The sequence below is a fragment of the Telopea speciosissima genome, chromosome 8 (genome assembly GCF_018873765.1).
Source record: "Telopea speciosissima isolate NSW1024214 ecotype Mountain lineage chromosome 8, Tspe_v1, whole genome shotgun sequence".
Lineage (NCBI taxonomy): Eukaryota > Viridiplantae > Streptophyta > Magnoliopsida > Proteales > Proteaceae > Telopea > Telopea speciosissima.
Window position 1 is genome coordinate 62,407,821 of NC_057923.1, and position 286,708 is coordinate 62,694,528.

Here is a 286,708-nt window from a genome sequence, read left to right on the forward strand (position 1 = left end):
TTCAGGGTTTTAACCTTCTTCTCCACTTCATTCATGGCCCTTGTAGAACCTTCAACAACAACACTTCTTCTTTTCATTGAGATCCTTGGTGACCTTATCCTCAACCTATGTCCTCCTCCATTCCTCCTCTTTATTATCATCCTTCTTCTTCTTCTTCTTCTCATGGCCTGAGCTTTTAAGACTTTGCACCAGAGAGGACCACCTGAAGATGTACCCTCTAGAACCATACCCTTTAAATCAAGGGAAGCAAGGAGAAGATGGAGATCAGAAGTGCCCATTATAGGTTCAAGACTTCTTCTTCTTCTTCTTCTTCTTCTTCAAGAGGGTTTATATAAGTGGAAGGAAAATGGGTTTGGTGACAAATGAGGATAATATGAAATCATTTGAAGGCGGCCATAATGGGGACCTCACCCACAAAGTCTTCCTCTCCAAGCCCTCCAAGAGAGTGGGATATATATAGATCAAATTATTAATGAAGAGTTTGCTTGTTGCTTAGGGCATGAATTAATCCTTGTTCTTCTCTTTGTTCTTCCTACCCAATATTGCACATGCACTCACATGATTCCTCCCATAAATCCAACCTCCTCCTCTTCCTCTTAAAGTCCTAACTAATAAGCCCTAAGCCCTCCGCCCTCCTCCTCTCCTACTACTACTACTACTAACACCAAATTTGATATATCCATCCTTATCCCATCAAAACACCCTGGATTATTCCTTCTCCTACCTTTTTTCCAAATGGAATGCATGTTCTATGGGACTCTTGTTGGGGGGGGAGTCTTTATAAGGTTTTCTCATTCCAGCTCAATCAAGGTGTCCCCAATTGTTTTAAATAGGACTTTAGGGTAGGCCATTTTTTTCAATTTTTGTGGCTATTCTTGTTTTTGCTGGTTGTCACTTGTTACCTCCTTTTTTAGTGTTTCCATAATAGGGAACCTATACCTATATAGGTCTTGATTTTTATTATTGCCACTGTTTGTGGTAACAAATGGAAGAATTTCAGATCTTTATGTTGGGATAAGGAATAAAAACTTGAGATTCCTCTTTGTCCTTTCTTTCATTCATGCATGAACCAATCAACAATTAAATAAATAAATAAAATTTTCTTCTTCATCATGTCTTTTTAATTGCTTTTTAGGTACCATGTTTTTAACATGTCTGATTCAAAAGTAAAAAAACAAAAAAACCCCAAAGATTAGACTAAGCACACCCAGAGTCTCAAGAGACAAACATGTATGCATCATCATAAGGGTGTCAAATAATCGATTTGGTCGGTCTGGTTTTGATCAGGTTGAATCGATTTTCGTGTTGAACTAGGCCAAACAGAAGCCAGCCTGGTAATGGAAGTCGGTTTCGGTCCAATTTGAAGTTTATTTTGGTTTTCTCTTATCAGACTATTATCGGTTTGATATCGAGAACATGGGCTTTCATGTTTTCAAGTTTTTATTGATTTATATCGGTTTTGGTTCAGTATGGTCTTGTTTTCAACCAATATCATAACACTTCAAATCGAAGCCGGCCCAATAGAGAATCAGTTCAGTTCAATTCATATTTTTTTTTATCAGGTTAGATTGGTTTGACCTGTTCGATTTAGGGTCACCCCTAAACATATCGGGGGAAGCATGGATTTAGGTATCAATATTTTATCAACCGATAAGTATCGACGTAATTGGGTACATAAATCATGGTACAGTGGGTACCCGATATTGATACAGATTAAGAGTATCAGCTAAAAAGTGGTTTGTTTTTGAATTTACATTTAATACTGACTCGATGCGGGTTTATACCAGCCTATTGAATGATACGGATACCAAACCGATACCTAAAACAAGATCAGAATCATTTTCCACAAGGATATCCCATCAACAATAATCACATTATGGGTTAGCAATGAGATTAGGAGCTAATTAATGGTACAATGTTTATATGTTCTAAACAAGAAGAAAAAAAATAATATACGTCTTTCAAAACCAATGATCAAAAAGGGTCTCACAACTGGGACCCATACAAAGCTGCTAAGCTGGCATGTGTGTGTGTGCCATGTGTAAGCCATTTAAAGGTAGAACGTGTTCTCATGGTTGCCCTTTATTCTTTTCTTCCTTAACACTTCAGAGAGTTGGGGCAGGTCACATATAACTATATAAGAGCTACCTAGAATGAGCTATATCTAAAAGACCTCTAGACACTTGTACGAATGGCTAAAGGGTCACATGGGGATTCATATATTTTGATGGAAGCCCACTATTAGTTGTTATGTTTCTATTCAATAGTTATTATTTTAAATTTAATGTATGTATTTTAGTTCTTATAACCTAGCCTATGGTCGCACTTAAGGACACCTCAAGGGCCTAGGCTCGATTAGACCTAAATTGTTGAACAACTGAGGATGACACAACCAAGATTTTCATTGTCTCTTGTCTAGGCTCTTTATCCATTTCATACTTTCATGGTGGCTTCCCTTCCCTCTTTTTTCCAAGCCCTGGGCCTTGGGCCTTAGGCTTTGGGCTTTGGGCTTTGGGTGCGACAAATGATACATGTATGGAATGGGTACATCATCTGTTGTCATAAAGAAAATATAAATCTTTCAGAGAATGTTTTTTGGAAACAGTTTTTCTGCACTGTAAAAGCAGGGGTAAAGTTGTGTACATAATGGTTCTTTTTAGACCTCACAGTAGTGGGAGCCTTGTGCACTTGATTCATCTTTTTTGTTTTTTTTTAAGATGAAACTCTCACTCGTGAATTTATTTATTGTTATAATTATTTTGTTTTTCTATATGTTAGGGTCTAAAATATTTTTACTGTTCCTAAAGTTCCATCCAAGTAATGATAATAATTCATTGAAGAAATTGCTCTTCACCATGAGTGGGTGGATGAAAACTCAATCTTTTACTTTACCTTGTTTTTATGTATTTAAATCGAATTTAAGGGTAGGAGAGGGGGGAGGGGGACTTTGTTTAACCTTTTAGGGCAAAAACTGAGTAAATTAAAGATGAGGATTACCATAACCCTAGAAATGGAAAAGACAAGTTCTATTTTGCATCAAGAGGGTTTAGTATAGTTGTTATCTTCAATGTTGTAGCTTCGATAACACTCTAAATAAGTGAACAAATCCACAACATTATCTAGGCATTTTTTTAATCTAGAATAGAATCACATTTTATTGGCATATCAATATAATTAATGTGTTCTAGAAAGAAGCTTTCAGTCTCTACATAGGGAAATGCATTTGGTATAAACAAAATACATGAATGGAGACACTGATAGCAATAAGGACAAAGCTACCAAGAGGTGAGCATTTAAGGTCATCTAATTAATCTTTTGTTAACATAATGCAAAGGAACATTAGTTGACAAAAAATTAGTATATGGAAGTGGTTTCCTACTCTAGTGGTCACACTTTGCACATGGCAATTTTGTTGGAAAATCTATTTATATATATATGTTATTGCCTAGTCATTTGTCATGCTTTGATCCAATTAGACTCTACCACTTGTTAGAATAATGCTTGAGAAATGAGTGGAATTTGTTGATTTTTAATTCTTAAAAAAAAGAGATAAGCAACTATCAATAGGGAAAAGGAAGTGCTCTCATAGTGTTTTTCTATTTTCTACTCTCTCTCTCCTCATTAAATATATTGTTTTGTTATCTGCTATTGGCTTAACACCTTAACGTATAAAATGCTAATATAAGCAGACAACTTATAGATTCCTCAACCACAAAGTTTGGGAGAAAGTTTTCTGTCCGGGAGTGTGGCCTATGCCAACACTCCCATGAATCTATCTCTCTCCTCCTCAAAACAAAGGGGTAGAGTTGTCTTTTCATATACTGCTGGCGTAGGCCAAACTCCAGACAGAAAACTACTTCCCACAATGTTTATAGATTCCTCTCTCCTAAAAATATGTAATATGTACAAGCAAAAGAATTCCATACATATACAATTACATACAGTTTAAATGACCTAACTGCAAACACTAAACTAAAATAATTTCAACTATTGCAAATATAAAAGAAATATGCAATAAAAGGCTAGATATACTATTGACTGGTTTGATTTGCCCAGTTGACATGATACCTTTTAGGTATGCGCATAGCGATTTAAGTATCGATATTAGTATCATATCGGCTATATCAGTATGAGTAGTGATTTATACGGATATGAAACAACTACGTATCAATCCATACGGTCTAAAAATGATTTTTTTTTTTTTATTAGAATCAGCCCAGTATGGACTAATATGGCTGATCTGTATTGATATCGGTATTGGTATTGACAACCATCAATACTAACATTACTACTGTGACCTAAAAAACCTTAGATGAAGATTAAAAAAAATGCATTAGTCATTTACTTAAACTAAACCTATTTTTGCTTGAATTAAATAATAGGGTTTTGGATTCCCTTAGGGAAAAGTAATGCTAATCGGTGTTGTGCCTAGGCGTGTAGCTACACCCAGACACAACATAGCACAAAAAGATTGATGCTACCCATGGTCTTTTTCACCTTTTCAGGCGGCAACATCAATCTTTTCACTCTGGGCTCATGTGCACGTCCAGACACAACACCGAGTAGCGTTCTTTCTCCCTTTTGAATTAGTGAAGCAGTTTTCTGTACTGAAGTGTGGCCTATGCCAACACTCCCATGAATCTATCTCTCTCCTTCTTACAACAAGGTGGTAGAGGTGTTTTTTTCACATGGGGAGGAGAGAGATACTCATTGGAGTGCTGGTGTAAGCCACACTCCAGACAAAGATCTTTTTCCCTTTAAATTATTAGGGTGTTCGAGCAAAAAAAAAGTTATTAGGGTGGGAGGTGAGGAGTTCTTATAAATATTGGGAACACGCTGTTTCCCAAAATATTTATGGCCCCACTAAATGAGTAATGGTGGGGAGAATGGGTCGACTAGGGGAGGCTTCTTATGTTGTTGGTTTTGGGCATCAGGTCATGCCACTTTAGGAACAGTAAAGGCAGGGGATTGGGAGCAGCCGACAATAATCTTAGGGCTTGGTTGGATATATAGATGTGGTCTAGTGTAATTACTAATCCCCTTCATTCCACCTTGTTCACGTGCGTGTGAGCGTGTCCCATTGTGAGTTGCTTTTGTTGAGGGATATGACGTGTTGGACCTACACCCCATGGAGGGGTCAGATCTATCCTCACCCGTCCCCTTGTGGGTAGTTGATCCAGATTCTGTTGTCACACCTCACTTATATGTCCCGTTCTATTCTATTCAATCAGATTTATTAAAACCAATTGATTCAACTCGGATCAAACCAAATTGACTCTTTCTCGTTTTGGTTTTAGGTTGGCATTTTATGGAATCAATAGAAATCGAAATTGATCGATTGCAACTAAAAATTGGACTAAACCGAATCAAAATAAAAAACCGGCTCGATAGTAATCCGATAGGTCATTAAAAATAAAATAATAAAAAAGAAATTTATCCTCAATTTCCTTATGTAGGTGTATCCTGTTGTCGATCAAATGGTGAAATGAAAAATTGTAACTTTTTTTTTTTGGGACTTGAGTTTTCCATCATCCACAGTGAATCATTGAAGGGCAGGAATAGATATTAGGAGGGTATTTTGGAACATACTAAAATCCTAGGAGGGGTTTGTGAACCCTAAGATAGTGTTTAATAAGCTTATGCTAAGAGACCGTTAAAGAAACATTTGCCCCTTTAAACCCTCAAATTTAGAATGAGAAAAAGAAGTGGGTGAAAAGCAAGGAGGGCATGCACGAGTTTTGCGAGGTGGGATCATCTCCATGTACATGCATGTTGCACATACAATCAAGTGTCAACACCTGTCCCTTTTGCTTCCAAAAATATTCGATCACCTTCACTCTTTGAAAGGTAGTATATGGGACAGGTGTTGGCACCTAACTGTTTGATATTGAATAGAAAAATCAAATAAGAATCGAATAAAACCAAATTAGAACCAAACCGATTGATATGGTGGTCTTCTTTCGGCTCTAATTAATTGAATTGAAGGAAACATTTTGATTGAAAGAAAGATGGTATGGAAAGGGCAAAACGATAATGATGATGATTGATGATGATGGCTCGCTTGCTCTAACTCTTCTTCTTCTTCTTCTTCTCCAAGTAGTCTTCTTTGGCTCTTTTGGGAAAGTTGCAAAACTACTTGAGTTTGCAAATGTTGCTAACCCGAACCACCCATTGGTCATTGGTGGCATTTCTCTATACGACAAAACCAAATTTCTCTGTCACTAAAAATATCATCATCAATTAATTAATGCTATTGAGTATTGGATAATATATAAAGGGCCCGAGAGGCGAGACCTACCTGATGAGTGACGACTCTTGAGACCACGAGTGATTGGTTACATCAAATATGAGATTTTTATAGAGAGAGACGACAGAGTATCTAAGGGTGTCAATCGGTGGGCTCGATCCGGTTTCGGTTGGATTGAAATTGATTTTGATCGGTTAAGAAAGCTCTGGTATTGTTTTTTTGGTCTAATTTTTATCGATGTGTACCGGTTACTATGGTCTGGTTCAATTCATTTCTGGTTTAATTTTGGTTTGAACTGATTCCATAACCCCCTCCCAACCTGAAACCAAACCTTTATCGAGCTGAACTGGTCAGTTTTAATCAGCCCGATCGATTCGGGCTGAAATTTGACACCCATTGAACAAACTAGAAGCATGAACAGCCATCCCTTATGAACCCGCATGTGATCCATGGACCATGAACCCATTGCCCATTGGTGGTGGTTGTAGTTACTTCTTGGGCCTCCAGCTCCCCATGTTTTTCTACCTTTCATTTGATCCATGGACTCATTTGTGGTGGTTCTGGGTGTTTCTTGGACCTTCAACTCCCCATGTTTTTCATCTCCTCTTGACCCAAGAAAGAAAATTCAAATGGCATCTTGGCCACGCGTCGAGATCTGATGCTGCCGGACATCTTCTAACGCACCCCTGCGCCGTAGAGGAGCTAAATCCCTGCCGTTATTATGCGTCCTTTCACAAACACTCTCTCGCTCTTTCTTGACATGTGAACCCCCCTTCTTATAAGAACCGTGTTGTGCCCTCCTTCCCATGCTTTCATTCACTTTGGTGTGGGAGATTCCATTCCAATGTCGCAATCATCTAATCTAATTCTAATACTAATAAAAACTCATAAAATCGTAGTAAAGTCATACCCATGCATGTACAACATTTAAATACGTACGCTACACGTAGGATTAGGTACTGCTATGTTTTTTTTGCTTCCATAAAAACCCCTCCATAAATTATTAATGACATCAGCTGAATGGAAATCAAGATTTGATCGGTCAAATCTAGGGTTTAAGTTTAACAAACAGGAATCTGGATCAAGCCGGCCGGAGTCCAAAACCAAAGGAAATCGGCAAAAAGTGAAACCCCCACCCCCACCCCCAAACCCTCGTTTGCGTACAAGATCGGTCTAATCCTAACTGGCCGAGTCGATTTGATTTTTGAAACCGTGGGCAGATCAGCAGATTCAGATCAGAATCAACAATCAGGCCAATCCGACTTATTAGGTCTTTGTAAGAATACAAGGGTTATAGCAGTTTTATACCGGTTCTGACCTATTCCAGACTGATTCTAGCGGAATCGGATCGGCTCAAGACTGATTTGGCTACCAATTCCGATCTCTGAAACCCTGAAAGAGGAAGAGGAGAGGTAAAGCTACTTTCTTCTTTCAGAAGCTGATGATTCTACATTCTTGTTGGATTGACCTTATAATGACCAAACAATGACCAATAGATCACCACCCACACCCACATATATTTGACATTCCTCCTCATTATATATATGCCAACACACCAACCAGGCCACCACCCTCCCCAATACCCAAACTATCTATCAATCCTTTTCACTTAACCCCAAAGCTTTTCCTTCCACTAACTTCTTTCCCAGTTTTACACAATTCCTACCACCCCCAACCACCAATCCCTTCTTCCCAGTTTTCTAAGTATCAATATCTGCGGCTATACGTATCGAAACCGTCCAAACTTGATACTAACGTGACACCCATACAAATCAATCGATGTGGCCAAATTGTTATAGGACTAATTCAATCGATTCGTATCAATATCTATTAAGTATTTCATCAATCTGTCAAGAATATCAAAGTTGGTGGAACACGCTTTAACTTATCCCATACCAAATTGGTCTAATCTGATGCTCATACATTAGATCGGACCCCACTAAACACATAACAATACTTGTATCAACTGAGACCAATATGGGTACCAATATCGATAACCAAAACCATGCCTGCTCCTTCCTCTCCCCCCTCGCCCTCCCTCTTGAAATTTTAAAGGGCTTAATTGGTTTGGACCCCACCATTAGAATTTGGAAAGCCTCCTCCAACATTCTAAATAGTCTACCAATCCAAGTAATTAGCCATAGATCTCTCACATACAATCATACATATAAATCTAAAATGTTGTTTGGGAGAATGTTTTCTACGTCATAGTGCAGGCTGCACCTAGGCACATGGGTTTGCCTCTCAGTGGGTAGAGCCGTCATTGCGCTCACCCCATGTACCTGGACTCAACCTGCACTGCGGCACAGAAAACAACGCCCCATGTTATTTTTATTTCTTAGGCTGTGTTTGGTATGCATTCTCGATGTAAATTCTGAGTCTAGATTATATTTTAAATGTAGAAACAAAAAATTTCTCAAAAAAAAAATTCCTAAAAAAAAAAAGAACAATCAGGTACACAGAATTTACCCCTAGAACGCCACCAAACAAAGCCTTACACTCATCTTCTTTCAACCAAAAAAAAAAAAACTCTAAGTTTGCAAGTTTGAGGCAATAAAATCTCCCAAAAATCATTCAAAAGAGAGAGAGAGAGAGAGAGGGGATCACATGGGTGAGTAGGCAACTCAGTGGAAAAAAAATTAAAAAATTGGATTTGGTATTCTCCGCTGACCAATTAATTATATTAAAAGAAGGGTAATGAACAGAAAAAAGAATATTTAATTTAAAGGGCAAAAAGAAGAAGATGACCAGTCGGTAATGGAGATCAGAGACTCAGAATTCGCAACCGAAAGAGGAAGAACAGAAAGGAGAAAAAGCTAAAAACCAAAAAAACAAAAAAAAACAAAAGAGCCATTATACAAATAAAATACAAGAATATAAAATTCCAGACGAAGGAATGATGAGAGTGAATAATGGGCAAATGAAAAAAATTGTAAAAAAAAGGTCGCGACAAGCGAGCAAGAACAACCAGAGGTAGGAGACCTGGCCCTTTTTCTTTTTTTTTTTCTGCTGGTCACCTCTGCGTGGAACCGAGGCGGTCCAGACTCGAAGGACCGACGGTGGGTGCAGCCCCACCGGCGACGGAGAGCAGTTGAGTGAGGGTGGTCATGGCTCTGACCTGCATCTCCAAGGCTGCTATGTAATCTGTGGCTTCCTCGAGAAGATCAGGGAAGGGGAGTTTCCGGCATCCTGGAACTAAGCTTCCGAGGACACGCACCTTCCGTTGTACCGTCGGCAACCTCTTGTCTTTCTTCAAGGCAAGGATGCTGATCCCCCCTCGTCTCTTGGATCTACAGTTATCGGGGATAGCTACCCTCTGCTTCCTCTTCTTCTTGAATTTCAATTTGAGCCTGTTTGTCAGGATCGCTCGACTCCATCTCGTTCGTCCCTTGGCTGCTACGGCTAAGGCCCTGTCCGCTGCTTCTCTCACGGCACGGCCTCCGCGTGGGATAGATTCCGCCGAACAAGGAGAATCAGAAGTGGAAGAAGAAGAAGAAGATGCCGGTGCTAGTGAAGGTGAAGGATTACGGCGAACTTGACGCAGAGCTTCGATGAGCTTGGAGGAATAACTCTGTTGTTCGGCAGGGGATTTCCATCTCGTCTGGTTCTGATTCTGGCTCTGGCTCGGATTCGAAGGTTTCTTCTTCCTCTTCTTTTTGGACTCTCGGGATCTCTCGGTGTTAGTTTCAGGATTCAAGATCAGGGGCGACGCCATCTAAAATTCTCAATACCGTAAATACTGATAAAGAGAAATTCTGAATACGGAGATCGTATCAGGAGATGAGATTCTCCACTTGGAAGAGAAGATTCTGAATCCTTCAAAACGAATTGGAGAATGGATGAATAAGGATGAAAATACAAAGGGAAAACGACCTGCAAAACCCCAGAAAAGAATTTAACTTGTTAGAAATCAGATAACAAAGATAAAAACACAGAAATCATCCAAAGAAAGTAAGGAGACAAGATGAGAGAAAGCAGAACTTGGTATCAGTTGAACAGATCTCTTCAATCAACTCGAGATCGTTCTATTCGATACGAAAATCAAAATGAAATAGAGAAGAAGCTAGGAAGAAGAGAGGAGACCTGATAATGTGTCTGACACAGAGAGAGCTTTACTTTCTCTGTTGGAGAATCGAATTCGATTGGTGAGTCGTCGATCGATATGAAGGAAGAAGAAGAAGAAGTTTGAAGAGGTTTGCTGTTGAGAAGAAAAGAAGAGAAGATGGAGGAGGTGTGGCATGTGGAGACCTCTTTGATAACGGAGACCTTTAATACATTTTATTTGGTTAATTTTATTTATTTATTAATATTAATATTATATTATGTAATTATCATATGGATGGATTCCGTGTTGGTGCCTTGCCTTGGTGGGGGGCCTGGTGGGTTAAATCATAAATAGTTATCTTTTTCTGTGTAGCCCAATAACAAAAGGAAAGAAATCATTTGTGGGTTTTGGTTGGGTAGAATGGGCTAAGCCACTGCACGGTTCAGGATTTCGGTCTTGTATCGGTTTGATGCTACGGGGTACACATTCTTAGTCCAATAGGAGGGTCAGATGTTGGGGTACGATGTCTTGTATTCTGTCGATTGTGTGAGTGAGTTGATTTTGAAGAGCCGTTAAGAGGTTGTAGATATAGAGATTTAGAGAAATTTTTTTTTTTTTGATTATATGGGTAATTTGGTAAATTTTTTATATTAGGGTTTCACGACAAGTCTTGGTGCAATGGTTAAGTTGTGCTATTGTAAACATTAAGTGTAAGATCGAAACATGGTAACAACCTCTCCACGAAATCCCTCCAAGATTCTCTAGTAGTGGAAGCCTCGTGCAATTGGATGAGCAAATAGGGTTCTTTGTAAAAAAAAAACTGAGAGAGTTATGAAGACGAGCGACTATAATCAATTTACCATTGATTGATAGTGAAGCAAACGTACACACTCTTGTCAAACCATGTAAATCTTTTTGTGTGTTATGTGGTTGTTTGTGGAGGGATTACAATACTTCAAATAGGAGGTATTTGGTAATTTAAAGTTGGAAGAATGTTCTCTGTGTGGCAGCGTAAATTGTGCCTAGGCACATGGGTTGCCAGTGGAATCGTTATCCTCTTCTATTACAACATGGTGCTGTAACGCATTGTGTGGCGCTCTACAAAGGCCATGTGATACAATAGGCCCCACATGATGCACATGACCTCTGTAGTTACTGCACGATGCATTACAACACCGTACTGTAACAAGAGAGGATAAAAATTCCATCATGTACAAAAGACTGGGTGATTATTACGCCTACCCCCATGTGTTTGGGCGCGGCCAGCGCTGCGGCACAATGAAGAACGCCCCTTCAAAGTTTCAACCTCCTATTATGAGAGGGGCTGAGGGGTACCATGCAAGAAGGAACTTTTGTCCTTATCCTTTTATTAAAGATGTTGTTTCTTAAAGAGTACCATTCAATGGAAGTAAAGTGTGGAAATATCTGTACTGCCAGTGTAGAGAAACTCGAACTTTCATTTAAAAATGGAAAATAAAAAGAAAAAGCAAAAGCAAAACAAAGTGGGTTAGTCTAGGGAGGCATGTGGATGCCCATGAGAGAAAAAGGGTAAGGAAGGGGAAGGCCCCTGTTTGGATAATTTTTAAGGTTTGAGGAAAATGTGCCACACATTCTTTAGGGAAGACGGTGGGGCCAGACCGCCACATGGATAGTCAGAGACCACCACCAACAATTTTAATTTTTTTAGATAAAGATGGAGACGGAGATGAAGGAGACAAACAAACAAACACCCAAATAAAATTAGGCGACGACACCCGGGGAGAAGGGGGCAATTTTGTCATTAAGTACTGTTTTGTTTTCTTGTGACATGTTACGGTTTATATGATGCAAACAAGAGCTGGAAAGCCAGTCCTTATTACATTGCGGTTCAATGGATGTTTGTGGAAAGTAATATAGAACAATGTGTGTGTGTGTGTGTGTGTGATTGTGTGTGTGTGTGTGAGAGAGAGAGAGAGAGAGAGAGAGAGAGAGAGATGGGTCCATTTGGTCCACATTCCTACCCTTCTGTCTCTCACCTTCATGAGTGTGTGCCTCTTTGATCCTCCCATAAGTTGTGTCCTTATTTATGGGGAGGGTGATTTTGCCTGGCAATGGAGGCTATGTTGGCAGGATCCGGCTCCTCTTCAAGGGAGTCCAGCTCAAGTTCACATATGTGAGCGTACGAGAACAGCTTCCATGTACGTGAACGTAAGCCCAACTCTTTTCAAGGAGCCTAGAGACGGCCCAGCGGAGCATTCAATGACTGGGTTGTGTCATACACATCCTAGTGCGCACCAATCAACCATTGAGATGTGTGCAATATAGCCAACTCGTTGGATGCCCCCTAGGGCACTAGGTTCCTTGGAGAGGAGCTCGATGCATGTAGGCATGCAAGAGCCAATGAGCATTCTCTATCAAATCAACCAATAATGGGCAGAAAGGTCATTTCATAAAAGAGGAGAGATATAGAGAGAGGGTTGCTAACGAAAGCTAAGCCCCTGCATAAGAAACATTGTCCCATACATATATATTGGGAAAATTTTCTATAAGCTGCTTAGGGAGGGTGCAAACACACACACTCTCTCTCTCTCTCACACACACATGAAATGACATTGTTGCCCTCCTATGTGCAATACTATTCTATTACATCTCATTGGTGTTGTTCAAAAACCCTCTCCTATATATAGGGAGAAGGATCACATGAATCTGTAATTATTTTTTTTTTTGCTTTTAAAAATAATGAATAAAATATTTCATATGAAAAGGTGTAGGAACCTGGCAGCTTAGAAAACCCTTGCCCATATATATATATGGAGTGTGGTGTGATAGTATTTAGAATGACATCCCCCAAGTCCAATCCAACCAGGATTTAAAAATCAAATCGGATTTACCGATTCAGACCGATAGAGACCGATCTGAATCTTGATTCCTTATTTTTAAACCCTAAACTCAACTTCACATGCATGCAGAGTGCAGACATGATTAATTCCAAATTGGAATGAATTAGGTCACCCCATACCTGGGACATGTTTTGTGCTTCACTTTTCTTTGATCCCTTCACGTTACTGTTCATATTATGCTTTACTATCTTCAAAAATTTATGAAAGAATGGGCGCAGATGAGAGGATTCCCTTCTTTCAGAGAGCCATTATATATACATATATACATATATACATACACATACACATATATACATGCATATGAGAGGATTCCCTTCTTTCAAAGAGCCATTATATATATATATATATATATATATATATATATATATATATACACATACACATATATACACACATGTATAATGTCTTAGGTATCGATGTTCGTATGAGTCTTGTTGATATCAATATGGATTGACGGTTTCAGGTTAGATCATTTTACTTACTAAAATATCAATATTTTTGTTTTTATTTTTTGAACCATTTTATCTTCCCCTGCACTGATACCAATGTTTTGGTATCGATAGCAGACTGATATTGGATAACGGCGATATCGATATGGCCGACTCAATACCGATACTTTAAATCGTGCACAAGTAGAACTGGTTCTTGACATATGAGGTGGATGGGTTTTATTGGTTACGTCTGAAGTGAGTTGGCTTCCACTAATTGGTTATGTTGTGGGCTTACAATAAGCATTTGGTTTTATTCTCTACAATGATTAAGAGGGAGATAGGGGAGAAGAAAAAAAAAAACAGAAAAGAAAAGAAAAGATAGTGAAGCACATGTGGTTTGTTTCAATGACACTTTCTATCTTTGCTTTTGCCCCCCTTTTTTGTTTTGTTTTTCTTAAGAGTTTTGGACTATTCTTCCTTTGTAAGGAGTGGATAGGTTTCATCCACATTCTCTATAGTCTATAGTCCCGTCCCTCTCCTTTTCCCTTCTAAGGAACACATTTTTTATTTTTTATTTTTAAATTTGTTTATATTAAATTAAAGAAGATAATAATTTATGAAGATTTAATACATTAAACATGAAATTATTGGAACCCATTTATTGGTTAAGTTAAAGAGCATAACAATTTATCAAGATTAAATATCACTACACATGAAATTATTAGAACCCATTTATTGGTCAGTTATTGGTTCCAACTCAATACAATTGTTAATGAGTTTGGCCTAGTGATGTCATTAGGGTTTTAAGATCTTTGATCCTATGGTTGTTAATAAGTTTGGTGCTAGTGATGTCACTAGGGTTTTAAGCTCTTTTTGAACCTATGGTTGTGAATGTTTGGGCATACAATAATCAGAAAATTGCTTGGTGGCATTATAATAGTTTTTTCTTAGCTTTTATCATCACTTATTTAATGTACTTATCACATATCTAGTTATTCTTAACTGCATGTTTGGGTAAGTTTCTTGAAAGGCTTCTAGAAGTGGCCTTTGAGAGGACAAGAAGGCAGATCCAACCACATCACTCGGTTTGGAATAATCACAAGTGTCAGAAGCTTATACGCTAGAGGAAGAGGTGGGCTTTCAAGCTTCTCTTTATTTGGGTAAAGAATCTAAACGAGTATTTCAATTGGTTGGACGCCTTTTGCCTCTTTGAAACCCTAGAATCACAATTCAAGAAGCTTATCCAAATGTAACATAAATATGCCATGTCTCACTTGGTTCCTCTAATAAATCATGGATACATATATTGAAGGACCCAGTTTCCCTCCACCGACACTACAGGGAATGAAATTCCATTCACGTAAGATTGGAAAAGGTATCAAGAGGGTATTTTGGAACATACCAAAACCCTAGAAAGGGTTTGTGAATCCTAAGATGATGGGTGTGAAGCCACCTCTATGGGTGGAAGGAAACTTATTCCTATATGGACCCGTTTTCTCTCCACCCATGATGAATAAAGAATCTATTCATCCACTTTAACGGGCCTTTAGATTCGACTAATGTACCATGACCACCGGTGGATGGGCGTTAATGATAAACTCGAAGTCCAGTCATAACATCACATCACTATTGATGAAGGAAAACATAATTTTTCATAAACAATTGAACATGATTTCACAAAGTTCAAAGGTATCCAAGAGTGCCTTATCCTTTAGAACCTCTGTAACACTCTTTAAAATCATTGAACAAGCAATGTTTGGCTTATAACGTTTGCCAACATAATCAGCAAACTTAAACAAGTAATCCATTCCACTATCATATTAACTTATAATAAATAACCTAATCCATGAACTTAAACAAGTAATCCAATCCAACTTATAACAAGTGTGATTTTGTGTTGGGGTGTGTGTGTGTGTCTATTACAAAAATAATTTTAAGGCAATGATATGCTAGAGAGCTTGCCTCCTCCAATCAGACAAATCTTACACCATTCTTGAGGCACAAAGAAACAAACTAAATAATGAGAACCACCTACAGAAACCATCATTATTGTACATTTGATATCACTTAAAAACTATCCTTCTCTCTCTCTCCATTTGAATCCAAGCACAGTTGACTCCTTTGAATGCATCAGTTTTTAAAGTTATCTCAGTCAGAAATAGGGTTTACTTTAAACATTAAAATAATAAACATGCCTTCAATTACCAGTCAATAAGAAGCTAAGTGGTGAGGTCATTTTTACATTTAATTCTTCATTCATACATTAGTACTTATCTCCAAGCCTATTAAATCTTGTCTAGTGTCCCACGACCAAATAGAGTGGAAAAGGATAGTAAACCCTTAAATCACTCTTGATTACACAAGCAAAAACCCACTTTTATTGTATCAGTTCATTGTTCCTTGACTAGGGTTTTAATAAGACATTCTTCTTTCATAAAATAGTTAAGTTGGTTAACTATGATGAACCCCTAGAGAATGCTCCACCTCTTTCTTGTTTCTTTAAGCTGTTTTAATTAAAAGCTCAAGGAACATGCAGAGATATCTTCTATCAAAATCAGGGTTTAAAAAACCCAAAATCAGATCCATTCGAATCAGCCGAGCCTGATCTTGATCCTGTCGATCCAAATTCGATCTATCCAAGAAGGGTTTCTAAGATTCAAGCTGACTTCGACGAATTCTAATTGATTACCGATCAATTTGAGTTGAATCTGAATCTGAATTGATAGACAAATCCACATAATCCTACATCGGATGTGAATAGTATGGTGAGGAGACTTATAGGTACTTGGACATCACCTTCTCCTTAACGATTAACTTTTAAGGATGAGTTCTAGCCAAATCCCTAACACACGCGATGATCAAAGTTTGAGTTGGTGCACAATGAAAAACTACCCCGAAAATTTCATTTAAAAAGGAAAAAAAACTAGGTATTTGACTAATCAAGCAGAGTCCTCTTTATCTTGCAACTCAAATTCAGACTAATTTGTTAAAAGTTAAAACATGGGGACTCATGGTTTTGTTGGTACAAACGCGTTTTAGGTGCCATCTTATCATATTATATTACTAGTCAAGTTGCTTAAGTTTTTACAATTTTTTATATAAAGTATAAACCACATCATCCATTAATGTGATATAAAGTATTAGTTCTATTGTCCTGAGATTGTTTGGGACTGTTTCTACCTGTAGATAATCCTTTGCTTGGTACTTAGGGAGTAGGGTGTTAACTCAGCACAAATAAGCAAACACTATATGATCCCAATAATTGGACAAACATTTAACACTAAATCAATCAAAAAGACAAGTGCTCACGATAACCATGCTAGTTCAGCCCTACCCCACCTATCAACTGCCCCACTGGGTGGTGAGCAGATGAGGAGAGAGAGAGAATAAATTATAACTAATCAATTGGTGCAAATTTATCCAAGTCCTCATCCACTAAGCAAATGAAATCAGAATGATTACTGCAGGCATTAACTTATCTAACAAGGCAATTATTACAAACCTTATAGGTTAGTAGATAACAATTATTGGAATAAATAGGGGTTTGCAGATAAGTGACATTACCATAGAAAGAAGCTCACACACAGTTGAGAATTCTTGCTTGTGTTCATGTACAAAATATGCATGTGGACTGGGAGCCTGAGATCCACCAAATCAAATATCTAGTGGTCCAACCAATGGCTTTTTTTTTTATTTTATTTTATTATATTCTTGTGGATCTTGGAGAAATACATGTCACAGAAACAATTGGTATTTTATTTAATTCATCCCCCTAGGTTATTAAAATTGGAATCGGGGTGCCGATCCTATATGGATCAGGATCGGTTCCCAAAAGCCCTACAATTGACCCTCAAAAATGATAACTCGATCCGGTGACCAGGTGACCAAAATCCTAGAATCAGTCGTGGTCAAATCATTCAGAATCAATTCTGATTTTTGAAAAAGGTTCCCCCCCCACCAGCCATTAGATCAAATCCTTATTTTCACTAGGAACATAAAGGTGTTCTAACATGCTCATAATCAGTCAAGTTAACGATGAACAAAATTGTAGCTGGAAGTAGAAAAGAGATAAATTTCAGAGATGAAGTCCTGTTGGCCATCAAAGAGAAAAAAAAAAAAAAACACTGGTAATTTGATTAACATTATTGAGCAAAAAGGCAACACACACTAGGATCTCTAGCTGTTGCCTCTATTTATACCCTGAAAATAACCAGAACATATGTAGACATCCTCTCGACAAATGTTAATATATATATATATAAATACAGGATTTTTTTTTACCGTGGTACTGCAAGTTGTAGGCCACCTTGAGAAACTTTGGGCTTCACAAAATATGGAAGCATGATTTCTGCTGGTGTAGAGCTTAGAATTTCCTCTCGAAAAGGCACTTCGAAGGCCAGAGATTTGTACAAACAAACTTCATCCTCCTTGCAGTAATAAATCTGTCAAATAGTTAACATTGATTCTACATTCAATATAAGAAATTGACAAACGCTTAGCAGCATATAAAGGGCCATTGTCCTCCTTCCCAACAGGTGGGCCAAAGAACTGAATATCATTCAGCTTCATATAGAGTGACACACAACAAACTATCCATTAGATCAACACTGATCAAGTTTCACAGCCATAACATCTCACTTCCCTTCCACTTAAACTTCCTAGAGAGTAGTTCCTTTTTCCAGTTTAGTTTATGTGCTTAAACAAATAGAAGGAGTGTGTAATGGCTTCTTTCTCGATCCAATAGGCTATCTCCATCCACCATCTTGCATCTTTACCTCGTGTAAGCCTGCTGTTTTTTTTTTCCAGGTTTTATTATAGGGTGGGGGTTTATCTTCTGCCCTTAATACCATTGACTATATCCATAGATAAACATGGGTACTTCCGAGTTTTCTCCATGTAAAGTATGTTACTTGTGTCAGATCTACTAGAACTATCTTTAACTATAATGGCATTCTTGAGAATTTATTTAAGGAAAAATATCACGTACCTCCCCTGAGGTATGACTTATGTACACTTTCACCCGTGAGGTTTGGGAAATTCCACGTACCTCCCTTGCTTTCCAAACTAAGTACCAAAAACACCCACTCCGTTAATTGTAGACGTTAAACGTTAGACTTTTGATTTAAATGGCCAAATTACCCTTGGATTGAAAAAAAAAATAAAAATTCAACCATCTTCCCCAAAATAGATCAAATTGCCATCATCTTCCCTAATTTCCCCAAAACCTGAAAACCTAAACTCATTTTAGGGTTTCAAAACAGCGGCAAAACCAGAGGGCCAGAGGTCTGGATGTTACTGGCGAAGGATTACCGTGCTCCGGCGACTACGATGCCGGCATCAGATGCTCCCCTGCAGATTCCAAAATTGGCTGGCTTCAACCAATTTCTGCAAAATCTTCACTCCAACATGGCCAGAAAGGTGGCCAGAAAGGAGAGTGCGCCAAAGAAATTTTCAATTCTCAAGCTTTTGTTTTACAGATTAATGGTCCCACCTTGACCTTCATTTAAATCCTCTCTCTCTCTTCCTTGTTCTCTTTGTTGTCTTGCCTTTTTTTGTTTCCCCTCCTTCCTCCACTTCTACTCACAGAACTTTAAACAAGGAAAATTGGGTCTTTTTTAAACAAAGCAGAGAAAGCATTATTTAAAAAAGCAGAGACTCGTGCACATGGCCACCCTCCAGTCTGCGCAGCCCTCTTCCCTATTCTCTTCAAAGACGCCAGCCATCAGATGAGATGCCTTCGATGTCTCAGATCTACTGCCAACGAAAGTGAGAGGAACCGGAATGGGTTTAGGGTTTCAAAATTGCAGGTGGAAACCTGTAAATTGCGGTTAAATGTAGCAGCCATATGCTACACAACTTCCGGTGAACGACCTCTAATGTCCAGCGATTAAAATCCTGGCCTGAGATGCCGGTATAACTGATCTGCTACTGTGAATCAGGGAAAAAAACCTTTTAGGGTTTTCAAAAAACAGAACTAGCTGCCTCTTGCTGCTTCTTCTTGTAACTGATAACAGCCCTTGCCAAATTAAGTTAACGAGACTCCAGAACGCCGAGAGGGAGTGAAGAGGGTGGGAAGTGAGAAATTCTCTAAAACAAGAAGTACTTTGGTGGAGATCCAGCGGGAAAAAGGAAAAAATTGTGTACTTGTATCGCTTTTTTCTTCTTAATCCTATATTTAAACATCCTTATTTACGCTAACTCCATTAATCATTCCTTCTTATTAAATTGCTTTTTCCTATTCACATTTCTGAAAGTTGAAACTCAAAGAGACTCCATTGTATATTTGTATTTGTCGAAGGAGAAAGCAATAGGAAGATTCGCTCACTGAAGAACCGATTTATTCTTCTCTGCAACATCTCTTCAGTATTTTGATTCAGTTTTTGGGGGTGGGGCTGGGTTGCAGGAAGGATACAGGTCGCTGGAACAAGGTTATCACTCGCCGGGGATCTAAAGGTCACCCGTGAGCTAATTTGGCCGTGGCCGGTGCCGATAAGCAACGATCAAAGGGGATTTTCCCCTGTTGTCCTTTCTGGTTTCTTAGTTCACGTTTAGGATTGAAGGGTTTCAAACCCTAATTTGGGAAAGAAAATGAGGGCAATTTGGCCATTTAAATCAAAATTCTAACGTTTAACGTCTACAATTAATGGAGTGGGTGTTTTTGTTACTTAGTTTGGAAAGCAAGGGAGGTACGTGGAATTTTCCAAACCTCACGGATGAAAGTGTACATAAGTCATACCTCAGGGGAGGTACGTGATATTTTGTTTATATATCGGTCAGTAAGTCAGAATTGAGTTCACACAAGCAGTAGGGAAATGAAGCACACTGCAGTTGATTGGAAGGCCAACTGAAATTGTCTCTGAAGTAGGTCTACAACTGCTTTTATGCTTATATTTAGAGAAGCAAGAACAAAATCAGCCCAAAGCAAGCATCTTTAGAGCTGTACAAAACACTCCCCAAACCCCACTATAGGCAATTTGGTTATGACCAAAAAATTGAAGATTGATATGATGGTTTTCTAATACCAAGGAACGGTTTGGCTGTTGTCAAACAGGTAGGAGTTTTAGATCTTTACCTTTTGAGCTAAAAGAAATGTAAGGAAAATCCAAAAAGCATCTATAATAAGAGGTGTACCTTGCAGTATATTCTACCCATGGCAGAGGAAGCAGAGTATCTTTTGAAATGAAGTGCTGCAGCACCTTCTGGGCTGAGATACCCTGTCAAGGGCTCAATTGTCACTACATCTTCTGGCTCAGTTTCTACGTTGAATTTGGATGGTGCTTCCTGCAATTGGATACAAGAGTGAATCAAAACAGGAGGGATCAAACTGCTTGGGAATACACTAATAATGAGGAAAGCAATGCAAATTTAATAGTAAAGATGTCATAAATAATGAGAAAGAGAAGACCTTAGAGAAATGGTATCCTTCAGGTAATGACATTTGAATGTAAAGGTTGCCCTCAGTGGACAAACCACCATCAACCATAATAGTCTGGGTGTCAGCTAATGACCGCCTTCTGAGGCGTTTCAAAGATCTGGATTTTGGGGATGGAGGCTGAACTCCTTTCAGCTCCAAAGTAAAGAGTTTTGCATCTTCTTTCTTTGAGTCCAAGTATCTGATTATGCTGTTGTTCGTATCAGCTATGAAAAGCCTCCCTACAAGATGTCATATGGTTTTTCGAGTTAAAGCTCATTAGAAGGATAAGAATGGGCTTTGCAAGCCTGGAAATCAATTCTTGCCTGAAAAGCTCACACATGCTAGGAAATGCACATCCTTTGATGCCACATGCAGCCAAGGATAAAGGTTAATGTACACAAGGATGTTCAATTAAACATATCTACAAACTTAACCAAGTTATAAAATTTCAATGATTACTAACTCTCTTATTTTAGTTCAAATATACTCTTCAGAGGGGTGAACTTGAGTAGTTGTAGTGAAGTTTTTTTTTTTTTTGAAAGGGTATTTGGAGGTGTCAACAGCAAATGAGTATTTTGGAATAAAATTAAAAACAACCTTGGGGCATTGTGAATTTCGACTTTGATCTCGATTCTTCACCTATATTTTTCAAGTCAGTTTCTCACTGCGTCCAATTTCACTTTTTACCAGGACCAAAACCATTAAAGTGAGGTTTACAATTGAGAGAAGATAAAAAGGCAGCTTTTGAGTATAACAGGAGATGGTATTGCTCCACCAATCATTTATAACCAATATTGAAAATACCTACGAGAGAGCTGAAGCTCAACTCTGAATAACTAAAAGATAATATTGACAGGATGTGTGACTGAAAGTATTCACTCTTGAAATTTAACTTAAATAGATAGCCATTTCATCACACTAATAGAGCTAGCTTTCACTTGTGCTTTCAGATTTCATTTCATATTGCTTCAACAATATTCAAATTGGAGAGACAAATGAAATGACTTGCTAGACTAACTGCTGAAGAAGGAAGCCATGGGAAATGTTATAAAATAAAACCTAGAAAGATGATAGCATTAAATGTACACCATTTTCATAAACTACAGAACTGACTTGACAAGAAAAAGATAAATTTGCCTCTTAAAATACAAGAGTAACAAGGATATATAATGAATAGGTACACAAAAGGATATGGTACTTGTGCAGGAGATCAAATTAATACTGACTAGCACAAAAACAGCAGACAGATAATTTCTAACGAAGATTTACCACCCCAGTACACTAGTTTAACAATTGGTCCACCAATAGACAAAGGAAGATGAAATGTTATTGAAGGACTATGTGAAGGCTGACTTGAGATGCACATCTGGTTGTGATCAATGTCCAGAAACCCAGCTTGTCTACCTAACTATTAATGAGGTCAGGTCGTTGGTCACCATTGGACTGTATGGTCCGGGCTGGTCAAAATGGGATCGGTTTTAGAGCTAAAATGTGAACTAATATGATATACATTCAATACAGTAAGCTAGTGAGACAAATTGTAGTAGTTCCCAGGCAGAAAAACATGATTTTGAAGATCCAGGTTAAGAGTTTAATTCCAGTTATTACGTATAAGACATTTTCTAAATTGTACTTAAAATAGTCCGACTCCCAGTCTGTTCAAGGTCCAACTGCATGGGTCAATCATTCAGCCACCAGGGTTGAATGGTTTGTTGACTAAGTCAACAGGTTCATGTGAAAAGTGGGTGGGTCTAAGACCACTTGTTGACTAGCTGATCCATCAACCAGTTGGTCAGCTGGGATGGGCTGCCTGGCTCTAAGGCCACTTGTTGCCTACTCCATTTCATTTTCAAAAGAAAAATTCCTTCCAGTTAGAAGGTTTCAAACCTAAAGCAAGAGGGAAATGATCTCTTTTAACTTAACAAAATTACAATCTATAATGCAACCTAGTATCCACCCTGTCATCTGGATCAATTAGATTTTGTAATGGGTATGAGGCAAAGCCAAGGCCAGAAGTGGTTTATCCAGGCTGGTTGAACCAGTTTGCCTGAAAGAAGCACCAGTAATATAATCCAAATTTTTTTTTTTTTTGGTAATAGTAATATAATCCAATTGCTATCATGGTTGGACCATAGATAGCATGAGGCTGTGAGGCGTATATATACACCTGCATGCAAAACTTTTCCTGTTTTGGATAAATTGATTCTTTCTTTCTCCTTCCTTTTGGGGGGCCAAAGGAATCTAGCTTCCTCCACTTAGAGAAAGCAAACACTGTTTTGGCGTCTGAACCTGATTTAATTGCTGTTCAAGGTACTCCAACATGAGTCCATGTTAAGAGACAGTTCTATCAACTTATGATAAATCTACAATTTACAGTGATAGATCTTGTCAACAATTTTTATCAACTATTGTAGTTGGGGGCATACCTAGCCCCAGGACATTGTTAACAATACAACACCTTGTCAGTTGCTCAACATAGTGGGTCCTACTGCTTTCCACTGTGTTTGAGTGGTTGACACCGCTATCACAAAGTTGCAAGGCTAAGATTTCTGCTTTCAATGTCATAATTCACTGAGTACTTGAACTAAAATCAGATTATCATAGGCAGACATTTCACTGATGCTGACAAAGATCTAACCACAATGTTACAATACAGAATGATGACATTTGACATCAATTTTAGGTTTCTTAACACATTGCATTGGTTGTTGGTTCTAACCGTTCAGTTTTAGAGAGGAAGGAGAAGAAGGAAAAGAGAGGGAAAGAGAAGAGCACATACGGTTGTGTTTAATCTCTTATGTCTCAAACTAGAGACAAACTTCCTTATATTGAAAAAGAATAACTAATTACACAGGGGCCCCTGGCCTTATACAAATAACAGAAGAAACATAAAACACATGTGGTTATATACAAGAATACCCTTAAACTCCTATTCTTAACACTCCCCCTCAAGCTGGGTGGTATATGTCATACATACCCAGCTTGTTCAATAAACAGTCAAAGTGATGAGTGCTAAGTCCTTTGGTGAAGATATCGGCCACTTGTTCATTCGTCTTCACAAAAGGGGTACAGATGGTCTTTGACTCAATCTTTTCCTTGATAAAATGTCTATCAACCTCAACATGCTTGGTCCTATCATGTTGCCTTTGGGTTGTGGGCAATACTTATGGCTGCCTTGTTGTCACAATATAAACTCATAGGTTTGACAGTCTCAAATCCCAATTCCTGAACAAGTCTCTTCAGCCACAAGACTTCACACACTCCGTGAGCCATAGCTCTAAATTCTGCCTCAGCACTTGACCTAGCCACCACAGGTTGCTTCTTACTTCTCCAAGTAACCAAATTCCCACCAACAAAAGTACAGTATCCCGAAGTGGATCTTCGATCAGAAATAGATCCAGCCCAGTCAACATCAGTGTATGCTTCGTTCCTCAAGTGACCATTTCTAGAGAAGAGAAGACCTTTTCCAGGGCATGACTTTAAGTATCTGAGGATCCTATACACTGCATCAAGATGTCCCATTTTGGGTGCATGCATAAACTGACTTACCACGCCAACAGCATAGGCTATGTCCGGTCGGGTAAGGGAAAGATAGATTAGCTTGCCTACTAATCTCTGATATTTTTCAGCATCTACAAGGGGCTCACCACAATCTTCTCCTAGTTTGTGATTCTGATCAATAGGAGAGAAGGTTGGTTTACACCCTAAGTACCCTGTCTCTGTAAGTAGATCAAGGACAAACTTCCTCTGACAAACATTGATCCCTTGCTTGGATCTTGAAACTTCAATCCCCAGAAAATACTTCAATGGACCAAGATCTTTGATCTCAAACTGCCGAGCCAAGTAAAGTTTAAGCTTTGTGATTTCAGTTTCGCTGTTCCCCATGACCACAATGTCATCAACATATACAATAAGAGCTGTAATAGTGTTGCCCTTCCTTTGTATAAACAAAGTGTGATCAGCTTGACTTTGGATGTATCCATTCTGTAGAATAGCTTGCCTAAACCTCTCAAACCAAGCCTTAGGAGATTGTTTAAGGCCATAAAGCGCTTTCCTGAGACGACACACTTTTCCATTGCCACTAGGATGCTTGAACCCAGGGGGAGAGTGCATGTAGACTTCTTCTTCTAAGTCACCATGTAAGAAAGCATTCTTTACATCAAGCTGGTATAATGGCCAATCAAGGTTTGTAGCCATTGAGAGGAGTACCCGAATGGAGTTATGCTTGGCCACTGGAGCAAAGGTTTCCTGATAATCAATGCCATACACCTGGGTATAGCCCTTAGCAACCAGTCTTGCCTTATATCTCTCTACAGTACCATCAGACTTGAACTTGACTGTGAATACCCATCTGCATCCAACAGGAACTCTCCCCTTTGGGAGTTCAACAAGATCCCAAGTGTGGTTCTTCTCAAGGGCCACCATCTCGGTATTCATTGCTTCTCTCCATTTTGGATCAGCCATGGCCTCTACTACATTCTTAGGAATAGAGATGGAGGAGATAGCCACTGTGAAGGCAATACCTGTAGGGGAGATAGAATCATAGGAGACAAACTTGGCAATGGGATTAATACAAGCTCGAGTTCCTTTGCGGTGAGCAATAGGAAGATCTAAGTCTGAGGGTGTAGGAGTAGAGGAAGGTATACCTGTCTCAGGATGAGGAGACGAAGGAGGATTTTGGCAGGTCTTCTTTATAGGGAGCCATGAAGGAGGATTTCTCTTGTCCTTTGTATACACAAGTAGCTCCCCCTGCTCTCTGTTCACCTCTGCACTCGGAGACTCCCCCTCAACAATAGTATCCTCGGACCTTTTCTTTCCCTTGTCAATCTGAAATGGGGAAATAGGGACTAAAAAGGGGGAAGGAAATGATAGAAACTCATGAGCCTCTTCAACCTCACTACCACGACACTCCCCCTGAAGAGGTGACTGAAAATACGGGAGATGTTCAAAGAAAGAAACATCTTTGGAGAGAAGCCACCGACGGGTAGGAGGGTGATAACATGTGTAGCCTTTAGAGGTAGAGGAATACCCAAGAAAGATGCACTTCGAGGACTTAGGATCCAATTTAGTGTGGGCAGATTTGCTAAGATGGACATAGCAGATGCAACCAAAGACCCGTGGGGGAAGTGAAAAAAGAAGAAGAAAGTAAGGGTAAGACCGCAAGAGGTACTTTGAAGTTCAAGACACTGGAGGGCATATGATTGATAAGAAAGACTGCAGTGAGTAAGGCATCGGACCAAAAGGTTTTTGGAACATGCATTGTAAACCAAAGAGACCGGGCTACTTCCAGCAGGTGGCGGTTTTTTCTTTCAGCAACCCCATTTTGTTGAGGGGTATCAACACAAGCCACCTGGTGGATAATGCCACGGTCAGAAAAAAAGGACTCCAAACCACCATACATATACTCTCCACCTTTATCAGAACGGACAATCTGAATACGAGTTTGAAACTGAGTGTAAACCAACTCATAAAAGTTTTTAAATGCAACATAGACATCACTCTTTTGTTTCAAGAGATAAACCCAAGTAACTCGAGAGAAGTCATCAATAAAGGAGACAAAGTAGCGGAAGCCACGTAAAGAAGTAACAGGGGAAGGGCCCCAAACATCAGTATGAACAATGTGAAAAGGTGAAATAGATCTATTGCTAGAAGATGGATAAACTGTCTTACAACTTTTTGCAAAAAGACAAGGTTCACAATGAAAAACATGATTGACAGGAAAAGAGGTAAATAAATGTGGCAACATTTTTCTCATAACAGAAAAGGAAGGATGTCCCAAATGCCGGTGCCAAAGCAAAATGTCCTCCTGTGTACGTCCGCCATGTTGCCCACACACATAAGGTTGAGCTATCGTCACAGGGAAGCACAAGTGTCGAGAACATATAATCCATCGTCTCACGTCCACCGCCAATCACTCTCTTCGTTACCAAATCCTGAAAAAGACAATGGGTAGGAAAAAAGGTGACAAAGCAGTTCAAAGATTTAGTCAATTGGCTAATGGAAAGAAGATTAGTGGCAAAGTTGGGAACATGAAAGATAGACTACAAAGGGATAAGTGGAGTAACTTGGACATCTCCCTTACCCGAGATGGAAGAAAGGGAACCATCAGCAATTTTTACCTTATCTTTTCCAGAACAAACTGAGGAGTTAAAAAGCTGAGACCTACCAGTTATGTGATCCGTAGCCCCTGAGTCAATTACCCAGGGTGTGGTGGCAGATGAAGTAGAGACCTGTAGAGCAGTGGAAGTAGTGGGTGCAGTAGAGGAGGATCCATCCAAGTGTGCTACAATCCGACGAAAAGCTGCTATGTCTTCTTTGGAGAGGGAGGATGAATCAGACTCATGAACCCCAACATGGGCTTTAGGCCCATTCTTCTTCGGTCCTTTCTGTCCTCCAGATGCAGTAGAGGGTGGTTTCCCATGAAGATCCCAACAAAACTCCTTCTTATGCCCAGACTTGCCACAATAGTCATAGGAGAATCGGCCTCTACCAGCCCCCTTAGTGAAGGGAGGACGGTCCTGTGGAGTGGATGAAACAAGAGCAGAGCGCTCAACAGTGGGAGTGGTCTCCATAGCACTTCTACGCGTCTCCTCACTCTGTAAATAACCACACACCTCCTCCAGGGAGGGAAGACTTGGTCGGCCAAGTATCTGTACCCGTATGGGTTTAAACTTAGAGTTAAGACCTCCAAGAAGGAACAGGACCCTCTTCTTCTCAAATAACTGATGCACTTTAGGCTCATCAACAGGACACAGCTGGAGATCTCTGTAGTGATCATACTCCTCCCAAAGTCCCACAACAAGGCTATAGTACTCAGAGATACTTTTGTCACCCTGACGCAGGCTAACAATCTGTTGAAGAAGTTGATAAACCTTTGTAGAGTCCCCCACTCTATCAAAAATACAAGCAACACTATCCCAAATATCTTTGGCTGTCTCCTTGCTCATAAACCTTCTTCCAATCTCCGGCTTCATTGAAAAAATGAGCCAAGTCATCACAAGGGAGTTCTCGGTCTCCCATTTAGAGAAACCTGGATCATCAATGGAAGGGGCCTTAAAGCTCTCAGATATATATCCCAACTTCCCCCTACTTCGAAGGATAAGCTTCATTGACCGTGACCAATCCAAGTAATTGTTACTATTAAGCTTAACAATGGGGAGCTGAACATTTGGATTCTCATATGATGGAGGGATTGGCAAGGCTCGAATTGATGGGAAGTTCGAGATGTCTCAACAGTTTTTCACCCATTGTGGTTTTAAAACAAACACTTGAGAGGAGCAATCAACAGCACTTCAAGCAAGAACAATAGATTCCCAAGTAACAGCAGCAAAAAACAGAGGTAACCTAGACCACAAAGCTTGAAAAAGCTTGTAGAGCCTCACACAAACAGAAAACAGCAGCGGAGTAGAAAAGAAAAGTCTTCCTTACCAAGAAACGACAGTGGGTAGTCCAAAAAAGCTCCCAAACAAAGCTCTAGTGAAGAGCTATTGCCAATCCCACACTCTGGCTGGCGGAAAACAGGGCAGAACAGTCCTGGCCGAGATTCACTCCTGTCCCTTGGATGCTCCCAACTGGCTTGAGATGACACAATGGGAAGAAAGGTAACCTCCAAACGAAACTAGAGCACTTGGTTGCTCTCCATTTGGATGAGAACCGAGAGAGAAAACAGATCTGTGAAGAACCGCAGGTTGGAGCTCAAACTCCAGCAACAACCAAGAGAGGAAACCACCTCTTGGTCCACTAAACACCCTTCTAACACCTTCAAACTCCAGGAAGAGTAGGCTCTGATACCATGTTCAGTTTTAGAGAGGAAGGAGAAGAAGGAAAAGAGAGGGAAAGAGAAGAGCACATACGGTTGTGTTTAATCTCTTATGTCTCAAACTAGAGACAAACTTCCTTATATTGAAAAAGAATAACTAATTACACAGGGGCCCCTGGCCTTATACAAATAACAGAAGAAACATAAAATACATGTGGTTATATACAAGAATACCCTTAAACTCCTATTCTTAACACTAACATCAATGCTTATAAAAGAAGAAACTACAGCTCAACTCTTCAAACCAGATAAAAGAGAATGCAGTTTCACACAACAGGAATAATGGGTCATGGGGAAAAACAATCTGTGCAGGAGTTCGTTGTAAACATTTGTGAAGCATATTATACTGATAAAGCGATGGTGAATAAATGCAGACTAATAAGAAAGATGATATCACCATTTCCTGCTTCAACAATTCCTGATGGCTCTGAAAGCTGCACCAAAATAAAAAAAAAATTCTTCAGAATGGATTTCAAGATATTTATCAAAGTAAACAAAAATTAAAATTGTAGTCATATCTATTTACTAGGGGGAAAAAGCACCAAATCTTGATCTATTTAGTTCTCATTCATCCAGAAACTTTACATGGATAGTCTAGTATGTCAAATATAACAAGAAGGTAGATCATATGCATGGCTTGATTGCTTAAACAAAAACCACTGCCATACCCTCATATGCCATTTGCAATATGATATATGATTCTCTTCTCAAGAAAATAAGAAATTACGCAACTTTGGGGCTCTGAGTATGGGCGACAGTCAGAAAGACAACAATGCACAACTCAACAATACACTTCCTAGAGCTGCGGAATACATCACAATCAAAGTGAGGGTTTCAATTTGTAACTATATAAGGATGGTCAAGTACATCATCACATCAAGAGCATCTATCCCAACTATTTGGAATTAACTGCCCGAATAACATCCCTTTGTTCCAATCTGAGGATTAGGAGCTCCAATAAATCTTGTTTTTCATCTCGTTTCTCACTACCACAGCTAAAATCCTTTTCGTTCTTCCCTTCGTCTCAGAGCATTATTCGTGCTTCTCCAACTACTTGGGATTGAGTCATATACTCATGTATCCAAGTCCACCATAAAGCCATCTATCCTGTTAGCTCAGTGGCATTTCTCTTTCTTGACCACTTAATCCAAATCAGTGTTGGTCCTTCCCTTGCTCTTTTAAAAACTTAAATTTGTACTAACACTCCTCACCGGTGTAATTTTTTCATCTCTGCTGCAAATGACAAAATCATCTCAATCAACTTTCCCTCATCTTGTCAGCCACTGTCCTCCCAGATGCCCTTAAATGCATTCTTTTTTTTTATTCTAACCCTTTCGAAGTATATGAACTTTTCAGAAAACAAGGAAAAAGAAGGGGTAGGGGGAGAAGTTTGCCAAATATTTTCAACCTGAGCGGATAGGGCTGATCCATCCTTGAAACCAGCACGTCCAGTCCCAGCTAAAGTAACAACTCTTCTATTAACTGGATCGAGTTTCTTAATCTGCCATAAGGAGGTAAACATTAGTAAATGGATCAAAATTTTAGTCAATGCTTATAAAAGACTGTTCAAAATATCCCACAAGATCAAGTTTCTTAATCTCCCACATTTTGGGTGGTTTATGCACCACCTTACTATGTATATGGTTGTCATCCATATCATAGTAAGGTGGTGAATAAACCACTGTGGATGTGAATACATCTCGCAAAACACCATTTGCAATTTAAAGAGCCTTTTGAATGTAATTACATTGCGCATCATGAAGTCTCAAATTTTATATTCTTATTAAGTTCAGTAAAGATAACTACCTTGTGATTGTATGAATCCGCAATATAAATTTGACCATCCTTTCCACATAAGACACCCAAAGGGTGCTGAAAAAGTACGTCAGAGCCTATTCCATCATGATCACCAAACTGCAAAGGTTGCGAATTAGAAATGTATTCAGAAAAGAGCCCTCAGTGACTCACAAATGGAATTAACAAATGGATGAGTTTCAGGATAATTCATTAATGTACAAGTTATCTGCAGAGATTTTGTGAATAGCTTACTATAGAAGATTAAAATAAAGAGCATCTCAGCATATACCCTAAACAAATTGTCAGAGAAAACTAGATCTCCCCCAGCGAGCAATCTTGTCCCTCCTGTTTTCAGATCAAGTACTCTGATGGAACTACTCTCACTGTCAGCTATATACGCCTCATTGAAATCTACAGTAACAATTTATTGGAGTTTAAACTTCTACAGAAATTGCTTGAGGTCATAAAAACAGTCAAATAACTCTAATATATTACCAGGAAATAGTGAAATTCCCGATGGCTGAGCAAAGGATGTTCTAGTAGAGCTTCACAATAAATAAAACCAAAATGGTTACGGAATGTTAAGTTCTGCAAATCATATCATAAAGATTGAAGAAACCTTGGAAGTTTATTTGTCAAGGACAATTGATTCAGCACAGAAAAAGACATGCGAATTCAATCATAAAAAATTATCAAGAGAAAGCCAACGCCTATGGACCAAAAAGCAGCACTAAACATAAATCAATATACTGAAAAATATTTAGGAGTTATGAAATTTTACAATGAGCACTTAAAAGTGTTCCCTTTCTTTAACAATTATATTACTATAACTACTGCCACCACTAAAAGGCTGGGTGAGAGAAATTCAGCTTCCCTCTAAGTTTGGTCGGTTGGGGTCTTCTAGAGATGTTTTAATTCTTCAGTGTTTTGGCTTTTTGGCGCAAATACCAAGGTGGAAATGCCCACTCCCAGTTTTTTGGTGCCCACCTTTTGTCTCAGTAAAGCTCAATGTGGATGGTGCTTGCAAGGGTAATCCTGGCTGTTGGGGGGGGGGGGGGGAGGAGGGGTCATTAGGGACCTGAATGGAGTGGTACTAGCAGCTTTCTCGAACTTCTATGGCGTTTACACTAATTCGATAGCGGAGCTTAGAGCGTTGAGGGATGGTTTGCAGCTATGCCAGGAGTTACGTTTTGTTGATCTGGCGGTTAACTCAGACCTTGCTTCCATGGTCAGAATGATTAATCTCAAGAGGTGTAACTTATGGAGGGGATGGTACTGGTTCCAGGAGGTTTTGACTCTAGTTTTCCATACTCGTGCTAACGTGATCTTTGCTTACCGTGAAAGTAACAGAGCGGCTGATTGGTTGGCTAATCATGCTTGTGACACTGGATCCTCTTTCACTTTCCACCAGGACAATCTGCCTACGGGGGATTTTCAGGGTATTCTTAGGGAAGACAAGGCAGGACTGCCGGTTCTCAGACATTAGTTCTTGTGTTTTTCATTTTTAACATCTGTATGGGGTTGGAAAGGTTTCGCTTAGAGAGGCTTTTGAGAGTTTGTGCTCCTTGGGTTGGGGTAAGGTGGAATGTCCCCCCTTGTATTCTTTCATTATTTTTGGAAATTAATAAAAAGCTAGGGGGCTGGGGCTGGGCCCGGGTTCCAGGTAATATTCGGGGGAAAAAAAAAACTACTGCCACCACTATCTTGGTTACTGACTTAGTAACTATCTCAGGAATGACACCATATATTCTCTTCACAAATTTTAAATGACAATAGAATATAGCAAATTCTATCAACCACTGCAATTTTATCTTCATGTTTTTGTTTCCAGTCATCAATCTCTTTGAAAATTCCCCGCTTCCAAATTTCAAGTGTCGCCAGCAAGAACATAACAATAATGCCCAACAAGATAATTCTTTGCAGCATTTAGAGCAAGGCTAACGGCACATGCAAAGCAGAAAATGCCAAGGAATGTTTGGAGAGCCTGAATATTACCTGGGTCCATTCAAGTTTCTCTCAAAACCATCACCACTGAAAGCTCTTGTAGTCCCATCTAAAGTATAGTGTTCCCAAATTTGGTGCTGGCCAGCCATTGCAATGTAAACTATCTCACTGTTGGGTTCAAAGCAGACATCCCATGGAGAGTTCAGAAGCTGACGGTAAAAAGGAGAGAGGACACATTAAATTAAAGTATGAAATTTTCTAGGAAATTGAAATATTCAACATAAAAGATTAGATGAAACCCAACTAGATCAAAATTACATGAGAGGCATGCAATTAGATTGAATCAATATAAGGACAGGGAAAGGGCAGGAATGGTAAGGCCTAATTTATTTACGGTTGGGCTCAGGTTTCATGTCTTACGTCCATGGCAGGCTCAGCCAGGTTCTTGCTACACCATGACATAGCCTTTATTAGGGACCTTGATTATTTATGGCCTACATTTCCACTCCTTTCTTCTATTTTTCTACTTTTAACAGGGAATTTCTCACATTATCTCCTGCCTGCTTTAACCAGGTCTGTCTGTTCCCCCCCTCCTCCTCCCCCCCCCCCCCCAACAAAAAAAAATAAAAAATAAAAAACCCTTTTCCAGCCACTGAGTTGGTTCAGCTTCAGGTAGATATTGAGTCAGTCAGGTTCAGACAATGGTAGCCACAAACCAATAAAACCTGATTCATTGCCATCTGTAAATCTTTAATATGGGCATACAAGCCTTGGATGCTAGTTCTCATAAACCAAGGAAGATTTAGCTTAAAGAAGAAACATTCACACATCTTTCTAGTCTTGCCTGAGTGGTTCCTTTCCCTCCTCCTCTGTAATCAGAACCTTTGGTTCCGTTTCCAGCAAGCGTACGCACTATCTCATTGACAAAATCAATCTCCCTATACAAGCCAAGGGAAGTTGATTAAATAAATCATTGTACATACACTGATAGAAATCATCTAAAATGTGTCATATGATATTCAAAAGAATCAAAACTTAACAGGGGAACAAATAGGTCATGTGGGGAAGTCAAATCTACTGGGGCGCTTGTTCTTTCCAACTTGTTTTCAACCAATTACGTAATAGAGAATATGCACAAGGATAATGATTCTCACTCAACAAGAAAATGAAAAAAATAGGGCTTCTTATGGAGGGATAGTTAACATATGGATGCTTCAATGAGTAGCTCAAAACAAGGTTCTAAAACTCGGGTCTTGGAGGCATCTCGGCCCAGCCAAAAACCGAGACGAGTAGAGATCTCGGCGAGTTATTGCATTATTTTTTTTTGACTCGGACCCCCAACTTGGTGGGTTTTACACATATTTTGGGTCTGAAACTTGGTATTCAGTCTATTTCAGGCCATTTAAACACAATGGCATGCCCAGATTTCCCAAAAAACAAGTCCAAATATGAGTTTCACTTTGGACCATAGGTTAGTAGGCGACGAGTCATACTAAAACAACCTACTCTACACATAATTTAGTAATACATAGCAAATTAGCAATCAAAACATTCAATTTAGTACCATCATACTGTAATAACAGGAAAATTATAGTTGTAACTCTCCGGACACCTAACCTAGCCGGAAAAGGTACACATTGGATATGGCATAAACTACACCACTCAAGTTAAGATTCTTCTTTAAAGAAACTGATGAAATATGACTATGAAGTATGAACAATCTGCCAGAAAATTACAATATTTCCAGACTGTTGGACTCATTTTTATTTTTGAGTCTTTAAATTGTAAGGGGTTAAAAAATGGGTCAAAACCATATCCAGACCCGATACCGAGATCTCGCCGAGAAATTGTAAACTTATAATGTAAAAAATCAGGAAAATATCTTTAAAATATGGGTCAGCTGCCTGGGTTGAGACGATACCGAGATCTCGCCGAGAAAATGTAAAAAAATAATGCGTATGGAGTATCGACTCTGTTTTTTGAAATACCGAGAAACTCGGCGAGATCTCGCGAGTTCTCGAACCATGGCTCAAAAGTTTTACCATTATCAGCATCAATACCCTCCCCTATGTTACAAACAATTATAACAAAAGCTTGAGCTCTTAGTAAGGGCACATAACAATGTATATCACCCCCCCAACAAACACACGTGCAAGCCCACACACACGGCTCTACACATGACACCAACATGTGGCACCAAGGGTACAGGGCACAGGGGCACAACAATGTACTCTCTCGCATCTACCAGGGATCGAACACCTGACCTCTCCTAACTCTAGTACCATGAAATACCCACTAATCCCAAAAGCTCGAGCTCAACAACCTATAAGGTGTGGGTGTAGATAAGTATTTCCTCTGCAAACCAATACCGAAATACCTCTGTTGCTTATATTGCAATGGTCTAAAATTTTCAAGGGACATCTTCCTATATTAGAGTTAGAAATCAAACCTATAATGATTTGGTTTTTTGTAAAGTGGAAAGCCTTCAAAGAAGTTAATGAGAAACATGATGATGATAACAAATGTTGAAAATAAAGACACTAAAAGATAACTGATTTTGATTTCTTCTATTTCTCTTCTTTCTTGTTCTCCCCCGTCCCCCCAAAGCATTTTTAAATCTATATTGGTCAAAACTCATTTTCGGACATCAAACCATAGATTGAAAATTTTCAACATACCTCAAGGCATGATTTTCAGTGTCTGCAACATACAGCAGATTTTTTTTTGGGTTGTATGCCAGTCCCTACAACAAAAGCATATTATCTTAAGGTTTTTATTTATGTAACCAACATGAAAAGCAGGACTACAGAGATAAATGGGAAAATATTTTCTAGGCGGTTCAAGGGGAAGAATTATCTTCTATCTTCAGGTAGTTGACACTTGACAGTAACCCTTACCTGAGGATGATTGAAGGTGGCATCTTCAAAGGTACCATCTCTTAAAGCCTCATCTCCAGTACTCCCAATTTGAACAATAAAATTCCCATCCAGGTCTGTTACAACCTAAATTTCATAAACGACAAGGTAAAGCAATATCTAGGAGAAATGTCAAAAGTACAACTCCGAAGAAATTTTATAAAGGTTTCAATTTATATAAATGGATGAAAGGTGCTTAGGAAAAGTACAAATACGTAACATACATAAATGTATTCATCTTTTTCTTTTCAATATTTGTAACAAACAAACAATTTTATTGATTAATGTAAAACTGTGATGTATATCGAGGGATTCAAACACTCCACACACACACACGCACGCACATATATAAATGGGAAAAGGCTTTCTAGGCGGTTTATCTAGAGAAGCTTCTTGATGAAGGATTGAGGGATCAGCATTAAGGTCCTGATCAGTCCCAAATGATCCCAATCTGGATCAGTATAGATCTCCCGATCCAAATAGTAGATGAACCAATCCTTAGCTGGTTAAATCATATTTTCTGAGCTAGACTAGATCCGTCAACCCTTCTATCCTTGTTCTCTATACGGATTGCCTGTTTTAAGCCATGTGGAGAGCTGATTCTAGGCAGTTACCTACACACACACACACACACACGTGTGTGTGTGTGTCAAGCATGCATTGATGCACATTTGTTTATATATACATATCTACATGGTTTAAAGTATCGACTGATACGATACGGACTGATACGTTTTTTTTTTTTATAGAAAATAGTATGTCTTGATTGGTATTGTATTGTATCGGCTGATACGGACCGATACGATATGAAACAAACCAATACGGACCAATACTTACGATACATACATTAAAGGTTCTATGAGAGTATTGATACGTATAGGTATGTATCGGCTGATACGGTTCAATACCGACCAATACAGCTCGATACATACTAATACAACTTGATACATACCAATACGGTCGATACCAACCGATACACGTTGATATGGCCATTAAAGGCCCATGTGACTATCAAACTATGATTTTGTTTTTGAGAACAGAGATTGCTAGAGATTTCATAGAAAATGGAGATTTCACAGAAAAAGGTAGGTTTCAGAAAAAGCTTGATATTTGTGTTTAAATCATGGTTTTTAATCCTATTTTTTGCTATAAATCGATAGATTTAGATAAAACTAAGTTTATTGATGTATCAAGCTTGATCATTTACAAGGATTTGTACTCATATCGATGAAAGTCTCTTGTCTCATTATACATTGTTCTCCATTTTAGTGTTTATGCATTATACATGTTATATATTGCTTATTTATATTGTTTTTTGGTCCAAATTTGTATTTCCATGCGTATTGTAGCGTACGATATGTATCCTCGATACGGTACTGTTCAGAACCAGAATATCAAAAACAGAATTGAGAAAGCTTGAATAGTCGAATGTGATCACCCAGGCACCTTTATTTATAATGCTGAAACATAAAATTACATGACTAAAATACCCCTGCCTAGCCGATACAGCTAGGCAGTACATAAACAGATATAAAACATAAAAATAAAGTACCCAAAAGACCAGAATACCCCCACGGTATTCTGGTTTACATTATTCAACACTCCCCCTCAAGTTGGAGCAAATATGTCGATCATGCCCAACTTGACTAGATTAGGGTGAAATAACTTTTCAGGCAAACCCTTGGTGAAGACATCAGCAAGCTGATCAGAAGAAGTCACAAAGGGAATACAAATCTGCCCATCCTCTAATTTCTCCTTGATGAAATGCCTATCCACCTCAACATGTTTGGTACGGTCATGCTGTACCGGGTTGTGTGCTATGCTGATTGCAGCTTTGTTATCACAATACAGCATCAAAGGAAGGCGAATAGGAAGACCCAAATCCTGTAGTAGCCCTTTAAGCCAAAGTAACTCACAAATTCCTTGTGCCATAGCTCTGAGTTCAGCTTCGGCACTAGAACAAGCAACTACATTCTGCTTCTTGCTACGCCAGGTAACAAGATTTCCACCTACAAAAGAACAATACCCAGACATAGACTTCCGATTTGCAGAACCAGCCCAATCAGCATCGGTGTATGCTTCTACCTGTAGGTGACCATGTGAAGACAAAAGAATGCCTTTTCCAGGAGCTGACTTCAAATAATGTAGAATACGAAGAACAGCCTCCACATGAGAAGTGTAGGGATCATGCATAAATTGACTCACTGCACTCATAGCAACAGCAATGTCTGGACGAGTGTGTGAAAGGTAAATCAGCTTCCCTACAAGTCTTTGGTACCGGCCTTTATCAACAGGCTCACCACCATTTTCCTTGAGTCGAACAGTAGGATCCATAGGAGTGTCTGAAGGGTGGCAGCCTAGCAAACCAGTTTCAGCCAACAAGTCTAGGACATACTTTCTTTGGGAGACAAATATGCCTTTTGCAGGTCTGGCCACTTCAATCCCAAGAAAGTATCTTAATTTACCTAGATCTTTAATCTCAAATTCCTGGCCAAGGAAGGTCTTCAACTGTCTGAACTCATCACCATCATTGTCAGTAACCACTATATCATCAACGTAGACTATAAGAACAGTGAGTTTTTCACCAATCATCTTGATGAAGAGTGTGTGATCAGCATTACTCTGCTTATAGCCCACAAAAATCATGGCCTTGTGGAATCGACCAAACCAAGCCCGGGGTGACTGTTTCAGCCCATACAATGCACGCTTCAGCCTGCACACTTTTCCTCTATTTCTGTCATAAGAGAACCCTGGTGGAATGTCCATGTATACCTCCTCTTCCAATGCTCCATTTAGGAAGGCATTTTTAATATCTAGCTGTTGCAGCTCCCAACCAAGGTTGACTGCACATGATAACAACACGCGGACTATATTCAACTTTGCAACAAATGCAAAGGTGTCCTGGTAGTCTATGCCGTATGTCTGAGTAAAACCCTTGGCAACGAGCCGTGCCTTATATCTATCCACGGTGCCATCCACCTTCTGTTTCACCACAAACACCCATTTACATCCAACGGTTTTCTTCCCAGGTGAAAGAACCACAAGCTCCCATGTGTTATTTTTTTTCAAGGCTTCCATTTCATCCATCATGGCTGCCTTCCACTTTCCATCTGATAAAGCTTCCTGCCAATTATTAGGAACACGAACAGAAGAAAGAGAAGTAACAAAAGCACGAAATGATTGGGAAAGGGAGTCATAAGAGACAACATGAGATATAGGATGCTGAGTGCAAGTCCTGACACCTTTGCGAAGGGCAATAGGCAAATCAGGAGAAGGAACATTACCAGGTGGAGAGGCAGGTTCTGGATCCACGTTCGGTAATTGGATGGGTACAGGAGCAACAGTGGATTGAACCTGCTTATGTTTCCTTCCATAGGTCTTCATAGTGCTAGCATCAATCATCCCCTGAAACTCACTAATGGTCCTCTGGACAGGAGTCTGGGCTGGAGTGGTCTGCTCCCCCTGAACAAGAACTTCTCCCCCTGACTCGGGGAAAGGACCAGAAGTAGGCTGAACAAACTCATTATAAACAGACTGGAGGGGAGGAGGATGCTCAACAGTCGACACATCTTCGCTAACACTCTCCCCCTGAAGAGGTGGGGACACATAGTAGGAGACATTCTCATGAAACACAACATCCATGCTAACAAAAGTCCGGCGAGATGGAGGGTAATAGCATTTATACCCCTTCTGAGTAGCAGAGTAACCCAAGAAAATGCACTGAAAACTACGGGGTTCAAGTTTGCCCGGGGACCCGGTATCTCGGGCATAGCAGACACATCCAAACACTTTAGGAGGAACAACAAAGGAGGAAGAGCCAAGTAGTAGCTCAACAGGGGGTCTATAGTTAAGGACCCGACTGGGCAGCCTATTAATTAAATAGGCTGCAGTGAGGACAGCAGCCCCCCAATAAACTGAGGGTTTGTTCCGGGCAAACAAAAGGGCACGAGCTACCTCTAAGAGGTGGCGATTCTTCCTCTCAGCCACACCATTTTGGGTTGGAGTATCAACACAGCTGGTTTGATGGAGGATCCCATGGGCAGCCAGGTATTTTTTGAACTGACCTTCCATATACTCTCGCCTATTATCACTCCGTAAAATTTGAAAAGTGGTATGAAATTGAGTTTGAACCAGCTGATGAAAGTGCTGAAAACATGAGAAAACCTCACTTTTATTGTACATGAGATAAACCCAAGTAAACCTAGAATAGCAATCAATAAAGGTGGCATACGACCGATGACCCGAAAGAGCAACTTTTCTACTAGAACCCCACACATCAGAATGAACAACATGAAATAAAGAAGATGACCTTTATTAGAAATAGGATAATTGGAATGTGTCTGTTTGGCCAAGACACAAGGCTCACAAAAAAAGTCTTCTTTATTACAAGTTTTGCCTAATGCAGGAAATAAAGTAGATAAGGTACCTAAAGGTGGATGTCCTAGCCTGGAGTGCCATATGTGTAATTCAGAAGAGAAAGATGCTTGGAAACAAAGCCTAGAAGGTAAAGCCTGTGTAGATGCAGGATCTCCATCAAGCAGGTACAATCCGCCATGCACTTTACCCGATCCAATCGTCTTCCTCGAGTCCAGTTCCTGAAAAACACAATGAGTAGGAAAGAATGTCACTTTGCCGTTTAAAGATTTAGTGATACTACTAATGGAGAGAAGGTTAGTAGTAAACTTGGGAATATGTAACATAGAAGATAAAGTCAAGGAAGGGGAACAACCAATGAAGCCCTTCCTCAGATATGGAGGAGAGGGACCCATCAGCAATTTTTACTTTGTCCTTACCAGAAGCAGGGAAGTATGTATTAAAAAGACTGGAGGAACCTGTCATGTGATCAGTAGCTCTAGAGTCTATGATCCAAGGAGTTGAAACTACTGATGCACAATGACCAGCAAAGGAAATACCTGTACGGGCAAAGAAGGAACCTGAATTGACAGCAGATGTAGTGGAGGCAGCAGATGTGTTCAACAGATGCTGGAGAGCTTGAAGATCTTCCTGGGAGAAACCAATGTCAATAGTGGGAGCTGGAGTTACACTTTCAGTGTAATTGGCCTTGTTTTTAGATTTAGCACGACCACGTTTACTCTCAAAATCAGCAGGCTTCCCATGAAGTTTCCAACACTGAGCCTTAGTGTGATATGGTTTGTTCACAGGCTCTTTAGTAGCAGCAGTAGCAGCAACATTATCAGCAGAAGTGTCAGTAGTGATGGAACCAGTAGTCTGTAAAGTTGATCTGTCAACCTTAGGAGTAATCATCATAGCAGCCCTCCTTGTCTCTTCACTGTGAACATATGAAAAAGTTTCCTCCAAAGTGGGAAAGGAATCCGACCATGAACCTGCACGCGAATAGGGTTATAATCATCATTAAGTCCAGCCAGGAAGTCATATACCCGAAACTGATCCACATAGGTGTGGTAGGCTGTAACATCTACAACAGTGGTAGCCTGGAATCGAGCATAGTGATCCAGTTGCTGCCATAAGCACTTGAGGGCAGCATAGTACTTAGTGACTGTCATCTCCTTCTGAGTAGTGTTTTGAAGAGTCTTCCGGATCTCATAAACCTGAGCACCACTCCTTGAACGACCATAAGTACCTTGACAGCAGTCCATATTTGAGTAGCAGTGTCAAGGAGGAGGTACTGACTAGAGAGGTCAGTGGTCATAGAATTCAGAACAAAAGACATCACCATCGCATCATTGGCAGCCCATTTAGTGCGGGCAGCCCCTTCTTCAGTGGGCTGTTTGGTGGTACCAGTAAGATGGCCAGTGAGTCCCCTGCCAGCCACAGTCAGGGATAATGATCTGGCCCAAATCAAATAATTGGTACCATCAAGTTTGATGGCGGCAGCATAGGGCAGGAAATCATTCCTGGTCTGATCTCCTCCAGAAGTAGCTGATGTAACCTCTGAGTCACCCATAAGTCAGCAAGGCAGAGTTCGATCCTAGAGAAAAAAAACTGATTTTTCAAAATTCTGCAGAAGTCGATCTGGAATTGGACAAAATTCTGATCTTCAAAAAACAGCAGTAATTTGGTGTTGAAACAGTGTCGGTTGCAGCAAGGTAACCAGGGAATAATCCCTCAAAAAATCTTCCCAAACAGCAGCCTAGAATAACCAAATCGATAAAGTGTCAGGGTTTTGTAGTTGAGATCGATAAGAAGGGGCAATAGACTGCAGCTTGGAGGTCTTCAATCAATGTGAAATCAGAGAGGATAGATGCTGTCCGTAGGCCTGCAGTGATGCTCCAAAGAAAACAATCGATCTCCCAACTGTTATGAAATCGATCTCCACAAAAGCTGAAGCAATCCTAAATCGCAGAGATGGATAATGACAGCAGCTATCGATCTGAATTAGGCTTTTAAAATTGAGGTGAGATGGAGGGCAGCACTCGAACCATAGTTGGATCACCTCATGGGTGCTGCCCTAGAAGAGTTGAATGGACCAAAGAAAGAGAAAGAAGAGAGAGAGAAGAAATCGAAGAAAGGGATAGAAGAGGGGAATCGATAGAAGAGAGGAAAGGGTTTTTTGACAATCGAGCAGGTCTTAAAACCCTAGCTTTGATACCATGTTCAGAACCAGAATATCAAAAACAGAATTGAGAAAGCTTGAATAATCGAATGTGATCACCCAGGCACCTTTATTTTTAATGCTGAAACATAAAATTACATGACTAAAATACCCCTGCCTAGCTGATACAGCTAGGCAGTACATAAACAGATATAAAACATAAAAATAAAGTACCCAAAAGACCAGAATACCCCCACGGTATTCTGGTTTACATTATTCAACAGGTACAATACGATACGCTACAATATGTCTCTTAAAATCACCCTTCGATACGATACCCAATACCGATACTTTAAACCTTGTGTGTGTGTGTATATATATATATACACCTTTGTGCAGGTGAATACAAATGAAAATCTTTATAATAATCTGAATACAAAGGAAGGGGGAAAAACTATCTATAAGATAGCTAAAATGAGAGAAAGAAAGAGTAGAGATTTAGACCATGTTAAATGTGTTAAAAGTGATGAGGATAGAGCACTAATAACGGATGAGGACATTAAGGAGAGATGGAAAGAGTATTTTTACAGCCTACTTAATGAAAACTTTTCGAGTAAAAGTGTAGAAAACCTAGGACCTGTAACCAGTAAGCTTAGAGTGGAGAAAAGAGAGAAGAAAGAAGAAGAGAAGAGTAGCTGCAAGGGGAGGAGCCGTATGTGTTAGTTTGCTTCCTCCCTCAAGTATCTTATTTATAATAAACCATTACAATCATAAAAGGAAAAGGAAACTAAACCTAATCTAAAATAGGTAGCTAACTTAGACTAGGAAACTGACTCCTAACTCCTAACAATTAAAGACATAAAACAATAAAGAAAACCATAATGGACTCAACCACAATAGGGACACTCCCCTTATCGTGGTACACTTCTCAACACTCCCCCTCAAGCTGGAGTATACAGACATCAAAAGAAAGGCTCCAGCTTGGACTAAAAAGAATAGAAAATCAAACTCAACACCAATCTTGAATAGTAGTTGTAGACTTCAGTGAGCACAGAGGAAACTCCGATAAAACCAATAGAAATATCATCCCAAACACTGGACGATAGATAACATCAACCGCAATCCAAAAACAGCAGATACGTAACGATGACAGATGTTCTCCAATAATTGCGGAACTTGATTTCTAATAAGAGAAGACTCGATCTTCAATATAAGGAAAGAACTCGATCTTCAAAGTAAGAATCAATTCAATCGCATAAAATGGAATTTTCTTGTCAATCTTCAAAAAACACCATAGCATGCTTAAAAGATGGAGGGCAGCAACTTCGAAGTTTCCCTTCAAAAGTAAAATCTTCACTGCAATAAATCTTGAGAAATCTTCACCGAAATATTCTTGAGAAAGGTAAGACTCTCCAATTGATGACTTGTGTAGAGCAGATATGCAAATAATAATATCCAATTCCAATCTCCTCCTCACGTGTAGCAGCACACGTGAAAAAACAACAGCCAATAATCAACATTGCAAAGCACGGGCATCACAAAAAAAATTCCATAAACAAGAGCACCGTAAATAACAACCGTAGATATAAAAATCCCAAAATCAGTTTCTAACCTCCCCTCACTGGAGCCAACAACCACCATGCAAGATCCAACCTTCAAAGAAGTACAAATCCCACATGTGTTCGGGGCCCACCTGGGCAACTATACTTCAAGAATTTTAAAGAAATGTCGGAATTAAAAGGGGAATGCCAGTTTGGTTTATGACTAGCATCTCAATAATTTCCAATCTCCCCCTCAAAACAAACTCCAACCTCAATGTCATGTAAGTACCAATTTGCCAAAAAAAAAATTAATGTGATCTGGGGCCCACCATAGCAATAATATGGCACATATGTATACCGAATGGCAATTCTGTAATTACAGCATGCAATCTCCAATTGATTTGGAACCGGGTCAAAATACCCAATTTCGTTCGGGATGGACCCATCCAAGTATACAATAGGCAATAGCAAGAGGTAACGGCGGAACCGTAATTTAAGTGAAATTCATATATATGCATAAGTAAGGCCAAATATAAAGGAGTGGCAATCTGGTAATAAACCAGAATTTGCAAGGGGTCAATTTGGTAGTTAAAGAGGCAATGGGACATGATGGAAACTAACGTTTATTGGTTGGGGATATGAAGGGAATTAGAATTATTACAAGGAGAATGGCAGAATTGCAAATAACACAGAGTTGAAAAAGGGATGGCCTAGCTGTAATTAGGTGAAATTTGGTAAAATTCACTTTGAAACACAATCCAAGCCAAAGGGCAAACTTGGAACAATGAAGAAGACAAGGGTAACTTGTAATAAACTTGAGCAAATTGGGTAATAGTAAAGTGTAGAAGCAAACTTGGGAAGGAAACTAGAGAAAGAAAAAGATAAAGACAACCGTCCCAGCAAGACAACAACTAAGAAATTATAAACCCATTCGAAGAAGGGATAACTCACAGAACAGAAAACCCAAAAAGTAGGAATCTTCAAGTCTTCAACACTAACCAAAAAAGTGCGTCTTCAACCTCACAGTAAAACCAAAAAAGATATGATTCCAGCAAAGGAAGATTTCCACGCAACTCCAAATAGAAGGTCGAAGATTAAACAGAAAACCTGCAACTCCAATCTGGCGGTAGGGGAACAGCGGCGATAAATATTAGACTCTGTGGAAGAACAGCTTCAATCAAACCAGCAGCAACAAAATACCAGCAAAGAATCGATACCACCAGAAATCAATAGCCAACAACAGAGAACAAGAGCCCATCCAACAACTAAGCCAAGCAACACTCAGCAACACGAAAACCAGAAAATCAAAGATCTTCCTCACGTTAAGCAAAGAGAAACTGAGCAAAAATAGGGCAGGTCCTGAACTTCAGCCCCTCGATCACCGTCAAAAATCGAGAAAAATGGATTGCACCTTCAACGAAAGCAGGTTCTTCAGAAGCAACTACAGCCCAGAACCAGGTTCTTCATTAATCGATCAACAAATCAGTATTTAGTCTGCAACTCATTTGCAATAGCAGAATAGCAGCGGAATAGAGCAGCAAATACATATCAATGGAGCACAACATTAGTTCTTCAGCAGAAATTAATAGCAGCCAGATTCAGTAATCGATGCACACCCAACTTCAGGTATGATCTTCAGACACTATTTTAGCTGTCATCGAAACCAGTATGTGAAACCCTAGTTCCTCTTCTTCCTCTATGAACTAGGGTTTCCTTCTTCAAACCAGAATTTAAAATCGACTCTCAAAACAGCAATCTTGGAGAGAATCAGTCACTGGTAACCTAGCTCTGATACCATGTAGAAAACCTAGGACCTGTAACCAGTAACCTTAGAGTGGAGAAAAGAGAGAAGAGTAGCTGCAAGGGGAGGAGCCATATGTGTTAGTTTGCTTCCTCCCTCAAGTATCTTATTTATAATAAAACCATTACAATCATAAAAGGAAAAGGAAACTAAACCTAATCTAAAATAGGTAGCTAACTTAGACTAGGAAACTGACTCCTAACTCCTAACAATTAAAGACATAAAACAATAAAGGAAACCATAATGGATTCAACCACAATAGGGACACTCCCCTTATCATGGTACACTTCTCAACAAATAGGGACCCGGATGGCTGCATTACTCGTCATGACACCACATTGCGTAGATATATACACAACATTAGGGTGTTTGAAGTAAAAGAAGATTTAAGAAAGATGAAAGTTCGCAAGGCACCAGACCCAAAAAAGGTCCCAATAGAAGTGTGGAAGAGCTTAGGAATTTGTGGTTTATCTTGGCTAACCAAGCTGTTTAACAAAATTATGAGCACAAAGAAAATGCTAAATGAATGGAGGAGAAGCATTGTGGTCCCGATTTACAAAAACAAAGGTGATATTCAGAGCTACAATAACTATAGAGGCATAAAAGTAATGGAAAATTATCACCTCCAGTTTGCTGACCGGCCCAGTTCCCCAGTTCCTCTAATAGGGGGATGGTGGACCCCACCCGGGCAGAGTGTTTGGGCATGGGTAGAGAGGTCATTTCAGCCCCCCTTTGTTAGAGGAACTGGGGAACTAGGCCAGGCAGCCAACTGGAGGTGATAAAAATCCTAAAAGTAATAAGTCATACGATGAAGTTATGGGAGAGGGTTATTGAAACCCACCTTTTTAAAGGAAACTACTATTTTAGAGAACTAATTGTTAGGTTTTAGAGGAGAAAGAGAAGATAGGAGAAAAGCTCCAAGGGAGGCAAAGTTCAAACACGATTTGGTGTAATCTGTTATGTCACTCAACTTGAGACAAACAGCCTTATATTGAGAAGAATATCTAATTACACTCAGGCCCTTAGCCTAATACAAATAGCACATAAAATACATAAGTGTCTAAGTACAAATATACCCCTGAAACTAAGTACTCTTAACACTCCCCCTCAAGCTGGGTGGTATATGTCATACATACCCAGCTTGTCTAACATAAAACTGAAGTGATGAGAACTAAGTCCTTTAGTGAATATGTCTGCCACTTGTTCACTTGTCTTCACAAAAGGGGTACAAATAGTCTTAGACTCTATTTTCTCCTTGATGAAGTGCCTGTCAACCTCAACATGCTTTGTCCGGTCATGTTGGACCGGATTATGTGCAATACTTATGGCTGCCTTGTTGTCACAGTATAGACTCATAGGTTCTGTCGTCTCAAACCCCAATTCTTGGACAAGTTTCTTCAACCACAAGATTTCACACACACCATGAGCCATGGCCCTAATGCTTCAAGCCTTGACCTAGCTACCACAGGTTGCTTCTTGCTTCTCCAGGTGACTAAGTTTCCCCAACAAATGTACAGTATCCGGAGGTGGACCTTCTATCAGAAATAGACCCGGCCCAATCTGCATCTGTATATACTTCAATTCTCAAGTTACCATTGCTAGAAAAGAGAAGACCCTTTCCAGGACATGACTTCAAGTACCTGAGGATCCTGTAAACTGCATCAAGATGTCCCACCTTGGGTGCATGCATAAACTGACTCACCACTCCCACAGCATAGGTAATGTCAGGTCTGGTGAGGGAAAGGTAGATTAACTTGCCTACTAATCTCTAGTATTTTTCAACATCCACAAGCGGTTCACCACAATCTTCCCCTAGTCTATGATTCTGCTCAATGGGGGAGGAGACTGGTTTACATCCCAAGTAGCCTGTCTCTGTAAGAAGATCAAGAACAAACTTCCTTTGACAAACATTGATCCCTTGCTTGGATCTAGAAACCTCAATCCCCAGGAAATACTTCAATGGACCGAGGTCCTTGATCTCAAACTGTCGAGACAAGTAAAGTTTAAGCTTTGAGATTTCGGCTTCACTATTTCCCGTGACCACAATGTCATCAACATAAACAATGAGAGCTGTAATAGTGCTGTCCTTCCTTTGTATAAACAATGTGTGATCAGCTTGACTTTGAGTATATCCGTTTTGCAGGAGAGCTTGTCTAAATCTCTCAAACCAAGCCTTAGGAGACTGTTTGAGTCCATAAAGAGCCTTCCTAAGACGACACACTTTCCCACTGTCACCAGTATGCTTGAACCCAGGAGGAGGATGCATATACACTTCTTCTTCTAGGTCACCATGTAAGAATGCATTCTTCACATCCAGTTGGTACAAAGGCCAATCAAGATTTGCTGCCATTGAGAGAAGTACCCGGATGGAGTTGTGCTTGGCCACTGGAGCAAAGGTTTCCTGAAAGTCAATGCCATACACCTGTGTATAACCCTTAGCGACAAGTCTTGCCTTATATCTCTCCACGGTACCATCAGACTTGAACTTGACTGTGAATACCCATCTGCACCCAACAGGGACTCTCCCTTTAGGGAGCTCAACAAGGTCCCAAGTATGATTCTTCTCAAGTGCCAACATCTCTGTGTTCATTGCTTCTCTCCATTTTGGATCTGCCATAGCCTCTGCTACATTCTTGGGAATAGATATGGAGGAGATAACCACAGAGAAGGCTATACCTGTAAGGGAAATAGAATCATAGGAAACAAACTTGGCAATGGGATTAGTACATGCCCGAGTTCCCTTGCGATGGGCAATAGGAAGGTCCAAGTCTGAGGATATAGGAGTAGAAGAAGGTATACCTGTCTCGATGGATGGAGACTCAGGATGAGGTGATGAAGAAGGATTTTGGCAATTCTTCTTTATAGGCAGCTATAAAGCAGGATTTCTCCTTTCCTTCGTATACACTAGTAGCTCCCCTTGTTCTCTGTTCCCCTGTACACAAGGATGCTCCCCCTCAACTACATTCTCTATACAAGGCTCCCCCTCAACAGAACTTCTCTTTCCCTTGTCAATCTGAAAAGGTGAAATAGGAACAGGATAGGAGATAGGAAGTGAGACCGACTCGAGAACCTCTTCACCTGCAATACCACCACCAAACGATGAACACTCCCCCTGAAGAGGGGACTGAAAAAAAGGTATGGTTTCAAAGAAACGGACATCTCTGGAGAGAAGCCACCGACGAGTGGGAGGATGATAGCATTTATATCCTTTGGAGGTGGAGGAATACCCGAGAAAGATGCACTTCAGAGCCTTAGGATCCAATTTAGTGCGGGCAGATTTGCTAACATGTACATAACAAATACAACCAAACACCTTTGGAGGGAGAGAGAATGAAGAAGACCGTGAGCGTAGGACATCAAGAGGAACTTGAAATTGTAAGACACTAGACGGCATGCGATTAATAAGAAAGACAGCAGTGAGTAGAGCATCAGACCAAAAAGTTTTGGGAACATGCATGGCAAACCAAAGGGACCTAGCCACTTCAAGAAGGTGGCGATTTTTTCTTTCAGCCACCCCATTTTGTTGTGGGGTATCAACACAGGCCACCTGATGAATAATGCCATGGTCAGAAAAAAAGGTTTCCAAACCACTATACATATACTCCCCACCTTTGTCAAAACGAACAATTTGGATCCGGGTTTGAAATTGGGTATACACTAACTCATAGAAATTTGTAAATGCAACATGGACATCACTTTTATGTTTCAACAAGTATACCCAAGTAACCCAAGAATAATCATCAATAAAAGAGACAAAGTAGCGGAAGCCACGCAAAGAGGTAACAGGGGAAGGCCCCCAAACATCAGTATGTATAAGATGAAAAGGTGAAGTAGATCTATTACCATTGGATGTATAAACTGTTTTACAACTTTTGGCAAATAGACAAGGTTCACAATGAAAAACATGAGAGACTGGAAAGGAAGTAAACAAGTGAGGTAACTGTTTCCTCATAACAGAAAAAGAAGGGTGTCTCAACCGACGATGCCAAAGCAAAATATCCTCTTGAGTATGTCCACCTTCTAGCCCACAAACATAGGTTTGAGGTTGTACAACAGAGGAAGCACCAGTTTCCAAAACATATAAGCCATCAGCTTCATGACCACTGCCAATCACCTTCCTCGTCACCAAATCCTGAAAAAGACAATGGGTAGGAAAGAAGGTGACAAAGTAGTTCAAAGATTTAGTCAATTGGCTAACGGAAAGAAGGTTAATAGCAAAGTTGGGAACATGAAAAACAGACTTCAGGGGTAAGCAAGGTGTAACCTGGATATCTCCCTTACCAGAGATGGAAGAGAATGTACCATCGGCAATTTTTACCTTATCTTTCCCAGAACAAACAGAGTAGGAATTATACAGCTGGGACCTACCAATCATATGATCCGTGGCACCCGAGTCAATAACCCAAGGTGTGATGCCGGAGGAGGAAGAGGCCTGTAGTGCAAGAGAAGTAGGGAGCCGCAGTGAACTGTCCAGGTGGGCTACAACCCGGCGAAAGGCAGCAATGTCAGCTGGGGAAAGAGAGGATGAATCAGCTTCAATGACCCCAACATGAGCCTTAGGCCCCTTCTTCCGCTGTCCCTTCAGTCCCCCAGTGGAACCAGGTGGGGGCTTCCCATGGAGATCCCAACAGAAGTCCTTCGTATGTCCAGTTTTACCACAATGGTCACATAAGAATCAGCTCTTCGAAGACCCCTTAGCAGCCCCCTTATCAGCTCCCTTAGTGGAGTCCTGAGGGATGGAAGAAACAAGAGCAGAGCGCTCAATAGTGGTGTTGATACTAGTTTCCATGGCACCCCTACGGGTTTCCTTACTCTGTGGATATCCACACACCTCCTCCAGTGAGGGAAGACTAGGTCGGCCAAGGATTTGTACCCTTAGAGGCTCAAATTCAGGATTCAGGCCACCAAGAAGAAATAGCACCCTCTCCTTCTCAAACAACCTGTGTACCTTGACTTCATCATCAGGACACAACTGAAGATCTCTATAGTGATCATACTCCTCCCACAGGCCCACAACAAGACAATAGTAGTCAGAGATGCTTCTATCACCCTGACGTAGGCTAACAATCTGTTGGAGAAGTTGGTACACCATTGTACAGTCTCCAACACGATCAAAGATACGGGCTACACTATTCCAAATATCTTTGGCAGTCTCTTTACCCATAAACCTCCGTCCAATCTCAGGCTTCATTGAGAAAAGAAGCCAAGCCATCACCAGTGAGTTCTCAATGTCCCATTTGGAATACCCTTGCACGGTAGGAAGAGGTGCCTTGATGCTGCCATTTATGTACCCCATCTTTCCCTTACACCTAAGGATCAGTTTCATGGATCGAGACCAATCTAGGTAATTGGTATTGTCCAACTTGACAATGGGAAGCTGCACATTGGTGTTCTCATATGAAGGGACAGAGGATGATGCAGCAAGTGGGTCTACAGACAAAGGCACGGCTGTTTCCTCATTTTTGTCACCCATATTTAACTCAAATCAAATGCTTAATAAGTCCAAACAACAGATTTCAACCACACCATCTGCTCCTTGAACACAGCAGTAAAAGCAGCAAAAACAGAGACCAGAAAAATCTGAAAAAAGGCTTGTAAAACCCAAACGAAAGAAACAAGCAGCGGAGCAACAAGGGTAAGTCTTTCTTACCCAAAAACGATGCTGTATGGCCCAAAGAAAGCAGCAAACAAAGCTCACACTAAGAGCTGGATCACTCCAAGAGATCGCTGGCGAACCGGGAGAAAAACTGCCTGGCCGAAATTCAGATTCTCTCCTCGATGCTACCAGCAGACTTGAGAGGATCAAATGATAAGGAAGAAGACTTCCAAACGATGCTACAGCATCTGGTTGCTCCCTATTTGGTTGTCAAACAAGGAAGGAGAAGCTTGGTGAAGATACCCCAAGGTTTCCTTCGCAAACCAGCAAGAACAAGGAGATTGCAGCTCACTCCAGCCTTCCACACAACCTTCAAACTCCAGGAAGAAAGTGCTCTGATACCATGTTAGGTTTTAGAGGAGAAAGAGAAGATAGGAGAAAAGCTCCAAGGGAGGCAAAGTTCAAACACGATTTGGTGTAATCTGTTATGTTACTCAACTTGAGACAAACAGCCTTATATTGAGAAGAATATCTAATTACACTCAGGCCCTTAGCCTAATACAAATAGCACATAAAATACATAAGTGTCTAAGTACAAATATAACCCTGAAACTAAGTACTCTTAACACTAATTTGGTTTTATGCTAGGCAGATCCATGATGGAAGCTATCTTCTTATTTAGGAGACTCATGGAAATATATAGAAGGGCAAGAGGGATCTCCATATGATCTTTATTGACCTAGAAAAAGCCTACGATAGAGTTCCAAGAGAGTTAATCTAGCATATACTAGAGAGGAAAAGGGTGTCACGTAAATATGTGGACATACTTAAAGATATATATGATGGAGTGAAGACTAGCGTAAGAACTGTGGGGAGGGGGGGTCAAGGTAGTGAATTCCCAATTACAATTGGGTTACACCAAGGATCAGCCTTAAGCCCTTATTTGTTTGTGCTTTTCATGAATGATTTAACCAGAGGCATACAAGATGAGGTTCCTTGGTGTATGCGTTTTGCTAATGATATTGTTTTGATGGATGAGACAAACGCAGGGATTGACCCCAAGTTGGAGTTATCGAGATCAACTTTGAAATCAAAAGGCCTAAAGATAAGTAGAATAGTAGATCAAAGACGGAATATATGGTGTGTAACTTCAGCCACACTAGGATGGTTAATGAGGTGATGACTATTGATGAGAGGGAGATTCCACAAGTGATTATTTTTAGATATGTGAGCTCAATCGTAAATAAAGAAGGTGATATAGAGGATGATGTTGCCCAAAGAATTAAAATATGAAGGATGAAGTGGAGAGGTACGTCTGGAGTGTTGTGTGATCGGCGTATTCCTTTAAAGCTTCAAGGAAATTTTTATAGGACTGTCATACGCTATGATGTATGGTGTGGAATGTTGGGTAGTTAAGAAGCATCATATAGATAAAATAATTGTAGCAGAGATGAGGATGTTGAGATGGATGTGTGACAAAACTAGGAAGGATAAGTAAGAAAGGACCATATTAGAGCTGAGTTAGGAGTGGCTCCGATTTATGATAAGCTACAAGAGAGTTGCTTGAGGTGGCATGACCATGTTCAACGTAGGCCTTGGGATGCTCAAGTATGGAGGAGTAATTTGATTTAGATTGAAGGAACTAAAAGAGCCAAGGGCAGGCCTAAAATAACCATTGGAAGCCTTATATCATGTATGACTTCGAATAGAGCTGATTGAAGAGCAAGGATCCATGTGGCTGACCAAATTTAGTTGGGATAAGGCTATCTTGTTGTTGACTTGTTGCAGGGTGAATACATGCAGAGAAATATATATATATGTGTGTGTGTGTGTGTGTGTATTTGTGTAAGTGTATATGTATAGAGACTATTATTTCCAAAAAATATCACAAATTTAATAGTGAGTTCTGAAAGAATGAAAGAAATTTGACCAGTATAGAGGCATTTATGTAGGCGTTTATCAGTTTATGTATGGAGACTACTATTTCCAAAACAAGATCAGAAATTAATAGTAAAAAATGTCAGAAATTTGACTAGGTTTAGATTGAATTTATGCAAACTAGAATCTGTGTTTAATTTTCAAGATAGGGTAAACATTGTATTCAACTTGAGGTTAGTGAACAAACTCACAATGCGATTATGGTTACTATCCGAAATAAACAGCCTGTTGTTGACGACATCAACTGCTAGCTTCCCTGGAAACTTCAAAGGTGAAGTCAAAAGACGGGGATCATTATCCTTCTCCAAAGACAGAGGAATAGGGGTGTTGTCTAAGATCTTCTTTTCACCATAAAACAGAAGAGCTGCCTCCACTAAATCATCAAGATCCTGAAAAGTACAAGATTTTTAAGTTTTTTTTAACTTTCTTCCAAGTAAACAAAAAGTTTAGAACCATAATGTACATAACAAAATAGCAACAAATACTACCAAATTAATAAGCAATAATATGCACAAGTGCCATTGGGAAACTAAAACCAAAAGCATACACACTTATGCAGCCAAGAAAACCACATATCACTTGAAATAATCATAGGAAAAAGGGTAAATTACAGAAAACCCCCTGGTTTTCAATTGAAACTCAGATCACCCCCTGGTTTTTGAAAATTTTCAAATCACCCCCCTAGTTTAGACCCCAAAATGACAAATTAGTCCCTAATGTTAGTTTTATGCTGTTAAGTGATGATGTCAGCCAGCTAAATAAATTTAAATCCCTAAACTACCCTTGACCAATGTTGAAGATGAAGGAAGGGTAATATTGTAAATTTAATTCTAATGTTTTAGCACAAGGGTAAAATAGTCCTTTCACATCAATAACTAACAGCAGACTAACACCGTTACCGTAGAGGGGGACATTTGAGTTTTTTCAAAAACCAGGGGGTGATCTGAGTTTCGATTGAAAACCAGGGGGTGATCTGTAATTTACCCTAGAAAAAATGATAAGAGATGGAATGCACGCCCCCCCTAACAAAATGATGCAGGAGCATCTCAAACTTAAAGAACAATATTTCTTCTTTGGGACGTCCATATTCAGTTGAGGAGGGATCCTGCATGCATGGAACAACATGGCTGATTTCTTTTGGAATTTTAAGTCATTACATGGGCTATTGTTTCCATCACTTTTCAGGGATATTTTTGTAAGTCAAGATCTAACCATTTAGCATGATTTTAGTTCTGTTTGAAAGCTTATTCAATTATCTTTCCCAAGAAAGATCCTGTGACCTAAGCTATACTGGAGAAGCTATAGCCAATTTATTGATGATATTTCAGTCTATGTCAAGAGGGTGGGTCTTGGTGCAATGGTAAGGTTGCTCCATTGTGACCAAGTGGTCATGGGTTCGAGTCTGGAAACAGCCTCTTTGCGAAAGCAGGGGTAAGGATGCGTACATTATGATCCTCCCCAGACCCCGCAGTGGCAGGGGCCTCATGCACTGGGTACGCCCTTCATTTCAGTCTATGTCTACAACAACAACAGCCTTATCCCAACTATTTTAGGAAATAAATTTTTATTATTAATTTGAAGTAAAGTCTGTCTCTTAAGTTTATATTTGTTTCTTTGGGAAACAGGTGAAGCAATCAAGACTCAAGAGATTCTGCTAAATTGTATTGGACTCATATTAGAAGTATTCAGTTAATTAAAAATTACGTAAAGCGAATTTGAGTCACCCCCAGTCATAACAGAAGGAATAGCTGGGCGTCTATAAATATATTATGGAATGAAAAGATGATTGGTGTCCTGCAAGAATTACTTCATTGTTGGCTGCAGTCAAGATTTTGCTGCCATTTACCTATTCACGTTGCTCTTTCCAGTTCGTTCTTATTGACAAGGAAACCGAGATTTCCCAGGATTTGACTGAAATCAGGTCGAAACCTGGTATTTTCTGGGCAAAACTCGACATATCATCTGCTGTCAAAACTGGTCGAAACTACTGAAACTGGTCAAGAATAGTCGAAACTGGTCGAAACTAGGACGGTCAAAACTGGTCAAAACTACCGAAATGTGCGAAATATGGTCGAAACCTGACTTGTACCAAGTTTCATCTCGGTTTCTTGGGTAACCAAGATATCTCGTAGTTTCGACCGAGTTCTTGAACCATGCTTATTGATTCCTTAATCTAGATCAGTTTCTTGCAGACTTGATATACATGAGCTTCCATTAGATTTTCAATTTCATAAAACCAGGTTTTGGTTTGTCTTTCTCAAATTCTCCATTTCAACCGTCTATCGCATACCTGATTTCTACCTTTACTGCCAACACATAAAATTTTGCTTGACTACAAAATATTATATATTCACTACCTCCAACCTGATTCTCTAACCCCATCCATAAGTTTTCAGATTTAGGGCCCATAAACCACAAAGTCAGAAGGTTTCTCAAATCTTCTTGCATCACCCATGGTTCAAGAACTCGGCGAGATCTCGCTCGATTAAAACTCGGTTTCTTCATTTACCAAGTCGAGATGGGAGGCGAAATACAAAAGTACACGTACTCGGTCGAGTCGAGATCTCGGTTGGACCGAGATTTGGACCAAACCATTGTTTAAAAGGGGCAGCTCTCAACTAAGACAGTCGAGATCTCACCAGAAACTCGACAGGGAAAGGGGCTGGTGAGCTGATTTTTAGCTTTTGCCACCTTGTTTTGACGGAAAACTTGCTGGAGATATCAATTAGCATCCAACTTGAATCAAACTTGCAAGATTTGTTACAAATCATCTCAAATTTGAAGAAATTTTGAAGGTAAACCATTTTTTCCCCAAATCTATTTTTTTTTCCAAAAAAAATTTGTCCAAATCTTGGTGAAATCATGTCAATTTAATACATGTTACATACCTTTGGCCGATCTATGACTTGATGGATCCGAAATTTTTTTCTATTATTATTATTTTTTAAAATTTTCAGCAAAAAAAAATTTTTTTTAACTTTTTGAGCAAAAAAAATTTGAAAAACAATAGGATCAATAGTAATTGTTTGGAAGTGATTTTTATGTATGTTTGACACCGTTGATTGTTTATTGTCTTTGGTTGTAATTTTTTTTTTTTTGGTAATTAAATATATTACCAAACCCCAGGAGGGGGCAGGGAAAGGAGAACAAAGGAACAATATACAAAGAGGGAAGAGGGGCACGAACAAAAAGCCCACTAGGCCGACAAACAGCCAGCCAAAAAAGGGGGGGGAGGGGGGCGGCCAGCCTGCCTACGCAGAGGTGACTGACCGCAAAAGGGCAGAATCAAGGCCCCAAAAATCCAAAATGTGTCTATTCTTGGAGTTGTCCGTGGAGGGACGATGACGGATGCAGCTGAGCTTAGAGGACACACCAAAATAGATGGCTTTCCAAATCGCATCAAAAGATCTCGATTTGGAAGTCCATCTCCTGAGGTTCCTCTCCATCCAGATATGGTGGATAGCTGGTTGTAATTTGATCAATAGAGTAGGATATTTTAGTATGTCGTCACCTACCAACCTAGGGTCCGAAGTGAAATTCCTATTTGGACTTTGTTTTTGCAAAATCTGATAGCGTCATTGTGTTTAAATGGCTTCAAATAGGTTGAGTACCAAGTTTCAGGCCCAAACTAGGTCTAAAACCCACCAAAACCAGCCTTCGAGTTCAAAAAAAAAAAAAATACACCAACTTGCCGAGATCTCGGCCCAACTTGTTTTTTTGGCTGGGCAAAACCAGTACCGAAACCGAGTTCTTGAACCAAGGCATCACTACATGCAACTTTAAGAAGGTGATGCAAAATTAACCAGCAGCCTTAGATTTTGTAACCAGATATGAAACTCCAGTCAGCATCCTGAGTGAGTGTACAGATTGCTTTTTTGATAATCAATACAATTATTACCTTTCTGTCAAAAGAAAAAGTATTAAAGTAAACTTTTAGGTGAGAAGAGTGAGAAGAGATCAATCGGATCTAGAATCTACATCTTCTCCCCTAGCTTTAATAAATATTGTCTTACTCAAAAAAGTTCATGTGCAATATTATCCACTCCAATTTATTGGAACTTCAGAAGAAGGTTTGGAGACACTGAGTTGCGTGTTGAAAATATTCTTGGTCTTCTTCAAAGAAATTTATTTATTTTCTTTGCCAATTCTCAGGACAAGAGCATTTGGACCATAAATAGCAAACATGTTTTCACATGCAAATCTTTTCATATTTGCTCACTATAAAATCACTAATAAGAACGGTTCGGACTGCCCTCAGGATATATTCTGGCATTTGGAGATTATATGAGTGAATTTTATTGAGAATAAAACCCACAATACAAAGATGATACCTTAAAATACATTAAAAAAATGGTCATGCAAATACTAAACTCTGAGGCAGAACTATATGGGACGGTAAAAATACCTTTCGATGGCCTTCACCAGATATTTGGGCCAGTATCTTACTGTTGGGGCTAACAATAACAAATGTAGGCCATGAATTTACACCCAGTTCTCGCCAAAGATTCATATCCCCATCATTGACAACCTACAATAATGTAGACATTTAGACAGGGTTAACCAAGAGAAACTTGGTGCATTTTGTAATTAAAACTAGAGGAGCTTACAAATTGAAACTTTCATAAATGGCTTTAACAGTCAGGACATGGATGCATACAAGTGAAGGAAAGAAAATCGACAAATATTTCCGAGAAAATTTCCTAGCTCAGAGGAGCAACATGCAACATAAATAATTGAAAATAGAAAAAAATGAGATGCTTCAACCAATGGCGCAAGTTTTTTTCCCCCTATTGGCTGCAGAACAAATGCATTAAGCAAAATTGCATCGAGGGGGTACTGCACAAGTAGAAGCAGGTGCTCCAAAAGGAGCAATGAAAAATGCTCCATGTAGTGCACGTAGTATGATAAATATAGTCTTAAGAAACCTAGATGATCAAATGTCATCTCATATGAATTCCAAAAGCCTGATTTACTGGATGAGTGATGTCATAGCGTAGAACTGCATTACGAATGGCTTCTAGGTCTTTCTCATTATCGAACTTTGCAGAATGAACACCAACAACAGTGAACTGCACAGACAAACATATAAGCAATGGTTACAAATGGGAGAACAAGTGGTAAACTTAGCAATGTCAACTCAGACTCGGTCAAATAACATTTCATGATTGGAAAGGAAAACAAACTGCTGCAGCATTAGGACATTTCTGTGCACATCATCTTTATCCAAACCTCATCCCAATTTAATGGTTACATTAATCCTATTCATGATTCATATAGAGGATTTCAAACAGATTCCCTGCTAGCTGCAGCATGAAGCAACTGTTTTCAGCATTCTCCTTCACCTGGACTAGGGGTGGTAATGCTAGACATGATGGGAGTTGCACATTAAAATTTAAAAGAGAGATATTTCCTATAGGAACAAAAATCCCCACATCGACAGTGTAAGGATGCTTTTGTTGATGTATACATTTACGTTTCCCTTACCTAATAGTTCGAGCTTTTAGGCTAAGTGGTAGCACACATGGTATCAGAGCAAGGAGGTCAAGTGTTCGACTCCTGGGAAGTACAACCGGGTTCCTCAACACTTCTTCCCCCTCGGTGCCACGTGAAGTGTTTCCGTATGTGCATGTCATGTGCAAGGACCGTGTGTGTACAGGCCTGCACGTGTGGGGGTGTTTATGTATACATTTATGTTGCCCTAACCTAACAGTTCGATCTTTTAGGCTGAGCATTAGCGCACATGGTATCAGAGTGGGGAGGTCAAGTGTTCGAGTCCTAGGAAGTGCAATAGAGTTCCCCGACACTTCTTCCCCTTGATGCCACATGAAGTGTTTCCACGTGAGTGCGTGTCACGTGCAAGGACCATGTGTGTACAGGCCTGCACGTGCGTGAGGGAGTATTGATGTATACATTTACGTTTCCCTTACCTAAAAGTTCAAGCTTTTAGGCTAAGTGGTAGCACACAACTTTCCTACACCCTCTCACATAGTCACATCCTAACCAGTCCCACACTAACAGTCTCTCTCCTCCCCAACCATGTGGGCCCCCTACTGGACAAAACCATTTGCTGCACCATGATTGGTGTAGGGTAGGAGATTTCCCCCACACTGTCAGAGTGGGAAATTGATGTGGATAAGAGGTTCCAGCAGAAATATTTCTGCAGGAACAACAACCAGCCATCATAGGCCCAAGTTTCATGGTCCTCATGGGCTAGGCAAAGGCCCAATAATTAGTCCATGTATGGGAGGAGATTTCTAGAACATACCAGAAGTACAGCTTGCGTGGAGAATTTTGGCTAGGATATATAATTTCTATTTTGTATTGCAATCCTATAGCTTCTATCTTTCTATCGTAGTTTCTATTTCTGTTCACTTAGCTAGCAACTTAGCTGTTATGTTGAAGTTTCTATTTTCTTTACATCTTCTATTTTAGTAACTATCCCTTAGCAATAGAGAGTTACTAATTATGTAATAGTGCTAAATAATTATGTAATAGTGCTAAACTTATATAAATAAAGAGGAGGCCTCCATAGTGGCAATGATTTTATAGCCTACAGAAATTTCCTTTGTGCATGTGTGTGAGTGTGACTGTGTGAGAGGCATTCATGTTGAGTAAGACAGCAGCCCTGGGTGGGATTCCAAGGTAGAGATTGGTGAAAGGCCATCTTCTAGTTGGTGGGAGACCAACATAGCTTTTTCTTCTTTACAGTTCTTCTTCAAGTTCAGTCGTCATTGCAGCCCTGGTTTGGTTCAGTCATTCTGTAAATTGCAGACTTGTTGCTATATTCTTCACTTTCTACTTCTGTACTTTCTATTATTACAGGTTACTAAATCAATTGGAATTTCTGGATTCTACAACATATTGGACTTCTGATCATAGCATATTCAACTTATTGTTCTGCGCAAGGAGTTTCAGGTCAGAGGATCATTATTCTAGTTAGTTACTAATTTCTGTCCAAGGCCATAACTCAACATCCGACCATTGGATGGTCTCCCAATTTTGAGAGTATACTCCTGTCCATAAACAGACCCTTTGATCAGCATATCTGGTCCATCTGACCAGAAGGTTGTGAGTTACACATTTTCTCTTAATTCTAGTTCAACCTAGTCCTGCGATTCGGGTTTTTATTTGGAATCCTAGTCTCTACCTGTGAGTGACTTAGGATACCATCAGAACCCTCTCCCTTTCTACATATCAATATTAAAAAATTAGAGCATGAAATTATCCAAGCCATACACATAGGGTCAACCAAGTCAAATTTTAAAGTCAGCTGATTCAGTCTGACACTAACTTGAATAGAAAAGCCACTCTTGTAACTAAGGGTCTTTTTGGTATCATTTTTTCATTTTCATTTTCTGACAGTTTTTCATTTTTTCATGTGTTTTGTATGATTTTTGAAACTTCTTGTTATTTAAAATAAATGAAAACACCCCCAAAATCATAATAGACTAAAGAGTCTATTATGGATTATGGCCAAAAACGTTTTTCCTTCATTTTTTCGCTGAAGTTTAATGAGCAAGTGCTCATAAGACCCAAATATGAGAGGCAAAATAGACATTTGCTTTTATTTTTAGAAAGGCAAGTCCCCTCCTCCTCCTCCTCCTTCCTGCAACGAGCCTCACCAAAGGCAGTAGGGGGTACAAAACACGAGGTTAGATGCTTACCGAGCAACGGAATGGGAATGCATCGAGGATGAAGCAACATTAATGAAACAAAAATCGACGATGTAAGGTATAATAAGGATCAGGGTTTGATCAAGATTCGTCTTTCAAAAGTCATCTGTTCAGTTCAAAGGGGTTCGGATCATATGCGCCAAGATGAATTTGATCGCACTTCACCATTATCCCATTATTCAGCCGCCATTTCCCAACTGCCTTTCTCAATCCAGTACCTTAATATTAGAGTTTAATTTCAACAGCCACACCATTACCGCCACACCATTCCATTTCCATTGCCTTAACATATTACCATCCACCCATTAAGGTCCATTCTCATCATTACTCCTCCATTATCTTCCCACATTCAAACGCAACCCAGACAAACCCCTCCTTTTTTATTCAATCCTTTATCAGGGACGATCAATTATTGGAGTGATGCTCACATTTTCCAAGGGATTTGTTCGTAATGGAGGTTTGGATCATGCAGGTTCTTGAAATTTTTTTGGCTCATTCGATTGGGTTTCAGTAGCTTCTTCCTTTTGAGTTCATTGGTTCGGCTTGAAGAAGAGATAGAGAGAGTTGCAGCAGCCCTTTACATAGTTATTATACTTGGCTCAATCATGTGGCAATAAGCAAGAAGATGGGTGATGGGAGAATTGCAGCAGCCCTTACGGTTTAGAGTTGATTTGGGAAAGAAGATGGGTGATGGGAGAATTTCTTCACCTATCACTAAAATATATATGGGCTTTGGGCCAATTTCTCTAAAAAAAGCCTAATTTCATTGCTGAATTTCCATGACTTGGGCCCATTTGTTCAAAAATGTTATAAAAAATATTTACACATAGGTAGTTACCAAACTTTTTTTTCATTCTACAATCTGTTGTGTTTAGTAGTTACCAAACAGTTTTTATTTTTTGTTCAGAATGCTTTTCAGTAATGATTTTTTTTAAATAGGCCAAAAACAAAATGAAAAAATGATACCAAAAAGACCCTAACATTTTCTCCACTTTTTTGTTTTTTTCCCCTTTTGGGATATCATTTAACATTGCATTCAGTTTGATAGCCTTCATGGGACTTTGCAGAGGAAATGGCTTAAGATTACTGAAACCTTTTTCAAGGAAAATGGGGTAAAATGATATTCCAGAAATGGCATAAGTAGTTAAGACCTGAAGCTTTCAAAATAGAAGCCCACTTCTTGAGGAAGACTGAGTAAGAAAGAGATTGAAATACTTCAAATGACAGAAGTAAACCTTACCGGCTTATCCTTATACTTTTTCTCCAAAAAATCTAGATCCGGCAGTACATGCATACAATTAATACAGCAATAGGTCCAAAAGTCTAGTAGAACAACCCTTCCTTTCAAATCCTGTCCAAGCAAACAGAAAGTTGAGAAAATGAGAACTGAAGCCACTTCAAGTAGTCTCTTCTTTGTGGACAACGTCAGGTACAACATTCTCATCAATATTGGCATAGAACCTAAGGGGAGCAGGCTCCAGGGTTGCAGCAGTTGCACAATCTTAGGGCATGAAGAATTTAAGGAGATTAGGACTATTAACTGTTTCTGAAACTTCATTGAACAGGCAGCAATAAAAAATTTTAAAAAAAAATTGGTGGATGATGTTGGCCAAGTGGTTTAAGAAGATATTTCTGGAAAAAAAAATACAATTGAAATGATAGGTTTTCTGTTAGGGTTTAAGTGGTGGACTAGTAGGTTCCAAACATTAAAGGAGAAGCCCAATTCTGATTGCATCCTAATGTTCTTAGCAGAAAGAGCAGCAAACAGAGAGGAAATCATGCAAGAAATATATGAATCACACTAATCAGCTAGTCCCCTATTCCCCCCTCTTTATTTCCTTTCTTCTTTTGTGGCTATTATTTATTTCTAATGTGTGTATTGCATATCTAAATCAATGTTAATATGTACTGTATCAATCATGTCAAGTTGAATATCTTCTAGATATACCTGTGAATGCCAGATACTTATACGTTAACGTCCATGTGCATCTTTTTTCTTTTTTTCAAAGAAAAACATCCCTATATAAGGCAAGGTTGTGTACATTAAGACCTAGTAGTCGCGGGTTCGAGTCAGGAAACAGCCTCCCTACAAAGCGGGGGTAAGGCTCCGTACATTATGACCTTCCCCAGACCCTGAAGTGGCGGGAGCCTCGTGCACTAGGTACGCTCCTTTTTTTTATTATAAATGCATACAAGTACTGAAGTACACCTTGAATAAATTCAAGTTAGGGTTGGACCAGGACCGGCTGACCCAATGTCTCAACCCAAACCCAGCAAGCCCGAACACAGGCTGGAATTTCTCAACCCTGACTGACCCACAGGCTGAAAATCCCAGCCCAAGCTCAGAAAGAAAAAGAAAAAGGTGGGTTAGGTTACAGGCCCTAGTTGCAACCCTTGTTTTGGCAAAATTTTTTTGTCAGGTCCCTACCAGAAATCTTTGGACGAAATCAGTTCAGGTAATCATAAGACCCAATGTACTCTCTAGAACTGGGACATGAGCATAATGAGCTCATACTATAGTACAACAGTCAACCATTATCAGTGATCATAAAATCCTCTGAAGAATGACATAAGTTCTAGGTAAAATGGGTTCACATAATGCCATACTGCACAGTTTTCATTGTTTTGTATGTGGTTGTCAAGGCGTCGCCAAAGCGTCCAAGGCAATGAGGCGCTTTTTAGTGCCCTAGGCGTGCTGTCACCTTTATGGATGAACGAAAGGTGCCCACCTTGTGACCTGGGCGGACTTTTTTTTTGGGCTGATATTTTTATAATGTTGTGTTGTATTAAAGTCATTCTTTTTCTCACTGTTTATTGGCTTGTGTTATATTAAAGTGATTCTTTCTGTCTTTATTTTATGTAATTATGTTCTTAGTGTATTGCTTTCTTTTTTGATGAATATGCTTATATTATATCCTATACTTTGTTTATTATACATTGGTTTATCATATTAGGTAATTACTAGCATAATTATGTGATATTGCATTGATACATATACAATACATAGCATGCATGCCTAGGGTGCCTTGTCGCCTGTGCCTATGAGCCTGGCCACCGCCTTGGGTCGCCTTGTCAACTTGATAACTATGACGTGGAAATTCAGCTAATCCCAACTCTGACATGCAATCCAAGAGTTAAAGGTGTTAAATAGTGTGTGAAGGGGGTTTTCTCTTATGTCTTTATTATTTGTTGGGTTTAGTTGTAATTATGTTAAGTTGTCCTTATTTGTAATTTACAACTTATTAAGTTATAAGTATATGGACTTAGGCTCATGGTAGGCTATTCGACTCCTACCGTGAGCTCTAGGGTTCCCTCTTTTCTCCCATCAAGTTTTCTTTCTTCTCTCTTTCTTTCCTCTTCTTCTTTCTCCTTGCTCTTGTAGGTACTGGTTTCCTGGTTCTTAAATTGTTACATGGTATCAGAGCCAGTCTAATCAGTCCTTACTACATTATTCTCTGTTTTGAAAGTCCTTTAGGGCTTTCTCTTTGTGGTTTGCAGCAACCTAGATGCCATATCTATTCTATGGAACCCTAGTTGGTAACAACATGAAAAAAAAAAACTAGGGTTTCTTCCATGAATGTTTCTGGTTTGTTTTCCTATTGCATGGATCACTGTAGAAGATGAATCTATATCAAAGTCATCAAGCACATGAAGCATATTACCTTCAGCATTTGGATTTCTTACAATGTTACAAAAGGTTTTTAGAGAACCCAACTTCTTGATACATTGGACAATGATGAAGGACGACACATACGAAGCCGATATAAAAATAAAAAAAGACACATGAAATCCATAACTTGGTAAAGCCGGGTAAAAGGAAAAACTACAGAAAGCACTTTTCTTGAGAAGACCATGCATAATATTTTAACTGGAAGTATAATTCTTCCAACAGTCACTGTGATAGGAAATCAAGAACCGTAAACATAAGGATTAGCATATCCATTCACAGGAACTCATGTCAAAATACAAAAATATTGCAGAAAAAGCAAGAGAGGAATCATGAAACCAATTACCTAAGCTACTAAAGGTGAAACAATTTCAATAAATATCAAGATATATACAAAAAACTCTTTTAACCATGAGAGATCAAAATAGAAAGGTTGGAAATTGACCCTCCCCAGACCCTGCTAAACGTGGGAGACTTGTGCACTTGGTACGGCCTTTTTTTATCAAGATATATACAAAAACTCTTTTAACCATGAGAGATCAAAATAGAGAAGTTGGAAATTGGAATAATAACATGAAAGGAAGACTGAACAAATAAGGGGCGAATTGCAGGCATCCATATGTAGATTCATAATAGTGAACCAGAATCATTTCTCGATACGATAAATGAAGGATTTACCCGACGGAATTGGAGCGGAGCCGTGTTTAGCCAATCAAGTTTAGATGGAAATTCTGGCACGTCAGGAGCCGTCCCCCTTAAATGGTGACAGATGAGAGTTAAAATCAAACTGATCAACATAAAAAAAATTTATGAAACTTCTAAGTCAAACAGGAATATTGCATGAACAACAATGTTTAATTCACCTTGCTTCCACATCTGATATATAGTTCATAAACTGTTGAATTCTTCCGGATCGTGATTCTCCTAACAGCGAACAAAAGTTTGTAAGCTTTAACCTTTGGTATGACTTAATGAAAATAAAGAAAACTAGGCAAGCCACTACTTTCATTAGGAAATTCCCAATGAGTTTGGAGACTGCAGCATTAACAGACAATGTAATATTGCAAACACCAGTACCTTCATTCTGTTCAAAAGGAGGACGACTGACTCCAAATAATAAATTCATAATAGCCTTTGGAGATGCATATTGCATTGCCTGCAGAGGCATCAATTTCCAGATTTACATAATAAAACAAAACCCAAAATAACATAAGATAACTCCTCCTCCTGTATTCATTGTCATACAACCACCCAAAAGATTATGGCAACAAGATGTGATCCAAATACAACTTATGTATACCATAAAGTTTATTTTTCTGAGTTTAGTAAGGTATACCTTCCAATTTGTGACGGTGAAAAGGAGACAAGAGAAAGCAATGCCCAAACTTCCATATCTCAAAATCTCTCGGCGAGAACCCTGCAACCTGTCAATAAATTATTTCTACAGCCTAAAGGTTAGATTTATTGGTTTCCAAAAATTCCTAGTACCACTCCGATTGTAACTCGATCAGAATAATAAGTGGGAGCAAATTTGTCAGAAGTTAGTAACACAGGCCCAGCAAAGAAAGCCATCTGCTCAATGCATGACAATAAAATTGGCGAGGATATTTTATATGATGTTATAAAGAGCAGCCATGCTTCATAAAGCATAACATGGGCCAATCATGAAACAATATATGCATAGAACAAGCATAACTGAGATAAGGCTATTGAGATGGATAGGTGAAAAGAAAAGAAAGGAAATTAGTAGGTATAAATGCATTCATGGGAACTGGGCATTGAGGACCTCTCATGGGCAAGAAGAATACCGTCGTGAATCCGATGGCATTTCACAAATCCACCTCGGGCAGAGGCAATAATGAATGGTATAATCTCCATCCTGAGTGAGAGCACCTTATCCATGATCTTCTATGAGGATGAGTTGCTTTTCCTCGTTCCTTGACTGAGCATAGCAGGCTCCGCGCTTTGGCTTTTGCCAGCACCAATAGATTAAAAGACGCAGGATGCCGTCATCACTAAAAGTGTAAAAGGTCATAAAACCCAAACCCGGGGGTTTCCTTTACAGCCAAATTTATTCAGGTTTTTTCTTTTCTTATTTTGGAATTTCTGCTGTAATTAGAATAAGTCATTTCTTTATAGATTTTAGGTAGTATTTAGGAGTACTAGTTATGTTAAGATTATGTTTTTTAACATTTTTTGAGTTGTAATTGGACAGTGTTTTCCTATTAAAGGAGTCTTATTTTTAAGTTCTATATATAGGTCTCAACTCGTCCTATTGAGGCAGACAAAATTGAGTAATAAAGCTTTGAGATTTCTTCTCTGTAATGTTATGTGGATTGGTGGTACTTATTTTTTTTTTTTGGTGAATAAAAATTGTATTACCAAAGCCCGAGAGGGGCGGGGGAAAGAGGAAAAGGGGGAGGGATATACAAAGGGAAAGAGAGGGGGGAGGGGAAGAAGACAAGCCTCAAACCAACTAAGTGGGGGGCTGTAAAATAGAGCCGTCAAGACCCTAGGCGCTAACAATATGCCTATTCCTGGGAGAATCCAACAAAGACTTGTGCGGAAGAAAACCAAGCTTCACAGAAACATCAAATGAGATGGCTTTCCAAATCAAGTCGAAAGACCGAGATTTGGAAGTCCATCTCCTAAGGTTTCTCTCCAACCAGATGTGATAGAAAGCTGCGCCAAAAACTAGCTTCCCAATAGCATCGCAGATAGAGCCTCCGGGGAAGGTCATGGTCAACTAGAGCCACTCTCTTTCAAAGGGGAGGGGTCTCCTGCTACAAGGCCAAATAAACGAAAGTGCTTTTTTCCAAATGCAAAGGGAAAATGGGCAAGCAAAGAAAAGGTGGTCAATGTCTTCGGATCCGGACCAACAAAAGATGCAAGGAGGGGAGGCCGGAATTCTGCGGTGAATAAGGAAGGCTTGGGTGGGGAGGCAGTGGTTGAGGATTATCCAAACAAGGAAGCTATGGCGAGGGAAGTGGCCTTTAAACCAGACCAGATTGTGCCAGAGGACAGTGGGAGCTTGGGGTCTAACAAAATTCCAGGCAGAACTGAAGCTAAAGAGGCCAGTAGATGAGGGGAGCCAAATAACCTTATCTGCAGGGGAAGGGGAGGGGGGGGGAAGGGAAGGCCAGATCTGGGAGAGGATGGGGATAGGGGGGGAGGGGGGACCAAGAGCCATGGGAGATAATGGAGGAGAGAGGGGCGGACTTGGGAATGCCGGAGGAGTAGATTGCCTTGACCCCAAGGTGATTATAGAGAACTCCTAAAGGGTGCCAAGGGTCAAGCCAAAGGGAGGTGGAGGAAGCATCAACAATAGAAGAGGAGATGGCTCTGAGAGCAATGCGGCGCAGGAGGAGAATCTTGCGCCAGATGTAGGAGGAATCCCGGTGAATGGGGACGGTCCAAATGGAGTCATTTTTGAGGAGGTGGGAGTACACCCATTGAACCCAAATAGAATCATGCTTGGAGGAGATTTTCCAGATTAGCTGAAGAATTCCTGCAGTATTGGAGTCCTGAATGCGGCGAATGCCCAGGCCTCCTTCAGCTTTGGGAAGACAGATAGCTTTCCAACTGATAGGATGGAGGAATTTGGGGGTTTCCTTTCCTTTCCAGAGGAACGTGCAGAAGAGGTTTTCCATAGCTTTGGTGGTAGCTTTAGGAATGGCAAAGATGTCGCACCAGTAGATGTAAGAAGATTGGTGGTACTTATTACTTAGAGGTGGACTACTAAACCCTAAGGTGGAAACCTAAGGTTTTCTGTGGGTGGACTTCCAGTTTTACTTTCTCCTTTCATTCAGTTCTGCTCAATTCTAATCTGTTTCAGACCAGTAGTTTTCTCTGTGTTACTCCAATCTGTTGCTCTGTTTTACTACTACTCTGTTCTACTGTTTTTTCTTACTTCTTTTTCCAGTTTCAGTTCCTGTTAAACCACAAGGTAGAGGGGTCGAACAGGACCACCTGATCAGATTTTCTGATCCCACAGAGTTAGGATTTAAAAGTTCCAAAATTTCTACTAAATTCCCTAAGTTTTGTTCTCAGTTTTCCTGAGATGTTTGCGACTATTTTCAGTCTACACTGTATATCAAATCAGTTTCTGTTTATTCCTATTTTTGCATATCTGGTCCACCAATTATTATGTTCAGATCCTTAGCAGAGATCCACTCCCACATAATAATTAGTGTCGGAGCTTCAATTACAGCATTACAAAACGAGGAAAGTTGATTGAGGTGATTTCGATTATGAGCATCAGACCCCACATGAAGTGGAGCAAAAATTTGAAAATTTCCTTTTGAGGCCACCCTGCCAAAGGGAGCTGGACCTATTCTGCAATGGTTATGGCAAAAAACCAGATGGGTCAGGTCTATGGTCAGACAATGTAACTGGTGTCCATGACTAACTCCTAAACCTCAACTTGAATTGGACGTGGATTTAAATCAGTGAATTGTGTCTTTCTTTGAGACAAAGTTTAATTTGGATTGCCCATATTCAACCCAATTTTTATTATTTTTGTTACAAATGTTCTGAGACCAGGCCCAGTCCAGCTAGTGAAACATGCTGACCTGACACCCAGTCTCCAAAGGGGTGGATCAACCTTATAAACCGCTTTTCACACAAACCCATCAACTTAGTCCACATGCTGCAGACCCAGACAGCTGAACCATTACTTTAAAATTGGACCATCTGCCAACCAAGGATTCAGCACATGCTTATTATGCATGAATTCCTACAAACTTAAAAATGTATTGAAATATGCTAATAAGACTGGAACTTCAGAGTTGGACCAAATTACAAGTTCTGCCACCAAGGCACTACATTCTCCCTGTAATGTCGTAAAGTTACTTTGATGGCAGTTCCATTGAAAACCTAGGTCCTGCAAGGATAGCAGGGGCCTTCAGAAATCACCAGCCCGAAAGCGGGTCATATTTGTCTAGCCAGGCTAGAGCAACTGCATTATGAAGTCAGAGTCCCACCCTAACCAAAGCAAGCGACAGACAGAGGGTGTTTTTTTTACCATTCTATAAATACTGCACATATTATACACATTTAATAGAGTGTTATAAAAACACACATTTTTTCATATCTTTGGAAAAAAAGAGCGTACCCAGTGCACAAGGCTCCCGCCACTGCGGGGTCTGGGGAGGGTCATAATGTACGCAGCCTTACCCCTGCTTTCGCAGAGAGGCTGTTTCTTTTTTCATATCTTTGGAAAGATACACAAAAAAACATCTTTTTGGATTATTCAGTATGGTATGCATATTTACCAACTACGAAGGGAGATATGATAGTTGAAGGTAATGCTGCTTTGATCATCACATGTTAAGCTCTAGAAAAGATGGACCTTGGTGGTAAATGCAGCTTATAAAGAGCAGAAATTACATGTTTGATGGAAGTTGGGATCAGTAACACTTTGGTAGGTGAGCTAGCTAAAGCAGGGGTGCTTAGGAAGTCTTTGTACTTCGAATCTTCACCATGTAGCTTGTTGTTGATTGTTATACGGCCTGGTTCACAGGACCTTGTTGTTGTTGTGAACCAAAACTCTGTAGTTTCTCTTTTTCAATAAAATTACTATTCATCAAAAGAAAAGACGAAAAAAAAGGTCATCTTCTGCATCTCATTTTATTAGCAATCATAATATTGATGATGATGATGATAACAGTAATAATAATAATACCATCCGATTACTAAATTTCAGTTATTCCGAATTTGCAGTGTCAGCAACCATGTATCAAGAACTTGATGACAAAGATTAATAGAATTTTTCAAAACACAAGGCACAGGCAACCAACAGGTCATGACAGGCCAACCGAGGACAAGGAGTTTAAAAAGCAGCCTGTTTTCAATCTTTTATATCATCACATGTATTTGAGTGTATGAAATTGTGATACACAACTTAACATTGAATCAACAAGTATCCTCATCAATTTTATACAGTTTTTGAACAACAATGGAAGTATATGGGTTGTGGCTAAGTGAAAAAATTCCCTCAACATGTAGCTCAAACCTTCCTGGATCAGAAATTGTAATATCAGGCAGCAACTACCTATTATGGCACTATCTAACTATGAGATGTTTGATCAAGAATGGAAACTTATTTAAAAGGACCAAAGAAAGGACAAGAAAAATTACAAGAGGAAAAACAGGATGCCACATTTATTACACAACTCACAAAGCACATTAAATTGAAAGAAGTATTTCTAGAAGTACACATCTTACCCTCCAAATGAAAGAACCATCTCATTTCTTTCATTAGTAGAATGTGAGTCCTCAGCTAACCCACTATCTGTTTTCTCTTTTACCATAGCTGGAGAAGTTTGTAGCAAAGAATCAATACTGTCAGATCCATGTATCTTCTCATCTGCAGTGGTTTTTCTTCATTAGACAGCATTGCACCAGAATATAGGAAAATCTCAACCACTACCCAACAATAGCAGGATACAGATGAACAAAAAATGACTTCAAGAGTCTGCAAACGTCTAAATAATCTAGGATCCATATAATCATCCACAGTCAATGGTGCAGAATGGTATGCCGCAACTGTAAGGAGGGGATACTTCACTATATTGAACCACTTTACAAACTAATGCTAAATTCCTATGAAGAGTTCTTTAACAATTTGTGTTGAGTATAACAACATGCCACATTCTTCATGGATGCAAAGGACTTCATATTTTGTCTTGAGAACTACATACTATGACAACCAGAACCACCAACACCACCATTGAGAATGTCATAAATTGAGATATTTCCTATGTCCTTTCTGATAAGTGATGGACCAGCTTGTGTTAGAGTTTCTTCTGCTAATGTAGTTGTCACAGCAATACATCTGCAATCAGCATAAAATGGAGAAAATATAATAAGAGAAACATAATCCTTAAGTCTGAAGTCAAAGGCAAATGAAAGAACTGTAGAGTTCATACCAATTGTTTTGGATGATAAAAGTATCAGGGAAAAGAAAGAAATAAACTCAAGACTCAAGGATCAAGGCGTTCATCCAACCCATTATAGGAAAAAGAAGAGAACAAACCCAGAAATGGATCAGAGATTAATGCAACTCACCACCCACTTGATTTTTAACATAGAAGCTTGAAAAGGAATTCCACAAAGAAAACAACACAGAAAAAGTGCACCTTCAATTACAATCAAGGATAAAGATTTTGGTGCCGACCTACGTTTTGACCAGCCAGAAACCAAAATTTGGTCGAAACCTGGTTTTTTTTTGGGTAAAACTCGACATGTGATGGACTGGTCAAAACTGGTCGAAACTATCAAAACTGGTCAAAACTACCGAAACTGGGTTGGTTGAAATTGGTTAAAATTGGCCGAAACTTGGTATTTTTTGGTGGAAACTATCGAAATTTCTGAAATATTGTCAAAACTGGTCGAAACCAGTCGAAACTTGGTATTTTTAAACTCCCCTATGGTTTCGTCACGGTTAGCTGCGAAACCAAGTTGTCTCGGTTGAAACCTGCAGTTTCGACTGACATTTAGTTCCATGATTACAATGCATGGAATAAAAAAAAGTGCAGCAGCTGATTCTGACCTCATTTGTGCAGCTTTGGCAGCTTGAACTCCTGCTAGTGCATCTTCAATTACAATACACTGAAGGAAAAAAATAGACGTGTAATTATTTATTTAAATAGCAATTTCCATGGTCACAGTAAAGTTCCATCACTGAACAAACCTATAGGGAGAATCCAAGATACTTTTTCTGTGGCATGATAGTGCAAAATGAATTTAGCAAATCAGCTATACTACCCCAAGGAAGGGCACCCAGAAATAAATAAGTTCATGTTTTGAAGCTTATTCCTCATGAAATTTTAAATAAAAATTCTCTATGAATAGGATATAATTCTAAGACCAAAGCCAAGGTAAATGGATAACAGTTGAAGCATATCTCAAACATGACAGCTCCATTTTCATTCCCAATTTAGCACACAATTTTGTTTCCAAAAGTAACATTGTTCCCCTCACTCACATCCCAGGAAAATGCAACCAAGTGATCCACGCTAGGGATTTTCCTTCAGTTCTCCTTTCACTTGCTTGGGAAAGAAATCAAACACAACCTAAGAGTCCCGACTAGCAGTATCTCTGATTCCTAAGAGTCATCAAAAGAACAGTCAAAGAAGAAGAAATACTAGGGAGCATCTGCCATTGTAGGAAAATTTTGATAATAGAATCACAAGCTTAACAAAATTTCACTTGCATACAAGTGCCTCTTCCAACCAAATTATTAAAAATAAAAAATAATCCATAACCAGTTACAATTTATAATGCTTTCCATGCATAATCTATATGTCAGCATACCTCACTAGGGGGTACACTCAGGCTTTTCGATGCAGCTAAGAAAATATCAGGAGCAGGTTTCAAATTCTCAAATGCATCTGCTGATACAATAGCATCGAAACTGATTCCAAAAAAAAAAAAAAAAGGGTCAACAGCATGTCAGATCTATAATGGTTGTAACAGTATAGAAGTCAAAGCCCAAATCTTTGGAAATATTAGGAGGGAAATATCCCATTTTAGAAACTTTTTCCAACTATCCATTTTGTAAGTTGTAACCAACCAGTGGAGAAACAATTCAGTCCCATCATTCATAATATGTGGGAGGTTGTTCATTAAAATGTAATCTTAACTTTAGATGCTCTTGGGACATTAGGTGACTATTTTCTTAATCGCCCCCTCCCCAATCCTGCACACACGTGCAAATGGCAATCAGTTCAGCCAGTGAACAATGGTTTTGAACCCATATGCATTTTATTGGTGCTCATTGCCCAGATAAGCAAGCTAGCATCATCAAATTGTGTAGAATAAACAATAATTGCAATTAATTTGATGTAGGCAAAGTGCAGAAAAGGGCTTGTTAAGATTATCGTGTTTAGGGTTATTATCGTGTTTAGGTGTTTGGGGTTGTTTATGTCTTTTATTGTGTTTTCTAATTAGTTTTATGTCTTAAGGGTATTTTGGGTACTTCATATTGTAATTCACTTAAGTTTTATTATAAATAAATCTGTCTCTCACGGTTTAGTGAATTAACTAAATCGTGAGAAGTCTTCTTTTCTCTCGGTTTTTCCTTCTTCTCTTTCTCTCGGTTCTTCTTCTTTCTTCTTTGCTTTCTTCTTCTAGATCTCTGGCTGCAGATTATTTTTTACTTCAGTTTTGTTTCATGGTATCAGAGCATTGAATTCTGATCCACGAGATTCATCTTGCTGCTGCTGTTTTGAAGTTTTTTTTTCACCCCTTTGTTTATCGTGGTTTACAGCAACCTATGCTGCCTATATTGATCTGAACTCTAGTCATATATTCATGAAAGACTAGAGTCCCCTGCTATGCTGCAACTGATTTTGTATGTTCCTGCTGCTGTTCGAAGTCCTTGAAGATTGGTTATTTGCTTGCCCCTAAAACCCTGACAATCGATATTCCCAAAACCCTGTGGAAATCGATTTGTTTTTCTTCTGGGGATTGTTCTTCATTCTTGTGGTTGGACTTCTAGTGATTATACATCATTTTTGCTGGTTATATTTATCAAAGACTGTACTTCTGTATTGGGCTGTTCTGCCCTATTCTTCAAGGCTATCGGTTTTACCCTGATCAGAGGTGTCCTTCTTTTGGGCTGTTATCGACATTGGAGTTTGCATCTTTTTATTTCCCTAATGGCTGATGCTAAGTCTTCTACCGACAACTTTAATATTCAGATGACCAGTGTGAAGCTGAATGGTGCTTCTAATTATCTACTTTGGTCTCAAGCCTTTGAGGTCTATGTCACTGCTCGTCGGAAGATGAAATATCTTACGATGGAACCACTGGATTCCACTGCTGACAAATATGATGATTGGAAGGCTGAGAATGCAACCCTTCTTTGCTGGTTTTGGAATAGCATGGAACCCTCCATTGCTTCTAATGTTATGTTTCATAAAACTGCCAAGGGTGTTCGGACTGAACTCAAAGAGAGCTACTCTCAAGATACAAATCTGTCCCGAATTTATGATGTCTATGAGAAATTCTTCTCTTTTAAACAAGATGGAAATCCATTGGTGAGTATTACAGTTCATTGAAGGGGATGTGGGAAGAACTAAATGTACAGGCTGCCCCTCTTCCCTTGCCGATAGCTGCCCCGCCTGTACAGGTTTGTGCGTCGTCACCAACCGCTGCCCCCAGTTCACCCTATTACGGCCACACCTCTGCCGCCACCAGCTGATTCTTTGCCTGCAGATCCCACTGTTAATGTTGATGATCTCCCTATTGCTCAGAGAAAAGGTACTCGTGCTTGCACTAACCGTCCTCTTTATCCTCTGGCCAATTATGTATCTGTTTCTCATCTTCCTCTTCATTATCGTGCTTTTGCTACTGCATTACATTCTACTTTTATTCCCACTTCTTCTACCCTTGCTATGTCTCACCCTGAGTGGAAAAATGCTATGGATGTGGAGATGGAGGCTCTCATCTCTCGTAAGACTTGGTCTTTAGTTGATCTCCCACCTAGTAAGGATTTTGTTAAGTGTTGTTGGGTGTACACGGTGAAGTACAATCCCGATGGTACTGTGGAGCGGCACAAGGCCCGTTTGGTTTCCAAGGGGTTTACCCAGACCTATGGGGTCAATTATTTTGAAACCTTCTCCCCTGTTGCGAGGCTGAATTCCATTCGTATCTTGCTTTCTTTGGCCGTTAACCTTGACTGGCCTCTTTTCCAGATGGATGTGAAAAATGCTTTCTTATATGGTGACCTGCAGGAGGAGGTGTATATGGAGCAACCTCCTGGTTATGTTGCTCAGGAGGAGGATAGTGTCCGAGTTTGTCGCCTTCACAAGGCAATTTATGGACTGAAACAGTTCCCCCGTGCCTGGTTTGATAAATTTAGCAGTGTTGTTGCTGGTTGTGGATTTTCTCAGTGCTACTTTGATCACTCGACAGGGGTCTAATGTGGTTATCTTAGCTGTATATGTGGATGATATTATTATTACTGGTAATGATGCTTCTGAGATTGCACAGGTGAAGACATATCTTCTTGACAATTTTCAGATTAAGGATTTGGGTAACCTCAGGTATTTTCTTGGCATCGAGGTTGTTCGCAGTTCTAGTGGTCTAAGCTTGTCCCAACGGAAGTATGTTCTTGATTTACTTGATGAGACAGGTATGATGGGTTGTAAACCTATTGATATTCCTATGGATCCTCATGTCAAGTTTGGTGCTTCTGATGACACAGACTTTGGTGATCCACACCAGTATCGACGCCTGGTCGGTAGACTTATCTATCTTATAGTTACTCGTCCTAATATTTCCTTTGCTGTGGGTGTTATCCGTCAGTTCATGCAGACGCCTAAGCAAGTTCATTGGGAGGCTGCTTGTCGTATTTTACGTTACCTTAAGGGTGCTCCTGGCAAGGGGCTTATCTATCGCCGTCATGGACACACTAGCATTGTTGGATTTTCTGATGCCGATTGGGCTGGTTCTGATGGTGATCATAGATCTACTACAGGTTATTGTACTTTCTTTGATGGTAACTTGGTTACTTGGAAGAGCAAGAAACAAACTACTGTTGCTCGTTCCAGTACAGAGGCTGAGTACAGAGCTATGGCTCACACAGCTGCTAAATTGATGTGGGTTCGTTCCTTTGCTCATGAGCTTGGTTATTCCAGTAATCAACCCATGGAGATGTACTGTGATAACCAGGCTGCTATCTATATTGCCAACAACCCTGTGTTTCATGAACGAACCAAGCACATTGAAGTTGACTGTCATTTTGTTCGTGATGCTATTCTGAAGAAGTTGATTACTACCCCTTTTGTTCGATCCCAGTTTCAGCTCAGCGATATGTTTACCAAACCTTAGTTTCGACCACAGTTTGCAAATGGCTGTTCCAACCTGGATCTTGGTGATGTCTATGCTCCAGCTTGAGGGGGAGTGTTAAGATTATCGCGTTTAGGGTTATTATCGTGTTTAGGTGTTTGGGGTTGTTTATGTCTTTTATTGTGTTTTCTAATTAGTTCTAATTAGTTTATGTCTTAAGGGTATTTTGGGTACTTCATATTGTAATTCACTTAAGTTTTATTATAAATAAATCTGTCTCTCACGGTTTAGTGAATTAACTAAATCATGAGAAGTCTTCTTTTCTCTCGGTTTTTCCTTCTTCTCTTTCTCTCAGTTCTTCTTCTTTGCTTTCTTCTTCTAGTTCTCTGGCTGCAGATTATTTTTAACTTCAGTTATGTTTCAGGGCTCATTTCAGTCAAATGAGTACTGGGATGTGTTATATATACCTATATTGGGCTTATGGTCCAATAGGTTTTCATTGTAATCGGCTCCTTTAATGTCCCTATATTTTGGGTAGGAATATAGGAATACAAGTTTTGTTTTATTTTAGGTGTTCTGGATTCTAGTTCCCTTTTTTTAGCTTCTATTTTACATTTTCTATTGGGAGTAGGATATCTTAACTTTTCTTTAGTTTCTAGTTATGTTTCTTTACCGAATTAGGAAAGTCTAGGTCAATTTGAGTTTCTATTTTCCATTTTGGAGTCCTATATTACTTTGGAGTTGAGTTTGGGGTTTTAAGTTTCTATTTTACAGTGGCATTGATACACAATAAATAGGCTTGCACACTCAGCCTTTAGCGAACACGAGTTTAGTAGTGAAGCAATAAAATTTCCCTTTTATTTATCCAGTGTGACTTCACGGTGAGAGATGGATTTCTCTACATGCTAAGGTAGATTTCTTAGTAAACAAGGCGGATTCCCTATGGTATTCTGAGGTGAAGAAGAGAAAGATTAATGGACTCGAACTACGTAGAAACAAGAAATCAATTTCAGATCTGAAAACAAATATTGAAAAGAAGAGCAGTGCTCTGTTTTCTTTGAATAAAACAATAGAAAGAGAGATGCCCAAATCGTAGACTGTTACATTGTTTAATAGTTAATCCCTAATCTGATCTGAAAGCACTAAACAACTCATGAAGACATTACAAAAGAGGGGCCAAACTGTCCAACAGAAAAAACAAAATTTAAAAGAACTAAAGCTGAAAATGATAGACCCAAAACAATAGCTAGTGTTGGGAACTTTAAATGTCTAACTCGCCATAATTTTACCCATCGATTTGAGTATGTTCTGGCTTCCTAACTCAAAACGGATGGGGGGGAGAGAGGGAGCCTAAAACAGAGGATGCAGATCTGCTATTGCGGGTCTGCATATTATTCGGCTAGATCCACTACATCATTTTCTCTGAGTGGATTCCCTAGGACTCTCCATCTTCTTCTTCAACTTATTCTCTTTGCTTTCTGTTATCATTTATCAACTTGGAGTTACAGCAGCTATTTAACAGGTCAGAAAACCTCAGTTCTTTTCCTCTCGATTCTGGTTGTCTTTATACAAGTTCTCTGCAATTCCCTTGCTTTCAAAAATCTGTTCTACTGTTTCTTCCTCAAGTTCTGATCTATAATCAGTTCTGGGAATTTATATTAGCATTTCTTATTAGTTCTGAGTTCCTTCTTCCAGATTTAATTTCCTTTTCAGTAGTTATGTTACTTCCCCTATTCCCAAAATCAAAAGCCTTACCTCAATTTCAACCTGGTCTAATCGCACCACTCTAGGAGACTGAGAAATCAGTCTTTCTCATTTTGTTTGATCAAGTGGTACCCAAATACCAGTTGGCTAGAGTATCAACCCTATTGGATTTCTAATTTGAAAAATACCCAAACTCTCCCTAACCCCTAAGTTGCTGATCTGAAGACTCCAAGGTTTTCTGATAAATAACTTTTTTGTTTTGTTAATCCCTTTATCAACTCTTAATCTGATTATGTCAGTTTACTTATATCAAGTCCAAATTCTGTCCTAAACATAGTACACATTAAGTCCCATAATTCAAATGAGGGAAATGTTTTCGATTTCTGCATTATAATTGCAGCTAATGCTCTCAAAGTACAAAAAAATCTCAATCATGATGAGCACAGAATTGAAGATCCTGCGGACAGTAAGACTGCTGAAGAAACATGTGAAAAATCAACAGGATCAACCTTGATACTGCATAGTATTCCAAATCATATTACACAAATTGAGATCCATAACAGAAAAAAGTCCTTTGGCATACATTGACAAGGGTAAACCAGCAGCAGCCAAATTTGCATCAACCTTGATTCGATCAGCACTAGATGCAACAGCAACTTTAAGGCCATTACTTTTGCACTGGTGCGTTGCAGCAAAAAAGGAAAAATAAAAATATAAAATCACTAATTGCAGTAGTGGATAAATAGGTTCTGATATTTAGGGCCATCATCCTGTTTTACCTGCAAAATGAGTTCAAAAGCGCCTGGAAATCCAATTCCAGAATTTGGTTTTGCGTACTGCAGAAGAAATTTTGGGATCAAGGAAATTTTGAGATCTGAGATGTAGCACAATGTTCAACATTTTCATTTTTTAAAATGTAAAAAAAGAAGTCCAACATAGTAATTTACTCACCTTTTCAAGATAAATTTCAAAAAACCTTTTCTTTGCTGCTTCAGGAATGAATCCCTTAACTCCCGTCACAGAAGCAACACCTCCCAGAAAGTTTGCTTCGCCTAGTTTGTTGTCAAAAAGAAGAAAAAATAAGTCCATATGTCAGAAATTTTAATTTAATGTCAACAATAGCAGGAGTCCAATCCATCACTTGCATATTTTTTCCACTAAATAGTAGTAAAGGACGTGTATCTGCTGAAAAAGAAAAAGACCTAGCTGTCACTTACCCTAGCCGGAAAAATAGAGCACCCCATTTTAGATAAAAATCATGAACTAATCCAATAATGACATTTCCCACAAATAACTACTATAATTAGGTTGCATAATTTAAATTCCAATCAAATAACTTATCCACATCATACCATTGCAGTTTCCTTCCGCATCTGTGGCTGTAAAGCATGACCAATTGGCCATATGGATTTATTCTATAGCAGCCAGTCCTTAAATCAGGCCCAATGCCCACATGTAAAAAAAAATAGTGTCCCAATGCACGAGGCTCCTGCTACTGCAGGGGTCTGGGAGGGGCAAAAGTTTGAAGCCTTATCCCTGCTTCACGGAGAGGCCGTTTCCAAGTTTTGAACCCACAACTTGATGGTTGCAATAGCACAACTTCACCGTTGCGCCAAGGCTCGCCCAATGCCCACATACAACAACCATTATATCCAGCAGTGTTTATATTACAGGTGCTTATATTTCTGGTTTTTTGTTTGTATTTAATTTCTCTTATTTTGGGATAGAAGGGCATTTCTGTAGTAAAGGTCACAGGGTCCTTGAGCATTACAGTTGAATTACAGAAGTGGATCGGAAAAGTGATGAAGGTTCATATGATAGAAGAAAACTAAATAGCCAGCAGGACGATGGAATGACAGCTGAAGTTGCTGGCAGTGATGAACGAAGGTGATAGTCATTGGTGATCAAATAAAAGAGCTGGAAAGCTAACCTGGACATTTAATCAGCAGGTAAGTTACAAAAGGCACAAACTTCTCAACCACTACTTAACAAAGCAAAACCATCCCAACCTCCATCAGATACACCTATTACCCTTTATAAGACTTTCTATAAATCCTAATATGTCTAGAATCTCTGCAACTAAATGCAGCTAATATTTAGTTCCAAATTACAATCAAAACCCCCTTGAATCTTCCTTATTAAGCCCCTAGTGAGAAGAGAAACCAATGACAACCAAATCCCCTATTAGAAAAGGAATCTCAAGCTAACTGGAGAAATAAATTCTTTAAGGCTTGAAAGACCCTAGAAATCCATTTGCGGTCCAAGACAGATAGTATAGGCTGTCCTATAAGATGAATGGACTGCCTTGATGTGGACCAGGTTAACATATTTATCTGGTAAATAACATCTTTATCACAAAGGAGAAATGCACAAGATACAGCACAGGCAACAATCATCAGCATTAGGGTTTTAAAAAGAAAGACAAAAAAAAAAAGAGGGACAGAGAGGGGGTAACTTTCTCATCAAATTTAAGCAATGATGAAATCATGTAGTTGAGAGGTCGAGGTCCGACACATCAATATTATAAAAATTTTTTACAATCAAATCGACAGAAGACCTTCCTTTTCCCGCTACATTACTCATAGATAGATCCAGGCATGTCGACCAAAGGACAATGCGGCACAAACTTCAATTGCAGCAACTCAACTTAGCCTTTTCTCAACTAAACAGGGTTGGCTACATGAATCCTGTATTCTCACTCAACCCTGCTTAAAGACATTATAGTTAAACCTCCTAAGGCATCCATATCTTTTGACTTTTGTCCCTTCTTCTTCCTAGGTAATCTTCGACCTACCCCTAGTTCTTTTAGATCCTCCAATGTGCAAACTATCACTCCTCCATACCCGTGCGTTCAATGGCCTCCCCTTAACTGCTTCAAACAACTCACCTTCGACTTGTTACCCAATGGGTCAGCCTTATTGATTTCTTATTCATCTCTTCTAGTTTTGCCACTCATCCACCTTATAAAATGCAATGCAGCAAAACTTTCTAATAGAGAGTTGATATAGGCATCTAAATGAGCTACCAATTTCTACAATATGTGGACGTTATGGCACCAATAGCTGTCTACCATAGTTGATTGATTGAAATCAAAGTCGAGTAACAGTGAATGCAATCATGGGTCATGGAAATGGAATTATTAGAGACAGCCTTTGCATAGTTGATTGATTGAAATCAAAGTCGAGTAACAGCGAGGGAAGAGATCATAGATGGTGAGCTGTATGTATATAGAGCATACCCGTTCCCATGAAGGGTACGAAATCCTCGGGCGTTACAGCGACGCCCATTTCAGCAAACAAATCGACTGCGGCCATTCGAGAAGACTCTTCACTATTGCAGAGAACTCCGTCCATGTCGAAGAGGACAGCGGATACCTTAGTCCATTCATTTTCAATTTCAGGGGAGTTTTTCTGTTCTAGTTTCAGACAGGACGTGGTAGTCTTGATTCCGGTTCGGAGGGGAAGCACCGGCGTTCGTTTCTGCCATTGGAGGCGGGGGTTAAAACTGGATAATGATCTGGAGGAAGAAAAGAAACTAGATTGCAACTGTGGATAAAGTGGAGAGTGAATTAGGAAGGGAATCGGAGGTGGTCTGCAGAGTGTGGAAGATGCGCTGTTCATGGGTGGCAGTGGCATCTTCGTCTCCTCTAACAGCCTACCTCCTCTGAGTGGCGGGTAGTAGCTCAATTCAATATAATCCAGTTGGTGGTAACCCACCCCGTAGGATCAGCATGCTTTTACACCTCTACTTTCTTGGATGTTCTTTTCTGGATCGAGAAGAGTTTTTCCAAATCAAGAAATCCTGGTTATATCCAAAGTATGCACTTGTGTTGGGCTATGTTTGGAAGGTGAGAATAGAAAGGGGAAAAAATTGAAAGGGGAGGAAAAGAGTGAAAAACGCATAAATCAACTCATCATAATTTTGTTTTAGGAAAAAGGTGGCGTCTGAGTACACCGCCAGTGTACCGCAAATTGGTGCCCACAATGTCTATCTCTTTCTCTCCCCCTTTAAAATGATCCACTTGCCTCTCTTGTAGTCTTGTATGATATCCTATCTTGCACCCCCATTGGTGTCGCTTGCTAGTTTACCGTACACGAGCAATGTGCCCATCAAATGAGACCATTCCTTTTTCCTAATTGTTATGTGTTACAAGGGATGCAATGGGGGATGTTTTGAGCTGAGTGTTTTTTAAAGCACATACGACATACCCAAGGTCACCATGGTTCAACCCAAGCTCGGCCTTATCTAGCTCATGGCAGACTCATTTGGTTCCATTTTGTTATTTTATTAAAAGAGTTTATGTTCTCTGCCTAGAAGCCCATGGGTGCGTAGGCTACACATAGACACATGGGCACGTCATTTTGGTCATTCAGGTGGCACAGGCCGGTCATTTCGTCCCACCCCATGTGTTTTGAGACATCCTACACCCCAATGCATAAAACATTTTCCTGTATATTAAATCAATGGTGCATATGGAATGTAATTATGATATTTAATTAATGGTTCTTATTTTGTAGATGTCTTAACATATTTTTAAAGGCAAGAGATAGCTACTTGGGTGTGTAGACCTTGTAGCAACGTCGAAGACTCGGAGCCAATGAGAGCATGCGTTCGGACATCAACATGGATAAGATTTCTTATTTCAATAGTGGTGGAACGGTAACTTTGAAAAGTCTGGGCGCAAGTGCTACAAGACTGGTTATCGTTCTTTTCCCTACTTTCAAATAGCTATATATATCTATACGGGGCCTGAAAAATCCCAGCCTAGGCCTCGATGTTTTTGTGCTAACTTAGCTTGTTGGGCCAAACTTGCATTCGTTGTTATTAACAAATCAGGTTGGCTTCAGTCCCGGCCATAGATTCTCTACATTCACTTCGAAGTACTGAAACAAGAAGGTAAGGAGTAATTGACAAATGACAACAGGGTAATTGTTTTAGGTTACAAGTCAAGTCGTTGTAGTATAGTGGTAAGTATTCCCGCCTGTCACGCGGGTGACCCGGGTTCGATCCCCGGCAACGGCGAAATTTTTCCTTTTTTCGTTAGTACTTCACAGAATCACATGTCAAGATTCAAGAAACAATACAGTAGCAGAAACCTGATCAAACGTTGGATTCGAATGGTGTTTTATATAATGGCAATTGATATACATCACAATAGAAATCGTTGTAGTATAGTGGTGAGTATTCCCGCCTGTCACGCGGGTGACCCGGGTTCGATCCCCGGCAACGGCGTAATGTTCGTCTTTTTGTTATTACTTCACAGAATCACATGTCAAGAAACAATACGGTTTCAGAAACTGGATTTGATTCATGCCAATTCTACAACCTATTTTATGTAGTTGCCGAGCTCTATTTCTGGTTAACTGGATCTATCGTTGCTCCAAAGAGCAGCAACAGGTCCAACGGTTTTGGGATTGGATACAGAGTTCAGCGCAATAACGGTTCTGGATTGTCAAAGATGTTTTTGTATTTTATTAACAATCTGATCTTGCCGATTGATCAAGAAAACTAGAACATGACAGAGCTACTCATATCTATCAAACACATCAGAATTGACTTAATGGCTCAGCTCTGATGGTTTGGGGATGATTCAGTTAGTTCCTTTCTAGGTCATCAACAACTGAGCTTTTGAAAAAAACTAGAAATCAGATGAATTCAAACTTTAAACAGCACTTCTAGAAATGACGGGATTAAGAAAAGGAAAGAAATGCAAGCAAGGGGGAGAGCATGACTACTGTCCTGTGACTTGTCCGTCTACTATCAGATGGCCAGAAGCGTAGAGTGGATACATCTACCATTCACGTTGGCGGTGGATCAGGGAAAGAGCTGCCGGCAAACAAATTTGATAGAGCAACGGCAAGTACCGAGACAGGAACAAGCCACAGCAAGAACTTTAGAAGTCCAATACGAAGCTTTGTCGACATTACCTCAGGAGGTCAGACTCGTTCTTCCGGAAAACCACACAAATCATTGATAACGATCTTAACCACGGAATCCAGAATTTTCTTTGATCGGAGATCGACGACAGGGGAACTGGTGGCCTGAAACAGAGCTTCTCTGATGAAATTTACTGCTATTCCAACATCAATACTTCCGGTCTTTGGAGTGTCGCAGTCGATTACGTATCCATTATACTCGATCATACCACTGCTGGTTTCTTGGTTCTCCTCAACGATCGTAGTCGATGGAGATACTTCGAACGGATCAAATGTTACAGATGAGACTGGGAAATCTGGATTCATCGAAAGCTCAAGGACCTGACTTGAAACAAGGACTAATCAGAAAAAACGAAAGAATCGGGTAGATAAAGAGAGAAACTGTGTTGAGAATGTTACCTCCGAGAGTTGTTTGTTTTGATCAACAGAGGAGTTCACCAATACGTAATTGGAATCGTTCGAACTAGAAATCGATTTTCGAGGAGATCGATCTTCCGGAATAGCTGCAAACGCAGAGTCCAAGCATTTCTTAGAGATCTGCGAAGAGCATAAAGGAATAGTTGAGGATAAAAGTGAAAAAAAAACATATGAAAACGAACAGATTTGAAGGTCGGTAACGATCTCACCTTTAGAGGCTTCTTCACTTGATCGGAGGGAGATTTCGATGGAGCCTCCTTCAGTCGCCGAATTGCAGACTCTGCAGCCCTTGGGAGTTCCTTCTGGGGAGTCTGGCTACTTTTCATCCTCTCTATGGCGGGAGAATTGACGTTCCGAGTGAAATATATAGTTGCGTTTTGGAAGCGATTCGAATTTGTAAAGCATTTTCGAGTTTCGAACCGTCAACTTTTAAATCTCAACTTAATCCTATCCGTTGGTCCATCCATTGCATGATCCAACGGCTGATGAAATAATCAACAGTTTTAACGTTGTTACAAAATCACGGCCCCACAACAGCTGCATACGTGTAAGGGTATACGCGATTTACAAATTTACATCAGATTCACATCTGTAGTGAACCGCCAGATTAGAATCTATCTGACATTCATACTTTTTTTTTTTTGATATAAAAAATGAGTAATATAATGCACCTGGTGAGAGAAAGACACTATCATTTTAACTGATAATCATGGTAATAAATATCGGTATCGGATCCAGCATATCAATTGATCTATATCGGTATCGCCCGTGCCTAATATCAAAACTCATTTGATCTTATATTGGTGGAATGGTTCTTATTAAGGATAAATCTGTCAATAAAATTCAAAGTTTTTTATTGTATTTGAAGGCAAAATCATTCAAAACGACCCAATAAAGTAGGGTTGTATGGGACTTTTGTCTCATTAAAACTTGCCAAATGGCAAAACATGATTGAGTCCATGTCATGGTTCAAGAAAACATAATTGGATCGGTTGAATCGGATCAGGTGAATCAGTCGATTCCGAACTCTTGAACTTTGGTCCACGTAAGTTTAACCCCAAACAAGTATGGAAAGTAAAAAACAACAACTACCTAACGCAGTTGGTGAAGCTATGGTGCACTAAACCCATGCTCAAGACTAGGTACCTAAGAGTATCAATTTTGGACTGGAACCAGTAACTGGACCGGAATCGTCCTGTTAGGAATCAGAACCGATCCACCCAATAGCTTATTGGTCCGGATCTGGTCTGATCCCAGGAACCATTAAGGAACTGTTAAAATCGGAAGAAATGACCAGGATTGAATTATCATCGATCTAATAAATCTGACAAATGATGTCGTACAAAAGAAAAACAACTTCAGAAACTGTGTTTTTGGTATTATCTCCGTTCATACCTAACAACTGTAATGTATAGATTATTATTTCAATAAAAATCTTTATTCACGAAACACCAAATTGGTGATGACAGATGGTGAATTATTATAATAGTTTGCTCTCTCTCTCTCTCTCTCTCTCTCTCTCTCTCTCTCTCTCTCTCTCTCTCTCTCTCTCTCTCTCTCTCTGCATAAACAAAGTCTAAATCTGAAGAATTATGTGGAAGTTGTAGACATCAAAATTAGTTCAAGTCTAACATCGCATGAGATGATAATATATACATTGACACGTTGGAACGTCTACCGTTTTTTCTAGAGCAACTCCTATTGTCCTTGTTTTGGGCTCTACATTATAATAATGTTTGGACTCGCTTAGGAACTAGAACTGGACCACCCATTACTTAATGGTCCTGGATCTCAGATTTGGAATCGATGAGCTTATCGGTCTGGATCTGGTATTGACATCTTCAAGCCGAAACCACTAGAGAACTGGACCGATAGCCCAGAACCGGACCAATTGACACCCCTATAGCCTTTAGGTACCTAACAAAAAAAAAAGTACAAAAAAATTACAGAGCTTAAATTTGAAATTAATTATTGAGGATGCCTACCTTAATAAGCTTCTCAAGATGCGTCAAATATGTATATGGCAGAAAGTGTTGGGGGTATGATGACTTCTATTTCGTCACTTGCATTTGTAGGCTGATTTTGAAGAGCCGTTAATAGGCCATAGGGCCTGAGGCTTCGAGGCTTAAAAGACAAGCAGTTGTAACCTGTGTGATTGTTTGTTTTCGATTTTCATTCTTTTTTATATCATTTTAGATCCGTTATATATTTGTAACGAGATAGTATTTTTTGTAATCTAAGAGAAATGTGAAGACGAGCAATTGCATGTAACCTATTCTCTATTGATAGTGAGCCATGTAAATCTTCATGTCTGCATTGTGTAATTGTTTGTTTGTGATTTCTATTCTTTTCTGCATCGTGTTTTATATTCTCGTTTTTCTACATAAAGGAGTCCAAATTTTCAGCTCAATGGAGTTTAAATTGCAAATTAAAAGTTTGAAGATCTAGGGAGGTGCATTGACATATACAAATGACCACTTACATGCCCATTCTTGACCTGAAATTTTATAGAACTAAACATATGTAGACTTTGTAATATATCCAAGGGAGAATGTTCTCTCTGCCGTAGCGCAGGCTGTGCCCAGGCACATGAGCCTGCCACTCAGGGGGCAGGGTGATCATTGCGCCCACCCCCATGTGCCTAGGTGCAGCCTGTGCTGCGGCACAGAGAACAACACCCCTATATCCAAAATAGTAGAAGCTAGTAACCAAGACCAACATCCATGGTCTTTCTCCTCAAACCAGTGAGCAACCTCATGAGAATCGATTAAGATCTCTAATTTGAACATCGCATCTGCACCGCCCTCTGTATATAATCCCTGTTGGATCCATTAACCTCCTATCCTAGAAAAAAGAGTGAAAAAGATGGAGGATGGACAGAAGTTTGAAAACATTCTATCCTTATTCACAAGGTCCTGCAAACAAGAGAAGAATCAGTGTCATTCCATTTCAATCTGTTTAATTATGACATAGCACACAAGTTGGATCAATATTGTGAAAAGACTTCACTCTTTGCCGCGTCATTATCCCACCAACTAACACTTTCAAAAAATAAAAGTTTAAACTTGGGATGAATTTTAAGTTTCCATAATGTTTCCATATTCTTTTGAATTGGTAAAAAAGGGACACTTGGGATTGAGAAGAAGAAAGATTCGCAGCGATTGTCGTAGTATTGAGAAGTCTTTTCCTATAAATTGGAAAGTACAAAATATCTTGAAAAAGATCTAATGGAAGTTTAATTTGTAAAATTGCATTAGTCACATGTGATGAGAAATTGAATTAAATTATAGTTCCAATTTCTCTTATGGAAATGACACTATGCCCTCCTCATCCCACCCCCTCCATTGGGCACAACCGCTAGCCCCTAGAAAGCTAGCGGCGTGCCCAACCCTCACCCTTAAAATATTTATCCTTTAGAGAAAAAAGAAGAAAAATTCCATTAACTAAAGGGGCAGCGTTGTTCTCTAGCCAGGAGCGCACGGGGTGCAGGCTACGCTCAGATACATGGGCGGGACGCGAAGGTCAGTTCATCCATTCAGGGGGGTGAGGCGGTCATTTCGCCCACCACCATTACCACCTTGTGTTTGAGGACATCCTGCGCCCCCAGTGCACAGAACATTTCCACTTAAGTAGGATAATAAACAAATGTAGAATCAAACGCCGCAAGAGCTTCCCTAGTACATGGAAGAGGAGCATTAAGCCAAGTTTTACAAACATGCCATAAAACAACACAATGCAGTAGAGGAATGAGTAATATAGTTGTTGGAGGGCAAAGTCTTTCTTCACCTAGGGTGAAAAGAGAATCTCTTCACACATGGTAATTAATTTGACACTTTGATTAGACTCTAGGATAAGTGATGTAACTCTTGCCCTTGGTCTCAAAGGTCCAAAATACCTTCTCTTAGTTCAATCGATGGCCAGATCCCTTGGATTAAGATATTCTCTCTTCATTGTGGGAGAAGGAAAACTCAGTCCTAGTTGAAGAGTTTCATTCACAATTGCATTTAATGGGGTTCTCTTTGTTAGGAATTTGGGTAGATCACATCTTCAAAAGTTAGCCGTTAAGGAGAAGGTGGCCAAGTACTTATTAACCTATTCACATCCTCATTCATATCCAATGTGTGACTATTTTTTCGCCTACCGCATAAAACCCCAACACTCTTCCCTTATCCCGGAAGGAATTTATCTATTTATCTGTGAATTGTAGGTTCTTAAGGATAATTTCAGGCTTTATCTTTCAAAGAAGAATGATGGTTATATGCCATCATTTCATATCCATTAACACTGAAATTTGAATACTTCATTTATCCTTTTTTTTTCTTTTAATGCCTTTCCATGGCAACGCCACAATAATTAATCCTAATCAACAGTATTTTTCTTCTGCACTTGGAAGCTCACCTAATAGGGTAAACAGAATGTGATCATCGACTACATCCCTATGTTCTTAGTGCCTACAGTTAACCTTGTCTGCCCACTTAAAAGAATCTATCAAAACCTCTATAAATTCCCATCTTTAAACCTAGATTTTAAAGTGGAAAGACAGGTATGAACTCACCCCATCTTCCAATCTATCTTTTTAATCGAAGCTGAACTGTGATTGTTATTTGCAGATTAGTGATCATGAAGAACTTACTCTTACTCATAATCGTTGGGCTTTTCCTAACATCTCTGAAAGGCGCAGCATCTGAAGTTCATGGAAGGAAGTTAGGAGGCCATGGCAATGGTGTAAACAGTGTCATGGCCTCAGATTTGGCTCAGAAAACTGGAAAGTCTGAAGATACCCCAATTGGGTATCCGGTGGCAGCAGGAGCAGATGACAAAGGAGCAGCTAAAACCAGCAACGATACTAACAGTACTAGTAAAGATGAAGACCATAACGAGAGCTATGGAAATTACAGTACTACTCCTTCAGGATCCACTACTGATTCCCATCATGTTTATCCTTATGATGATGATCGTAATCCTAATTATCACCATTAAATCTCATCAAGGAAGTGCTAATTAATGTAAAAATATTATCGTTTGCTTAAAATTAATAAGGTGGAATCAACATAGATAGTTAGGGTTCATGTTTGATTACAAGCAGCTGCTTCTTGTAGTTTTATATCAAATGGTTGGCGTGCATGTTATGTATGTTATGTGATAGTTTGTTGTGCATGTACTTGCTTGTTTTTTTTTTTTTTTTTTTTCTGATGAAATAAAATAAATAAAGATTAAAATTTTTTAGTGGGTGTTGGTCCTCTATTACTTATTTTTGTTGTTTTTTTTTTTGAAGTGCTTCATTCAAATTTGCTAGATTTGTTATGTGAATTGGCCTAGGGTTTTGCACGGAGCATGTCTTGTTCACCTATCACTTCTGGGAGATGCCTTGAACTACTTTTACCGCGTCTAATCTTCTTCTGTAGGAATAATACATTGAAGAAGGAATGAATGAGGAATTTGCCGGTAAGGCCATTCATGTGCTCTGATTTCAAATGATACATACACGGGATATATGTAGAGGAGATAAGAGGGGGAAGAAAGAAAATAAGGCAGTAGAGACAAAAGATAAGTTTGGCTTTATTGACGAAGCAGTGACATCTTGGCTTAATTGAGGAAGCCTAGCATCCTTATTCAAAGAGAAATTTTAGGAATTCATTTGTCGTTCAAAGTCGTAGTTTTAACTTCTACTATGCATTTTGAAAAAACTAAAACCTAAGAGGGTCTTTGTGAATCAAAAGGGGAAATGGATTATTCCAAGTTTGTGCCTAAGATTGGGGCCAGCAGGACGTAACGCACAAACCAAGCAAGCCCATGCATGCACGTAAAATTTTATTTATCCATTTTTCTCTAAAGTCTAGCCTTCATACATGTTAGAAGGAAGACGTGGGGTGAGAAGAACTTGAAGAGGGGTTGCTTTCGGTAAGGTGATGCTTACACCTTCAGTCATGTCCACTGGTTCAGGCAAGGGGTTCATCACATCGAACCCATGAAGAACACGAGCAAGGGCCAAGTGAAAGACTTGTGTAGCCAAGGCAATACCAGGGCATGGCCGTCTACCTGCACTGAACGGGATATACTCATATTGTTGAGCCCTGAAGTCTAAATCAGCATGGGTTGTGAGAAATCTCTCAGGCCGAAACTCATTAGGGTCTGACCACATGTTAGGGTCTCTATGTAGTTTCCATATGTTCACAAGCAAACGTGTACCTTTTGGAACATGATACCCACCCAATTGGCAATCTTCCATGGCTTGACGTGGCAATACGGGTCCAGGTGGGTATAGGCGTAATGTTTCCTTTACAATTTCTTGGAGGTACACAAGGTTCTTTATATCTGACTCGTCCACATGTCTGTCTTTGCCAACATGGATATCCAACTCATCTTGGGCCCTTTTTAACTCATGGGGATGGTTTAATAGTAAGGCAAGCGACCATGTTAAGGAGAGGAACGTAGTCTCGGAGCCACCTACAATAAGCGTCTGCAAATAGAAAACCAAAACAAATAACAACATCATATAGTCAGAAATACAGAGAAAATTGGGTCCACTACTCACATGGGTCAAGTTCTAGTTCAGTTGGAGTTGGTCAAGTGACAAACAAAAAAAAAAAAAAACACTTTGAAATCTCAAGAACTACTGGGCAAGAGGGTTCATGGAAATGCTTAGACTATCAAGAAGTTGCATGCAATAGATGAGAGGGTACAAGATTGGATTTATTTTAGAATTTGATAAGTAATCGCCAATCCAAACTATTCTCTAGATATCCAACGGTCGCCCATAGACTACTCAATGGATAGGATTCATCCGAAAACCTTTTGCCTATTGAGTAACATTCTTCATTGATGAACTATTTAAGAACCATAGGAGAAGAGGACCCTATGTCATCTCATTGGTCAAATTTCTTTCATAATTCATCAAGATAAGCTAGCTGATATCAGGTTTCTATCCCCTACGGGTAACCACCCCACCCCATCTCACACCCTAAGGACAGTGTGAGATGGGGTGGGATGGTTACTCGCATAGGAGGGGATCTAGACTCACCAATCAACACAATTCTTATCTAACTGTTAGAATTTTCACATCAGTCCTTTATGATTCTTTGGTGAAAATAAATTAGAAAGAAAAACTTCTATATGATGGGTCTTATGATTGAGATTTATCTACAAAATCTCTCAACCCCAAGGACTCAAATACTGGATCTAAATCAAATTAGACTTCATTGATGATGTTGATCCAATCTCAAATTGGCCAATCATAGTTAAGTTTCAGTGTTTAAACAGAGGTTACAGAGGACTTGGCTGTCCTCCAGTCGTGGCAGGAGCTGGAAAATCCAGCCCAACGAAAACCGGAGGGTTTTGGTCATTTCATAGGGGGGCCCGCCTGTGAAATGGCCCAAACTCCAGCCCAACGAAAACAGGAGGGTTTTGGTCATTTGCTAGGAGACCGGCCTGTGAAATTACCCAAACACCCCTGTTTTTACTGGGTTGGATCCTCCTGGTCCCGCCACGGTTGGAGGAGAGCCGAATACGATCACGGATCTACTGGCCTTTTTTTCCCTTCTTTCTAGGAGGGGGTGGTAGAAGGGGACTTGGCTCCTGTCCTGCAGTGGCGGGAGCTGGAGCGTCCAGCACCCCCCTGCGATCACTCCACCTGGCCCTCTTTGAATCCAACGACATAATATTGTTTGAACCATTATTTTAATTCAGACCTCCCATTAACCTCTCTCACCCGCCCAGATCCCATTAAACCCGACCCGATATATCACACACGCTTTTTCCATTTATTATTGTTGGAGATTACCGTGTAAGCTTTAAAGTCACATAAGAATGTGAATCAAAGATTAAACACAGAGAAGAGGGACCCATGTGACTGTGAATCAGAGATTAAAACTCGAAGAATTGAAGAAGAGGACCACCACTTTCAGCAATTTCTACCTTTTTGCCGCTTTCTTGACTGAGAGAAGTAGACAGAGGAAGAAGGACCCATTTAAATGAAGCTTCGATGAAGGTTTTCGCCGGGGTTTATTTTCTTCTGTTTCTTCAAAGAAACTGGAAACTAGCAAAACCTCAAAACCCAGCCTCTTTTTCCAATTGCTTTTCTGATCCAAAGCTGATTCAGTGCCTCCGTCGTCTGAATTATGTGGCGTTCAGAAAAGGAGAGAGTCGCACGAACTATCGTCGTCGGTCGCCGTTCGCCTTAGTCGCTTTTCACCGTTCGCCGTTCAACCAGTAGAGATGGAGGTGAGAGCTCCATAGGGTTTGTCGTTGTTTAAGAAAAACGAACAGAGGAAAAGAAGGGAAGAGAAAGACCCACTCCTCGATTTTGGTTTTCCAAAAGTGAAATACTTCGGGTCGGATTTAATGGGATCTGGGCGGGTGAGAGGTTACTGGGAGATCTGGATTAAAATAATGGTTCAAACAATATTATGTCGTTGGATTCAAAGAGGGCCATGTGGAGTGATCGCAGGGAGGTGGTGGATGCTCCAGCTCCCGCCACTGCAGGACAGAAGCCAAGTCCAGTAGAAGGTGCCCTATTTATTGCAAACACCAAAACCATACCGCAAGTAGCTCAAAGGAGTGGACAATGCCATTAAGGTAAGCTTATCTACACAGTACAAGGAGACAAACACTAGCTATATATATATAACTTGAGGATATAATTAATAATTCGATCGAGACATACCAGTACAGTTGCCTTGATGACAGTATCACGATCGTAACCATATATTAACTTCTCCTGATCAGGAAAGTTTGATATCATCACATCCATAAAGTCCTGTTCTTGATCACCTGTGACTTTCTTCTTCTTCTTCTTCTTCTTGTGCTCTTCCAACCAATTCCCAATTAGACAATCCATTTCCTTAGCTACACATTTCATGTCTCGCAAGTGTCCTTGCAAATCCATCCATTCAAGATAAGGCAATGCATCCGATACAACGAAGATCACGGTTAAACGCGCGAGTTCTTCGAGACCTTTCTCGAATTTTCGACCTTCTTCATCATCTCCGTCAACATCTATGGTACCAAAAAATCGTTTCCCAGCGAGGAGTTTGGTGATGGTATTGAAAGTTAAGCCACGAAACCATTTATTCATCTCTACAATAACTGGGCCTCCATCTTTGTTCATCTTGGCCCAATAAGAATACAACTCTTTGATCCATGTATCTACTTCTTTGATTCTTACGTGCTTAAGCATGTCAAGCCTTGTTTTGGAGAGAAGCTCAAGAGAGCTTATCTTCTTAAGCTCACGCCAATAAGGCCCTTGTGGTGCGAACCCAAAGACAGCATAGTTGTAGCCCAAGTACTTCCCTGCAGCCACTGGTGGGCGTGTGGCTAAGACCTTGTCTTCAGTAGTGAAACACTCTTTAATCACCTCACGTCCACTGATGAGAAGGGCTCGATGCACGCCTAGACGAAGTGTCACGGCCGGGCCATACTTGTCAGCGATGGTGCCGAGTGTCCGGGCCAAGGGCACTTGACCCCTTAGTAGATGAAGGTGACCAATGATGGGTAAGGCACCAGATGGTTCAGGGGCTGTTTGGGGTTTAATGGGCTTAGTGTTGTGATGAGTAGTAACAGACCTTGTTCCTCTCCATACTTGGTAGAGGAAGATTAGGGCAACAATAGCTAGGATTGGTTGAAATTGGACAAGAAGATCTTCCATTGATGAATGGATCGAGGAATGCAGAAGCAGTAGGATCCGTTTGGTATTTAAAGGTGTTTGTTTCAGTCTTTCGAGAAAAGAACGTCAAATTTGACTTTGAATCCAAACCTGGACTAAGCTTTAACCAATACAAGGGCAAGAGAAAGCATCAATATATTTCCAAATTTAAAATTAAAGTTGCCAATAAGATACTTTCATATCTTGGACCCCACTAAATTAATAGTGGCTGCTACTCTTCACTGCATACATGCATCTCTATGTAAGCGTAAGTAGAATCAATACAGATCCTCTACGGCTCCCTGTCCGGACAAAATGATGCGCGCAATATTTGCATTACCCCTACTCAGGCAAGGCGCTCGAGCAGAAGGTATTGATTTGTGTCTAGACGTAGGAATTAGACTAACCACACAATCGGTTCTTTTTCCCAACAAAATAATTGAGAAAGAGGATCATCCTATTTTTTATTTTTAAAAAATCTATAATTAATAAGCAATTGATAATTAATAAGTATCCTACCCAAAAAAAGATAATTAATAAGTAGAATTAAGCCAATTAACATAAGATGGAGAATTAGTTGTTTTTTTGCCAAAGGAGTACAAACATTAGTGAGAATATAATAAGATACTAGGTTGGAATTCACTAAACATAATAAAATACTTGTCTACTATTTTTTTTTATAAAATGATGTAAACTCTAGTGCAATGTCATAGAATCTTATACTATACATCATTGGATCCCTTTCTCTGCATCTCAATCGTTCAACCCATCCATTGTTGTAATGTTTTTTGATGCCACTCCTCTCTCTCTCTCTCTACACAATCTGAGTCCTCCTACCCCTATCAACCCTTGCCCCACCCACCTTTGCAACCATCGCACCTCTGCAACCCCCGCTCCACCTTGCTGGGAATATTCATCGAGACAAAGAACTTTGAAGGAGAGCTCCTTGGAAAACCTTGCAGAGAACTTTAATTTCGTAGCATGCTAAGAAATTCAAACGCAGATTTTAAAGATGAGCTTGCTAATGCATTTTTAGGGGGTGTTCATGAAGGCAATAACAGAGATACACAATCACAAGCACAAGCTTGCACAAATCCGACGTAATTTTATTAATTTAAAAAATAAAAAATAGAGGGAAAATATTGCTTCATTGCCCTTATATAAAAAATGTGGTTTATATTGACACTCTATTCTTTTCTAACCATGCAGGTTCCATATGGATCCATATGAATGATATCATGTTGCCACCTCTCATGGGTTTGGCGTGCTGATTCTTTCTTATATTGCATTAATTGTAAGACAAGAAAGCCAATATATATATATATACCATATATTAGTCAAGCAATCCCAAAGCCTTCAATGCTAGGTGCCTCTATACTGATATCATCATCGCACCTGCTAAGGTTGGGCCCTAGATTGGGAGAGAGAAAGATGGTATAAGTAAAAATTGGAAAAAGGAGAAATTTTCACCTACCTCCCCTTAGGTATCACATAATTACAAAAACACCCGTTAGTTTTGGGAAATATCGCATGCCTCCTAGCCCTCGCCAAAAAAAGAGAAAAAACCTGCAACTCATCTTCCACTAATGCGATTACTCTACCCATCACTATGTATTTCTCTTTTCTTATTAGTATTTCTTTTTCAGCCTGCAACTCATCTTCCCTTTTTTCAAATCCAAAACGATTTTGGGGAAGATGAGTTGCAGGTTTTTTCTCTTTTTTTGGCAAGGATATTTTTGTCACTTTACCTATTGATTTTAACATTGTTAGTCTTACACTAACGGAATGGGGGCATGTGTTAACTTTTTAGAAAAGTAAGAGGGCATGCAAAATTTTCCAAAATTGATGGGTGTTTTTGTAATTACGTGACGTTAGGGAAGGTATGTGAAAATTTCTCAAAACTATCCATCGGTTGATAAGGTGCTAGCTTGTAATATTCCATTGCATAGAACTAATATACAAAAATAAAAAATTATGGAAAAAAGAGCTCTGCCCGGGAGTGTGGCCTATGCCAGCACTTCCATGAGTCTATCTCTCTCCTCCTCAAAATAAGGGTGCATAGATGTCTTTTCATATAGGGAGAAGAAAGATAGACTCATGGAAGTACTGATGTAGGCCACACTCCCGGACAAAAATCTGCTTCACAAAAACTATAAACTTTTGGTGAAAGTAGAATTTATATGGGTTTTTTTCCAGTCCCATCTCAACCCTTGGAAACCCCACTTGAATACATTATAAAATTGGCAAATCCCACACGGGTTTTCACGGGATAGACCATGAATCGTTATCACCTCCAATTCACTGCCCGCTCCAATTCCCTCCAATTCCTCACATGGGAGCGAAAATGTCCACCCTACCCCCTGCCCGAACACACTGCCCAAGGTGGGGTAGGGTGGTCATTTCTGCTCCTATGTGAGGAATTGGAGTGGGCAATGAATTGGAGGTGATAAAAATAAGATAGATCACAGGATATGTCCAAGTTGAAGGATATTTTATGTGAGTCGGGCATCTCTAGACAAGAGTACACACCAAACGGTTCAAAAACTTTTTAAGTTAAAACCTTGATTCTGGTGTCAATAAATCGGGTTTGGCCGGACCTAATTGGTCTTTACGTATCAATTTAAGATTTTGGGATAGGATTCCCTAAACTGCCCGGTTGCTTGAGTCTAGAGTGCAGTTTTAGACGAATAAAGGAACCCTCTTTGGAATATATGCCATACCACCCCCTCACATGAATAGTGATATGTAAGGAGATGTGCATTTTCATTTTTGAGCTAACGTTATGCACAACTTTTACCTTAGGATTTCATATCGTTTCCTAGTTGGCGAGGGTATGGACACATTTCTGTTCAATCAATTGGTTATCGATATATAATTGGACTCAAGGTAATCGTATTATGTTTACGATTTAAATAATCTAATTGATTATTTGGAATATAAAGAGCCCTTAAACATGTTATAATCGGTTACAATATTTGGTTAGTCTCAATTAAGTGATTATAATAAGACCATTACCTCGTATCCGAAACTCCCAATTATTAATTAATCGATGCTTAAGTTTGACACATTTAATAATCAATCAGACTGATCTCAAACTTCAATCGGTCTATTCAAATCAAACCTACTAGTGTAGGCCAAGTTTTTTTTTTTTTAATGGTAATTGTGTGGACTAAATTTTGACACCTTACTCAACATCACTGATTCAACTTCTCTCTCTCTCTCTCTCTATCATCTTTTTTACAATTTTCCTTGAAACCAAACCAGAAGAGCTACAACCTCTCTCTCTCTCTCTCTCTCTCTCTCTATCATCTTTTTTGCCCGAGTTCCTCCCCTGCTCTCTTTACCCCCCCAATTCACTTCCATCGCCGAAAAGGCACCAAGGGTAAAATTGATTCATGAATGCATAATGGCATGATCCTATTTACATGTGTGTATAGAAGGGATTTAATTCCTATACTTGGTATCAGAGTCAGTTTTTGCCCTTTACATTCTTGAATCGCTGTTTAGATGAATGGTATACTTTTTGGCTGAACTTCTTCACTCCTCAGTCTCACAACAATCACAATTCATAAACGCTGAATACTTTCTTTCTCGCTTTCACTCTTTCTCTGTATCTTTCAAGTTCTCTTTCTGGCCCGAATCTTTTTGTGTCATCTTTGCTCCATCCAAGCTAGGGTTATGGACCAATTGTATAGAAAATTACCTTCGTATACCCAGTTTCGTAGGATTTATTGTTGTGCTTTGTGTTTTCTCCCATTGTTTGATTTATCAACATTCTGCACCGATACCGACAAAAAATGTGATAAACGCAAATAGTTCTTGCGGGGTCGAGGTTCAAGATTTATCTTTGAAGCTTACTGAGCAAACGATGAAGGATCATCATTCGCGTTATTTCGATCTTGCTTATTTTCTTACCAACCCTGATACTATCTTTGTAGGATTTGGGGTGGACGATGATGCTTCAAAGCTATTTAACGATGATGGATTCAGGGTATCTAATACCATGGATATTTACACAATTGCTCCAATCAAAAAGTTTGATCGAGGGCATCCAATGTAAGATATTTTTTCTAATATCTCATTGGCTGGCCCAATTGACCAAGTATCCCAAACGCTCATGTTAGTTGCACTTTGAATACTAAGTTTTCTATTAATTAGAGAATTTCTATTTGTTAGAGATTAACACATTATAAGATAATGCACTCTCCTACTATCCGTTAATATCTAGCCATTATGGGAGGCTAAATATTAACTATTTAATAGGGAGACTTAGGTCCCCTCTCTATCTCAACGCACACTCATTCCCATTGACGAGTGAGCATACGACTAAGGCAAATGAAAGAAACCTAGCTCCATTAAAGTCTTAAGAAAAGGAACTCAAAAACTGGCATCAATGACTTCATCCAACTCTGCTGGACCGTTGGTGAACGGTACTTATTTCTTACCCTTTATTTTTATGATTCATGAATGCATAATGACATGATCTTGTTTACATGTGTGTATAGAAGGAATTTAATTTCTACACTTGGTATCAGAGCCAGTTTCTGCTTTTTTCATTCTTGAATCGCTGTTTAGATGAATGGTGTACTTTTTGGCTGAACTTCTTCACTCCTTAGTCTCACAACAATCGCAACTCATAAACACTGAATTCTTTCTTCTTCGCTTTCACTCTTTTTTTGTATCTTTCAAGTTCTCTTTCTACCCTGAATCTTTCTGTGTCGTCTTTGCTCCATCCAAGTTATGGTTATGGACCAATTATATAGCAAATTACATCCGCATACCCAGTTTTGTAGGATTTATTGTTGTACTCTGTGTTTTCTCCCATTGTCTAATTTATCGACATTCTACACCGGTACCGACAAAAAATGTGACAAACGTAAATGGTTCTTGCGGGATCGAGGTTCAAGATTTGTCTCTAAAGCTTACTGAGCAGACGATAAAGGATCGTCATTCGCGTTATTTCGATCTTGCTTATTTTCTTACCAACCCTGATATTGTCTTTATAGGATTTGGGGTGGACGATGATGCTTCAAAGCTATTTAACAACAATGGATTCATGGTATCTAATACGATGGATATTCACACAATTGCTCCAATCAAAAAGTCTGATCGAGGGTATCCAATGTAAGATATTTTTTCTAATATCTCATTGGCTGGCCTAATTGACCAAGTATCCCAAACGCTCATGTTAGTTGCACTTTGGATGCTAAGTTTCCTATTAATTAGGAAATTCCTATTTGTTAGAGATTAACACATTATAAGATAAGGCACTCTCCTACTATCCGTTAATATCTAGCCATTATGGGAGGATAGATATTAACTATTTAATAGGGAGACTTAGGTCCCTTCTCTACCTCAACGCACACTCATTCTTATTGACGAGTGAGCATACGACTAAGGCAAAGGAGAGAAACCTAGCTCCATTAAAGTCTTAAGAAATGTCATCAATGGCTTCATCCAACTCTGCTGGACCGTTGGTGAACAGTACTTATTTCTTACCCTTTATTTTTATGATTCATAAATGCATAATGACATGATCCTGTTTACATGTGTGTATAGAAGGAATTTAATTTCTACACTTGGTATCAGAGCCAGTTTATGCCTTTTACATTCTTGAATCGCTGTTTAGATGAATGGTATACTTTTTGACTGAATTTCTTCACTCCTTAGTCCCACAATAATCGCAACTCATAAACGCTAAATTTTTTTTTTTTCACTTTCACTCTTTCTGTGTATCTTTCAAGTTCTCTTTCTGCCCTGAATCTTTCTGTGTCGTCTTTGCTCCATCCAAGTTAGGGTTATGGACCAATTGTATAGCAAATTACGTTTGCATATCCAGTTTCGTAGGATTTATTGTAGTACTCTGTGTTTTCTCTCATTGTCTGATTTACCGATATTCTGTATCCATACTGGCAAAAAATGTGACAAACATAAATGGTTCTTGTGGGGTCGAGGTTCAAGATTTGTCTCTGAAGCTTACTGAGTAGACGATGAAGGATCATCATTCGCATTTTTATTCTGATCTTGCTTATTTTCTTGCCAACCTTGATACTATCTATGTAGGATTTGGGGTGGACGATGATGCTTCAAAGCTATTTAACGACGATAGATTCAGGGTATCTAATACCATGGATATTCGCATAATTGTTCCAATCAAAAAGTCTGATCGAGGGTATCCAATGTAAGATATTTTTTTTAATATCTCATTGGTTGGCCCAATTGACCAAGTATCCCAAACGTTCATATTAGTTGCACTTTGGATGCTAAGTTTTCTATTAATTAGGGAATTCCTATTTGTTAAAGATTAACACATTATAAGATAAGGCACTCTCCTACTATCCATTAATATCTAGTCGTTATGGGAGATTAGATATTAACTATTTAATAGGGAGACTTAGGTCCCCTCTCTACCTCAATGCACACTCATTCCCATTGACGAGTGAGCATACGACTAAGGCAAAGGAGAGAAACCTAGCTCTATTAAAGTCTGAAGAAAATGAACTCAAGAAATGGCATCAATGGCTTCATCCAACTCTGCTGGACCATTGGTGAATGGTACTTATTTCTTATCCTTTATTTTTATGATTCATAAATGCATAATGGCATGATCCTATTTACATGTGTGTATAGAAGGGATTTAATTCCTACACTTAGTATCAGAGTCAGTTTCTGCCTTTTACATTCTTGAATCGCTGTTTAGATGAATGGTATACTTTTTAGCTGAACTTCTTCACTCCTCAGTCTCATAAAAAGCGTAACTCATAAACGCTGAATTCTTTCTTTCTTGCTTTCACTCTTTCTCTGTGTCTTTCAAGTTCTTTTTCTGCCCTGAATCTTTTTGTGTCATCTTTGCTCCATCCAAGCTAGGGTTATGGACCAATTGTATAGCAAATTACCTCCGCATACCCAGTTTCGTAGGATTTATTCATCTCAAGTTAGGGTTATTGACCAATTGTATAGAAAATTACCTCCGCATACCTAGTTTCGTAGGATTTATTCCTCCGACGTGTTAATTCATGCAGTTGTTATAAAAAATGAAACAACTGTGTGTAAATGGATTCAACTAATAAGTTCTTTGTATTGGAAGAGGGACATTTGTGTAGGATTAGATGTTCATTTGAGCTCGATTAGTACTGTGAGTGTAATGGTACTTTGTGTCAATTCTCATTGTCTGATATATAGATTTTCTCCGGTAATACAGCAGCAAGATTTAGTTGAGGAGAAAGAAACAGGCTCAGGAAGTAAAATAGATTCAAAATTATGCGTGGAAAACAAAGGCCCTGAGGAATTAATTGGTTTTCTCCAAGTTGACGTAAAAGATTATGCCAAGATAACGAAGAATCAACAATCTCCTACAAAAAAAGCTGTAAATGAGGAAACAAATTTCGATGGGATCAAAGAACCAGACTCGAGCGGTAAAACAGATTCAGAATCACGTGTGAAAGAGAGGCTCTGAGGAATTAATTGGTGCACTCCAAGTTGAAGACGAAGGTCCCAATTAGCCCTCAGCATTTTCCCATTCGTACACTTGTAAAATTTCTTAAGAACCTCAGCGTACTATTCGTTGGTGTTGGACTACAAAATGTTACTACCAGGCTTCGTGTTGATCTGGGATACAGTGTATCCAGGATTATGGATATTCCTTTATTTGTTGATCTCAACTATTCTCTGAAGAATTTGGCCCAGAAGTTCTTGACTATCGAAGCGAAAGACAAACTGAACTGGAGGATAACAAACTGGGAAGCTGATGAGCTAACTGAGGAGCAATATGATTTTTCGCTTTGGATGGCTTTCTGATGGCCGCTCTTGGAAGGAAGCTGGTGAGGTAATTGATTGTGGTGTTAATCGATTGGGCCCAGTCAATTTTGCTTTTGTCTATTCAATCCTTAGTAAATTAACATCTCATATGACTGTATTGTTTCCGCCCATTTAAGTAATCAGAGCATGAACTCGTCTCTATTCGGTTGATTATTTACCGATCCATAATTAGATTCAAGGTAATCAGGTTAATTAGGCTATAATTGGCCTTTAAATGGTATAATTGACTAAACAGATTATAACTGATCCTTAAATTAACCATAAGGCATATATAATCAAGCTAAAGCTGAACTCGGACTTCAACCAGTCAGTTCATGTCAAGCCTATTATTGTGTGTCAGTTTCTGACACCCATACTCGATGTCACCCGATTCACATAGGGTTCGCTGGCCTTCAAGATGAAGGACATTTTAGTGAAAGGAGAATGTAAATCGGTGTTCTTTTTAAGGGACTCGGCTTAGGTTCACGTACGAGAATGTTCAATTAGTGGGGCATGGTGGTGATGCGAGGGTTGCAACAAGGTTAGGTTGGACTGGGCTTTTTAAAACCCTAGCCCAACCTTGAGTCCCCTTAACTGGTCCCAAACTTAATTTGACTCTGACTCAAGGCCTGAAAAATCCGACCCTGGCCTTGAGTCAAGGTCGGGTCAAGCTGACCTTAATTGGCCTTGATTATGAGAATGGCGAAGGAAAACGCATGGGTGGGTTGGGTCGAGGACGGTATAATAAAATATGTTATACCACTCATTATTTTCATATTTTATAGCAAAATGTGCATTACATTTTAAAATTTATAATATATATACTGATATAATATTTATTGTATAATATAATTTAAAATAGGATTGGGTTAAGTTGGGCCAGGCTGGGCTAAGCCCGAGGCTTCAACCTTGGCCCAACCAAACCTAACTAAAGGCAAAAAAATTCCCATGTGCGTAAAATAAAATTAATTTAAATTTCAAAATTGAAACAACTTTAAATGCGGTTGGATCCGGAACCGCAATCGTCAGAACTTCTTCACTCCTCAATCTCACAACAGTTGCAACTCACAAACACTGAATTCTTTCTTTCTCGCTTTCTCTCTTTCTCTGTATCTTTCAAGTTCTCTTTCTGCCCTGAATCTTTCTGTGACGTCTTTGCTCCATCCAAGCTAGGGTTATGGACCAATTGTATAGCAAATTACCTCCGCATACCCAATTTCGTAGGATTTATTCCTCCCAAGCTAGGGTTATGGACCAATTGTATAGCAAATTACCTTCGCATAACCGGTTTCATAGGATTTATTCCTCCAGTGTGTTAATTCATACAGTTGTTACGAAAAATGAAGCAACTATGTGTAAATGGATTCAACTAATAAGTTCTTTGTATTGAAAGAATGACATTTGTGTCGGATTGGATGTTCATTTGAGCTCGATTGGCACTGTGAGTGTAATGGTACTTTGTGTGAATTCTCAATGTCTGATATATAGATTTTCTCTGGTAATATAGCAGCAAGATTTGACTGAGGAGAAAGAAACAGGCTTGGGAGGTAAAACAGATTCAGAATCACGCGTAAAAAATAAAGGCCTTGAGGAATTAATTGGTTCTCTCCAAGTTGACGTAAAAGATTACACCAAGATGACAAAGAATCAACAATCTCCTGTAAGAAATATTCTTTTATTTGTTGATCTCAACTATTTTCTAAAGAATTTGACCCAGAAGTTCTTGGATATCGAAGTGGAAGACAAACCGAACTGAAGGATAACGAACTGGGAAGCTGATGATCTAACTGAGGAGCAAATACGATTTTCTACTTTGGATGGCTTTTTTATGGCCACTCTTGGAAGAAAGCTGGTGAGATAACTGAGGAGTAAATACGATTTTCCGCTTTGGATGGCTTTCTGATGGCCGCTCTTTGAAGGAAGCTGATGAGGTAACTGAAGAGCAAATACGATATATAACGGATATGGATATGGATAACAATAATTCAAATTCAAACTCCAGTATGAATGGGTCAGTCGACCATGGGAAGTCTCCTAGTTTGCTGGAAGTTATTCAACCGTGGAACCAAAGAGTTTGATACAACTCAAAGTCTTTTGAATGTACACAACAATTGTAAATTTCAAATTGTTGTTACGTTAAAATACAATTATAAATACATCTCCCTATCATCAAGATAAGATAGGGGAAGAATTTCAGCTCAATACAACTTTAACTTGGTATCATTCGCAATTGACCATGGTCACCGATCACCATAGCCAACTCCGACGACTCAACCACCACTGCTTCCGATAATTCCTCGTCGTCCGTAGTCTCTCCCACCAATGTTGTTTCTCTTCTCCCTATCAAACTTGACAGAACAAATTATCTATTATGGAAGTCTCAGTTCTTACCATTACTCCATGCGCATGACCTCTACGGCTTCGTTAATGGCAGCAACGTTAGTCCACCACTAACTCTCCCTTCTTCCCCAACCTCCAACACCACTATTCCCACTCCAAACCCTGCATATGCTCTCTGGCGCATGCAAGATCAGATTATTCTCAGCTGGATTATATCCTCTCTCACTAAAGGTGCTCTTGCATAAATTATTGGACTATCCTCCTCTCACGCTGCATGGGCCACACTGGAACACACTTATGCTTATGCGTCTCAGTCTTAAGCACGCATCATGTAGCTCAAGACCTTCCACTCGTCAGGGATAGGTTTTTCGATGGCATTCAGTTGGTCACAGAGTGACTTAAACTAAATGAGATAATCAATGAGAGATGCTTGTTGCTCCCACTTGAGAAACTGCAACTGGGAGAGGAGTTCGAACTCTTCTGCCTCAGATGTTTAAGAGAATGTAGCAACAAGAGCCTTCCAGAGGTCTTGTGAAGTTCTCATCCCGACGGCATGAACAACGGCTTCCTCTGAGAGAGTTGCAGTGATCCAAGCCTTAACGAGCCTGTTAGTGCGAACCCAAGACGTATAGTCTGGGTTTACTCCTTTCTTTCCAACGACAGAAGTAGCCTCACTGTTGGGCATCTCTGATCACCGGTGATGAAGCCCTAGAGATCTTGGCTTTCAAGGAGAGAGCAGATCTGTGTTTCCCATAAGAGGAAGTTGTTTGAGGAAAGCTTGATGGATGTAAACAGGGTGACATTGAGTGTTGAAGGGTAGGGATAGGCCATGGTAGTATCGTGAGAAGTTTCTCCCTTGGAAAGCTCTGATACCAAAGGAATAATGGAAACTCAGAGGTTTGCTTTAATAGCTTTCTCAATGATGAGAAGCACATGCTCGTTTCACTATATATATAAGCATTGTACAAGAAATATCTTTACAAAAGAATATCAGGAAGTTTGTTACAAGTGAATGGCTAAGATGAAATCTTCTGAGGGGTATCTCCAACAGGCCCATGTGATGCTGTTGGCTGAGCTGGAATTGCTTCATCTGGCAACTGTGCTGAGGTGACATTTCCTTTAGGAGTGGTATTTCCTTTAAATTCCTCGATGCGAAAGTTAAAGAAAAGCCTGCCTGGGAAGACTGTAACTAGAACATTGAGTTGGATGTAGATCAATTCCGTAAAGCTGCACTAGATTATTTTCTGATGGCATGGCTCAGAAGAAATTCTTATGTTGATATTTGGAAAATAGGGATGGTTCCCTAATGTATTAAGGCTTTTAGGCCTCTTATTAGCGTTCTATGGTATCTCTGTTTTTTCTTGCTACCTACAAAGGGGATTTTATTTTCAGGTTTCACTAGTTTGAGATTTTGTAGGATGCCATAGTATAAAGCTTTTACTATTTCTATATTGATGTTCTCTGATATAATTTTTACACTCAGAACTTTAATACTTGTTTTCTCTTTGCGAGTCTTGCTCTTTCTGATTTTCTTTAGTTTTAAAATCCATTATTGTGTATTTGATTGATCACTCTTGATGATGCTTGAGTGCATGGTTTAATGACTAAATTGTGGAACTGGGCAGGGTTGTGGAGTTGTTATGACTTGGATTGTTATACTCCAAAGCAAGGTTCCAAAGATTCCAAATGTCGAAACCAAATTATATCAAATCTGCAAAATGGGCGTAAAATTTGCTTCATTTCACAAATCAACTCGAAATGGCCATTTGGGTAGCCAAATGATAAGGAATTTTGCCTTGAAACTTCTTATAGATATTTAAATAATTAGAACCGGGGAGCGCAACAACTTTTACAACTTCAACTCAAGGATTATAATATTCCTGTATGAGTGGTAAAAAAATGCTACAAACCTGTTAATTTATCAATTTTATATTAATCATACATTCTAATGTCAATCTAATTTAATATGAAAAAAATGGAAAAAAAGGCATGGGGCACATTTTTAAGTATGTATGAACCTTGTCAAATAGTGAAATATTGACTAATGCATTATCTCATTGACAAGCCATCCGACTATTCCAAAGTAGTAAGACAATGGCTGCAATTATACCATACATATAAATTCTTATAACCTATTTACTTTTTAGTATCTTCACATCATAAAATGGGTTCTCTATGTACATCTTGGGCTTTTTGGGAGTTGACCAAGAGACTCGAGACATCTTTTTGACCCATGTGGTACTGCACGACGAATATTAACAAAAACAATTCCTTGACTAGTAACCAACTAACCACTACTAGCAAAAAAAAAAAGGGCGTACCCAATACACGAGGTTCCCACCACTGTGGGGTCTAGGGAGGGGTAATAATGTATGCAGCCTTACCCCTGCTTTTGCAAAAACGTTATTTCCAGACTCGAACCCGCGACCACTTGGTGTACTACTAGCACTACACCACTACTAAATTTTAATACAGTGAACTAAGATATTACCTATTTGGTGATGTGCTAATTATGAATCATGTCCATAATTACTTACTAGTAAATTTGCATGTGCAAAAGCACATGTGTGCATGTGTGAACTTGCATATTCAAAAATGCGAGTTCAAAGAAACAATACTTGACTTCCCAGTAAAACAACATGCAATATAAATTAGGGTATTGAAGGGGGGAAAAACACTAATCACTAATAGTGGTCATCAACTTGAATCACATCCATCAATTTTTAGGGTCAAGTACACAATTTCCACTTACGGTGAAGCTCATTTGGATCAAAGCAATGCTTTCAATAATGTCAAAACAAATTGCAGGAGTACTAATATTCATTATCTCGAGCACTAGTGAATTGGCAAGCCCAAATTTAAAGAGTACCAATTCATCAATTTCCATGCTAAAGAGTTTAGACACATTTACAATCCTGAGTTTAATGAATGAGTGGGTGTTGGTCTTCTATTACTTTTTTTTTTTATTTTTTTATTTTAATGAAGTGCTTCATTCAAATTTGCTAGATTTGCTGTGTGAATTGCCCTAGGCTTTTGCACTGAGCAAATCATGTTGGCCTATCACTTCTAGGAGATGCCTTGAACTACTTTTACCGCGTCCAATCTTCTTCTGTAGGAATAAGACATTGAATATAGAATGAATGAGGAATTTGCCAGTAAGGCCGTCCATGTGCTCTGATATCAAATGATACATACACGGGATATATGTAGAGGACATAAGAGGAGGAAGAAAGAAAATAAGTCAATATAGACAAAAGATAGATTTGGCTTTATTGACGAAGCAATGGCATCTTGGCTTAATTGAGGAAGCCTAGCATCCTTATTCAAAGAGAAATTTTAGGAATTCGTTTGTCATCTAAAGTCGTAGTTTTAACTTCAACTATGCTTTTTGAAAAAACTAAAACTTAAGAGGGTCTTTGTGAACCCAAAGGGGAAATGGATTATTCCAAGTTTGCGCCTGAGATTGGGGCCAGTAGGACGTAACGCACAAACCAAGCAAGCCCATGCATGCACGTAAAATTCTATTATCCATTTGTCTCTAAAGTCTAGCCTTCATACATCTTAGAAGGAAGACGTGGGATGAGAAGAACTTGAAGAGGGGTTGCTTTAGGTAAGGTGATGCTTACTCCTTCAGCATGTCCACTGGTGCACACAAGGGGTTCGTTACATCAAACCCATAAAGAACACAAGCTAGGGCCAAGTGAAAGACTTGTGTAGCCAAGGCAATACCAGGGCATGGTCGTCTACCTGCACTGAACGGGATATACTCATATTGTTGAGCCCTGAAGTCTAAGTCAGTATTGGTTGTGAGAAATCTCTCAGGCTGAAACTCATAAGGGTCTGACCACACGTTAGGGTCTCTATGTAGTTTCCATATGTTCACAAGCAAACGTGTGCCTTTTGGAACATGATACCCAATCTTCCATGGCTTGACGTGGTAATACGGGTCCAGGTGGGTATAGGCGTAATGTTTCCTTTACAACTGCTTGGAGATACACAAGGTTCTTTATGTCTGACTCATCCACATGTCTGTCTTTGCCAACATGGACATCCAACTCATCTTGGGCCTTTTATAACTCATGGGGATGGTTTAATAGTAAGGCAAGCGACCATGTTAAGGAGGGGAACGTAGTCTCGGAGCCACCTACAATAAGTGTTTGCAAATAGAAAACCAAAACAAACAACATCATATAGTTAGAAATACAGAGAAAATTAGATCTACTACTCACATGTGTCAAATTTTAGTTTAGTTGAAGTTGGTCACGTGACAAACAAAAAACACTTTGAAATCTCAAGAATTTATTTTGGAATTTGATGAGTAATCGCCAATCCAAACTATTCTCTAGATATCCATCGGTCGCCCATAGACTACTCAATGGATAGTATCCATCCTAAAACCTTTTGCCTATTGAGTTACATTCTTCATTGATGAACTATTTAAGAACCATAGGAGAAGAGGACCCTATGTTATCTCATTGATCAAATTTTTTTCATAATTAATCAAGATAAGCTGATATCAGGTTCCTCTCCCCTACGGGTAACCAACCCACCCCATCTCAGACCCCAAGGACAGTGTGAGATGGAGTGGGATGGTTACTCGCATAGGAGGGGATCTAGGCTCACCAATCAACACAATTCTTATCTGACTATTAGAATTTTCACATCATTCCTTTATGATTCTTTGGTGAAAATAAATTAAAAAGAAAAGCTTCTATATGATGGGTCATATGATTGAGATTTATCTACAAAATCTTTCAACCCCAAGGACTCAAATACTTGTCTGAATCAAATTAGACTCCATTGATGATGTTGATCCAACCTCAAATTGGCCAATTATAGTTAAGTTTCGGTGTTTATACAAAAGAGGTTACAGAGGACCTGGCTCTCCTCCAGCCGTGGCAGCCCGGGAGTTGGAGGATCCAGCCTAGCAAAAACTGGGGTGTTTGTGTCATTTTACAGACGAGGCCCTATGAAATGACCAAAACCCCTTGTTTTTGCTGGGCTGGATCCTCCAACTCCCGCCACAGCTGGAGGAGAACCGAACACGGTTACGGATCTACTGCCCTGTTTTTTTTTCCTTTCTTTCTAGGAGGGGGTGGTAGAAGGTGCCCTATTTATTGCAAATACCAAAACCATACTGGAAGTAGCTCAAAGGAGTGGACAATGCCATTAAGGTAAGCTTATCTACACAGTACAAGGAGACAAACACTAGCTATATATGTAACTTGAGGATATAATTAATAATTCGATCGAGACATACCAGTACAGTTGCCTTGATGACAGTATCACGATCATAACCATATATTAACTTATCCTGATCAGGAAAGCTTGATATCATCACATCCATAAAGTCCTGTTCATGATCACCTGTGAGTTTCTTCTTCTTCTTGTGTTCTTCCAACCAATTCCCAATTAGACAATCCATTTCCTTAGCTACACATTTCATGTCTCTCAGGTGTCCTTGCAAATCCATCCATTCAAGATAAGGCAATGCATCCGATACAATGAAGATCACAGTTAAACGTGCGAGTTCTTCGAGACCTTTCTCGAATTTTCGAGCTTCTTCATCATCTTCGGCAACATCTGTACTTCCAAAAAATCGTTTCCCAGCAATGAGTTTGGTGATGGTATTGAAAGTTAAGCCACGAAACCATTTATTCATCTCAACAATAACTGGGCCTCCATCTTTGTTCATCTCGGCCCAATAAGAATACAACTCTTTGATCCATGTATCTACTTCTTTGATTCTTACGTGCTTAAGCATGTCAAGCCTTGTTTTGGAGAGAAGCTCAAGAGAGCTTATCTTCTTAAGCTCACGCCAATAAGGCCCTTGTGGTGCAAACCCAAAGACAGCATAGTTGTAGCGCAAATACTTCCCTGCTGCCACTGGTGGGCGTGTGGCTAAGACCTTGTCTTGAGTAGTGAAACACTCTTTGATCACCTCACGTCCACTGATGAGAAGGGCTCGATGCACGCCTAGACGAAGTGTAACGGCCGGGCCATTCTTGTCAGCGATGGTACTGAGTGTCCGGGCCAAGGGCACTTGACCCCTTAGTAGATGAAGGTGACCAATGATGGGTAAGGCACCAGATGGTTCAGGGGCTGTTTGGGGTTTAAGAGACCTTGTTCCTCTCCATAGTTGGTAGAGGAAGATTAGGGCAAAAATGGCTAGGATTGGTTGAAATTGGAGAAGAAGATCTTCCATTGTTGAATGGATCGAGGAATGGAGAAGCAGAAGGATCCGTTTGGTATTTAAAGAATTTTTCTCCTCTCACGTTCCTTGCTCGGTCAGGTTTCTAGGTTCTCCTCATAGGGAGGATAGAAATGATGACTTCACCTCACCCGGTCAGTGTGTTCAGGCAGAGGGTGAGTCATCATTTTCGACCCCTATGAGAAGAACCTACGAACCTGACCGAGCAGGGTTAAAGGTGTTTGTTTCAGTCTTTCGAGAAAAGAACGTCAAATTTGACTTTGAATCCAAACCTGCTCTAAATTTGAACCAATACAAGGGCAAGAGAAAGCATCAATTTCCAAATTTAAAATTAAAGTTGCCAATAAGATACTTTCTTATCTTGACCCCACTTAATTAATAGTGTCTTCTACTCTTCGTTATTGAAAGTCACTGCATACATGCATCTCTATGTAAGCGTAAGTAAAGTGCTATTAAAAATTAGGGTAAAATGCATGTACCCTCTAAAATGCACCCAATATTCCTCATACCCCCTAAGGTTCTGATAAATTCATGTACCACCCTTGCAAATTCCACGTATCATTCCTATTTTACCCCCTAAAGCCATTTAAGTCCACACCGTTAAGTTTAAGCGTTAAGTGCACCCTTTCTTCTAAAGGTCTTTTCATATTATGAACAAATAGGTCAGGGCAATTAGGTCTTTTCCAATTTAGAAAAGATAGAAGAAAGGGTAGTTTGGTCAACTTTTTAGCTCTTGACGCCTAACTTTAACGGTGTGGACTTAAATGGCTTTAGGGAGGTAAAGTAAGGATGATACGTGGAATTTGCAGGGGGTACTTTGACTTGCAGAACCTTAAGGGGGTATGAGGAATATTGGGTGCAAGAGAATGTTAACCATGCATTTTCAATTTCATTGAAAGGTGAACAGTTTTTTTTTTTTCGCTCATAAAGGTAATGGTTTGTGTCTAGACGTAGGAATTAGACTAACAACACAATCAGTTAACGGTTCTGTTTCCCAACAAAATAATTGAGAAAGAGGAACATCCTATTCATCATTTTTAAAAAATCTATAATTAATAAGCGATTGATAATTAATAATTATCCTACCATAAAAAGATAATTAATAAGTAAAATTAAGTCATCTAACATAAGATCGATAATTAGTTGTTTTTTGGCCAAAGGAGTGCAAACATTAGTGAGAATATAGTAAGATAATAGGTTGGAATTCACTAAACATAATAAATTATTTGTCTGCTATTTAAAAGAACAAAAAGAAAAGGAAAAATGATGTAAATTCTAGTGCGATGTCATAGAATTTTATACTATACATCATTGGATCCCTTTCTGTGCATCTCAATCGTTCAACCCATCCGTTATGGTAACGTTTTTTGCTGCCACTCCTCTCTCTCTCTCTCTCTCTGTGTACGCAATCATAGTCCCCCTACCCCCAGCAACTCCTGCCCCACCCACCTTAGCAACCATCGCACCTCTGCAACCTCCGCCCCACCTTGCTGGGAAATATTCATCGAGACAAAGAACTTTGAAGGAGAACTCCTTGGAAAACCTTGCAGATAACATTAATTTCGTAGCAGGCTAAGAAATTCAAATGCAGAATTTAAAGATGAGCTTGCTAATGCATTTTTAGGAATCTAAGTCCTCTCAGGTTCCCTGCCCGGTTAGATTCGTAGGTTCCTCTCATAGGGGGCGGAAATGACGACCTCACCCCCTGCCCGAACAAACTGCCCAGGTGGGGGTGAGGTTGTCATTTCCACCCTCCCTATGAGAGGAACCTATGAACCTGACCGGACAGAGAATCTAAGAGGAAAAAAATTCTATTTTTAGGAGGTGTTCATGGAGGCAATAACAGATATACACGATCACAAGCACAAGCTTGCACAAATCCAATGTAATTTTATTATCCTAAAAGATAAAGGGAAAATATTGCTTCGTTGCCCTTGTATAAAAAATGGGGCTTATATTGAGAATACGTCTCTTCTATTCTAATCATGTGGGTCCCATATAAATGATATCATTTTTCAACGTCTCATTGATTTGCTTACATTGCATATATTTTAAGACAAGAAAGGCAAAAAAAAATACCATATTATCAGTCAACAAGCATTGATTATTATATTATTAAGCATGGACATTCTCTAATGTGGGGTTGGCACTTGGCAGACATTAGGAAAAGCTCCGGATGAATGTTTACAAGTTAATTGTAGGTTTCGTCAATGGACTGGAAATTCCCTCTGCCCCTACCGTACTCCGAACGAAAAGATCCATTAGATAATAAACTATTGGTTCTAAGTCATCTCTGGCGATGGGGTAATCCCAAAGCCTTCAATAGTTCAATGCTAGGTGCCTCTGTATTGATATCATCTTCGCACCTAAGGTTGGGCCGTAGATTGGGAGAGAGAATGATGGCATAAGTAAAAACTGAAAAAAGGAGAAATTTTCAGGTATCTCTCCTGAGATATCACATAATTATAAAAACACCTATTAGTTTTGGAAAATTTCACGTACTTTTGATTTTTCTTAAAAATTAACACATGCTCCTCTTCCGTTAGTATAGGACGTAACAATGTTAAAATCAATGGATAAAATGATGAAAATGTCCTTGCCAAAAAAAAGAGAAAAATAAAAACCAAAGCGGTATAATATAATTGGATTAGGACTGTCGAGTGAAATTTCATCAAATGTTGGATTTCTCAAATGTCATTTACCCAAAGACCAAAGCGGTATAATAATATAATTGGATTATAACTCTTGACTGGTCCCTCCCTAAGTTGACTGGTCCCTAGGTGACCGTTGCATCCCGAACCCCAGAAGTCTTGCGTGACTCATGAGTCAATGAGTCAAGAGTCGTGACTCGTAACCGATTGAGCCAAGGGTTGTAACTTGTAGTTGTAACTGCAATTTAAGAACCGTTTCGAGAATCTAGACCTCTTCATGAGTCAATGAGTCAAGAGTCGTGACTCGTAACCGATGGAGCCAATGGTTGTAACTGCAATTTAAGAACCGGGTCGAGAATCTAGACCTTTCCATATCCATCTATATATAGTAAGGGATGGGAGAGCTCTTAGTTCGTAGTTGTATGTTGGTAGCTTAGGAAATCTCTCCCATAGTGGCATAGTGGCTTTGGAAAGAAAAGGATAACTTTCTTTTCCTTTTTAGCAGTGGGAGAAGAAGAGAGAGACAGTACAATGTCTAATGACTGAGGAGAGGAGTATGAATGGGAACCAGTTTTTTGTCTATGCCAGCACTCTCAGGTGCCTTTCTCTCTCCTCCTCAAAACAAAGGGTATAGATGTCGTTTTTATATAAAGGGGAGAGAGATAGACTCCTGGGAATGTTGGAGTAGGTCATACTCCCGGATAAAGTTTTTTTTTCAAATAATATTTCTATGTGGGGCTTTTCTAGTTTAGATTATTCTGACAATTTTTTTTTTATTCTTGTTTTGCTTTCCGACTTAGACTTGCTACAGAGAGTTCTATCGAATGTATATGTCTTATTCAGACTCAAAATCTGCAATTGATGGGATCATTGGGGTCGCCTCAGCTCATTGGCAAGCTTGAAACGTTATTCACCAAATCAAGACTATTGCATACACTCTTTGAGAGTCTTCCATTATTTATTTATTTATTTTTACTACACGAAATGAAATCATTATGCAGATCAGCTTGCTAACCTTGTACAATCTAGCTTCCACAAAAATTGATTTTTGTATAGATTTCTTACCCCAATCCCTCCAAAATGACATTTTTACCATAGGATGTAATTTCCCAAGCATTAATAATTGTTCTATTATTCATGAGGATCTATCTTTTTTTATTAAACAAATTTTCTTTCAGTATCTTACGCATTGATTATTATCAAAAATAAATAAAAATCTTACACATCGACAATCTCAAAGATGGAGTTGACACTTGGCAGGCATGACAAAAAACCAGGGATGAATGCTTGTCTCAGAATGAAATCGAAATCTATCATTTACAATCGAACTGAACCACATCGCATAAAAATGATCCGGTAAACTAGAGCGTTATTCAACCCATCTCAACCCATGGAGCCCCAATAGTTGACTTTACTTTATGGGAAAAATAACATTGCCTCATCGCATGGTTTTGTGTTTAGACCCACGAATACATGAAATTATTGTTCCACCATATAAAATAAAAAATCCATCCATGTTGATGCCCCTGTGTGCTCTCTTATTGGCCCTATACTAGTGCAAAGATTATATAACCAATTAGCGATTAAAACCCCGATTGTGGTTAAATTGGTTGGTCCAGTTGATTTTGGTCGAACTACTCAATCCCTACTATTTAAGGTCACACAATATTTTTGCCCATTAAGTAATTGGGTCTTGTAGGCCAAACTATAATTGTACCTTAAACTGCTTAATTGACTAATGGGATTATAAATGATCCTTATATGAACCATGGAGAGAGATAACATTAAGTGTATATAATAAGGGGAAGATAACGCTACTTGTTCGTGTGCGGCGCGTGACCCCTATGGTACAGGGCCACACAAAATAATTGCTGTCGCGCCTTCAAGGATTTCTGCCTTTTCATGGGGGTATGACGGTTATTTTGCATGGACTTGTGTCTAGGTACAAGAGCCGTTCACCGCACGCCACCACGTAGCATTCTTTCTCCCATATAATAAACATCATAATTTATCTATGGGGCATCCGCATCCGCATCCGTGCCCGATTAGCTATCGGACGGATTCAGATAGTGCTCAACGGATACGGATACGGATCGGATATTTTAGCCGTTTACATGTAAATATAGCTTTTCAGATAGTTATGATCTAGCCGTATCCACATCCGTTTAGCTTTCACATGGATTTGAATAGTGATAAACGGATACGGAAACGGATTTCGGCCCCTACCTGCTCCTAGACACATGGGGGTGGGTGCAATGACCACCCTGCCCCTTTGCACAGGCTGCCCATGTGCTTGGGCGCAGGCTACGCTGCGGCACAGAGAACATTCTCCCTTTATCTATATTGAGATGCCCATACGTGTTCTCTCATTATAGCCTAAAGAAGTAGCTATCGATCTTTGCCCTTACTTTGATTGTGGTGTCAATCGGTTGGGCCCAGTCAATTTCGCTTTTGTCTATTCCATCCTTAGTAAATCAACATCCCGTATTGTTTTCGCCCATTTAAATAATCGGGCCTTGTAGGCCAGGGCATGAGCACGTTTCTATTCGGTTGATTACTTACCGATCCATAATTAGATTCAAGGTAATCAGGTTAATTAGGCTATAATTGGACTTTAAACGGCATAATTGACTAATCAGATTATTTATTGGTCCTTAAATGAACCATAAGGGATATATAATCAAGCTAGAGCTGATCTCGGACTTCAACCAGTCAGTTCATGTCAGGCCTATTATTGTATGCCAATTTTTGACACCCATACTCGACGTCACCCGATTCACATGGGGTTCGCTGGCCTTTAAGACGAGTGTGGGTTTTTTTTTTTTTTTTTTTGATGAAAGTGTAATCACACAAATCACACACCAATCCCAAAAGGTTAACTGACTTTTAGGACCGTGGAATGGCGGATATACACAACACACACCATACTCATACACCTAATGTGGTGGAGGAGTGTGGGTTGATCTACCGAGTTTTAATTTAAAAATTCCTGTTAGGTTTTAATATGTTCCCCAAAATACCCTTCGATATCCCGTGCGGATCTGAATCTACCCAATGAATGGATTCCCATTCACTATTGTTGAAGCCTGAAGGCCATTTTTAGTGAAAGGAGAATTTACATCGGCGGCTTGGAGGGGACATGATACTCCGCCTCAGGAAGCGAGGTCTCGTGATCAAACCTTCGCCGCAGCATAATTTCTTGGGGCCACCCGCCTGAGGCTCACTAGGGCCAAGAAGGTCCCGGTTCGTGCGTGGCGCGGTGGTCATGTACGAGCCCAGGGGGATTTAGTCTGCCTAAAGTCGGATACCCCTCCTATCTCCAAAAAAAAAAAGAATTTACATCGACGTCCTTTTTGAGGGACTCGGCTCAGGTTCACGTACGAGAATGTTCAATTAATCAAGCTTGGTTGGCTTGGATCAATCTAAAATATTTCAAGAATAAAAAATTTATTTAGTAGTTCAATTTACAAAGATAGATTTCCTATATTTCTTTGGAAGAAGGTGTTGGTGGTGAGGGCGGGTTAGGAAGGGAGTGGTGGTCGTGGTGCCAATGGCGGTGGTGGTGGGGGGGGGGGGGCATGGCGGTGATGCGAGGGTTGCAACAAGGTTAGGTTGGGCCGACTTTTTAAAACTCTAGTTCAACCTTGAGTCCCCTTCACAGGTCCCAGGCTTCGCTTGACCTTGACTTAGGGCCTGAAAAATCCGACCCTGGCCTTGAGTCAAGGTCGGGTCAGGCTGACCTTGATTGGCCTTGATTATGAAAATGGGGGAAGGGAGACGCATGGGTGGGTTGGGTATAGGACAGTATAATAAAATATATTATACCACTCATTATTTTCATATTTTATAACAAAATGTGTGTTATATTTAAAGTTTATAATATATTTATACTGATATAATATTTATTTGGAAAATTTATGAAACACCTCTTGAAAATGGTTCGAAACTCGGATCACCTCCTGAAATTTGAAAATACTCAGATCACCCTCTGGAATAGAGCCCAATACTCAGATTCAACCCTATCGTTAGTTAAGTGATGAAGTCAGCTAGTTAAATTTTTTGAAAACCCTAAACTACCCTTTGGTTAATGTGAAGTTACTTTTTACCCTTGGATCTAAAAACCCCAATTTTTTTTAAGTTTATAAGGATGAGGGGAATCAGAGGAGAATATTCCCTCTTCTTCCCCAAATCAACAGAAAGACAAATGAAACCCTTAGGGTTCTCCCTCAAGGAAACGCCGTGAATGGCCTGAAATAACTCTGCAATTTTGAGATGATACACTCAATCCTCACTTCTTAGAGTTCGTCCTTTAGAAGCCAGAAGAGTTTTTGATGGGATAAGAAGCTTCCATGGCTATGCCACACAGTCCCTCTTTGGCTGAGACGTCACGTTGCATTCTAATGTAACCTTGCTCTCCCCATTCAGCTCCCCATGAGTTCCTCACAATCCAGTACTTAGTCCCATCAACAGTTGTTCCATACCCAACAATTGCCACCCCATGATCCAGCTCTGTTCTGCAAGGTCCAGTGAATACCCTCTGTGTTCATCATCAATCATCACATTTGCAGAGTTATTTCAGTTTCAAACCTTTTTAATTTTTATATTACATATTAATTAAATACTAATTTTGGATTGGTAGGAACTATATCACACTATTTAATTGAGAACGAAAACAAAATTCCAGATCCTCTGTTTTCTCTTTTTGTTTTAGATGGAGATAAATTATATACATACCTCTGAATAGAACTGGAATGCATTGCCGCTTGCTTCAATGGCAACTGATACAGGTTGGTTTGCGACGGCTTGCATCATGGGATTTGAAGTGGATTGGGGAAACTGCAGTTCTTGCTTCTTGGGCTTTTGAAAAATATGAGATTTAGGGTTTTCTTGATGGATGATCCTCCGGCCATATACCGTTCCGACTAAATCAAAACCCCAAAATTTTCCAATGGAGACCGCTGTCTCTTGATTTTTTTGTTTTTTTTTCCTTCTCTCCGACGACTCTCCGGCGAACTTACAGGTGTGAGGAAGATGATGAAATTAAGTTGAAGATGAAGGAAAGGGTAATATTGTAAATTTAATTCTAATGATTTAGTACAAGGGTAAAAATGTAAAATAGTCTTTTTACATCAATAACTAACAGCAAACTAACTCCGTTAGTGTGGAGGGGGTGATCTGAGTATTTTCAAATTTCAGGGGGTGATCTGAGTTTCGACGCATTTTCAGGGGGTGTTTCGTAAATTTTCCTATTTATTTTATTGTATAATTTAAAATAGGATTGGGTTAGGTTGGGCCGGGCCGGGCTGAAACTGAGGCTTCAAGCTTGGCTCCACCCAAACCTAAATAATGGCCAAAATTTTCCAACTGTGACCTGCCCTAAGGGCTGGTGCGGGTTTGGGGCGACAAGACCAAACTTGCAAGCCTAGATAAACCATTAGAAAAAAAAAGAACGGTGGTTTTTAACTTTAACATGAAATTATTGCTTTGCCCATTCAATTACCCATGTGCTCGTTAAAGAGTAAAATGAAATCAATTTCAACTTCAAAAGTGAAACACTTCTTCAACTATTTCAAATTTCTATTCCACTAGATTTTTATTTTCCGAAAATAAGGTTCAAAAACCAAACCATAAATTTTTTGAAATAGAAATTATCTCATGAAATTGAAATAAAATAATTGGACTCAAATAATCGCATTATGGTTTTAGTACATGATATCGAAATGGGCATTGATGACCCGCAAAACTGATACGATACTGAAATGGTATCAACTTGGATTGGCTGTATCGGATAAAAATACCCCTGAATTTCTTTAAAAATTGAATTTTTTTAATTATTTTACCCCTTGTTTGTACCATGCTACCAATACAATATCAGAATGATATCAATATCCATGACTAACAAAATCGATACATGTTGTCCGATACGAACGATACGATACCAATACTTAGAACCATGGTTAGACGTGTGGACCAAGTTTGATCCCTCTACTCTATTCAATATCACCCAATTCACGTGGGATTCGCTGGCCTTCGAGAGGAGCGTGGGTTGAACTACCCGAGTTTTAATTTAAAAAAACCCTGATTAGCACTTAGATTACTAGACAGGGTACGCCGACTTAACCTTAAATAATCAAAGAAAACGTAAGCGAGACAAAGACCAAAGCGGTACAGTTGGTTTCTAACTCTGACTGGTCCCTCCCTAAAGTTGACCAGTCCCAAGGGAACCGGTGCAACTCGGGAAGTCGGTTCGTGACTCGTGAGTCGTGACCAATGGTTATTAAGCACCGGTTCTAGAATCTGGATCTACATATCTATATATAGTAAGAGATAGGCCGGTAAGCAGAGCCCATAATGGCTATTAATCCGTAGTTGTTTGTCCATATAAGGGGGTAGCTTCTTGAAAGGAGGGAAAGCTATGTTTGCCTTTTTAGCAATCGGAGAAGAAGAGAGATTATATTGTGTAATGACTGAGAAGAGGAGTATGAGTTTGAACTTCGATGCGACGCCTTCCATCATGAATGGAAACAGATGCAGAGATTCAAGCCATTGATGAGACTTATATTGAGTTTGTTCGTGAATCTAACCCAACCCATCGTTTCGATTTACGAATCACGAAGAACAACGGTTTTGTTAGATTCACGCACAAACTCCCCATATGTTTCATCTGTATATTAATATATCCGCTTTAGATTTATCTTTCCATTTTTTTTCCCTGTTTAGAGCTATTTTATATTTATATGTCTAATCAAAATCAGAACTCTTGATTGTTTTTCTCCATCCCTGAGAAAATTAAATAAGAAGTATGAAGAAGGGGCTTTAGCGTCTGGAGACGATCCTGATCCTCGGGAGAGGGGCTAGGGTTTTTCCAATTTGGATAGCTTTTGAAGCGAGCATGGCGGGAATTCTTCAGGTTCCAGCGCTAGTTTGGTAAATAGATCCATAAAACGTATTCAATTTATGATATTGCCCCAATCTTCCACTCCCATCTCTATTTGGAATGGTTTCCGTTATTGAGTGGCGCTTCTAATTTATGCATCTCTGGTGTCATGTTGATTTCTGTTTTTTTTGTTTCAATTATTATTAATTAGGGCTTTTTGTTATGTTTTAGAATGGAATAGTTTCAATTTGTTTATGCTATCTAGTTGATACAGTGCTTCTGAAGTTTGCTTTGCTATGAACAGATATGGGAAAACATCTCCGGAAATCTATTCTGTCTCAATTACCTTTTATTTGGGCCCAAACCGTATATGAAGAATGCATGCCCTTGAAATTTCTACTTCTCTGAAAGGCAAGATTAGAGAGAAGTGATGTCTTCTCCTGGTTATTCTTTTTTCCAGTGGCTATGCATGACTGCGAATAAGATTCTTAGCAACAAGTGCTATCTAATTTACCTTTTCTGTTTTGTTTTTTAGTTTGTGAGAAGTAGTTATAGAGGCTATGTTTGGTAATTGGTATGCATTTCTATTCTCATAGTACAGAATGCACTCTTAGCTTAGAAAGAGAATATTGTTTGAATGTATGTTAGTTTATGCTCAGACGTTTCATCAAACACCTCATAGGCGAAATCTCTTCAATGAAAATCCACACGAACAAATGAAAATTTTCTCATTATTCTGAGACCTGCACATCTCAAGATCTCTAAACAAACATGTTGAAGTTGAACCAGCCATCAAAATATAAAAACCAAAACGAGAACTTCAAAAGGTAATATCATTACCAAAACCATCTGCTCTCCCGTTTCTGATCAAATCGGTCGGGGCATTTCATCGAACAACTTATGGACAAGAAGGAATCCACCACTCATTACCAAAACCATCTGCTCTCCCGTTTCTGTTCTGTATATGTATTTGATGGTATCTACTCCCAGTCTCTCTGTCCCTCTCTCAACCTCTCTTATTAGTCTTGTTTGATGTGATCCTCCCACCATTTTTCTTCTTATTATAGAGCCTCTCTCTCCTCCTCTTGCTTTAAAGATTTTATTTTTTATAACATTTTTTATTTGGATTTTAGGTCGGTGGTTGAACAAAGCGAAAGAAGTTGGGAAGCTGATAAAACCCATTCAACCAAACTCAAATGAGGAGTTTCTGCTATTCGGCTTCACAGGCGGAGGAGACGTGAAGAAGCAATCATCGCCATGGCAGATGATGAGAAGGTCCAACAACATGGCAAAGCTCCTCATCATAGTTGTCTTCCACAGTGGCGACGACGGATGGGGAAGGATTTCATGTTTCTCCACAGCAGTGCGAAGACAAGGAGATACCATTGAGATGATTGCTTCTTGAGTTTCTCCATATTTGCCCTATCGACCAGCTGAATCAACCGAGAATCGGATTCTTCCCATTGTGTCAACCCAATTGTAGTGGGGGTATTTCCAGAATTGGAATGTTATTAACCATATTTTTTTAGGAGATATATTACTATCGACCTTGCATATTTGAAGGATTATTCTGTTGGAACTGAGTCTTGAAGAAGTTGTGTGTGTGGGTGACTTTGGTGCTGGTGGCAAACTTTCCCATGTGAGGGCTGAAGTGTTTCTTACAATTTTCTTACGGGCAACCAAACAGTATAGGAAGGGCATCGCTGCCGGGCTGCATGGTCTCTGCACTAGCCTAGCCTAGGGACCAATCATCCAAAGACCAAAGGTGTTGGGATTTTTCATTTCGCCCTTCCTGTGTTTAGGTCAGGATCCATGTAGGTTGGTAGCCTTCATAGTGCATCCCCACACTGTCGACCATGCAATGCAGATTTGGATTAATACAAATAATGGGGTTTAGGGTTATCTCAAATGGGAAAATTTCACGAACCTCCCTTGAGGTATGACTTATGTTTAAGTGAAATTTTCATTACATTACCCCATGTAACAATATCATTAACTCTAAATCGTTTCATATTTGGTTATTAAATTTCATTTTACTCAATGGATTTAGATTCAGAAAAAAAATACCTTTAACCTATCCCATACTAGGCTGGTTCAATCTAGCACCCAAACACTAGAGTGGCCTCACTAGGCACATAATAGACCATAATGCTTCTGCAACCATCATCTTTGATGGTTCTCACTCTAGGTAATTTTCACTCTAGCAGACTAGCAGTAGGTAGTCTTTTCCAAGCTGCTCCATTCTGTTCTTGGATTTTTGCCTGGTGACAGGTAGTCATTTCTTACGATTTTCACTCTACTTTAAGTAGTTCTCTCCGAAGTAGTTCTTTCCGTGACTCGAAATCGTGACGTGGTGCTAAGTTTTGATACCAAATCTTATGTACTAATAATTCAAATGGATATTTTAATAGCCAATTAGAATCCTAAAAGGGAAAAAAGAAATCTGAAATTATGGAAGCCAATGTTCTCTCATCTTCCCCAAATTAAAACCAATGGCTCAGCTACCTAAATCCATGAGAGAGGGAGAGAGGGTCATAACTGAGACTCTGACTTCTGAAAGAGAGAGGAGAGAGATTAAAATCATTACCAATTGCAATGAGCTGAAGAACAGATAATTCCTTGGCCAACTGGTGGTGTCCCTCTCCCTTGGCATGAGCCGAATCGACAACATCTTCTACCATAATTGCCAATAGCCTCATTTTGAGAATCAACCACTATCCCCATCAAAATGCTCTATTTACCCTCACCTAACGACTTCTGCTGGGGGTGGGAGGGAGCAGGAGTGGGGCTGGGGCGCTGGGATTGCAACGGCAACATGGGGATTGGGCTGCGCTGGCAAACAAGAACATGGATGGGGCGGTGATGTGGTAAAATAGGAACAGAGGGCGGTGATTCTGTAGGGAGAGGGTGGTGGTGGTGGTGGTGGTATTGGGTATTACATTTGTAAAAGAAGAAGAAGAGGGTATTAGTGTCATTTTAACCCCATCAAGGGTATATTGGTCATAATAGAACTTAAAAATTCCTACCGCTAGCAATTAGTGTGTACAATTAACAGACTAGGAGTTTTTGTTATTTCGTTTGAAAAGCAAAGTTGCAACACTTGAACTGGCTACACTCAGCACGGTTCCCATTGAGTTGCACATGAGAGAATGTTTTCTGCGTGAGATGGAGGGATCACGTCCACATACAATAGGAGTTAAAATGACTGTCATACCCCCATGTATGGCGAAAATTCCTCGTCAAAAAAAGGCCTAACATATATAGGTAATAGGTTCTTACAGGATGTGTTTTTCAAGTCGATAAAGTAATGAAGAGAGTTGGCAGAAGATTGACTTTTTGGCAAGTGTTTGCAGCTGGTGCCCTTTGAAGTATCTTGAGTGGCTAGCATGTTCTCCATGCCATTTTGTGCGAAAAAATCCTCTCCAGCGCGCATCATATGTTTGTGTGATGGCCCTTTGCAAGTGTTTGCAGCTGATGACCCTTTCTTTTGGTGCCCCTGGAAGTACGTACCTGGAGTCTCAAGCATGTTCTCCATACCATTTTGTGCCAAAAAAACATCCTGGAAGAAGAGATTCAAGATAATAGCTTCATTTGTCTTTTTTATCTCTTTTCTTTCTTCACATGAAATGATTACCTCATATGAAATGATTTGGCTGCCTTCTAAGTACATTACACATTTACATTTTATTGGTGCCCTCTTTTATGTCGTTTGCACAAAGAACCCTCTCTTATATTATTTATTTATATTTTTTGGGAAAAAGTTCTGTGTCCGGGAGTGTGGCCTATGGCAGCACTCCCATGAGTCTATTTCTCTCCTCCCCATGTGAAAAGACATCTTTGCCCCTTATTTTAAGAAGAAGAGAGATAGACACATGGGAGTGTTGGTGTAGGCCACACTCCCGTACAGAAAACTGTTTCCCATATTTTTTATTTCACGAAGGAAGAAAGATCCATAGTACGAATATTAACAATTTATAATAGATATTTTTGTTGTGATGGTTATGGGGTAAAAATATATATAGAAAACAAAACACACGATGAGGGTATGCCATTGTTTTTTTCCACATATTTAGATGCAAGGGCCACGCTCAGACACATGGGGTGGAAATGACCGATACACTCCCATGAATGGCAAATATTCTGCCCCTAAATGTGTCAATGCGCGGGCTCTCATTGGTTGCCACATGCGACATGGCCCTTACGTCCCACACAAAGAACACTCCCCCCTCCCCCCCCCCCCCTTTATTTAATTAATTTGATTAAGGGATAAAAATAGCATATGCCACTAGGGTGTATATTCCATTTTTCAAATCTTCATTTGGTGTGACATGTAGATTCCTCATTGGAGATGTATTGTGGAAAAGATAGGTATATTTTGATACAAATCAATTTTTTATAATTTGATTTCCTTTTGATTTTTTATTTCTTTAAACAAAAATTCCTCTTGGAATGGAACATGGGTCGGTAGAAAAGTCCAAAAAGTCCAAACTTACAAAATATCATATTAGCTATGACGCACGCCTCTCACGACAGGTAGTCAAAAAAAACTAGCTAAAATTAATACTAAAAAAGAGCCATCTTCGTTGACTGCCACTAGATCATCGATCAGCGATATAAAGGAGCTACTTCCCGGCGAGATCGAGATCGAGGGTTAGTATCTTGTGCAGACCCTCATAAGAAATCCCATCATTTTCATCTCCACCGCCCAATCTAATCATAGCCTTCACATCCTGGTCGCCGGCCGGAAATCCGGCAGAGTTCATGTAAGTCCTAAGGTCATCAAACCCAACCTTGCCGTCGCCATCTCTATCCATAACCTTGAACATATCCTCCATCACATATTTATCTCCAGATTGGAATTGGGAAGGAGGAATTAGAACTCGCTCGAACTCATCGTATTCAACAAAACCATCTTTGTTGGAATCTGCAACTGATATCATAGAATCGATATCCTCATCACTAGTAATGTTAGCGCCGGAGAAGAAGAAGCTTGAATAGAACTTTCGGAGATCATCTAGACTGATCTTTCCGTCCCTGTCCACGTCCAACAGGTCGAATGCTGGCCGGAAATCTGTACACACTCCCTCCAATCCCCAGCTCGAAGTTCTGCCGGAAGGACACATTTTGTTTTTTCGTATTTGAAGGATTCCCGGAAATCCCTTATTTATAGACGAGAGATAGAGAGATAGAGAGATAGAGAGATAGAGAGATAGTGAGGTTTCATGAAATCTTGGAGGACAAGTTCTTAAGAATACGTACAAGAGTTGGGTATTGCCCAGTTGGTTCCAAGATGGTATACGTGTGGGCTTACGTCATGTGACCCCTTTCTTCCTTCTTTTTTTCTGGTTCCGATTTATAGCCTCTTAACTCTCATCCATAAATGCTGAAATAAGACAAAGAAAGAGAGAGATGCAGATGACAACAGGACAAGGTTGAGGTTTCTATTTGTCGTTACAGCTATGGCGATAGATAGATTCCACCGCTCAACCCAAGCTGCAATTCTCGTCCTCTCAAATCTCATTTTCCCTCTTTAACAAGTATCTATTTTGCCACGTGGATAGATTGGTCACGTGTTAAATTTCAGATTATCAAGCAACGCATGCACAAGTAAGGGGTGAAACAGTGCGGTTTTGATTATACGGTGCAGTTCTAGTTCGGTGTACATTTTGCAAGGTAGAAATCAAAACCGCATCGGATAAGAATCATCTAAAACATAATCGTTTTATATGGATTTTTATCTACTACTGTATTCATCGTGTTGCGTTGTAGGTACCATGTGTGTCAACTATCATGTGGGATCCATTGTGCACACATGGCACCTATAGCGCTACACGATGAGTACAGCAGCAGATTAAAGTCCATTTTATATGTAGTGCAATTTTAACGGTTTCTATTCGATTTTCGTTATTCGATTTACATGCGGTTTGTAATACCGATTTTACCTTTGTACCCTTTAATTTTTTTTTTCATATCCTTATTATGTGGGAGAAATTATATTTTTTTCATACACATCTAACTCTAAGCAAAGTTAACTTAGACATGCTAGTTGCAATAATAATTTTAAGTGATTACTCAAGGCCACAAAGTAGCATAAGGGAGACCAACCTGAGGACATCACCAATCCATACCCCGACTTAATTCATTAACAAAGTCCACTAAGAAATGTTCGTACTAAAATCTACCGTCCCTTCATGAATTTGGTACTCAGAGTGAAATTCAAAAAAATCTGAATAAGGAGTCCTAATATTTTAAAGTGCTTAACCCCATTCTTAAACAAATAAGAATATTCCTAATCTCGGTTTCTATTCGATTAATCGACAATTTTTTGGTTTTGAATCAAATCGAACCAAAAATAGAACCTATGAAATCAGAATCACGCCGTTTTTATACAGTACGGTTTGGTTCAATCATAAACGGTCAGTTCTGATTCCAACTATCGATTTCAGTTCCATTTTGACACCCTCATGCACAAGGAGATGAGCAGCAAAGAAGAGAACGAGAGAAACCTAGAATCATCTGGAATCTTACCTTGGTTGCCCGGGTTAACACGAAACATAAGATCAGACGATTCAGATCCGATTTTTATTGATATCGGTAGATCAACTCAACACGGACCAATGGTACGCATGCAGCATGAAAGAGAGTTCTGGGCTTACATTCTTCTTCAATGAGGTATGACGTAAGAGCATCTTTTCTTTTCTTCTTCCACCGAACAACTCTCTTTCTCTCTCTTGTCTCTTCCCATTTCCATCTGGGCTTCGGAAGATCTTGTTATCATCTGGTGGGCCATTCTATTGTTGGGCTAGTTTCGTTGTGGCCATCTCTAATAATTGATTCCAAATTTGCTTATGGCTTTGTTTGGTTGCAAGAGTTATTAAACAGAAGGGAAGTGAAAATTTTCAAACCTTAAAAAGAAACTTTTGTAGTAATTACCTCATGTGATTGTAGAAACTGCTTAAATTTCATATCATATTTAGTAATGATACATTTTACATGTAATTTTTATTTTACTTTTTAAACCAAAGGGAAATAGATGCAAAATAAAATGAAATTTAATAACCAAATATAGAATGATTTGGAGCAAGTGATGTAGTGAAATGGGGTAATGATTACAAAAGTTTCCTATTTAAGTTTTAAAATTTTACTTCCCTTCCCTTTAATTCCCCTTCAACCAAACGGAGCCTAAACAGCTCCCCCCCACCCCACCCCACCCCACCCCAAGTAAGGGGTGTCAATTTAGAATTGGAATAAAAACTGGTTATTTAAATTCGAGGCGAATCAAACCGGAAAAAAAATCGGTTTACTTATAGTTTTGAAATTTAAATTTTTATTTGATTTGGTTCAATTTTAACTTGGAAAATGTCTGTTTGGACCAAACTGAATAAAGTCCGAACTTGAACTAGACATAAACCGTAATAAACTTTAAGAGACTTAAACACATGTTCTAAGATTTCAGTTTTCACTTCATTTCTTCAACCCCCATCTTCAATTATCGACTCTCCTCAATTCTCTTCTACGGTTCTTCAATTGTTCACTCATTTTTCTAGATTAGTACTAGACATTCTTAAGATATTTAAGAACTGACACCTCCTATTCCTCATCTAGTCTAAGGATCCACCCTTCCCGTCCCCTTGTATTTTTATTTGCTCCATTTCGTGTCCGCTCCATTTTGCCATGTTCCTCTAATAGAGTGGGGTGGACCTAAAGGTGTAAATGAATAGCCAAAATCCGTTTCTGTATCTATGTTTATATTCGTTTAGCACTATCCAAATCCGTCCAAAGGCTAAATAGATGCAAATACGGATAGGCTGTAGGCTATAGCTATCCGAAAAGTTATATTTACATGTAAACGAATAAAATATCCGATCCATATCCATATCCGTTTAGCACTATCCAAATCTGTCCGAAAACTAATCGAATGTGGATGCGGATATAACAATACCCGAGCCGAATCTAATCCATTTATATCCCTAGGTGGACCCCACCCGACTAGTGTTCGGATAGGGATAGGGTGGTCATTTACGACCCCCCCTCCCCCCCTCCCCCCCATGCCCTGTAAGATGAAGTTGGGGTAATGGACCTGCCCAGGAAACGGAGCAGATAAGGTTCCCTCCCCCCTCCCCCCTCCCACACACACACTCACACTCACACTCACACTCACTCACACACACACACACACACAAAAAGGGTGTTTTCGGGAACTCACTTCGGAAACACGGGGTTGTTTTAGTAGTTACATGTAAAAAATGAAGACCTCCTTACCAAGGAAACCCTAATTTGTCAGATACATATATATCAGCTGGGGGAGTCGGAGGGAAAGGTATAAGGATGTGGAAAAATCACACTTCAAAAGATGTGTTATTGTCTTTTCAGTCTTTTAAGGTTTTCCGGATATTTCAAGTATTTCCCTATTGTTCAGTCCTTCATTCGTATTCTTTGTAGCTTGGATTTCTGTTGTAGTACAAAATTGGCTTTGCAAAACCCTTTCTTCTTATACCATTATCTTTCGATTGAAGGATTTCTCCTTTTGTTATCTCTTTTGCTGTCCCCCTTTTATTTAGTATGATTTAGGGGTCTTATGATGGTATGAATTTTGAGGTAATTTTGAATCATTTTATTTGAGACCTGATTATAATTTGATGACAAATACAAGCTATTTCTGACATATTCTACCATCCACCATATCTGCTTTTTTTTTTGGTTTCATTGTCTGCAGTATAGCATTGGGGGATATGATCAACTCCGTCTGGTTTTTCCAATGTTTGAATTATAACTAGTAGGGTATGATAATTTTATTTGCATTAATTAAAAACTTGAACTAATAGATTTCAATATTAAAAGTTTGGAACTGAAACTACCATTTGAGTAATCGAATGGAAAGCTCTCTGCAAGTCGAAAGCTTCCTGTGTTAGTAAACATAAAAATTCTGAGATTTAATTTTGGAACCAATTCTATGATTCTAAAACGGTGATGGGTAATAGGGAACAGAGAAATTTCTCCTACCAAAAATCCTTGCATGAACAGATCCCATTTTTGAACTTATGGAAACGAACACGGTCCCTCACTATTATCTCACGTTTATAAACACGGGAAACAAGCTTGGTCATGGAGTGACAGTCTTCGCAAACTCTGAGGTTCTTCACAATCCGAATGGTAGCCCCAGTGGATGTGTTAAGTAATCCAAAGGCAATTGCAAGTTTTTCACTGTGGTAGCAGAGGGTGGTTTCCTTCTCTTCCTCGTCGATATCAAACAGAACTTGACTCGTCTCTGGTTTATAATCTTCTTCTAATTGTATCCTTGTAATCATCTCCTTCAACATTGAGTTGATCTTCTTCATCTGTGGGTGAGAACCATCACCCATTATGAACTCATGAATCTCACCATCCAAATCAATCAAGCTACCTCCAGGAATCGTCTTTAAACCCTTTTCCTTCATCTTCTTCCTCACTTTGGTGACATCGTTCCATCTCCCTGCCTTGGCATAGATATTTGATAACAAAGCATAACGACCACTGTTCTGTGGCTCCAATTCAAGCAAAAGCTTCCCAACTCTCTCACCCAGTTCTAGATTCCCATGGATCCTACAAGCGCCTAATAGAGCTCCCCACACAGCTGCATTTGGTTTCATGGGCATAGATTTTATAAGGTCTTCTGCCTCTAACAAATGACCTGAGCGGCCAAGGAGGTCGACGGCGCAGCCGTAGTGCTCCACTGTGGGCTCTATCCCATACGCTTGTTTCATAGAAGTGAAGTAGCTGAGGCCTTCATCGACCAAACCCGCATGAGCACATGCGTTTAGCACACCTAAGAAGGTGATGCTATCTGGTCTAAACTTCTCCCTCTGCATCTTCAGAATAAGCTCAATCGCATCATCGGCGCGTCCGTGAATTGCAAGACCACCTATCATGGCATTCCATGAGAAGACTTCTTTGTATTTCATCTTCTCAAAAACCTCCCATGCCAAGTCAAGACGTCCACACTTGGCGTACATATCCACCAGAGATGTCCCTAGAACTGCATCTAATCGGATGGAATTACGTCTTATGTAAGCGTCGATCCATCTGCCTTGATCAAGAGCCCCAACATTCGCACAAGCAGCTAGTACACTTGAAAGGACGAACTTTCTTGGCTGAATTCCCTCTTTTTGCATCTGATGGAAGACCATCAGAGCATCCTTGAAACCACCTCCTTCGATACAACCATCGATCATTGCACTCCAAGAGATCTCATTTCTCTGAGGCATAACGTCGAACATTTGTTTTGCGGCATCTATCATACCACATCTCCCGTAACCAGTGATCATGGCGTTCCAGGAATCGATGTTCCTCTCTGGCATACTCTCAAACAAGCCACTTGCGGCCTCCATGTCCCCACTTTTGAAGTACCCATTGATCATCGCGTTCCAGCACACGACATCTGATTCTCTTGCGCCCTCGTCAAGCATCTTGCGAGCATCTACAACGCGGCCGCAGGTCGCGTACATCTGAATCCCGGAACTTCTTATGTGGGCATCTCCTTTATGCAGGCCATGTTTTAGAGCGTGGGCATGAAATTGCATCCCCCCTTCGACTGCCTTAGCGACAGCACACGCCTTGAATAGGGTCGGGAAGGTGAACTTGTTGGGCCTGGAATCTGCAACAACCATTTCACAATACAAGGTGATGGCCTTATCTGGGGCATGGTTTTCTAAGTACCCTTTGATCATGGAGTTCCATAAGAAGGTGTGAGGTTGCGGAACTTGGTCGAAGATCTTGAGTGCACAATCCAAGCTGCCAAAATGAGGGTTGGCATAACACTTCACCAAGGAACCAGCGACGTAACTGTCTTGGGAGAAGCCATTTTTTATTATCTGGGCGTGGGTTTGTTTGAGATGTTGCAGAGAAGTGCTGCAGTTGGTGTTTAAGAGGGTTGAGAGAGTTTTCTGTGTAAGTTTGGAGGAAATATCGTTGGGTACGAGATGGCAAGAATTAGGCTCTGTGGCCATTGTTGTGGTCATTTCTGCAACCACTAACCTCCAGGCTGTGGCAACATTACACTACCACTCATCACTCATAACCCAGCATGAGCGGAGCTCTGTTTAACAAACCATCTGCATTCTGGATAAGAGACTTGGGCCCCAGTGCTGCAAAAGGCTGACCTTAGGTATAGGAGATCAAGCCCCAATTCAACCTTGTTTTTCACTTTCTCCGGCCAATTGCCAAAACATAAACCCTTTTGGACAAGGGTTTCCTGGTCTGCACCAAATGCTTGTCACGTGGCAGGTCACATGGAACCGAAATTTGGAAATTTGGTCGAAAGGTAGATACTCGAGGTTTTCTATTCATATGTCAAGTTTCAACCTAAACAAAATTTGTATCTATGGTAAAATAATGAACAAAAACTTCTTCAATACAAAGAGATTGTGTGAGTCATGGAAAGAATGCATGGACATGAAAGCATAAATGACTGAACTTGAAACTGAAATTCCTTGAGTACAACGAAAATGCATGAGTTATCGAGAAGATGCATTGACACGAAGGGATAAATGATTGAATTTGAGACTAAGGAACCTTTGGCCCATTTTTTCCCCTTCCTAGGGGCAATCAATAACCTTATTCTTCTATACTCTCCCTTTAAAATAAGTGGGGAAAAAAACCTGATTTCTTTTCTTTAAAAACCTAAAATGACAAACTGAACCGGAGCCCTCCAACAAGCCTCACTCACACGACTCACACCTCTCTTCTCTCATTTCTCACAGGAGAGTATGCCATATAGCAAACAAATGTGTAAGATTTAGGGTGGGCTTTACGTTTTATGTTGTAGAAGAAAAAGAGTGAATACAATTGTAACAAGATAGAGTTCTCTGGATCATTCAGGCTTCAAAGACACCCTACAACAACCTTGCGATACTCCAACAAAATTTATTTTTTATTGGGGGAAGCAAGCTTGCCATACTCCCAACAAAATTTCTTTTTTTTATTAGGGGAAGCAAGCTTGCCATACTCCCAACAAAATTTCTTTTTTTATTAGGGGCAGGGGGAGGGGAGGGTTAGCAGGTAGAGCTTGGGTTTAGAAAGGGCATGGTGTCAACTACAATCAAGCACTCATATCTCCATGGATCCAGCATTTTGACCCATAAGGATGGTGATGTGGCCAATCCCAACACTTGGATGTATGATATGATCATCGCATTGGCCGTATGTCAAAATTTTAGGGTTCCACTGTCTTATGACCTACCCTTTTATTTCCTTCTCTTTTTTTTCTTTGTATTTCTACGGGTATATAACTCTGTTTAGACTGAAACTTCACACCTGAGTTGGGGGAGAATGCAACCTACTTTGGATAAAATTTGAACCCCATCTGATTTGCCAAATGTCACTTGACGACGCCTGATTCAGGGTTAGGCTGACGGAGAGAATCTGAAACGCCAAAAAGAAAGAGTGGGGCATTGTTGTGCAGAAAATAAAACTTCTCCATTGTCACATTCTATCAGAACTCAGAAGACAAGATAGTAACTTATGCCCAAGCCAGCTTCGTTTTCCCCAAAATGGAAAAATAAAAAGCTTCAGAAATTGAAAATGAGTACTTCTAAAAGTTGATTAATGCTTACAATTTCCTTAAATAGGAAAATTTTCAAGGTGGAAACCACTATCCCTCTGCAAGAGGTAATACTGTTCACCAACTGCATCTTGACCAAAAAAAAAAATAAGGTTTTCACAAATTGTATTAGTCAGATATTAGAATGTGCTCACAAAATTGCTCTGGATCTTTTCAACATTTTCCACTAATTATGCTACACTTTAACAAACTTGTTTTTAATTATGAAACAGGTCAACCTCATCCCCCCTCCCCCAATGTTAGCCAGTACATTCACAGAAAATAAAAATTTCCAAGGGTCAATGGGATCTCAGATCAGCGGACAGGAGATGAAAAGAAAATGACGATAAAATACACAAAGAATCCAGCAATAAGGATGCCCCCATAGACAAAAGCCTGAGAAGACTGCACAGGAAACCGGTATTCAATGTCGCAACACTTCATCTTCTCCCGCTCTGTCGCCAAAACATGATCTACATACCTGTCCCAAAATGTGGATAACAATCATTATTCCTAGGCCAAATGGGAGAGGGAAGGGGGAAAAAAGTTGTGACAAGATACTTTCGACCAAGTCTACAATCATTTAATCATAAGATTGAAGAAAAATGTTAAGGACACTAATCAGAAACAACACAAGCTGTCGAATGGCTAGGATCCACTGGGATCCATGCCCCTACTAAAGCAAGATCCCAGAGATTCTGGGGACTCATGTTGCAGACCTGCTCGTGTCCCTAGCACTCCATAAGATTTTATAAAAAATTGGTATATCAACAGCTACCATGCAGTGAAAGGACGCAAAAGGACTCACTGCTGAGTAAATATAGAGTTTTGAAGTATCTCTGAGCTGTTCAAATGTGCATCTTCTAACCGATGATCATACAGCAATGCAGATAGATCGACAAGTTGTTCCTCAAGAGTCTGTTTCCCATGCATATCAAAAAGTAACACAAGATTAAGTGTACTAAAAGTAACACAAATTTAAGTGTACTGCACCTCTTGTTATAAACAGAATCTTAGATGTTCAAAAAGATTGGGACTGCCTTACATCTAAGTATTTCTCCAACCGTTCAACTAACTCATGAGGGAAAGGTTCTGGTAAGTTCGTTGTTTTCTTGTAAAACTTCTCCAGCCATAATTCGGTGCTTGACTTGTTCTTCTTGCCTTTCACTGGCTCTCCAAGCGGTGTTTTCAGATATTCTGCAGCAAAAATTTGGACAGCCTGAACAAACAAGGATAAAGTTACCCCTGCCACATCGTTGAAAAAAGAAAAAACGATCGCATGCAGATCTTATTACCTCCGAAGTATCCCGAATTTTGTGAAGTGCAGAATCAACACGAGAATATATTGTGCTCCTCTGCAAGCAAGAAAGAAGACACACCAAATGGAATATGCTTCATCTGATACCCAATAACAAAGAGATATCTCTATCTAGCTGAATGCACACCATACTTTTTCTTATAATTAAGATCTACTTCACAATAATTGGATCTTCCTCCGAAGGTTTGTATAACTTTACTTCTGCCAATTGAATTGCGATCAGTTACCCCTCCTCCCTTTTCCCAAAAATAAGATAGGATAAAAATGCTACAATAATAAGAATATATATTAAAAAAAGAAGGGGAGAGAAAATACGAAGAGAATAATCAAATCTCAGCTGAGGAAATGACCTCACCCTATCCTAATATGATGTGTGGGATCACGATCAACAGAAGCCCCTCAAATAGGGGGTGATAAAAAGGCAAATAAATTTTTATCTGATGAGTGAGTGGATAAGGACATAAGCGTTGCTGTAAGATTACCATTATCATAACCAAATGATACATGGCTACAACAGAATAAAAATTAAGCAGCAATTGTAAAATATCAGGGATCCAAATGAGTTAGCAAAAAGTGAACACCGGTATGACTCATTGATCACAAACCCATTCTCATCCTAAAGCCAGACAGCTGGATTATTTCAACTTCATTATAGATAGGATTAGGTGACTGCTTGCTCTCGCAACCATAATAGCAAAACCCTATGTTGAACCTATCATTGCCTAGCACCGCAATATGCCGGAAGCAATGCTTCCAGTAGACAACCTCTATGGGCTAGCGTTACAATTGTTCTCATCAACATGAAAAGTGGAAGACAAAAGCCACCTTTTAGTGCAACAGGACTAATTACAATATTGACTTACCAAAGCGACCTCGTGAAGCATTTTACTGATCTGAGAAGTATTTGAGAATGGTCCAAAAGGATGACATCCTGTCGCCCAGAGCCAATTAAGAACTGGCCTCTCATGTACGTGCGAAGCCTTTTCATAAGGTGCACTCAACCCACCCACTGCAGAAGCCAGACCCGCCAAGATGTGTCGTTGCGCTTGTGATGGAAAAGCATACCTTTTCTCAGTTTCTGATACATAACTGACCAAGAAAACGATTTAAGCAGTACGTTATTTCAGAAGCATCAAACCCTACTATATTATATAATTCAATTTTTTTTACCAGAGGTTATTTAGGAAGGAAATGACAGAATAAATTTCTAAAATAGGAATTGAAAAACAGCCTATTTAATGAGAAGATTAATTTCGAAGTTGACAGAGTCTGAATATGCTGAACTACAAAGACTAAATACAACATCTGATTAACCCTCGAAGCCCAAAGCTTTGCCCAACAAAAGCTAAGACACTGGAAGAACGGATTTTGAAAATTTATATATTTATTTATTCTACGGAATCGCCCAACTAGAAAGAGCCACTGAAACAAAATCACAAGCCCAAACTTACTATACAGATGGCCAAAGTAGTATATGTTGAAGTGTAGCCTGGTTCTCTTACCGGTTCAGTTCTCTTGTTGGAGTGTGTAATGTATCTAGGTACATTGTAGTGTCTAGGTTCATTATGCACATGTTAAATGTGTTAGATAAGGATTGAGTCAAATCATTCCATATTTGTAATCATCTCAAGTTATAAATAAAGTGGTGGCCTCTGTCACTCTGACAACCCAATCTATTCTCTCCAATCCTTTCTTCTCAACTTGGTATCAGAGGCCAATCCTTTTGGGTATTTTTTTATTCTTTTTATCGGAGATCTCACCACCACCGTCACCATCAAGGCTTTGGCCTCCCATGGGAAGCATGGTTGACTGAACATGCTCTTCCTGCATGTCGTACCATGCTGACCATCATTGATCACTCACCATAACCACCGCTGTCGCACCACTTACCGTCTAAAGGGCCTCCATTGCCTTACCAACACTGGTCGACTTCACCGCCAGTCCCTAGCGGCCCTCCAGAATCTAGTGCTACCACTGCCAGGCCCTCTGCCTGGTTCCTTGCGCCTCCGCCAGGCCCCGCCTGCCTCTGTCAGACTTCCAAGCCACTGCCAGGCCCTCCAAGCCTCCCTGCCAACCTCCGACAGGCCATTTCAGGCCCCGCTTGCCCTCGTCGACCTCTAGCAGGCTTTCCAGGCTCCGCCAGGACCTTTCAGGTCCCTGTCAGCCTACCCAGCCTTCGCTAGGCTCCTGCCGGCCCTTTCAGGCACCCTGTCGTCCCTCCCAGCCACTGCTAAGCCCTTCGCCGATTTACCAGGTTTTTCAAGGATATCTACCCTCCTTTTTTGTGTCCTCTCATGCCTGTAACATAGCTCCTCTACCTATATTTGGTTGTTTTTGGATGCCTAGATGCTGTGATTAGTGCTACCAAGCTGTATTCTCTTGTTGCTGACTTATTCGCTTGCTGCCTTGGTGACTATTGGTCTTCTATATTGCTGCTGTGATCATCACCTTCACATTCAGTGAGCGTTCCATCTCTTATTTATTATGGAAAGTTCAGCAACCTCTATAAGGAGAGTAGTGTGGTGGGTCGTCTTGGCACCCATGGCCATAACCTTACTCTCTCAATTGAACCAACAAAGTTGAATGGGTCTAACTACCTCACTTGGTCCCGAGCTTGTATGCTCACTACTCGGAGTAATGACCTCTTGTGGTACTTGACCAGTTGACTGGTGATATCCCCAAACTGTCGGACACTGGCGTTGCTAATACATGGATGGCTTGTGATGCCCTTGTAATGTCATTTTTATGGAATTCCATGGAACCCACAATTAGTCCCAATTTTGTTTTGTTGAACTCGGCAAAAGAATTATGGGATGCCATCCAAAACACCTATGCACAGTCAAACAACTATTCACAGATCCATAAGCTGCGTCAACAGGTTCGGGAAACTACGCAGAACGAGTTATCACTCCCTGCCTATTATTCTGCCCATAACAACTTGTGGTAGCAACTAGACTTCTACCATCTGGTTTCCATGGTTGACCCTACCGATGCCTGCACATTTCAGACTGAGCGCGAGATGGAACGCGTCTATAACTTTCTTACTAGGTTGAACCCAGAGTATGATCAAATCTGTGTCCAAGTTTTCAGCCGGGACATGTTTCGTACTTTACTTGAGGCATACAACCTGGTTCAGCACGAGGAACGCTGTCGGTCCCTTATGATGCCAACTATTACTCCTGCCCGTTCAGCTCTCACTCTACTCAGCCTGATGAGCCTAAACCGTCTGCTCTTGGTAAAGAGCCGGTCAAGTGTGACTATTGTGACCACCCATTTCACACTAAGGAAACCTATTGAAACTTCATGGTCGTCCCAAGGGAGGAGGATGTAGTGAGAAACAAGGAAAAACACACTCAAGCTCATGTGGCTGATGCTAGTGACAGTTCCAACAGTGGTCCCTACTTCTTTACCGTTCTCGTCTGAACAGTTAGTAGCTCTCCAACGTATGATGGCTCAGATGGGTACTGCTGCTTCTCCCACGGCATCTTCCACCTCAGCTTCTCATTTTGCCCAGTAAAGTATATTCTTTGCTTCATCCCAGCCTAGTCCCTTTTGGCTCCTGGATTACGGAGCCTCTAACCACATGACCAGCTCTTCGGACATGTTTAGTACATATACCCCCTATTCAGATAAGGACAAGGTCCGAGTTGCTGATGGATCCCTCTCTGCCATTTCTGGTAAAGGCACTGTTTCTTGTTCTCCTGCCATAGCTCTTCAATCTGTCCTTCATGGCTTCATGTCCCTAACCTGTGTGCTAATTTACTCTCCATTTACCGTCTTATTGTTGACTTAAAATGCAGTGCTCACTTTTTTTCCACTCATTGTGTATTTCAGGATCTGGTGAAGAGGGCAACGATTGGATGTGGTTGAGTGAGAGATGGCCTTTACTACTTGGATCCAGTACTTCCTACAGCATCTCCTTCAGTTTCTGCACACTCTTGGGGCTAACAGTCATCTTCAGCAGTTGCATCAATGGCACCGCCATTTGGGGCACCCTTCTTTTTCCATCATGTTTCCTTCCTTATTAAAACATTGTCTGCAAGGAAGTTTTACTTGTGATGTGTGTGAACTAGCTAAACACACTCGTACTTTTCATTCATCTAGTGACAATAAAATTAGTATATCTTTTTCTCTTATACACTTTGACTTGTGGGAACCTTTTCGTATTGTCGTTCGGGGTGGATACCGTTGGTTTATTACTTTTATTGATAATTGCACTTGTTTAACCTAGGCTTATCTCCTTCGGACAAAATCCGAAGCCTTTTCTTGTTTTCAATCTTTTCATAATATGGTTAGGACTCAATTTAATGCCCAAGTTCACGCCTTGTGCAGTGATAATGGGACAAAGTATATAAATGGTCATTTTCTCAAATATCTTGATGATCATGGGATTCTTTCACAAACTTCCTATGTTCGGACACCAAAACAAAATGGTATCCCTGAAAGAAAGAACCGATATCTCCTTGAGGTTGCTCGGTCTATTATGTTTACCACCAATGTAATGTAGAAGGGGTTCAATTAAGAACCACTCTACTGTAGGATCGTTAATAGTTGCAGCAGATCATCAATAATGGAAGCAAATCAGATTTAGGAGGTAAACACCAAAATAGAAGGTAACAAAAACTAGGCAAATCAGCGGAGAGAATGAGCTCTAAGGTCGATCGAGTGGAGTAGGCAATGAAGATAATCTTTGCTGAAAGTTTGGTTCAGTTCTGATGGACAGAAGTAGAGATATGAGTTGGGGATGAAACTAGAAGGTTGGTGCTGTTGTAGAACAATCCAGCCAATAGAATAGGCCAGAACTGGAATCGAGTGGGGTGGTTAATGGTGTGGATCTATGCTCCTAAACCCAGCAGATTTCAATGGAGGACTGTGGAGATATGCAGCCTTGAAGTTGCAGCAGGAACTGGGTGCAGAACTGAATCAGCAAGGTGTTAATAACCTCATTATGTTGATCAGCAACAGCAGCAGCACTTCAATTGATAGTAGGTTGACCCAAGTCTTCAAAAGGGTATCTTCACAATAGTTTATTGCAGTCACAGAAACAGCACAGCAATGTATATCGAACAGGGAAGGGAGGAGAAGAGAAGATAGAAGAAGAAGGGGGTAGGGGATGGGCTTTCTCAGCCCTGGGTCTCTCAACCACAGCTATCCCAGCAGTTGAACAGGGGTTTCACTCCCATAATCAAGTGCAAGAATGCCTCAAACTTCGTTCATTAATTCTTAATTCTGTGTCAATCAATTACAATAGCTGCCTTTAAATAGACTGAGGCTGCGCTACAGAAATAGAAATTAAAACTTAGCAACTGTTTAGAAAAATAGAAACAAATGAAAATAGTAACTAATGGAAATAGAAACTGAATGAAATTAGAAACTACTAAAGGCTTTATAACTCAGCCTTCTAAACATGCAAAGATAACCAAATTAGAAACTACCTAATATAAACTGAAAATAAAAACTAAACTATGGCAGCATTAGGATAGAAACTTCCTCCACTTGATCGGCCCACAAGATCTTCTAAAAATCAATCCCAAACAAGGCAAATTTTGGCTTTGACACTGTTCATGTGAACCACTCATGAACAGTGTTGGTCTTCAACTTGGGTCTTCTAGAAGGATTCCCATCAAGGCAATATGGGCTGTGACACTGTTTATGTGAACAGTACCTCGTGAACAGTAATCCCTGACTCTTCTCTTCTTCATGCTTAGATCTTCATCACAATGTCCCAAAGTTTTATTGCGGGGATGCCGTTTTGACTACTGCCTTTCTCATTCACATGGTTCCCTCCGCTGTTCTGGACTTCAAAACTCCAGTAAGTCAGCTTCCTGACCCGGGTCCCAGATAAGGTTCGGGTTAAAAAAAAAAAAAAAAAGAAAGTCAGCTTCCTAACCCTGCTCTTGCTTCCCATCTTCCTCCTAGACTCTTCGATTGTATCTGCTTTGCCCACAACTCCTCTCCTACTCACTCTAGGTTGGACCCTTGGGCTTTAAGGTGTATTTCCTTGGATACTCCGCATCGCAAAAGGGGTACCGATGATATCACCCTCCTTCTAGGAAGCTGTTTGTTACCATGGAAGTCACCATCCATGAGCATGATTAATTCTATCCGCCATCTCTTCAAGGGGAGAGTAATCTTGAGGAAGAGATGCCTCTAGTGAAAGTTCCCTAAGTCCTCTTGTCATCGATACTATTCCTCTTCAGGGGGAGAGTGCTTAGGTAACTGGTGGAAAAGAGCTTATTACCTATGTTTGTTCTCATCGCCAAGAGAAACCTCTCCTGCTCCCACCTAACCATGTCCTCCTGCACCTCCTAAACCAGCACTTGAACACACATCAGGTAACCTTTCTCCTTCTCCATCTACTGATGATCGCCCTATTGCTGTCAGAAAAGGAGTTAGATCATGCACCCAACACCCCATTTCCAATTTTGTTTCCTATGATGCTTTGTCTCCCACCTATCGGCTTTTGTTTCTTCATTATCCTCTGTGTCTATCCCACAAGGCTGGAAAGAAGCTATATCAGACCCAAAATGGAAGATTGCCATGATAAAGGAAATGCAGGCGTTGAAGAAAAATGATACTTGGGAGCTTGTTCCCTGTCCTAAGGTAAAGAAGCCAGTTAGGTACAAGTGGGTATTCACTGTGATTTTGTGAAACATAATGCAAATGGAACTATGGCCCAATACAATGCTAGATTAGTTGCCAAAGGATTCACTCCAGACCTATGGCATCGACTACCAGGAGACCTTTGCTCCAGTTGCAAAAATGAATTTCTTTTGAGCCCTGTTGTCTTGCACCACAAATTTAGGGTAGAATCTTCAGCAACTAGATGTAAAAATTGCCCTTCTCAATGGCGATCTTAAAGAGGAAGTTTACATGGACATCCCTTCAAGCTTTGACTCATCTACTACAATTGGCAAGGTCTATCGACTTAGAAGTCACTCTATGTCCTGAAACAATCTCCTCGTGCATGATTTGACAGGTTTCAAAAAGCAATAGTCCAGTTTGGTTACAAACAGAGTAATCCTGATCACACCTTATTTGTCAAACACAAGAATGGAAGAATCACAGCTCTTATTGTATACGTGAATGACATAGTGATCACCAGAGATAAAGAGGAAGAAATTTCATCCCTAAAGACCTAGTTGGCAGCTGAATTTGGAACTAAGGATCTGGGACATCTCAAATACTTCTTGGGGATTAAAGTAGCCCGATCCAGCAAAGGGATCTTCGTCTCTCAAAGAAGTATGTCTTAGACCTTCTTGAAGAAACAGGGATATGCTTGGGTGTGAAACTACTAAATCTCCCATCGAAGTCAACCACCAATTGAGAAGCTCAGGAGGCGATTCTGTAGACAAAGAGAGATACCAGCGCCTCATAGGAAGATTCATCTATCTCTCACACACTAGACTAGACATTGCCTATGTTGTGGGAATTGTTAGTCGGTTTCTTCACGATCTGAAGACTGCTCACCTTGAAGCAGTATACAGAAGTCTTCAATATTTAAAGTCAACTACAGGGAAAGGAATCTTGTCTCAAACAATGGAAGTCGTAAGTTGGAGTCCTTTACTGTTGCTGACTGGGCTGGCTCTATTGATGACCAAAGATCCACTTCAAGCTATTATACATTCCTTCGAGGGAATTTGGTATCTTGGAGGAGCAAGAAACAATGTGGTTTCTAGATCCGGTACTGAAGAAGAATACAGGGCAATGGCACAGGGGGTTTGTGAACTCATTTGGTTAAAGAAACTCCTCCATGCTTTGAGAATAACACCAGAAGGACCTATGAGACTCTACTATGATAATAAAGTTGCAATCAGTATAGCTCATAACCCTGCTCAGCATGATAGGACAAAACATGTTGAGATTGACCGACACTTCATCAAGGAGAAGATTGAAGAAGGTTTGAAATGCACTTCGTTTGTCACTACTGAGAACCATCTGACCGATGTTTTCACTAAAGGCTTAACGGTTAAATCCTTCCATCCTATTGTTTCCAAGTTGGGCATGCAAGAAATCTGTGCAACAACTTGAGGGGGAGCATTGAAGTGTAGCCTGGTTCTCTTACTGGTTTAGTTCTCTTGTTGGAGTGTGTAATGTATCTAGGTACATTGTAGTGTCTAGGTTCACTATGCACATATTAAATGTGTTAGATAAGGATTGAGTCAATCATTCCATATTTGTAATCATCTGATCATCTCAGGTTATAAATAAAGTGCTGGCTTCTGTCACTCTGACGAGCCAATCTATTCTTTCTAATCCTCCCTTCTTAACTGTATAAGACATTGCATCAGATGGGATGAGTAACTTGAGTCGTTCTACTTATCTAGCATTGTTCAGCCCTCAGACTCATGTCAGACTTAATTGGCATTGACACTAACATTTAAAATGCACTAAAGTACCCTGAAGCACACTTTTCGGTTATCAGTAGCATTGGATAAGTTTTTCAAGGTGTATACAAATACATGCACATACCCTGCAAACCAAATTCGTATGAAACACAATTTCAGCTTCTTAAATGGTGCCATGAACTTATACAAATATGGGTACTGGACAAGGGATTCTATGCACCAAATACATAGAAGAAATTCTGTCAAAGATTAAGAATCAAACAAAAATGATTCTTCAACAGAAACGAAAGTTAAATGAATTCAGAGTTGCTTCCTGTGCTCACCTCAAAGGTATCTTTTCACTTTGATGTTGAAGGACAATAACAACATCCTTGCTTGTCCATACAAGACTTTCATCTTCCATCAAAATGTTTGCGTCAACATCAGCCAACGATAGTACAAAGCTGTGAATGGATGCACAATGCATTAAATATAAATCTTCAGGCCAGTTCTTCACACAGGAAAGCAATTTGAAATTAATCCATATTGTGGACGGTCATCAAATCATGACAGTAAGTACAAATTAGTAACACAAATATTTCACAGAAATTACAAGGAAATGCAGGAGAAATCCAACTGTTTACATCACAACATTTTTACATGCAAAAAAATGAAACTACCATGTGCAGGACCACATGCATTATACAAAGTTGAATAGTAGTTTTTTTCATCAACATTATCACCATTAGTATTCATCAAAAGCCAAAACAGCAGGATGGTAGACTAGCAACCTCTTTTCCTCACTGAGGCTTGCAGTGCATATCGAGCATTAGACAAGCTTCAGGGTTGTGTGTGTTGGGGTTGGGGGGGGGGGGGGATAAAGTGCCACAACATGCATATAATGTATGAGCTGTTCAAATTGAATAAAGATTTGATGTGTTAAATTCTTCACAAAACCGCCACGCAGACGTCTTGTTTATATTTTCTAAGGGTTTTAGGTATCACCACATCTAACCAGGTACAACTTCAGGCTTGGCATTTTCCCACCTGACCAGCCATAACAAAAGGTCTCACTAGTCACTAACCCACTATATTCTCCTGATCAGATTCCCCAATCAGAACCTCAATAAACTCAGCTCAGGCATGTACTGTGATCTGAATTTGACCCAACTGATCCCACTGACACCATAAACAAGCTGCACTGGAGGCACCTTTTAAAGGCCAAATTAGTGCATGATGTTGGAAATTTGGTCACTTTGCATTCCTGAATTTTGTGTTTTGAGTGTCTACATCCAATCATAAACCTCGTCTAAATTTTCCCTTTTCGAGTTCAGAAATGAAGAATGCTTTCAGTTTCAAGTCCTCCATTTCATTGCTCCTCCCTTCCACAGAGGTATCTTTCTCTTTAACCTTAAAATTTCTAAACATGTCATTCCTACCAAACAAATGGCCACTTGGATGACAAAAACGCCAACCTCAAATTCCCCCCCCCCCCACTGTATTAATATTTGTGTTCCACCCAAACTCTTGCAATCAGGCCTGAAAAAAAGACCTCAAAGGTGTTAAAGGCGAACCCACTTTGCCTGAAATTCTGAACCTTCTGCTTGGCATGAACTTTATTTATGTGCATTGCAGAAGGTATACATACTGAAGTGGAAAATGATTTCTAAGTCACTCAAGGGATAGGTTTCAAAAACCAACAAAAAACCATACTAAGGAAAATTTCCATAATTCAGGAGAAACTGATACAGAATATATGTAATACTCAGGTCGAAAACTAAAAGAGAACAGGTAAACAGATCTGAAATTTTTCAATGAAATCAGATGGGTAGATTTAAGGACATGAAACAGTCCTACTTGATTAAGACAGCTAAGAACTCAACAGAATCAGAGATTTCAAACGCCAAAGTCTGGTCGAAGGCTTTGATCATGCTGGAGAACAGAAAAGTATCAAATTAATCCAATTGTCAGATTACCAGTAATTGATGAATCCTATTGGAGATAGGATAGTTGAAGAACAAACAATCAACAGCAGATTAGAAGCCTCAGATCAGCAACTAATTGACCATCAAATCAGGAGATAAATAACAGTAAAAACCAGCGGGAACAAGCGAACATATAAATGAAATTAGACTTCGAAAACAGGAACCAGAATAAGAGGATTACAAGAAACATACCTGGAATAGGACTCTTGAAAATTGAGGGATAGATGACAGCTTGAATCAGAAAATTTAACTAGCACTATGAAGGTGGAATGAAAGTGAGAATAACTTATAATATAGCAAAACAATCTTAGAAAGATAGAACGATAATGCTTAATAAAGGCTGAAAATAGAGAAGATAAGAGAGGGAGATATGACCATGGAATCATCACCAAAGTCTGGATTGGAATTACCACCAATCAACAAACTGAATTACCACAGAAAGGCTGGAATGCTCTGAATCACCACAGAACTAGAAGGCAAAAAGCCAAATCTTATTCAACATAAATCATGGGCCGTGAACATCCTTTAGAGCTTATTTAAAGAAAATTAAAAGTCTGATCACAATCAGTTTAGAAAAGCTGGAGCTAGAAGTCCTAAATTAAAACCCACGACGGTTTTAGAAAACTAGAAAAACTCCTAACCGTATGGTTTGGTCTGAACCATGATTGGTTCAATGTTGAACTGCTTTCCGCGGCTATACTTCAGCCCATATCTTCTTTGATCTGCATCCAATTATTTTCATGGCTTCCCAATGTTTGGAGTATAAAGGCATAGTCAAAAGGTCATTTACATGGCCCACCTAGCAAGGCCTTCCTCCACGGCCCACCAAATTTTGCCATGTGGCAATTCCAACCGTTGGATATAAAGGGCACAGCCTAGATCGGCTATTTATCAAATTTCAGAACCAAACTCAATCATATATCAGCAATTCTCCCTTCTATTTTCAGTTATCCAATTGTTTTTCAACAAAAATTTTTAGAGTTTGACATTTTCAACCATTTTTTAGAAAAAAATTAGAACCCAATTTCACTGCATGACCTATTATGTTTCTCCTAAAACTGAACATGTGAGCAGGGGACTCTGAACTATACTTGCACACAAAATTTAGGCCCCACCTGATCTGCCATGTGCTAGATATTAAGGTCACCTAGGAAGCAAGGCTCGAGATCTCGGTTTCAGACCTGGTTTCAGTCAGGCCCGAAACCAAGACGTGCTGGATCTCATTTCGAGGTTTCGACACTGGGTCTCCCTGAGATTCGTTTTGGGAAGGCCTGAAACCAAGACAACTCAGAGATTTCGGTCAGTTTTTGACTGAGATTTATTTCCATGCTAGGAAGGCCTTCCTAGCTGGAAAATGCAAGAAACAACAATCCATAGATATAGGACTAGTTTTAATGTAGTCCTAGATAGGTAGGAGACCTACTAGGAGCCAGACAAGTTAAACCCTCACAAAGGTGCTGCCCGATTGGGAAGAATTGGGAATTTTAGGTTAAAATTAGGGTTAGGTTTTGACTAATGAAATGGGGGTTTATTGGGTAAGGCTAGGCAGGTCAATAGGAGTATAATGAGATAGGATTTGTAGGATTTGAGTGAAGATTTGAATTTTGGAAATTAGGGTTTCGGGTTTCTGAGTTCTCGGGAAAGAAAGGGGTGATGAGATCTACGGTTTAGGAATGGATTTTGGGGCTGAGGCTTTGGACGAGTGCTAGGAATGATGAGAAGGGAATTCAGTTGAAGTTTGAGGTGATTAGGATGGTTAAATAATGCTGGCCAGGTTTTAGGGTTTTTTTGGGTTTCACAGCGATGAGGGGGAATTAGGGTTTATGGATGGTAGATGGAGATAGGGATTGGGGTATCAATTGGGAGTGGAAGCTTAGGTTAGAGGATGAGAAAGGAGAAGGGTAATTGCAGAAACTTATAGTTAACTTACTGGTTTGATTATCAACAATGGCAGCAGCTGAGCAATTCAGAGAAGGACCTCCTGTTCTTCACGATGCAAGGATTCGCAGGAGTCCACCTACCCTATCCACCTTGATATTCCCACAAGGATGCAAGCACTCACAGAGGAGCAGAGGCAGCAGCACAATGGCAGCAAGCAAAAGCTAGAAAGCAGTATTTTTTTGAAATCAGAATAGTGGGGGAGCAGGGAGCTGCCCACGATTTATGTATTTATAATCAAAACAATTCCAGCCCTCTTAAAATTGTGGAGGGGGAAATAAAACATAGTTTAAACAATGACTTAAAAGATTCCTAATGAACCAATCAAATTAAAACAAATCCAGCCAATCAGAATTAGTTCTTAAAGACTGTAAAAAAAACTAAGTATAGAAAAAACTAGGCTCCAACGAAAGCAGCCAATCAGGGCTGTTTCTTCTACTTCCTTGTGCTTGGACCTGCATCAAGTTTAGATACAACATCAAAGACTTCGCGTGGTTCTGATTGGTGCCTTGAATCACCATCACTAACCAATGGAATACATCCACAAACTATTTATAATGCTCAAAAAGTTAGATCATGGATCTGTACCCACGAAGTCTAGGATTATCTTCCAAGTGTATTCCAAATATTACAAATCAACATGGATGAATTTAAAGTTCAAATTGTTGTCAACCATTTGGTCAGAAACCTGAAAATGTTTCTTAATGGTAACCAGCACTTTGTAAACTCCAATCCCCACGGGAAGTTAAATGAATGAATTATTAGCAACTGAAACCTCAATCCACCTCCACTTTGTACTTATAGCCTAGAATAGTCTACCTTGTAAACTGAAACAGCAAAACAATGGATGCAGTATTTCATTCATATTCTGGAAGAAATCTGAACATGAGGAATCACAGATTCAGACAGGCAAATCAAATTCAAAGTATAATTATTAACCATGAATACGACAAAAGGGAATGATGCTCTCACACAGGAATGACTCTTGTTCCATAAGTCCGGTATAGATTCCCTGGTTTTCCATCTCTTTTCTTTTTCTTATCCTTCCCACGTTTAGGAGCATAAGTTGCCCAAAGAGGCCTATGCTTTATTATGGTATCATTTGAACCATCTGATTCATCCATCCAATGCTGAGGACATGAAAAATAGTTAGGAAGGAGACATCCATGAAATAGGAAAACATAAATCAAGAACTTCATCTACAGGGAAATTTAAGGACAAATTTTAAGAATCCATCATCCATAACATCAAGTAAACAGATAATTCAGACAAACCTGGCGGAGGAAAAATTTACTTGAGAGAGAAGGATCAGCAACCTCAAGCAAACCAGCAGCAAGCACATCAGCAGACCGTTCCATCTCCTGCAATAAGCAATTCTCAATGTTTTACACAAATCAATAAACTCTCAAATAGAAGTGTAACTGAATCTCTACTTATTCAACACATCTGATTTGCCCCCTTAGTTTTTTTTTTATTATTATTAATATTTTTTTTAATTTCAGGAGATCAGAAGATATCACAACTAGATACTTGACCTCAGAATAACTGAGAAACCTTTCACCAAAATTCAGTAAATAATAAGCTACAGAGCACAGATGACGCTAATAAAATGAAAAACCTTAGTCATCCATCAAAAGGGTGAAGGAGAAAGGTGGGGAGGTGAAATGCTTAGTCAAAAGATGATATGTCCTTGATGCCTACAGATATGTTTTCATTAACTAATAGAAAAATACTGACAGATGCCTATCTACAGGAATTGTTACCAAAATTCCTCACCGATCAGAATGTTTCAAAAGGCTAAAAGTGTAACTTAGTATGGTGATGGGAAATAATCTTAAAGTAAAAGATAAAGACTTACAAATGCTGCGAAGCATGTTTCACATAACAGTCAATTAACAAGGGAAAACTTGAGAATGTTGTACTTTGACATAGCCATCAATCATGACTGTACATATTTAACGAAATTGAAAGGTAGTACATGAACCTACTTCTTTGAGTATGGCACCATCCAAATATGTCTTGGTATGAACATGGAAACGTCCATCCTGCTTCGTTTCTTGTAAAGAATGACCCCGCATTGCTTTTGAAACAGCAATTGCTAGTTTCTCATGGCGATGCAGTGCATGTGAACCTCCTACAATTACTACTTCCTGCCCAGCATGAACCATCTTCTTCACCTGAAAATACAAAATAACCCACACAGAGAAACATTGTAACTCCAACTTAACATAATATTGCGTAACAAGTCAACAACATAGACTTTCAGTACGAATATTCTTGCAACTACACCATGCAAAGTACAATCCGTGAAGACCCACACATTAAGTTTTATGTCACACTTTCCAGAACAGAAAATGTACCAAGAAATAGAACGAGGCAAAAAAAAAATTTGTGAAGTCCTACTTCGAAGGTACCTGAAAATCTTATCTTCAACTACCACAACGGCAAACTGACCAGATAATACAATTTAAAAAACTACAAAGTCAATTATTTCTCCATGGCTATAGCATTAAGAAACCTCACATATATGTATAGTTTTAGCCTTTTCTTTCTTATTTGTAAATTCCATAACAGGGTAAACTGACCAAGGAGGATTAAGGAAGGCACTGAAATCACAAGAAAGTGACTAACATTGGGAATGTATGGGCACATTTTGTGCACTATTTTGGGGTTAATTGGGTGGCTCCCAACTTAATAAAGGACACCTTTCGTACTTGGCCACATCTTTCTTTTGGAGAAGAGGGAGAATATTGTGGAAATTCCCCAATTTTCGATTGCTTGGGAGTATTTGGGAAGCGAGAAATCAGAAGATATTTTTCCAGAATGGTCAAGGACGTCTCACATTGGCTGATAGTGGATTATTAATCTTAAGGTCCATGAACAGGTATCTCCAGAGATGCATGGGAAATGTTTTGAAATTCTCTTATGGGATTGTTCTTTTGTTACTTCTACTTTTTAGAAAGCTTCTTTTTTCTAAAGCTTTTTGGCACATGTATAAAGCTCATACTATATGGCGGCGATTGCATATGTTTTATCAATTTCAAAAGTTAACATTACATTTCAAAAGGGGGGAAACAAAAAAACAGTTGCCCAATTGCCTGGATATTATTCAGCACAAAGTCACTCACCTCCGCCTCAATTGCTTGGATATCTATACTGTAATTGTGACCTTTGTCCATGATATTGTAACGGTTATGATTTTGTAGAACAATGATAGGTATAAGCAACCTTGTTGTCAAATCAACAGTTTCAAACCTGAGAACAAAGAAGACAAGTGAAAAATTTACGAAGGTGGTTCTAAACAGATCTAAGCTATGGAAGGGTGGTTATCTTAAGGAGACTAAAAGCATATACACACTGTGATTTCCCCATGAAATCATCTATAAACATACAATATGAAAAATGACAAGGATAAGCAATGAATGGAATGACAATACAGAAACAGTTCTTGTCATGTACAATAATAGAGATTACTGATTGAGAAATCACTTAACCTAAGCCCTCCAGTCACAATTGCTGAATTAAATTTTACCTTGATCATCAAACCAAGGGCAACAGGACAACTGTACTTTCAATCAACACAAACACATGATCTACATAACTCGGCCCTAATTCAGTCACTAATACTGGTCAAACAAAAAGAAAAAGCAATATTTATCCAGAGCTTCCTTGAAAGCACCTCCTATACCTAAAGGCCTAGGGTAACCCAATGAACTACCACCAATTTGGGGACCACAGACCAAGACCTACAGGTAAGCATAAAGGAGGTTGAGATGAGAACAACAGGGAGTGGTTCTTCCTCTCAAAGCCTCTGACTAATTTGTTGCAGAGGAAGATGTTATCTAATATGCTTCTGCCAAGGATAAAGGCAGATTGGTTGTCACTGACAAGGGAGTCAACCACCAGCTTGAGCCAATTAATGAATTTGTAAAGCAAGTTGAAAAGGTAGATAGGCCTGAAATCTGCCATGGAGGAAGCACCATCTTTCTTAGGGATGAGACAGAGGAAAGTGTGATTGACCTCTTTAATCTGCCTAGGATAAAAGAAGAAGCTCTGCAAGGCTTTGATAAGATCCACCTTGATGATATCTCAAGCAGAGGAGAAAATACCCAGGCTAAAGGCATCTGGTCCAGGAGCTTTGTTAGCCTTGTGAAAGATGACAATGGAAAGAATCTCTTTATCAGATAGGAGGGCCTGGAGGGAGGAGGAGGGGAACTTGTTGAGCAGGCCATCAGGGATAGCATCCGAAGAGAGGGTGGAAAGGGGCCTGAAAATTTCGTCATGTAGCCAACTGCCTCATCCTTGATGTCTTCCACCTTAGAGAGAGGAAAGCCATCACTTGCCAAAAGCATGGAGAAATAGTTTGCATTGGTCCTAGCATTGATAGGCCTGTGGAAGTACCCAGAATTGGAGTCTCCACTCAAGCCACTTAACTCTGGACTTCTACTTTAAGAAGGTCTCTTCTTGGGTAACTAAGGATTCAAGATCTTTGGATACGGACTTCTCTTCTTCTGCCAAGGAAGAGTTGTGAACATCAGACTGGAGTCTCAGCTGAATATCTGAAAGTTTTGAACAGCAATCTGAGATCAAGGTAGAGATGTTCCCAAAACTTGAAGAGTTCCAGCATTTGAGAGCACTCTTCACATTCCTGAGCTTCTGGGCAAAGGAGATAACGTGGCCGAGTGAGCTTGAACTGGCTTGGCACAAGCCTCTTGAACAGAACAGAGGTAGTCGGCATGAGAGGACCACATATCAAAGAATTTGAATGGCTTTGGGGCAAAGGAGACGTAGAGCTAAATATGGACAGCAATGGGCTTGTGGTCAGAGATGTCAGGCGCATCCATAGTTCAAGAACTCGCGAGATCTCGGCGAGTTTCTCGGTTTTTTGAGAAGCCGAGACAAGATGGAATACGATACTTAAAAGCACAAGATCTCGGCGAGATCTCGGATATCAGGTTGAGATCTCGGGTTGATCCATTAAATGACCCATCTACCACTTTATTTACTTACCCAACTCGACATATCTTGGTCGAGTTCTGTCCAAAGCTTCCAAAACTCTTCTCTTCTTCCCCATTTGAAGCTCCTTCTTCATTTTACCTGTGGATTTCAAGACTTGAACTTCGGGAGAGGTGATTCAGATGCACATTTGAAGATTCAACTACATGGCCAGGAGAGCACCGGTTCCGAATATAGTTTGGGCAAACAACACATGAGTTTGACAATCAAAGCACTGGGTCTGATTTTGGGCCCATATTCCCAGTCCCAAACCAGCCATACCCATACATGCCTCAATATGACAGTAGCAGTTGATCTCATGCCTCAAACCAACCGCCTCCGCCTCTTCTATACCCTAGGATAGGGGAGTTGGAATATGTTGATTACAACACTTATATGAGTGTTGTGGCAAACTATGTGCAAAACTACAGCAACACTATGACATGGGAATTCTATGTGGATATGGTTGGGATTGAATACATTAACATATCACATTTTATGTAACATTTGTTTAAAGATTGATGTATTGTACACTTTAACATTTCTAATGCTTATTTAAGTTGTTTTACATTAATTGAATGTTTTGATTGCTTTCTATTACTAAACTATGTGTAGAATAGGGTATTTTGGTACATCGTCGCCTACCAACCTATGGTCCGAAGTGAAACTCATATTTGGACTTTGTTTTTGCAAAATCTAATAATGCCATTGTGTTTAAATGACCAAAAATAGGCTGAAAACCAAGTTTCAGACCCAAACTAGGTCTAAAACCCACCGAGTTGAGGCTTCGAGTCGGAAAAAAAAATGCACCAACTCGGCAAGATCTCGACTCGACTCGGTTTTCCAAGGGTTGAGTTGGTACCGAGTTCCGAGTTCCGAGTTCTCGAACCTTGAGCACATCAAAGATTGCATGAGAGGAGGGGAGGGAGGAAAACCAAGCTTCATTCATCATCACCCTATCAAGTTTGCAAGCAATTCTAGAACCACCACTTCTTCTATTATTCCAGGTATATTTCAGCCCACTCGCGAATGTCCTCAAGGCAATCATTAAAAGCATCAACTGAGACATCATCAAAGTGAACTCCTAATTTTATGACCAAACGTCACCAAAGCGAATAATATTAAAGTCACCCGCCATGGCCCAAGGAAGGGATCCCACTTACAAAGCAATGAGGTGAAGGACTACCCAAAGAGAAGATCTCTCAACTGTAGAGCTAGAGGCATATACTGCAGTGAAGAGAAAGCAGAAGTTCCCTTGGTAGTCAAACATGTTCACATGAATGAACTAAGAGGGGGAAGACAACAATTGAACCTGAATTTTGGAGGGTCCCACAGGCACAATAGGCTGTCGTTAGGGTGATGGGTGTAGTTGGAGGAGACTGACCAACTCGGAATAATCGATGAGGCAATTTTGGGGGCGTATTCCTCTTTCACCCTTGTCCCAATAAGGAAGTAAAATGCTACATGGAGCTTCTTGGTATAGTTGCGAACTTCGAATTGCTTTGACAATGAATTTAAGCCTCGGGCATTTCAAATGATGCCTTGATTCATCTGGAAGAGTAGGAAAGGTGCTTTCGGGGCTCTGCATAACCAGGGCTATAAGGGGCCTGGTGGGAACAAGCAGGCCTTAAGGGACAACGCCTCTAATGCTCCAGGATTGGGGAGAAGTGGTAAATAGGTGGAGGGCAAGGGAGAGGGCTAGGTTAAAAGGAGGAGGGAGAGAGCTTCCTGATACAGTTGCGAACTTCGAATTGCTTTGAGGAGGAATTTAAGCCTCGGGTATTTTAGATGATGCCTTGATTCATCTGGAAGAGTAGGGAAGGTGGTTTAGGGGCTCCACATAATCAGGGCTCGAAGGGGCCTGGTGGGAACAAGCAGGCCGTAAGGGTCAACACCTCTAATTCTCCCGAATTGGGGAGAAGTGGTAAATAGGGGGAGGGCAAGGGAGAGGGCTAGGTTAAAAGGAGGAGGGGGAGAGGGGGCCAGGAGAGGGGGAGGAAGGTCGGGGAGAAGAGAGGAGGGCAGCAAAGGACCCTGCAGAGGGGACAGAATAACGAGCCTTTTGGGCGAGGACACCAGGGGGGGGGGGGGAAGAAATGGGGATTAGACCTTCTGGTCTGGTAGGGCTTAACCTAGTGGATGGGTTAAGGGCTAGAAATGAGATATGAGAGCGGGTTAAGAAAAGTAGGGTGGCCCATCCCCGTGGGTTTAGGGTCGGGGAAAAGTGGTATCTGGAATGTGGTGGGTATCGATAGAGGGCCCACCTCAAAATGCAAGGGGGTTAGAGATGGGGGTTTATCCGATGGAGGAGGAAATTAGGAAAGGTAGGTTTGCAGGAGGGAGGAGGGAGCAGCGATGCCAAGAGAGTTAAGGGAACAGGAAGAATGAGCCAATCTTCTTGGTGGGAAGTCCGGGTGGTTCCTTGGTGGGATTGGTGTTTGATCCAATCAACACCTTGCGGTGCGAAGCCCGGGTGGTTCTTTGAAGATCTCATTCAAGTTTTAGTTCAAGTTTTGATTTTTATTCTAGTTTTACAATCAAGCAAGCTGCTACCAAGGAAATTTAATAACTAAAGTAAGTTTGAATCATCCCCAACCCCTACCAATCTTCTTCTAACCTTCCAACCACTGAAACCCTAATTTCCCCCATCTCAAATCAATTCCCAAAATCCTAAAACTCCCACAGCCCAAACCAACCACCAGAACAGTCCACAAATCTGACCGATTATCCCTCATACCCTCCTAAGAAAACCATTCAAGTTTGGTTAACTTCTGTCCACCCAAACCCTAGAAATCCATCTTTTCTTCTTTTAAAAAACCCGAAACCCTAGCCCTAACTTGCTGCCATTCAAGTTTGCACACTTCCATCCATCAAAACATCTCAGGACCTTCACTTATAGACCCCCTATCTCAACTTGACATAACCCATACATAAAACCCTAAACCTAATTTCACCAAAAACCCTATTTTGACCTAGCCAATTCACCTGTTCATAACAGATCCTGGTTGATTGGCTCCTAGCTGGTCTCCTACCAATCTAAGACTACATAAAAACCAACCTCTATCTTTGTTCAAAGTCTAACTTTCAAACAGTGCATGCTAAAAGTTAAACTTTGTTTTCTGATTTTAGAGAGAGAGTATCTCATCATTGAAGGACTGATCTTACTGCACGAGGCACTCAGTTTAAAAAAAAATGGTATGAAATATTATACATTATCAATTGCATGAAGATGACTCAAAATACCTTACATCCGGAGCTATGACATGTTCAATGGTGGTTGAAATCAGAGCTCCAAGCTGTCCCAAAAACAAATCACGGGTAGAGCGAACACTAGCAGCAACTGAACCTCTTGAAAACATTAAATTCCATAACCGAGGTAATGTTCTATAACTGACACTTCCTTCTTCAGTTTCTATCTTTCCATATGTGCAAGGGCCTGCTGAGAGGTCAATTACAACAAATCTGGACAGCATGGAAGGAGAATTAGATCCAAACACAGAAAAAAAAATAAGGGAATGACACATGATAACTCAGCAGATTGAAGCAATTGCTAGCCACAGGCCCACAGCATGACAAAGAAGAGCATATTCTGCTTCATATAAACAAATACAGATTGAAAATGAAACTACATTAAAGGCTGGCTAGATGTGCACCAAAAATCTATTTTCTTCAATATTTCTGAATAAAAAAGAAATCCTGTGGAAAAATAATACTTCATAGATCTTTCCTAACCAAAGTATCACAATATTCACGAAGGAAAACAAATGATCAAGGATCGACTAGATTTATACCATACCTGTACATAGATTCCATAAAAATAATCATTGGTTTAACAACAAAAAAAAAAAATCAACACACAAAAGCATCAAGTAGACACCTAGATCTTAAATGTTTTTATCTACTCAAAAGAACATCAAGCTAGCAGATGTTCACCTCAATATTAAAAAAATCTCAACACCAACATTCTTCTCGGTTAAAGTATATCGAGTGATTAGGTTTATGATATCTCAATTAGGATATTAGAATATCCTAATCCAGATTTCTCCCTTACTACTCCTAGTTCTATTAGGATTTCTCTCTAATTAGTTCTAGTTCTATTAGGAATTGTTTTATTTTATTTTGTGGATCCTACTATAATTAGGAATCCTTCTTGTAGTCTGAATATTTTGATTGATATAAATAAGACAGTATGGAGAGGGACTGTGCCCTCGATTCTCACAGTCACAGTCTCTTTTCCTTCTCTCCATCTCTTCTTCTTCTTCTCTCCTCTTATCACTCTCGGTTCTGGTGTTTTAGCTTTATATTCTGTTACATGGTAGCAGAGCACAACCATTAGGTTGTTGTCTCTTGCGATTCTGGTTTGAGAGTCTTCTCAAAGTTTTAATTTCTTCTAAGGGTGCAGCACCCTTTGCTGCATATATGGATTAAGCCCTAGATAGAGTTTTCAATTGAAAACTAAGGGCTTATTTTTACCACAGCTTACCTGAAGGATCTGATCGATTGGAGAACTTAAAGTCGAAGGTGCTCAATTATTCTGAGGATCGATTGCAGATTCAACAGTTCTATTTGCAAGTTTCTCTCCTCTATCCCCTGCGGTTCTCTGTTCAGGGCTTTTTATTAGGTGATTGTGTCTCCAATTGATCCAATTCTGGTTCCCTTCTTCAGGTACAGCATTCAATTATTCTTCTGTTATTTGGTTGAGTTTGGGTTTCTTCAAAACTTAACTCTGCCGATTGTCTTGCTGGTATTGTTGGGTTTTAAATCATACCCTTACCTCACTACTGCTACCTGTTGGTTTTTCTGCTACTGTTTTTGGGTTTTCAAACCCCAATTTTGCTACTACTACTAGAAGTTTTGGGTTTTGAAACCCTAACCCTCACGGTAACTTTATCCAACCCTAATCTGGGTTTTTTAAGAAGACGATTGTCAGCTTACTACTCTTGCTACTGCTATCAAGTGTGATACTGCTGCTGCTACTGTTTTGGGTCTTGTGTTACCCTAATCTGGGTTTGTTTTCTTCTTTAAATCATGTACAAACCTCTTCTAATGTTATCCTTGGCTCCTTGCTGATGGGTCCTCTACTAAGGTCACTGGTCATGGAACTGTTTCTCCCACTTCTTCCTTAACTTTTTCTTTTGTACTTCATGTTCCTAAATTACCTTTGAATCTTTTATCCATCAGTCAGCTTACTAAATCTCTTAATTGTTCTGTGACCCTTTATCCTTCTTATTGTGTGTTTCAGGACCTTCGTACAAGGAAGACGATTGGTGGAGGGCTTGAGCATGATGGCCTGTTTTACTAGGATGGCACTGGCCCTTCTACTGCAGCTACATCTACTACCTTAACTACTCCAATGCAATGGCATTTACGCCTTGGTAACCCATCTCTTCCTAAACTACAGTTGATGGTTCCTAGTTGCAAGTCCGCCCCTCGCCTTGAGAGTGAAGCTTGTGAACTAGGCAAACATCACCATGCCTCTTTTCTTGCTCGTATTATACCTAGAAGTTCTTCATTATTTTTAAGTTAGGTTTTTCTTATTTTGTTAGTTTTGTGGATGATTATTCTCGTTCCACTTGGGTTTATTTGTTGAAAGACTGGACTCAGCTTCTTACTATATTTAAAATTTTTCATCAGAAAATAAAAACTCAGTTTGACGAGTCTATTAAAGTTTTTCGTTCTGACAATGCCTTTGAATACACTCAAACTGAGATTTCTGATTTTTGTCTCACTCATGGTATTGTTCACCAAACTCGTTGTTCGTACACCCCACAACAAAATGGAGCGGCCGAACGCAAAAATAGACATTTACTTGAGGTAGCCAGGTCCATTATACTTCACATGAATGTACCCAATTGTTTTTGGTGTGATGTTGTTCTCACTACTTGTAATCTTATTAATCGCATGCCATCATCCGTTTTACAAAATGAAATTCCTTTTTCTCTTTTGTACCCAAATCATCCCTTGTTCACCTCTCCACCACGTGTGTTTGGTTGTGTCTGCTTCGTTCACATTCTTCACCCTGTCGTTGACAAGTTGTCTCCTCGGTCTATTAAATGTATTTTTCTTGGTTACTCTAGGACCCAGAAAGGTTACAAATGTTTTGATCCTATTTCTCTAAACAGTTTCTTAGCTGACGTTACCTTTTTTGAAAATACTCCTTATTTTCCTTCACTTACACCGTCCCTTGTATCCAATGAAGAACTTCTAGGTCCCTCCCATACCTATGCCCATACCTATCTCTCCACCTGTTAAGGTTTATCAACGTCTCCGTTGTCTCCCACGCGTTTTACCCTCCACTAGCGCTGAGCCGCCCACCATTGACCCTGGTCCATTACATCCTGCTCCCAGTGTTTCGGAGCTGCCATCCACTACTGCAGACATCGCTTCTCTTGCCCCGCCATCTAATTCTGACGTTGAGGGTTCTCTTGACTTACCAATTGTCGTTCGTAAAGGTACTCGCTTGTGTACTCAATAATCTCATCAATCTCTCATTGTTTATCCCATTGAAAATTATGTATCCATTTCTCATCTTCCACCTCACTATCACCCACTTGCTTTTGATTTGTCTACTAACTTTGTCCCTACCACCTACCGTGAGGCTTTATCTCATCCTGGCTGGAACGTGGCAATGAACACCGAAATGTATGCTTTACATTCTCGCAATACTTGGACTCTGATTTCATTACCATTTGGGAAGGATCTTGTCTGTTGTCGTTGGGTTTATACTATCAAATACAATCTTGATGGTTCTATTGATCGTCTTAAGGCCCGCCTAGTTGCCAAGTGCTATACACAGACTTATGGTGTTGATTATTTTGAGACCTCACTTGTTGCTTGCTTGAACTCAGTTCGGATTCTGATCTCTTTGGCCGTCAATTTAGATTGGTTGTTGTATCAGATGGATATCAAGAATGCTTTTCAATATGGTGATCTTTATATGGAGCAACCTCCAAGGTGTGTTGCTCAGGGGGAGGATTCTACCAAAGTATGTCGACTTCGCAAGGCAATCTATAGGTTGAAATAATCTCCAAGAGCATGGTTTAATAAATTCAGCTCCATTGTTACTCAATTCGGGTTCTCATAGTGTTACTCTAACCATTCTGTTTTTGCTTGCCGCCAGGGCTCAAAGGTGGTTATAATGGTATTTATGTGGATGACATTATTATATCTGGTAATGATGCTTCTAGTATTGCTCAAGTGAAGGCCTATCTTCATCAACACTTCCAGATGAAAGACTTGGATATTCTTAAATATTTTCTTGGTATTGAAATTTTGCGTAGCAAGAAAGGTATCGGTTTATCACAAAGGAAATATGTTATTGATCTCCTATCTGAAACTGGAATGTTGGCTTCTAAACCAGCTGATACTCCCATGGATCCCCATCACAAACTTGGATCTAGTGAGAGTGAAGACTTTACAGCTGTACATCAGTATCGAAGACTTGTTAGCAAACTCATCAATTTGACTGTTACTGGACCAGATATTTCCTTTGTTATTGGAGTTATTAGTCAGTTTATGCAAGCTCCAAAGAAAGTTCACTGGGATGCTGTTTGTCATGCTCTTCGCTACCTTAAAGGTGCTCCTAGCGAGGGTCTTATTTATTGTCCCAATCGCAATATAAATCTGGTTGGGTTTTCTGATGTTGATTGGGCTGGTGCTGATGGTGATAGGTACTCCACAATCGATTAGTGCACTTTTGTGGGAGGTAACTTAGTCACCTGGAAAGGTAAGAAACAAACCATTGTTGCTAGATCTAGTGCTGAAGCTAAGTATTGCACTATGGCACATACGACTGCTGAGTTGATGTGGATAAAATCACTACTTCAGGATTTAGGATTTCCTATCACTCAGCCTTCGCAAATGTTTTGTAACAAGCAAGCAGCCATTTATATTGCCAGTAATCAAGTGTTTCATGAGAGGACGAAGCACATTGAAGTTGATTGTCACTTTGTTCGGGACGCTGTCATGAAGAAGTTGATTTCTACCCCATTTGTTTCCACTACTAATCAATTGGGTGATGTGTTTTACTAAGCCGTTGTTTGGTCCTGCTTTTCGTTGAAGTTGTTACAAAGTGGGTCTTGGTGATTTGTACACTCCAGATTGAGGGGGAGTGTTAAAGTATATCGAGTGACTAGGGTTTATGATATCTCGATTAGGATATTAGAATATCCTAATCGAGATTTCTCCCTTAATACTCCTGGTTCTATTAGGATTTCTCTCTAATTAGTTCTAGTTCTGTTAGGAGTTGTTTTATTTTATTTTCTGTGGATCCTATTATAATTAGGAATCCTTCTTGTAGTCTGAATATTTTGATTGCTATAATAAAATAGTATGGAGAGGGACTGAGTACTCGATTCTCACAGTCACACTCTTTTCCTTTTGATGCAGGTCCAAGTACCCGCAAGAAGAAGAAGCAGCCCTAGAAATAGGTCTGAAAGTTAGATTGTTGGAACCGAGTTTTAATTTTCAGTTTTCAGTTTCTATACTTTTTTTTTTTGTACTCAAATTGAACCATTGGTCTGACCAGTTCAATTTAAGTGACTCTTTCCTATTGGCTGATTTTCTTTTATTTCTATTGGTCCTTAGAGGATCTTTTCAGTATTTTCTTTTTTTTTTTAAGTTATTTAGTCCCCCTCCACGATTTCTAAAGAGGGCAGAATTATAGTTGTAATAGACATTCAGGCTCTAGGATTTCTATTCCTGAGCTGATTAGGTGTAAGGCCTTTGGCCATGAATTATACATAAGACAATCGTGGGAGGCTCCCCCACAGTTCAATTTTCAAAAATCTGATTCTCAATCTTAGCTGCTATTGTTGCTGCTGCTCTGCTCCTCAGTGGGTTGCCTTGTGGATCTCAAGGTGAAGGGATTAGTGGACTCCAATCGACTCCTTGCATCTGTTCAGATCGGGAGGCTCTTCTCTGCTACAAGTTATTTCAAGCTGCTGCCTTCGGATTCCTGCAAATCAAGTAAGTTGGTTTAATTTTCCTGCAACTACCCTTCTTCTCCTAATCTTCCAACCTAAGCCTACATTCCCACATTCGATCCCCATAACCCTAACTCCATCTAAACCCTGTCCAGCCTAATTCCCTCCATCAAACACAATCAAATTTCACCCACAGCAGCCTTACCATCTTCCTAACACTCGACAGCAACCTCTTCCCCATCCCTCCATTAAACCCTAGAATTCCCCAACAGACATTAAACCCAAAAACCCTAGAAATTCCCAGATCTACACTTTTACGCATCCATCCAGCCTGAAATTCTGATCGAATGTCCTTCCCCATCATTGGAAGAATCAACCAGAACCCTAGCCCTAAACTCCCATCCTAAACCTAAAAACCACCTCACTTACCTTATCCAAAACCCAAAAACTCGGAACCCTAGTTTTTCTGAATTTTAAAATCTCACTCAAACCTAGCTCATCAGCTTCCTCTAAACCTGCCTATTAATACCATATAAGACTCATCTCCATATTCATAAACCCAACCCTAGAATTGACCTAATTCCTCAATTCTGTCCAATCGGCCAGCTGATTAGGGAGGTCCTGGTTCACTTGAATCCTAGTAGACCTTTGTCTATCTAGGACTACATTACCTTCTCTCCATCTCTTCTTCTTCTTCTCTTCTCTTCTCACTCTCAGTTCTGGTGTTTTAGCTTTATATTCTGTTACATTCTCCATGTCAGGACTCAGTTCACCATAATCAATAACCAGAAAGAAAGAAAAAAAGTACACTTTAATCATACCTGCCAGAGCCCAACCAGACTTGAGATGCTCCACCTCCATTGTAACGGTAACGGTAAATGTAGTCACCCTCCTGTTTTTTCATTTCTTCCTCGGTAAGCTCATTTATTCTCCCATACATTAGACTGTCAAGATCAATTTCCTTGTTCCTAGGATCCATTCTGACCTGCAAAAAGTAGGGGGGGGGGGGGGGAGGAAGGTAAAGCAATAACAACCCAAAAGAAAATTAGTAAAATAGCCACATTATAATTAACAGAGTTTCACAATCAATGCAAGCATTCTGTTCCTAGGTGCTCTTTGATATCTTACTAGATGAAAGACAGACAGTACTCCATACAATAAATTGACTGCAGTGGGTATGAGGGAGGAGGATAAGCATAGTAGCAGATGGAGAATATTGGTAGTCTATACCTTATCAAAATTAACAACAAATATTACACTGGGCACAGGCTTGTCTACCATCTCAGCTTCAGAATATCCACCATGATCCATGTCAAATATGTAAGAATATAGTTTCTGAAATACTGGCTCCACAAGCATTGCATCTACCTCAAATAGAGGCACTTCCCTCCCATATTCACTCTAGAAAACATAGACAAGTTATTGCACTTCATTTAGATCAAATATACCTCTAACTTTCAAATAAAAATGGAAAAAAGAATATACTATCACTGCACCTCATTTAGACTAGATCCTAGTAACTTTCAAATATAAAATGGAAGAAATAATATACTAACACAACACAAAAACAAATTTAGAATGGGATCACCTCTCTTGCAGTTCCAGCTTGAACCATAGCCTCCTTCATTGCCTTCTCGAGTGCTATTAGTTCTGGTTGCCCAGCCTGCACTCAGAAATAAAATTTATAGCAATTGAATTAAAATAAACCATATAACAACATAAAAAGAGAAAGAAGAGGACAGTGATTTGGGAAGACATTGTTTTCTTAGACTTGGCACATCCATTGTAATAAATAAACAGAAAAGAAACCCTCTTCTTGAAGTGTTTATGGACACATACTGACTCTTTTAATAGAACAAAATTAAATTGAATCTATTTTGTTTTCTTTCACTCCCCTCCTCCCATGAATAGTGTGCACTTTCATTACAGCACAGAATCGGTAAGAGGGGGAGGTTCTAAATAAATAATAAAAAAGGACCCAAACACGTTGCATGAGGTAAATCCCAATGTATGCCAAATCCTTCTCAACTACTTCCATAGCCAGTTCATCCACCAAATAGTTCACCTAGTGCAGTATCCACTAGAAGGTAAGCACCTCACGGACCTCTCTGCAACCACACATTAACAATCTGATAACAACTGCTAAGTCTCCCGGACTCCATTGCTGTACTCCAATATGCATGCCTTAAAATTTGTATCCCCTGATATTTCTCCCCTGCCACTTCTCAGGACTACAGAATCTGACACCAAACCTCAATTTCCCTCTTCCATCAATTAACCCAAAAGAGTTCTGTCACAGAACTTTTCACTAGGGATCTAATACTTTCCATTCAACCATTCTAAGTCAACATTGAAGTGTCCAGCCTCCAGTCTCTAAACCATAAATCAATGCAAAAAGATTGTCAGAACTGCCCATTGGTTCCTAGTTTTTGTTGCCATCAGGGACATCAATGTCAAAAATAATTTCCTCTTTTCCCTCTCGATAAAAATTTTCTTCTTTGCCATCCAAAAAAAATGTGCACATTAAATTAAGCCAGGCACATCCAAGGCAACTAAAAAATTCATTAAAATGTTTTAGCATTTAGAACCCAATATAGTGTCACACCATCTTGGCAAGGTACAACAATGGTGCATACATGAATATGGCATGAAATGGCACATACTCAACAATCTCCTGGCATACTTGCGAAAAGAAAATCTAAAAGATAAACGCAGAGACTGGAGCCGTAAAACAATAATTTTGAATGCCCGGAACGAGCAGGATAAACAGATAAACAATATACTGGCAATTAAATCAGAAGCGTACCGGAAATGCATTATAGACAAGATGGTGTTCGATATCGAGTGGCTCGCCCGTCTCCAAGCACGCGGGCCTATGGGATGGGAAGCTGCTTCTCAGAAACTCCTCCAGCTTGTGCGAATCAACAACGTACCTATAACCCCCATCTCCATTGAGACCGAGGAGGACTATATTAACTTCAAGTGGGACCTGGAATGGAACCTGCAAGACAGCTACAGAATTGCATAAATCCATGAAATGTTTTTGTTCCAACTAAAACTCCCAGTCACGATCTGAATTATAGTGTGAAATTCAGAATTACTATATAAACCGATACCGATACACAAATCGATGAATAAGAAAAATGGAACGCAGTAAAGACTAAAGAGAAACAATTACCTCAGCGCGAGAGTGTAGCATTCGTCGAACATCGGAACGAACACTGTCTTTGACGTCGTGAAAAGCTCCGTGATGCCACTGTGGATGTCCCGGATCTCTACGAAAAGCTTGAGGAGCTGATTCCGTGTGCCAGAGAAAAACACCGAGACAGACTAATAACGAGCAAAATCGAGAGAAAGGTTTCATTGCTCTCCCAATTGTTCTAGTCTCGAACTTCTAACGCTTTTTGTTTCCTATGGTTTTCGACTTTTTGGCTGTTACGAAATTGAGAGGAGAGAACCAAAACCCTAGTTTGGAGTCCTCTACTGAGTACCCGCCATAGCTGCAGAGCACAGAGTTGACGTCTTTACTTTGACGATTGATCGAAGTCCGAAGAGGGAGCGGTCAGGAAGCCACCACCGGTCCGAGTAATGGACCAAGCACCGCAGGGGGTTGCCGAAAAAACGACTTAAGAAAGTTTGTGTTGTGTGCGTGTCTGTGTGACCGTGCGCGTGCATGTGTGCCTGCCTGTGACTCGGAATCTGGTTCCAGACCGATCCCAGTCGATTCCAGGCATCAAGGCCTTGCATGATTAAAGGTGTTAAACGATCCGGTTTCGGTTAAATGGTTTGATTCGGTTCGATTTTGACTGCTTGAGGCCTTGAGGGTAGAAACCGTAATCGGACCATTTAACTAAACAATCTCATAATCAAAACCTGAACCGTTTGACAAACAATTTTAGTTTAATGGTTCTATACGGTTTTTTACATGGTTTCGATTAGACATTTACTAAGTCTAATTTACACCGGTTACTTACTGTATTTTTTAATAGAAAATGAATTTTCTATTAATCTTTCCAATCAGAAATTCCACCTAGTGCATCTCTTTTAATCTCCCTATTTTCTGATAGCGATAGCTTCTTTAAAATCCACAACTTTCCTAGAACCTGTAATATTTATACATTATAACACCTGAGATAAAATTTATGGTTCTAATTTCTGGACGAAAAAAAAAAAAACAAATTGAATATTAAAACTTAGTTTAGAGATTAACTAAGATATCAGCAAAAAACGAAGTTGTTTGAAAGAACATCCACCAAGTCTCTACAAATTGGGGGTAAGAAGAAGATAAAAATTAAGAATGGTTGGATCCCCATCGATATCGACAGCTGCAACTCTACCGATGACAGAATCAAATGTAAAGACCACACCAACATTCACAATTGGGGGCCTTTAGCAGTGCACATGACCATTAAGGAAGACGCATATAAAAATTAAGAATGAAATAGGAACAAAGGAAGCCATGGTTATAGCTTCAAAATATAGAGATCCAGAAGCACATAACAGTACGAGTCAATAGCTCCCCTAAAACTGAGGTTTTTAAACGGTTAGACGGTTTGGTTATAATCGGTTTTAATTGGATTACACGATTTGAAACCATTGGATTAATCGATCTAAATTGAACCGAACCAATTATATAAACGGTTAAACGATCTGTTGTTTCGATTTAACTGGTTCGATTCAATTTTGATAACCGGTTTGATTTGGCTTTGACACCCTTATGCATGATAACGCTTCTGTTTGAGGCTTTGAGCCATGTTTTTATTCTAGAAATAATTTTTTGTATTTCTATTTCCCGACCTAATTTCTGAATGAACAAAAGAAAACGTGTTTGGTAATACATATATTAGTTGAATAATATCCTATATACTGACGCTGACAAGAAGATATATTGAGAAGATCACTCACCAAGGCTGATTGCTTTCTATGTTCCTAATTTTTCTTTTTAGGATGTTTGGCTCTTTCTCCGGATTGCTCAAACAACAAGCGAACTGTAGGATCGGTCTACCGTCATCAAATAGTATTGATGGAGAGTGCATGCATGCCACAGTCAAGTTTGAACTTCTGACTTCTATCAAGCTATTTGGATCACCCTCTTGCCTCGATTGCTCCAATGACTTTAAATTAAAGACCAATTCGCAATGTATGAAGGAAGGATAATCACAGAACTCATGAGAAGAAGAAGAAGAACAAAAAAAAAAGGGGGGGAATGTGCACACGCAAAAACTCACTTTTCAATTCATTATTCAAAAAATCTCCAATATGTTGGTTACAACCATGTAAATAAAATAAAAAAAGAGTAAATTACTCCCCCCTCCCCTGCATTAACAAGATTCTATCAACCGTACCCATTCCGTTAAAAATGACTGTTAAGTGATGACATCACCCTAAATATTTTTATTTAAACCCACAAATACCCTTATGATTGTGATATCCCAAGATTACCCTCCCTAATGCCCTTCTTCTTCCTATTTACCAAAAAAAAAAAAATGCCCTTCTTCTTCTTCTTCTTCTACCTGCAACACCATTTGCCAACAACCCAGATGAACTATACGAATAAGAAACCAGAAAACAAAATGATTTGAACAATCAAAACAGCACCAACTGGTTTCCAGCTTATGAACATGGTAAATCAGCTTCCACGAGCACAACGGCGGTCGTTTCAACCGGAACGAGGCTTACACCTCCATCGAAACCTACCTCAACACCCATTCCTCCACACAAGCCAAGCGACTCAAAGCCAATATTACCACCAACTCTGCAAAACTAGTTCTCAACCTCGATAACCACGAAGAAGTAACCGGTCATTTTGAAGGGGTCAAGTTATGGTGGAAAGCCCATGTCTCCACCACCAACCGTCAAAACCCTTTCTATGGCGATAATTACTCCGAGGAAAAGCGTTCTTTCAGGCTCTCCTTTCACAAGCGCCACCGAGATCTCGCCATTAATTTCTGCCAAAATCTAGTGGTCAATTTTGAAGAACATCCAAGAGATGATGGAGCAACAAAAGTGAAAGTTTCTTCATTGGAAGAAAACTCTTTGGGGCAAGGGTTTGATGGTGGCAGAGCAGAAGACTTGGGAATATCATTAGATAATTTTCGCAAAACTTTCTTTGAGAAGTGCTTCTGGAAAGACTTTGACAGGTGAGATGCAACTGCTATCGGCTAGGGAAGAGCATTAGACGATGTCTCATTGGACAATGAAAGTTTGCAGGCAGTGATTGTGCTTGAGAGTACTTTCTGTTTTGCTTGGTTGAAGGGCTCTGGCAATGTTTCCCCCGGAATTTCATTCCCCTAAAGAAGATTGTAATATCATTAACTCAACATAAGATGATGTGTTCTAAAAGAATGAAAGCTAAAACAGTAAACCAACTCACCCGCATTCATCTGCAAACATGAAAAAAAAACAGAAGGAAGCTAACTTTTTTATTCAGAGAGAATTATATGCGATTAACACTCCCAGTTGTTGGATTTTGTGTTTTTCAAAAAATAATTTCAAAACTTTCCTTTATGAAATGTTATTTTTGAAATATAAATTTCAAATATGAAAAACCCTTTCCCTCTACTTTGTTTTTATTTTGTTGGAAACACTTGTATATGTGTGTGCATGGTGGTTTGAACCAACGACCTCTGGAGTAACTTTGTAAAGAAACTTGAAAAGGCTTGAGTGCCTCTTCAAATTTAGTCCCACATTGCTTAGGAACAAGTAGAAAAAGTGAGCTAATATGAGCTTATGTTCCTTACAAGGGACAAAGGGTTCTAAGGGAAGTCTCTCTTATCCCATGTGTGAGGTTGGGGTTCGGGGTGCTTTTCACTCGCGCACCGAGTTGGGGCGGGGCGGGGCGGGTGTGGGTTCATTTGATGTATTCTTTTTTGGTGACATACATGCACATACACCCCTTATCCGAGATGGCATCATGCTCATGCATCGTAGTACGTATAGGCACATGCATATACATGCACCCATATGTAGGGACCTGGTATGTATACATACCTATACGTAGAGGGGTCTGTATATGGGGGTTTACAAGTCTGTAGGGACACATCCTATACGTACAGGTACTAGTGGGCCTATAAAAGCAAATGGGCTTTGGGCTTCAAAGCACATAATTTGTCCAAGTGTTTCCTGTGCTCTGTAAACAGTGTGGTTTGCTTCTTTTCCTTCTTCTTCCTTTCTGATTACTGAGTAATTACCTTCGGGTACTCCGTATTGTAATCACTCTTGGATGCTGCCAATTGTGATTGAAGTGGTTTTATCTTGGAGGTAGAACGCCAAGGTCAACCCAGATCTGCACGTATAGGGGGCGTTCAACACCTTAAGGAAAGTACTCTCTGTACGACTCCACTTGTGTTGCTATTTGCTGCTTAGGAAGAAACAAGGAGATAGTCGTTGTGGTACTGTAAGTTGTTTTATTTCTGTATTTATTTTGATATTTCATTCGGATATATATATTATTATATACAAGCAGATTCTGTCAAGTCTTATACCGATTGCCTAGAATCCTATTTCTAACACCACTAAACCTACATAAAACTAACTTACTATCTTCTCATTAAAAAATCTCATAAAATTGGAGCGTTACTATGCCAAGATCGGCAAAGCTTGGAAGAGGGGTTACTTACTGTACGACCCTCCAGGTACCGGAAAGACCACCATGATCGCCGCCATGGCAAATCTCTTGAACCACGACATCTATGACCTCGAACTCACCGCCGTGAAGAACAATATAGAGCTGCGAAAGCTCTTAATTGAGACCTCCGGCAAGTCCGTCATCGTCATTGAAGACATCGATGGTTCGCTCGATCTCACCGGCAAGAGGAAGAAGGAGAAGGAACAGGAGAAGAAGATGACATAGGGAACAAAAGCATATTATTGGACATTGTCCTCTGATTGTTCTCCTTGCTTTCACACATTCGAGTTTCTCTTTTCCAATGGTTGAAAACGATAGGGAAAGGAGAAAGAGTAGAATGTTTTAAGACACTAGGGTAATATGGTATTTTTGTAAGACTTAACTCTCAGAGGGTAATATGGTCTCTTACTAACACTTAACTTTCAAAGGGTAATATGGTATTTTTCTAACACTTAACACTTAACAACCATTTTTAACGGAATGGGTACGGTTGATAGAATCTTGTTAATGCAGGGAGGGGAGAGTCATTATGCAATACCCGGGGGAGGGGTTTGTCATTAGAGCATAATCGAGGGGAGGGGGCAGTAATTTACTTTTTTAAAAAAAAACTTAAAAAAAAGAGTAAATTACTCCCCCCCTCCCCTCGATTATGCTCTAATGACAAACCCCTCCCCTGGGTATTGAGTAATGACTCGACTCTCCCCTCCCCTATATTAACAAGATTCTATCAACGGTACCCATTCTGTTAAAAATGGCTGTTAAGTGATGACATCACCTTAAAAAAAATTCATTTAAACCCCAAAATGCCCTTATTTTTATGATATTCCAATAATACCCCTAACCATATCAAAACCCTAAAAACATCTCTAGACCGTTTCTCCAGTGTGAGTAATGGTCACCACCACCACCGCTGCCCTCACAACGTCCATAACCATTGTCGCATCCACCGCTGAGCAAGAAAGCCATCCAATATTAGAGAACGGTTGGTATTTTTTTTTTTTTTTGGTTGAACAGTTGGTGCTTTCAAGGTTGGGTACTGGAGGTGATGGCAACCTTTCAGATAAGGTGGTGATTCCTGGTCATATCATTTTTTTCACAGCTTTCTCGTTCTTCTTATCTTTTCTTTTTAGTACTCAGGTCAGATCATAATCTCTCTATCCTGCGCATAACTTCCTAATTTGTTCTTCACAGTTATTAATCTATTGGTTGTGTTTCTTGTTCTATAATTTTAGATTTCAACCCTGTTTTCAAAATCAATCATCAAAACCCAATCTTTTCACTGTTTTTCTAGAATGCTTCCTCAAGTAGGAATTCTAAATTTCTCAATCTTAGAATCTAATGTTTTAATTATGTTTTCAAATCTAGGTATCAGTTTGGAATCTTAATTTATCGTTGTTTTCAAAACCAGATCATTCTCTCGATTTCATGGAATCCTAATTCCAACTGTTTTCTTAAATCTCTCTGTTTTGAATTGAATATTGAGTTTTGAGTTAAACCTCGGAGAGTTGAGTGTTGCCTGGTTGAAGCAGTGTGGATCTGTGGGACTATTGGTATCTTCCTAGCTTCCTCCTTTCCCCCAGTAAGCCTTCTAATCTCCCTTTTCTCTTTCTGTTCCTTCTTCCTTTTCTTTCTTTTCCTCCTCCTTCCATTACCTCGTATCATCTCTATTCTATCTCAGGCGCTAGTTTGCACAAGAAGAGAGGCATCGATCTCCCTACTGATTCCTTCTTTTAGTCTCAAGTTTTGGGACTTTATTATCTAGCAAGGCGATCCCTTTCTTCGAGGCTCTATTCGAGATCCTTGGTGGGAAGTTTCATTCGAATTTAGTCTGGTTCTTCATTCTACCGCAGATCTAGTTTCGGTCTCCTCCGGTTCCTTTGTTGTTGGTTGTTCCGACATTAAAACTGCATTCTATTTGGGAGGACTAGTAGTGGGGATCTCTCACCTGGAATTTCATATTCAACCTTGACCATATGACAGTTTGAACATCTCGAATTCTTCTTTGGACTTGGTCCGAAATTATTTTGCGTGGTGATATGTTGTGTGTGTCTGAAGTCATCATTTCCTCACCTTGGAGACCCTTTGCGTCAGTGCGGCAGGGAAAGGGCAAGGAGAGAGCATGAGTGGGGACGGTGAGAGGGGTTGCGTTGGCAGCAGGGTGGGGGCAGAGTTGCAGGAAAGGGATTGTAGGAGGAGGAGGAAGAAGAAGAAGAAGAATCATCAGCAGAAGGAGGGGGGTAATATAGTCTTTTCCTATCACTTAATAGTCCTTTTTAACGGAATGGGTACGATTAATAGAATCTTATTAATACAGGGGAGGGGAGAGTCATTACTCAATACTCAGGGGAGGGGTTTGTCATTAGAGCATAATCGAGGGGAGGGGGGAGTAACTTGCTCAAAAAAAAAAAAAAAAAAGGCGGTAGAAGACGGAGAGACATTGGTTCACAGTGAAGCCTTATAACCTGTGCTGCCTCTAAACTTTAGATTTGGCAATCTTCGAATTGATTTTGGATCTTCAGGAAAACTGTTGTCAAATAATTTCTATAAGATCCTCTATACGTTGATCTGTTAGAAGGGAAGGACAGATAGGACTGCGGAAACTGAAACGAAATTTGATTATTAAACCAACAAGTGAACAAAGGCAGAAAAGCAAAGTGATAATAAATAACAATTTATACACTGCCTTGGTCCTATCTCAATCGAGTATCAAACAATCTCAATCTCTAAGAGGGCCAACAATGCCTTAGATACTTGCTGAGATCAAAATACCAGATGAAAGGTGCAATTCTGCCAAGCAAAACAGAGTACCGCCTGCACTCTGTGGATACCTCAATTTCAGCAACTCAAGGGCAAAGACCAGGCACAAATTTGGGCCAGAGGACCTCTTCAAGCAGCTTTATAAAATCCCCAAACAATCATCCAAAACTAGATATCAGATCCGGAGTAATTGAAGAAACGATATTAGCAGAAGTTGCAAGTATTGATGATCAGCACAAGCAAAGGGAAAATTGCAATTGTTCTTCAGCCAGGCATAGGATCAGCACAATTCTCAAATCAATGGACAGAAATAGGGAGGACTTCAATGTCCCAAATTCTGGTACTGGGTTTCATTGCAGAATTAAGAAATGTTTTTCGAGTGAAAAAAGCAAAATCCAAATGCAGAAGCAACCTGATCTGCTAGGTAATTAAAGAAAAAAATTGGAAGATAGATCTGGGCTGCAACAAATACTACAAGAAAATGGGGAACCTGCGCGGGTACGTGTAGGTCGTCGGTTAAGCTTTCATCACCGGCGAATGGAAGTTAGGTGGAAGAAGATGAAGTTCAACATGTATTTATCCCAAGACAAGCTGTTGGGGAGGCACTTAAGAAGTCTAGCCAATCACCAGTCTCCGTTTCGTTTTCAGGTGGCGGAAAGTGTTTCCCTGTTCTCTCGGCGAAGTGTCTCCCTTCTCAGTCAATGGAAATGGGTTTCATCGCCGGCGATATCCAGGTATAGAGGAGGAAGACGAAGTTGGGAAGAAGAAGAGAAAGGAACTTGTTCTCTTCGTTCTTCTCAGGGTTAGTTTTGGTATTAAAAAAATTACAAATACGCCGCATCATGACTTAACAGACGGGGAACTAACGGCAGAGGAGGTCTTAATAATTTTGTGAAAATTATGGGGGAATTGTATGTAATTGGATAAAATCAAGGAGAGTAATGTATAATTAGGGCAAAGTAACTTTGATTCAGAAATCATAAATTTTGTAACCTTTTATATCATGGGGGTATCCCACAAGGACGTCGGGGAGGACACATTGATCAAATTTGTGCTTCATGGTATGATTGTGACCAAAACAAAGACAATCAATTACCCTTAGATTTGAAAAAGTGGGGTGTTTTTGGAAGAGTATTTCATGCGGGGTTTTACCTTTGAGCACTAGGATGGGCAAGCAGTTTATCAAATGACAGGGAGTAAGTACCTCATACATGATAAGATTTGTCTACATCGGGGATTTCACAACTTACCCCGTCTTCCTTCCCAAATGAAGCAAATATTTTCTAATTACAAGAGAATAAAATAATTAAATAATCAACCAAACTAGCTTTAACAACAAGAACTGCCGCTACTAGCGAAGAAAAGAGAAAGACAAAAGCTTCACCTCCGAAGAACACCGTATGCCCCCAATTCTTGGTTTTCTAGCGTCCTCCAGCCCCAAAGAAGAACCCTGGCCCCTCCATGCGGCTCACGCAATCGATCTCGTTTTTTCCTTATGAGTTATGACTATGTCAACGTGTGAGTGAGTGACCATGTATGTTTACTGGATCCGACTCCTCTCCAAGGAGCTCAGCGCCCAGGGAGTGCCCCGGGGGCATCCAAGGGTTGGGTTATGTGTGGTCTTTGTCACAAATACATGTACCATCTAGGAGATTCAAATTTTTTTTATTTTTTTTTTAATGTAAAATATATTCAATTTAAAAAAATAAAAAGGAAGTTCGATGATTTGTGTTTTTAACTCCAAGTCCTCCTAGTCAAGTATGAGAAATTAAATCAAAATTGACTACATTCTAGTTAATGAATACAAGATTCTTGGATGAGGGAGATATCATCATTTGAAATATCGTGCAATTCTGGGTTCGGACGGCGAAGTTACAACGATTTTTGTTTGGCACCTCGAAATTAAGGGCATTTTGTGTATGCTCGTGCACGAGTGCACCATCTTCTGAGATTCTAATTTCAAATGATGATATCTCCCTCATCCGACCTCCATTTGAGACGATTCAACTTGCAGAATTTTCGTCTTGGAGAGCTCTACGTACAAGGCACAAGAAAAGAGGTGGGTTGTTGCCTTCAACTTTGTTGAAATCGCAAAAATCATGGTGATCGAACCATTTGTCAAACAGGGGAGGGGGTTTTGATCATTTTGACTCCCCTATTGTCATCATCTGACGTTTTGTGTGTGGCCATGCCTTAGACGAAGGAGAATATTAAAAAAAGGGGGGGGGGTAAATGATCCAAATCGAAAGAACCCAGCAGTTGTCTTGGGTTTTCACAGGGAGGGCGAAGGGGGGGCCACTATGAACGGAGAAGAAGAAGAAGTCGGCTAACCCAATTTCATTTGTTTAGGATGTGAAGACAAGCATGTCATGGAGCTTGCAGAAACAGTTAGGCAAAAGCTTTCAGAGAGGGAGTTGACAAATTCATTAGAATAGAAAAGAGTGGGTTTTTTGAGTTTCAGAAGTTGGGTAATCTTCAACATTGAGGTGCTGTGGCAACATTACATGCTAGCTGGGTGATAATTCATTTTTCAGCAGCTCAAGAAAATCGAAGCTCAAAGCCTCGAATTCTTCAAACGGAGGTCGGATGAGGGAGATATCATCATTTAAAATTAGAATCTCAGATGATGGTGCACTCGTGCACGAGCATACACAAAATGCCATTAATTTCAAGGTGCCAAACAAGAATCGTTGTAACTTCGCCGTCCAAACTCAGAATTGCATGATTCCGGTTGTATTTCGAAAAGGACTCGACGAACTACAATTCTCATGTACAGTACGAAACCCAGATCAGCTCATAGGCCCATTACCATTTGATATGGATCATAGTTGTCATTTGTCAAGGTATCCAAGGGCCTTGATCGCCTAGGCGATTACCTTGTTGGTGTCACCTTGCGTCTAAGCCCCCTCCAATGCCTTGGGTCGTTTAGATGCCATGACAACTATGATGTGGATAGTTTGTCATTCAAGTGATGATCCACCAAAAATGTTGTAGATGGAATAGGCAGTGTCACATTGTTCATTCCATGTAGTGCTCTAATAGAAATATTTCCATATTAATTGCACTTTATCAATTCAAACTGTTGTCTACTAGTCAGAATGTGAGATAAGGTGTGGGAAGGAAATCCTATACTCATGTTGTGTGAAATTTTTTCCCCATCAAGGGAAAAGGAAATACATGTTGTCAAGGGTGTACTTAAAGGGTGCCAATTCTAAACTAGAATAAAAAAACCAAACCATTGAAGATCGGAGCGGTTAAATTTTGGTTTTAAAATCCAATATTAGGTTCAGTTTTACGGCAGAGGAGATCTTAGTAATTTTGCGGAAACTATAGGGGAATCATATGTAATTGGGCAAAATCAAGGGGAGGAATGTATAATTAAGGCAAAATACAGGGGAGGGGTCAGTAATTTTCCCATTTATATTTAAAGGTTATCATGTAGATATATTGGGCTAGACAATCTGCTTGTAAATCATTATTAATTGTTGTTTAGTGCAAGCTTTCTGTGACTTGTCATTTTTTATGTGGTAAAAATTCTGAAAACATGACCTAAATAAAATTTTGAAACCAAACTGTCAACTTTACCACAGTAGTGTATATATTCCGAGTCCTGAATGACAAACTCAAGCTTTCATAGTGAGAGAGTGACTCTGGAAAGAGGAGGTCCCAGCCTAATCACATTTATCTTGATTGGTTGGTCACATCTCATGGCCATCTGTTTATTGGCTTCATGTGGACTAGCAGAAAAGGTTTGATTTAATGGTTTGGATTTTTCTCTATTTTCTCATTGATGATGCTCTTTTTCACTCAATTCAAGTCATGGTAGCTGTTTTGCTCAAAGTGACTACACTGTTCTTCTTCCCTGGTCAAGCTGTTGGAGCGCAATCTACGTCATGATTTTTTCATTTCAATCCAGGTAAGGAATTTGGACTGGACAGCTTAGGAGCTTCTCCAAATTACTTTACATCTATAGTGAATACAGTGAGCAATGAAGGGGCACTATCAATACAATGAAGAGAAGACTAAGACCCCATTCCATGTAGAATTGAAGGGAAATTGTAGAACCAATTAGTGGATTCATTCTTCCCACAACATCAATTTGTCACTAGGGTTTTCTATAGAAAAGCAGTTTTTTCCAAGGGCCACCACTGGCTTAATTGTTCTATCACCAACCCATGAAGTCTAACTTCTATGCTTTTTCCAAGTCAATCAGGTCTTAATTTCCTTTGTATTGCTAAGTACTTTTCTCAACCTAAAAGGAAATTAAAGGCCCCAAAGACTTATCAACTTGAATAAGAAAAAATTGATTGGCATAGAATCTTCCAGGTGTCTTCATAGTTTGCCGTTAAAGTCATTCTCAAGTTACTATTTGCTTCTTCTCTTCTTCCTAGATAAGAGGCCTAAATGATGGTGATGAGATGCATCTGACAAATCTAAGGTTCTCTTCTTCACCACTATCATGGCTACCTTCTCTGCAAAAAGAAAAAATAGCCCTCCTGTTGCTGCCACAACACTGTTGCTTCACTTTGGGCTTCTAATGGGTAGCCTAGACATTACAGGTCTGTGTGGAAAAATTAAGCTGGGTCTATTAGATTAGACCCAAACAAGGCTTAGACTTGGTCTCTTAATTGTGTTTAATTGTAAACCTCATTTTCTAAGCTTTTCTCAATCTAATTCAGGTGCACAAATAGGCGTTTGCTATGGAACACTAGGCAACAATTTACCATCTCCAAAGGAAGTTGTGGATCTTTACAAATCATCAAACATCCGAAGAATGAGGCTTTATGCTCCAAACGATGGAGCTCTCCAAGCCCTTAGAGACTCCAACATTGAACTCATCTTGGGTGTTCCAAACGATCAACTTCAAGGTATAGCAAATAGTACTAACACTGCAAATGATTGGGTACAAAAGAACATAAAAGCCTACTTACCTAGTGTTAAATTCAAGTACATCGCCGTCGGCAATGAAATACTTCCCGGCGATGACGACAGCAAAGCTCAGTTTGTTCTCCCTGCAATGCGAAATATACAAAGTGTAATTACATCAGCTGGTCTACAAAACCAAATCAAAGTCTCAACAGCAACTTATTCTCCAATCCTTGGAAACACTTACCCTCCATCCGTAGGTGACTTTAGAGACGATGTGAAGTCCTTTATAGACCCAATTATAAGCTTCCTTGCTAGCAATGGTGCACCACTTCTTGCTAATGTGTATCCTTACTTCAGTTACAAATACAACCAACGTGATATCCAGCTTTCCTATGCCATGTTTACTTCTCCATCAGTTGTGGTTCAAGATGGTGGAAAAGGGTACCAAAACCTTTTTTATGCTATGGTGGATGCTTTCCACTCTGCTCTTGAGAAGAAGGATGGTGGGGATTCTGTTGAGATAGTTGTATCAGAGACTGGTTGGCCAACTGAAGGAGGTGTTAAGACTACGGTGCAAAATGCACAAACTTACAATTCAAAATTGATTCAACATGTGAAGAATGGCACTCCTAAAAGGCCTGGAAAACCTATAGAGACTTATATTTTTGCCATGTTTGACGAGAACCAAAAGACTTCTTCAGAGCTGGAGAAACACTGGGGTCTTTTCTTTCCCAACAAACAACCCAAATATCCAATCAGCTTCTCATCTAAAGGTCCGATTGATAATGGGTGCTCAGAGGGAGTCCTTCTTTCTATAGTTTTGCATGTTTAAATAAGAGTTAATTACTCATGTCTGTTTCTATCTTTTTTTTCCAATACGGACGATGGAAACACAAGCAGCAGAGGACTCGAGCCTTTCCTCCTCTTTAACCCCCATCACCCATCACTGAGAAGTTGTAAGTAGAATGAAATTTTCGGGCTTTTGCTTATGAGTATCTGGCAAATATTTCTTGCACTTTGTACGACAGTACAAGGCCAAACGAAAAACTTCCCCCCTCCCCAGTTTCAGACGATCCAGTTGAAAGAACGAAATAAACGCTGAAGCTCAATCATGAACATCAATGGGTATGCAATGAACAATAACAATGAAGGTTGGGAGCTATACCTGAATCCATATTTGATGTAGAGTAGCTCCCTTCTCTTTTGGTTCCTTTCATAGCTCCATGTTAGTCTTGTCTACCCTCTTCTCACTTACACCTTGGTGTTCCTTATGCTCTAGACTTAATAGACCAATATGAGCTATTTATATGATTGAGGGTGGGGACCAATCCTATAACACAAATTGAGTTCTTTTTTTTCTATTAAAGAAATCATAATTTAGTTCCACACATAATATTGAATCAGATCATTAAGTTGCGCTTAGTATTATCCAATACTACACTAATGATCACTTACAAGTATTGGATCTAGAAACCAAATAGTGGACCATGCTAACCCACCTAAGAGGAAATCTTACACCAATATCATCTTCAAAGGACTAAACAAGACCCATGAGATCGATTATAAATAAAATTTTAAAAAAAAAAAAAAAAAAAAAAAAAAAAAAAAAAATTCAACTTTTTTTTAAAAAAAAAAAATTTATTTTAAAACCCCCTCCCCCTCTTTTTTTTTTTTTTTTAAAAAAAAAAAAAAACACCCAAAAAACTCCCTACCAAAACAAAAAACCCCCCCCCCCTAAAAAAAAAAAAAAAAAAAAAAAAAAAAAAAAAACCCCCCCCCCCCCCTCCCCAACAAAAAACAACCCCCCCCCCCCCCCCCCCCCCCACAAACCAAACCCCCCCCCAAACCCCCCCAAAACCCAAAACCCCCCCCCCCCCCCCCCCCCCCCCCCCCCCCCCCCCCCCCCCCCCCCCCCCCAACACTTGGCAGTTGAATGCCCCAATCACACCTCCAAACTGCAGAAGAACCTTCCATAAGCATACTTAAATAAAGAATCCAAGCAATATGATTAGAAAAACCCAAGTCTGAAAAAACTAGTAAATTTTATTAGGTAAGTAAATCAGCGAATGTAAAGGTTGATGAACTCTGCATAAACCATTCAGAAACATAGAAGTAGAATTAGTTAGGAAAGAAAAAAAAAGAAACAAAAAATGATGTTTATGATTCAGTAGATTGCGTAAGCAGACTAACATGATCTTTGTAATCAAAGTTCAGACTCAACCAAAACTTGAAATTTCCCTCTCTGACAAATTAGTTATTGAACTATATGACTTAGAGCTTCGAAAACATATTTACAATTGGATTCAACTGATGAACAATTCCAAATATAACATAAACAAGGTTTGGACTGAAAAGGGGATACCTTGTTTAAATTCCAAATCTTGAGAATTGTCTTGCTGTCAAACAGAGGATTCATGAAGAGGCAGTCTCTTGTAGGGAGCGCAAAATGCTGGCACTTGGGAATGGTTCCATCAGGAAATACGAGCTTCTTTATTAGATCTAAATCATGGTCACCCACAGAGTCACTCACATAAACAGGTCCCCCACAAATGGCCCTAGAACCTGCATGAAACTTAGCACATTGGTGGTCAGATTGAAACATATCCCAATCAGGATGTATGATCTGACCCATCCACATGCTGTTGTAAGCACAATGGATCATATGGACACCTTGCAACCAGTAGACACCCATTGGATCTCCATTGGGATCTTGAAACCAGAAGTCATCACCTGTAGCATAAGAAGCACAATTAATCCCTAGTAGCTTAATTGTTCAAAGAATGCTGTCAAATTTAGATTGTTTCATTTCAATACAAAATGACAAATTATTTGAATCACAGAAGTAGGAAATTCTCACCAACTCTTCCTAGTGCTATCTGCCATGTGCCAAGAAAGAAGAAATCATTGCACTGCTGCATGCTTGAAATCAGACCTGAGCCATTGAAGTTCTTCACTACGGACTCTGTCAGCCCTTTGTAATAAGCCTTTGCAAGCTTGACCCGGCCTCCATATTCTTCACATATGTACTCCAGTGTCTGCATGCCAACAGAACCATTCTTAGGTTTTGGCTACATAAATAGATATCAACTTGCATAAATTCAGGGGAGTATGCATCAATACATGCATCTAAAAGGAATGATAGACGAAACCTAGTTTCGGTGATATGAGTTTAGAGTCTCACCTGAAAAACATCAACCTTGACTCCAGTTATTCCGACTTTGGAGAGATAAGAATGAATTGACTCATAAAAATTAACTGCTTGGTCAGGATGAACAAGCCCAATACCACCTTCAACAATCTTCACTACAGCAAGATCAGTCATCGCCCCATTGAGTCCAGGAGAGAGCCTAACAGGGATTACCTTTGAATTTAAATGGGTTGCTCCAGACCTAATACCTCCCCAAGCACCACAGAGAGCTTGCCACACATAAACATCATCTAGCCCGTTAAATTTTGTTCTCAAGTCCCTAGTGAAAGCCTGAATCCCATATTCTCCTGCTCTACAGGAACAGCTCCCACAACCTCCACCTGAAACATTACCACTCTCTTGTTTACCACCGAACATCTCATCTAGTTCATGTTTCAATGCTTTGATCTTTGATTCAAACTCTGACAAGTCAGTGACCCCAGATTGAATCTCCTTGTCTCTGGGTCTCCATTTGTATGTCTGATCCACTAACCCCAACCCACATGGTAGACCACCAGTTGTTGAATCTGAAAATGCTCAAGAAATTTCTATCGCTGAATCTACCCAAGGAGTTCATCAACCTATCAGATGGTTCTTCTTTGCTGAACCCAAGAAACCCACCCTTTGATATGGACTGAACCCGCTGGAATAGATTGGGTGGAGCATCAGAAGACTGACAGAGAGAAGGAAAACTTCTTAAAGAGACATTAGTGGGGATTTCAGAGAGCAACGTCACTCCTTTAACACAGAGTTTCCCATCCAACAACTCAAAACATATATTTTTATTTCTGATGTCAACCAGAACTGAGTTGGAAGGTTCATTTGGTGGCGCCATGAACAGGGGAAAACAGAGGAAGGATAGTCAAATTAGTAATCACACCAAGAAGTTTTTTCGTTTCTCAATTTGAATATGCAATATAATCTGTAAAAGCCTGAAAACGAAACAGGTTCAAGTACATGTGGGTATGATCAGCAGTACAGGTTGAGAGTAAAAAGAAATATTGCAAACCAGAAATTGGTTTATAACAGAGTTAACCGATATGGGTTAGCCGCAACAAGAAGCAATTGCAAGCACAAATTTATAGGGAATTTACAGAGAGACTGTGAGTGGGAATTGAGCAAAGAGTAATCAAGTAAGCTATCACTCCAAGTGCTTGAAAGAACCCAAAAATGAAAACCACGGCTAGTTGCTTCCATGGACAACAACTAGAAGGTATTATAAACAAGGTTTTAAAACAAGACAAATTATAATTTTGCTATTGGGGCTTCGGTTCTTTTCTTCTAAAAGGATTAAAGCCTAAACATACTTCGATATTATATTATTGGGAAAATTACATGCCCCTCCCTGTATTATGGCCTAATTATACTTTACTCCCCTTTATTTTCCCCAATTACACCCAGACTCCCTCTGACTGAGGGTGTTAACCTGCTGTTAGTTTTAGTTTTGAAAAGACTATTTTACCCTTATATGAAAACATTAGAAATAAAATTACACTGCTACCCTTATCTTCGTCTTCAACCTTAAACACACATGACAGAGGAAATGAAGGTCTGGCCTTTATCTCCAGCAAGCTCTAAGTTTGTTAGGGTTTAATGATGTTGTTATCTAATGATTTCCCACTTTGTTTTATTAAGCGATTTTTAGGGTTTTGATTCAATGTGTTTCTAGTTTGTTAATTCCCCCAATCTTTCTTTCGATTTTTCTTCGTTCCATTAGTGGAGTTCAAAGATGGCTCTTGCTTTGCGGTTGAGGATTTTCAGGTGAGTTTGTTGAAGTTTTAGGAAGATTTGTATACTGGCTTAATCAATTAAATTGAAACATAGTTCCAAAGAAACTACAAACCGGAACAAAACAATCATGGAAGAAGAGTCTGAGAGTGCCAGGGGTTGTCACAAAAGTTTCATTGAACTTCTTTTCAACAATACTATGAACATATTTTTCAACATTGAGGAAGATGTTTTGGTAGAAATTTTGCTAAGTTGAGCAGAAGCTGGGACAACAACCCGCCGGAATCGACATCGTCACTGGAACTGTTGCTGGCGCTGGAATCATTTTCTCAGGAACCCGTTGGATGTAGTATTCACCATTTCACCGGCATATGCCCTAGGAAGGTTCTCATCACTTTTTCTCTAGAACACGGGTTGTTGCTCTTGGTTAGCTAACTGTAGTCTTTGCAGCTCCTGAATCTGCCTCTAATCTCTGCGTGGGACAAAATCTGTTCCCCTCCTCCCAACATTCTTGAACCCCTAGTTCCATCTATAAATACCTTTTGCTCTCCTCCCTTAGAATCAATCAACTTTGAAGCTGTAAATAGAGAGGAAACAGAGATAAGGAGAGGTAGGGAGATGGGGTTTTTTCAGTTTATGCAACTTCTGGGATTAGCCATGGCAGCCGTTCTCATGTTCATATGCTGGATTTCGCCCATCCAAGCGTATAAAAGGCTTGAAAGAATGGTTTTGGAGGTCCAAAATCAAATTTCCCTTTGAGGAATATTGAAGATATGTGAAAAAGGATAAAGATTCTCTTTTTTGAATCTGTAAATGAAACCCATAACGTCCATTCAACTGTCTTACCTTACTTTGCTCAGTGGAGAAAATTATATGGTAATTAGTAAAGCTTCATAGTAAAAGAATGGATTATCTTTGTGTATATATTGCTAAGAGGAACAAAGTGAAGGAGAGGAGGCAAAAGGGTTTTGCAATAAAACCCATCTGCAGGTGGCCTTGCTCAAATCATTGCTGGTTTCTTGAGAGGTTTGGAGAGTAGGGTTTTTATTAGAAATGAAAAAAGTTAGATGAGTTTGTGAGTTTTGGTTTTTTGCAGAGGGATCTCAGCTTTGTGCTTGGTTTTCTTTCTTTTTGGTTGGTCTATCTCCGGCGAACTTCGAAGATGTAGAGCTATGGGGTATTTTGATCACCGAGGGAAGTGGCAACAAAGTCAGTGATATTGTCGACAATGGGATCGACCATGGGACAGGATTGCAGAGGGGTGAGGGTGGGTGGGGTTACATGAAGAAGAAGAAGAAGAGAAGATGAAGAAGATGAAGAAGAGAAGAAGGAGAAGAATCGTTTTTAATCAAAAGGGTAAATGGGTCATCTCGTAAGGACTCAGGGTTAGTTTGGGGATTATGAAAAATCTTACTATACCACGTTATCACTTAATAGACGGACGTTAACGATAGGGATGTAATAGTAATATTTTTCAAAATAGAATAGAGGGGTTTGTAATTAGAGAAAATGCAGAAAAGGAATATATAATTAGGTCAAAATACAAGGGAGGGATATGTAATTTTCCCATATTAATAAACCAAAGTTGGGGGGGCCAACCCCAGCTGCATGGGTCATAGGGCAATACTTACTGTCTACTGGATACAATGCGAATCCAAGGATGGGCTAGGCAACACTGGCCTAGGTGATGGAGAACTAGGTGAATGCCTAGGCTATCATTTTGGTTGGTGAATGCCCAACCAACCAATAAGATGTTTGTATGTGCTCTTTAATTTATTGTGTTTTACTCGAAGTGAAATATATTTATTGTAACTATGTCTTCCAGGGTCATTTTCCATTTAGAACAAATTATATGCACCTTTTGGTGTTTGAAACAATAACAAAGCACCTCCCTAGTTTCACTTTTTACGTGCACCCCTAGATGATTGGGAAACTTACAAATAAGCTTTTATCGTTAAGTTTAAATTGTTAGGTGTAGTTAAACATTTGAAAATGATTATATTACCTTTCAATTTTTGCCATAGACAATTTTACACTTATATAACATAACCATATCCCAAACCTTATCCCTTTCTTCTTCGGCAAACTGTGAAGTATCCTTATCATCTTCAGTGCTGCTGCTGTTACTATAAATCATCGCCTAGGTTAGATCGCCCTTAGGTAAGGAATGTGTACACAAAATTTAAGAATGAAAGAAAAGGATTTGATAGGGATCGAACAAACCTATTTAGATTATTGATACCACCAGAAACAAAAACGGTAAGTAATTTCTGAAGAAGTAAATAGAAAGAGAAGGAATAACAGAAAATAAGGTACCGTTTGGTAACATTACGTGTGTTTCTGTACCGTTTCTGTACAAAAATATTATTTGGTATTTTTGTTTATAAAATAACGTTTCTGGGTTGCAAAATGGTGTTTGATAACTTTGATAAACCTGTTACAGGAACGTATCTAGAACATTTTTGTATTGTAAAGATGTTTGATAAAAACTGTTTCTGCAACAGTTTTGTAATGATTACTATAAATTAAAAAAATATCATTAATACTATAATCCATATAAAGTCAATAATGTTAGACATTTTTTATCAAAAATAAAATAAAATGATTTTAAGACATTAAAAATTCAGATTTGATAATGAAAGAGAGAAGAGGAAAGAATAAGAAGAAGAATTTTCTGATTTGATAATGGAATAAAATTGAGTTGTGTTTTCTCACGAGTTATGAGTCTGGTGGGAGGCCGGTGACCTTCTTCAAATTGGGAACTGAAATCAACTAGGAAACTACTATCTCCCTAATTTCTGAAGAACTAAATAGAAAGGAAAGGAATTTTTGGACAAAATGGGTCTTGATCCTAAAGTTTTTCTGTTCTTTCTCACCTTCTTACCTTCCAGTAGAAGAAGCTGTTATGAAATGATTCCTAGTTTTTCTTTTCCTGTCTTTTAAGAAAAATTCTAAACCATTAAGGGGTTTTTTTTTTTTCCCCATTTCCCCCCCCCCTCTCTCTCTCTCTCTCTCGTCTGTGCCTTTGGTGTTATTGTGATGAAGCTTTCCCGACGAATTTGATCTTCTATTTCAACGGTGATACAATTGTTCTGCGGGGAATCAAGAGGCAATCAACTGAACCCCCTTCATCGTTCTCTCTTCCCCTCGGCCTCGCATCGCATGGTTCTTCTTCCTATTCACAGATCGAAGCCACACGGGTTTCCAATGACCCGCTAAAGAAAAAGGAAGAAAAACTAGATGGGTGTTTATCAAAATCCAGTCGATCTGGGGCCGTTTAGTGGGGAACCATGGAGGTGCAGAGGCTTAGGCAGTTGATGCTCCTCTCGTCAAGAATCCGAAGCACTCGTGTAGCCCTCGTGGGTGGAAACCATACCGCTACCAGGTTTTGCACTCGCTAGAAGAAGAAGAAATGGGGTTGTTGGCTCCAGGATTTCGATCCCCCAAGAACCAGAGCAGGTTCAAACAATTGCACAAAAGTGGAATCACAATTAAGCTACCCAATTTAAGGGTTCTCAATATTATCGTTCGATCGGTGCTTCTGGCCTTGGTTATTATCTTTACCTCCTAGCTTGGATCTCTTGTCATTGGTGATCTGTCCTTCTCTTACACTGCTGCTGCATCTGAGGCCCGCATTCATGGTGAACCATTGTTGCCTGTGCTACTTCGGGACTTAACCGACGAGGGCCTCTTCAAATCGGGTGACAAAGCCCTCTTTCTGAGTCGCCGTGGCGATGTCTTTCTTCGTTTATTTTAGTAAGATTCTGCAACTATTGTTTTCTTTGAGTTTTGAATCTCATGGGTTTGGAGAAGGAGCGCTGGAGGTGGTAAAGAGAGGGAGCGGGAGCGGGAGCGGGAGCCGGAGTCGGAGAGGGAGGAGAAGGGGAGAAGGTGAGGAAGAGGGAGATGGAAAGAGGTGGAAGTACAAAAAAACCAAAAACTAACTAAAATTACAAACCCTTTAGATTTTATTAGTTTAAGATATAATAAGGGTAAAATGGTTTTTTCATTTTAAAAACTAATAACTCACTAACACCATGACCCATCAGGGACTTATACGTAAACTGTGAAACTAGGGGTGCTCTGTTATTGTTTCAAACACCAAGGATGCATGTAATTTGCTCTTCTATTTATCTTCATATGTGTAAAAAAAAAAAAAAGATCAAATTACATGCACCCCTGTGGCCCTGTAGTTTGAAACAATAACAAAACCCTCCTAGTTTCATTTTTACAAAAAAACCCCTAATGGCTCATGGTGTTGATAAATTGTTAGTTTTTTAAATGAAAAGACCATTTTACCCTTTTAGTTTAGTGACTTATTTTTAGGACTATTTTACCCATTATTACCCTTTTTCTCCAAACTTGAAAACCCCTTCAAGGAGTTAGGGTTTTATTACACCCAAAAGCTCCGTGAAGGTGTAGAAGCTGTTGTCCATTTCCGGTGAAGTTCCCCTAGCCCAAGTACTCTCCGGCTTCGTTAGGATTTCTTTCCGTTTTATTGAAAGATTTATTAAGGGGAGTTGTGGGGCAGGTTTGCAAAGGAGGGAGGAGGTAGTGATGGTGGTGGTGCAAGGTGGGTTTGCAAGGAGGACGGTAGGGAGAACTTGTAGGGGGAAGAGAGGGGGAGGGAGGAGGGAGTGGTTGCCGTTGTGTTTCTTCGTCGGAGGAAGAAGAAGAAGGAGAAGAATGAAGGAGGATGGAGAGAAACATGTTAGGGGTATTTTAGGTTGTTCATTTAACATTTTTCACTCAATTGGGGATTTGTTAAATCTTTTTAACATCCTATCTTGTAATTGTAAAATATAATTTATAATTACCAATTTTGTAAATCATTATGTTGTCTAGTAGATCTAGGCAATTCCGCCCCCCCCCCCCTCAAAAAAAAAAGAGAGGGTAATTTACACATGCCACCCTGAGGTTTGACGAAAGGATGATCTTATCCTCCAATTTTGGAAATTCTACGTACCCCCAAGGTTTACAAATGGTAACAAATAAACCTAGTTTATGACTAACATTGTTAAAATCAAAAGGTAAAGTGACAAAAATGCCCCTTCAAGAAAAAAAAAAAAAAAAACCTGCAACTCATCTTCCCCAAATCGATTGGGAAAGATGAGTTACAGGTATCCCATCGATTGCTCCATCCATGGCTTCTAGCGAATTGACGAATGCGAGAGACTGCTAACCCTAATTGTTTCTTTGATCCAATATTGAGTGCTCGCTTCATCTTCCATACTACTGGAAACATGGTAGGAAATCGTCCGGTGATTAATTTCACTGCTTCGTTGAACGCGACGGTAAATTAGGCTTGTGGCTGTGGGAAAGACGGCGAGAGAGATTTGGGATCTAAACCAAAAGCAATTTTGCAGATGTTTTCGAATGCAAACCTTTGGAGGATATCTTGTAGATCGAGCACAGAATTCTTGGTGTTGGCGGTGGAGAGGAGAGGGAGGAGGCATTCGAAGAGCTCTGTCTCGACGACGGTGCCGACGAATTTGCGGAGGGACTTGGTGTTGAATTCGGGGTTGGAGATCTATCTCTCAAACTTCCAGCGGTCACCGTTAGTATTGAAGATGCTAGAACGAAGTAAGTCGTAGAGATTATTGCAAAAGAAGGGGCCTTTGGAGTATTTTTAGAATTGCGTCTTAAGAATGTGTTGGACGATGGCGGGATTAGCAGTTATGATGTTTCGACGGCTAAAACGCTTGAAAGTGAAGGTTGCATTTGGGGAGTTTTGGAGAACCTCAGCTATCCATGGCATCATTAGGTCTCGATTATTGGGAGCAGCAAAGATGTGACTGATCAATGGGTTAGCAGGTGGAACTTTTTTTGATATATTTGCAGGAGATGAAGACCCAGATGAAATTTTGTTCTTTCTTATTAAGAAGTAAAAGAAAAAGACGAAAGGAATCAAGATGTTCCATTAGAAGCCATGGATGGGGCAATCGATGGGATACCTGTAACTCATCTTTCCCAATCGATTTGGATTGAAGAAAATTAGTTGCATGGCTTTTATTTTCTTGAGGGGCATTTTTATCACTTTACCTTTTGATTTTAATAGTGTTAATCATAAACTGACGGAATAGGTTTATTTATTACCGTTTATAAACCTCAGGGGTACGCAAAATTTTCCAAAACTAAAAGATAAAATCATCTTTTCCTCAAACCTCAGGAGTGGTATGTATAAATTATCCAAACGAAAAAGAAGATAATTACAGTCTTTTCGAACGTGGCATAAGTAGAACAAGATGCATGCCTCCATTAAATTATGTGGTGGTTGACCTTTTAAACCCCAAAAATCTTGGGAGAGAGAGTACGTTGTCGAGCAAGATAACTAAGATGGTGCGAGCCACACATGATCGAGTTGTTAGATTGGGTATTATCGATCCCAATCTAATGGTCCACCTCTCTTCTCTCGTGCTGCCCTAATTTCCAACTCCGATTCAGACTCTTAATTTCTTTTTCTGTTTTATGTTTTCCTAGAATAGAACCACTTTGAGTCGAGTCGGATCGACTGGTAGGGTAAGAGTGTAAGACATATAAAGAGCTAATTAGTAGTAGCTCTTGTTAGATCGATCAAATATTATTTGATTGAGGCGATGGAGGAGGAGAAGATGATGATTAAGAGACATCGACCAAAGCTAATGAGCAGCCATGATGATGATCATGGTCGGAGGCTGTTTGAGGCAGAAGATGTTTTGATTAACACAGCTATCGAAGCTACCCGTGAAGAGCCTCTTGAGATTCAGGTTCGTATGTAATCGATGGCGTTATCTGATCTCTGATGATTCTTATTTCTTTCAACTCCACCAATCCAAATCCAAATCCAGACATTCTCTTCTCTTCTACTTATCAGATCCTACTCCAGCCGATCCAAGAGGAAACAATTTCCTAAAATGCAAGGACAGAGAAGGGAATCCAATAAGCAGATTTAAGATCGAATTTAAGCAATCTATACCCAAGGTATTACCTACTCGTTTCGATCTTGTTTGCATTCATGACTGCCATGGTGACTATGAGCGGATTCATATTTGTAATCCTAGTACACATGAATTCGTAACATTAATGCCAAAACCTCCTCTTTTCCGCAACGATAGATCTTCTGTTGGTTTTGGATATCTCGAGTCAATTGACGTGTATAAAGTAGTTCTGATTCTCTCTAATTTTCGGCCTTCGAAAAAATGTCAAGTCTTTACCTTTACCTTGGGGATGGAAAGAAGGGGCTCCTCTATTTCTAGGCCTTCTTCTTCGTCTAGGGTTTCTTCTTCTAGTGGTTGGAGGTACTTGATGGATTCTCCACCATACTGTGTTGCTCATACAAGTGATCCAGCTTTTGTTAACGGAGCCATCCACTGGTTGGTCTTCTATAATCGTAAGATTGACACTAAGATGTACCATGGGCATATGATTGACCCTAACAATACCATCATTGCGAGTTTGACCTCGAGAGCGAAAAATTCAGATTAGTCTCACATCCCAAAGGTTGTCCCGATCTTAGGTTTTTAAAAAATCAAAGTTGTTTACAATTGGTGGAGTTGAGAGGGATGCTATGCCTTTCATGTGCTATAGATTCTAAAATGGACATATGGATGTTTAATGGTGGTGGTGGTGGTGCATGGGTGAAAGAATACTGTATTGATTTGAAGGTAGTGGAACGTGGCTACCGAAGGGTAAGCCATTACATAGAGGATAACTGCTGCTATGTACCTAGAGACATAGACGACGACAGAAAGGTGCTAATTGAGACACAGTCAAGAGGTTTATGGTATTACCATCTCCAAACCACAAGTTTCGAGGGATTCATACATTATAAACAAGTGCCACATCTACGCTTCAGTTTCTACGTGGAGAGTTTGCGGTCACTAAAACAATACTATGCTTTTGATTAGTAGTGTACGTATACATACTATGCTTCTGATTAGTTTTACACTGGATTAATTGTATGTAATTGGATTTATTGAATTAAGGATTGCAATAGCCTCAAATTTCTCAATTATCCTGTTCCTAGCTCCCTTTGCAGAATTTGGATTTCATGATATCCGATGAGAAGAGAAGGATGATTATTAGTGAGTCATCTTAATTCTTTCCTTGTGAATTTAGACGGGCTGTAATTAATAGTCCATGGACGATTATTAGTGAGTCATCTTAATTCTTTCCTTGTGAATTTAGATGGGGTGTAATTAATAGTCCAGGGATGTTCCAAGCTAGAATGCATATCCAACTTCTTCATATATAGGTCCATACTCCTATGAATGTTATAATGGCTTTTATTTTTTATGGATTATTTATTTATGAATTTTTTTTCACTCAATATTATGTTAGTAGGGAGGACTACTTGCATTGGATAAAGGTTACATGTCTTCTCCATCCCTTTTTTTGGGGGGTAACAGGAAAATTTAAATTAGTAATTTGCATTAACTTCTCCTACCTAGCCCAACTCGCTCATTTAGCTGGATTTTTATCCTCTCCATTTCCCAATATGTTATTTCTTGTAATTTCCCCTATGAATGTGACACGTGGCATTCTTGAATCTAACGGTCATAATTAAACCCTATTTTTAACTAAGAGTTAACCCTAGTTACGCCAACCCAGGGACTAACCCGGGTTACTGTAACCAAACCTACCCACTAAACCATGATTAACACAAATTCAAACTCACAACCCTAGCTCGTTTGCCCCCATTTTTCTCTCTCCTATTTGCCCCCATCTCGCCGTGTGAAGTTGCCGCTAGAAAAGTGAGGGTAAGTGGAGTTGCAGTCAAATGAAACCGATCCCCATCTCGCCATGTGAAGCCGCTACTGGAGAAGTGAGGGTAAGCTGAGTTGCAGTCGAACGAAACCGATTCATGCCTCTGCAACTTCAGGCGACGACGCACCAGTGAAGGTACCGGTTCTTATTCCCTCATTTCTTTTAGGGTTCTGGTTCTTAAAACCTGGATCTTATTTCTCTGGTTCATCTGAATCCTTTCCCCTGAAATTTTTTTTCCCCTTTGTGCTTTTCATCTCTGGCAAGATGGGGGCGACCGAGTTGAATATTTTTTTTCTTTGAGAAAGGGAGAGGCACCTTTAAAGTGATGCTACAGAATCCTTTCAATTTCAAAAGAGGAGAATTTCATAGTTTCATGCCAATAATGTGATGCTACACAAGTGAAACGGGTTCTGGTTTAACAGTAGAAAAGCATGTTCTTTCTCGGAGACAGGAGGGACATGGTTCTTATTTTCTTCTTTTCCTTTGCTCAATATATTTGCTGTTTGATCTCTACCACCTCCAGTGGCTTGTCCATGAAATGGAGTTGTTGTTTTGATTTCCCCATGGGTTATCTCGTCTCTTGTATTTGCTGCTCCCTGTATTTTTTTTCTTTGCAATAAAGTGATATTATTTATAAAAAAAAGTAGTTCAGAAAAGATCACTCAAAAATGAACTTGTTGGAAAAACATTTGAATGGTGCAGATACAACAGGAAAACTACAATAAATAGGGACCCATATGTTGAAATTTTGAGTTTAGATTTTTGGTTCTTCTTCTTCAGGCTTCAGCCTTATGCTGTTGCTGCTATCTTCGCTTCCAATTGCTGCTGTTACAATTTTCAGCTTCTGGGTTCTATTTTTCAATTTTAGCTTTATTCCTTAAAAAGTTCTCAGATCTGGTAGTTTTGTCCACTTTGGTTTGGTCTGGATATAAGTCTCTTATAGGTTCGGTTGTAAAAATTCAATGATTTGTTTAAATTTGCCTGGAACTTCAAATTTGGAGGTGATTATGTTTAGACTTCATGAACCCTACTAAGTCCAAATGGTTTGAGTTGAGGTTTTTGTATGGGTATAACCCCCACTAACACTGATAAGGTTAGTCATATCAAGTCCAAATGGTTTGCTTGAAAATCTTGGAGTTGTAATAAATGGTGTGATGTACTCATTTAGTATTGTAAAGAGAAGGTGCTGTAAGAATAGGGATTTACCATTTTATCAACCAAAGACATTTCTGTAAAGAGAAACTTTATGCAGGGAGTGATAAATTAGGAGGTTGATATGGAAACAGCTAAGCCTGGCTCTTGAGATGCATCTTAACATGTTCAGAAGACTCATTATGATGTAGGATGCAACCAAGTAGGGTCTTATGATGAGATTCCATTAGGTCTAATCCAAGGCCACAAAATGAATGAACAGGGAAGGGGTGGGGACAGAAGGTTACCTAAGGCTCTCTTGATTTAAGAATTCTCCATGACCTATGGAGCAGAACTATTTTTTCGTAATTTCCCTTTGGTAAAATCAGCAGCAGGACAATTTAAGAGCTCAAATTTAACCTTGTAACAGTTGGTAAAATCAGCAGCAGGACAACTTAAGAGCACCAATTTAACCTTGTAACAATATCGGATTAATATAATTGCTGGCAACCATTTATCTAAAGATTAGTACGAGAAATTAATCTGGATACACAGGATAGCCCAAAACCCATAGTATTGATGTTTTGACCATAAAGTCAGGGTGAGAATTTGCTAAGGTGACCCTTTCAAAGCCTTGAGAACCTTATTGAAAGAACATGGGAAAAATGAATCAAAAATAGATATTTCTCTAGTGAGAGGTATGTGAGTCTTTAGCTCAAAACGGAAGACCAATTGGGGTTATACCTAGTAGATGGTGGTTTGACTCCCCCAAGACTCCTAATTTCTTTACGAGGGGATACAATATGTTTTTTCATCATGTCAAATACTCTACATATCCTTAGTGATTAGTTCATGTAATGTTTGGTTTTTGTTCCCATTTTATTTGCCTTGTTAAGAGAGTTCTGTCAGATTTGTTCACTTAAAGTATCAACATTTTTAAAGCTTGCTTGATGACTGACAAAGCATTTGACGCCTCACAAGTACCTTTATCAAAGGCTCTACATGTCCCTTGAGCATCACCAAAGCTAGCAAACCTTATCTCAGAGATGGTTCTACCACCTTGGCAAGACAGCTCCAATGTCTTTCCTTCATGAACATTCCCACAAGCTGACCCAACAGTTATGGTTTGGAAATTTACCAATGAAGGGTTCCCTCCCATCTCCACAAACAAGACCAATGTGTCATCATGTAGGAAGGAGCATGGTACGTGGTATAATACCTTTGAGAAGGTTGCCCACAATTTGTCACACACTTGCTGTCACTGTAAGGGGACCACGGTAGTCACACACACAGTTAATGTTGCAACCATCTTCATCAGCAAGGAAGCTTGGCTAGTATCTACCAATGCTCTGACCATTCACCCAAGCATGGACTTTACCCAAAACCTTGTAAAAAGTAGACATGAAAACAAATAGTTTGAATGATGATAGTAAACAAAAAAAAGAGTTATTTACAACATTGTACCAAGTCATCATCCTCTTGATGGGAAGATCCTCTGTGTACCAACTCTCATGTGATTGGACATCATAGAGCTGCCTCTCCTATCTTACTGATCCCCTAGACAAAAAGTTCCAGTAAAACAGGCTAGTCTGACTATCCTCGGGAGGATTCCATCATGGCTCCATTGCCAAAATCTTTCAAAATTAAAACAAGAAAAAATAGAGCTCAAGTATATTAAAACAAGAAAAGACAGCTCAAGATAGCCACAATCTCAGTTACAATGTATATTAAATATAAAGGCATTCACATGCACCTCCAAAGCAAAAAATTGCTTCTATTTTTTTTTTTATTGAAACCTTTTTTTCACAATCGTGTTAAATGTATGAATCCTGATGGATTCGAACCATCATGGTCATGTCTTTGGGAGAGAGAGGTGCTACAGTTGTTTTTTATGAACAATCCTTCTTTTACATCAAGGGTTTTTGAAGTGAAAGAAGGTTGTTTCATTCAGAGACATCAAGAAACAGGTTTGAACAACCAAATAACTTCTTCAAAAAAACCTTGAACGAAAGGCATAAAAAAATGACAAAAACTCGGCATTTGGAGATCTGTAAGTTCCCTATCAGTACCCCACTGGGAATTTGAATCTCCTCTATCTTAATTTCTAACTGAAACAAAAACATTATCTTCTAAACCAATTAAACAACATCAAGGGATTTACATACACTCATCTGGTTCTCCGCTCTCCCTGAAACAGATTTACATTATCACAACTCACAAGCGATGATAACCATAGCATAATGAAAACCAGATTTCCTCTTCGAATCGCAACATAATGAAAGCAAAAGGAAAAATCAATAGTTTTTGGCCATTCAAACAGTTGGAAGGCACCATTGTACACGTACACAACTATGCATAAAAAGTGGGTTAAGAAAAGTCAAAATAATGGCCATGATTTGAAAGGTGTGTTATGTACAATAGTCCCACAACGGTCCTATAAGGGATTGGATGTGAGCATGTATGATATTGGGTTCCCTCCTCTTGTAGACTGGTTTATGAGGGTAAGTTCTTCCAATCATATCAATTGATGCTTTCATTGACCCATTATTTTGTGGTTGACTACTTGGGAGGGGCGATGTGGTGCCAGAGAGGACATTGAAGTTTTGGTTATGAGGGTGAGTTCTTCCAATTGTATCAGTTTAACTGCTTGACCTTTGTGGGGGTGGATTTCATATGGGTGGTGAGATTAAGCTCTGCCTCGATGGTTCCTAGACAGAGTGGTTGGTGGTGGAGGGTTTTGTGCCCCACAGGCAAAGATATTGCAACATTCTAGTGTTGGTGGGTTTGTGAGTCATTGTGGATGGAGCTCTGTAATGGAGGCCATGAAATTTGGGGTTCCAATTGTAGCCATGCCCATGCACCTTGATCAACCGATGAATGCTAGGTTGGTGATGGAGCTCGGTGTAGGAGTGGAGGTGAAAAGATCAAGTTGTGGAGATGGAAAGTTTTAAGGAGAGGAGGTGGCGAAGGGGATTGGAGAGGGGTGGTGGATGGGAAGAAAAGGGAAGAGGTGAAGAGGAGAGACTTGAGGAAATGAGGGAGAAGATGACAAATATGGGAGAGATGGAACTGGATGCAACGGCAGAGAGGTTGGTGCAGCTTTCCAATCCTGAGGACGTTGAAGTTTTGGTTATGAGGGTGAGTTCTTCTAATCGTATCAGTTTAACTGCTTGACCATAGTGGGGGTGGATTTCATATGGGTGGTGAGATTAAGCTCTGCCTCAATGGTTCCTAGACAGAGTGGTTGGTGTTGGAGGGTTTTGTGCGCCACAGGCAAAGATATTGCAACATTCTAGCGTTGGTGGGTTTGTGAGTCAGTGGATGGAGCTCTGTAATGGAGGCCATGAAATTTGGGGTTCCAATTGTAGCCATGCCCATGCACCTTGATCAACCGATGAATGCTAGGTTGGTGATGGAGCTTGGTGTAGGAGTGGAGGTGAAAAGATCAAGTTGTGGAGATGGAAAGTTTCAGGGAGAGGAGGTGGCGAAGGGGATTAGAGAGGGGTGGTGGATGGGAAGAAAAGGGAAGAAGTGAAGAGGAGAGACTTGAGGAAATGAGGGAGAAGATGACAAATATGGGAGAGAAGGAACCGGATGCAGCGGCAGAGAGGTTGGTGCAGCTTTCCAATCCTAACCCGCCCTCAGGGCCAAATATCTCAGCCCAGCCCTGTTCAGGCTTAGGGCGGGCCAGGGCGGGTTCAAGCCGACAGGGCCAAACTTGCACCCCTAGGACGGATTGTTGTTATCTTAGTTAATCAATTGCCTTGCCAGCCTTGAAGAGAGATTTTTTTTTTGGATGAAATGAAATCAAAACAAACAAATTCCAGAGAAGTGAATGAAATATATAAAGTGTTTCCTACCAAGAGAGAGAGAGAGAAGAGAGAGAGAGAGAGAGAGAGAGAAATAAGTTGCAAGCGGGTGAGATCCACTATAAAAACCATCAAACTCCCTTAGGTGGTAGAGATCAAACAGCAATTATGTTGAGAAAAGGAAAAGAGGAAAAGAAGAAAATAAGAACCATGTCCCTCCCTCCCTCCCTCCCTCCCGTCTCCGAGAAAGAACATGTATTTCAACTGTTAAACCAGAACCCGTTTCACTTGAATTTTTATCCTCTGAGGTTCTGCTGACTGATAGGGTTGTGCGGTTCCTACCAATGGATTGAGTTGAAAACATCCCTTTCACCTTATGTTGGACATTTACAAATAACTGAAAGAACAACCCACAAGCCTCACTTCAAATAACCTTAATCCCCCTCTCTTTCCAAAAAAAAAAGGGGGGGGGGGGGGGGGGAAGGAAAAAGACACTAAAAACTCAATAGAGAATACAAACATTTGATATGCCTCCACATTCATTTTTCCAAGGAAGGTCCAGGTTCAGCTTACCATCAACAGACCACTCAAAACCCACTTTAATACCATTCAAGCAGCACTTCTTAGGGGACTCACTTGAGTAAGCCAAGAACTTCCCTTCACCTTTAACCTTAACCTTCACACTACTCCCCATTGGAGGTTCACAGTAGTAGTCCAATTCTTGAATTGTTCCTCCACTGTTAAACATATTTGTCAATCCAATTGGAGCAAATTTAGTAGTAGGACCAAGCTTCTTGATTGGAACAAAGCTGAAAATCTCAAAGGATGATGGTTGGATGGTCATGTGGATGGCATCTGATTTAGGGGTCATGATGCGTAGTTCCTCAGCCTGGTTAAGGTAGATAGCATACTCTTCAGCTACACCCATCTCATATGCTTCTTCCCTTTGGTCCCATTCAACATAATTTGCATGCACCAAGCCAGACATTGGCTTGTAACACTCTGAGTATCCCTTAATCCTTTGCTCCTTGGGATCCCAACCAGCTCCTTGGCAGTTGAATGCCCCAATCACACCTCCAAACTGCAGAAGAACCTTCCATAAGCATACTTAAATAAAGAATCCAAGCAATATGATTAGAAAAACCCAAGTCTAAAAAAACTAGTAAATTTTATTAGGTAAGTAAATCAGCAAATGTAAAGGTTGATGAACTCTGCATAAACCATTCAGAAACATAGAAGTAGAATTAGTTAGGAAAGAAAAAAAAAGAAACAAAAAATGATGTTTATGATTCAGTAGACTGCGTAAGCAGACTAACACGATCTTTGTAATCAAAGTTCAGACTCAACCAAAACTTGAAATTTCCCTCTCTGACAAATTAGTTATTGAACTATATGACTTAGAGCTTCGAAAACATATTTACAATTGGATTCAACTGATGAACAATTCCAAATATAACATAAACAAGGTTTGGACTGAAAAGGGGATACCTTGTTTAAATTCCAAATCTTGAGAATTGTCTTGCTGTCAAACAGAGGATTCATGAAGAGGCAGTCTCTTGTAGGGAGCGCAAAATGCTGGCACTTGGGAATGGTTCCATCAGGAAATACGAGCTTCTTTATTAGATCTAAATCATGGCCACCCACAGAGTCACTCACATAAACAGGTCCCCCACAAATGGCCCTAGAACCTGCATGAAACTTAGCACATTGGTGGTCAGATTGAAACATATCCCAATCAGGATGTATGATCTGACCCATCCACATACTGTTGTAAGCACAATGGATCATATGGACACCTTGCAACCAGTAGACACCCATTGGATCTCCATTGGGATCTTGAAACCAGAAGTCATCACCTGTACCATAAGAAGCACAATTAATCCCTAGTAGCTTAATTGTTCAAAGAATGCTGTCAAATTTAGATTGTTTCATTTCAATACAAAATGACAAATTATTTGAATCAAGTAGGAAATTCTCACCAACTCTTCCTAGTGCTATCTGCCATGTGCCAAGAAAGAAGAAATCATTGCACTGCTGCATGCTTGAAATCAGACCTGTGCCATTGAAGTTCTTCACAAGGGACTCTGTCAGCCCTTTGTAATAAGCCTTTGCAAGCTCGACCCGGCCTCCATATTCTTCACATATGTACTCCAGTGTCTGCATTCCAACAGAACCATTCTTAGGTTTTTGCTTACATAAATAGATATCAACTTGCATAAATTCAGGGGTGTATGCATCAATATATGCATCTAAAAGGAATGATAGACGAAACTAGGTTTGGTGATATGAGTTTAGAGTCTCACCTGAAAAACATCAACCTTGACTCCAGTTATTCCGACTTTGGAGAGATAAGAATGCATTGACTCATAAAAATTTACTGCTTGGTCAGGATGAACAAGCCCAATACCACCTTCAACAATCTTCACTACAGCAAGATCGGTCATCGTCCCATTGAGTCCAGGAGAGATCTTAACAGGGATTATCTTTGAATTTAAATGGGTTGCCCCAGGTTTAATACCTCCCCAAGCACCACAGAGAGCTTGCCACACATAAACATCATCTAGCCCGTTAAATTTTGTTCTCAAGTCCCTAGTGAAAGCCTTCATCCCATATTCTCCTGCTCTACAGGAGCAGCTCCCACAACCTCCACCTGAAACATTACCACTCTCTTGTTCACCACCGAACATCTCATCTAGTTCATGTTTCAATGCTTTGATCTTTGATTCAAACTCTGACAAGTCAGTGACCCCGGATTGAATCTCCTTGTCTCGGGCCTTCTCTACATGCTCGATCTCAATTGCCTTAGAGATCAACATCTTTGGTCTCTTGGGATCAAATAATGGAGCATCGGAGGCCAGCATTGTACCAGCCTTATACCTCCTGAAATTTTCACTCTCTTCAAACTTGTAAAGCCTGGCAGTCATCTGCGTACCACCCAACACAAGGTTCTTTGCATCTTCATATGGGTTCTCCCCATCTAAGTTGACACTCTGCCAGCCATCATCAATTATGAGGAATCTTGGGGAGACGCCTCCCTCCATGAAGTCCTTGACGCCATGCCATACACCGACGGGATCTACAGTCAAGTAGAATGCATCCCAAGTGCACCAACCAAACTTGTCTACTAAAGGTGGGACTGACTTCTCTTCTAAAAGGCGAAACGTATTGAGATAGACCCTAAGAGCACTATAGGCCTCTTTCATCAAGTTGTAAGGGTTGTCAGATATGTGAACATAACTAATTGCATGGAAAGATGAGGTTTTTGCCTGAGAAGAACCACTCTCAGCACAGAGCATGACATGCCCATCAACACCTGGATGAAGTGCAGACCTAAATTTCCCTTCAATTAAGGGTAGGATCAGGACATAGGACCTTAGTTCAGGGACATCCAGGAGCACCCACTGGGTCTCCATTTGTATGTCTGATCCACTATCCCCAACCCACATGGTAGACCACCAGGTCTTGAATCTGAAAATGCTCAAGAAATTTCTATCGCTGAATCTACCCAAGGAGTTCATCAACCTATCAGATGTTTCTTCTTTGCTGAACCCAAGAAACCCACCCTTGTATGATATGGACTGAACCCGCTGGAATAGATTGGGTGGAGCATCAGAAGACTGACAAATAGAAGAAAAACTTCTCAAAGAGACATTAGTGGGAACTTCAGAGAGCAAAGTCACTCCTTTAACACACAGTTTCCCATCCAACAACTCAAAACATATATTCTTATTTCTAATGTCAACCAGAACTGAGTTGGAAGGTTCATTTGGGGGCGCCATTAACAGGGGAAAACAGAGGAAGGATAGTCAAATTAGTAATCACAAGAAGCCCAAGAATTTTTTTTCGGTTCTCAATTTGAATTAGCCATATAATCTGCAAAAGCCTGCAAACGAAACAGGTTCAAGTACATGTGGGTATGATCAGCAGTACAGGTTGAGAGTAAAAAGAAATATTGCAAACCAGAAATTGGTTTATCAGAGTTAACAGATATGGGTTGTTAGCAACAAGAAGCAATTGCAAGCACAGATTTATAGGGAATTTACAGAGAGACTGTAAGTGGCAATTGAGCAAAGAGGAGTCAAGTAAGCTATTAAGATAAGAAAGTGACAATTACTTTAGGATCACTTTATACCTTCAACTCCAAGTGCCTGAAAGAACCCAAAATGAAAACAACGGCTAGTTGCTTCCATGGACAACAACTAGAAGGTATCCTCAGATCACAAAGATCACAAAGACCACCACAGACTGAGTAAATATGTAGAACAAGGTTTTAAAACAAGACAAATTATAATTTTGCTACTGGGGCTTCTGTTTCTTCTCTTCTAAAAGGATTAAAGCCTAAACATACTTCGATTACAAATTATTTCGTCACTGTGTTGTGTAGTGAATAGTGACCACGGCAGTGAGAGCATTCCAGTTTTTGTTTTGTCTTTTCAGGTACGTGTTCAGAAATGCCTGTAAGGTGGTGGTCTCTCAGTTATGACAGGAAAGAAACCTTTTAATAGTGTGGGGTGGAAAGGGAAGGGAGGGGAGAGGGTTTCTTACGCCGCCATTGACAACGGTTTCATTAACAAGGAATCTAAAGGTGAGAGAGGAGACAAAGTGTCGGTAAAATATGAGATGGCTTGGGAAAAGATCTCAATACTGTCGGCATGAAATCTTTTTTCCCTTTCATTTTAACACACAAGCGGAGCATTGGGTTGCGTGTTCAAGCACTATGGGCCGTTGAATGCACGCTATATTTCATATCGCGTCTCAAAGTAGTCCAACGGTGATTAACTACAGCCAAGACCATGCCTCTATCCCATATATAATATGCCCCATTCTCTTGTCATTTTGAGTGGTGATTGCCTTCCTTAGCCGCCTGGCAGAACTCTTCTTTGCTCACTCTCTCTCACTTTGGAGAGAATGTGATCCAAACTCTTCTTATATTATTCGTTCTTTTGTTGAAGGTCCGAAATATCTTTTATTTCTTTTTTTGTTACTCCATTCAAGACAAATGATGATCATAATAAAGGAATTATTTCTCCACCATGGATGAAGGAGAATTCGATCCCTATTCGGTTGTTTGGCTGCAAAGGAAATTAAAAGATGATTACATGAAAACTTCCCTTCAATGAACGGTTGACACGTGACAGATCATTCAAAGAAATTACCTGGGCCAAACCTGATAAGTCCCAGGTGAAAAGAGATTCACTGGCATTAGAGCCACAATAGGACTTGAACTCTCCACTAGAAGAGTCACAATGGGATTCAGACTCTCCACCACCTAAGAGAAGATAGGGTGTTCTTTCCAATTCAAGCGGGACACGAACAACACTTCATGCATAAGGGAACTAACCGCATTCCCTAGAGGGGAAGGTGTTATGATCATAGGTAGATAGGTTATTATGTTGGGTTAGTTTGTTAGGGGTAGATGGGTAATTTGTGTTGAATTAGTCTATTAGGAGTAGATGGGTAATTTGTTAGAGATAGGTTATATAATGTATAACAAAAACTGTAAAGGGGAATCAAGAAATATATCAGTTCTCTCTTTTCTGTCTATCTTCTTCTCCCCTGTTCTCTTCTTCTCTAAGGAGGTAGCTACTCTCAAAGTAGCAGTACTTCTCCTCAAACCCCAGTTCACCTTAATTTCTGTTTACCTGCAACAAAGGTCGTTATAGAAGGACTCTTCTTCCAGGTAGGACTCTACAACCATCTATCCTTCATATAGGAAAGGCAGGTACGAGGTAAGACACTCAACAATTTTCGAAGCTATTGCTCTTTCCATACCTCCTCTTCAAATTGTTGTTGCACGGATCTGACTTAAGCATCGGACAATCCACCCCTTGGAGTCCTTTCAGGATCTCTCTTGTGTAGCTTACCTTTTTGCAGGTCATGTACGTCACCATTTCAGATTCCGACGGAAACGTAGGGGAAGGGAAGTCAAAATTTTCAAACACAAGGAGGTGAAAATTTGTAAATCTAAAAAAGAAACTTTGATAATCATTATTCGATTTGAATGTATAAACCACATAAGTTTTTTTTACCTTATTTAGTAACCATGCTTTTTAGATCTAATTTTTACTTTTCAAATCCAAGGGATTTGCCCCAAGGGGTTGGCTTAGTGGTCAGAGTTGGGGTGAGTCATCAACTCGGACGTTCTAAGTTTGAAACCCACTGCCTTCACCTTGGGCCAGCCATCATTTAGTCTCAAGCCAGTTGGCCTCTGTGACAGGGTAAAGTGTTGTAGTTAGTGTAGTGGCCGCCTGCAACAAGGTGATTAGTCGGCCCAATGTGTTTGGATACCCTACATTTCAATATAAAAAAAAAAATCCATGGAATTTAGATATAAAGTGAATTTGAAAACAAAATAGGGAGGGGGTTGGGCACACCGCTGGCTTTCCTGGAGCTAGCAGCTGCGCCCAATGAAGACGATGGGTTAAGGAGGGCAAGGGGGTCATTTTTATAGGGGTTGGGAGAGAGACAAGAGTCATGTTGGGAACATCGCCGGTATGCCTAACCTTTAGCCATAAAATCAATACAAAAGTGATTTGTTGTTTTGAAAAATAAAATAACTTTTACATCTAAAAATATATTTATTAAGATCTGGTAAGAGTTTTAATTAAGTTACACAACCAAAGCCTAACAGCAATTAGAGTGTGGGAATTGGGAGTATGCAATTTTATAGATGGCCAAGTAATCAGTTGGTTTTTTTTTTTCTGGGGCAGCCCATCATGGGTCATGGCCAACCAAAGCAGGCGAATGGAGTGAAACAAATGAATTTGTTGGACCAAGGACCTTTAATTTTTTGCCTGAAAAAAAAATGCCTGATATCATCATACAACCCTGCCATTGAAGGTTGTTAGGTATGAAACAACAATTTTTATCCTCTCAAATGCAGTGCACTGCCCAATGTACTTTTAGAGTGCATCAGACTATGTACCTCACTTGTGCATTGGATTTTTAACCTCACAAGTGCAGTGGCCACTGTCCAATGCAGTGTAAAGTGCACCGCACGTAAGGTTGCTCCAATGTAACTTGACGATTGTCACAGGTTCAAATCAAGAAATAATCTCTCTGCAAACAAAAGTAAAGGTAAGGCTGCATACATATCTGCCTCCTAGAGCCTACAGTGGTGAGAGCCTTGTGCACGGTACATTCCCAAATCAATAAACATCCATTTCACCGTTTTGAGACTCGACCTTAGAACAGTCTCTCTAGTTCTTCCCCCCTTCCTCCCCCCCCTCCCCCTCCCCCTCCCCCCCTCCCCCTCTTCTTTCCAGCAGAGGCAACAGCACTTCTTGGACCACATCCGAATTCCCTACACTACAAGAAAAAGGGTTTTTCGCGATATTTTTTGACGGGCCTTAGCGGCGTTTTCTAATAAACGCAGTCAAATAGGAACATTCGACGGTGTTTATTAACAAACGCCGGTATATAAAGTATAATAAATAGATATCGTGGCGTTTATATGTAAGTGTCGCTATAAGTACATCTTTGGGGCGTTTGGTTTGAACGCCAGGGTATGTAACGATACAACGGCGTACATTTGTAATCGCCACAATAGCATACATCTTTAGGAGCGTTAGTTTTGAAATGTTGGGATATGTAAAAATACAACGGCGTTTATTTGTAAACGCCGTAGTATCATACATCGTGGGCGTTACTTGTAAACGTCGTAGTATCATGCTATGTTCATCCCCGCCATATGTATTTTAAGGCTTTAGGAAAAATGCCGTTGTATGCGGAGTTTCACGAAAAATCTCCAAGCTCAATTCATTTCCCGCCTCTTGCCGCGCCCTAACGATATCCTCTCTAAACTCTCAAATCACAATCCCTCACGTTTCTCTCTCAATCTATCACGATCCCTCAAATCTCTCTCAATCTGTCACCGTCCCTCTTCTCTCACAGTCCCACTTCTTCTACTTTTCTTGTGCTTTTTGGTTACCCTCTGTTCTTCGGGGGTTACCCTCTTTCTTCGGTTTCCTTCTTCTTAATCGGGTCTCTTTTTCCCCAACCTGATCAATCGATTTCTTCTTAACTGGGTTTCCTTCTTCTTCTTAGTCTGCGTCATCGGCCTAATCGAGAGTTGGGTTTTTAACCATGCTCGCGATTGCGTTTTTCTCATGTTTATGCCTCTCTCCTTTTCTAGATTTCTAGATTTCTAGATTTTTATCTTGTCTTCTCTGCTTGAGGTTACTTTTCTCCTGGTGGTCGGAAGACAAAGGTGCCTCTTCCCTACAATATTTTGGTTTCGTCTTCTTTGCGTTAGGGTTCGAATAAATTTGGTAGGGGCTTGTTGAGAAATGGGGTTTTCTATTGACTGTTTACATGAGCAGATCTATAGTTGAAACGAGACGGCGGGAGAGAAGACAGAATATTGGTCATCATCGGAGAAGATCTACCGCTCGAGGCGTATGAGAGAGAGAGCCCAAGGAAGAAAAGAAGGTAGTTTTTGGAAAAGCGAGAATGTTGAGGAAGAAGATCGATCTAATAATCTTCTTCTAAGATGGCTTCTCTTTCTTCTTATGAAAGATGGCTAGCTCTCAAGACGGGCACATATTTGGTTTGTTATAAACATCTCCCTCTCTGTCTAAGTTATTGATTATATAATTAGGTTTCATTGTTGAGTGATGAATTTCGGGTGATAGGCATGAAATTCTCGGATTGAATTGGATGGTTTGCTCAACTATTCCATTGATTTCGTTTGAATCATTGCTTGTTGGAAACATACCGTACGATGCGACTATAGAATAGCTAATACAAATCAGTATATAGGTTGGACCTATCTTATGGTACAGAGCTGTCTCTCTCTCCCCCCCCTACTACCTTTTCCTTTTTGTATTTGTTTTGGTAAAAAAGAGGGAATATTTCGTATATCCATATTGGAAGTAAACTCCTTTTGGGGGTGTTAAGATTTGGCCTTACATTTAACTTGGAGGCCTGGATTGGTTATAAATGCCAATTGTGCAGTAGAGGTACTATGCCAATATTAAAACAAACTCATATATATCCGAAAGCCCTCTATGTTCAATCACCACATGTATCTCCATATATAAGAAAACAGTTCACTTTCAAGCAAAATAGTGGGCACCCACTTCAACTTCAAGATTGTTGCTTTGGAAACTGTTGTGAACCCTTATAATTAAGCATGAGAGAAATATTCTGATGAAACTATTTGTACTGGTTTTATGCACAAGATATTAACTCTAAACTGAATGAATCAATGTTCTCTTTCCTGAAACTGTGTGTTAGCCATCTGTATTCAATTCCTATTTTAGCTTACTTTAGGGAGTATTCTAATTGATTGTTGAATGTAAATTGATTTGATTGATGTGACACGAATTCTCTTTTGTAAGAAAACAATGGTATGCCATCATATATTATATGAGCAGTTGCATCACTTTCTACTTTCTAATGAAACTATAAACGCTCGACTTTCCACTCGCCATGAACTGGATGAATTTCAAGTTTGCAGTCCTCTATGTCCATAGGATATATTTTACATTGTTATAAATGTTTGCATGGCCCTCCTTTCAGTTCCTCATTTGCTTTGTTTATTCCAGATTAGTTATTGATAGAGAAACGAGAAAATCAAAAGGTTATGGGTTCTTTGAGTATAAATCTGAAGAGATAGCTCTTAGTGCTCGTCGCAATCTTCAAGGCTATGAGATCAATGGCCGCTAGATATGGGTTGATTTTTTTGGAAAATGATAAAAGTGCTAACAGAAACCATAATCGGATCATTAAACTAAATAGAAGCATGTTGAGGAAATTATCTATTTTCCTTATTGTTGTTTAATGATGGCACTTTACCTAATGAGCTTTAAAAACTTGTGTCCATGAAATGTTGAACTTCCTGCATGCCCATTTTGAAAATCATCTGCCAACTTGGCAGCCTATTCTGTTATTAGGTTTATAACATGGAAAAAGAGCACTTGTGAACTTCTAATTTAATTATGTATTTATGTATTCATGTGAGAAAGCTTTTACTCATTGTAATATATGTATAGGTGTTATTTTTTTCTACAGCTCAATAGTAGATGAACATTTCATTTAATTTAATGTTAATCTCTCTCTCTCTCTCTCTCTCTCTCTCTCTCTCTCTAGAAGGATTAAATTATTTACAACCCTTTGCTGCTTCTATGAGGTAATGCGCTTCTACTAATTTCTCATTAATGACAAAAAAGCGTTCCCTCACCCAACAGATTCAAACCTTCCTCTCTCTCCCCTCCACCTCTAAACCATCGTCCATCCACAGTGCTGACCTCTGGGAATGGACACCTCCCATCGACACACCTGCATGCAACATGTGTATATCTTCCATCTCCCATCCCTCTCTCCTACATACTGCCCTTTCTTGCTGCTCCAGGAATGAGGCGGGGATTGCAAAAGCGATTCAAGTTTGGTACGAATAGGATTGAGGCTACATACTTCCCTTTCTTCCTCTCTGCAATTTTTGTTTGTTTGATGAATTTATAATTACTACTTATTCCTTTGTTTCTGTTGTTCCTTTCCCTTTCTCGAATGTCCTTCTCTCATTTCCCTGGTTTGAGATACATCCCTCCATTGGCTTCTTACATTGTAGAACAGAGAAGAATACACAGTTATCTCTTCTTGGAATCGGTGTTGTTCTACATCCCTAATTATCTAACTAATTTTTTTTTAACATTTTTTGTGTGTGCTATCGTTTCTATGCGTGGAACTATTATCTCCTATATTTGAATTAATGGAGATGTAATCGTCTGTGAACCGTTAAATTATTATTTTTTTCCTTCTTTTATCCGTTTTTTTCCTGCATCTTTTTTGAGGTTGGATAGGGTTTTGTTGGCTATATGTGGATAAGTGTCCGCCCATTGAACATATGCTTTTGATTTTCAATGGAACTCATACCAATCAATAGTTTCTATTTATGAGATCGACAAATTTCTTCAATAAATAATCTTTATCATCTATTTTTCATTTGGATCTCATGTGGTTGAATTTCATTGAAAGAATCATAGACTGCTATTTGTGTTAAATCATTGTTACTTAGGTTTATACATTTGTTAGGGTCTCATAAGATATTATTTTCTTTCCTCTCCTAGAGCCATTGTAGTTGCATGATGTGTGTATTTAGAGCAAGTTAACATTCATGTAGAGAAGACACCATGTGGACATTAAAAATCATGGATAACTCGCTACTAATTAGGTATTGACAGAAGATTGAGAGACCACTAAGAAAAGATCCTACATCTCAAGCATAAACGTTATTAGATTGCAAGTGAAAGTATTAGATGACTATCATAGGATGTTGAACATGGTTTGCATCTGTCTCATTCCAATATATGTTCATTGTGCTTCGCAGATTTGTGGTTTGAATTTCCCGCGTTGAAGGTGCACATAGCCCCACCTTCCCTCTATCTTTTGGATTTGATGTTGGCTCGGTTAGGTCTCTCTCTCTTTCTCTCTCTTATGTTTCATTTGATTCGGATGGTTATTAATCAATTTTGGATTGGATATGATTTCGTTTGACAGTTATGTTCTTTAAATTATTTGTTGTTAATTTGTTTCTGTTACATTCTCGAAGGCATTGGTAATTTTTCCTTCTCTTTTCGTTGTTTTATTTGATATTTTGGATTTTAATGATTCTACGTTTTCGAACTGCTTCAAACCTATGATGGCTAATTTTACATCTATTAATTTACTTGATTACTATATAGAGGCACTTTTCTTCTACCTATGTTTCTCGACTCTTTGCTCCAAGTACTCTTTCATCTCTTCCTGTGGGTGGTCATTTTGTATTTCTCTTAGTATTCCTATTTAATCGTCTAAGATTTTCCTCTACTACTATGAATACATTAGTGCATATTTATTTTTGTAGTGATATTAGCTTGAATGGCATGAACATGAATGCTCTTGTTCCGTTTTGTTTGATCGAGAAGCGTTGTTTCGTCTACTATGTTGGGTTTTCATGGCTTCTCAACATGTGTACACTTTGGGAACCTTCTTCATTCTTTTGAGATCCTATTCTTTTTATTTGTTCTAATTATTTTTATGTTGTTTTCCTTTTAAGCTTGACATATTTGTTCACCAATTTTTCTCTCTTTTTTGTTCTTTTAATTAAGTTTTGGGTCCCCCGCCCACTTCTCATGAGCTTACTTCAACATTTTTATGTATTTATGGATTTTTTTTATACTTCCTTTTTGTTAATAGCTAGGAATGCGTCATAAGCTGTACGATTAGGTGTAAGTCCCATAACTATGAGCTCTTAATGCTTCTGAAATACTGATGTAAGTGGAATCTTTTTTTTTTTTTTGGAGCTTAAGCAAATAAAGTTTTAAAAGTTAAAACTTAAAAAGCAACTCATTCTCTAACTTCTTCTTTTCCCAATTTCCCATTTTATTCGAACCCTAGCACATGCCGCACCTTCCCCCAAACCCCAATCGTCTTCTTATTCTTCTCCTTCTTCTCCATTTCCATCTCTGGTTAGAGCGATTAATCGGTTCGCCCCTCTTCTTCTCCATCTCCATTCGGTTGCAACGCGACTCGGTTCCTCCTCTTCTTCTCCATTTCTGCTTGATTGCGGCGGTTTGCTTAAGGATCCCTCCTCGCCAACTTTCTCTTGCAACAATTACATTTCTGTAAGAATCTCTTTCATTTCATTCTATTTTGCATTTAATTTATATCTGGTTCTCTAAGATGGGAAACGTGGTCCGTGAATCGAAGTTTCGTTTCTTCTCCCCTCTTTTTTTTTTTTTTGGTAAAGCCCTGTTGACTTTCATATAAAAATCTCTTTATTTATTTATTTTTTTGGCAGTGTAGATTTGCCGCTACTACTCTAACAGCTTGGTTCTCTCGACTTCTCGGTTGCTAATACAAGACGGTATAGCCGAAACCCCTTGTATATCTTCTCTTTTCAGCTCTTGTGTTGCTTGTGAGTTGTGACAGTTAATAGATTAGAACACTACGGTTATTTTATTTTCTTGTTGTTCTGAATTTAATTGTTGCAGTGTTGCACTATTGTATTGTCTCTTCCCGAGGTATCGTTTTATTGTGCTTTGGTGAGTCTTTCATGTTGGGATTCGTTGACAATAGTATGGCATTGATGGCTCTGCCACAACTTCTCTCTCTAAGGAGGTACCGCCGGATTTCATGGGTTCTACATACTCTAACGAAACCGTAAGGCAGTTCTATTTAGATAAGAGGCGGCACTAAACTTTTTTTGGGTAACGCACTTAACTAACATTGGCTATTAAAGTGTACATAATAGCCACATATTGACCCACTTGGATGGGTGGTCCATTGTTTGGACTTTTTTCTTTTTTATACCCAGCTGTCTAATGTAGTCAATGATTGGAAAATTATTCACTTAATTCAGTCTAGACATTGAGAGTGACTGGAGTAGTTAGAACTGATAATGGTGTAATCCCAAACAATCTCTTCTGTTCAGCCCTAGCATATTCTTAATCTTCTTAATCCCAGATGATCAGTAGCATTATAACTACGTACTTCTCCTGAGAATCCTCATCTTTCTCACCCACACCACCTTCAACTACCCATTTGAGATCTCTAGCATAGATGATTGCTCCCCCACCTCCTGTTACAAGAGTAATGATTGGACACCATCTATGTAGTTTCTTGGGGATCAAAACATGATGTCCTATGCTCCAACATCTACGGTAATCTGAATTTGACTTCATACTTTTCTCTTGGCCTACTAACTTATTATTCTTATAATGACAATGGAGATGTTGATGAGGTAATGATAGTCTTTTCTTCTTTTGTAAATTGGTCTAGATGTTTTTAAATGAGTAGCTTTCCGTGTAGCAAACTTCACTTGATGGCATAGAGTTGTTCATGGTTCTTTCTCAATAATTACTCTTCCTTTCATTCTAATTCCCATTTTGTATACTACACTCCCCATTGCTATTGGCTCCCTAATGCAACTCTAGGGTACATGGAAATTTGTTTGATTCATACATGCTGTTTTTTTTTTTTTCTTTATTTTTTTTTATTTTATAATGTTCTAGAAACTCCGGAAATAAGCAAAGATAGGTGTTGTGGTGTGGTGTGGAACTTTGCATGGCAGTTCAGTCGTGAAGAAGTTGTTTCATGGAACAAATTTTGTAAAAAACATGGCTTCCTTCTCCACATTATTTATTTTTAATTGTTGCTTTGTATTTATTTTCTTTTACTTTCGAATAAATGTGTCTATATGTTTCCCTTGTTAGGTCAATGTACATTACTGTAGAGTTATATGAGACAAGAGAGAGGAAGGTCCGAGAAGGAGAATAGAAAAACAACGAGCATTTTTAGCCAAGGGAGTAGTAGTTTTGGGTTCTTTGACTTTATTATCTTTTTCTAACTCAAGTAGGGAACCTACTCCATTTGGTTTAGGATTTCCTTTGTTCTCTTTTCAAACTTGGATATTTTTGGAACTCTATTTTCAACCTTAAAGATATAACTGTTAGCATTATTTTTTTCATGGTAGTTTAGGCATGTTCTTTAGTTGAAATTGGATATAGATGATGTACTGAAAATCTGGCCATGTTTCTTAACTGAAAGTTAGCAAAAATGTGTCTGCAGTAGTTCTTTCTTAGTTTGTTCTTTTGGGGATATCATTAGAAGATATGATTGAATTATACAGTGACATAGAGATGATGTATCGATCATTGTAGATTCTTCTTTTTGTTCTCTATGATACTTCATGCTACATGTACTGCCTATTGCGAGTTTGATTTCAAACCAGACACTTTTTCGACATGATCAAGCTAATAAAGATTGGTACATGGTTATATGGCTGCAGGTAACGTCCATTTGAATACTAATGTCAATGAGTTATTGCTAAATTTTGTGTGTTTACATGGCGTTGCTTGGTGATTTAAAGCACTCTGGTCTAAGGTGTTCATTCATTGAAGACATCGAGCAAAGTACATACATTGTTTATTTGGTTTTTGAATTTTAATAATTTGTCATAGGTTGTAAGTGTCCTTTGGGGTAAGGTAGATTAAATGTAATTAAGTTTCAAACGGTCATTTGTACAGGTAAACTTAAATTATTTTGAATCCACAAAAATAACAGGTTAAAGGATTAGGTAAATAAATTTTTTTTTTAAAAATACTATATGTAGCGGCGTTTCTTACTAAATGCCGCTAAGTGTGTATATTTTACCGGCGTTTAAGAAATACCGTTATAGGATATTTTACCGGCGTTTATGTAAACATGTCGCAAATAAATCATAATTATACCAACGCTTACCAATATATAGCGACATTTCAAAAAACGCCGTTATAAAGTATATATGGCGACATTTGTTAACAAACGCCTGTGAAAGTATACTTACACGGGCATATGGCATAAACGCCGTGATACATTTCCGGCGGTACATATGACGACATATGTGCGGCGTTTATTACAAACGCCGCTGAATCATATAGCAGCGTTTTTTTTAGCTACGCCGACACTTAAAAAACACCGTAAAAGACGCCTTTTCTTGTAGTGCTATTTGGCAACTTAACATCTTTTTCTGTACATCAAGAATTAGTGCTTCAATGACCTTATAGTTAAGGTTCAGAAAATGTAGTTGCGATTCTTTAGTTATAAAGGAAAATCTTTTGTTTGGAACTTGGGAATTGAATCGAATGGCCTATCATTTTGAGAGAAGTGAATCGACTTCACTCTTCAATTCCTTCTATTCCTTTTCTGCACTCTTAACTTCTTTCTTCTTTTCATTTTCTAAAAATAAAGACAATCCAATCCCGGTATCAAATATCTCCCTCTTCTCTTTCATGGTCCCCATTGCTCTATATGTCTATATGGTATATTCAATTTTCCACTTGGTTCCATGCAACAACAAAAGAAAGCCAATTTCAATTTCAAAAGGGAAAGGCATAAAATCAATGTACAACAACTACCTTTGGGAAAGTTCCATTAAAAAAAAAAAAACTACCTTTGGGAAAGACTACCCTCTCAGATGGGAAATCAACAATTAAATCCCTAGACAATTAAACCCAAATCATAATTTTTATAGACATGTGGTTGAAACAAAACTTTATACTTTATATTACTTCTTACATATATCCCCTTGTGAGGTTCAACAAATTTATTTGTACAGCATTAATACAACAGAAAAAATTGTTAGGCCTACATTTTAGAAGGTGGTTTGTTTGAGCTACGACCTGCTATGAACTTCTGCATTTTCTCAAACTGTTCCTTCGTCATTGCATCATAATAGTTGTGAGCCCTCTCCTGGAATCAATATTGACATTAAATTTTCATATTAATAGCTCATCAAAGAATTATAGAAGTTCCATGAGATCAGAGCTATTACGAATGACAAACAAGCACAAAAACGATAATCCGTGTAATCATTATCAACCTCAATTATTTTCATCTTGTTACTTTTCAAATTTAAATCCAAGACACACATTGGTTGGACTGTCTAGATCAGAGAACACCAATCCAAATTTAACATTTCAAACATATGTTGACACATAACGAAGTTGCATATACAGAATTAGTATATAGACCAGGAAAATGAGGGACCATCTCTTAAACCCAAACCACCCCCCCCCCCCCCAAAAAAAAAAAAAAAAACACACACACACACACACAAGCACTGCCATTGTTCCAACAGAGTAAATGATAATTAGACATGGCCTAAAAATCCTTCCACCTTTTCCTCATTCAAATCACGAGCTACTATAGGTGGTAAAAGTCAGGAAAGCTAGCTGTCTTGGAAATCTGAACCTCTATGTTCTGTCAATAAGGCAAGCATTTGGCCTCCTATTTGAGTACCCCCCATAGGATCTCTTAATCTTTACTTACGTATATATAGCTACATAAACACACACATATTTAAGGAAAGAGACATTGATAAGATGATCAAAACCTATCAGATCAACAAACTTTATTAACCCCTGATGTAGAACCAAATGAACTAAAGGTTCGATTTCTTTCTAGAACTTCACACACTTTAATGCAAAGATCTGGACCCTAACCTTAAGTTGAGGGGATTGAGTTCTACTAGGTTTAGGACAGAAGTTAGGGTAGAAACGGAGAAGCAGAATTGAGATAAATAGATACAGATTGACTTACAAGACTAAGCTTTTAAACTGTCCTACTTCTATTAGGAAACAAAGAAATGAAAACTAAGGGAAAACAGAAACTACGTTTAACTCAATAAAATAGAACTTGGCTTCCTGCATACTATCTCTAATATAAACCCATTAGAAAATATCTCTCTCTCAGAGATCCTATATTGATCAATACCGTAATCCCCATTTGGAAATTCAGTCTGTGTGTACTATTTCAACTGTTTCCGTGTGACAAAACAGAATTCAAATGTACCATTATTGAACCATCTAAATGTCCATCTGTTCTGTTCCTAATCCTCACACACAACCAAAACTTTGAAGAGTTTAATTTGATCTCTAAATCTAAAAGTATTATCCTCTTCTACAAATTCATAATGGTACACAGTCTCGAATCATCAAGATCACTCTTTGCTCTCCTCCATCACTTCTGTAATATTTTCCTCAAACATCCAAGTCCATTTTTTTACAGAGTTATGGGAACATAAAATGCTTAGCTAAATTAATAAAAGCAAAGGGAATACCTTCTCTAGCGCAAGAGCATGATGTAAGTCCAGCTTAAAGCCATCATTAATGACTGATTTGTACCTCAATACTAAGTCTCCATTATTTCTTATTATGGCTTCTGCAACTTCTCGGGCTTTCTTCAACAACTCATTCTCTTCAACAACATGGTTCACCAAGCCCCATCTCTCTGCAGCTTCCGCCGTTAGAGGCACGGCCGCCAAAGAAACTTCGCGAGCTTTGTTTGGTCCGATAATGCGTGACAGCTTCTGAGAAAGGCCCCATGAAGGAAATATCCCAAACCTGTCAGACCAGTTTTGGACAGTTCATTCATTAGAGAACAATTGTACGAAAGAATATATGAAATATCTCCTCAATGGAAGCTTGGAAAGCATCAATTAATTATGTGTTCATAACTAAAACATGCAGATGGCCGCACATATAAAATTTACACATTGTAAAAGCTACTAGACAATGCAACAAAATTGACATATTTAGATGGCAGCACAAATAAAATTTCTTGGACGATGTATCCTACTATCTTGTAGACTTCTTCCTTTTGATTGGTAATGACAAATAAGAGAGCATCCTAATTCCTGAGAACTGAGACATGCTCCTCTCACTGTAAAAGATGAAGCATTTAGTAGGACCATTTGTAAATGATTGGCTGGATGGATTCCACCCAAGTGAACTGTAAGAGACTCTGCAGAAGGACCTTGGCTGTTCCATTCTCTCACTGATTAACAAGGTACAGTTGTTCTATGATTACTGGAACATCTAGACAGACGATGCTACGGTAGCAATGGTTTGGCTATGTCAGTTTCAAATAATGTCAGATTATGTCAGGTTGAATTTGCCTCAACTGAACACAACCTGCTTAGTGGAATGGGTTAGGAAACCTGAACAGAAGCAAACCTGTTAATTGGCCCACCAACACAAAACCAATTTCACTAACCCGTTCAATAAAGGGGTTGTGTACATGTTAAGACAAATTCAACCACTTTCAGGTTACAATTAGTAACAACCAAATCCAAGCTTTGGATTGCATGTTCAAGTTTCAGGTTGCACTAAACTTCAGAAAATGGAATCCAAGGTCTGCGTTTGTTTTGACACAAACAGAACCTGATCGGCTGATCCAATACAAAACCCCTAGTCCTATATAAGTGTAAATTTAATTGCACATGTAAGAAAATCTTGTAACAAATTCATAAGTCTAGCCATAATATGAAAAGGATTTTCTGGATTATGTAGTTGTAAGTCGTTACATTAATTCATTAGGTGTATTAAGTGCTGAATATTGCATTAGCTTTTAACTATGAATGCCTGTTTTTTTGTTGGGGGGTGGGGGTTGGCGGGGTGGACAGGGAGATGGGCGGAGGTGCCTTCACTCGTAGTTGTCAAGGCGTCGCCTAGGCGTTTAGGTGCCTTTTTTTCGCCTTATTTTCTGGTGTCGAGTACTTGGTTGCCTAGACGACGCCTTGCCGCCTTTGTTTTTTACCCCTCCCCCTCGATCGCCTTGGTTCACCTAGGCGCCTTGACAACTATGCCTTCACTATGGAGTAATTCTGGGGTGTGTGGTGTTGGTGTTTCACAAAGACGGAAAAAATAGTCTCACACCAGATATGAATAGAAATGTGGGGGGTTTATAGGTACTTGGACACCCTATCTAGCTTTTGAGGATGAGTTCTACCAAGTCCCTAACAAGTGGGTGGGTGAGGGTTGTTATGCCCTATGGGAAAAGGGAAAGGGAAAGGGAAAGGGAAAGGGAAAGGACCTTTATCCCCTGAAGTTCGCTGATCAATACGGTTGTGCGGTTCCTCTCATAGGAGGATTGAAATGACCATTCCACCCCTGATTGAACACACTGCCCGGGGTGGGATCCACCCCCTTTTATTAGAGGCACTAGGGAATCGTACCGGGCAGGGAACCGCAGGTGATAAAAATTCGGGAGGAGGGTGTGGGGGTGTAGGCAACCAGAAAGAGATGTGCTACATCGGGTTGACCCGATCAAACTAGTATCGAACACGATTGGTGGTTCGGTTCAGTATGGTTTTAAAAGACAGAACTACCCACAGCACTCTGAGGGTTCTTTAAGGCATTTTATTCATAATCTTCAAAATGGACTTCTACCCCGGACGAAATTTTGCTGCTTCCTGTGGCACCTGGGGTAGCAGGAACATTCCAGGTAGCAGCAAATTTTTTTCCTTCTAAACCACCCCCCCCCCCCCCCCCCCCAAAAAAAAAAAACAAGGGACTTTGGGGCTTTCCATTTCGACAGCGACCGTGTCCAACCGCACAAGTCACTACCCGCAGTCCCACAAACAAATTTGGAGACGATTACAATTTACAAAAACGAAAACACAAAATCGGATTGAGAAAAAGAGAGAGACCTGGCATGAGTATCAATGAATTTGGCTCCCTTTGTAGCTATCAAGATATCGCAGGCGAGGGCGATCTCGAACCCCGCCGTGACTGCGAAACCCTGGATCGCACCGATGATAGGTTTCCGACAAAACTCCATCTGACAAACAGGATCAGTTTCCACATCCTTCACGTCTCCCTTAAACACGTCCTCCGCAGAGGTCAGATCCACACCGGAACAGAATGCCCTCCCTGTTCCTGATAACACAACCACCCGCACTGAATCGTCCCCGTCTAACCTCTTGAAAGCCCTCGCCAGATCTGTCATCATCGATTTTGTCAGAGAGTTCAACGATTTCGGACGATTGATTGTTACGAAAGAGATTCCGCTCGGTTCTTGTTGCACTTTTATCAGCTTCTCCATCGACGATGATGAATCCATCGTTCTATCTTCCTTCCGATGTATCTTCTGAGTAAGGTTCAATTTTCGTTTTTGGATAGATTGCTTCTTTCTGCCTGTATAGTGTAAGGGATTTGACAGCTGACGAGGATTACAATGCACCGTACAATTATTTTCTAGATTTCCAGCAGTTGGATTGGAATCCAAAGTACGGGTAAATATTAATGAAAATTAGATTCCGATCTGGCGATACTATACGCTCTTTCCCTCCTTTTCGTTATCATCGGCTGCGTCGTCTTGGAGTGCGTAAGAACGTTATCCATTCTGATACGTTTCAATATAGAGAATGAGGAAGTCAATGGGTCGGTTCGGTCCGGTTTTAGTTCGGGTTTTTTTGATTTCGATGTGATTTTTAAAGAAATCGAAACCGAATCATTAAGAAATGTTCGATTTAGGTGCGATTTGATTTCGTATTGATTTCGATTTATAATAACGGGTTGATATCGATTTGAATTCGGTTCGATACCGATTTTATATAACTAATTAACTAATAAGGTCCGGTTAGTATTATTATATTCCAAATGCAACAACTAGGTATAGAGATTCCCAATTCATATCTAACTAGTAAATGAATTTAAACACAAGTTTTTACAGGGGTTGGTTCAATATTAAACCATAAATGAATATAGGAAACTAGTGCAATGGATGCTCTATAGTAATTATTACAAAAGCAAGTTTCCTGGCATTAAACCATGATCGCATATAGGATGAGAGCACATCCATAAAATTTATTTGATCTCAACAGGTCTAAACGTTTTTAAAATTGATATAGATAGGTACATAAATCCATAAAATTTATTTGTTATCAGGTTGGGTCGATTCGGTTTGGGTTCGGGTCACCGGTGCACCGTTGGGCTAGCCCGAACCGAACCAAAACTGACTGCTCTCTGGATCCACAAACCGAACCTGAACCAATAAGAGATCGGTCCGGTGTGGTCCAGGCTCGTTCGGGCCGGTTTTATCGGTTCGGGTTGGGTATTGACACCCCTAAGGAAGATTGAGAGTTTGATATTTGTCCCATGGGATGACATGATACTGCCTGGTCGCATAGCCCCTGCACCAGCGTGGGCCAATGAAAGTAGGGATGTAAATAAATAGTCGAAATCTGTTTCCGTATCTGTGTCTGTATCTCGTTTAGCACTATCCAAATCCGTTCGAAAACTAAACGGATACAGATACGGATAAGCTATAGCTATTCGAAAAGCTATATTTACATGTAAACAGATAAAATATCTAATATGTATCAGTGTTCGTATCTGTTTAGCACTATCCGAATCCGTCCGGAAGCTAATCAGATGCGGATGTGGATATAGCACTATCCGAGTCGAATATGATCCGTTTACATCCCTAAATGAAAGTATGCTCAGATGGAATTTTTTTTTTCTTATTTCACATGTGGCATAATGGTAATTTTGCACATTTATGTGTTTGGGCATAGGAACTACACAACCAGATAGCGATGCTTTTTTTCGTGGGGTTCCGGTTGATCTGAATCGGTGGATCCCATATTGGATTTCTAGGGTTGATGCACATTTTGGCCCATTTTGATCAGCGCCAATCTAATCTGATTTGGATTTAAATTGAACAGGAATGTGATTCCATTCTTTTAAATCTTGTTTCTTGTTCTCATCTCCTTTTCCAATCTAATAAAGGGTCGTATCTCATAGATGAAGAGATTCTCTCTTCACCATGGATTACGAGAAAATTGGGTTAGGACTTGGACCACATTTATGGACTACAAAAGTACAATTATTTTAGTGGATTGGTCCAACAAAAATTTAAATAAAGGAAAAAACGCTACTTGGTCGTGTGGCTTCTACATCCAAACACAGGAATATGCAAAAATACCATTATGCCACGCATGAAATAAAAATCGCATCTACGTTGATGCGTCTAATTGCTCTCTCATGTCCCTGTGTTGGTTCAAGTGATGCACAATTAGACATTGATCTCTTGCTCATAAATAAATAAAGACAAAGAGAACGCCACCCGATTGTGCATCACATGCCGCCCCTTCTCCCTGACACAAGGGCGCATCAAATGACCGTTGCACCCCTCGCAACCCCGGAAATGACCAAGGAGTGGCAATCAATTCGCATGCCCTTGTGTCAGGGCTCAAGGACAACATGTTTGGTGTTTTTTCTCCCATAACTAAATAAGCTTTTCACACACCCTTCTGAGAAGGCATAGGGCCTGACCAAGCAACGTTCTTTGTCCCAATAAATAAAGATCCAAGAGCTTACCAGGGTAGGAGGATTGGTTTGTTAGCACATGGTCTCACAATGTGATCGTGTGATAGTGATAAATGATCATGTGATAGAATGGTAAATGCAAGGTAGTGGAACATGAACAGACAGAAAACACATATCATTGGATTGTATTATTAAATACACGTGGATAAAGGACAACAAATAGATATTGCTCTAATATAATGTTAAATAAAATAAATAAAAAACCACAAAATACAATTTGCGGGTTCAATCCAAAACCTTAAAGTTATATCAATATCCATCTAAGATCCAACATAACCAATGTAAAATTATACTTCTGTAATTCATCAATCACTCAATCCCTCATTGGTTCGAAACTACTCTGGTAGGTTGTTTTTTATGGATTAAAATCCTCTATAGTACGGGCATTTGATGGTGCACTGTAGTGTGGCCCTGAGAGCTCGACATGTGAAAAAAGTTTCATCCAACGGTGTGAGCTCGATGCAAGGCAATTTTTTTTCTTTCTTCTCAAGTTTAGCACCGTTGGATTTTGCATCTTCCATTTGTCAAGTTCTCAAGTCCGCACCGCCAGATTAGAGCTCAACGGAAGATAGTTTTTCCATTTTCAATCCCAATAATTTATTATGATTATACTTTGTATATAGTTCATAGTAATAAAGAGACGATGATAAATCAAGTAGAGGGTTGGGCGGCGAGCCGTCGAATATTGATAGGAAAAACATCAGCATCATCACCGTCCATCAAGCGCTTGGCCATGATAACATTGGCAGCATCCGAAGGATGGTATGGGTCCCAGAATATGTACTTAGAGCGGTCCCCACACAATTTGGATGGGGGGCCGCACGGAATTAATCCTCCGTATTTCCCCGACAAGTAGCAGCAAGCCGAGGTCGCTACCTCAAAACCGTAGGCTGCGGGGTTCTGAATCAAATCCGAGACGATGTTGTAGGCATCCGCATACACAAACTGAGAACCCACAAGGGTGGTGCTTAGCTCCTCCACCACCAGGCTCCTCAACCGCAAATTGTACATCTCCGTTATCTCGTTCGGGAAGGCCACGCACTCATCCCCAGCCGTCGGATTCGTATCCCTTTCGTATGGGATGCACCCTATCGGTCCCACGTTTGTCACTATAATCTTCCTTGCCCCAAAATTAAACAATCGCTGTGACAAAGTCAAACACCCAGAAAAAGAGGAAAACCAGTCAGTCGTGTGTTAATAAGGAAAATTATCCTCTCCAATTCCCTATAGCTCGCCAATGCAATAGTGCTAGTGTGGATGTTTGACACGTGGTAGCTTAGACATCCAACGGTTTGAGCTCATTGACTATCTCAGACCGTTAGATGTCTGAGTTGCCACATGTGGAACATCCACACTAGCACTACCGCACTGCCGAACTATAAGAAATTGGAGAGAATCATGCTATTAGTCATGTTGATTGATACGTATCGGTATCAACCGTGATCGATACAATAATGACACCTATACAAAAATGCTGACATGATACCAAAATGTATCGATCGATACAGTTAAAAGTAATTTTGTTTTTTTTTTTTTTTTTTGAATCACCTTGATATTGAAATTGGCAAGTGCACTTTTTTTCGATCAAAAGGTGATTTTTCTTATAGGAAGCAGTCTGATATTACGATGATTGATATCAATGTCGATACAATAGACTAAAACCTTACTTGCCCGGTGTGTGGTGCACATCTAGAGGCCATGTATGCCATGTGTGCCACGTGACCCCTACTGTGCCCGCAGAATGTGCACTGCACACCCACCAGTACTGCAGAGGATCCTGATCCAATAGTATATATCATGCACATTGGGCCCACAAAGTTAAAACAGCAATAAGAAAACAGTATCATCCGCGGGGAAAAAAGTGTAATTACCATCATGTTTGCCACATTCACATTAATAAACATCACAATTAATTGTGATCTTTAGAACAACAGTTGAAGGGACCAGTGAGTTTTAATGTGATGGTTAAGAAGGCATTCTAAATCGATAAAAAGTAAAATAAAATAAAGATCAAGTTTTTCTTAATCTATGGGGAACATGGTTTTCGCGGGACCAGATAGCCAGAATCACTCGGATCAGATCAATATCAATTATGGACGACCCCATTCTAGGGCAATCCCTTATTGATGGATTGATCCATGGTTAGGAGATCTTTGTTCATCTCAGCCATGAGTTCTCACGTTATCCGTAATAAAATTTCTCTTACCAAAAAAAAATTATTGATGGATCGATTCGGACAAGAGTAAAATTTAAAAAAAAAAAAAAAAAAAAAAAAAAAAAAACTCATTTTTAAAAATGAAAATCAATGGTAAATGTGTACTATCCAAACCGATAAGGGATGAACCGATTGGCATTGAATCGGTATTGGCCAAGATCGATCCCATATCTGATACCAATGCCTAAAACCTTTGAGGGGAAGGAAGAATTCCTTCACAATGGGCAATAGTACCATCGTTTGCTCAAAGGAGGGATTGTTTGTGATACCACAAACATGGTCACATCATCCTTTGTTTGTTAAGGGGATTCTTCCTCCTTCCACCAAGTGATGGAAAACTTTCTTAAAAAAGGAAAGGGGAAGTGTTTCATGTGGGGTTGCATGACCCCTATGTGCGCATTGGGTCAATGGAAGTGTTCGTGGAAACATCAACATGGGTGACATTTTCTTGGGAGATGACTAGTATTCCGCCTCCCTTTGTGTAAAAAAGTGATTTAATTTTGGATTTGTGCTTGATACTGGCCCGACACAGGCTGATACCAATCAATCGATCCATATAGGTAGCATATCAGGTGACCGATATTGAAACGTAAGACTATGTTTGGTTGCCAAGATAAGACAAAAAACAAAAGGCATGTTGACATATTTTCATTATGTGTTTATCTCTCTTTTCAAATTCGTGTTTTTTTTCTTGACTTCCAAACATAGCCTAAAGCAAAGGAGGGGACGGATATAGACTTTTTCTTTTCTTTTTAGATGAAAGAGAGAGACTAGTAAGGCTTGTGTAAGAGTTTCTTACTGTTAATTGCAATCTATATCTGGAAATCAAGGTGTCGACGAAAGTTTCAGGGGAGATCAACTTCTGCTCCGGCACCGAGACGAGTGGAGTGAGGTAATTGTTGATGAAGTCATTGGAGCCGATCGTAACCGAGAAGATTGCTCTGCTGAACAGATCCATTGTTTCTGCACTACCAATGCTCGATAAAATGTCTTGCCTTGTATTCGCAAAATTATCCAGCTGAGCATCCAGGTTGATTCTTCCACCCTGTGGGGATAAAAAAAGGTTAAATTTTGGAACAGAATAAACAGTTAAAGGTAACCCATTTGCAGGGGGTGAAGTGTTCATAGTTTCAGAAGAAGCTTACAAAGATCTTGCCGGTTTGGTTCAGAATTCCACCTCCCCCAGAAGCATAATTCACTCCCTTCAGAACCACTGAACCTCTTGTCGTTGGTGCCAAGTAAGGAGGCGTGAACTCTGCTAAACCCAATTCCTGACCTGTCCATTCACATTTTAAAAAAGTTTTTAGATTAAAGCTTCCAAAACCAAAACTTGCTCTAGATTCAGCACAGAATCGAAGAACGAGAAGAAAAGAAGAAACGAGGAGGAGGGGGAGGAGCCGTGCCTATAATGTCGACTATTGTTCTTCCATTGGTGTAACGACCCGTAGGCTGCCCAAAATCAATCCCATTGGGGACGTAATTTGCCTTTGACAGAGTTACGATGTAGTTATTGTTTCCAGCATCAACCAGGGAATCCCCAAAGATAAACGAAGCTGGAACTTCCTGTGCCCAGCAGCTCCCCATCAGGAAGTGAATCAACATTAATGGAGCCCAAATCCCAAGCATGAATTCACTAATTGATGAAATACCCATTACCAAAAGCTTGCAGAATAATAATGAAGTCTCTCCGGCAACTTCCACTTGGAGAGAGAGAGAAGGGAAGATATTTTTTTTTTCTAATAAATAATGAAATGGGTCACTCAATCAGTGACATTGGATGATAAAGAACACAATACCAATGGCAGAACAGGGGAGAAGGGAAACTAACTGTCCCAAAAAATGAAAAAAAATGAAATCGATCACTCAATCAGTGATGTTGGATGATAAAGCCTGGGTTTTTTTTCCAATGGCAGAACAGGGGAGACAAGAAATGGACTGGAAAAAATGTAAAATGTTCAAATTCAAGACTTTTGAGCTAAATACAGACCAGACAAATCGAAGGACAGGAAAAGGGAGTCGAGGACAAAATATTATTCTTCCTATGTTGTAAGCAAATGGAAGAAAAGAACTCGACCCAGATAGTTAATCTGCTACTACTCACAGACAACCCAAATGTACAGAAATTCTGGGTTACAAGAGCCACAGAAAGAACACGAATGGACGATAAGGGGGTGATGATACCCTTTTTATAGATGAAGTTTGTGTGATGAGGTGAGGAAGGAGTGAGGGTAGAAGAAGACATTGAATGACCTGAAAAGTCAGAAACCTACCCATGAGAGGGTACTGTTTGATTGATTGCCAAATGGGACTGGAATTAACTCTGCCATTAGGGTCTGAATTATAAACTCTTTGAACACTGAGGTGTGATAGGTGAAATGCTATGCAAAGGACACTGAACAGAGCTGTTTCACTCAGTAGTACTGTAAATACTTTGCAGATTCACAGAGCCGAAATGGTGGAATTCCAGAATGAGTTGGCTGTTGGCATCTACTTGACTTGAATTCACTATGGAAGTAAGGAAATTTAATTTTCAACGACCTACCAATCTACTCAAATGAAGAATAGAAGGGTTGTGATTTCTTTGTTATGAATGCTATTTTACTGTTAAAGGGAAAATTCTCACTAATAGGCAGTTGGATGTCAATTGTCAAGCAATATGAAAAGCTACCAATTATAACTGTAAATTAAGCCTCTGTAACTCTGTCTCAATGCTCTGCAAGTCCAGTAAGGTTTGTGCTTTCAGATACACTCACAAATACAAATCAGAGGATCTGACCATTGTATGTGATGAGTCATAGTTCGAATCGATCAATCTAGGGTTAACACGTGGAAAATCGGGCCATGACCGATCTGACTAGGTCAACCAAAGCAAACTATGTAGAATGTAAAAGAGCACGAATCGGTCGCTGAGTCGACTCAGGTCGGTCTCAGGACTCTAAATGTCTAAGACGGTTAACTAACCTAACCACGGACCCTGGCCGGGTCAAGGTCATGCTTCCTTCATGACTACTAACTTGGCAGGTGTCGAGCCTAGAAAGCGATACCTAGGACTACATGAAGTCGAGATTATCGTCCATAAACAGATAGTTCACACAACGATCTAGTAAATCAAAGCTATAAATAGACATACCTAACCCAGGTAAGGGGGACTCTCTCGGCTTATTTCAAGCTCTTAGATTTAGAGAGTTATCTGTTGCAGAGGTCTGACTTAGACATCGGAGTATACTAACTGCCTCGGGTCGACACTCTCTTGTCTGGTGTTGTTTACCTATGCAGGTTAGCTCGGCCAAGTGGACAACGGCTCGGATTTCGCCGCAACAATATGTTAAAGGTGGTCGGACCTAATATTTGTCAGGTGCATGGTTTAAGTAATTGGTATCGTTACTGGTATTGTTTTTAGCCGATATTGATACTATATCGATATGGACTTCAGACAGTTTTGCTCCGTTTATCTTTAAAAATTCGGGTTTTTGATAATTTTCCCTTTGCTCGAACCATTACATCAATACGGTAGCCGATGCCAATATGGTAGATTTGTAAGGGGCAAATTTTGTGTCCATGGCTATGGATCAATGTATCGGTATTGCATTTTCTGATACGTATCGAGAGTATAGATCAAAGAGTGGTTTGTTTTTTATTTTACGCTTGCTACAAGCTTGCTAGGTTTGATTCATATCATATCGATATCTGTAGTGATCGGTACGTATACCAATACTGATACCTATAATCCCTGGTCCAGGTATGTTCCATGGTACTTTGACTACGTGTTTTGTGTTTTTGTGTGTGTTGGGGGGAGGGGTTAGTAAAGCAAAACAGAAACACTAAGGAGTTTGGTATGCATTCTAACTTCTAAGTTGATTTCAAATTATCGAATTATTAAAATAGTTACTTTTATCGTCTGGAAATGCAAAATTGACCTAAAATGCATTCCAAGAATGCATATCAAACACAGCCTAAAAATGAAAAGATGTACAATGTTCATAGGACTACTAGTAGTCCAGAGATTCGACATTTCCAATATTGTCCACAGATTACGAGTCAATTTTGAATCCAATCAAAATTGGAATGTGGTTGACTGGCAGTATCAGAGTTTGAAAAATTAGATCAGATTGGAATCTATTGAGACCGATCTTGATCCGAATCAATTTGAATCAAATCGATCTTCTGTGGAAACTATGGTTATGGTGTTTTTTCTGGTCGATTTCCACCGATTTTGGACTGTTCTGATCATACCCAAAATCGGTCAGAACCAATCCCGATTCCAATCAATCCGAATCGGATCGGACCTATATAGAAACTAGGATTAGGGTTTTTTTTTTAGCCAATTTCTACCAATTCCGATCTGAACCAAATCTGTCGAGATCGATCTGCATCTTGAAGATTCATTATATTTTGAAAAAGGGGAATTATTAGTGTAACAAGGGTCTGTTATTTATCCAAACATAACAAGACATCAACTGCCCTCTTAAAACAACAGTTAGGGACATGATTGAACATAAATTTGCAAGGATAATTATGTAAATTCACATACAATACTAGAAATTAAAGAAAACCAAGAAGTTTTAACTAGATTTTTTAAGAAAGGGTTAAAATGTAATTCAACACAACCCATCTTCCCATCTTCCCCAAAATCTCTCTCTATCTCCAACCATGATCCAATGCAACCTCTTTCTCTTGTCTTCGGCAGAGCTTCAAGTTACCGGCGAATTCTGCAAAAAATGTCACAACAACATTCTAGGTCATTGACCGGCAAATCATCTCTTTCCTTGATACTTGAAACTTGGGGACTGAGTCACTAAGCGAGCAGAAAGAGAGAGACCGGGACTGAAAGAGAGACGGAGAAGCAAAGGAACCAGATGAGGTTTTTTCTGTCACCATTTCTGTCCACGAGCCATCAATGGTCGTTGCTCACAGATAATCTCTACCTATTTTCCCTTCTCTTTGCCATTAGTTCTCAATTTTCCATTTTCCCTCTATACTTTTTTTTTTTTAATTTTATTTTATTTAATCTCAAACTCCCTAAATTTGTAATTTGTTTTTTACTGTCTTTTGATCTGAATTTTGGCTATGATTGTTCACGCCTATTATGCAAATAGGAGGGCTTTTCTTTAGTTAGATGTATGGTTATTTGATGGTATGCTATATATATTTGAATGGAAAATCTCCAAGCTTCTCGGTTGAGAATGTCAAAAAATTGAGAGTTGCTTTAATCCTAAATAAATAAACGGATTTGCAACTCTCAATTTTTTGACATTCTCAGCCGAGAAGCTTGGAGATTATCCATTCAAATATATATAGCATACCATCAAATAACCATACATCTAACTAAAGAAAAGCCCTCCTATTTGCATAATAGGCGTGAACAATCATAGCCAAAATTCAGATCAGAAGACAGCAAAAAACAAATTTAGGGAGTTTGAGATTAAATAAAATAAATAAAAAGTATAGAGGGAAAATGGAAAATCGAGAACTAATGGCAAAGAGAAGGGAAAATAGGTAGAGATTACCTGCGAGCAACGACCATTGATGGCTCGTGGACAGAAATGGTGACAGAAAAAATCTCATCTGGTTCCTTTGCTTCTCTGTCTCTCTTTCAGTCCCGGTCTCTCTCTTTCTGCTAGCTCAGTGACTCAGTCCCCAAGTTTCAAGTATCAAGGAAAGAGAATATTTGCCAGTCAATGACCTAGAATGTTGTTGTGACGTTTTTTACAGAATTCACCGGTAACTTGAAGCTCTGCCGAAAACAAGAGAAAGAGGTTGCGTTGGATCATGGTTGGAGATAGAGAGCGATTTTGGGGAAGATGGGAAGATGGGTTGTGTTGAATTACATTTTAACCTTTTCTTAAAAAATCTAGTTAAAACTTCTTGGTTTTCTTTAATTTTTTTTAATTTCTAGTATTGTATGTGAATTTACATAATTATCCTTGTAAATTTATGTTCAATCATGTCCCTAACTGTTGTTTTAAGAGGGCAGTTGATGTCTTGTTATGTTTGGATAAATAACAGACCCTTGTTATACTAATAATTTCTCTATTTTTAAACATATAAATAATTAAACATTAATTTTTATTTTTTCTGGATAATTATGACATAACTCTTTTAGGTTATAACTATTAAGCATTAATTAAGATTAAATATGCATCTTAAATGGAGCTGTTGGGAAACTTGTTTCAGAACCATCTCGTCCCATTTAGTAATCGATCCCAAGATCAACTCTATTGTACCATTGACAGTTCCAAGTTTTAGTGGGTCCATTCTTAGGCATCCAAAAGGAGGCATGGGGTGGTCATTTCACTGTCCGTGTGAGAGGGTGTAGGGACATTGTGGAGGAGTGTTATTTTTCAAAAGTTTAAATGTGGTCAATCTACATCATGCCCTAAACGTCTGACGATCAAAATTATCACACCCACCGAATCCTTCGAACTAAAAACCTTGTTAAATAAGGATATAAAAAATAACCATTTTTTATTGAATTTGTGACTTGCTGGAAAACTAATTTTTTTGGTGCGAAGGAACTCATTCATTATTATTACATGAAGTACTCAAGGTGTCTCAGTTACATAACTCCGACAATAAATTAAAGGGGGGTGGATTGGAGTCATTTAGTCCTACACGTACAGGACAGTGCCCTCGGGGCCAGGGAGTCGGCAATGCTGTTAATCTCCTTAGGTACATAGGAAAATGAATAAGAGTCCAATAGAGAGCAGAGGTAACGAATGTCCTGGACACCACTGATGATCTCGATGTTTGAGGTTTGATGTTCCTAGTTCAAGTTTGATGCCAAGATGCTATTATCAACCTCCATCTCGACGTGGTAGAAGCCTTCTAAGATACACTGCAAGATTCCCTCCCTTAATGCAAGAGCCTCTCCTTCCAACAAACATTGTTTTAGACTAGCCCCTCTTAGGGTTTTAGTATGTTCTAAAATACCCTCCCCATACCTTTTCCTGTTTTCTCCCGCGCCCCATAATCCGAATCCGGATAAGCCACCCACATGGGGACGGGTGGGGACTGATCTGACCCCTCCATGGGGCATGAGTCCCACACCTTAGAGGTGGATCCCGCACCCCCATGGGGGGTTCAGATCTGTCCCCACCCGTCCCCATGTGGGTAGCAGATCTGAACTCTAGTCACCGTGGGTGGAGGGAAACTTGGTCCCATTGTTTTTATAGCTTTAAGCAACAAATTCATTCCTTACTACGTGCTTCATTACCATCCACACTTTGTGAATAATTTAGATATACATGTTTGTACTTACAAAGGCTCCTTTATTATGCATTTTTCAGCTTTGTGATTGGAGCTGTGGAGACATATCTAATGTTTTTTTTTTGGCAACAAACAATAGATTGGAGACATGCATCCTTAGCATTTAATGTTTGTTTTTCTATCACTGATGTTGGTTATAAGTTATAACCATATCACTATTCCCAGTTGGGGACGTAGACAGTATAGTAATGCACTTAATGTGTTCGTTTACCAAACAAAAAATAATAGCACTTAATGTGTTGAGTAGTAATAAATGTAAAGAAGAGGTTCTATCAACAAGCCATATTGAGAAGCGCAACAATCAGATGTGATAGAATGATTCCGTATATTGATTATTGAGAAGTGTCCTTATGTTAGAGTATAGGGGTGGCGTCTTTGGTGTGATAGGGTTTGATGGTAATTTCGTGTGTCCCTGTGTCAGGCTACATGGACGGTTTGTGATTGGGTGACGTTCTCTTTCCCAAGAAAGGATAAAGAACACCACCAGTCATTGTGACAGACATGCCACCCTTGTGCCTTGGAAGGCTAGGGTGCAGGGGTGGCGTGCATTACACGACCAAGTGACGTTTGCTTTTCCAAGAGAGAATTTGGGTTTCAATTTACAGTATCGGTACTGGTCACCACCAATACTGATATGATATTCATACGAATCAAATACCAATACCTTAATCCATGAGGAGGGCACCAAGATAATTTTATGTGCGGAGAGAGAGAAAGAGAGAGAGAGAGCCAATGTACGTTCCTTTGGCAGCTTAGTTTTTTTTTTTTTTTTTGATGAAAAGAAAATTAAGGTTATCCTTAATTTGGATGAGGGCAGCTTAGTTGCCCCAGTTGTAAAGCTAGGGTAACACTTTGTTATGGATGAAAGAAAAACAAGACAAGAAATATAGACAACAATAGAAAGTACTGGGGAAAACAAAAAAAAGGCTGAGAGCACAGAATGTGCGTAAACACATGGGGGTGGGCGAACTGACCACCTGAATGACTGAAATGCTCGTCTCATCTGTTTGGGCATAGCCTGCATTCCCAATCAGAGAACAATCGCCCAAAAAAGAAGAAGATAAGTTAGGTGTACTATACAGAAGTCATTAACAAGCATATGCATGAATTTTAATGCAATGTGCAACTATCACCATGAGTCACATCCAGCTCTATCATTAATTCATTGTCATTAAAGCATGGATTTTTAAATGTTTACTTTATAAAACATTAATGTGACGAATCACTTTTTTAAGATAGGGATATCCATGGAGGATTGGATCGAGATGGGTTTGGTGTTTCTATTTTTGCTTATGTTAGTGGTGGAACAGATAAATCCGTTTTGCACATGGAGTTCTTTGTCATTTATAGAATCCTGATTTCATCTGTTCGAGGAGAATCGTCGAAAAAATTCCATCAGATCCAACTTTAAGGGTTTTTTTTTTTTAAATATTTATTAAGGTTGATTACAGACTTTTGTATTCCGTTTCTTGGATTTGTGGGTTGATTTTGAAGGATCGTTAAGAAGTTGTTAATTGAGGCCGGCTCAGGTTCTGTTGCGTGTGAAAACCTCCGGAGCTTGGTTCGTCTGCGGATGAGCCTGCAAAAACCCAGCAATGAGCACAAGAGGGCCGGTGTGGCTCCGGCCTAGGACTCTTCGATGCTCAAGTCAGGTCTCTAATGCAACAGCGTAACTGCTAGTAAAAGTGAGATGAGGAATAGTGCTCCATAACTGGGTATTTATAGAGTGAGGAGGAGATGAGACGGTTGGAAGAGTCCTAGTATGGTAGGAGTTCTTCTTTCGGAAGGTTCTCTCGCGTAGAGCGGAGTGGAGAGTTATTTTCGGGGTCGGACTCTTATTAAGGTAAGAGTCCATGTAGAGTACGATTCCGTGTTGTGCTAGGATCGTGGTTCGATCCTTATCCCGTGATTCTCGGGATGTGCTGACGTGGCCCGGAGATCCCCGGCGGGGTGCTATGGCAGCTTCAGTGGAGGAGGGCTCGGCCTTAGAGGTCGGCCCAAGGGGTCGGCTGAGGAGGTCGGCCCGAGAGGTTGTTCTCCGCCGTAAGCTCGGCTAGGAGTCTGGTTGACCTGTATGAGCTCGGCCTCAACCACCGGCCAGCTCGCTCGAGTCTGGCTCTGTCAGATGACTTATCGAAGATGGGGTCGGCCCATTCTCCTGCTCGGCTCAACTCGGTTCTCGGACTGAGGTCGGATCAGCCACGTGGCAGCCTCTGATAGGTAGGGTGTTTTATGCCTCATCAGGTTCATATAAGAGAACATTCTCGTACACCCCTGAGTCGAACACAGTGGTTGTACAGGGTTTCACAGTGAGGGTTCTTTTCCTGTAATTCAATCTAAGAGAGGTATGATGATAAGCGGTTGTAACCCTATTCTCCATTAAAAGTAAAACATATCTCATCTTACCGTAGCTGTAAGCAATCTTATCGAACAACATAAATCTTTGTGTGCACTGTGTGATTGTTTGTTTACGATTTTCATTCTGTTCTGTATTGTTATAGGTTTCTTTTATCTTACAATCGATGCCCCGCTCCCTATGAAAATTGTAAATCCTACCCCCATGATGCTTCCATTTATACTCTCATTGCCCTCCCATGCACGTTGGGGTCCACGCTCCCCCCAAAAAATATCATTTTTTGCTTGTATTAGCTGACCATAGGTGCTATATCACACTATCAGACTCCGACGATAGCTACACTGACATCTGATTCTTATAATATTTTTTAAGGACAACCAATAAAGCTTGTGCTCTTCACTGCTTCATCTTTTACGCGTTTAAAAATCCATCACCAAATCTTGTTTTCATGAGAATCTTACCCAAGAAAGCTGTGAGTTGCGAAAGAGAAAAAAGAAAGGCAATGGGGTTAATTAAGAGTCTATTATGGTAACTCAGTTGGCATTGTCGACCCTATCTGCATTAAAGACTACACTGACACCATGTAATAACTGTCTGGGAAACTATATCACCTACCTTTGACCTAACCTTCTTAGATTTGCATTTAAGTATGTATCCAACTAACAAGTGAATAGTGTGCCAGTGCACCAATATTGCAACCACATCATTTGGGAAGAAATAAGGGGAAGATCTCTATGCATGGTGGGCTGCCGTGTTAGGATTAGGGATGTTAATGGATAATTGAAATTCAAATTCGAATTCAAATAACCATCCGCCGTTTAGAGACATTCGTATTCATTTAGAGATATCTGGAAAATAATCTGAATAATCCAATTAAAATCCGTTCAAAAAAAAATCTGAATACTTAATAACAAAAAATTAAGTAAATAATGATTTTAACGATTTTTGAAGACTCAACAGGTTGAATCTGATGAAAAGAGAATCATGATCTAAGAGATATGGATTGAGAGTGAATTGTATCCGTTAGGGGGAGGAAGGTCCGGGTTACACAAGGCAAATATGTAAACGGATGGTCAAAAATCCAAATCTGATCTACATCCGAATCCATTTAAAGGTATCCATATTCGGCCAGATAATATCCGGCTCGGATCACATCCGATCCGTATCTAATCCATTTACATCCCTAGCTAGGACTTATATCCATGGTATAAAATCTCGCGAAATATCGGCGATATATCGCCATATTTCGTGAATCTCGATATGTTCGAGATACGAAACACTTTCGAAACATAAAAATACAATATCTCGTCACGATATATCGTGGATCTCACGATGTATCGCGAGATATTGTAAAAGTGACAAATAGTGTCACACTAAGGGCCTTATAATTCCATATTTCGCAGCTCTTGGTCGATATTTCGACCGAGAGACCGAAAATCAAATTTTCTCTCTTCTTCCTCCCTTCCAAGCCTCATCCAAGCATTGTTGAAGCTCCTTGTCGCGGGAAGACTTCGGAGGGTCATCTAAGCTCATCATCCAAGCCTATTTTCATTATTTAAGGTAAATTCTATTTCTCTAAAACTATTTTTTTTAAAAATATTTTGTACAAATGTTGTTGGATGTTGATGATATTAATATATATTAGACACCGGAGGCCGATCTACAGCCTCACGGTGTCGAAATTTTTTTCCCATATGTATTTTTTTTATTTTTTTTCTGGTTTTAAAAATTCATTTTCCTACAACTAAAATATGAAATAATTAGGGGTAATATGACTTAGATGGTAATGAATTAAATATATGTTAGACACCAATGGCCGATCTACGGCTTCACAGTGTCGGATTTATTTTTCTGCTCTTAAATAATTCTTTTAATTTTTAAAATTAAGAAAAATATATAAAAAATTAAAAAAATAGAAATAAATAAGAAAAAATATGAGTTTTAAGTTTAAAAAATAATGAAAAAATATGAAAGTTATTTCTATATGTTTTGAGATGCATTACATGTATATTATGTTTACTAATTTTTGGTTTTGTTGTGTTAGGTCAATACTAATATTAACATTATATATAAAAAATTGGTTTTAATTATGTGAAAAATATAAGGGTTAGGGGAAAAATATTAAATAACTATACAAGTATATTAGTAATCTAAAAGTGTCAATTGAAGTGCATCTACATTAAGTTTTTTAATTATTTGTGTTACTTACATTGCAGTAAACAAGTATCATTATGGCGGATCGTGATAGACAACGTGCGAAGGACAAGCAAAAGGTGGGGGAAAGTAGTCAACAAAGGGGCGGAGGGAACAAAGAGAACAGAGGGAACAAGAGAGACCAATACCAAAGATAGGGGTGACATTGCATGGTTACATGGTACTCCCATTGATGGGGATAAGAGAAAATCTATATGTAACTATTGTCACATGCAATTTATGGGAGGTGGGTCCAGTAGACTTAAACAACATTTGACTGAAGGATCTAAAGATGTTGTAGGTTGTCATATGGTCCCTACTGAAGTAGCCAGGGAGATTGGTGATAGTTTGAGGGGAAGAAAGAAGAGGAAGGCTGACAAGCAAAGGATAAGAGAACAACTTGAGGATACAGTGAGGAATTCGATGGGAGGAGGAAGACGATACAATGATGATGATGATGATGATGATGATGACTCCTCTGATGATGATGACATTGCAGTACCTGATGACATACAAACAGCAGAGGAGGCTAGGGATTTTAGGCGGACTGTTTCAAGGAGTAGAGTAAGTTTTCAAGATGATCAGCAGAGACAAAGAGTAGGGGGTAGTGGAGGAGCTGGCAGTTCTGGAGGTCCTAGAACTTTGAATCCTTTTAAAAGATCACAAAGTGTGAGGGGAACCCCAACACCTCTACCAGTACCAGTACCACCATCAACATCTGATCCTAAATTGCATAAGAAGAAAGGAAGCAGTCAACCCAGAATTAAAGGAGCATGGAAGAGGATGAAGGGATTGGTTAAAGAATCAATAGCTAAGTGGATGCTATACCATACCATCCCAGCAAACACTGCACAAGGCCCCCATTATGATACCATGATAGATACCATTGCAGAGGCTGGCCCAGGATTCAAGGGCCCACCCAATATGAGGTAATGAATGTTTATCTACCTCAACAAAAGAGTGAGATTGATGAGTACATTAGTGAGATGAGGAATATGTGGGAGACATATGGGGTGACTATAATGGCAGATGGATGGACTGGGCCTACAAGAAAGTCCATCATCAATTTCATGGTTTATTGTGATGGGAGGACAGTGTTCCTCAAATCTGTGGATGCATCCAAAGAGATAAAGGATGCAAAATATATTTACAGATTGTTAAAGGAAGTAGTGGAAAAAGATGTGGGTATTGAGAATGTTGTCCAGATTGTAACGGACAATGGAAGTAACTTCAAACTGGCCCATGAGAAGATGATGAATAATAGTAAGTACCGGCTCTTCTGGACTCCTTGTGCAGCCCATTGCATTGACTTAATGCTAAAAGATATGGGAAAGTTAAAGTTGGTGAAGACTGTGGTTGAAAGTGCAAGACAAGTCACCAACTTTGTATACAACCACTCATATGCACTCAATCTATTGAGGAAAAAATGTGGGGGTGACTTGGTTAGGCCTGGCATCACAAGATTTGCCACCAACTACATTGCTCTCAAAAGCATTGAGATAAAGAAGGCCGGGCTGAGAAGCATGTTTGCTTCTGAGGAGTGGTTTGAATGGAAGGGTTCCAAGACTGCAAATGGGAGGGAAGCACAAACAACGATGTCATCTGAGGACTTCTAGACCAAACTAAGCAAAGTGGTGAAAGTTTTAGAGCCAGTAGTTAAAGTTCTACATGTTGCTAACTCCGCTCTGAAGGGCCCAACCATGCCAGTCCTATATGCTGCAATAGACTTGATGAAAGATAGTGTCTATAGTGTGGCTCCTCGCAGTAGCAAACACTTCTTAGATATCATAAATGCTCGCTAGGAGAATCAACTTATGCATCCACTGCATAAGGCTGGTGAGTAAATTTGTTTTATGTTTACTAATTCATAGTATTATTATTTACTAATTACCTATGCATTTGACAATACCTCTATTCTATATGTCATATTTCAGCATACTACTTGAACCCTAAGTATCAATATAACAATAGGCTTGGGTTGGAAACTCAACTTATTGATGCTGTGAAACAAGTAGTGAAGAAGTTGGAGCCAGATGGTGCACTACAAGCAATTTGCAACAATGAAGTGAGTTCATTTGGAAACTCAACTTATTCATGCTTTCAAATAAGTAGTGAAGAAGTACTTACTAATTTTCCACATGGGTGTAGATCAAGGTATTTAGGGATGCATTGGGAAGTTTTGGAACTGAGGCTGCGATACAAGGCAGAGCACGTGGTGATGCTGGTAATTCTTTTAAGTTTTAAATTACATATGTATTGAAATTTGAAAGTTGAAAGTTGAAACAGCATTTGACACATGTCTTTTTTGTTGTAAACTTGTAATGCAGCTGAATGGTGGGTGTTGTATGGGGAATCGGCTGAAAACTTAAGAAGAATAGCAATTAAAGTCCTTGCCCAAACATGTTCTGCATCTGGTTGTGAGAGGAACTGGAGTACCTTTGCACTCATCCACTCCAAGAGGCGCAACAGATTGGGGTCTCAACGTTTATCTGATATGGTGTATGTGCACTACAACTTGAGGCTGAAACTGCAACACATACGCATGGGACATGTGGGACAGAGAGGCACCATTGATCTAGCTGACATCTTTCAAGTTGACTCAGACGATGAGGACCCTATTGTGGATTGGGTGAGGGATAGAGGTGAGCCAGTGTTGGATGAGGAGGGAGGTAAGCCCGACCCCATGATAGCTTCCGAGATTGGTGCCGATGTGGACGAGTATATGGGCCGACGAGGGTCGATACATGCAAGGGAAGCCTCACCCATACCATTCCAGCCCACTGGTGGCAATGTTGCTGATGATGAAGACTGGTCCAAGTCCTCAAATGATGATGATGGTGATGCTAGTGGTGGTGATGGTGATGCTGGTGGTGGTAATGCTGGTGGTGGTGATGTTGGTGGTGGTGATGCTGGTGAAGAATTTGACGGCATGCGAGAGCGTTATGTGGTAGGCCAGGAGGCCCAGGATACGGCACCTGTAGAGCCACTCCGATTCACTGGAGAGACACAGTTTGATCATGCCACACAAGATACGGACCACGGAGCCCGTGCCCCCGCACCCCCACCCTCGAGAGACCCCCTACATACATACAGTAGGAAGCGTAGGGGTCGACAAACACAGTTGCAACCTGATCACATGGACATTGATAACCTATCTAGCTCTGTTGGTGGTTTGAGTATAGGTGATAGGGAGGGAGGACCGACTGGACATTGGCGTGCCCCATCTTTTGACGCACATGCCACTCCATTGGCATCGGATTATGGTGCATCACAACCTTACGGTGGATATGGATATGGATCATCATCATATGGGCAGTTTAGTGGGGTAGGGGACTATGACTACATCCCGATCCCTAGGGACATCTGGATCATCTTTTGTAGATAACATCTTTGCATACCCTAGCGGACCTAGTTACCAACCTCACCAGCCATACATGCAGCCAATGCCATCGCCTCTTGCGCCGGCGCCAACATCATATCACAGTGGATCATCTTCTTCACGGACTGGATCGATTGGTAACCCTAGTTTATATCCTAGGATAGGTTACCTACAGTATGTTGATGATTCCATTTACGTGACACTTGTGGATGACTACACTCGTTTCTTCTCCGATTCTATACCGTGGTCCACATATGTCCTTCAAACAGAGAGCAATGGACGTTGACTCCAGCGAGGCATGAGTGGGATTGATCCAGGGAGGCACAGCAACTACTATTAGCAGTTTAGCACTTGTAATTTGTAACTTAAGTTGTGATTTTATTAATCTATGTGTATTTAACTATTTATACATTAGGATCGGCGACCGTATGTCAATCAAGGGTGCAAGTCCAAAACACCAATTTGAATTCACATTTTTATAATTTTATGGTTTAAATGTGTTTATTAAGCTTAAATAAGGTTGTCCATGAAGTTTCAGGCCTAGATATGGCCAAATACCCCCCGAGATGGACCCCCGAAATATTGCAGAAAAAATACAATATTTCAGGCATATTTCGCGATATCTCGGATATTTCGGATATCTCGGTAGGCCCGAGATACCGATATATCGCGAGATATAGTACTATGCTTATATCACGAGTCTCATGTTGAGTTTCCTCCTCACAAGGATCCACTTAGGTTGAGGCGGTTACAGTTCAAGTCATTGTTGAGTCCTCTTCAAGTAAGAGACATTACACATATACTTCATGGTGGTACGGCTCCTATGTAATGTGAGAGAGATGTAACATATGAGGAATGTAATATGGTTGGCCACGAATTTCAGAGAATCATAAATTTTTCATTAAATAAAAAAACCAAAAAATCTCTACCCCACTCTGTATCTGAGAAAGTGATCTTTCATAAAAAATAATAAGGTCAAATGTTCTCTGTATCGGGGGCGCTGGCTGCGCCCTAACACATGGGGGTGGGCAAAGTGACCACCCTGCTCCCCTAATTGCAGGCTCATGTGTCTGGGTGCAAATTGAACTGCTACGACACATAAAACATCTGTTCAAAAAATAGGGAACTCACAAACCCTAATTCTCACATAATTTCAATTCTACCCCTTACATGTAATGAATCCAAACTTGACCTAATTACTAATACAAGTCTAATAATGATTATGTACAGTGTGGACCTGTAGAATACTAGACACACCCAAACCCCAACATCTCATACTTGGGTAGTGGCAAAATCCTCGAATATTAAGGTGAGTTGTTTTGTTATTCAAGAGGGATCATTGTTCTTGATGTTTAATAACATACACCAATGGCTAGAGAAAATTGCAAGTTCATTAGTTCTCATGATGGAAGATTTACAAGGACTAGGTCCTTTGGTTTTCCTTTTCATCTTGAAAGGACCCACTTTGATTGAGAGGTGGTTACGGCTCAAGTGGGTGGTGCGGTTCCTATGTAATTTTTGGCACACGTCACTTTTTCAAAGGTGGTTTCTCTTATTGTTACGAGATAGCGAGAGAATGGTTGGACCACAAAAAGGGTGTTATGTTAACAAATGAAGAATTTAATATGGTTAGCACAAATTTCAAGAGTATCAAAAAAATGTCATGAAGTCAGTAAAATTTTCTACCCCACTCTCTATCCATCTCAGAAAGTGATCTCCTTTTGCCTGTGTTTAGATTTTTCTATAGAAATAATATATAAGGAACCCACCAAGCCTAATTCTCACATAATTTATAATTATGATTCTACCCCTTACATCTATTGGACCCAAAATCTGACCTAATTACAAATACAAGTCCTAATAATAATTATGTAGATTTATAGAATACAAGACACACCCAAACCCCAACATCTCATACATGGGTAGTAGTGGCATGATAATATTCCCTTGGTCATGGAAAAAAAGAAAGTTACTACAATTTTTCCTATTTTCGTCAAGTCAAGTATTAAGGTGAGGTATAGTATTCTTATATATCCACTTATTTTAGTGAGTTATTTTGTTATTCAAGAGGAATCATCGTTCTTGATGTTTAATAACATATACCAATATGACTAGAGAAAATTTAAGTCCATTATTTCACATAGTGGAAGATTTACAATGACTAGATCCTGTGATTTTTTCTTTTTACCTGAAATTTTTTTTCAAATCATCTACAATAGAAAATGAAGTACTCAACTCAGAAATTTTCTGCATGTGTTACTGACCATTCTTGTGCATAATTCAAGTTACACATCTCACCCCAAATCTACACTCTTGTCACAGTAGAGACAGAATTTCATCACAAGTGGAACTGAGCTACCCCTCCCCCCCCCCCCCCCTTGGGTTTTGAGAGAGAGTTCCTTGCCATAGAGAGATGAAGATTTGCTTCATCTTCATGCAAATTTTTCCATATACATATACTTGCAGTCGTATGGACAAAGTTTTCCTTCACCCATAGAGTATAGTTCACCCACCATCATAGGGAGGTAAGGCGGTCATTTATTGTCTTGCGGTGTCTTGGTAGTAGGGTCCTGCCGGGCAACTCGGCAGTAGAGGATCCAAATTGATCATAGGGTTAACAAACCCCTCCTAGGGTTTTGGTATGTTCCAAAATACCCTCCCGATACCCATTCCCACCCTCTCTAGCCCCTCAGTGAATGGGATCGTGGGTAGAGGAAAACTCAAATCCAACAAAGAACAAAGTTTTCCTCCATCCATAGAGGACGACGGTTCACCCACCATCCTAGGGTTCACAAACCCCTACTAGGGTTTTACTATGTTCCAAATATGAAATCACTAAGAAGCAATTGAGATATATAATGAAAATTAAATCAAACTTTCAAGTAAAATAACAATACTATCTCTTTCATGAGAATCATAAATATTCTTAAACCTTTTAACATCTAGGGTTACTCAAACAGAAAGTTCAATAAAGACTCACCCTCTAGAAGAATCAAAAAAAGAGATCAAACCCCAATATTTTTCAAGGATCATACTTCCATGCATTCAGATTCTTCCCAATCTCAAACGAAAGATAAGCATCCACACAAGCATACTGAATCTGAGCTTCTGAAAGCCACCAATAATCCCATTCACTCATACCAATCCTCTGATCCTTCTTAATATCATGAAACCCAAGAATTCCACTTGCCAACATCTCCATTGAAGCACCTCTAAGGTTAGCAATCGATCCAAGTTCCAAAATACGATTCACAAACAAGTTGTAATTCCTAATTAGAAGACGAGAATCGTTTTGATTCCTAACCCCAACAAAAGTAGTAGAATCATCAGAAAGAAACCTCTTCAGAGCTCGAGGAATGGAATTTGCGTGTATGATTTGGAAGATGAGACATTGACGACCAACACATAGTTGAAGAGTTGAAACAGGATTAGGTATTGGTGGACGCCATTGGACACCAAGACCAACCACTAGACGATCTCTTCTATAGCGATGATCATAACGGATTTTGTAAACCCATTTTCTCACAACAGAAGGCTTACGGGTTACAGTGGTTAAGACTCTAATTCCAAATATGGTGACAGTGAAGGTTTGACGGAGATGGGTTTCTCCATTTTCATGCTCGTAGATGGTGATGTTGTCGTCGTTCATGTTTCAATTAGGGTTCATTAAGAAGAAGACAATGAAGAAAAAGAGTTATTTTTCCTTCCCCAACTTTACTGGTTAATGCAGATTTTGAAGGAAAGGATTGATAATATCTTGGGTTTGGATATTCTTAAAAAGGAAGGAAATAAAGATTGATATGAAGTTCCATATATATATATAATTTTTTTGGGTAGAATTTTAAGTTCCATATCAGACTTTGATATGCATGTGAAGTTGCAGGGTTATAGCTTCTTTTTCCTTGCTCCAAAATTTAAGAGAAATTTTCACGTACCTCCCCTGAAATATAAAAACATTCATCAATTTTGAAAAACTACACAAGCTCCAAAAAATGCACGTTAAAATTAAAGGGTAAATTGACCATATTGCCCTTGAGAGTTGCAGGTTTGTAGAAGTAAAAGCTTTGATAAGCATGGTTAAGGAGGTTGCTGGCTTGTAGCTTCTTTTTCCTCCCTCCAAAATTTAAGAGCCTTTTTGGTGTTATCTGGGCGGATCCGGATCCTCTACTTCCGAGCTGCCCCTACTGTCGTGTGTACCAGACACAACAAGGCTGTAAAGTCCGCCTTACCCCCGTTCAGGCAAGGCGCTCGGGCAGGGGTAGGGTGGTCTTTTTGCCGCCTTGCTGCGTCTGGGGCGCACACGACAGTAGTGGCAGCTCGACAGTAGAGGACCCCGACGCTAAGGGTGTCAAACGGTGCGATTTTGCTTATACGGTGCAGTTCCGATTCAGCGCATATTTTGCAAGGTAGAAATCAAAACCGCATCATTTTATATGCAGTGCGGTTTTAACGGTTTCTATTTGGTTTTCACTATCCGGTTTATATGCGGTTTGTAATACCCGTTTCACCTTTGTATCCTTAAATTTTTTTTTTCCATATCCTTATCATGTGGGAAAAATGTTATTGTTTCATACACATCTAACTCTAGGCAAAGTTCACTTAGACATTCTAGTTGCAATGATAATTTTACCGCAAGGGAAATCAACCTGAGGACATCACCAATCCATACCCCACTCAATTCATTAACAAAGTCCACTAAGACATGCTCGTACTAAAACCTTCCGTCCCTTCATGAATTTGGCACTCAAATTGAAATTCAATAAAATCTCAGCAAGGAGTCCTAATATTTTTGAATGCTTAACCCCATTCTTAAACAAATAAGAATATTCCTAATCTCGATTTTCTACCCAATTTCTATTCGGTTAACCGACAGTTTTCTGATTTTGAATCGAACCTAACCGGTAATAAAACCTATGAAATAAGAATCGCGTCATTTTTATATGATGCGGTTCGGTTCGATCAGAAACGGTCGGTTCCGGTTCCGACAATCGATTTCGGTTCCATTTTGACACCCTTACCCGACGCTATCTGGGCCTGGGTCGCCTACTACAACTAAAATGTAAGTCTGACTAGTAATATTATAATCGGCACTCAAATTAAACAAATATATATTAATATTAAGGGAGAAAGAATGCCACCCGATCATGTAGCACACGCCGCCCCTGCGCCATACACAAGGCATGCATAATGATCACCTCACCCTTGGAAAGATGGACATGATCTGGCATGCAGTGGTCATTTCGTGCATCTCTGTGTCTAGTTGTAGGGACAATGTGCACTACGCAACTGGGTGACATTCTCTTTCCCCAATATTAATTAATAATTTAAGGAAAGTGAATCTAAGAAACTTCTCCTACACGCCCACTTTAAATATAACCATATGGTGGTTGATGTGGCTATTTTAACCGTTCGATATAGAGATCATACTATGGATTAGCAACATGTCAAATTTTAGAGCTTATTCCAGTTCGAAGGCTTGTTCAATGGCTTCTTAGGCTTTAGTCCTTGAAAATATGGCATTTAGGTTTAGGATTTCTTCTGTCAAAAAGGGTTTCGACTATCGATTCTCTGTAATCTTCTTCGAAAATGGGCGGGTTATTGTTCAATCCAGTAAAGAAAACAGGTTCATTCACTGATTTGGGGCAAACAAAGGAGAGCCACATGATCTTCATTGTCTATACATGTCGCTCACTAAAGGTAGCACTGCCAGGTACTGCCAAATTAAAGAATTGGAGAGGATTTTTATCCGTTTGAAACATGGTTGGAGGACCAGGTTTTTCAAACTTTGGGTTGCCTCACGTTTGAAATATTAAGATTGGGGTTCCTTGTTAGTCACTTCTGTTTAGGATTCTAAATATATCCAACTTCACCCATACCTAGAACTCTCAACCCAACTCCAAACTCCGTCCCTATCTTTCATCCTTGGCTCACCTCTGTAGCCTCTCCATCTTCATCTCCGTCTTTGTAAGGCCCGGACAAGTACAGTTTACCCCCGCCTCCCCACACCCATGATTACCTCTGCCACCCATCGGCAGTACATCCCTGCTACTCATTGCCTCTACCCATCCACACTCGCAGCTCTCAGTCCTTTCCAACCTGCCTTCCTCCCCACCCCTCCCCTCCCCTCCCCTCCCCCGCACCCAACCGTACTTGATCTGGCTTCCCCTGCCCCCGCTTGTAGACCCTCAAACACCCCACCCACATCCCATGAGCTCCCTAGCAGTCTCGATATCTATCTCCCTTACCTGTCCCGCTATCTTCCCTACTCCCTACTGCAACCCATCTACACCCACCCATGATCTCTGCCCTCTTCGATCCTAATTAATTCTTTCATACCTCTTTTGTTTGTCCAATTCCAAAGGACTCGTTTTTTAGGAGCTGATTAGTCGACCCAGTAGCAGGGGTTTAGAACGTTCTTGTCATCTCGGAAGGAGAGGACCTGCTCTAGTGTAAGCTCCCCAGCTTGCCTAATAGGACCGGACTATGTTCGGGAAGGAGTCTCATTTCAATGGGTTTTGGGTCACCCACCTCTAAGAGGAGGCCCCATCTTGAGATCAAATGCCCTTGCTCTACTAGTGTATCGCCTTCCCAGCATCTTTCTACCCGCAACCCAAAGTATTACCCTTCCTCCTTGCCATCTGCTTCCCATCTCCGAGCTAGCATAGGAGAGAGACTGAGTGAAAGAAGCTGCTGGCGTAGCCTTCAACAGCAGCTTCTAGATACTTTTCTAGCATCATGCCTGCGTAACTTACACCAAAACTACAAAACACACACACACTCCCTCTCTCTCCACCCTGTGAGCTCAGAGAACCCTCTCGGTAGAAATTCAAAAACACAGACCAATTTTATTTTTAAGTCGAATTTGCTTGTGTCTGCTCTCACTTCTTTTAGTCCTTCCTGTCGAAGCCAGATTTGCTTCACCTTTCAAACAAATATATATTTCACATTTCAGTTGAACAGATGACGTTCCCAGAAAGTTCAAGTGAGAAGAGGAACCCGTGTGTCACGGAGAGCCTGGACACACATGGGAATTCACATCTAATGAGATGCTAAGGTAATACTTGGATCAAGTTCACCAACCATTTCCGGTGACTAATAATTCATGTAAAGTGGTTGGATTAGCCGAACACCCAAAGGGGAAATAGGTTGGGGGACACCAGAGATTGACCAGCATGTATCAGATGACTAAGCAGGAAGGTTGCATTTTCTTCCCTCAGCATTTTAACCTCAACCTTCCAGTGAGTCCAAAACGAAAAGGGTACATCACTTTTAATTTATAATCCAAAACCACATCTCACTTTTTGTTTACAAGGAAAAAGTCTCCGGTAAAGCAGCACTAGCTAAAAATAAAGTCACAAGCTAAAAAACATAAACCATTGTCACCTTCTAAAGTACCATGAAGTAAGGATCCATGTTACCAAAAATAAGAACCAGGGTACTTACCTAGAGTCCAAAAATCCAGCAGACCCCGTAGCCGACCAACATTTGAGCCCTGAAAATTTCGGAATAAAAATTTAGGCTGAAAGCAGAATAAGAACGAACTCTGCAATATCCAGGATGTTGCCTCACTTCATATGCAACGTTCCCCATTAAAAATGGGACATTACCCAGTGCTGGTCCTGCCCATGCAGGGTCCTGGGAGCCGGGAGGGATGAGTTTGGAGACAGTCCTAAGCTTTGGCATTTTTTGCGCAAAGTGGCCCTCAAGATTCGAACCCGGGTATATCACCTGCAGCCCGAACCTTGTACCATTTTAAAAAAAAAAATCCACAGAAAATGCTCCAGAACCACAATGGTCCACTACCATTAGTAATCGTTGTTCTAGAATTGCCAAGCAATAATTTGCCTCGTCCACTGGACCACTAAATCAATTACCAAGAAAGAAGGGGACTATTATTGGACACCAGATGCCTACTAAGGTTAGACAGATTTTTTTACAAATTCAGATTTTACAACTGGCTAGAGAAGTGCATAAATACTCACCAAATTCCATCCCTCCCATTCAGATTAATATCAGTTGAATGCTTTCCCAAAATCCTCATGCCTCTGCCGTTGGAACTCACCATAGGCATCATGAGGCTTTGAAGTAGGATAATTTTCAACTGGATATGGGTACCTGCCCCTTGAATCCATAGGTAAATTAGCCCCTGCAAAGGAAGGATTGCCTGACGAGCGGCTATAGTCAGAGTAACTGGGGTGGTTGTAACCACCAAAGCCCGAAGCGGACATATGCTGCCGTGCCCTTTGCCGTTGGATATCAAGTTGAAGAAACTCTTCCCACTGCTTTGCATGCATGCCCCTTAAGATAGCCAGTTTCTTCATGTAGTTCTCTCGCATTTCCCTGATTGCCTGTGAACAAAAAGTCAATGAGTTGCAATTTTGAAGGACCACAGCCGAATTAGTGCAAAAATAAGCTATACTTGCAGTGGAAAACAGAACATCAAGTGCAATGACAAACACACGTTATGCAGGAAAACAGCTCCCTATGATTAACAAATAACGGAGTTTGATAACCCCTCCTGAGGGGGAATGGGTGGGGGGAGACTTTGATAACAATTGACTACTACAGACCCGAGTCAGTAGAAGACCACAGTTAAAAACCAATGATTCCAAGTGTCCAGTGAAAACCACTGTCAAAATAAAACCTAATGTTCAATATCATGTGAAAAACTCAGTCAAATAGAGAGGCGAAATAAATCACAATGTTCAAAATCATATGAAAACCATAGTCGAAATTTTAAACCAAGTTCTTTCTTTTGGTTCTGATAGCCCATTACAGAATAAAAAAGGCGTACCCAGTGCACCAGGCTCCCGCCACTGTGAGGTATAGGGAGGGTCTTAATATACGCAGCCTTACCCCTGCTTTCACAGAGAGGCTGTTTCCAGAATGTAAGCGCATAATGTTTATGTCAAGTGAACCATGCACCAATTCAAAATTTTATTTCAAGTTAACCACGCCAGCAAGCACATAATATTTACATCTGTGTCAAGATCATGACAATTGATTACAGAAAAATTGCATGTTCTAGAACCTTATAAATTGCACAAATATAAAAATGGACTGTTTTTTCCACATAGGGTGAAGAAATAAAATGATCACAACCCAGAGGAAATACACCACATGCCACCATGCAACCAAAAAAAGGCTGGGGATACAATATTTAGAGTGCATTTTCCAATAAGCCACTTCATATTTGAACCATAAGTGGGATAACATAACAACTATAATACCTCACGATGCTTGTAATTCTCTTCATCTTCTTCCTTGTCACGAATTCTTCCAAGTTCCATTGCCTCTCTCTTATATTCCAATTCTAATTCTTCCAATGTCTGAGGATGGGTAGGATATTCAAACTTATGGCCAGAGTGCATGTCAGGTCGTCTCTGAGAATCCCATCCATCGTTTTTATGGACCCCTGTGCTCTGAGTATGACCATCATATGAATTTAATGCATCAATGGCAAATGTGGAGCGCCTCGGCGATTTCGAATGGCTTGAACGGCTTCTAGCTCCATCATTGCCATTAGCTTCAGGAAACGAAGAGTATGTTAAGCGATATCCCACTTTATTTCCAGATGTCTAACATAGATGGCAGCTTAACTACACATTCTATCTTATATTCAAACTGTGAACCCATCCAACGCAAACAAGTCCGGAAAGCTTTTTCAGTAAATAATTTCAATTTGGAGACAATCCGAGCAATTCACCCCATGACCCACACCCCAAAACTACTTTCACAATCGAACACATAATGCCTGAACTTACGAACTTACCTCTTGCTGCAAAACAAAGTGATAGGAAACAAGCAACATTACTAAACAGTCAAACGGGTAAAAAAAAGCAGATACGCAACATTTATAAATTCCTAACAAGCTCCGAGCATGGGTTTACCAGCTTGATACGGACGTCGTAAACATACTGTATGCTGTCCCTACCTTGTGGTGAGCCCCTTGACAACATTTTCAGATCCTCACGAACACGGTCTTCCACAACCTTTTCCTGTCTACCAAACTTCTGTTGGAATTGTGATGCATTACGCGGACTAGGAAAAGACCTTTGTGACTCCGAACGACCCGTCCGCAAGGGAACAGGGCTTTCCTCAGGTGACCTGGATCTAATTCTTTGAGAACTAGAAGAACCCCTTTTCTTGCCCTCTTCCTTAATCACTTTGTGCACAGCATCCACACCTTTTGCCAAGCATAGCCTATCTTTACCACTAACAATGATAAACTTCTCCTCCATTTTAATTTTGCATCCAATATCCTTTTCAATCTTCTGGATCACTTTCTCTGTGAAAAGTGCTTTTACATGTTTTTCTCTAGCAGGGACCCTTTCAAAGAAATCTTGAGACTTGCGATTGGCTCCAAGAGTGGTAGGGCAACCCTAAACATTGACCCATGCCACAAAAGGGGGTAAAACAACACGTCTTTTCAATGGTGTAAACTAAAAAAAAATAGAGAGAATCAGCCAACACGAAATTAAAAAAGAGAAAAAAAATGAATTTCTCATAGATGTCCAGTCTGTAGAATTACTTGAAACTATTCCAGAGTTTCTACAAAGAACCAAAATTCCAAGCATTATATTCCTCTAGGTGTTCAAAAGAACAGCTCTTCCAAAACAAAGAAGAGCAGGTTATTCCAAGCAACTAGGGGAGGAAGGACCACCAAAAATCAAAAAGTAGTAACAAATTCTCTTTCTATTTTGGAGTTGAAGATGGGGGTGGAAGAAACTACAAAAGAAACTTTAAATCACAAAATATGTACTAATATTTGGAGAGAAGAAAGTTAAGATCTTGGAGGTTTATTATGGTCTTCTCTGAGATGTGTATGAAACTGAATCAGAGCTCTCTTTTATTTGCATAATCATAAACATTAAACACAGTTTTTTTTGTTTTTTTTTTTTTTTTTTTTTTTGGGGGGGGGGAGGTTGTTCAGAGATATTTAAATCTCTCTCCTGAGATATGCTTGAAGCAGAAAGCAATTACTCCAGTACTATACTGCAGGAGACGAGGACCCAGAAAGAGATTTCAAATTAGATAGTATGAAAATTCTCATAAAAAAAATTAGATAGTATGAAAACATAAAAGGTATACAATAATTGCTATGGGAATGCTGATGAAAGCAGCATACCTCATAAATCAATCATACCTGAGTAAAGTGACCTGATTCTCCACATATTTTGCAGATCATTTCTTCTTCCTTCCGTTTCTTCCAGTTCCTCTCTGTTGCTTTTGATTTAGCTTCCCATACCTTTGCCTCTCGGCTAGTAAAATCAGTTGGGACAGCATTTGGGTCACGATGCTCCTCTTCATCATCAGAACTTGCATGGGACCTTTTGTTTCCTTTTGCTTTATCTTGTGCAGTGGTGCCAGCTAATACAGGTGGACCAGTATATTCTTTATAAATTTCATTAAAATCATCATCCATGTCAGGTGTTGATACTTTTGCCATTTGAGCAATGTAGAATTCAAACCTGCATCACCATCAACCAATAACCAATACTTTTATTGAAATATGGTGAGTGGAGATGAAATATGCAGATATACAGTGGAGAACAAGTCAAAATCTTAACAAGAAGCTTCTTGAACAGGGGCACACTTTCGGTCATTGGTTACCCAATAAGTGAATATATAAAACCAGAAGCTCCTTCACCTTCCACCGAACAATGAAAGATCCATTAGTCAATGGTTAATGCTCATTTGAAACATGGAGTCACCAGTTCGAGGAAGTCAGTATTCACAATTACAAATTACAACCTAGCTTCAAATTGCCACTGTTAAAGAGTATTTAGTAATTAGTACAACTTGTCACTGTAACGTCCCAAATTATTAAAAACTATATTCTTTCCTAAATCTCTGAACACACCAGAAACTAGAGATTTACTCCGTGATTGAAATTTTGGCGAATGGACAACTTTCAGAAGTGCCAATTACATCACCACAATCATATAATTAAATACCAATAACGAATTACTCACCCTAATAACATTAATCGATTCAGGCCTAGCAACACTGAAAGAAAGCATTGCACCAAATCTTCCTCGCTCAAAACCCCACCAAAAAAACACTAAATCGGGGGAGGTAGAGTCTAATAACAAAAAAAGGACAACAATGGAGAGTCAAAGATATAAATCGAACGAACCTTTACAGTTCTCTGCTAAGGGAGGTTGAAACTCTTGAGTCTTAACGCAATAAGATCTCAGTTGATTTCGAATCTCAAATCTACTTAGCGACCTGCTTTACGCTTCTTTCTCTGTGGAGAGTTCTCTCCTAAGAGCCGTAACTTAGCCCGCCGCCCGCGCGGAGGGTTCGCTATCGCATTTGAGAGCTGGTTTTCAGCTTTTCGCCGAAAGGATCTTCCCCTCTCTTAAGCGTGAGAGAACAGGGAAAAGAACAAGCCCTAGCCTTCAATCCGAGTTACTCTCTAGTCTATAATTTTTTTTTTTTTTTGGGGTAAATTACATATCACCCCCTGATTTTTGAAAAAACTCAAATCACACCCTCTACGGTACCGGTGTTAGCCTGCTATTAGTTATTGGTGTGAAAGGACTATTATACCCTTGTACTAAAATATTAGGATTAAATTTACAATACTACCCTTCCTTCATCTTCAACATTGATCAAGGGTAGTTTAGGAATTTAAATTTATTTAACTGGCTGACATAGGATCGACCGTGTGAAATGATCATCATGCCCTCAGATATTTTTACATTTCCATGGGAATATGGTGGTCATTTTGCGTGGCCTTGTGTTTAAGCACAGGGGTTGCACGCTACATGCGACCAAGTAGCGTTCTTTCTCACAAAAAATATTATCAAATAATATGCAATTTTGAAAAGCTTCGTAAACAATTTATGAAAATACTACTAGATCCGGATTTGTGTCCAATCAACTACAAACATTCCCACATTCCCTCTCTTCGATAGTCTCTCATAAGGCAGTGGATTCCATTTCGTGCATCTCTTTCGACTGGTCGTATTTGTGAATCCAATAAATCGATATACAGTTAGAGTGACATCAATTGTTGATGCGCTCAAATTCACAATACTTCGCATTTAAGGACCCCTGGATCATTATTGTTTTATTGACTTTTTAGGCCAAGGTTATGTTAAACAAGGCCTTTGTTTTCACCCTCTACTTTTAGTATCTTTGATGAATCAATCCAATAACTCAACAGATTATACAAGGACCAAACACAAAATGGTTCCTAGTTTTAATGTTTTTTCCAGGGTCAAAATTAGAGTATTCGTCGAAAATTAAACAGCAAAAAAGGGGAGGGGGTTGAAATAAAAAATGTACTTGTGTAGTTATGTTTCCTCCTCCCTTTCATGTGCTATATGCATCATCTATGGACTATGGAAATGCAGGAATAGCATAGGAAATCGAGGTCAAGGGACTCAAAGCAGGGCTCCAAAAAACACTTCTATTATTGGACTATAAGAAAGTGACAATCTGGACGAACTCGGAGGAGATCAAGAATTGGACTACATGCCAAGAAGAATACCCTTGGCCATGGGTACTCTATCACTTTTTGTTAGATGTTAAAAGCTTCGTGAATTTCTTTGTCTGTAAATATTCTTAAACAACCCAGACATTTAATACAGCCAACTCATAATCTGGCCAACTATGCTAGGACTGAACATATTTCATCATCATGTATGTCATTTGTTACTCCTAAAATGTTTTAATTCAGGCATTTTATTTCATCAAAAAAAATAAAAGTAAAAGGAAATGAAGGAAAGTGAAACTCAATATTTTTTTTTTTGGGAAATTTATGAAACACCCCCTGAAAATGGGTGAAACTCGGATCACCCCCTCTACACTAACGGTGTTAGCCTGCTGTTAGTTATTGGTGTAAAAGGACTAATTTACCCTTATAATAAATCATTAGAATTAAATTTACAATACTACCCTTTTCTATTTTTCTCATCTTGTGTTTCTTCGAACCCTAACCGCCGCCCGACGGTGATACCCCTGCCCCGATGCTCAACGGGAAAAAGCCATGAAGATTGTCTTCAACCTTCAGCCAGGAACAAAGCCAGCGGAAGGAGAAGAATTCCAATCGCATAAAACTCCTTCAGCAAGGCACAGTTGGATCTGAGATTTTGAGACAATTGTCGAAATTTCAAGCTCTCTTGAATGCAACCATCAATCAACTCAATTAATATGTGAAAAGGGACATTCAACTCCTGCAACCCTAACCTGACGGTGAATACAGTTTCAAGCTTGGTTATGGTGCAAAATCTCACAGCAGAGAATGATTCTGGGGAAAAAAAACTCCCAGGGCTTGGGTCTCCGTCTCCGTTCATGGTGGCGGCCATCGGGTGGCCAGGGGTGATTGCAGGTCCAAACCTTCGCCCTTCACAGCTTCACCCCTACCCTAACTGCTGCGTCTGCCACCCCTTCTTCTTCTCGGCTGTAGATTTTTGTTTGTTTTCGGATATATGCACTGGAAGAGAAGAAACTGATAAGACGTCAAATAAGGCAACACATTGCTGTAAGAAATATCTTCGTTTGCAAAAGAGAGAAGCTCTTCGAGTACTTTTAGTGGAATCGAACCCAACCCCTAAAGCAAACTTTTAGAAACTCTTCGAGTATTGTTCCGATTGCAAGAAAAACATAGAGATGGTCGTCAACCACTCTGCCAGCGACTCTCTCTAGCCCTAAATCGACCAATTTGAAAATACTACATGTTGGGTTTTAAGATTTGAAAATACTTAATGGGTCGTCGACCAATTTGGTTTTGAGATTCTTAATGGGTCGTTGATCAATTTGAAAATACTAAGATTTCTCACCTTCTCTGATTTTTCTCACTCTCTTTCCCTGATTTTTTTTCTTCTGAAATCTCTCCCTCGAAATCTCTCTTTCTGTTTGGGGTTCTCGGTTAGTGGAATCGAACCCAACCCCTAAAACGAACTTTTAGAAACTCTTCGAGTACTGTTCCGGTTGCAAGAAAAACACAGAGGTGGTCGTCAACCACTCTGTCGATGACTCGAACTCCATTAGGTTTAGCAATTTGGGGAAGAAGGAGAGGGAATATTCCCTCTCCGATTCCTTAGACCCATTAAGAAGAAAAAAAAAAGACTACATGTTGGGTTTTAAGATTTAAGGGTATAATAGTAATTATATTCTTCTCAAGGGTAGTTTAGGGTTTTCAAAAAATTTAACTAGCTGACTTCATCAATTAACTAACGGTAGGGTCTAAGTTGAGTATAGGGCTCTAATGCAGGGGGTGATCTGAGTATTTTCAAATTTTAGGGGGTGATCCGAGTTTCGACCCATTTTCACGGGGTGTTTTGTAAATTTTCCTTTTTTTTTGGAAAAAAAAGTAGTAAAATGGCAGAATGGTAAGTCATACTTACATTATATTGAAAATTCATTTTCATCCCAAACTTAAAGAATTTTTTAGAAATAAAAAAGAACAGGATGATCAACAGAATGTTACAACTTCTTGGTTCACCACTATGGTTAATACAAAGATGTACCTGATACAAGGTTGCTTGTCCTCTATTTTTATTTTCAAAAGCTATTTAAATCTAATAAACCAAAATTATACTGGCCAATCATGGGCCGCCATGTGTTCTGGCAGGTCCAAGACCAAGTACTACACATAAGCTACTAACATCACCGACGAGATATACATCACCTCATCAGTTGAAGGTACTACCTACCAGAGGCACAATTCCAAACAGACTCATGCACCAAGGACCTTATCCAGTATAGAAGGGTGCATGCATGTCTATCTACCGAGAACATCTTCCCTACTGGGACTCTACTTCCCATGGGAGAGCAACCAACCAAGAGATGAATCCTACCAACTAGGAACGTCTATCTACTACGAAGACTACCTGTTACCAACTGGGACTCTCCACACTGCTTCACTCCACTATAAATTCCAAGGTACTCTACCCCATTAACTCATCTTGAATTCTGACTATTCATCTGTTTACTCAGAGAGATCTAACTTAGGCATCGGAGAGTCTTAGGCCGGAACCACACCGGTTCTCTCTTGTCACCAAGGTCCTTTTGCAAGTTGCGGCACTCGAAGGGACCACCAGGTGATTTCCTGATGCAACAAAATCAAAGATAAAAAATTACAAAATCATATTCTTTTTTTGTTGTTTTTCATTTTCAGTATATTGGAACTAAAGTACACATAAATGGATGATAATTCTGTGCAAAATGATGGATGTGGGGGCCTGTGTCTGGGCATAGGAGCCACACTATTGGATATGCACCTGTTTCTTCATTATTTAAATTTCTTATAATATTTAGTAATAATATTTTGGGAAGCAGTTTTTTGTACGGGAGTGTGACCTACGCCAACACTCCCATGTGTCTATCTCTCTCCTCCTTAAAATAAGGGGGCAGATGTGTCTTTTTACATGGAGAGGAAAGAGATAGACTCATGGGAGTGCTGGCATAGGCCACACTCCCGGACAGAGAACTTTTTCCCTAATATTTTTTAGATGTGATTTTTATTTTACTTTTTAAATTAAAAGAATGTGGATGCAAAATAAAGTGAAATTTAAGGAAAAGATCTATACTTGGTGGTGTTTTTTGTGCCCTCTCACAAGACATCGTGAGATGACGCCTCTGTCCCCTGGATAGATACCTATATGTATGCTCACCCATTGGCCCAGACGCTTGTGTAGAGACCATGTGACCAAGTAGAGATCTCTTGCCCTGAAATTTAATAAACATGTGGGACAGTAATTACAAAGTTTTTCTTTTTTTGGGCACGAGAATGCTAACCGGCCGTGTAGCCCAGGCACCAATGTGATAGCCAATGAAAATGCGTGCAAAGGCATTGGTTTGGATGCGGTTTTCGATTTCACTGGAGGTTGAACGATCTTTTTGTGCACAAAGACATTGATTTATGTTTAGGCACAAGAACCACTCTAACCACGCAACCGGTTAACGTTCTTTTTCTCTGTTTTTTTATCAGGTCTGAAATTTTCAACTTCCTTTCCTTTTAATTCCTCTCGCAACCAAACAGAGCCAAATGTCAATATCTTATGAAAGGGGAATGCACCATGCGTGTGTAATGAGAATATGGATAAGGTCAAGATTATCCATTGTGAAGTTGTGTGTTGATTATAGAGGGTGGACCTGACTATGGGTGTCAAAACTCAAAATCTCTCCATCGGAACCGATTGGTTAAAGTCAAAACACCAGATCGATTGATTAGGATGGATTAGTTAGAATCGACCTTTGACACTAGGATTTGGATCCTCAGTGGCCTGAGGTTGAGCGGCCATTATGCTACGCTCAATTCACTGGTCGTTACGTGGATTTCATGTCAATTCAATGGTAGGTAGACGAGCTCAATTCAAAATTCAAAATTCAAAATTGCCGTTCAAAATTCAAAAATTGAGGACCTTGTCTACCAACCATTGGATCGGCATAAAATCCAATGTATCGGCCTGTGAGTTGAGCACAACACGATGGCCGCTCAACCCCAGGCCACAGAGGGTCCAAAATAATTGGCAATAACGGAGAGTTTCCAACGAGACTGGTAAACTGACTATTTATAGCCCAATCAGTCCCTTTATAGATCTACCATACAGTTAATGGCCCAATTAGCATGTTCATGGCATGTATATACCTTGACTAGCCCGTATATGGCCTTACGGTCATTACACGCGCCCCTATGTCTTGGTGCAAGGGGCAGCGAGTGCTGTGCGGCTGGATGGCGTTCTTTCTCCCATTAATTATTTATTTATTCATTTAACAAAATATTGCAATGATTCTGAAAATCAGAAGACAAATATGAACCATTCACTTCTACAACTTTTTTCTCACTTAGAGTTGGGAGAGTGCATGATATTGGTAGTTGGTACACATGCATGAACGTATCCGGGATGCATGCTCTAATACAAGGGAGTATTTGACTGAATTCAAACTTGTGACTAATCTATACTATGTCCTCCCGATCCAACAGTTGGAATGGATACAATATTTGTCTATGTGGCAAAATACATGTCTTGTGATGTATAGAAAGATAACAAATCCTTATGACAATAATAATAATACACGTACTTATTATGATTTATGAATTTTTGTCAAAGTTGGAGGTTTCACTTCAACGTGACAATGTGAAGCATGCTATACTTACGTTCTACGTTCTACTTGGGATGGCTAAGTCCCTAAGTTTCATTATTCTAACCACCAATGTACAACAGCTCACAAGGATGATAAAATGATACAAGTGATAGAAAACATGATACTTACCCAATAGAACATATATACCAAACAAATCAAAAGTGAAACAATCTCTAGCGGAGTCACCACTGTAAGAACTGCATGACAGGGGGTTACTACTTTGCCTCAACTTTGCAATCCTCTCGCCAAGAGAGGTGGATAGGTGAAGGAAGAGTTAGAGTCATCACCTAGATTAGGGTCTAGTACCCATAGAAGTAAAGTAAACTCCTTAAGGGTCTTCTCACCATTGCTGCTTAATGGTTACTTAAGATTCAATATGGTATGGATGTGAATGTTACTTCTTGAAAACTATGGAATTTTCGTGGCATTTGAAAATCAATCCTAAATTTTGACGATTCCTATGGAGAGTCCTAGTGGGTGTGTTAAATACTAAAGCAAATTATCATATTTTCTTCCTGATACATCCAATATTCACCGGGCCAATCAACGACCGCCACGTGTCACAGACGACCCGCTCCATAGCTAAGGGGAACGAACCGGGGTCCCAGCACCACTCGGGGGCACGGCCACCACTCGGGCGCGGCCCCGCATCAGGGCGTGGCCTCCTCACCAGGGCGCGGCCTCACCCAGGCGCGGCCTCCTCACCCAGGAGCGGCCTCCTCACCAGGGAGCGGCCTCACCCAAGCCGCCCGGCCTCCTCACCCAGGCGCGTCCTCCTCACCAGGCGCGTCCTCACCCAGGCGTGGCCTCCTCACCAGGGCGCGACCTCACCCAGGCGCGGCCTCCTCACCCAGGCGCGGCCTCCTCACCAGGGCGCGGCCTCCTCACCCAGGCGCGGCCTCCTCACCAGGGCGCGGCCTCACCCAGGCACGGCCTCCTCACCCAGGCGCGGCCTCCTCACCCAGGTGCGGCCTCACCCCGGCCTCCTCACTCAAGCGCGGCCACCACTTGGGCCCGGCCTCACCTAGGCGCAACCACACATCCAGGCGCAGCCTCACCCAGGCGCGGCCTGCACCCAGGCACAACATCGTGGGCACGTGAGGTGGGGGCCACCCATCTACGATCCGATCGTATCGCTAAGACTCATGTCACTACCAGGACTCTAGACCGCCGCTTAGAGGTCACGTCATCCAGACGAATTCAAGCACCAAGGACGTTATCACCACACGCAGGTATCTATCCACCAAGGATCCTGATGCCACCAGGACACTCCCTCCCACGGGGAGATGGCCAATCAGGATAGAGCCCCGTTACCCAGGGCCTCTATCCACTCAATGGCACAATCGCCATCAAACGGGGACTCTCCACACCACCATATGCTACTATAAAAGGTAAGGTACGCAACCCCATCAAGGGACATCAAAACTCATACTGAATAATCACTATTCATCTATTTGCGCCAGGAGATCTAACTTTGGCATCAGAGAGCCCTAGGCCGGGACCACACCGGTTCTCTCTGTTGACCCCTTTGGTCCACTTGCAGGTGACGGCACTCGCAGGACCACTCGACAATTTCTTGACGCAACAGATTGGCGCCGTCTGTGGGAACGACGCTAGCCATTACAGCTACTAGCTCGCTTCCATACTCATTAAATGGCATGAAGGAAGACTACCACCACCAACAACGGAGCAAGGAATGGATCACCACCCCCAGAGTGCTCTCGCCGCAGAGCCAACAACCAGGACCATGATCCCCCTTAATGACCAGTTCGTGATCGCCGAGCCCAACAATGACGAGGCCGACGATGTGGTGGTGGAGGTGACACCTGACCCCAATGCTCCAGCCATTGTGGGTCAGATCAACGACTTGCAACGGCAGATCCTCGATGAACAACGACTCTTTCGAGAATATACGACGCGGCGTGCGACATCTCACCGTCGGAGGACTTCACCATCGGCAAGGGTGGAGTCCATACCTCAACAAGAGCCAAACCCTAGGAGATCATCTCCCGGGCGCGAGATCGAGAGACTTGCGCGATAGAAACCCCCACTCCGCAGCGGGAGCCTTCCCAGCATCCCAGGAGAACAAGAGACCTCTCGCCACGTCGGCGAACGTGGGAGGACGCCAACACCCGGGCGAGGGTGTCTAGCCCGCAGAGATCGGTCCGGAGGTCGTGTTCGACGGACGACGGAAGAAGGTCACATACCACGACGAAGCCGGACTGCAGAGAAGAAAGCCTCTCACCTTCACGACAGGGTTCATCACAGCATGACCATTCACCATCCCGCCAACACTCAAGGCGGGAGGGGACATCCAGGAGAGAGTGTGAACGGGGTCACAGCGAACGTCCAGCTAGGCGTGGGGGGCAGACACGGGACGAGGAGCTCGATCAAAGACTCCGCGACCTGGATGAGAAGCTGGAAGGGTTGAAGAAGCAGACCAAAGGCGAGACACATTCCATACCTGGACAACACCCCTTCTCGGCAGAGATCATGTCAGCCACACTACCTTCCAGGTTTCGACTACCCACCTTTGAACTCTACAGTGGTACCACTGACCCTAATGACCACATCAACTACTTTAATGGCATGATGACGCTGTATGGGGGGTCGGACGTGGTATCCTGTCGGGCATTCCCTGCATCCCTCAAGGGAGCAGCCACATCATGGTTCTCCAGGCTACGACCGAGATCTATATGCTCGTTCGCAGAGCTATGCGAACAGTTCGTCACCTGTTTCCAAAGCAGCGTCAACCAGAAGAAGACCACCTTCAATCTACTAAACGTGGTACAGAACCCTGGGGAATCTCTCAGGGAATACGTTACCAGGTTCACCAAGGAGTCCCTGGAGGTTCGAGACTTGGATGACCAGACACAGCATGCAGCCCTAGCAGGAGGTATTAGGGACCTGGACTTGATCAAGGACCTGGTACGTCATGAGACCAGGACTATGAAAGAGCTCCTGGAGCGGTGCAACGAGTTTGCAAATATGGCCGAGGTGCTACAAGCTAGAATAAAAATAATCGAGGCCAAGCCACAGGACAACAAGAGGTCAGCACCTGATGACCGCAAAGAGGGTAAGAGGTCTAGGACAGAGCGCCGACAAGAGAAGAGCGACCGCCCATCTAGGAGGACAGATCGCCGCCCAGAGAGAAGTGAGAGGGCAAGCACCCCTGAGTTCACACCACTGAACACCACCAGGTCCCAGATACCCATGCAGATCTAGGACCGTGACCTACTCCATTGGCCACGACCCATGCTAGCAGCGCCAGAGAAGCGAAACCCTAACAAATATTGTCTCTTCCACAAAGAGAATGGGCACGACACAGAGGAGTGCTATCAATTGAAGAGAGAGATAGAACAACTGGTAAGAGCAGGAAGCTTGAACAAGTATGTGAAGGGGAGACGTGACAACCGCTCAGGCCAAGGAGATAGAGGTCGCGACGGAGAGAGTGGAACCTAGACGAGAAGAAAGAAGAACAGATCGAGAGAGAGACCGCCCCGAAGAGCGGAGAGATGCCACAGAACCTAGTGGCACCAAGGGACCTCCTATCCTCACCATACTTGGAGGACCAGGGCAAGAGTCCACCGAAAAGCTAAAGCTCATGCCAGGTTCGTGGGAGTTGCGAGAGAAGCCCAGACAAGATAGCCAAGACGAGGCGGTGATCTCCTTCTCGGATGAAGACACTGGAAGGACTAAACTTCCCACATGAAGATGCCTTGGTAGTACAGGTGGAGGTAGCCAATCGACATGCACGAGTGCGATGAGACACGGGCGTCTGTTGACGTACTCTCCTTGGATGCCTATCGGACGAGTTCGGGTTCGGGGACGACCAGCTCAAACCAGAGCCCACTTATCTCCATGGATTCTCAGGTGCCGCCGCCTCCATCAGAGGTACCATAGAGCTACCCGTCACCTTCGGGGTACACCCTCAACAAGTAACCATCATGGTAACTTTCATGGTAGTCAAGTCCGTGGTGTCCTTCAACGGCCTCTTAGGGCAACCATCACTGACAGCCCTTAGAGGAGTCATATCACCACTTCACCTGAAGATGAAGTTCCCCACCGAGAATGGGGTAGGCGAAGTCCGAGGAGATCGAGAAGAAAGCAAGGGAGTGCTACGCCACCTTCATGAAAAAGAATAATGGCAACACCAGTGGAATGGCACTCTGCCTAGAGAGCATGATCGGTGACCGAGAGATGATGGCGACGAGAGAGAAGGGGAAGGCCGGTGGAAGACCTCATCCCATGGCCCCTCAGCCAGGATGACCCCTCCAAGGTCGTTCAGGTTGGCTCGCTGCTAAGCAAGGAACAGAAAGAAGGGCTTGGACACCTCCTCCAAGCGAACATGGATGTCTACGCATGGTCGACCTCCGACATGCCAGGAATACCATGTTCCATAGCGGAACACCGACTACATGTCGACCCAACCAGGAAACCCATTCAACAGAAGCGGCGTAACTTCGCCCTCGACCGACAAGCAGTAATCAAGGAGGAGGTCGAGAAGTTAAGCCGATCAGGGTTCATCAGAAAGGAGAAGTTCCCAACCTGGCTCGCCAACGTGGTCATGGTACCAAAGCCAAGTGGGAAGTGGAGGATGTGTGTCGACTACACCGACTTGAACAAGGCATGCCCAAAAGATGAGTACCCACTGCCCCGGATCGACCTACTGATCGATGCCACCGCCGGCCATGAGATGCTGAGTTTCATGGACGCCTACTCCGGATACAACCCGATCCTCATGTATGAGGATGATGAGTCTTACACCGCATTCCGGACGGACAAAGAGAACTACTGCTACAACGTCATGCCGTTCGGGTTAAAGAATGCAGGGGCCACCTACCAGAGAATGGTCAATAAGATGTTCGAGGAGCAGATCGGGCGCAACATGGAGGTATATGTGGATGACATGCTCGTGAAAAGCGTCCACACCAACCAACACCTGACCGACCTAGAGGAAGCATTCACAGTACTGAGGAGGAACCAGATGAAGCTAAACCCTGTAAAGTGCGCCTTTGGTGTAACGTCAGGAAAATTCCTGGGGTTCATGGTCTCAGTCCGTGGAATAGAAGCCAACCCATCCAAGATCAAGGCCATCCAAGAGATGGCACCTCCTCGAACGGTCAGGGAAGTGCAGAGGTTGAATGGAAGGGTCGCCGCCCTTTCCAGGTTCGTGTCACGATCAGGTGATAAGTGCTTACCATTCTTCAAAACATTGAAGAACCTCCGAAGCCCTAAAGATTTCACATGGACGGAAGAGTGCCAGAAGGCGTTCGGAGAATTGAAGGAGTACCTAGAGAGCCTACCACTGCTTGGGCGACCGGAACCTAACGAAGAGTTGCAGCTCTACCTGGCCGCCACCCCTGTCGCGGTCAGCGCAGTACTGCTGAAGGAAGAAGACAAAGTCCAGAGGCCCATCTACTACGTCAGCCATGTCCTGATCGATGCAGAGACCAGGTACACTAGGATCGAGAAGGTAGCCAATGCATTGGTAATGGCAGCCAGGAAGCTACGACCATACTTCCAAGCCCATACCATCACAGTCCTCACAGACCTCCCCTTGAAGAAGATATTGCACAAGCCGGACGTCTCCGGACGATTGATAGCATGGGCGGTGGAGTGAAGTGAGCATGACATCAGGTTCCAACCAAGGACAGCCATCAAAGGCCAGGCTCTTGCAGATTTCATTGCAGAGTGTACCCAGTCTGAGATCGAGTCACAAACAGGGGAGCCCGAAGAGAAGGATCACGGATCATGGGACATGTTCGTGGACGGGTCGAGCAATGCGGCAGGAAGCGGCGCTGGGCTCATATTAACCAGCCCCGAGGGATTTCGTATCCAATATGCTCTCCGGTTCACCTTCCAAGCATCCAATAATGAAGCACAGTACGAGGCATTACTAGCTAGACTCCGGGTGGCCAAAGCCATCCAAGTCACACACCTATCCACCCGGAGCGACTCCCAGCTCATGGTGAATCAGGTGAATGGAGAGTATGAGGCAAAAGATGAGAGGATGGCATCATACCTAGCACGCGCTCAAGCATTGATCGAGGGTTTCGAGAAGTTTGAGATGGTTCGAGTTCCCAGGGAGGAGAACACCACCGCTGACGCCCTATCCAGGCTCGCTAATGAGGAACTCCAAAATTTGGCTAGCGCAGTCTATGTTGAGATCCTGCATGAGCCAACGTATAAGGAAAAGCAGGTTAACGAGATCACGGAGGGACCTAGCTGGATGGACCCTCTACTCAACTACCTCCGAACGATGTCTTACCGGAAGGCAAGGCCGAAGCAAGGAAGATCGGGATGAGAGCTGCAAAGTACACCGTCCTAGACGGGTCTCGTACAGCGGGGCAACAGCACCACTACTCCGGTGCCTAGGACCCAAGGGGGCGAGTACGCCCTAGCCGAAGTCCATGAGGGGATATGTGGAAGCCACATGGGGGACGAGCCCTAGCCTACAAAATCCTCCGCGGGGACTATCGGCCACGAATGTAAGAGGAGGCCATCCAATATGCCAAGAAGTGCGAGCAATGTCGGTTGTTCGCCCCAGTACCATCTACCCGCCACCAAGCCGACATCAATCCTCAACCCCATACCTTTTGCCATGTGGGGACTAGACATCTTAGGCAACTTCACCGCAGCACCAGGAAAGCAGAAAGTACCGGTCGTCGCGATCGACTACTTCACCAAGTGGGTTGAAGCTAAACCCTTGGCCAAGATAACAGAGACGAGAGATGGAGAAGTTCGTCGCGACGCGTCATCTACAGTTCGGGTACCACGGATCCTCGTCTCGGACAATGGAAAACAATTCAACAACCCTAAATTCCAAGCATTTCATCACGGCTACAACATCGACTATCGGCTGTGTCGGTAGCATACCCACGAGCCAATGGTCGGGTGGAGGTCACCTGAACGCTACTAGAAGGAGTCAAGAAAAGGCTAGAAGGAGCCAAAGGCAAGTGGGTAGAAGAGCTGCAAGCGTCCCTGTGGGCATACCGAACTACGATACGGACGTCCACAGGAGAGAGCCCATTCCGCCTAGCATAGGCTATGGCACAAGCATTGGCGCCGGTAGAGGTCTGCGCTATGTCCCATAGGGTTCTGCACTTCAATGAACGCACCTATGTCGACGGACTGCAGGCAAACCTAGACTTTATAGATGAGGTCCGCGAAAGAGCACTACTAAGGAACGTCGCCTACTAGCAACGTACTGCCAGGTACTATAACGCCAGGGTCAAGGAAAGGCTATTCCACCAGGGAGATTTAGTACTACGGAGGGCAAGTGCATCGCGACCACAGAGCGGGAAGTCGTCACCCAGCGGGAAGGACCCTACATAGTCTCAAAGCAGATACGCCCAGGGACTTACCGCTTGAAGACTCCAGGGGGCAAGAAGGTAGACCGTACCTGGAACATGCCAACATCGAGGCTTCATGCCTAAGGCGAGATGCCAACACTGAGGCTTCGTGCCTAAGGCGATATGCCAACATCGAGGCTTCGTACCTAAGGCGATATGCCAACACTGAGGCTTCGTGCCTAAGGCAACATGCCAACATTGAGGCTTCATGCCTAAGGCGATATGCCAACACTGAGGCTTCATGCCTAAGGCGATATGCCAACACTGAGGCTTCGTGCCTAAGGCGATATGCCAACACTGAGGCTTCGTGCCTAAGGCGATATGCCAACACTGAGGCTTCGTGCCTAAGGCGACATGCCAATAATCGAGGCTTCGTGCCTAAGACGATATGCCAACACTGAGGCTTCGTGCCTAAGGCAACATGCCAACATTGAGGCTTCAGGCCTAAGGCGATATGCCAACACTGAGGCTTCATGCCTAAGGCGATATGCCAACACTAAGGCTTCGTGCCTAAGGTGATATGCCAACATCGAGGCTTCGTGCCTAAGGCGATATGCCAACACTGAGGCTTCGTGCCTAAGGCAACATGCCAACACTGAGGCTTCGTGCCTAAGGCGATATGCCAACACTGAGGCTTCTGGCCTAAAGCGATATGCCAACATCGAGGCTTCGTGCCTAAGGCGATATGCCAACACTGAGGCTTCGTGCCTAAGGCAACATGCCAACATTGAGGCTTCATGCCTAAGGCGACATGCCAACACCGAGGCTTCAAGCCTAAGGCAACATGCCAACACTGAGGCTTCATGCCTAAGGCGCCATGCCACCATTGAGGCTCTACGCCTAAGGCGTTAACTATCAAGGGTCAGAGAGCATCAACACGCAAATAATCACCAAGAGACAAGGCAATCAAAGAAAAGCAAAAGCGATCACATACAAAAGTCATAGTAGTTACAACTCAAGTTCAAAAAAAAAAGGAAAAAGGTTGAGACGTCTACAGGATCGGGACGACCGTAAGGTCAAGGGATCACGAGTGGTGGGTCACCTCAGACCCAGTGGAGACATCATGTCCGCCTCGGGAGGACGCGCAGAGCACCCCCCCTCAGGCAGGGCAACCTCCACCTCTGACACCGGAGCGCTCTCCACCACAGCTACACCCGAAAGCACCGCAGCAAACTCAGAAAACCCCAAGACAGAGAAGTCATAGTCAGGGGTCACCTCCAGGACATAAGCGGCTAAGTCCCGGACCCCTCCCTCATAGGCGGGCTGAAGCTGCGCTTGATACAGAGTCGAGAACGCAGAGGATGCCTGGAACTCAGCCATAGTTCGCTCACCTGCAGATGCCAGCTCCACCTCATGCCTTCCCCTCAATGAATGAAGCTCCTCCTCCAAAGCAAGAACCCTAGCCGAGCTCTAGGCCGCACCAGCAGAGGTCACACGCAGCTCCTCAGACACCTCTAGGAGCTTCCCGGACGCCACAACGAGCTCCCCCGACATCCTCTGCGCGTCAGCCTCGGCCCTCTCACGGGCATCGACCTGACCCTGGAGCTCCCTCTCCACGTCACGCATGGTGCATGGTATCTGCACCTCACGAGAAGCGTGACCCTCCAGTCGAAGCACCGCCTCAGCAATACGATGATGGACCTACAATCAACATGGCAAACGATAAAATAATGTAAAAATAAATGGAGCAATGGACATGATGAGACAGAAAAGGAATAACTCACCGAAGCCATGTCATGGTAGAGGGTCTGAGCCAGACAAGCATCGCTAAGCCTCTGCAAGGCCATCCTCGCGGTAGGGAGCCTGCCCCTATCCACCCACTCCCGCGACACGCCGGCTTCGGCCAAGGGCGAGCCCTCCGGCACTCCCAAGGTGGTCACCAGGGACTCACCCAGCGCGGGAAGATCAGTGGCAGTACTGCCAGAGGAACTCACACCTTTCTCCTTGGAAAGGGGCAATACAGAAGATCCAGAAGGAACAACAGAGGGAGGCAGAGGCACAGAGCCTGGAACGCCATCGTCACCAGGAGAAGTACGGGGAAGGAGGACCCGCCGAGAGCTCGTCAGCGGGCATGTCTCGGTCCACCCTTCCGCTCGCTCCAACAACCACAAAGCGCGAAGCACCACTAACATCGGTCACTCCGCGAGATGGACCACCACGAGAAGCGGCCTTCCTCAGTAGATTGCCGCGGAGCAAACTGAAGTCCGGACGCGTATCCACTGCATAGATCGACCAACCAATCAGATGACACATACATTCAAATACCAACATGCCAATCAAGTACAAAAGACAATGCTCTTACCAGGACTCAGCTTCTAGAGAGACAGGAAGGCCTCCGAGTCCAACTCCTGGACGTGGAACGGATCGCGACCCAGGCACAGCTTGAGGGAGTCACCCTCAAAATCACTCAGCTCAAGCCCCTGATTGACCCTCTTGAGGTCAATAACTTCCCTAACAGTCCGTAATGGGCATCGGGGGACCGTGGCAAAAAAGAAGCGATCCCTCCAATACTTCACGTGACTAGTGATCCCCGTGAGAAGCTCCACAGAGGCATAGGGCCCCTTGAGTACGCGGCGAGCAAAGTGATAGCATCCATGGTTCCCCTTCTTCAACAGATAAAAGTGGGAGAAAAGGGGAACAGTGGCGGCACGCCCTAGGCGGGCGAAGAAGACATAGAAACCCAAGATCACCCTCCAAGAGTTGGGCAACACCTGCCCAGGGGTGAGGTGCCAATGCTCTAACACTAACTCGACGAAGCGAGGGATAGGAAGGCGAAGGCCCTGGAGGAAAAATGAACGGTAGAGACAGATCTCCCCCGCACGATGAGAGAAGGCATACTCGCTAGGCCCTGGAGCACGCAACATGACCTCGGCGGGAATATGGAACTCCTCACGGAGGGAAACCAAGTCAGAAGGTGACAAGATGCTAGCAACAGGGCCTAACCTATCAGCAGGACCGGCGGCTGAGGATGCCGCCCCAGAGGGCTGACGATCCCTACGGGGACCGGAGACACTAGAAGGTCCCACTCCTCCATCAGTATCACTAGGGGAGGGTATAGAGGAGGGAGTACCCATAGAAGAAGGCGATCCGGGGGAACGCTCCTCTGAAGATCCAACCCCGATTGAAGCAGGGCCAAGGTCACCCGGGAACGACATGAAGAACAATAGGGGAACGAACTACTTACTCGAGAAAGCAATCTCCCCGAAGCTGGCAAGAAAAATGAAAGGAATGTCACCTGCAAAATATAAACAGCAGATCCATCACATACAAGAGGAAGAACAGGGAAGAAGAGCGAGGGTCCATCACGCCCACGCCACGGCCACCATAGGCGTGGCATCATCGGCAAGGCGCGGGCCACACCCAGGCGCGGCCAGCCAGGCGGCCACCCTCACAAGGCGCAGCCACACCCACAGGCTCGGCCACACCCGCAGGCGTGGCCTCACCGGGCCACATCCGCAGGACACAGCCTCACCGCGGCGCAGCCCACAGGCGCGGCCTCACCAGCAGGCGCGGCCTCACCGCGGCTACACCCGTAGGGCGCGGCCTCACTGCGGCCACACCAGCAGGCGCGGCCTCACCACGGCTACATCCGCAGGGAGCGGCCTCACCGCGGCCACACTCGCAGGCGCGGCCTCACCTAGGCACCGCCTTACAAAAAAAAAAAAAAAGAGAGCAAAAGGAAGAAAGGGGACCGATTTACCTCAAACAAAAGGTGACCGCGCGGAAAGACAGGCACACGGCAAAGACGTGGCCACACCACGAGGCACAATCAAGGGATAGAGGTCACAAGAGGCAAGGCACTCAAGCCAAGCACCACTCAAGCCTTCCAAGCAAACCAAGGCACCAAGATAACACAACCCCAACACAAGGACCCAAAATCAAGCAAAATGGATACTAGTGGAGGTGACCCAAAAACAAGCACATGGTGGGCACCAAAGAGAAGACAAAAGACAAAAAGGGGGAATTAAAGGAGAGCAAAAGGGGAGACAAAAAGTAAGAAAGAGAAATGAGAAGTGAAAGAAGAAGGGAGAGGAAGGAACATATACCTACAAAAAACAAAAAGAAAGAGTGTAGGAGGTAAGGTTTGAACCCCCAACCTCTCCTACCTCATTAGTGGATTTACAGGCAAACCCCACAGGAAAGTCTATTCGCAGCGGACCCCTCACTATGCAAAGACACCTACTCTCTTGGACATCCTATCCCAAGAGAGTGGGGGGCAAATGATACATCCAATATTCACCGGGCCAATCAACGACCGCCACGTGTCACAGACGACCCGCTCCATAGCTAAGGGGAACGAACCGGGGTCCCAGCACCACTCGGGGGCGCGGCCACCACTCGGGCGCGGCCTCCTCACCCAGGCGCGGCCTCCTCACTCAGGCGCGGCCACCACTTGGGCGCGGCCTCACCTAGGCGCAGCCACACATCCAGGCGCAGCCTCACCCAGGCGCGGCCTGCACCCAGGCACAACATCGTGGGCACGTGAGGTGGGGGCCACCCATCTACGATCCGATCGTATCGCTAAGACTCATGTCACTACCAGGACTCTAGACCGCCGCTTAGAGGTCATGTCATCCAGACGGATTCAAGCACCAAGGACGTTATCACCACACGCGGGTATCTATCCACCAAGGATCCTGATGCCACCAGGACACTCCCTCCCACGGGGAGATGGCCAATTAGGATAGAGCCCCGTTACCCAGGGCCTCTATCCACTCAACGGCACAATCGCCATCAAACGGGGACTCTCCACACCGTCATACACCGCTATATGCTACTATAAAAGGCAAGGTACGCAACCCCATCAAGGGACATCAAAACTCATACTGAATAATCACTATTCATCTATTTGCGCCAGGAGATCTAACTTTGGCATTGGAGAGCCCTAGGCCGGGACCACACCGGTTCTCTCTGTTGACCCCTTTGGTCCACTTGCAGGTGACGGCACTCGCAGGACCGCTCGACGATTTCTTGACGCAACACTTCCTATTAATCCCTATTGTAGATTTTGTAATAGAGAATAGGAAACTGCGTGGCATATATTTTATCTTGTGAGTTTTCTAAAAGAATTATGTTTGTTGGACTTTAGGCCTAAGGACTAAATATCTGATTTCGTCCTCTCTGTGTGATTTGTTTAAATCTTTTGCTTATAACCCTTCTTTCCTACACTAATGATTCCTTCTCCTACCAGGATATATGAAGGAGAAGAGGCTTAAAACTTCCATACTCACCTTCTTACTAGTAAAAGGCAAGCGATCCCATTTTTGCAGAACTGATGATAGGTTTGTCTCTACTCCTATTGGGAAAACAAAGGATAAGTTGCTGCCAAACCATGTGTCTTTGGCAAACTAGCACTGGAAGAGGAAATGATCACTTGATTCCATCTCACATCCACATAACGAATAACTTGGATTGATTTGGAAATGGACTTTTGAATAATGTGATTCCCTCTTTTCTTTTCCTATCTATTTTTCATTTTTACAGTTTTTGAATTGAAGTGGATTTTCATTTTTTTATTTTTTACAGGTTGAAGATTTAAGTGTTTGATTTGTAAATTGAGAACTTGCATAGAATTAGAGACAGAAAAAAAGATAAAGTTTACGAAACTGGCTGAGTGGAGTTAAGGCGGTCATTTCTCCGGCGTTGTTGTGTCTCGACGGTAGGGTCCTGCCGGGCAGCTCGGCAGTATAGGATCCAAATTGCCCACCATCAACCTCACGTGGCTTCGTCCCATACTTTACGCCTACGGTGATCAAGCAAATTCCCCTATTGGTATTCGCAAACTCTCATAATTTCAAGTTTCTCTTTTTCACCGCTTACTTGCCCAGTTGGATGGCTTGGGATTGCCTCTAAGGAGGAGTCCTGAATTGACTCTGCTCTCATCTTCTTGGGTTGGTAACCATTTTTGAATCCTTCGAACTCTTGCCTCGCTTAATGCTATTTCACAGTTCTACGGGAGCTATCTCAGAAGGAAGAACCCAAGACATTATATATAGTTTTATAATCTGTTATTGGTTGTCCCATGCTTCTCCTTCATGGACACGACGAACCAGGGATTCAGATCGAGATATAGGATATGATGGGTCTTTTCTCTGTTTTCGGGAGTCGCAGCGTGGTTTGAATTCGCTTCCCTCTCCAATGCTGCTGAAACTGTTATAGTTTCACGAAGCAAGCGAAGTTGATCATCTATGCGAAGTGGGTTTCTGTTCTGGTTGGGTCTGGAAGTCTCAAGGTTAGACCTCTGCTTCTTTGCTGTTCTGGGTGAAAATGATGTTATTTCATCATTAAATGATTTATGCATGATACCCTTAAGTAGTGGGTTTTCTAGTTCCCGTTATTTCTTTCATGGAGTATTGAATTGAAAGCTTACAGCTCATTTCTGTGCGTTCTTCGATCAACCTTCTTCTTCCTTTTCTGTTTCCTGGTCGGTTCGTTTTGTCGCTCGTCTTCCTCTTCTTTCCTCTAGTGAAACTAGGAACCAGTGCCTTTGCTGTTGATAAATAACGTTCATTTGTAGGGCACCTTTCGGGGGATTCGGTGAAATATCTTGTTGTTGAACTGTGATTCTGCCTTTCTTCGTTTTCTATCTTTCGTAAGAGCCTTATTGTGATTCTGAACAGTACTAAATAATTTTGGATCGATCAGAAGCTCTAGGAGTTTTCCTTTTAAGCTGTTTTGGATGCTAAATGTGATATTTCCGTGATAGACTAGACTACCTGATCTGAAAGATAGTTGAAGCTTACTGAGTTAACTTCAGTTCAGTTCAGTTGTTGTATAAGTACAACTGAGGAACTAAACGAGGTTTCTGCCCCTTCTTACGAAAGATATCTTCCCCTTGAAAAAGAATTTGGGATAGATAGATTCATTTTAGCTTTTCATTATTTAGATTTAGTGTGACAATGTCTTCTTCCAGACCCGACCAGTCCACCAGCAGTTCTAGCAGATCTAGACACAGTGCTAGGATTATTGCTCAGACCACTGTCGATGCAAAGCTTCATGCAGACTTTGAGGAATTGGGTAATTCATTTGACTACTCAACTTCTGTGCGCATAACCAACAAGGTATCCGGTGATCAGCAACCCAGGTCTGATAGAGTAACCACAGCTTACCTCCATCACATACAGAAAGGGAAGCTGATCCAACCTTTTGGTTGCTTGTTAGCCCTAGATGAGAAGACTCTTAAGGTTATTGCTTATAGCGAGAATGCCTCAGAGATGCTAACCATGGTCTCCCATGCTGGGGCAGCATGGGAGACTACCCCGTGCTTGGCATTGGCACGGATGTGAGGTCCATTTTTACTTCCCCTAGTGCATCTGCATTGCACAAGGCCCTTGGGTTTGGGGAGGTTTCTTTGTTGAATCCTGTCTTAGTGCATTGTAAAACTTCTGGGAAGCCCTTCTGTGCAATTGTCCACAGAGTTACAGGTAGTTTCATCATTGACTTTGAGCCTGTGAAGCCATATGAGGTACCTATGACCGCTGCTGGGACCCTCCAATCGTACAAACCTGCTACCAAGGCGATTGTACGCTTACAGTCATTGCCCAGTGGGTGCATGGATAGGCTGTGTGATACGGTGGTCCAGGAGGTCTATGAACTTACAGGTTATGACAGGGTCATGGCCTACAAATTTCATGAGGATGATCATGGTGAGGTGGTGTCTGAGATCATCAAACCAGGCCTTGAACCATATCTGGGTCTACATTATCCAGCCACAGATATCCCTCAGGCAGCAAGGTTCCTCTTCATGAAGTGCAAGGTTCGTATGATCTGCGATTGTCGTGCAAAGCATGTAAAGGTGCTGCAAGATGAGAAGCTATCATTTGATTTGACATTGTGTGGGTCGATGCTGAGGGCCCCACACAGCTGCCACTTACAGTATATGGAGAACATGAGTTCCATTGCTTCTTTGGTTATGGCTGTGGTTATTAACAAAGGAAATGAAGAAAGTGAGAGCTCTGGTTCCTTGCAGCCACAGAAGAGGAAAAGACTTTGGGGCCTTGTGGTCTGCCATAACACAACTCCAAGGTTTATTCCTTTCCCTCTACGCTATGCCTGTGAGTTTCTAATCCAGGTATTTGCCATCCATGTCAATAAGGAGATAGAATTAGAAAACCAGATTCTTGAGAAGAACATTCTACGTACACAAACACTCTTATGTGACATGCTGATGCGGGATGCACCTCTAGGAATTGTTTCACAGAGTCCTAATATAGTGGATCTGGTAAAGTGCGATGGGGCTGCACTTTTGTACAGAAATAAGATGTGGTTACTCGGATTGACTCCAACTGAATCCCAGATACATGAGATATCCACATGGCTCTCTAACTCTCACATGGATTCCACGGGGTTGAGTACAGATAGCCTGTATGACGCAGGGTTTTCGGGGTCTCTTTCTCTTGCTGATGTAGTATGTGGGATGGCAGCAGTTAGGATAAATTCTAAAGATATGCTTTTCTGGTTCCGGTCCTCCACTGCTGCTCAGGTTCAATGGGGAGGAGCAAAGCATGATCCAAATGATAAGGATGATGCAAGAAGGATGCACCCAAGATCATCATTCAAGGCTTTCCTTGAAGTTGTTAAGGCAAGGAGTTTACCTTGGAAGGATTATGAGATGGATGCCATTCATTCTCTGCAGCTTATTCTCAGGAATGCTTTCAATGAGACTGAATCCACAGATATGAGCACTAGCATGATCTACTCACGGCTTAACAATCTTAAGATTGAAGGGATGGAGGAGCTAGAAGCAGTGACAAATGAGATGGTGCGTTTGATTGACACAGCAACAGTGCCAATATTGGCAGTCGGGTTTGATGGGCTCATTAATGGGTGGAATATCAAAATTGCTGAGCTAACTGGGCTGCCTGTTGATCAGGCAATCGGGAAACATTTGCTCACTTTAGTTGAAGATTCTTCAATTAATACAGTCAAGAGGATCCTGCATTTGGCACTTCAGGGTATGTCCTAACTTGCTTTTTGGTTCATTTTTCAAACTCCATATGTTTTGTTTTGCATTATTTCATCTTCATTATTTAATGGCCATATACCCTATGAATAAAATGGATGCAAAATGAATAAGTATGGAATTTCATGCTGCTTAATTGTTTATTTAAGAACTCCGGAGGAGGGTGGTTGTTTGCAGACTCTGTTTCCCTGGTTCATTTTACTATTCTAAGAGTAAAGAAATCAGTTACACTTCTGCCATTGTTTCTGTTGAATTGATGTGATTTCCTGTTTCTAAGTTATTGTTTCTGGTCAGGGAAAGAGGAGCAAAACATCCAATTTGAGATGAAAACTCATGGTTCTAGGGCCGACAGTGATCCTGTCAGCTTGGTTGTTAATGCTTGTGCAAGCAGGGACCTTCAAGAAAATGTTGTGGGTGTGTGTTTTGTGGCTCAAGATATGACTGGTCAGAAGGCAGTCATGGACAAGTTTACTCGGATTGAAGGAGATTACAAAGCGATTGTACAGAACCCAAACCCACTGATTCCTCCAATATTTGGAATGGATGACTTTGGCTGGTGCTCAGAGTGGAACCCAGCAATGATCAGCTTGTCTGGATGGGATCGGGGAGAAGTGATTGATAAGATGCTGCTAGGTGAGGTTTTTGGGACTCACAAGGCATGTTGTCGACTCAAAAATCCCGAAGCTTTTGTAAATCTTGGGATTGTATTCAATAATGCAATAATGGGTCAGGAAACTGAGCAGATTTCATTCAGTTTCTTTGGGCGGAATGGAAGATATGTGGATTGCCTGCTTTGTGTGAGCAAGAAATTGGACGGAGAGGATAGGGTAACCGGGGTCTTTGGCTTCTTGCAGCTTGCTAGTCAAGAGCTACAACAGGCGTTACATGTGCAGCGACTATCAGAACAAACCGCTTTGAAGAAACTAAAGGAATTGACATAAATAAAACAGCAGATCGGGAATCCTCTCTCTGGGATCCTATTCTCTCCGAAGATGATGGAGGGTTCCAATTTGGGTGAAGAACAAAAACAGCTTTTGCGTACCAGTGTAAGATGTCAACACCAACTGAATAAGGTTCTTGATGACAATGATCTTGGAAGCATCATGGATGGGTACGTTGCTCATTGAGTTTTTTGTTTCCATCAAATTATTGAATAATATACAACCAGAAAAAGCAATAAGAATTAATAAGTCTTGTTATCCTGTTTGCCTGTGAAACCTATTCATAGGCTGTCATTTCAATCATAGTAAGCAAATGCAAAACTGAGAAAAGGAATTGGAGAGTTTAAAACAAGTCTGTTGAAAAGAGAAAATATTCTCACAAGAAAGCCAAGAAAAGGAAAAAAGGGTAGGTCAAGAAAACAACAACAAAAAGTACACTCAATAATTAAACTCCAAGATATCCAAGTTTTGGGCTGTGACCAATTGAACCAAAATTCTAACACCTTGCATCCCAAAGTAGTAATTATACTGATGTTGATCAACATTATAATGATAAAGATAACACAACCTGCAGTGATTATTGGCAAGTTTTTTGGTAGAAAATTTTGATATTTTTTAATTATGTTTTAAACTTATTTAGACTGTTCTGGATAAGAAGTTTTTTGCTTGTCTAGCCTTCTGAACAAAGTTGAACCTTCCAACCCCATCCCTCTAAAGACATTTCAAATTCTGCTCTGCTAACAGTTTCCAATGCAAGTAAAGGATGGGATTCCTCAATGAAGAACTTTACCATGAATCACTTTGATTCACTAATGCTGATGCTAAACAACTCTTCTGTTCTTCCTATAATTTCTTTTCCTTTGGGGTGGTCAATTTTGTGCAGTTTCTAGCACTGATGGAATTGATTAAGTTTTGAAGCTACACACCATTCAAGTGGTGAGTGACTGTTGGGGATGAACTCATGCTATTTGATATTTTAATGGCTAATAGAAGAATTCGCTACTGACTATATGGCCTTTCTCTTATCCAAACTTCCATTGGCTCCCTAGAAGCCATGTGTGTGTCTGGAACAATCTTGGAGAGAAACCAGTTTCTCTATCAAGTCTTAGATAGGGCTGCCTACAGGTCAGACTCAGGATGGATCCTAGGAGATCCAAATTTAAAAGCCAACTATTGATCCATTGGCTCTAGACAACCTGATCAAGGATTCAAATCCGATTAGTAATCAGATAATTAGAGAAGTAACTGGATAAGAAACAGTTGCTGAAACAAAAGCAGAAGCTGAGGTGAGGTAGCCCTTGCCCCAACGAATCGCATGTAGAGATATTGATCCGGATGCGGATTGGATATCCGGTATAATTTACACATACCACCCCTGAGGTTTGATGAAAGGATAATTTTACCCCCCAGTTTTGAAAAATTCTGCGTACCCCCCTGTGGTTTGCAAACAGTAACAAATAAGCCCATTCCGTCAGTTCATGATTAACAGTGTTAAAAATAAGAGGTGAACTGACAAAATTACCCTTGCAAAAAAAGAAAAATAAAAAATAAAAAACCTGCAATTCATCTTCCCTAAATCGATTGGGGAAGATGAGTTGCAGGTTTCAAAACCCTCTCAACCCTTAAGGAATTTAGGGTTTCAAATTGGGAAAAAATCCCAAATCAGGGTAGTCTTCTTTGCAGAAGGGAACGGCAGGAATCACACACACTCTCTCTCTCTCTCCCTCTGCATTTGCGTTGTTTTATCTCTGTTTCTTTTGGATTTGTGTGTTGAGAATGAACTTGAAAGTGGTGCACTCACCTAGACGGAAGGGAGATCAGGGAGGTTACCATGCGCCCTCTTATTCCCATAATCAGGGTAGTCTTCTTTGCAGAAGGGAACGGCTTCCTGTAGAAAGAGACCCCTCTTCTGTGCTTTCTTGACCAAATCCCATTTGTTGTAGGGTTCTCCCATTTTGTGAGACACATGAATTTCTCCTTTCTCCTTCAATAGCACCTGGGCATTCTCCAGAAACCCCTGCAATTTTTTCCGAATTATAATTTTTTCTTTCTCAATCTGTTGCAGAGTTCACAGTTTAGAAAAAGGGCTTCACACCTATGGAGACAGTGACCACCATGGAAGAGGAAGAGGACGAAGAAGTGGAAGAGGAAGAGGAAGAGGAAGAAGAAGAAGAGGAGGATATACCCAAAGTAAAATGGATTACTCAAGCTACCACAGAATCTTGTTGGTAGGAGAAGGAGACATCTCCTTCTCTCTTTCTCTGGCTAGGGTTTTCAGTTCTGCAACCAACATGGTTGCTACATCCCTTGACACCCAAGGTAAAGTGCCACACCAAAAAGAATATTCTGAAAAATATTGTAGATCTCCATCTTCCATTTCTGATGATGTTTGAAATTCTTAGTGATTTGATTTATTTCCTTTACAATCTTGTTGATTTAACTGAGTAAATGATGATTGTGAGAACAAAGATGATCTGGCCAGAAAGTATAACTATGGAATTGGGAATGTGAGAGAGCTAGAAGAGAGGGGTTGTTAGTCCTGCATGGAATCGATGCAACCAAGATGAGCCAACACTATTTTCTCAGGACTCAGAGGTTCAATCGCATCGTTTACAACTTCCCTCATGTGGGTTTCCTCTATCGTGAAGCTAGTTACTGCCAGATCCAGTTAATTATCTTTTCTCCCCCTTTCTCCCTTTCTTCTTTCTGTTTAGTGAAATGGTAAAGAAGGCTTCAAAATGTTTGATCATGGTGGTTGAACAGGTTGAACAAAAATTTGGTGAATGGGTTTCTGGAGAATGCCCAGGTGCTATTGAAGGAGAAAGAGAGAGTGTGTGATTCCTGTCGTTCCCTTCTGCACAGAAGACTACCCTGATTTGGGATTTTTTCCCAATTTGAAACCCTAAATTCCTTAAGGGTTGAAAGGGTTTTGAAACCTGCAACTCATCTTCCCCAATCGATTTGGGGAAGATGAGTTGCAGGTTTTTTTTTTTAATCTTTTTTTGCAAGGGTAATTTTGTCAGTTCACCTCTTATTTTTAACACTGTTAGTCATGAACTGACGGAATGGGCTTATTTGTTACTGTTTGCAAACCTCAGGGGGGTACGCAGAATTTTTCAAAACTGGGGGGTAAAATTATCCTTTCGTCAAACTTCAGGGGTGGTATGTGTAAATTACCCTATTAATAAACTTATCAAATTATTTTCTGATATAAATCATACCCTAAGATACCATCTTTGATGGGGTTTAAATCCACCTAACACTAGGTCAGAAAATCTTTTACAAGCCAGAATTGTAGACTAAGGAAATAGAACAGATTTGAAGAAAATCCAATAAAACAGAATCAAGTACTTAGATTTGAATAAAATTTTGACCAAACACTAATCAGATATAGGAGAATAGTATATAAAAAAACCAGACCAATCTGAAGGTCAGATTTTAAGATCTGACAGAGTTCCTGTTCGGCAAGTAATCTCAAAACAGAAATAACAGCAGCAATATTGGAGAAATTAAACATCCGCAGATCAGAGAATCTGATCTGGCCCAAAGTTTGGTCCATGCTTATTGTGGGATGAGAGAACAGAACTCCAAAATCTCAGATTAATCCAAGGGTTGGAATCTGAGATCAGGTAGTCCCCCACTGCAACAGGGAATTCCAAAATAGAAGAACGACAGCAGATATTGACCTCAGAAATTATATATTGGCAAAGCAATGATCAAGCAATGAGCCTAGTGATAAGAAACAACTGAAGATCAACTGAGATCGTAAGGCATGCTGAAAATCAAATCAATAGTTGAATATAACACAAAATACTTACTTGAAGTTAATTAAAGCAATAAAGAAGAAGATACAATGAGAGAGATATGAACTATGGATTCACCACCATAGAACTAGGTTACAGTCACCACTAACCAACTGTTGCATCACCACAACCACCTAGCTGAATCACCACAGCACCATCACTGCATCACCACAGGATTTTATGAAGCAAAACTCATAATGAAGTCAACATGGGTTCCTGTCCAGCAGCTTCTTTATTTATAAAAACATCATAACATCATAATGGTATTCCCAATAGGAATCGACCACAATAAAGAAATCAAAGTCGACAAAGGATAGGCCCTCTAGGTTGATATACCTAGTGAAGTGGCCCATCAGTTAAAAACACTACTAGATAATGTAGAGTTCCAACTAATTAAAATTTAAAACAACGGTGTCCACTAATTAAAACACATAAGTAGATAGGATAGTGTTCTAATAAGGTGGGACTCTAGTTCAACTAGGAATAAAGATTTAACTAAATAAAAGCAAACAAATAAAGAACCAAAACAACTACCCACGATGGAGAAGGCTGAGCTGGTTCACTGCTGTCCCAAATAGGTGCACCGAGTTCAGAACTGAGTCAACTTGGCTGAGTTACTGAATTGATTTTTTTTCTCCTTCGGTATTTCTTCGAATAACATTGATCATCATCAATCTTTTACAAAAAGTTATATATTTTTATATTATTAAATAAATATGTTATAAGTGGTACCAAAAAAAATGTATGAAGTATATGTTCCATATGAGAATAGCATATAGGTATTATGTATGGATGTTATATCTATATTTAATATAATATGATATAACATGATTTAAATATATTTCTATGTATTATCTACCTAAATGGAATGGATACAACTTGATCTACCAAATGGATTCTAACTTGTTCAAATCCAATATAAATGGGCTGGGGTTTGGATTGGATCTGGGTTAAGATCAATCCGTTGGCAACCATAGTCTTAGTCTTAGGGTGTTGTCTGACTGTGGAGTCAATGAAAAGATGTTGCATCCTTTACTATAATACCACCATGTGTTCCAAGTTCTTCATGACTTAATTCATGAAATGACATAGGTGGATAGAGGGATCCAAGTTGGCTACCATTGGGATTTAATTGGAACCAATGATATTAGAAAGTTGTATTTGAATACAGTAACAAATGTAAATTCAATACTCCTTAAATATGAATTAATACATTAGTTACTACTGTTAGCCATTCCAGTGGACCTTAAGACTAACACTGAAAGCTATATTTCTGCCAGAATGCCCTCAATGAATACTGTTCTTTTCCCTTTTCTCCTTCTCCTCTTTCCTTTTATATTCTTCTTTTCATCTATTTTTTTTTTCTATCCTCTCCATTTCTTCAGCATCTTTTATGGATTTCTGGCCATGCATCTGATATATTGATGTTAACAGCTATTTGGATTTTGAAATAGTTGAGTTTACTGTGCAAGAAGTGCTGGCTGCTTCAATTAGTCAAATCATGATTAAGAGCAATGATAAAGGTGTTCAGATCATCAATGATACGGCAGAGGAAATTATGGCCGAAATCCTCTATGGAAACAGTCTGAGGCTTCAACAGATATTTGCTGATTTTTTGTCGATATCTATGAATTTTACACCAACTGGAGGTCAGCTTGAAATTTCTGCCTGTCTGACAAAAGATAAGTTGGGAGAATGTGTTCATATTGTATGTCTGGAGCTCAGGTATTGTCCATTCACCGGTTCATAAATTTATGTTTTGGCATCTTGTAAATAGTTTTGAAATCCTGTTCCTAGTATTTGGGAAGAGTCTCTAGAATTTATTTATTTATAATCTCAAGATCTATATACTAGTTTTGTGTGCTACTTCCTGTTTTCCTCGGTTCCTACTGTTATTGTGATGGGTTGATTTGAATCCAAACAAGCCTTCTGAATAATGGTTGTTATGGCTGGTTGGTACTTTATAGGATTGTTGTAGCTGAGCTTTGGAAGCTGTCTCCTGTTGAACCCCTTGGTTCAAAAGTTAATATAGCATGATATAGCAATATTAAACCAAAGTTGGGGGACCAACCCCAGCTGCATAGGTCACAGGGCAATATCTACCATCTACTGGATACAATGTCTTCTTGTGCTACAATGCGCATATTGCAAAAACTCTATATTTAGAGTCATAATTTTAAGCTGAAGTCACTGTCATTGAGGTTACTCGGCAATCCAAGGGTGGGCTAGGCAACACTGGCCTAGGTGATGGAGAACTAGGTGAGTGCCTAGATGGCTGGGTGTATATGCCTAGGCTGTCATTTTGGTTGGTGAATGCCCGATCAATAAAAGGTCTTTATGTGCTCTTTTGTTGTGTTTTACTTGATGTGATGTATATGTATCACAAGTATGTCTTACAGTGTCATTTTCTATTTGTCATCATGTGCATAAAAACAAAATTAAGCTAGATGCTCTTTCTCAAGTTTTTGCATCCTTTGCAAACACATCTTTATGTGCTTGTGTTGTAACACCAAGTGACATGGGCTTCATGGTTGGGAATCATAGAACTTGAGAACCTGCAGGTTGAATAGAACATTTCACATCAGCCAATTTCTGGTTCTTGCCAGACTGTTTCTGGTTTAATAAGTGTTGATATATACATTGATACTGCCCTTCCCTAACAGTTCGAGCTTTTAGGTGAAACGGTAGCGAACATGGTATCAGAGCAGGGAGGTCAAGTGTTCGAATCCTGGGAAGTTCATCGGAAGAGTTTTCTCGACATTTCTTCTCTCTAGGTGCCATGCGAAGGAAATGCCGAGTGAGCTCCACGTGCAAGGACCATGGGATCTTGGTCTGCACACGCGGGGGAGTGTTGATGTATACATTGATGCTGTCTTTTCCTAACAGTTTGAGCTTTTAGATGACGGTAGCGAACAATAAGTAATGTTCAATAGTGCATTTTCTGTCAAGTTGTTTTGCATGACTAACTGGAAAACGTTAACTGACACATAGAGGCTTCTATGTTTATGACACTTGATAGCAACTACGTTACCTGTACACTTCAAAATAGATGTGGAGTCTGTCTCTGACATGGGTACTCAGATTCAGACATGTGCATGGAACCTATGTGGTTCTGATGGGAGAATCAGTTGGAAGGAGCTTTTATTTCTTCTAGAGTTTCAGGATAACACATGGGGTAATTGTTATAAAGTTGTTTATTGGTTCAAGTAATGTCCTGCAGTTCAGGTTGACATTGGGATTGCCTTTGTACATGAGAAACGTGAGAATCCTCTCATTATGTTCAAACTAGAGTCAGCCTCAGTTGTTATTTATCTCTTTAAGCATTTGGGTCTTTTAGTTTTGTGTGACATTTAGGCCTTGTAGTTTTGATTCTAATAAAAAACGCATTGACCTGAAATTTTCTTATTTTTTGGCAGACAATACTCTAGGGCCTTCAATATGCTATATATTTTTTTAATATTTATGAAAAGAAAGGAAGCTGGATTTATTTATGTAGTAGATAACAGTTGGGCCCAACAAGCAGGGATTGGGCTTGACAGGTTATTTATGTAGTAGATATGGGGAGAAAAACTTTCTATTACATGCATGCGGTTGTTTAAGTGTATGTACGGCATTCTATCATGTAGTTAACGAGTGTAGTTATTTATTTAGTAGTTACCTTAGTAGTGATGTTCGTGGTTAACCAGTTATATGTAACTACTTGTAACTATTCGAAAGCCATATAAATAGGCCTAAAGAGCAAGGGAAGGTAGGCTTTGAATGGTGAAAGGATTCCTATAACTATTTTATCTCATATCTATATATCCCTATATTTTCTCTCTTCCCACCACCACCCGTGCACGCAGCACTTATTTTAAAATGATATTCTGATCCTTGTTCAAATGGCTTATATGGTCAAATTGGATAATTGGATACACTTGTGGATGGAATCCTCTCTCAGGGTGCTATTGCTCCAAACTGCTCCTCTTCTTAACTATCATATGTACAATATCTTGTGTCATTTTGATTGAATGTGTGAGTATCCAATTCCCCCCCTGGTGCATTCAGTTGCCTTTTTTCCATGTTTCAGGATAACACATACGGGAGGTGAGATACCAGAAGAATTGTTGGGCCAGATGTTCGAAAGCTATGGGGAGACATCAGAAGATGGAATAAGTCTTCTGGTCAGTAGGAAACTGTTGAGGCTAATGAATGGAGACATTCAGTATTTGAGGGAAGCAGGCAAGTCATCTTTCCTGATATCTGCTGAACTTGCCTCATCCCAGAAATCCCCAACCTTAAACAGATCTAAGAGGGGAATAGCATCTTGAACGAATCTGCACAGAAAAGGAGAGGCATGATTGTGATGGTTTGATTTGAATCCAAACAAGCTTTCCGAATAATGGGTTGTTATGGCTGGTTGGGACTTTATAGGATTGTTGTGGTTGAGCTTTGGAAGTCATCTCCTGTTGATCCCCTTGGCTCAAAAGTTGATATAGCAATATTAATAAACCAAAGTTGGGGGCCAACCCCAGCTGCATGGTCCTTGTTCGCTTTCATTCAATCTCTTTATTTTACTTTATTTTTGGCGATGTACTCTTCAATCATTGGTTTACCTGTCTCTTAGTGATGGTATGATCTAGTGTTTATTTGTCTTTATTTAAATTGTTCTATTAGTTTATCTTTCTGCATTCATCTTTGTTGGATACCTTTGTTTCCCTTTTTGGTATTACTTGTTGCTATCGTGCTCAGTTGTTAGGGCTGTAAATGAATAGCTGAAATCCGTTTCCATATCCCTGTCCATATCCGTTTAGCACTATCCGAATCCGCTCGAAAACTAAACGGTTGCGGATACGGATAGGCTATAACTATCCGAAAAGCTATATTTACATGTAAACGGATAAAATATCCGATCCGTATCCATTTAGCACTATCCGAATCTGTCCGAAAGCTAATCAGATGCGGATACGGATATAGCTAAGGGTGTAAATGAATAGCCGAAATCTGTTTCCGTATCCGTGTCCGTATCCATTTAGCACTATCCAAATCCGTCCGAAAGCTAAACGGATGCGGATACGGATAGGCTATAGCTATCCGAAAAGCTATATGCCTATATTTACATGTAAACGGATAAAATATTCGATCCGTATCCGTTTAGCATTATCCGAATCCGTCCGACAGCTAATCGGATGCAGATGCGGATGCGGATATAGCACTATCCGAGCCGAATCCGATCCATTTACAGCCCTAGATATAGCATTATCTGAGCCGAATCTGATCCGTTTACATCCCTATTGGTTGTGATTCGGGGTGCAAGTTTGGCCATGTCAGTCCGTACCCGCCCTGACCCGCCCTGAGCCCGAACAGGGCCTGGGCTGAGATATTTGGCCCTGAGGGCGGGTTAGGGTTGGAAATTTCTAGCCCTGAGTCAGGATCGGGTCGGGCCAGGGTTGAGGTCTTAGGCTAAGCTCGGCCTGGCCTGCCCCGGCCCAGTTTTAAGTTAATACTATAAAATATATATTGATATAATATATATATTATACACTTTAAATGTCATCCACATTTTGTTATATAATATATTATATATGAAGACAATGAGTGATATAATACATTTTATTACAGTGTTATTTTATGTAAAATTGATAATTTTCTCATTGGTCTATTCCAGCCCATGCATTTCCTTCCCCCTCCCCATGATTAGGCCAATAAGGGTCAACCTGACCCGACCTTGAGAGCGGGTCAGGGTTGCATTTTTCTAGCCCTAAGTCAAGGTCGGGTCAGGCCTGGCCCCAACTAAGGAGATTTAGGGTTGGGCTAAGGTTCTATAAAGCCCAGCCCAACCCGACCCTGTTGCAGCCCTAGTTGTGATACATGTCCTTAGTCTAACCCAAAGGTCCTTAGAGTTACTCAGGCACAAGGGAACCTTAGTCCGCTGGTTGAAAGTCAGATAAGGTTTATTAGCCTCGTTTGAGCCTGCATCAAAGGTTCTGGTACGCCCGCACCTACACCACTCCTGTGCCATCTTGTGAGGGTGTTGGTAAAAGTCACCAATACATTTTGGCACATCCGGTGGGATCCTCACACATAGGCACTATGGTACTCTATGTTGTAAAAGTCTTCATCACTTATCCATTGGGCTTCAGTTAGGTCTATGCAATCAGAAAATTTATTTCCTACAGTGTAGAAAATATTGAGGTACTTCAGTCCAAACTGAGTCCTCCTTTTCCAAGAACTGAACTCAGAGCCACTAAAGCTTTCCAATTTGATCATCTCAATTGGAACAACATGTTTCTCCATTGTTATGTGATTTGTTTATATACCCAAGTAAAAATTCAAATAAAAATAAATACTTCAAGGAACAATCACACCTGAGATGGAGAACCCTGGATTCAGACGACAGAGGAAAAGATGGTGGCGGTGCAGCGGCATCGACAGTCGTGATGTGCACCCTAGTGCTGGCAGGCACGGATCACTGGCTGCTGTTCGATGACGGCTGGCACTGGTCGCAATCCGTAGGTAGTGACCGATCTCAAAAACGAATCAAAAGCTAAAGCCTTTTGTTTTTGTTTTGTTTTTGTTTTTTTTTTTTGTTCAAAACAACCAAAGCTTTGCTTTTCCAACGTACTCTAATATGCCTCTCTTTTTTTTTTTTTTTTTTTAATAATGCAAATCAGAATCAAAGAAACGTTTGACTTTTCCTTTAATCAATAAAAGCTTTCTGAGTACACAGTTACAAACGTGACGATTTGCACCAAAGCTTTGAATAAAGATAAAAATTCAAAAAGCTGATTTCTCAACTTTCTTTTATCTTTCAAACAATCAATAGTGTCAGGAAATTTCCTTTTGTCTTCTTTGAAAAACAATCAAAGCTTTCTACTTTTGTAAACAAACAATCAATGCTTTCACTTTTGCAAAGTTTTCTGACAGGTCTACCAAGAGCGTAGAAGGCAAAGCTGTGTTGCGATCATAAAAAATAAAGTGTAATGAACATATCAGAACTTTGAACGGTGAGCGGCGCCAAATCCGATCTCCAAAGTCGATCGTACAAGAACCGCCACTGTGATTCCAAACTCCAAGGTCGATCGTACAAGAACCGCAACCGTGAAGCCGATTCCGTGAATTCGATCACCAAAAGTCGATCACACAAACTCTAAAGCTGATCAAAGAGGGAAACAAAATTAATCTAATGCTTTAAGATTGTTAGGGTTTAGGGTTTAGGGTTTAAGCACAAGGTTGCTTAAAGCATTACACCCTGAGTATCTAGTTTGGAATACCTAGACTGCTGCCTCCAGCTAGTATTTATAAGAAACTAGGGTTTACGTCAGATGGACTAATTACTAGATTGTCCCTCACAGCCTGAGTATTAATACAAGTAGGATTATTTAGAACATATAAAGTGATATTACATAAATACCCTTACAGCCTGCTGGTTTGATGGGTAACAACTACATATGAATATAAGCAAGAACAAGCAAGTGGTCTCCTCCAGAAATGTAGTGGTTCAAATTGAACTGTGATGCATCATAATATCAATATAAAGATACTTATGGTAAGGATCTTGAACTGTTCTGGACTTCACCCTTCTTCTTCTTCTTCTAATCCTCCAATCACACACATTGTATGTATTTGGACTTCAAAATCACCTACAACTCATAACTCTTGGACAGCATTACTTCCCCTCCCCTTTTTTCCTTTCAAGCACAGAGGGTAATGAAATTTATCCTTTAGATTTCACACCAACAATGGGTATATCATAAAGAAAATCAAGAAGAAGCAAGGATCACACCCAATGAACTAACCCATTGGAAGGTTTGTGTCATTTATGTGTGCCTAGACAGGTAACTATACCTCTTTTGTTCTTTGGAATGAATGGTACAATTAGATGTAGAGTACAAACAGTGCTCAATATAGAGGTTTCTTCCATATTCCATTGGCCACTCCTCGCGGCTTTGGCAATTAACACAAGCAACAACTTAAGGGAACAATAAAGTTCTCTGCTAACATCTATGTAGATGGTAAGAAGTGTTTGGAGCCTAATACTCAAGTTTGTAAATCTTGTGGTCTATTATGCAATCAAGAACTTAACATTTACAACTAGAAATGGTCCATTGAAATATGAATAAATCTGCAAGTACTTATGAGGGAAGTTCTCATAAACAAAAGAATTTAATTGCTGTTTCATACATCTCATCTCAATACAAAACTTTATTATGTACAGATGAACAGATGAAGAGAAAAGCGAAAACTAAAGAGATGGGTAGATTAGCTACCTAAATTGAAGAACACACAAACTCTGTTGGGCCCACATACACCTCTACAGCAGATGAGGCAATGAGGCATAAAGAGATGGGTAGATTAGCTACCCTTCTCTCTCTCTCTCTCTCCCCCTCTTCCACTCATTCCTTCTCTCTGCCTCTCTTAGAAACTCATTACTAATTCTCAATTTCACAGATATTGTGCAAATGCTCTGGAGATGGAGATTTGTAGGAAAGGTTGCTGGCTGTGTTCGAGTTATTGGGGAGTTTTGGCCTATTATGCAGCTCTGCCCACTCAATCCCCTGGCTGTAGCTGTTGCAATGCTTAAGCAACTGCCTAGTGATTTAGGTGCCTTCAAGCGACGGTTTAACACTCTGCAGGCACTCAACATCAACCACAATTGCAACATGGGAACTTTCAAGTTTGGTCTGTTGGGTAAGCCGCATCCATGATAATCTTAGAAGGCAGGTGGGTAAGCCACATCAAAGATCTAAATCAGAGAAAAAAAAAATGAAAATGGCTCGGACATATGTAAATCAGAAGATCTATATCACATCAAAGATCTAAATCAGAGAATAAAAAAAAAGAAAATGGCTCGGACATATGTAAATAAGAAGATCTATAGCACATCAAAGATCTAAATCATTTCCTGTTTTTTTGTGTTTTTTTTGGCCGGTTTGTTTCACTAGCACAGAAAAACAGACTGGTGCATTCAGACGGTAGATTTCGTTTTTCTGTGCCAGTAGCACAAAAAAACACGAAAAACATAAAACAGAAGTGTTACCAAACAGGCTCTAAATTCCAATTCCCATAACACTACCATTGAAGTTAAAATGGAAATATAGATAAGGGACTTAGTGGATTCGAACCACCATCCTCTTGAAGTATGAAATTATTTTCCACACCCCAAGTACTCTACCAATTGAGCTAAAGACCCATAATTAATACTTGTGAAATCAGGAAATGAAAAATGCTATTAAGCAGTAAGATTAATTTGCCAACGAAAATCCCTACTTGTTTATTTTGCTGGTATCCATGTCGCTACACCTAATCGAATAGAGTTCAAGAATTTTAACCTATATCTTCTGAAGTCCACATATAGTGAAAAATTCAAGACTAAATTGAAAGAAAAGCAAAAGTATCAAAAGTAAAATTGGAAACAAAGAATTTGAACCTACAATTAGAAAATGGACAACCAAAGTATTCTTTTTGTACATAGTAAAAATAGTACTTGCTTGTGCAAAGTGTATGTACGAGGGATAAAAGTTGACAAAGTTGACAAAAACAAATTATTGATAAAAGTTGACAAATTATTAATCGCCATGCAACAAATTATTGATAAAAGTTGGCAAATACCCCTAAGACATGATACTTGAATCATTGTGTTCAATAGGAGGCTCATGCAACTTTGAGAAGGTCTCCATTGGTAAATCTATCTTAATTCTCTAAGACATGTCTGTTCAAAACCATAATGCTGATTATAGGTAACAAAGTTATAGCAAATTATATTAAAAAACAAAGAAAGAATAGAAAGGGCTTGGATTCAAAACCAAGCAATGGATCTAAATCATAATCGAATAGACCTTTAGAGAGCATGTACAAAATTCCCAAAAGTAGTAAAGATATCATTGAAAAACAATTGCAGTCTTCCTTTCACAAGACAATTCAAAGCACCAAATGTAGCGGATCAGATTTGATCAATGACCTAAATCCCTATGTTGGAATCTAATGTACTCATTTCCAAATATAAAAGTTAATCTAAAGAGAGAGAGAGAGATGTGGAGATGCATGCACTCGGATCCACATTTGATAAGAGGAGAATGAAGAAAAATATATGTCCAGACCTATTTGCATTATATATTTTTCCATTTGAAACAATTGGTTGTATATACAGAGCTCTAGCCTGAATCCAAAGCACTCAAAACATTCTCATTAACTGCACAGTAAGGAAAAGGACAGCCATCAATGGCTGGCAATGTCTACCCCTCTATTTACAAATGGTCAAAACTACCACCCTTATGTTGCGCAATACCCCTATGGACACCATTCGAACCCCTCGGTCAAGGGATTCTCCCACGGGTCCATGACATTGGGTGTAGGAAAGCTCAGTCCATATCTTAATACAAGTCCTATGACAAACTTTTTGAGACTTACGAGTCCCCATTTCCCAACCTTAGAAGATGACAACCTTTTTCCCACACCTCTTATCAGCAGAATCGGGGAAGTTTTGATACACAAAATTTCCAAGACAAAATTATCGGATAAAGAAACAAATGTATAATCCATCATATAAGAGATCCTGAAAATGTTTAATTTATTGAACTTACTTAAATGGACCACTATATGAACTTTTAAATAGGTGGTAGCTATATGTCACTTTTTAACTTGAACTCCTGCCTATCACCACAGAAATCAGTCCATCCTGACTGTCCCGAACTTTCCAGACCACTGTCAAGAATGCTTATTGGAATTCCTTGTCACGTTAACTTACGGCCATTCCCAACAGCTTCTAGATTGTAACTGTATTTCTTTGCGTTATCTTCATCACCCAAGAACCTAAGGAAGGCTATATATACAAGTGCCATTCCCAATAGGAAAGCCTCAAAGTGCAAGCAGAACTGTTAATCAAAACAATTGAACACCTGCAGCCAATCAGGATTTTAAGCAATGATGCCAAAAAGCTTTACATGGATCACATTGGGGCAGGGGATCAGAACAGAGGAATTTTAGATTACCTTTTTTTTTTTATCCTCCAAAAAATACAACAGTGCTTAATTGTAGAAGTTAGCCATCAACAACATGTATGTTTGGGAAACAACTTATAATGAGATTCATTCATTATTCTAACTGATTAAGGAGGAATAACACATGATCTAGCAGGCAGTCTGTAGTCAGCCACTAGTTATTGGAATGAGAAAATGCATGCATCAAGCCAATCGTTAATTCAACAGGACACCTCTTAGATGGGGCATAACCCATAACCATCTTTTACATTAATTGTCCTTCAAGCTGAGCTTTTCTGTATAGTTATCCATGTTTTTACAGCTACTCAAACTCAAGCAGCTCCTAGGATTGCTAGAATAATCCACATTGTATTAATATTTTGGATTACCACATCCAAGAGCTAGATTATAGGGTAATCTGAACTAAAAACATAATTTGGCAGCTGCGAGGTTAGTAGTAAGTAACCATATAACACGGGGTACAAGACTAATCTAAGCTTCATCTCATATTACATTCAAAAGAGTTTAGGACTTATTATAGTCAACATCCCTATAGCATTTCAACCTCATGAGTATTGGATTTGAAAGACAGCAAGCACGCAAACTTGAAGGCCAAAATGCAGCAGGAATTTGTCTACACTGTCAAAACAGTGGAACCCATATTCAAAATGCCAAAAAAGAAAGCTACTTAATTGGACTTCTAAATTCATGGAAGTCCAGCCAAATGAAAGTGATCGATTCTGCACTGACTGTAATGCCAAAAGCAAAATAGCAAGGACTATTTAACTGATGAAGAACCAAAGCGTCTAGCCCCCCCCAAAAAAAGTATAATTCTAGGAAATCAGATAAAATGGGAACAGGAGAATATTCAAAAGAAAAAAAAAAAAAGAGTTTTCTCTTGTGGGGAGGATTAATGTATTACTGTCTTAAAATCCTAGATTTATAAACCAAGAAGTACAAAGAAGGAATGTATCTTATGGACAGTTATTAAAAAATGACTGGGTAAGTAACTGAATAACGACCTTGCATTCTTGCTACCTCCGCCTTCTCCTTATCTTTAAGAACCTTCACATGAATAATAACATGGAGAGGTTTCAAACTATCAGATCACAAGAATGGCATTATTTAATAAGGGGTGGGAGTGAGATGAGGATAGGTAATTTGCCATTGTTTAATCCACATCTCAGCCCATGGTGTGCAGTAATTTGCCATCATTTAATCCACATCTCACAAAGTAATAGTTCTTAAAAGAATCGCATACCCATGAAGCAAACTCAGAATTGAAAGATGAGCAAGGTTTACCAATTTCATACGGGTGGGAGTGAAAGATATCACTTATCTATTTCCATGTCCAAAACATCCTAAGAGAAAACTCACCTTCTTCCTCTAAAATGACCAAGAAGACACCACCAAATGGAAAAAGGCTATACGAGTCTTGATAGACTCAAACCACCATCTTCTGGGAACAAACCCAGGTGCTCTTCCTTTTTTGAGCTAAAGACTCACCTACTAACAAACAAATGATCATATGACAATGTTACAGAGCTCATAAATTACAAGTGCATATTCATATCTTTTGCTCAACAAGAGATGTCTTGATTTTCTATTAAAGCAATTAAAGAAATTTGCAAGAAAACAGCAGAACCAGTTTAAAGTTTTTCAAAATTATTGAATAAATTCTGAGAACAAGTCCTGATCTATTAAAAGTCATTCATGGGCAGCACATAAGGAAGTGAAGATGAAGGAAGTAAAGATATTTCTGTGTGTTTACAGCATTAAGGAAGTAAAGAACAAAGATTATTGAGGAATAATATGTAATCATATCTTTCAATTTTGTTGCTTAATCTAACTATTCTAGCATGTTTAGAGGACAAGTAACAGGGGGGGTTAGAAGAAATCAAAATATTACATGCAAACCAAATGGTAGATTGAAGGTTAGGTTCAATCACTGAACAGTTCCTCAACTTTGCTGACTCATCATCTATAATAGATGTTTATCTACTTGATGTATAGGATTCATCAATGTGACCAATTTATTGTATGAGTGGATGCCCTTCAACAACGATCATCCCTGCTCCATTGAAGCTATTTCCTATTTATGCAATCCGGGATATTCGAAGAAGCTAACTTCATATTACCAACTTACTGTCCTTTTTAAAAAATATACAAGGGGTTGAATAGGAGATGAACAGGGTAACCAGAGACCTGCAATCGTTGTTGAAACTATCATCCTTTTCAGCCTCTAATGAATGCAGCTCTCATCTGTTTCCTTCATTCCAAGCTTCCTAACTGTTTTCTGAACTCCCCGCAGCTCAGTTACCAATGCTTCAACAGCTGCTTCTCTAATGGACAAATTATAAGAGAGAATGCAAAACCATACCGACGGCATGGCCATTGGCTCAAGTACCCCCTGAGAGCAAAACCGAAATTGCAGCAGCACAAGTGAAGACTTCCATAGCAAATCCTCCGGCATATTAAAGCAAAGAGGAGGGGAGAAGATGACCCAAGAACTCTTCTATGCAGAATATGCCTCTATCCATTGGAGGCAGTGGAATCGGTGTCCGCCTTCGAGTTTCAGACGACTGGAAGACTCCATAGGAGGACTTGGTTGTACAGACTCGAGGGCTCAGTGTCAGAAAATTGGGGAAGAAGGTTTCTGCTAATCCTAATAAAGCTCCTTAGTTAGAGATTAAGCCTAAATATGCTTGTGGATCACAAAGATGTGAAACAAACATCAGCAAACTTGCTAATGGAAAAAGAAATGTTGTAGCATAATAGCTAAGCCATTACTCAAAAGGTCAGCCTCTTCATAAGGGGGATAGGAGAAAACTTGCAGCAAAGGTGATGCCCCAAGAACAATGTTGTATCATAATAGTTAAGCCATTTAGCTCCATAGAATGGCATAAAAAAGAAGAAGCAAGACATGGGAGCTGAAAATTGGTACAGCCAGATCAATCTCCATCATTGAAAAAAAAAATGGATAAAATGGACTTGAACAATGCTCATCACCATTTTGCAGCATTAACAAGAAACATGA

General features: G+C 40.3%; 14 protein-coding genes, 2 non-coding genes and 2 pseudogenes across 20 annotated transcripts; 4 read left to right on the forward strand and 14 right to left on the reverse strand.

Moving 5' to 3' along the window:
- Positions 1-9,237: 9,237 nt before the first annotated feature.
- LOC122670481 (transcription factor bHLH148-like) lies at positions 9,238-10,108 on the reverse strand. Its single transcript, XM_043867374.1, has 2 exons — positions 10,020-10,108; positions 9,238-9,979 (listed from the first exon to the last, which is right to left on the reverse strand). Exon 2 carries the CDS (start codon positions 9,960-9,962, stop codon positions 9,261-9,263), a length of 702 nt encoding a protein of 233 aa, XP_043723309.1. The 5' UTR covers positions 9,963-9,979; positions 10,020-10,108; the 3' UTR covers positions 9,238-9,260.
- A 7,625-nt stretch (positions 10,109-17,733) lies between these two features.
- On the reverse strand, positions 17,734-81,470 carry LOC122638323 (protein SUPPRESSOR OF QUENCHING 1, chloroplastic). Of its 2 annotated transcripts, none has more exons than XM_043831230.1 (28): positions 80,960-81,470; positions 78,673-78,773; positions 78,501-78,557; positions 78,305-78,399; positions 72,538-72,637; positions 71,774-71,832; positions 70,923-71,056; positions 70,447-70,588; positions 65,558-65,645; positions 65,299-65,377; positions 65,085-65,145; positions 64,900-64,975; positions 61,795-61,905; positions 57,855-57,950; positions 57,287-57,409; positions 53,073-53,270; positions 35,474-35,578; positions 35,255-35,319; positions 33,421-33,514; positions 32,628-32,785; positions 31,128-31,177; positions 30,922-31,043; positions 30,639-30,749; positions 30,244-30,333; positions 29,233-29,269; positions 21,008-21,255; positions 20,734-20,883; positions 17,734-18,044 (listed from the first exon to the last, which is right to left on the reverse strand). In XM_043831230.1, the coding sequence occupies exons 1-28, from the start codon at positions 81,354-81,356 to the stop codon at positions 17,880-17,882; spliced, it is 3,312 nt and encodes a 1,103-aa protein (XP_043687165.1). In that variant the 5' UTR covers positions 81,357-81,470; the 3' UTR covers positions 17,734-17,879. The 2 variants fall into 2 exon arrangements, with proteins under 2 accessions (XP_043687165.1, XP_043687164.1); XM_043831229.1 differs by having other exon boundaries at positions 30,244-30,336; positions 30,642-30,749; positions 80,960-81,469.
- Positions 81,471-82,671: 1,201 nt separating this feature from the next.
- TRNAD-GUC lies at positions 82,672-82,743 on the forward strand. Its single transcript has one exon. It is a non-coding gene; the product is annotated as a tRNA-Asp (tRNA).
- Positions 82,744-82,881: 138 nt separating this feature from the next.
- On the forward strand, positions 82,882-82,953 carry TRNAD-GUC. Its single transcript has one exon. It is a non-coding gene; the product is annotated as a tRNA-Asp (tRNA).
- A 338-nt stretch (positions 82,954-83,291) lies between these two features.
- Positions 83,292-84,434, reverse strand: LOC122670705. The gene is made up of 3 exons (XM_043867666.1): positions 84,284-84,434; positions 84,057-84,194; positions 83,292-83,978 (listed from the first exon to the last, which is right to left on the reverse strand). The coding sequence occupies exons 1-3, from the start codon at positions 84,398-84,400 to the stop codon at positions 83,658-83,660; spliced, it is 576 nt and encodes a 191-aa protein (XP_043723601.1). The 5' UTR covers positions 84,401-84,434; the 3' UTR covers positions 83,292-83,657.
- Positions 84,435-89,909: 5,475 nt separating this feature from the next.
- On the reverse strand, positions 89,910-110,056 carry LOC122672552 (cytochrome P450 CYP82D47-like). Its single transcript, XM_043870015.1, has 2 exons — positions 109,112-110,056; positions 89,910-90,534 (listed from the first exon to the last, which is right to left on the reverse strand). The coding sequence occupies exons 1-2, from the start codon at positions 110,054-110,056 to the stop codon at positions 89,911-89,913; spliced, it is 1,569 nt and encodes a 522-aa protein (XP_043725950.1). The 3' UTR covers position 89,910.
- Positions 110,057-117,022: 6,966 nt separating this feature from the next.
- LOC122672553 (vignain-like) lies at positions 117,023-122,271 on the reverse strand. The gene is made up of 3 exons (XM_043870016.1): positions 122,178-122,271; positions 117,448-117,635; positions 117,023-117,250 (listed from the first exon to the last, which is right to left on the reverse strand). The coding sequence occupies exons 1-3, from the start codon at positions 122,269-122,271 to the stop codon at positions 117,023-117,025; spliced, it is 510 nt and encodes a 169-aa protein (XP_043725951.1).
- Positions 122,272-124,212: 1,941 nt separating this feature from the next.
- LOC122670706 (calcium-binding protein CP1-like) lies at positions 124,213-126,319 on the reverse strand. The gene is made up of 2 exons (XM_043867667.1): positions 126,307-126,319; positions 124,213-124,726 (listed from the first exon to the last, which is right to left on the reverse strand). Exon 2 carries the CDS (start codon positions 124,711-124,713, stop codon positions 124,213-124,215), a length of 501 nt encoding a protein of 166 aa, XP_043723602.1. The 5' UTR covers positions 124,714-124,726; positions 126,307-126,319.
- Positions 126,320-128,559: 2,240 nt separating this feature from the next.
- On the reverse strand, positions 128,560-130,591 carry LOC122670704 (pentatricopeptide repeat-containing protein At5g48910-like). The gene has a single exon (XM_043867665.1). The coding sequence runs from the start codon at positions 130,585-130,587 to the stop codon at positions 128,590-128,592; it is 1,998 nt and encodes a 665-aa protein (XP_043723600.1). The 5' UTR covers positions 130,588-130,591; the 3' UTR covers positions 128,560-128,589.
- Positions 130,592-132,259: 1,668 nt separating this feature from the next.
- On the reverse strand, positions 132,260-163,224 carry LOC122670703. The gene is made up of 17 exons (XM_043867663.1): positions 163,063-163,224; positions 162,833-163,022; positions 162,461-162,655; positions 161,243-161,317; positions 160,885-161,055; positions 160,476-160,639; positions 153,974-154,192; positions 148,864-148,990; positions 147,724-147,912; positions 147,010-147,096; positions 146,708-146,865; positions 142,157-142,276; positions 134,349-134,574; positions 133,463-133,522; positions 133,213-133,386; positions 132,976-133,085; positions 132,260-132,648 (listed from the first exon to the last, which is right to left on the reverse strand). Exons 2-17 carry the CDS (start codon positions 163,016-163,018, stop codon positions 132,483-132,485), a joined length of 2,427 nt encoding a protein of 808 aa, XP_043723598.1. The 5' UTR covers positions 163,019-163,022; positions 163,063-163,224; the 3' UTR covers positions 132,260-132,482.
- Positions 163,225-174,435: 11,211 nt separating this feature from the next.
- LOC122672554 (glucan endo-1,3-beta-glucosidase-like) lies at positions 174,436-175,739 on the forward strand. Its single transcript, XM_043870017.1, has 2 exons — positions 174,436-174,597; positions 174,718-175,739. Exons 1-2 carry the CDS (start codon positions 174,498-174,500, stop codon positions 175,737-175,739), a joined length of 1,122 nt encoding a protein of 373 aa, XP_043725952.1. The 5' UTR covers positions 174,436-174,497.
- Positions 175,740-175,893: 154 nt separating this feature from the next.
- On the reverse strand, positions 175,894-178,929 carry LOC122672555 (annotated as a pseudogene).
- A 15,064-nt stretch (positions 178,930-193,993) lies between these two features.
- Positions 193,994-197,298, reverse strand: LOC122670737 (stachyose synthase-like). The gene is made up of 4 exons (XM_043867713.1): positions 195,811-197,298; positions 195,487-195,664; positions 194,996-195,363; positions 193,994-194,588 (listed from the first exon to the last, which is right to left on the reverse strand). Exons 1-4 carry the CDS (start codon positions 197,284-197,286, stop codon positions 194,010-194,012), a joined length of 2,601 nt encoding a protein of 866 aa, XP_043723648.1. The 5' UTR covers positions 197,287-197,298; the 3' UTR covers positions 193,994-194,009.
- Positions 197,299-209,509: 12,211 nt separating this feature from the next.
- On the reverse strand, positions 209,510-231,616 carry LOC122672775 (probable enoyl-CoA hydratase 1, peroxisomal). Its single transcript, XM_043870264.1, has 4 exons — positions 231,611-231,616; positions 213,459-213,898; positions 211,089-211,371; positions 209,510-209,719 (listed from the first exon to the last, which is right to left on the reverse strand). Exons 2-4 carry the CDS (start codon positions 213,869-213,871, stop codon positions 209,615-209,617), a joined length of 801 nt encoding a protein of 266 aa, XP_043726199.1. The 5' UTR covers positions 213,872-213,898; positions 231,611-231,616; the 3' UTR covers positions 209,510-209,614.
- Positions 216,775-220,060, reverse strand: LOC122672774 (GDSL esterase/lipase At4g16230-like). Its single transcript, XM_043870262.1, has 4 exons — positions 219,760-220,060; positions 219,502-219,632; positions 219,156-219,401; positions 216,775-217,284 (listed from the first exon to the last, which is right to left on the reverse strand). Exons 1-4 carry the CDS (start codon positions 220,007-220,009, stop codon positions 216,793-216,795), a joined length of 1,119 nt encoding a protein of 372 aa, XP_043726197.1. The 5' UTR covers positions 220,010-220,060; the 3' UTR covers positions 216,775-216,792.
- A 4,956-nt stretch (positions 231,617-236,572) lies between the features above and the next one.
- LOC122672556 (Werner syndrome ATP-dependent helicase homolog) lies at positions 236,573-237,199 on the reverse strand. Its single transcript, XM_043870019.1, has one exon. It carries the CDS (start codon positions 237,197-237,199, stop codon positions 236,573-236,575), a length of 627 nt encoding a protein of 208 aa, XP_043725954.1.
- A 3,604-nt stretch (positions 237,200-240,803) lies between these two features.
- On the reverse strand, positions 240,804-245,755 carry LOC122671687. 4 transcript variants are annotated; one of them, XM_043869057.1, is made up of 7 exons: positions 245,690-245,755; positions 244,697-245,021; positions 243,485-243,932; positions 243,323-243,328; positions 242,781-243,076; positions 241,533-241,898; positions 240,804-241,042 (listed from the first exon to the last, which is right to left on the reverse strand). In XM_043869057.1, the coding sequence occupies exons 2-6, from the start codon at positions 244,997-244,999 to the stop codon at positions 241,563-241,565; spliced, it is 1,389 nt and encodes a 462-aa protein (XP_043724992.1). In that variant the 5' UTR covers positions 245,000-245,021; positions 245,690-245,755; the 3' UTR covers positions 240,804-241,042; positions 241,533-241,562. The 4 variants fall into 4 exon arrangements, with proteins under 4 accessions (XP_043724992.1, XP_043724993.1, XP_043724995.1 ...); XM_043869058.1 differs by lacking the exon at positions 245,690-245,755 and having other exon boundaries at positions 240,804-241,185; XM_043869060.1 differs by lacking the exons at positions 243,323-243,328; positions 245,690-245,755.
- A 19,763-nt stretch (positions 245,756-265,518) lies between these two features.
- Positions 265,519-277,023, forward strand: LOC122672557 (annotated as a pseudogene).
- The last annotated feature ends 9,685 nt before the right edge of the window (positions 277,024-286,708 follow it).

What these genes read in the sequence shown, in the direction of transcription:
- LOC122670481 (XM_043867374.1), bottom strand. Translation starts at nt 9,962, where the DNA reads ATGGCGTCGCCCCTGATCTTGAATCCTGAAACTAACACCGAGAGATCC.
- LOC122638323 (XM_043831230.1), bottom strand. Translation starts at nt 81,356, where the DNA reads ATGCCACTGCCACCCATGAACAGCGCATCTTCCACACTCTGCAGACCA. An exon ending in AGAAACTTGAATGGACCCAG is followed by an intron (nt 31,178 to 32,627) that starts GTAATATTCAGG and finishes TTTATTGTGAAG; the next exon opens with CTCTACTAGAACATCCTTTG. An exon ending in ATTCATACAATCACAAGGTA is followed by an intron (nt 30,334 to 30,638) that starts GTTATCTTTACT and finishes TTATGGCAGATT; the next exon opens with AAGAAACTCGATCCAGTTAA.
- LOC122670705 (XM_043867666.1), bottom strand. Translation starts at nt 84,400, where the DNA reads ATGAAAAGTAGCCAGACTCCCCAGAAGGAACTCCCAAGGGCTGCAGAG. An exon ending in AAGTGAAGAAGCCTCTAAAG is followed by an intron (nt 84,195 to 84,283) that starts GTGAGATCGTTA and finishes TGCTCTTCGCAG; the next exon opens with ATCTCTAAGAAATGCTTGGA. An exon ending in AAAACAAACAACTCTCGGAG is followed by an intron (nt 83,979 to 84,056) that starts GTAACATTCTCA and finishes GTTTCAAGTCAG; the next exon opens with GTCCTTGAGCTTTCGATGAA.
- LOC122672552 (XM_043870015.1), bottom strand. Translation starts at nt 110,056, where the DNA reads ATGGAAGATCTTCTTCTCCAATTTCAACCAATCCTAGCCATTTTTGCC. An exon ending in TCATCAAGGCAACTGTACTG is followed by an intron (nt 90,535 to 109,111) that starts GTATGTCTCGAT and finishes TTCTATTTGCAG; the next exon opens with ACGCTTATTGTAGGTGGCTC.
- LOC122672553 (XM_043870016.1), bottom strand. Translation starts at nt 122,271, where the DNA reads ATGGTAGAAGATGTTGTCGATTCGGCTCATGCCAAGGGAGAGGGACAC. An exon ending in TCTTCAGCTCATTGCAATTG is followed by an intron (nt 117,636 to 122,177) that starts GTAATGATTTTA and finishes GTTTTGATTTAG; the next exon opens with TCGGAACGGTATATGGCCGG. An exon ending in CATTCCAGTTCTATTCAGAG is followed by an intron (nt 117,251 to 117,447) that starts GTATGTATATAA and finishes TGATGAACACAG; the next exon opens with AGGGTATTCACTGGACCTTG.
- LOC122670706 (XM_043867667.1), bottom strand. Translation starts at nt 124,713, where the DNA reads ATGTGTCCTTCCGGCAGAACTTCGAGCTGGGGATTGGAGGGAGTGTGT.
- LOC122670704 (XM_043867665.1), bottom strand. Translation starts at nt 130,587, where the DNA reads ATGACCACAACAATGGCCACAGAGCCTAATTCTTGCCATCTCGTACCC.
- LOC122670703 (XM_043867663.1), bottom strand. Translation starts at nt 163,018, where the DNA reads ATGAAACCTTTCTCTCGATTTTGCTCGTTATTAGTCTGTCTCGGTGTT. An exon ending in AGTGAAAAGATACCTTTGAG is followed by an intron (nt 134,575 to 142,156) that starts GTGAGCACAGGA and finishes TTTCTTGGTCAG; the next exon opens with TTATGTATCAGAAACTGAGA. An exon ending in AAATTCGGGATACTTCGGAG is followed by an intron (nt 133,387 to 133,462) that starts GTAATAAGATCT and finishes TTGTTTGTTCAG; the next exon opens with GCTGTCCAAATTTTTGCTGC.
- LOC122672554 (XM_043870017.1), top strand. Translation starts at nt 174,498, where the DNA reads ATGGCTACCTTCTCTGCAAAAAGAAAAAATAGCCCTCCTGTTGCTGCC. An exon ending in GGGTAGCCTAGACATTACAG is followed by an intron (nt 174,598 to 174,717) that starts GTCTGTGTGGAA and finishes AATCTAATTCAG; the next exon opens with GTGCACAAATAGGCGTTTGC.
- LOC122670737 (XM_043867713.1), bottom strand. Translation starts at nt 197,286, where the DNA reads ATGGCGCCCCCAAATGAACCTTCCAACTCAGTTCTGGTTGACATTAGA. An exon ending in TCAAGGTTGATGTTTTTCAG is followed by an intron (nt 195,665 to 195,810) that starts GTGAGACTCTAA and finishes GTTGGAATGCAG; the next exon opens with ACACTGGAGTACATATGTGA. An exon ending in GATAGCACTAGGAAGAGTTG is followed by an intron (nt 195,364 to 195,486) that starts GTGAGAATTTCC and finishes CTTATGGTACAG; the next exon opens with GTGATGACTTCTGGTTTCAA.
- LOC122672775 (XM_043870264.1), bottom strand. Translation starts at nt 213,871, where the DNA reads ATGGATTCATCATCGTCGATGGAGAAGCTGATAAAAGTGCAACAAGAA. An exon ending in TTCATTGATACTCATGCCAG is followed by an intron (nt 211,372 to 213,458) that starts GTCTCTCTCTTT and finishes CTGGTCTGACAG; the next exon opens with GTTTGGGATATTTCCTTCAT. An exon ending in ATGCTCTTGCGCTAGAGAAG is followed by an intron (nt 209,720 to 211,088) that starts GTATTCCCTTTG and finishes TATTGATTCCAG; the next exon opens with GAGAGGGCTCACAACTATTA.
- LOC122672774 (XM_043870262.1), bottom strand. Translation starts at nt 220,009, where the DNA reads ATGGGTATTTCATCAATTAGTGAATTCATGCTTGGGATTTGGGCTCCA. An exon ending in AACAATAGTCGACATTATAG is followed by an intron (nt 219,633 to 219,759) that starts GCACGGCTCCTC and finishes GTGAATGGACAG; the next exon opens with GTCAGGAATTGGGTTTAGCA. An exon ending in ACCAAACCGGCAAGATCTTT is followed by an intron (nt 219,402 to 219,501) that starts GTAAGCTTCTTC and finishes TTATCCCCACAG; the next exon opens with GGTGGAAGAATCAACCTGGA.
- LOC122672556 (XM_043870019.1), bottom strand. Translation starts at nt 237,199, where the DNA reads ATGAACGACGACAACATCACCATCTACGAGCATGAAAATGGAGAAACC.
- LOC122671687 (XM_043869057.1), bottom strand. Translation starts at nt 244,999, where the DNA reads ATGGCAAAAGTATCAACACCTGACATGGATGATGATTTTAATGAAATT. An exon ending in AATCAGGTCACTTTACTCAG is followed by an intron (nt 243,933 to 244,696) that starts GTATGATTGATT and finishes GTCAATGTTTAG; the next exon opens with GGTTGCCCTACCACTCTTGG. An exon ending in AGAATTACAAGCATCGTGAG is followed by an intron (nt 241,899 to 242,780) that starts GTATTATAGTTG and finishes TTTTGTTCACAG; the next exon opens with GCAATCAGGGAAATGCGAGA.